Consider the following 274,169-nt stretch of genomic DNA (forward strand, 5'->3'; position numbering starts at 1 on the left):
AGGCCCCCAAAGCTCTCTTAACTCCAAATAAAGTCAAGAGGAGCCAGAAGTCTTTAACTCCTCTGCAAGTAATCGTGTTCTTAGGAAGAATAAACCTTATTAAGTCCTTTTTCTTCCCTGTGCTTCTGTACCAGTAACACTGAAATAAGGACACTGATTTCTTTTGTTAATCAACTGGTGAAAAATGTTGTTTTCAATGCAATGAAATCCTACTTTTGTGAATAATTTCCATATACCATTTCAGATACAGGATCTTTGGCACTCACATAGAAAAATATTATTACATTGAGTCCACTGATGTTTCCTTACCCCAAGCAATTAAAGTATAAGCTGGAAACTGCCCATATAATCCTTGAAAAAATAAAATTGATACTTTGAAGAAGCTGTTTTCACATTCTTTCCTGTGTGGTCTAACTACAGTAAAAATAATTGAGAATATTGGATTATAACAATATTTCTTTTTTGTGCTGGAAAATGAATGTCAAAATATAGCAAAACAGTAAAAGCATCACAGCACAGCATGCATGTGTCCCATGATTAGCACAGAACTAAAAACAGCTTAAAAACAAAGAAGATGATGATCCTGATGAGGACAAGAGAAAATCTTTGAGGAGGAAGACCTGACAGAAACACCAGCCCTATGGAAAGCATATCACATCTTCCCATGACTTTTGTAGTGGGTATTTCCAAGCACAAGAAGAAGGGCAGGGTCCCTGTGGGCAGGAGGTGGCCCTGGATGCTGGCACAGCTGGGACAGGTGTCCCTTTGATATCCCCATCTGGGTGCTGCCTCCTCTGGCAGGCTCTGCTCACTGAGAGCCCCCCTGCTGGAATCCCTGTGTGCATCCAGGCCTGCAGCACATCAGGAAACACCTCTGGCAGGGAGACTTCACCTCTCACTGCTTGTGCACCACAGGTGTCTGCTCCAGCTGTGGGCACAGTGAGATAAGAGGAGGTGACACAATCATGGAGGGGAGTGTTTGAAAACAACGCTGAGCTGGGATCACAGCTTGCGTCCACGAGGACTCTTCAGCCACATCAATGATCTCCATGAGGTGAAGAGGAGGAAAGAGAGTGTTTCACCTGAAAAACATTCTGTATAAAGAGCAGAGTTGCAGAGCAGAGTTGGCAGAGGAGTAAAGAGTTTGATTAGAAAAAATAAAGTCACAAGAGAAAATTTACTCACTGTTGTCACAAGGAAGGGAGGCTGCATAATGCTTACCTGGAAGAAGCTGAGGAAAAGACATGGAACTGTTTTTTAATTACTCTGTCTGGGAGAAGATTATATAGAGATTAGGGGAAGTGCATGTTTGCAGAGATAATACAGCTTGAGGGACAGCCAAGAGATCAGAGGTTGTTCAGAGGTTTACCACTCACCCTTGCCTTTCAGCAAGTGAAGCCACAAATTGAGGCACTCGCTGGCCAGGAAGCACTGCCAGCACTCACAGGCTCAAACTGTGCCAGGCCAAAGCAAAAGCACAGATTATGATGCATCTGTCTGAGTGTGAAAAATCAAAACTTAATTTGGATTAGGATAATTGTAACCAAAAGATCAGCTTAGACATGCAGCTACACTTAGATAACACAGATGGCTCTTGCCCATGCTCTATGCCCACCAAAAGCTGTGTTCCTGCATCCATGTGGTGCCAAGCTCCAGTACAAAAGCCCCTGGGAGCAGAGTATATTTACTTTGAATCATCACCAGGCTACTGTGATAACACAGCCTTTAGTTGGATTATACCATGGACATTTATGCTGTATAAAAGTGGCTCAAAAGGTGCTTGTAAGATGAAAAAAAAAAATCACGTATTCCTAATCGCCTTATTTGTTCAGTTATATTACTGCAGAATCACAGAATCATTTAGGGTGTAAAAGACCTCTAAGATCAATCATTGAGCCCAACCTTTGGCCAAACACCACCTTGCCAAATAAACCATGGCTCCAAGTGCCACATCCAGTTGTTTATTGAACAGCTCCAGGGATGGTAATTCCACCATTTCTTCAGGCCCATTCCAATGCTTAACAACCCTTTGTGTGAAGAAATTCCTCCTGATGTCCAACTCAAACCTCCCCGGTGCAGCTTTTACCGAGCATCAGTTTTCTCCAATAATTTTAACTATAATCTTCCTCTTCCCTCAGAATCCATGTCTCTGGGAAAGCTGTGCATTGAAAACCAGCTGGTGTAAAAAGCTGGCTGCTACAATCAGTGCAGAGATCTGAGTCCAAACAGCACAAGTCAGGACGTGGCAACCAAGAGCATGCAATGCTGCACCAGTGCAGAGCAGCTCCAGCTGTGTTTTTCTCAACCTCTTGCCCAGCTGTGTCCACCTCTGCTGAACATCTGGAGATAGGTACCAGGTTTACACAGCTATTCCAAATGAGACTCTGCTGTTTTCTAAAGCAGGAGCCTTCTCCAGCCTTTTCATCAACAGTTGACTTTCCTCTTTTAGACCTTACCTCCTGTATTTGCAGTGTTTAGGAGTGAGCAAAGATCTGCAATTAAAATGGTTAAGTTAAAAAAGGAGTAAAACGTCTGAGAAGACAAAGCTGGATTTACTCTTGCTGAGAAAATGGTAAGGCAACGCTTTACATTAACAATTACACATCCTGATTCTGTGTTACTAATTGTTTTATGGTAATGAACTACAAAAATGGCTATTATAAAATTCGACACATGCACTATTTTGCAAAGTTCCATAGCTACACAGAGATGTATCTGAGCAGATACCCAAAACTTGGGAATAAGCCAGCTGTAATGAAGTCAGAACAAAGCATTAGAAGGACAGATAAGGGATTGGTAAAGATTTCAGTGTGAAACAATGGGAATTTAAGCGTTCATTTGCTGAAGGATGCCTTGTCTTTGTTCTCTCTTTTCCACCAGTTTGGTCGTTGCACTTAGGAGCAGATTTCCCATTCTTGTAGTGACTCTGGGGAGAGAGGTTCAAACTGTGGGGTGGAAAAGCCACCTAGTGGTGCAGGGACATGGTGCCAGGCAGGAGCAGGTATCTGAATTCCAAGGAAAGGTTTGTTCTCATGCTGGGACACTGTGCCCTGGCATGTTATAAAAGGTATTTGTTATTATTCATTGAAGTCTGGAATGTGTATTGTGGGTGCATGAAACCCACATGCAAATTAAATAAATTTTCCAAAGGACAGCACCATGAAACTTTGTGTTGGATCATTGGCTGTTTTATATGTGCTGTGTAGACAATAACATCTCATTAAGAGCTATTTCAGAGAATTAGAAGAGGGTTAATGAGTTTGCCTCGTTTTTCTTTCCACCTGTCCAAATAAATGTAGGAGTTGCTATAAGCCCAGCTGCCCAGAGCCCAGAAAGAGAAGAAAGGCTATAAAGACAACACCCATCTGTACTTTTTATTTTAATTTTCATTGTGTCATAGCTTTGAGGCACAACAAGTCAGTGTATTTGCAGAGCTAAGGACTGGTTATCCGTATCTCTGGTCTGGATCCACTGGTGATTCTTCTGAGAATAATTTCTACATGTGCTGAAAGAGTTGGGAAAGCCATCCAATCTGGGGAAACAAAAATTCACCCTCTAGCAAAAGGCTGCTGGGTAGGGCTGATCAGGGCACTGCATCACCAACATGTGAAAGTCTCTCTCCTCAGAAAGGCTGAGAGTGCTGGGGGATGATTACAAGAGCTCCATTCCTCCAGGACCCTTCAGCTCAGCACAAGCAGCACAGAGTTATTGCAAGAATGAAAGCCTATCTCCCTTTGGCACACCAGCGATTAAACCTGAGCCCATGTAAAGAGTAATAGAACAGGCAGCATGTTGTTATCTAAAGTAGGCAAAATGTGAGCTCACAGCTCATATGCTGAGGTTTGGGGCTTATAACACCGAGGTCTTTGCAGCTTTGTGCTCAGAGTGTTCTCTCATTTGCAAACTCATCTGTGAACACACAGACCAGGGAGTTGTGCAGGCACGAGAGATTAGCTCCTGCATGGATGCAGGTACACAAATTGCACAGCCAGCCTTACAGGGCTCTTCAGCCTGTGCTGCTCCTTGAGTGGAGGGAGAGAGAGGGGCATGGCCATGCCAGGCTGGGTTAGAGAACTGCTGGAAATTGTGGGACTGTGCAAGCAAACACACCAGAACACTCCTGACTAAGATGTGCATCCAGCTGTGAGGATCAAACTGCTCTTACCCCTAACATAAGGGAAAGGGGATGTGGCAAAGCTCTATAAGGGACAGATAGGAATGAAGGGGACTGTGAAAATGAAGCCTCTTTAGGTAAACGAATTTCATCTTCAAAATGTGAGGCTTAACAAGTCAAGCTAGGCAATTAGAGTAATTACCCCTAAATGTTTAATTACATAAATGCATCTGCAAATACACGCCAGGCCTGAGGTTTCCTGCCTGTAGTAAATGCATGAATGTGCCAATCTGTGCATCAAAATAAATCACAGCATTTATGAATGTGAACTGACAGAACTGCATCTGCTGAGCTGGAGGAGGAGTGAAGACATGTAGGAAAATACCTGCAAGCACCAGCATTGTCCCAGTGGACACAGAGCTTGGCAGGGAGGTCAGGATGGGGGAGCAGGGAGCAAGGACAGCAAACCAAACAACTGCCATGTGAGATCTGCTCCAAGCTCTGGGGTGTTCTGCTGAAGACTCCAATTTCTTTTTGCAGCACTTTGCCACCATAAGTCTTTTAGGCACCCTTGAGGCAGGCACAGTGTGGGCGAAGAGAAACCTACACTGGGGTTAGAAATCTGGGGCAAAAGGTAAAAGGGATCTGGGAAGGAAATTCTGGAAATGTGCCCATGTGTAGGGTTGTGAGGAGCAGCATTCCCAGACTGTTTGCACAAACATTACACATAGCTTGGAGTAAATTAGTCAGTTTTCCTGATGAAAGTAAAGAGAAATCCACATGTGAGAAGGCACACAGGCCACCCAGCACATTCATATTGGGCTCTCCATGCTCTTTAAAGCTAACAGGAGGCTAATTTGGGTGATTGGGTGTGGGGGTTGTGCCAGAATGCCTGAAAGCACTGGAATTTATAGGTGGACTCGAGGCTGCACTGCTTTTCTCTGGTTTGGTAAAGATTTCCAGAGGTGCAGCAGCTGAAATCTCGATGGTCTCTCTCCATGAGCATTTCTGACAAGTCAGGACATCCTGCACAGCTGCAGAACCTGCATGCTGTACTGCACACAGGTGCAGCAGGTCCTCTGCTCCCCAGAAAGCCTCAGACACTGGGAGCATGTTCAGTCCAACTGCTTGATACCCTTCCCAAAATTGTGGGGTTCATCAGTCTCGCCCACATGTACACCACAGTCACACAGGAAGCCTCACCCAGTGCTGATAGCCTTAACCAGGACTGTTTCCAGGCAGGGCAGTCTCACCTGTCCCTCATTTCCAAGGCTTAATAAAGACCTTTGAAAGACTTTGGGAAGTCTCTCTGGTTTGCACTGCATTCACTTTGGTGACAGTAAAGAGAAATGTGGAAATCTCATGAGCAGATGCTCTCTGATGAATTTTCTGCAGTAGCTTTTCCTGATATGCCCAGATTCCTGAATCTCCCCTAGTGTAGATCATTCCTTTAAATGCATTTTTTTCATCTATCACCAAAAAATGCAATCAGTAGAAATCAAACAACCATTTACATAATTCAGGCTGCGGGAGAAATGACCCAAAACTTCTTACACCAAGCTGTTACAATCCCACTGTCTGGTTTTTCAAGGAAGTTTCTTTGCTGCCCTTCTACAGTCCAAGTGTTCTGTTATTTAATGAATCAGCTAATTTCAAATTTTTTTTAGAGTGTAAGTTCTGCCTATCTGCAAATTTCACCTGGTACTTCTGCATTGCATCCCTCAGCTTTTAAAAGGTCATGTAGGAGCTTGATCAAATCAATGGTATCACTAATTGTAGAGTCACCATCCCTGGAAGTGTTCAAAAAGTGTGTGGATATGGCACTTGGTGTGTGCTGGGCTTATGGTTGGATTTGATAATCCTGAAGGCCTTTTCCAACCTTGGATTCCATGATTCTAAATTAGATTATATGACTCTAATTTTGTTGTAAAGCACTGCTCAACAAGGATAGCAAGAACACAGGCATGACCTGTACTGTTATAGAGGCTGGGACCAGCTGACCCAGTATGGTCCCCTCCAACCTTAACCATTTTGTGATTCTGTGAACCCATAAGCTACAGATCCCTGATAAAATACTCCAAGCCTTGAGAATGGACAGGTTAAAGGGGTGTGGACCTTGGGAGCTGAACATCAGCCCGTCTCTGTAAAGCCCTGACCACACAGCTCAGAAATGAACCCTTCTGCTTCTGTTGCCTTCTGCTTCTTCTGCACTGAATTGTGCTTTATGGGCACACAGTGGGCACAAAAATAAGTAAAAAAAGAGCACTGCTGCCTCATCACCTCGATTGGAGACTGGAGGAGCTTTCTGAGTCTCAGCAGTGGAGCTCAGACATTGATGTGGGTGTTAACAGGAAAGAGTTGTGGAACAGGGAGGCGCTGGATCAGTAACATTCAGGGTTACTGGGAAGCTGTGGCATGAGCTGGCACAGGTAAGGTGGCAGCAGCTTTGCCACCTCCACACTCACGTTAGCCAGAGCACAGTGTTGTTGTCCACAAGCCCTCAGGTTGGTGCTGGTGTGTCTGGGTGTTTCAAAAGAGAAAGTAAATACAAGATCAAGTGTGGTGGGTCTGTAATACTGATACTGTCTGGCCAAAGAGGCACTGCTGGGAATTGATTTCCATCTCCAGATCTGGCACTGGAGCCTGGAAGAGAATCCTGCCAGGCAGCCAAGTGCAGACGTGATTGCCTGTTCAATACACATCGCTGTTTCCATGCAGTCCACTCCACTGAGCAAACACAGCTCGCTGCTGGCAGGGATCACTGTTTGCTCTCTCCAGCTGCAGCTTTGCTTTGTCTGTGAGTAGCTTTGCCGAGTTTCAATTTAGGGTCCCAATAAAGCTTTAACAAAGCTCCAAACTGCAAAGGCAAACAAAAGAGAGAGAAAAATGTAATGAAATGTAATGAGTAAAATGCTGTTGTATGACCACAATAACTTGGGATGCTGGGAACTGCTCGAGAAGTCAGCTCTTCTCTCTTTGCTTTAACAGAAGCTGCCAGGGTGGAAATTACTTCAGAAAAGCACTCCTGCTTTCCAGTGTTTCATCTGTGGTGTGTGGATGAGAGATTCAGCATCCCTCTGCATCCAAGTCCTGCTATTCCAGCCAAGTCAGGCAGGGAGCCTTGCAGGGTCTGTGAGATTTCTGCAGCAGCTGAAAGGGATACTGTGTGACACAAGACCCTTTATCTGGGGAGCAGCACTATTGCCTATTTAATACACTCGCAGGGCAGAAAATATGAGTTGAGTGTTTACCCTGGGATTTAGGCTGAGCACCAAAGTGATCCTGAACAGTAGAGAGGTGTTCCCTATTAGTGGTAGGTTTTAATGAACAAGTCTAAACTGAGGAAGGCTTTAGCTCTCTGTGTAACCAACCTCATGGTTTAAGGTCCTGATTACATTTTTTTCTTTATCAAAAACAGGTCATGTTTTGTGAATTTAGTTTGCAGCCATAAGAATCCCTTCTTTTTAAGAAATTTGTTCGAGTCAATGAAGATTAGATATTCTCTTCTACACATTGGCTGAGAATATGTCCTGTTTGATTACAGGTCTTATAATTCAAAACTGGAGAAACAAAGTTTTCACATGTTTCTCATTCATGCTCAAAACTGTGGTTTGTGCAATACTGCCTTGCTGCCCCTCTCCTGGGGAAGCCCCTGGAAGCTTCTTCTGTCTCCGTGTTTCCTGTGGGAAAGTTAGCTCTTGGAGGAATTTAACCTTTACAGTCCAAAGGATTTGTCCTGACATGCAACTGTGTTTTCCAAACAGAATGTGTATGGGTAGACCTCACCCACTTTGAGTTTAAAAAGCAAAATACACCTTAAAAGCACAGTTCCCCCAGTTGTTCAGCCTCTCCTTGCTGGCTCTTGCAGTAGCAGGATTTTCTGGTAGCCCATCATGGTTTCTCCCACCTTAATCTCACAGCTGTTTCTAAGCCGTGGGAAGCTTATCATTCCCCCGGATATCTTTGTTCTTATCAATCAGGGCTATGAAACTGGCTATTGCCTTTTCAGGTTTCTAGGGAAACATCTCCTCCTTTAACTTCTCTTCTAATCCAGCTTGTTGGCAAATTGCCTTTGGAAGCAGAGGGAAAGGCACAGACTACAGACATAAAAATTCTGATTTCTCTTGTTTTCACAGGTAATTCCAGATATTATTGTGGAGCAGCAATATCCAGCACATGCCCCTGCTCAGTGTTTATGCAAGCAGGTATATTGATTTCTGTACTGCAAAATAGGTTGCAATACAAAACAGAGTTAAGCTCCACAGCAGGATCCCTTCCTTCTGCTGCTTTAACCCTTCGATTTTAAGGCTGGTTTGGGAAGGTTTGACTTAAAACAGACTGAAAAACGACGGGGCTGATCTCAGTGCCGGGTATCAGAAACTGGGGAGGCACATAACTCATTGATACTGACTTTCAAACTGCTCATTGTTGGTGCCTTTCCAGCCACGGTGGCGATCCCTGCTCCCAAAAATCCCTGCCCAGACTCTGCCCGAGCAGCGCGGACTCCCCGCTAGGTGTCAGCGTCCCTCCTGCAAATCACCGGGGTTAATTAAAGCCTTAATGAGGCTCCCTCATTTAGCCAGGCTTCCAGCACTCCGGGGAGATGCCCCTGCCAGCCTGGACCATCGCTTTCCGGGGGAGATTTGCACCAAAACGCTTTTGGCATCACCGGGAGGATGGGGGCAGCGATGGGAGCGCACCCAGCGCCGGGCACTGCCCTGCGAGCAGTTCACTGCAGCTGTTTCATTGTGTTTATCCTGCGGAAATAGGGCTGGTTAGAATTAAATGTGACCGCAGGTGCTCTGCCAGGTCCAAGGGTGCAGGCAGAGTTCTGGTTCTGACAAGAGCCTGGTCAGCTGGGGCACAAAAATTACTTCTATTTCCAGTTTATTTGGTTATCTGGCTAAGGACAGCTCAAGAAACTCACTGAGTACTGAAAAAAAAAGAAAACTTGTTTTCTTCCTCTTGTCTGGAAAAGGAAGATAGCTGAGGATAAGACCTAGAACTTCTTGAAATTCAGAAAAAAATCCTCCAAATCTAATTACAGGAAAAGCTCCTTTATTTAATGAATCAGTTAGCTTAATTTTTTTAAATAAGTGCAAGTTATGTTTCATTTCCTCTATGCATTTTTTTTGGTAGAGTAAAATCAAATTTTAAAGCAATCGTTTACTCATTTTTAATTGCAACCCAACCTGACCTAAGAGAAAAATAATCATGTTAAAAAAGAAGCATTATTCACCATTTCTAATCGTTTTATTAAAATATAATTAGGAATCTGAATAAATGCATATAAGATACAGACTCACTTGAATAAGTAAAAGCCACAGGTGCCCTCCTGGTTAGTCACAGCTAATTAATTCCAACAGCCTCTAAACTTAATCTTCCTTTAAAAATTGAAATTACTGCAGAGAACCATGGCAAAAAGGAATTTAAAATAGCGGATAGATATTTTAAATTAAGATTTCCTGATTGTTGAACTTTGTCAAATTCATCACTTCAGTCCATCTCTGAAATGTACAGTTAATCACCTCCTCTAAACACAAAGCACAGGAGGTGATTGCCCTTCTGCAGCTACATCTCTGGATTCAGCTTTTTCATTACATTGTAATTACAATGGATCTTTAAAGTTGTCATGAAAATAAAGGATTAGTAGAAACAAAAGTGAAAATTTAATGGCACAAACTAAACATCAGCTATGAGCAACTACAGCTCTGGACACTTACCCCGATCCCATTTTGGTTTTGGACTTGTCTGAAGTGAATAAAGAGCATGGAGCAAAATTATGCAGTGAACTTTGTTATTGAAACAGCATGGAGTAATACTTTGAACTTGAGAGAGATTTACATTTTGGTTTAGTCCATGGTGGTAGTGGAATAGCAGCATTTTTGTGTCCCATAGGGATTTCTTGGGGGCCCATCAGGCACTTGGAGATGAATTGTTTCATTGCCCCACCAAGCACATGCTCTTCCACACCCAGCTTACCTCTCCTTGCACTAGCAAGAGCCGAGTTTTGTCCAGAAACTCGTGTTCTTTTATAGAAATGCAGTCTGCTCGTGCACATCTGCCTGCAGCTTGGTTTGTATCACCTGGAGAGACCTTGAGCTTGCTTTTTGTTGGGGCTGGTGAAACATCTGAAGGCCTGTGCTGGATCTTGCTGTGTAAGGCTGTGCTGGGACAGCTCACTGCACATCTGCAGTTCTGCCTCCTTGCAACTCCTGCTGCAAGGTCACACTGTGGGGGTGGCTTTGGGGAACAGCTCTGTGCCACAAACACCAGCACATCCAGTTCTCTGATCCCTCACTTCCATGCTCCTGGCACAGGCACTCAACCAGCCCAGACTGTGTGGGAACCCAGGACATCCCTCTGGCTTCCCTGGATGGTTCCAGACCCTGACAGGGGCTCAGGAACCTTGGCACAGAGCCCAGAACCCCTGTGCCTTTGATTTCTCTTCCGGGGAAAAACTACCACCCTTACATGAAGAATTACAAGTCACAAAAAATAAGTAGAGTATAAGTTAGATTATTCTAAGGTGAAAAAGTAGGTTTTTAAGATTGTTTATAATAAGGGTCTGGGGTCAAGATGGAGGAATCTGGGCATGTTCTGTCCTTCTTTCTCCTTCTTCCTAGCATCCATCTTTTGGGTGATGTTGGCATTTTTGGATTGGTTTAGAGCAGAACCAGACTGTACAATATAAGTGATAGCTATTGGAAAATAATTGTAAATAATGTTTACGTAGTTTGTAGTATGAAAAGATAATCCCACCCCAGGGGCAGGCAGTGTGCCTGGGGCTGACTAACTGAAAGGACCTGGGTTGGGCAGGGAAAGAACTTTTAGATTAGATAAATAAACACCTCTGGAAACAACAGAAGACATCTCCTGACTCTTTCTCTGGTGTTTGGGCTGGGACACAGAGACTCTCAACATACACAGGTGGCCGGCTCAGGCTCCAGAGACACCACCAACCACAAGACCAAAGCTAATTTTATGTCTTGAAATGAGCTGTTGGTTAGTTCAGGTCCATGAAGGGCAAGGTGGCTGCATGGTCAGTGGGTAGCAGTGCCAGCACCACAGTCCTGCCCAGCCAGAGTGTGATGGGGAGGAGACCAGGCACAGAGCACTCACCTCAGGGGCTGGGGACAGGTGGATGGGCTCAGCTACATCACAAAATCACACTTAAGATTACTCCCTTTGCATTGTATCTAATAGTGACATGTCCACGGGGTGAATTTGTTCAGTAAGCTGATCTAATTGATCTGAAGCATCCCAGAAAGTGCCTCCATGGAAGAGGAGAATGGAATAGAATGTCTCAGTTGGGAGGGACCTACAATGAACATCTCATCCTACTGCCTGACCAAAATTTACAGCATGTTATTAAGGGCATTGTCCAGAGGCCTCTTAGACATTGACAGGCTGAGGGCATCGACAGCCTCTCTAGGAAGCTGTTCCAGTGTTTGACCACACTCACTGTAAAGAAAGGCTTCTTAGCAGCTTTCTGTTGGATGTGCTGGCTGAGCTGACTCACTCTGCTGACCTCTCATCACTAAACCTGGAAGGAGAGGGCACAGCTGAGTCAGCTCAGGATGGGATCACCCTACTGTGACTGCCCCACTTAGATCAGTTCAAACAAAATGCTGGTTCACACTCACCCATGTGGGCAGAGCTGCCAGAGGCTGCAGCCTGTGCCCTGCCTGTTCTCTCCTTCCCTGATCCATCAACTGTGGCTCCTTGTGCTTGTCCAGCCAGCCCACTGAAATCCAACTACTAATTTCACGATTATAAGCCACACTATTTTGACTAAAATTTTGGTCCGAACCCAAAGTGCGGCTTATAATCAGGTGTGGCTTATATATGGACAAAGAATGAAAAGTTGCTGTTTTAGTTTGGAGGACAGGTGTCTGCTGAGAAAGGCAGGAGCTTCTCTTTGAAATGGAGAATGTAAACCCCCTCGCTCCAAATTATTGTAATTTTGAAATCAAGGGGCTTTCAGCAAAGATATGGGATATTTAATTTTCTAGGGAAATTAAAATAGAAATACAGTACTACAAAGAAACAAACTCCAAACCCTGACACAGTCAGAGTACAACCTGACACCCGTCAGGCAGGGTGTTGGCAGCAGTCCCATCCCATGGTGGCTGCATCCTCCTGCAGTGACAGATGTGGCTCAGCTGGAGCAGTGCTCCTGTACAAGGTGCAGTTTCCCTCCGGAGCTCCAGTGGTGATGTGGAGAAATCCGGTTTTCCTCTGGAGTCCAGTGGAGAAAGGGGCTCCCTTAGTGTCCCAAACCTCTGTTTTTATCTTGGTAAGAAATGTTGGGCTCTTCCCCCTGGCTGGAGCAACTCCCAATGGGATGCAGTAATTTTATCAGTCCCACAGTGGGACTCAATGGCCATGAGCAGAAAATGACTGGCTGGAGGAAGGATGGGTTGTGAAAAGATAAAGAACAATGCCCTGCCTGGTTTCAATGGATGGCCCATTAGCAGAATATCTGCCGTTGAGATAAGAATCACTGCCCCCACCCTCAACAGATGGTGATAGAACAGATACCTTTTATCACACTCTGTACTGTAACGTGTGGCTTATAATCAGGTGCGGTTTATAATCGTGAAATTACTGTACACACCTTTTTCCAGACTGCTCTGCAGCTCCATCAGCTCATTTAAGCTGGGATTTATGCTTCCCACAAGTGCCAGTCTGATGCAGAGGAGGTGTGAAGGCCACCTGGCTAGTGGTGGTGGGGAAAAGACAGAAATGCATCTTGAAGCAGCAGCATGGCCCTGCATCAGCCACACTTCCACCTGAGCCCTGGCCCTGACAGGACTTCATTGCTCTTCACACCCACACTTTCCCCCTCTTTGCCCTTGCGCTCATCAGCTCTGCTGGGACTCTTCAGCTCCAGTCTCCCTCCAGATGCTCATCCAGACTATTTTGCTCCCTGCCCACCAAACCCCAAGGGAGCTCAAGGATCAGTTTGACCAACTTAGATCTGAACAGCTCCAACCCCTGCCTGCCTCTGCCTGGAATGAGATCCTGCACAAAGACTCCATTACCTCTCACACCTCCTTCTCACCCTTTTTTCTCCCTTAGCCACAGGAAACTCCTGGATTTTAGGCACTGCAAACCCCAAAAGTAACAACTCCTGGAAGAATTACCATCATCAAAACATTTCTGCTGTGTCTTGGTGATCTCCTTTGACCTTGCTTTTTTAAATGCAAGCAGTACAGTGATACATGATAATGTATTACATTAGGCTATGTATTAGTAGACATTCTCCAGAAATTTAAATTTGGGAAAAGCTTTTAGTTTATTTCTGCAGAATAAAGGCCAGGGATTCACTGCATGGCAGCGGGGAGATGTCCAGGAGCTTCCTCTGGTGCCCAAAGCTGGCAGGGGCAGCTCAGCCTCCTGCTGCACCCAAAGACCCTGTCTCTAGTGCACATCTCAGTGAGATCTGGGACTTGCACAGAACAAGCCCATATCAGGAGCAATTTAGGAGTGATAATGAAAGGAGAAGCCCTGATTGGCAGAGGGAACAAGGGGCTATTTCTGCTCTCTGAGGCTGAGCCCAAAAGCAGCTGTAGAAGGTGTGACCAAGCCAGGCTCGTCTCCAGCCCTAATGCTGGGTGAGTTCACCCTAACACGGGGTGCAGCATCCCCAGGATGGGGATGGAGGATTGCAAGATTGTGGGGAGGTGTGGGGAGACCAGGAGGTTGTGGGGTCCCACCTGTAGGGCCCTGCAGAGTCTGGGGGGTGAAATGACAGCAATGCTGCACCAATCCTGGTGATTTAACCCCAGCTCTGTGCTGGCAGGGACTCTTCCTGTGGTCACTTCCTTCCCTTTCTTTGAGATGGGAGGGTGACTGCTGATATTTGGGCTACACACAAAATGACATGAGGGTTTCTTTTTCTCTCCTGCAAATTTAAGCAAGGTGTTGCTCTGTGGCCAGAGGATGAACAAGCAAACCCGTGACTCGCACTTGGCTGGTGCCTGCCTGCACCATTGGAATGGGATTGTTGGAACACGTGCTCCTGTGAAGCAGAAGATCCCCCAGCGCCTGACACCAGGGCCTTGGTGGCCAAAAATAGCTGGGTCTGTCACAGGGAGGATGATACCCCTGGGAGGGTGAGGCCACACTGCAAGGGACAGTATTCACACAGGCAGAAACTCAAGTGGCTCATTTAGCATGCATTTCCCTGGGTTTCAGGAAAACTGCTTGTAAATAAATATCAAATTGTTTGCTTAGGAGAAGAGGACTTGGCTAAAAACCTGCAGTGTCCTCACGGTGGGATAAGGGAGAGGATGTGCCCACTAACACTCTTTTAAAATAGACCAGTGTGTCAATGACAGAGCAATTTACAGACTCCAGGCAATGCAGGACTGCAAACGTCTCTCAAAATATGGGATCTGTCCCCGCACAAATTATAACAGACGACAGTTTACTAAATATATCTGCAGTGCCAAAACAAACAGCACCACATTCCAAAGCACGAGGTCACTGCAGGCTGACTTCACAGCCACTTTTCCTTCTGATCTGCAAGAGACTCTGACCAGGAGGACCGGAAGATGAAGAAAAGTTTGAGTGTGTGTGTGTGAGGGTTTGCCAGGGAGATGGATTTCCATTTTGGCAAATGCCATCACTTGTGCCTTCAAGGGTCAGTGTAGTATCTCATTATAGTCCCTTCCTATCCCCTGTGACCAAAATAGTCACAGTCACCCACAAATCCTTACACAACAGCAACTTGACACAGACAAGGACTGAATGCATGAGACTCTCCAGCTAGAGATAAATTGGATAAATGTTGAAGGTAATGAAAAATTAATTGTATCTCCTGCCCTGAAGAACATTTTAAATATCATCTGCTTTTCAGGCTTGTGCATAAACAGCATAATTCTGCATCTTTAATTGAAATATGTATTCAGCTTGGCTGTTTTCCTCCTAACAGCTCAGTGGAGTTATTCTGTTAGTGATCATTACAATTATTTAGTGGTACTGAGATCTTGCTAAGAGGTCTGAGCCATCCTCTGAGACTATAGAAACCTGAAACCAAAATATATGCCCAGCCCAAGAACTGAAATTCAATAATACATTTTGTAGTAAAGAAAACCCTTTTGAATGAAAATATCAGCCTAAGGGAGTGAGGATCCCACAACAAACCGAAATTTTTTAGAAACCATAAATATTCCCCGATTCCCTCAGTCCTCCTTGCAAATCTCAGCCAACTGAGTGAAGAAATAATAATTTTGTGGGATTCCTACATGTCCCCTGCATAAGTCTCATCCCAAGTGGGAGCAGTACATGGAGTAGGGAAAAGTTCAGGCGGGCTGGTGTTCGCCTGAGCTTTAATCCCCTTGCAAACAAAATCCTGAACTTGAATGCATGGAAAATTGCTGTTGATAATCTTATTTTGATGAAAAAAATTATGTACTTCAAAATTATGTACTTCATCTGGCAAGGTACAGGCCTTTAGCTCCTGACTTAGAAAAACTCTTATCTGCATTTGCACTTTGCTGGCTGGTAAAGTTTCTGGAATTACATTTTTTCCTTTAAAATTCTGAAGACACAATAGCAGCCTGAATTCCCCTTTCCTGTGTTATGTATCACTGCACAGTGGCAGCAGGGCTGGAGACATTTCATAGGCCATAAAACCAGAATGGGCTTAATCCTCTTCTCACAGTAGATTTACATTTGTGTGACTGTTAGTAAAGTTGGCAGTAAAGATGTTGACAGAGCTGAGGGCTGGCTGGGGCCCAAGGGCACTGATTTTTAAAGGTGGTAACTGGGATTACTAAATCCTGCTTCCAAAGAAGCCTTAGCCCCACTTCCTACCCTTGAGAGCTTTTTTGTTCTCCACTGAATCATGGTCAGAAATGGGCTGTAGCCACCCAAGATATGTCAGGCTTGCAGGGGAAGCAGAGGCAAAGCAAATTGCTGCTGCCTGAGCTTTGCCCTGACTATGGAGGGGGGAGAAGGGTGCCTCATCCAATATTTCCACGTCCTGATGTGGTTTGTGCAGTCCTCAGGTGTGTCCTAGAACTGTCAATACCTGTCAAACCACAGAGAAAGTTTTTTTCTCTTCGTTTCCTTTCCATTCCTGGAGGTGGTGAGAAAAGGAAAGGCTGTCAAGGGATTAAAGCACTGCTCAAAGTGAAACTACTGCAGGTCTTGTCTGAGCCCCAGTGAAAGTGCTTTGGGGTGAGAGGAGGCCAGCAAGAGGAAAATACCCAAGCCCTTGCTTGCCTTCTGCTGCTCAGTTTTGTTTGCAAGCACCTGAGCTTGCAGCTGCTGTTGGAGCTATTTTACAAAGAAGGGCTTGTCCAGCTGCTGTTATTTCCTCATCCATCCTCCAGGCTCTGAATCCAGACCTGGCATTTGACCACTACGCTGTGTTTCTCAAGCTTCTGCTATGGTCAGCTGAGTAGTGTTTCTTGGCTGGTTTCTCTCACACAGTTTCTGAGAAATACAGCCAAACAGAGATGCCAGGCTGCTGGGAAGATACAGAGTGTGTGGGAGGCACCAGCCAGCCTTGGAGCACGAGGGCAAAGCTGACAAGATTGGCATGGTCTTGATTGCAGGCTCATTACAGTGCTCTTGTAAACACAAGGGCTGCAGCTGTGAGACTCCAAGGATAGAAGGGGTATTATTCTTTGTTACATCGACAAATGTAAATTTAAAAAGTGGATAAACGTTTGGGTTTAAGATAAGGGGATTCTGAATCCAAAACCTCTCCTGAATTTACTGATAAGGTTGGGTCAAGGTCTTATGGGCTCCTAAAGATCTGTAAAACCTTGACCTGATCTTATCAGGAGTCCAACAGACTCCTAAAACACAGCCTGCTAAGCTCACTAAGCCAATTGGGAATGCGAGGTTTCAAGTGGGATCCACTAAGGCACTTCAGCACCTGAAGCAGGACTTAGGTCAGAGATAAATACCCTCAGTAAATATCTGTCACCCAAAAAAAACCCCACTAAGATGGAACTGAGAGTTAGGGATGACCACCCCTGAATGTTAATTTTCAGGGTGAAACCTGAAGTTACATTTCTCCGTGTAACAAATCCTCCTCACCTGTAACTGAGAAGCTGGTGCAGTTTGGGAAAAGAGAGTGGAAACCTTTACTCTCACACAATGCCTATGTTATAAATGAGCAAAATGAGCCCTGCACAGTTCAGATGGCAGGTGCCTGTCCTCAGGAGACCAGCCTGGGATGTGTCATTGTATGAGCAGAATCCTCTGAAAAGTTTTGGAGTTGACACCAGCAGTGTTTACTTTAAGACAGTAAACATCTCCCAAATGCAATCCTGTATAGAAAGATGTAAGTGCATGGTCCTGGCTCCTGGATGCTGCTACAAGGTTCAGGTACTAATCCCTAAGTGTAGGAATTTTCAGTTCATCCTGTTTTAGCCACAGGAACCATAATCCACAGGCAAAATCAAGGGGAAAAGGGAACTGAAGAAAAGGTGAGGATTTCTTCCTTGAGAAGTGTAGATTTGCTAATTATGGACCTATTCCAGATTTCCTACAGATTTGTTGCGACTTCAGTGTTATTAACCTATTTGTCTCTTTTGGAACCGTGCTCCTCTGTCCTAAAATTAGCTGGTGACCTAACAGAGCATTTAGACATGGTCACCTTTAACCACCCAAGTGTTTCCACTGACTTCAGCAGAAACACCCGGGTGTTGGAGGCGATCTGCTGGAGCCGTCTTACGTGCCAGGGACAGTGTCATACACAGAGCTTAGATTAAAGGGGAGGGGAACAGGGAGCATTTCTAACATGATTACTGTCAGATTTCCTTTTATGCTTTCCAGAGGAAAATAGTATGCAAATGTTGCACGTGCCTGCATGGATTCAACCTTCCTCTCCTCTTTTTGATCTCTCTGACAAACAAGCTGGCTGGGATTGCTGAAGGGAAACTCTCCCCAAGGTGTTGGGCCATGGGCATTTTTTGAGGAGCACAGTGGGTTTAGGCAGACCCCTGATCACCTGCTTCTGGCTACACTTTCCCCCTCCAGCACTCTTCCTCCAGTTGCACCTCAGTGGAGACGAGGTGAATTGTGTCTGGGAACTGAGCCAGGGTAAAAATAACTGAGGAGGGGAGGGTGCTGCTGTTTTAAAGCAGTTTCCTGGTCTGTTTGACAACACAACAGCACAAAGAGCTGCACCAGCACAACAGAGGAAGCATAACCTGACTGGTCCATCAAATCATTGCCGCCAAAAATGATGCCTCAAAACTGCATCCGTATTTCCTTGGTGTTGCTACACCAGCAGGGTGGAAGGTCCTTTGGGAAGTCTAAAGGTGAGTTTCTACTCTCACCCCTTCTTCCCCTTTCCCAATTCCCTCTCCTGAAGGGATGAGGTGAGCAGAGAGCAGCTGGGCACAGAGGCTGATGTTTCTGGCACAGTGCTGATCCCTTGTTTTCTTGCTTAGTGTCCTGTTCCCAACCCCAGCTTCTGCTGAGCATTCCTGTCCCTGTGCTGGATCCTGCTGCCCCCTCCGTTGTGCTGACATAACTCTCTGTGTGTCCACAGCACAATCAAACCCTGGGAGCAATCCAGATCAAAACAAAGTATTCTTCTTCAGGGCTAACTTTCATCTGGTTCCCAGCCCCAGCACACACACTGTGCCAGCACAGCACAGGAGCTGCACCCAGGGGAAAGAGGAGGGTCACTAAGCCAAAGGTTGGTCCTGGCAGACTGCAGAGCAAACATAACTCGGAGTATCCAAACAAAATTAGTTTACACAGCCATGACAATCATTTAGAGTTAACACTTTATCCAGATTGGGGCTGGGACTTGGGGACATTTGATATCCCTCCAGTGCTGGAATCTAGACATGCAAATTCTGTGTTATGGAAGGAATGTCCTACCATGAAGCTCATGCTGTTGATCCCTGTGGGACCTGTGGACCAATCTTCCAATTATGATTGGATAAGACTTCTGAGATCATCGAGTCTGACTGTTAACACAGCACCAGAACATTCACCACTAAACCATGTCCCCAGGTGCCACATCCACATGCCTTTTGAACATCTCCAGGGATGGAGATTCCACCACTTCACTGGGCATCCTGTTCCAATGTCTCACAACCCTTCAGCACAGAAATTTTCCCTAATACACGATATAAACTTCCCCTGGTGCAACTCAAAGTGGTTTCCTCTTGTCCTGTCACTCATTCCCTGGGAGCAGAGCCTGATCCCCACCTGCCTCCACCCTCCAGTCAGGGAGTTGTAGAGACTGACAAGGTGTCCTGAGTCTCCTTTTCTCCAGGCTAAATATTCCCTTAGCTGCTCCTCATCAGACTTGTGCTCCAGACCCTTCCCCAGCTCTGTTGCCCTCCTCTGGACACGCTCCAGCCCCTCACTGTCTTTCATGTAGTGAGGGGCCAAAACTGAACCCAGGATCTGAGGTGTGCCCAGCACAGGGGGACAATCACTACCTGGATGCCTTGTACAAGAAACATTCAGCTCCGTGACTTTGCCATTCTGGTTGATGTGGGAAGGTGGTGAGGTGGCAAGAATCACTGCTGAACTGATCAGACCCTCTTTCAGGAGGGAATTTCATGGGAATAGTGAGGGTTCCTCATCCCCACTGCAGTTAAATTCATCTCTGCCTGATAGTGCTTCTCTGTAGGGCTTTTCCCCAGTGCTCTGTGCATCCATCCAGGCAGCTCATTTTGGACAGCCACAGACAGCAGGCAAGAGCTCTGCTCACACAGCTTCCAGATCTCTGCTCACACAGCTTCCAGATCTTCACCTTCCACAAAGCCTGATCTGGGTCAGCCACTTGCCATCCTTGCTGGCAGCACCCATATACCTGTCAAAGCACTTACAGTCTGAGCACAGGGCCTCAGCAGCTCCTAGCTGGAAGGTTGTGTGGAAAAAGAGATGAAAGCTTATTTTCAGAGTGTCAGTCTAAGTAATCGACAGCCTGAAAATCTGGATACAAAGTAGGCATATATGACTTAATTCTACCTTTGTGTCTGGCACCTTTTTTATGGAATTACAATTTAATTGCTCATGCTAAGCCTGTCCAACAATACCATTTAGTGTTAGCAACACTTAGTGTCACATCTTCAAAGTGCTTTACAAGTGAGTTGTGAAATGTGTAATTTGAGTGAAAACAAGCACCTTGGGCTGGGAGCTGTGCTGTGTTTGACACAGCCTGGCATGCCTGCAGAGCTGTGTATGCTGGGATAAGGAGCCCTGTGATTCATGGCAGGGCAAGGTCAGTGAGAGGAACATGGAGAGATAATGTGGGATGGTGTTCTCCAAGGCACAAAAGATCAGGGCTCCATGAGATTACTTCTGGTGATTTTCACAGCACGTGCAAGAGCCTCAAGTGATCAACAAGGGACTTGAAATAAGTAACAGAGCTAGGTTTTGATATTGCATCTTTTTCTCTCCTTCCTCTAGTACAAGACTGAAAACTGGCAGTCAAAAGTCATAAATCAGTCAGAAATGTTTGTTTCACTCCGAGGATATGCATTACAGTAGCCATAACACAGGAATTAGGAAATCACAGCATAGTCCGAAGGCCTTTGCCTTCAGCTGTGTCCATGGAGCACCAGACAGCTGTGTCACTATACAAACACTAATTAATCCTCAATAAAACAAGTAAAAAAATACACAAAGAACCATCACAGGTTGGTTTGTTGCCAGGATGGCAACAAAGCATGAATTGAACCAGGTGTTTGCCAAGGCAGGGCAGTCAAGTTGTAGCCAGCTTTGATTGTTGCTTCTGCAAGTCACTGTGTTCTCAGGCTCCAGCTGAAATGACACTGAAAAAGGTGCAGGATTCACTTTTGCCTGGAAAAGAAAAATGTCCTTGCAGAAGATCAGAGCTCCAAATATTGCAGAATTTCTGTGGGTATAAAGAGAAGCTTGAGTAAGCAGGTATATTTGGTTTTGTAGCCTTCAAATATAGGTCCTCACTCGCTTCCTTCTTCTAGGTGGTTGATGTTTTACCAGCACAGATTGAGGAGAAGCCCAGTGTATTGACACTGGCAAGAAATGGCTTTTGGAAGGTTACATTTCCTTCGAACAGCTGGCTGACCTCTGGGTGTGTAAAGCAAAGCTCAATCCCAATATTTGTGTCTTCTCACTTTGTGAAGTCTACAGCCAAAAGATATCCAGTATGAAATTGGACAAATCTAAGGAATTCCTTACTTTTCCTCCTCCAAAAACCCTCCTGTGAGTTCTAAAAAAAGACCTCCAACTTATGTTTACACGACTGACCCGCATCTGCATTCCAGAGTTCTGGCTGGGCATGGCCAGATGATGCTGTCCCTAAACTTGAGCAAAGTCTGAATCTGGAAGAGAGGGGAAGATGGGAGGGGTGAGGGGAGCTCAGCCTGGGGAGGCTGTGCAGAAACCGGAGAGCTCTCCAATGATCTTCTAAATTTGATTTGGGGTTTGTGCGCTGCACATCCGTGACTAAGTATTGTACTTTTGTGTATCACCTGTAACCCCAAGCGCTCCCAGACCAGAAAGCGGTTCCTACAACACTCAGGCTCTTTTACTTCCAGCACAAGTCCTCACTCCAAAGCACATGGACACAGCCCGCCTGTGGCCCTGCCCGGCTGCTGGCGAGGGGCGGGATGAACAGCGCCGGGAGCGAAAACACCGGGAAGCCCGCACGGCAAAGCCCAGGCTGGTGAGGACGGGCGGGAGGGACCGGGAGCCGTCCCCTGCTGTGCCGGGGTGTCCCGCGGGCTGGGGGCGGCCCGGGGGGAGGCGGGGCCGGGCCGGGCTGCGGGGGCCGCGGCCGCACCGCCCTCCGGCCCGGGCGGGGAGCGCGCTCGTTCGCTGGCAGCGGCCGGGGCGGGGAGCGGCCGGTCCGTCCTTCCTCCTCCTCCTCCTCCTCCTCCTCCCTCCCTCCCTCACCACCGCCACCCGCGCCCGCCGCCGATGCCGGGACTGCGCCCGCGGTGAGTCTGCCCCGCCGGGACCCGCCCGCGGGAAGTTGCGGCGCGGCCCGCCCGCGCCTTTGTGCGGGAGCGGCGGCGCTGCCCGCCCGCCCCGGCCCCGGCCCCTGACCCTGCCCCGGCCGCCGGTGCCGCCGCCCCGCTCCGCTGCCCGCGCCCTCCGCCGCGCCGGTACCTGCCGCTCTTTGTTCCCCGCCGCCGCCGCCGCCTTTGTTCCCTCGGTGCCGGCTGCACCTTCGGCACCGCCCGCGCCCCCCGCGGGACATCGCTGCGCGGGGGGCGCGGATGGAGAGACCGCGCTGCCGGCGCGCGTCCCCCCCTCTCGCAGCGCTGCGAAAGCCGGGGAAAGGGGGAAAGCACCGCGGCAGGGCAGAGTTGGCCGGGCTGCGCGGGGGGAGCTCGGCCGGCGGCGGGAGCGGGCTGGGAGCGAGCTTGGAGCGAGCCTGGAGCAGCTCCCGCCCCCGCGCTCCTGCCCTGCCCTCCCGAGCGGGGGCCGCGCTGCCGGCGGAGCTCCGGCCGGAGCCGGCCCATCCCGGTGCGGGGCAGCGCGCAGGGGGTGCGGGCAGGTGACCGGCGCTTCCCCGGGGAGCGTGGGTACCGCTGGGAGCGTCAGTATCTCTTGGTCGGTCTGTCTGGAAACTGACGGTGCAAACTTAGTCAGGCAAAGTTCTCGGGATAAGGGACCGACTGCTTTTCTGGGAGGGCCGCAGGAGGCACCGGCATCCCCCCTACGCTGTTCTGCTGCTGCCCGGGGTGCAGCGCTGCCCGCTCCGGACTCTCGCTCTGTGCTCCCCGCTGCACATGGGCTCCTCTCTCTTTCCCGCCTCGCTGCCATCCTCCCTCCTGCCTTCCCTCCCTCCCATCGTTCCAGGGCTCCTGGCAGCCGCCTGCTTCCTCTCGGAGCAGTTGTTACGGATCTGTGTTATTCCAGCCCGTGGGATGCCTGTCTGTAACTGTGCTGACTTAGCGTCAGGTGTTGTGTGTGTGTTTGTGGATTTACGGGAAGGCTCCTTGTCCTTTCACTTCCAGAACTAAACCTGGACTCAAAAACAGAATCATTCTCTCTCCTGAGAGCTGCTGGAGGCATCAGGAAATAGAGCAGGTGCACCCTCCTCAAGTTACTCAGAATCTACAGAGAAAACTTCGAGCAAGTTTTAGAGTTCCTCGCAGCCTTTGTCATGTCTGTGACTGTGTGCTCCTCATGCCTCTGCTTTCCTCTTTCCCTGTGTCCCACCTGTCCTCTCCCCTCTTTCTGTCGTTCTGAGTTTTGCTCCCTCTCAGCTCGCAGGGTGATCGGTCCTTGCAGGACAGACAGACAGACAAAGACGTAAGTGCCACGTGCGGGTCCTGGCTCGTTATTGTCACTGTTGGCCAAGAGAGCAGAGCCGTAGCTTGGCGGGCACGTCTGTTTACATCTCTGTGTGAAATGCAATTCCTGCAGAAGGATCGTGCGTGGCTGCTGGCGCTTGGCTAGCTGTGTCATGGTCTTCAGCCACTTCTGGGGTGGCTTTGTCGCTCTGAGAAGGAGCACAGTGGCAGCTATTAACTCTGCTCACCATAACAGCATCCACACACACAGCCACCTCACTGAAATCAGGGCAGCCTAAATAATTGATTTCCGAGGCAGAAGGCAGCATGTCTCGTAGCAAGAGAGGATGGGGTGGTGTGGAGCGAGCAGGAGGTGGCAGTGGGGATGAGTGGGAGAGGATGGGTGGTGACATTGGGATTTGGAGGTGAAACACCAGCAGTGACCACAGTAATGTGTCACCCTGTACTGATGTGTGCAGTGGCAATGTTTGGGCTCCCCTCATGTGAAATGCTGTACAAACACCTATTCAGAAGTGCATAAATTAATGTTCATTCTTGCCTTCTTCCTAATGAATGGTAATGAATGATAATTACCTTTTCACCTGAATTTTCTATAGAAACATGGGTTAAAGTTCCTTTATTTAAACAATTCCTTACATGTGCTCTCAGAAAACTCTATTTTAAAGTGCTGCTGATATCATACAGTGCTAAGATTTTGGTGGTTTAAGAGGGGCAAAGGAACTGTACATTGATGTGCCTTGGAGGTTCCTTCCAACTCAGGATGTTATGATTCTGGATATCCTAAGATATCTCCTATTACATCTGACTAAAAGTTCAGTAAAGTAACTGAAAATTTTGTTGATATCAGTAGCACTTGACCAGTCCTGTAGTGTGCCAGCTATTTTTTATTTATTAGTCAGGCAAAGATTTTAAGCAGGGACACAAGGAAGTAATTCAAGGAACGGCATGCGTTGCTGGCTAATGATCTAATAGCTTAAAAATGCTTTATCTCCCTAGCTGCTAATTTTGAGTTTTATGGTGAAAGAGAAACTAAGAAAAAAAACCCAACCAGTTACTGTTTGTTCCTTTGCAGTTTTTATCTGTGTCTTTTATGTTACTCCTTGTGATATGCTTTTGGGAAAGGTTGCTCCATGCTTTGGGAGCAAATTGCATTTTCTCAGGGGAAAAATGGGCCACAGTTTAGCCCATTTATTGAGTTCATTATACATGTTGTAAAAATCCCTTTCCTAGTAATTATTCCATAAACAGTGAGTTCAGCTCTGCTCAGTTTCCTCAACATCTGAAGATAGAAAGAAACTAAAGAAAAAGTCCCAAAGCGGGTATGAAGAAGCCCAGCTTGTGAGATCAGGTATAAAGAGCCTCATTCATTTGGGTTTATCTGTAGTACAGGGATATGCCCTTACTCCATGAATCATCTCCTGACATCTGTTTGCAGCGCTGTTTTCTTAGCAACTGCAGCTCTGTTTTAGATCTGGGCTCTCAATGGCTGGGTTTGTGCCGAAAGATGCGAGGAGACAATCCAAGCTCTTCCTAGTGAAGCTGTGCCTTTCAGCCCATTTAGCCAATTTATTTTCTTCCCTGAGGCACAATAAATACCGGTTTTAAAAGTCTACCAGCTGAGATGCTTTTTCTGTGCCGGTGCAGAGATGCTTATCTGTTGCTTACCACAACTGAAGTGTTTCCCCAGCAGGACCTGGCGGCGTGGGAGAGGATGGCCATGGGCTGTGGCCTGTTGAAGGGATGAGCTGTGTGTGCACCACGCTTGCTCTGCCTTTCCTGCAGGTTTATTTTTGAGCTGTCGTGGTACTTGTAGATGTGGGAGAGGACGTGGTCTTGAAGGAATGCTCCCAGTGATGGCAAGGACCCACTCCCAGCAACGTGCCTGTTTGAACAAGTAGTTGGATTAGGCAGTGGGATTATATGCAATGTGGAGTGGAGCAGTGCATGAGTAACGCTTTGGGATGGATCCATAAGCTGTGATTAAAGGGAAGGTGACATTTCATACACCACTCACCTAATCTTTCCTTGCTTGGATTTCATCCCTGGATGGTTTGGGTGGGGGACTCCTGTAACTGAGGCAGAGGTGGCCATGTAGACACTGGCAGAGCAGATTGATCTGATTTTGCAATTTTTGCTCTCTAGAGGAGAAATCAAGACCTGGCTTGGGTCAGAGGGAGTTTTTTACTTCAGCTGGTGTGGGTGAATTGGTCAGGAATATAAATGTATGGGAGTACAAGTGGTATATCCATCTTAAGGGACAGGCAATGTTCACCCCACTCTTTGTGCCAATGTGCAGTTCCTGCAGGAGGAGCAGGAGTTTGTACCTGCACTAGGACCTATAGCTAATGGACTGTGAGTCATAAAATCATACCCCACATGATGTGAATTTGACTGCCTTACCCTTCCTGGACTGACTTGCATCCTACAGAGCATGAAGGGTGCCAGTAGCAAGTAGTCACTGTGAAGGATGGATGTATTTTTGGCTTGGGAAAATACTGAGAGGGGAGAGACCCCTCATGTTTGGAGTGTTTTCTTTGCAAAAGGATTGTAGAGTGGAGATGGGAAGACTAAATACTGGTGCTGAGTAGTGGCCAGCTTCCTGCCACCTTCATGGGTCAAACACAACTCCTGGTGTTGGTGAGGATACGAAGACACCTCTGTAGATCACTGAAATGACAGTACTCACAGCAGGAGATGGAATAATCTGCTTCTGTGGAGATGCAGAGGGACCAGGACAGGGACAGAAGGGGCTAAAACTTGTGTTCAGCCCAGCTTGTGTGCATGGCAGAAAGCTGTGTGAGGGAAAGAGCTGGTGTAGAGCAGGCTGTTATCTCCCCGCAGGCAGGGAAATGGGACAGAGCTTTGACTCCAGGCATAACTTTGGTCTCGTAGGGAGGCATGTTTGCTTTCTAACCTCCCTGCAGCCTGCTGATAACTCCCTGCACAATGCAGCTGCACAGATTGGCTCGAGAGGTTTTTAAGGAACTGCTGACCCTGGTACAAGCAATACTGTTTGTGGCCAGGGATGAGGAAGAAGAGAAAAGAATGGCATTAGTTATCTGGGCATTAAGACTTAGGCTGCAAGTTCTATCAAAGGAAATGACAAGTAAGATGGAAAACAAAGCACTTGTAATAACTTTCGTGGAAGTGTAGGGAGGAGGCAGAAATGTGGGGTTTGTGGGAAGAAGTTGTGCTTTCTGGATCTTCTGGCCTGTTGGTTGCCAGGAAAAAAAACAGGAGTTGGTGAATGGTGGAGCAAAAGAGTTAAGGAGTGAGGAGAAGGAATACACTGGACACCCTTTGGTCTGTGACACACAGCTTGTGTGCATCCATCCATGAAGTGGTTGTAGAGACACAAGAGAAATGGTTCTGCTCAATTTCCATTAGAGACCTCTGTGTTGTGTTTATGTTGTTAATCACCACCTGAGTGATGCAGGGGAAGGAGTGAAAGCTGACTCACAAGAATCATGTCCAGCTTCTTGGAGGCTCTTGAATTGTGAGCAATGTGCAGCTCCACTTGCAGGAATATTTGGTGAAATATTCAAGTTTAATAACTGAGTGAAATTCTCCTAGCAAAGCCAAGCCCAAGGGTGAAGGTGGTTGTATATCATCTAGTTACAAGATGTTTCTGGGGGAGGGAAGTACAGAGCACTTAGAGGATGTTCTCACTTCAGTAACCCAGGGGGGTGCTTTGTTTCCTTCCTTTCCCCCACCTTAAATATTTGTCAGCTCATCTTGCCAAACTATATAACATAACTATCTGCACCAGAGACAGTTCTCCAGACTCCTTTCATAGTCACTGGAGAGGAGCACACGCTTTTGAGCCGTGATTCATCCACGCTTGAGTTGGGCATCTAAAAATACATTGGACAAACTGCCCTAAAAGTGCCTGTTCCTCTCCATTGTTTCTGCTGAGCTCAAACAATGAGCACTTACAGAGGTACTGCTGCTGTGGCTGTTCAGTGTCAGGAGAGCTGAATCTCGGCCAAAGTGCCTCATGTCCCAGCAGAGCGTCTAGGAGGGCTCTGAGTGTCCTCATTTCCACCAGACCCAGTGCTGGTTGTGCAGTGTAAGGCATTTGGCTGTACCTGAGCCTGGGGAGCAGACAGCAACATCCACTTTAAATCCACCCTTCAGCCCTGGGCACTCCCTGGACTCAGACAAGCTTCAGGCTGGACAATCTGCTGTAAATAAGAGGCCGACGGGGATTTGCAGAGTGACGTTTTCAAGGTCGCACATCAGGTTAGTGGCACAGGTGGAAGCAGTGAGGACACTGTGGGCTCCCAGGGGTGTGCTCCTTGCCCTGCCCCACTCCTGGCAGCTGCCTTGCAATCTGCTGCGCTCCCAGGGTGAGGCTGGCACCGGCTCTCACTGGTGGACAGCACCCGGTAGGTACTCGCTGCATGTGGCTGGAAACCTTGGGCAAAATTGCCCAGCTCACCCTCCTTTCCCTGTCCTTTCTCTTGCAAAAATCCACAGTTCAGGCACAATGCTGAAGTGTTGTTGTGCTGTGGGTGACTGTGTGTGCTCTCAGTCACAAGCATCGAAAGCTTGGGTGGAAATGTGTTCAGTCTTGTTGTGGCCCAGGACAGCAGGTGTGGCTATTCCCTGGTGGTTGGGCGATGTGTGGAAGCTCTTTAAACAGACACATCCACAGCGTGTAATAGATCTATCTAAATGCAAACCTCAGGGAGCCGTGCCCTGGTCACCTCTGAGATGTTGCTGCCACCATTGTTATTTAGCAGTCTGGAAAATAAATCACCAGCTCTTGCAGCAAAAGCTTATCTGTGCTGGAAACCAGGTAGGTTAAGGATAAAATTCCTCCTGTGTGGAGAACTAGTTCACAGTAGAAAGACTTCTTTTGCTAAATGAGCTAAATGTCGAGGGAGAGACTTTGCTGAAGAAATTTGCTTGTGTGGCAGAGATACGAAGCACGGGCAGGTACTGAGTGTTAAATGGACCCTGTGCACGTCTGATTCTAGACAAATACCAGACTATTCAATCTTTCTTGATACATGAGCAAGAATATGATAGCCATGAAATAGAAAGAACGTGTTGTCTGAGCCAGAATTTGATTCCTAAAGTTCTTCTTAGGGGGTCTGTGGGTGAACTCCAGGAGGTGAAACAGATTGCAATTTGACCCCAGAGAGAACAACTGGGAGAGGAGGGAAAGAGCAAATTATTAAATAAGAGCTGGGAGAAAAGCCAGCCTCCAAAAATAAACTTTGAAGATCAATTCCAGGTATTTCCTGGCATTGTCATCCTGCTTCTTCAACTGCTCAGACTGTAACAAGTGGTTTCACAGTTAGCAGGCTGACAGGTTTAGGATTGTTTGGTGGTTTTGTTTTTATTTTAAAGAAAAAGAGTGTATGGTAAACTGTTTGCAGCGTTGTTTCTTACGCAAAACTGGGTGGAATGTTGGTGACGAAATACCCCTGGGATGGAGAAAGCAGAGCTTGTTATTGTAAGAGGGAATCAAGAGCAGGACTGGTTTCTTTTTGAAGAAGTGAAAAGTCTGGATTTTCTTCCTAATTACATGTCCAGGTCTCAGGAGCTCCTAAGGGGGTGGAAGTGGGTGTCTGTGCAATTTAGTGTGAACAAACAGTGTTCCTGCAGAGCAATTGTGCTTTCCTGGTGCTGTAGGTAACCTTGGGATAGCTTTACTTGGATAATGCTGGTGAGGGAAGGCATCACCTTTGCAAAGCTCAGAGGTGACTCTGAACGTGTTTCTTCTTGCAAAAATTCTGCAAGAAGCCAGTCCAGGAGTTCACTGTACTGAAAGCCAGTGTATGGATTGTGAGGAAATTGAAGCATATCCTGTTCCAAGGGCTTCTGTCGGTGATCACACTCCATCTCCCTGCTGCGGTTTCGTTCTGGATGAGGGGTGTGTCCCTAAAAACTGTACAGAGACAGCCTCGGTGGGCTGGAGTTGGCTCAGGCTGGGGCTGGCTCATGTCTTACCTCACCTGCTTGGCCCTGGCCGTGCTGTCTGGCCCGGGACAGGATGGTGCAGCAGCTCTGCTTACACAACACAGCCTCTGGTGCTTGACTGGACTTGTCTGCAAGTAGCTTTTGTGTCAGTAACGCTGGTGCCTTTCAGCGAGGGAGATGCATGGGACTCACGGGCATCTCTCCTGGTGTGTCTGCGTTGTAGGAAATCCTGATTCTCAAAGAAAGCAGCCTGGACACCCCCTGATTCAGACTTGGATGGGAAGGCTGTTGTCACTGAATGTGCAGAAGTGGCATGCATGATATAAGTAAGGCATTCTTTAATCTGGGCTTTTTCTAATTTGGAGTACTTGGCTTTGCAATTGCACCTGTATTTTATTTTTTTATTTTGTATAGCCGGAACAGTTTATTCTAATAATTTACTATGCAACACCAAGTTCTTTCTCTTGGGTTGTCTATGAGCCCTTTGGCTATTTGGTCTTCTCTGGCATCAGCCCTGGCAGGAATAACAGTGTTTGGCCAGTTTGCCATTGCACACAAAAAATTACTCTACAAGCTTGAAACAATGCTATAAATCAGATATTTAGGCTTGTGGGGTTTTTCTTTCACCTAAAGCAACTAATTCTTTGAAAGCAAAGAGAAAGATACTTGATTTGTCTTAAGGGGTAAAGGAAAGTGCTTTTCTTGGTGGAGAAGGTCCTGCACTGGGAGACACCACTGTCGAGGGCCCCTTTTGTACGTGCAGAACCAGCACAGGCATGTGAGAGTGCAGGCTGTGCTTCTAGAAAGGCTGCTCTGCCCACAGACCTTGAAGTACGTGGGACAGAAGGCATAAAACAAACAAACAAGACCCTGAACTAGCACTTTGAAGGGAATTTTCAGTTGGAAGAATTACAGGGACATGAAAAACTCATTCTTTGGAGAGGCAGCTCCTCCAAATCAGAGGAGAGGTGTGCTGGGGAGGCATAGAAACCTTGATTGGACATGCTTGAGAGAGAAGCTGATCAATTCACAGCTGCCAGGCTAGGACCTATCATTTAAATTGTAATTTGCCCTTCAAATTTGGCAAGCTCTGTTTGCCATTTGCTTGACAAATCTCTTTTGTGTTTTCCTTCTGCTCGTGTAAAACAGCGAGCACTGCCGGGAAGAGCTACTTGCTGTAGATTCCTTTTCTCTGCTATATTTAGTGGTCACAACAAGTTTGTGATCCTTGCAGGAATACTGCCAAAGCAGATAGGTTTAGCTTGAGACATGCCCTTTCTGTTTTGGCTCCCAAATCCGCGGTGCAGCTCGCTTTGCTCCCCTTTCCCAGCACTGACTTTCCCAGTCAATGGCTCTGTCTGCCAGGTCTGTTGTGCAAACACTGCTCTGCTGCTTCCAGGGATTCTGCTCAGTCAGAGCAAGTCCCTGCTTCAGTGGAAACTCCTGTGTTCAGATTGCCACTCTCTCTAGTGGCCTTCTCTTTTCCTAATTTCCTGAAACAGCAGATTACTGCTCTTCGTGAAGGTCATTCTGAACAGCATTATGATTTAATTTAGAAACTCCAGGCTTTTTATTGCTTGGGAGAGCTTTGTTCAATAGAATAATGTATTTCCTTTATTTGGGGAAAAAGGGAATTGGGAAGGCAAGGGAAAGGAAACATTTGTATTCATTCAAAGGCAGAATATTACCAAGAGCCTGTTTCTCGTTAATATCATGCCATTAATGCCAAGCAGGTGTAGTTGTTACATATTGCTATTAAATACCTTTACCATGTAAAGTGTGCCTGTGAGTCTGTATTAAAACACTGAGTTGCAACCCAAGGAAGGGAAGGAAACTCTTGTACAAGAACAGCTTGTTGCGATGCTTCTCGCTTGGTTGGCGTGGGCAGCACGGTCCGGTTTGTTCTGATAATGGAACAGGAGCTGAAACTCTCCCTGCTCTCAGGCTGTTCCTGTCCCTTGGCTGCTGCTCAGTGTGACATGGTGACCTGGGGCCAGGCTGGAGCTGTGTGAGCTCTGCACAGCCCGAGGTCAGAGGTCTGTCTGCGCCCTTTCCCCTTCCACAGCGTGGCCACTCCGTGCTGTGCCTGGCTACAGCCTGAGCCCAGCTAGCCGGGGCAGGCAGCCAGGTAGGGCTGTGTGCCCTGGGAAAGGGGAGGAAGGCTCCTAGGAGCGCAGTGACAGTGGTGGTGTTGCTGCCTGCTCTCCCAGTTAACCCAGCACGTGGGAGGAGGTCGTGTCCGTGCGCTGGATGCAATTCCCAGGTACAGCATGGATCTGGAGCCAGTGTTCCTCTTGTTGTTTTTGTGATAACCCTTCCCTGCAGCCCTGTTATCTGTGGGAAGTGGCCTTGGGGCTGCTCTGGCCGCAGGGGAGTGCGAGAACAGCCCCTGCTCTGGAAAAGCTTTTCCATGCTGGCCTCACAGCAGCTGATGACATGGCTTTTTGGGTATAACTGGAGGCTTCTGCCCATTGCACAGTGGTTTTGGGCTGGGGTGTGCTCATGGACTTTGTTCTGGAGATGGAATTGTCACCCAAGTCCTGGATGTTGGTGGAAGCATGAAGTCACCGTGGTGTTTTTCATTTTTGGCACAGCACTGGACCCTGGGGTGATTGAGGTATGTGGCATCAGCCTCCTGAGCCTCCAGGCATTCAACACCCCTCTTTTTTACTCTTAACAACTGTGATTTTAAATCCTGAGCAGTTCTTGTGTTTTTTAGCAATGTGGAAAATCTTGAAAACTGGTTGAAAATGGAATTGTTTCTGTGATTTTAGTCAGTGTGCTTTGGCACTGCCTTCCCACTTGGGAACAGATAAATGTGAGATAGGCTCTTTTTCTGAGGGCAGATAATTGTGTCGTGCACCTCCGTGGGTCAACCTTTGTGACTGTGTGAACAAGGCTTAGCTCTGTTAATAAAAGCATTTCTCTGTGTGTGTTAACATCAGCATGGAGTTAGTGCAATTTTCAAACTGTGTAATTGTACCAGGATGACTGATATATTACCAGCCCCCAAAAAGAGAAAAGGTCAAGAAAGACACTTAGCTAACAGTGTTTTAAAATTGATTAACACAATGAGAAGATCCATTGTGCTTCTGTACCAGGAAGTGTTACTGATGTGTAAATCAAAGACAAACCAGCAACATTTTCTGGCCTTAAAAATGGTGTGGCTTTTGTATACTCATATGCTTCTCCTGGCTGGTTTTCAAAAACTATAAATAGATCATTGGGAAGTCCCTGGATAACAAAAATGTACTGCTGCTGCTTTTAATAAATAAACTTATGAGAGCTGCCCTGGTCTTGTAGGTCTTTTTTGGAGGAGTCCTTACTTGTTGTTCCAGAGCATCAGGTGACATGAGACAGGATCATTTCTGTGGCAGTGGGGTGCAGCTTCGTCCAGCTCTGAATCTCCTGAAGATCTTCTGTTCTCTGGGCTTGGTGTCTTGCAGATCTATCTAATGCTCTCTTGGTTTGGTTCTACCTGAGCAGAATTGTTCAGTCTTTTCTCTTTTCTATTCCTTCATCTCCAGCTACTGATGGAATAGGAGTAGCCAAATCCAGGCTTATTTCAACTTCATCCCAGGCAGTGCAGAGTCTCTCAGGTGCCACATGCACTAATACCACTTATTAAAGGACTGGCTCATACCCATCTGACTGCTGTTGGGTATTATGTAGGATCAGGAGGCTATAGCCTCTTTTCTGTATCACCTTCAAAGGGATGGAAACCTAAATGGAAGCACTTTTCCTACAGGGAAGCAAAGAGAATATGCCATTATTGCATACGGATGATAAATAAATTTTTTTTTTCTGCCATAGAGAAGTTGCCAGTTCCTCAAGAGGGGAAGTCGAGGTAGATCTGGCAATGATGCTGGCCTGATTTTTACCTCTTGAGGATCTGGCTTTGAAGGGAAGGGGATCAACATATTTTGTGTGATCACATTCCAGCTGGGAGCGCGATGCAATCTGAGATGGCCCAGAAGAGCGATGTTGGCAAGTGCTTTAAAGGTGGAAGGGATGAACTTCAGTTTGGAGTAGAATAAAAAAAAAACAAAATGTGTTTAAATGCTGAGATGATAGAAAATGCATCCTTTAAACAGACTTTTCTCCCCACCACTGAGTGAAATCATGTGAAACCATTGTAAATGAAGTCTTGTGGAGAAAGCAGGGCCATCGGACTGAAGTGCTGTATGAACTTCTCAGGCTTAACAGAGCTGTGAGTACGGAACTGATTGGAAAAGAAAATATTACAAAAGAGTGGAAACCAAACCAACTTGGTGTGGGGTTTCCTGTGATAATTATTTAGGTCACGGGGTCATGATTTGGATGCCAACAATTTGCCTTTAGGGAGGCTCTGTCCAACTTACAGAAAGATGGCTTACCAAAAAAAGGTGGCTCAGTAGCACTTTGCAAGGCTCAGGACTCGTTGCTTCTTTCTGAAACTAAAATAAACAGAGATCTTTGTTAACAGCCAAAAAGGAAAGGATCTTCAGTTGGTCAGCATTGTGGAGCTCTACTTCCTTTGGATTGGTTCACCAAAGATAAAAATCTGCCGTTTCTGTTCATGATGTTGGCTTGGCTCGGTGCATGAGTAATAATAATCTGTTGCTAGGAACAGACTTCAGTTTACATGGAGAGGCCTCTATGGAGGGCAGGTCTTTGAGTCCCTGAGTGGGTCATAAATAATCAGTGGCACTTCAAAGGAGGAAAAGTAAAAACAAGCGGTTGGAGATGCCATGAAAAGATGTCTGCAGTTCCTATTGCAACACCAGTGGAAAGCATGTAGCCAACATAATTGGGAAAGTATGGGGCATGGATCTCCAAAGGCAAAACCAATGAAGCAGGGATTTAGTAATGTGGGTTATAATATTCAGCTACCTCTAGCTGGGCCTGTTTACAAGATATCTGCTGCTTTCAGCTTTAAGGAGTGCAGAACTGAGCTAATTTCATGGTATATGATTTTCCAAGATTGGCTCCTGGGGAGGGCCCTGGGGGTACATCTGTGCAGGGATGTGCACAAGGTAACTGTGAACTCTGGGGCTAAAAAAGTTCTTACCTGGGACAGTGTGGAAATCACAGCAAGTAACTTCATTTGCTTCCCAAATTCTGTGCAGAGCTGCTTTGTACAGGTAGCTTTAAATGGATTGATGGAATCCTGTTTTAGCTGTAGTTTTTTGAAGGTACTGTTTTTTGAAGATGGCAGTGGTTTAACCGTAAGGAGCATGCTGTGTAACTGCTGGGTTTTCCATGCCATGGAATCTTGCCATCTGCATTACTTGGAACAGCTGAAAGCCAAGGTTTGCAAACCACCCTGATCTGAACTAATTTTAAGGCTGTAAAATCCTTTCTAATGAATCCTCTAAATCCATCTGAAACTTTTTTCCACTCTTTCTTCTGAGACAAGAATGTCCTTATAAAGACCCTGCTTAAGAAGAGCATCTCTTAGGTCTCATTAGGACTTAAGCCTCACTGGAGACAAGGTATTTAAACCAGTGTTGTGTATTCTTATGATAATGGAATGCAAAGCCTGGATATGATTATTTTCAGGTTAGTTCCTTGAGATTTGCAATCTGCTACTGCTGTTAGGTTTCTTTCTTTTCAATGTGGCTATGTGTGTATGTTAATGCCCAGGATTTTCTGCAATCTGCTGGCTAATATCAGCTGAATTTGGTAGAAGAAGGGAAATTACGGTAGAATTGATGGGATACAGCTGTGCTGATATAATTTCCACCAGTGTTTTTAGGTGCCCGTTGTGGAAATAGCTGGAGAGGTGTGGGAAGAAGGGTTTGGGTCTTAGGAGTGCCCTCATCACAGGGAAAGCTTTTGGTGGTGATTTAACCATTTGAGGTGCAGATTGAGCCCAGGTGGCCAAGAATTTGCCCCTTTGGAGAACACCATGGAAAGCTTTCTTATCCAGGGGGACACTGCTAATGGCAGCTTTTTTGTATTACTTACCCTGTGTTGTAGAATAGATGAACTTGCACAACAGCTCTGGTGTGATTCACATAAATTAATCCACAGGAAATGAATCCATTGGAAGTAAGATCCCAGTGTGCCTGGAACTGCCTTTGACTCTGTGATACTTCACAGGCTATCCCAAGTTGTAAGCAGTTAATGCTTTCCTACATTAATGCTGGACTCTCCAGAGAGAGGGAAACACAAGGTCATTCCCCTCACCTTTGTTTTTATCTCCACTGACAAGGTGTGGTTTGAAAGCATTTGATTTATTTTTCAGCACTGTGGGTATATATTTCCTAGCTGTCCAGCATTTCTTGGAGGGGAAGGAATTGATTTAGCTCTGCAATTCATTGAATTGTTATGAAATAAAATATCTGACTTAAATATGAAGTAGAAAAGACGATTCTTCCTACTGCCAATGAAAACCATTGCTGGTTGGTGGTTTTAGACTCTTCAGAACTTGACTGTTTTAGCCTCTTCAGATGCTGTAATGATATAGTTACAGTTGATAATGCTGTATTTGAATGAAATTTGGGGCAGGGAGGAGGACAAAGCAGGCATATTGTCCCTGTATAATCCCTTCTTAGACAATCTATACCTTATACCTTTTAAAGAAGACTAATCCTTGCAGGTGTGTCCTCCAAGACTGTGTTTGTGTCTCCCCTTCAAAGCAGCAGTGGAGTCTTCTGTTGGGGCAGGGCAAAATGCATCTGCTGTGTTGGGTGGTGAATGGAGGGTTTGAGGGACATGAAAGCTATTGCATATATTTACCTGGTATTAGCTATGTGTCTTCATAACCTGCACTGTGGATTTGTTGAGTGGATGTCTGTGTTTAAAGAAAAAAGTTTAAAATTTCCCATCCACAAAGGAGGCCATAATTCAACTTTAAAAGAATGTAAGAGCATATGCTTTTCTTTACATATACGTGTCTGTGATCATGTGCTGTAATTTAAGTTAGTTAATTAATAAATTAAGTAACAATTAAAGTTTATTCCTGCTGTAGACCTTAATATACTTTCTGCTTTGAAATCCTTGAAGTTTTATTAGCTTTCACTACTTCAGTGGTTAGAGATCTGAACTGAGATTTGGGTTCCATCACATGAAGTGCAGTGCAAGCACATAAAAGGAGACACTATGCTGTGTTGTTGCTGTAGCTGGCATGGGTTGGGGACAGAAGAGCAACAGTCACAGAAAGGTTAAAAATAAATTTTGTGTTGTTTATGAAATGTCCATCACAGTAGTTGATGGCTCTTGCATACTTTCCTGTTATTACAATGGAATTTTAATGCCAAATCCTGCTCCCTTTCTCTGGACTGTGGTCCCAGTGACTCTAGCATCATGCAAGTTAGTTGAACACACACTGGCTGTGCCCATGTCATCGTCTCAGATGTGGATGCTTTGAACTTGAACAGATCTGGAAGTTTCCACTGTCTGGGAGTTTACTTACATACTTCCCATTGAGCCATCTGTCATCATCTTCAAGGTAGTGATCAAAAAACCAAATTCAAGTCTTAGTCATACCCGAAAAAAAAATATTAAGGCCACCTGACATTTTGTGTTTTCAGACTTTGGGTTTGTATTGCTTAATCTTGAGAGAAAAAAGAAGGGAGTGTCCCAGGAAAGACTGCCTTGCCTTGGGCACAGGCAGCATAGCTGTGAGCACTGCATTCTCACTCAGCCATTGCCCATCCTCAGGATTCCAGGTTAGAAGGGACTTCAAGGACCATCTTGTCCAATATTTTGTGCCAAAAGCATGGTCTAGACAAGATAGCACAGCATCCTGTCAGATCATAACAGTGCCAATGTTGTGGAATCCACCAGTTCCTTGAGGAGACTAATCCAATGTGTGATTGTTCTATGAAAAATTTTCCTGTTGTGTTCAATCAAAATCTCCCTAGCAGTAACTTGTACCCAATACCCCTTGTTTTTTCCACGTGACTCCTTGTAAAAAGGGAGTTTCCATCCTCTCTGTGGGCACCCTTCAAATACTGGAACATGGTAATAAAGTGTCCCCTTAGCCTTCTTTTCTCAAGGCTCAGCAAACCCAGTTTTCTCAGCAATTTCCCCACACAGCCCCCCCCAGTCACCTTTGTGCTCTTCTCTCTCCAGTCCACTTTATATTTTGTACAGCATGGTCCTAAACTGCACCCAGTGTTCCAGGTGTCCTGAAGAGTGCTGAGCAGAGTGGGGTAGTGACTTCTCCACCTCTGCTGGTGATGCCCTTGTTTGTGCTGCCCAGCATTTTGTTGGCTTTCTTGGCTAATTTAGATACCTTACGATTTCCATCCTAACCTCAAGGCTTGGCTTGTTTCTATCATTATGTACCTGAGCCAGCCAAAGATCAAATCAGTCCTTTTCCTCCTATTTTTGCTCGTTAAGCAAGCCAAACTCTTGTAAAAAATGAGGTTTTTTGGTTATTCAGGTAGGTCTGACCTTTACCTGCCCCAGGTAATAAGACTGGAACTCCCCTTGCTCAGATCTGGTTCCTTGAGCTGCAGCTCTAAGCTGTTGGTGACTTGCAGAAGTGCTGCATGGTCACTGCAATAGTTACAATCAGTGCTTCAGCCTTATGAGCTGATAACTATTTCTCTGGAAATCCAGAATCTTTTTTTGTTGCCTTGTTTCTGTCTGTCTGGCCTTTGCTTGCCATCAAGTGATGTCCCATGGCAGGGGTGTGGGACTGATGGTCTCTTCCAGCCCAGAGCATGCTGTGATTCTCAATGTGGACAATAAGCCCTGGTCTCACACAGGTGCTGTAAATGTGAATTGATTGATGTCTGTGAAGTGTTCACATGCCAGGCTGGTGAGTGCCACAGAAGATCTTGTGAGGGACTCAATAATCCTGTCATCAGAGCAGCTCTTGGATAAAGCATAGGGACACACATTGTTCAGGGTGACGAAAATAAAATACTGAAGAACTCCTTTTGGAATGCATGTTCTCCTTTCTGCTCAGTGAAGGAGACAGAGAGTGAGGAAAAATAGTATAGAGTGGAGTAAACAAAGGCTGCCTCATGATTCATGTGCACAAGGGAATGGATGTAAGAATTTCTCTGGCATTCCTGAATGTTGTATTTCCTGACTCATCCATTCACGCCCTTTATTTTGACGTATACTTGGTGGATGAGTTATTAATATATGGTGTGGAAATCCTTGTGCTTCTGGTGAAAAGGTTACAGTTGTAAACAGTGAATTACAACAGTTGTGCAGGTAACAAAGCTTGTTTAAGAGTGAGCCCTTATTTTATTTTCAGCTTAATTTATTTTTGAGCTTGTTTAACTTCTGGGTTCTTGATAAAAATAAGTCTCTCTTAAGCATCCAGTTCTTCCTACATTGGCAAATTGAACAACACTGCAGAACAAGGAACACTTACAGTTTTTTAAGGAAGATAGAGCATATAGTTTTCTAAAGTTGCATTAGAGATAGAGGAGGTATCCAGGGAGAGGAAAATGGGGGAGTTGGAAAAAGAAATTCCTTCATGGGGGTTGGGGAGTAACAAAGGTGCCAGAGACAATAGTTGTGTTGATTCTCATATGATAACTGTTGCTTTTTCAGTTCATCTTAATCTTTGCAGATTCTGCCTGAATTGTTTCCATTCTGTAACAATTATCCAGGCAGGAAGGGAGAACTGAAAGGCACAAGGATTAAAAAAACGAGGTTTGGCAGCTACCAGTCTGCAGAAGCACTGTGAGCTTTTGTCACCTTGGCTTTCTCAAAGAAAGCAACAGTGTTTGAATTTTCCTGATCCGGGTGATTTTGTTTTCATGGCAAGACCCACTGGGATCCTGGTTTGTGTTGTGGAGTGCTGCTGGCCACTGCTAGAAGAGAGTCAAAGGACCAAAGCTTGGGCTCCTGCAGTAGGGACAGTCACTTTATTCTGTATAAACTGAGGGAACAGCTGACCAAGGGGAAACAAACAAAACAAAATGTGTATCTAGGTGCCACATCATCATTGAGCATCATCAATTTTTATGTAAAACTATACTGATCTTCTTTTTTTTTTTTTTTTAATAGAATTTCAGTTTGGAAATCGATTAAAGAATCTCCATAGAATTCAATATGGCATCACAGCAGTCATCTGCATCAACAGAGGAGCAGGCTTCCTCTGAAATAGATGATCTCCATCTAACGCTGCAAGGTAAGTCACTGAAATTTTCTGTGCCTTTTTAATTTAGATTTTTGTCAAAAATCTGTGGCTGTGTGTATGAGCTGAAGGGAATTCTTAGAAACCTGTTTAAACCAGGGTTATGGTGAGTGTAGTTCATGTCTGTGCTTTGCAGATGTTTGTGTTTCATGAGAGGCTTCAGCAGGGAAAGGACAGATAAGCTCTTGTAGTGCTTTCTCGTGGTATTTTCAGATCAGTTGCCTTTTTTGGTACTGATGTGCTCACTGGTCCTTATGCTTTGTTACTGAGAATACATGTTGCTGTAAACTGCTTGGAAAGGAACCACCAGCATGAAAACAAGCCAGTTCATTAGTTTCCTTGTCTTCAGCTCGCTGACAATTGGGTGGTTGCATTGAGCTGTCTTAAGCCATTGACTACACTACTATTTTTATTTTATTTTATTTGTTTTTCTGTTTTTAACTACTATATCCCCTGCAAGTGGGGATAATTTTTGTGGCTTCTAAACAAATTTTTTATGGGTCAAATCTTTGGTTCTTACTTGTTTTATGTTATAACCTCTTAAGGAAGCACTCAGTGGTGATTTTTAATTATTTCAGTTTAATGGCATCTATCCGGGCAGTTAAATGATGATGGGTGCATCTGACCTGACCTCTCAGAATTTCTGGGTTTTCCTTACTCACATGTTGAATTTCCTTCTGTAAGAATTTTCTGTGAAGGCTGACTTTGCTGTGAACACATTCATGGAGGCTAATCCAGGCAGCAGGACTAGCCCTGCTGAGAAGCTTGGTTTTGATGTGTTTAGAGCCTGGTTATCCTAGAACGGATGGGCTAACTCCTGTTTCCACTGAGCTATTTCCTTTTAACTCCCTTGCAATGAAATTTCTATGGTGCTTGGTTGAGAGCAAATATGTTAAAAACAGATGGTTCAAAAGAATATTTTGCCAAGTCACTTCTGTGATCCATATTTGCACTAATACTCTTGTTGAAGCCATGTGTTTGGATGAGTGAGTGTTAATAGCAGTCTAAAGCCAAGTGTCTTTAATGGTGAATTTTTTTTCTGTTTTGCTTCAGTATTGCATTTTCAGGAGAATAAGCAAAAACTTGTAGCAGACAGGAGCTAGTCTGACTTTTGCACCAAGCACAGCTTGTCAGACACACATTTGTTGTGCCAGTCAAACTCAGCCTTGGGTAGAAAGGCTGAGATGGCTGTTGTTGTGAAACAGATTTGGAAAACACTCTCTATCTTGAAGGCAGATTTGTTACATGCCATTTTTAGGACAGGGTTATACTTTCAAATTCTTTCTTGCTTTCTGAAAAATCAGGTTGAATAACAATTGAGTTTTTTGGTCAATATCTCATTGAAGGAGCCCTGCTTAGTAAAATTGAAATAGCTGTATTTCTGTGCTGTAATAAATGGAGCTCTTACATTATGCTGAAGTGAACACACTACAAATCTTGTGCTCAAGCTATCTGTGCCTGGCTGTTGTAAAACATCCAGAGACATCCCTTAGAAATGACAAGAGCCATTTTTTGTAATGATTGAAGACACAACAAATGGTACTGACACATTTTGTGTATGGAGATGTGACGCTGCAGCCTCTACTCAGGGTCAGACGAGCAAATGGCAATACAGCTGTGAGGAAGCACCAAAGACACGCTCCCTGACATGACATATAGGGACCATTAGCAGCTCTGCTCACAGACCTGTGGTAGCAAAGGTCAAATAAGAAGAATAGGGTCATTCAATGAAACAGGTTTTTCCATTAATAGGAATCTTGAGGTTTGTGAAACAGCCAACAACATTGACTGCTTTAAATCTTCAGGTCCACCTGGGGAAGTGCTAGAGAAATTTCTGATTCAAGGAGCAGCTGCTTATATCGGAAAAGCAGCTCACATTTTGTGTAACTGCAGATGGATGTAAAACTTGTTATGATCTCCTTTTTCAAATTGCTGGGATAGGGCTTCAAAGAATATGTCCAGCATTGTAGAATACACAGCATAACAGGAGATGTGCATGAAGGAAAAAAGCAGGAGTGAGATCTAGTCTGGATGTAGTCTAGATATATTTTAATCTACTTCTTACTGCTTTGTGATCCAACCTTCCATTATTCCTGAAAGGCGTCCCATGGGGATAGAGCACTTGTCTAGTCTGGTTAATTAGGGCAAGATCAACTTAATATGTCAGTTGGTTTGTTCATGTCTAAAGTTTATGCCTAAAAAATGGAACAAAATCATTAACTTCATTTTTTTTCCTTCCCTACTATATGTAGGTATGTTATTTTAGCAGTGTTTGGCTTTTATTTAATTTAGTCTTCTGCGAGGACATCACTTTTGGGAAGAAAATAAGAAAAAGAGAGTGAAAGAACAATCTCCTTTAATTAGTCCTAATTATTATAGAATTGCTTTTAATTTATGGCTAGTTGGTTAATAGTGTAAAAACTTGTTAGTGGATTTTTAGGTAGAAAAGTGTTCAAAGGTGACCATTCACTTTCCTTAATAGTGTTTGGCCTAGAAGGTGCCATAAAGAAATTCACAGGAAAATTGGTAATAATGTAACTTTGTTCTCAGTGCATCTTTCTTGTTAACTAATTACTTTGAGGAGACTGAAGCTTGAAAAACATGAAGAAAATAGGTGAAGAAATGAAAGCAGTATGTTTTCTAATGCCCCCATCTCCAGGCATTTTCAAATGGTAAAGCTAGTCACAGAATCATGAGGCTGAAGAAAAAAGCTGCAAGAATATAAACTCGTATATGGATCTTTTGAGATTTATGTATCGCTCTTTGACCTTTACCAGTTTCCAAGCTAATATCCAGATGAGAGTAATAGTTACCCCTTCCCTCCCTGCCAAGAAAATGGAAATTGCTATGAAAATGCATTATGTCAGGAGCTGGCAGGCTGCTTTTATTTTCTCTTTTCCCTTCCCTCTGTCCCAGATGTTATAATAAAATTTAATCAGATTAAGGTCAACATTATCTGGGCCTTTCCCTCAGTGCCTCTTTGCTTCTTTGCAGTTTTCTGATGCAGCACAGCTTAGAGCAGCTGCAGGATTGCTTTGTTGCAATGTAGAAGTGCAGGTGCAAAGCCTGGAGCTGGACCTGTTCTGGCCATATCCAGTGGGAGATACTGAAGGGAAGAGTTTTGTGAACAGAGGATGCTTGACAGCGAGATACTTCATTGCACCATGGGCTGTGTTTGAAACCTGAAGTCACTTTTGGTGTAGGATGGGGCAGGCAGGAGCTCAGGGCTTGGCTGGCAGTGAGTATGGGAGGAATGAAGCAGGATCTCTGTCCTGTGTCCCCTCCTGCTGTGTGTCCCTCCCATCACTGCATCATGGGCTGGCCCCAGAGAGGGTCCAGCCTGCTGCTGGAATTCTGCGGATTGAAGAGGCACACTCAACATCCAAACCTGCCTTTGGCTGCTGGGGTGAGGAGGCATGTCACCTGCTTGGTAAGGGAAGGGCTTGCTGGCAGTGCTTTGGGAGCTGCTGGAGATGGAGGCAGGCTTTGCTGTGAGCAGGAGTGCGGATGGCAGCGAGGGCGATGCGCGGCTGCAGGACCAGCTCCGCAGGGCTGGCGGCACTCTGGGAAGGATTTTGTTTGGGGAATGCACATCTCTACCTTTGATCCCAGGAGGATTCAACCTCTATTTTCTGTCCCATGCCTTCCCTAGGACAGCAAACAGACCCTGTGTGTGGTGCTTCCTGTACAGAACTCTGTTTTCCCTTTTCATGCTTGCTGAGCTAATTCAAACACAAGAGAGTGTGTTTTAGCTCTTGGAGTTTGGGGCATGTACTTACTCTTTCACTGTTTAATTAACTGCAGGGATCCTGATTTTTGGCTCCACTCATTAATCTGTGTGTGTGTTACTGTTCATTACTGTAACCCAAAGCATGATAATATAGGAATGTGGTTGCTAAAGCTGAACAGAGTATTTGAAGAGAACTGTTTTTGAAGAGAGTTTAGTGATAAAAAATGCATGACACTCTTTTCATGAAGTTATGTCTAATCCTTTATGAATGATTTCTCTTCAAGTGAAATTGAAAATATGGAGATGTGTATGGATAGGTTTTGTTGTGTGGCTTTGTCCTGGTTTAGGGCACATTTTGGAGGAAACAAACATCGTTTGGGGATATGAGCATCATAAAGTCACCCCAAGACAGGCTTGTCGTAGATTGTACTCATCTCTGAGTAAAGGGGTTTTTCTTTTTGGGACCCTCTTAATTCACCCAGAGATCAGGTAAATTAATAATTCTTATCCAGTCTTTTTTGTTTGTTTGTTTCAGCTGTGTATCCCATCTGATGGGACCACTTGTTTATTGCAGCTACACTTTTTTTCCTTTACCAGAACAATTTTAAAAAGTCCATTAATTGTTTGTTCCAATTTTACCAGGGTGACTTTTACAAAATACTCCCATAGGAGCTGCACAGAAGTTTATTCCTGGTTTATGCTGCCTGGGTGGGGAGCTGCTCTGCAGCTCCCATAACTACATGGCTTTGTGGCATGGGACAGGGCTGGTGGCACTGGAGAGGCAACTGACACATGGCACTGCCTTGAAAAAAATTCAGTCGTGGATATTTTTGTCTGCTTCACACTCCTAACTTAAAAAATAGATTGCGTAGTTGCATGAAAGTGTTCCCTGCTAGGTAAATTTAAATTTGATGAAGGCATTATCTGGTGTGTAACAGGTTAAAAACTGGTATTAAAATGCCAAAGGAGTGGATGGCTCCTGCAGCACCTTTAAAGGGCACTGGAAGCCACTGCAGTTCACTGTTCATTTCCTTTAAAATGTTAGAAAAGCTGCTTGAACATTTATCTTTGAAAATGTTGATATCTAAATGATGTGATTTGGTACCTTTTAAGAATTTAACTTCAACCTGCCTGTGTCCCTGAGTACCTAACACCACTTTGTGGTGGCAGCAAAGGCAGTGATGATTCAGAGCAGGGCTGCTCCAGCATCCTGAAATGAGAGCAGCAAAAGGGTTTAAGAAAGCCAGGAGGGCAAAGCTTGGTGTGAACACACTTCCTGAGTGAGCAGCACTTTTGGTGAACTCGACAATTGGGTTTTGAAAGGAGCAGAGCAGAAAGTTTCCCCTTGCTTCACTGATGCAGTTGTAGCAATTTAGTTAATATTTATATAATATTTAGATTTGAAAAGACCCATCGCTGCCTGTAGAAGTATTTTCCTTATCTTCACTGGGTTTTGGGTAAACTTCTGAATCTTGACAAAAAATTCTATGTTTGTTTTTAATTGCTTAACACCATGTTGCTGAACATAAATGCTGGAAATAACTCTTTTCCTTGCTTTCCTGTCTGCAGAGCATGAAACTGTTGCTGGGTGGAAGGGAAGGGACTGTACAAAGGGCTTGGGGGTTAATTGCTCACTCTCTCCCTGGATTAGCAAGTACTTAATTGTTCTTCTGCTGGTCCCAATCATTTAAAGAGTGTACTAGCTTGGTGTATTAGTTCATACCAGCAGTGCTGCCTTGAAGGAGCTGTCCTGGTTATCCCTGCTTCCCATCCTTTGGTTCATCTTGCTGTGCTGTCAGGGAGTGTGGAAATGGTTATTTTGAATGAAACTGAAATAAGGAAGGTGCTGTGGCTGTCTGTGGGCATTGGGGCTGGGGCTAGCCCAGCACAACCTTTGTCCCTACACACATGGTGGATGCACTGTGCTGTGAGCAGCAGCTCTCTTGATCTGCTCCTGATGAGCTCCTGCACGCTGCTGCAGACATAGCCTCAGCTGACCTCAGATATAAAAATATCATGCACAAGAGGTAATTCCTCCTGGTGAAACAGATGAGAAGATGACAGGCTGACAGACAGGCTAGTTCTCATTAAAGTGATTGCTTAAATTTTAATTTTTTTTTAAAGAAACCGTATAGTTGTAAATTGTTCACTGGCAGTGATACACAAGTCGTTGTGATAGAAGAAATCCTCTTTGCTGTTTGGTGACAGTGTTTGATGAGTGTGGAAGGACAGGCTACATCTGTTCTGCCATGATTTGCTTCCCCCAGCTCCCTGCTGGAGGAGATGGTGCTTTCCTTGGAGCTGTCATTCCCCCACCTCAGGATGGGAGGCAGGAAAGGCAGAAGGGGAGAGCAGACTCATTTTAAATCTTGTTTTTTTTCTGCATCAGGGTTTAAGGAAGGCAGAGAGTAAAACTGGCTGGCAGTGCTGCTGCTCTGCTCTCCCTCCTGGGAGAGTGTTCCCTGCCGTGTCCCTGTGCTCCTAATGATCTGCCTGGTTTGTAGCACTTGTTGCTAGCTCATTACTGAATAAAACACTCATTGTCCAGCAGTGTGTATTGATTTTTTGGCTATCCTACGTGACACATTGCTTGTATGTGTTATTCCTCCCTAAAGAGCTGTTAACACAGGGTGAAATGGGGTAGATTTTGGGTATTTTCAGATTACCAGCTTCTTATTCTGTTCTCTCAGATACACTTTTTAGCTTAGTGAGTTTTGACCCAAAGTAAAGGGAATGATTAGGGTTTGGGGTTTTTTTTTTATAGCTTTTTTAATTCTAGGTCAGTGACATTTTGAAATCTAGGGCAAGAGAAAACCAAGGTCAGTTAGAGTCCTACAAAAAGGCCTAACAAAGAATCCATTCACTCTCATAAAAATAAAAATCTGTATTAATTAACCGCGTGGTAGACATAAGAATTGGAGAGCTTGATTAAATCATTAGCTCCTCTGAGCAGCAGCATTGGAGGGGGAGCTGGGAGGGAAAACACACTCAGCCTGAAAATTGCAATACAGCTGCTGTGGTGCCAGGAGCACATCTGTACTGAGTGTGTGGTGTGGAAACCCTGCACTACAAGCTGGGGGAATACTGGCAAGCATGGAGTTCTGTTATTAATTCCAGAGGAGATTCTATTATTAATTGTTTGAGTAGGAAAAAAAGGCACATTGCAGCAGAGGCAGCAGCTGCTTGGAAGGCAGCCCAGTGGGTTGTTAGGTAGCTTGTGGAGGGTTTAAGGTGCTCTTATGTGTTTGCAGTGGAATAAATAACCACCCTGTACTTTCACCAGGTGAGACATTTGCTGAGCTGCCCACGTGAATCAACACTTAAAGTATCTGGCTGCTATTGCATAATGAATAATTTTAATATGGATGTCAACCAAAACAAGGCCAAGTGTCTCATCCTCACCGTCTGTACCCAGCCCCAAGTGCAAATTCTTCAAATCAGCAGCAGCAGTGTGTGTTTGGCAGGAGCTGCAGCTGCAGAGTCCCTGGCGTCAGGCAGAGCAGTCAATATTTGCTCTCTATCCCTTTTCAAACGCTAGCAATGCCAGCCTTGCCTGCCTGATAAAATTGAGCGCAGCGACTCAATAATTGCTCGTTGGGTAATTGGAATGGCTCCCACGTGGTGTTCAGCTCAAGGGTGTGGTTGGCTCCTGTGCTAACATGAAGCCAGTATCTCCATGCTATTTTTGTCCTCCTGTTTGGTCTGTGTGTTGTGTGTGCACTTAATTTTCTGTTTCCCAAACAAATCCCCATTTTGTCGTGTCGTTTTTGTCCATTAATATTGCCCTTGCCTTACCTTTTGAGGGCAACCTTTGTAATGCTTAGAAAGAATCCTACAACAATCCTGCAAGCAGGGGAACCCTCCTGCCTGATGCTCAGACAGGATGGTGTTGTTGCAGGTTTAGTGGAGGGCTGTTGAAAGATGCCTTCACTGCAGGGTGCAGAGCAGTCCTCCATGCAGGTGTCATGAATGTTTTTGTTCCTGCTCACCCACCCAGTGAGGCAGAAGGCAACCTGTAGGCTGAGGAGCAGGAGCCTGGCTTATCCTCAACTGAATTTCTGTGTTTCATGAGCTGATGAAGCTCTGCAGAAACTCCTTTGGTCTGTCTTGCATTATGAAAAGACCCCACGACTGGGGTTTGTGGTTGCAAATTCCCAGAGTGTAGTAAAGTGTGGGACATTTGCCTGTGAGTGGCATTTTTCGCTTTCATGGGCAGAACAGTCAACATTTTTTTTCTTTCCCTGAGGGCTTGGTATTTTTGGTATCCTTCATCCTGCTCAGCCAATCTACCATAACATGCATATCTATTGCTGAGCAGTCTTGCACTTGCCTTACAGTGTCAAGCTTGCCTTTAATTAATCTTTTGAGCAAGAACACACTTTCAGAGGTGGAAGAGATGGTCTGTTCCCATCCTGTCTCCCAGGTTTTGTTTCTCCATGCAAGCCTTTTCTGTGAAGCCAGCCCCAATGCTTGCAGTCAAGGCTGCTATGGAAAAGGAGATAAAAAGGAGTTTGTGTTCAGGCTGGCTCTCAGCAGCCTTTGGGATGGCTGCTGGTGGCAGATGTCAGTCCATCATCTCAGCACCTGTTTGTCACTGTCTTCAGACTTCCAGCCCCCAGGGATGTGTGGGGTTTGTGGTGTGGTCAGGTACCACACTGCCCCTGACAGGGCTGGTCTGGGCAGCTGGGCTGGTCTGACTGCTGCTCACCCTCTGCTTCAGCCTCTGGGGGAACTGGACTTTTCTCCATCTCTGTGCCCACAAGCAGGTGTGAGAAATCCTCCAAATGCTCTGGTTTTTAAAACATGGCTTACCCAGCTACCTGATCCCTGCACAGCTGCTCACTGTGTGAGTGAGTGCCCTGGTGCAGAGCAGCATCTCTGTGTCACTGGCCATTCTTTGAGTCCCATGTCTCTGCTTGCTGCTGCTGCACAAGTTCAAGCACTTCCCTCTTGCTCTTGCCTGTGTTAACACTCTGTGTGCTCCTTTTTGGCTGGATTAATAATCTGTACACCCCAGGGAGGGCCCAGCAGTGGAAGGATGCTGTTAGAGGCTGTGTTTCCCCATGACATCCTCATAACTCTCTCCAGGCCTTGAGTTAGCAAAGATTTCTCATTGAGTGGCTTGACCTACAGAAGTGCATCTATCACCTAATTCCAGCCTGCATCCAGCTCAGTGCATGGCTTTTCCCACATTCCAGGATGCATCTTGTCCTGATGGTGGCCCTGAGTCCTTGAAGGAACATTTAGGGATGGACAGAACTATTGCAGACGTATTTCTCTGGAGAATTATGTGTTCGTACTGCTCTTTGTTTTTGCTGACCTTCTGAGAAAACCTTCATTAGTTCTTCTCTGCATCCTGTAGGATATGCTTGATGGTTGTAGAGGTCTTTGCAGTACCAACTCAGCAAGAAAGAAAATATTAGCTATAAAACAAGCATTGGGAAAAACTGATATTAAATACTAACTTAATATCTGGAAGAACAGACCTTAGGTTTGAGGTGGATGCCATGTGTCTTTTTGAGAAAGAGGAATAAAACCTGATCATTTTTTCCATTAACTTTGTTTTCTTTTTTGTTTTTATTTCCCAGTCCAGCGAGAGTTTACACAGAAGAAAACCTTCACTAGTTGGATAAATTCAATATTGGCAAAGGTAAATGGGGGCTCTTTACATCCTTTTTGCCTTTTTGATTCAGATATGCTGGTTAGAGATTAAATCTTTCTAGGAAGAGACAAAATTAGTGCAAGTTTTTTTAGGCACTGGATGGAGAAAGTAGCCCTGAGAAGCATTTGTTTAGTTAGTGCAGCAGCACTGTATTGGGGCACGTCCAAGGACATTTGTGTGAGGTGGTTTGTGTGTGGATGTCACTCTTCCTTACTCATGTGGTAAAACTTGTGGTGGATTGAGGCACATGTCTCAGGGTTTTACGAGTTTCTGAGTTTACAACTGGTTTTACTGGGATTAGGTAAGTGTTATTCTATTATGCAATCCAAGAACATGAGTTTAATGAGATGACCTGAGTGGCTGGTAAGTATTAAGACAAACCACATAGTAGTGGAGGTGCTCTTTAGGCTCACAGAAAACATCTCTTGCAGCATGTGCTGCTGGGGCTCTGATTTGTTCAAGTAAAAAAAAGTTATAATCCTGTTTTCCTCCTTCCTTGAGCAGAAGCTGCTGAGCTCATGATAAGTTTGTGTTGTGTAGGTGAAAAGAGGTTTAGCTGTGTAGCTCTATACTCAAATTTGTACTTGGGGTATATTGATGAAGATCTCAAAATTTCAATTAACTGCCTTGTTTTGCTTCCCCTTTCTTAATTAGTTTTTTTCCTTTGCCAGAGACCTCCTTGAAAAATGTGGGTGCTTGAAAGTGAGGCCTAAAATTTAGCCTTATAAGACACAGGGGCAGGACAAGAGGGAGGGCACAATACACACATAATAATGGGTTAGGAGAAGCAGGATGTGACTGTTTTAGATGCAGGATTTTTTATTGCAGCTTAATGAAAAAAATAAAGGATGCTAAACATTATTTAACAGCGTAGTAATCTGTGATGTTTTGTAGTGTGTTGAATTCAAAATGACAAAAGATTGAAATTTATCTTGCAGCATGCTCCTCCTTATGTTGTCTCAGACCTGTATACAGACATACAGCAAGGACATTTGCTTCTGGATCTGTTGGAAGTGCTTTCAGGTCAACATCTGGTAAGACAGAGTAATAAAAATATTACCTCAATCCTTTGTCAAGTCCAGCAAAGATTTCTGGATATGCTTAAGTGCAACCACATGAATCATCCCTCTGGAGTCACAGAGTTAGTTTCAAGTACAGTAATTTCACGAATACAAGCCGCACCAATTTGACCAAAATTTTGGTGGAAACCCGGAAGTGCGGCTAATATTCCGGGGCGGCTAATCTATTAACAAAATTCTAAAAGCTGCCAACACGGAAGTGAGAGCCCGCGGCAGCCCCAAGCCAAGCTGGAGCCCGGCCGGCCCCGGCAGAGGTGGGAAAGCCTGGCAGAGGCGGGGCCAGCAGTGTCGGGGGCGGGCGGCAGAGCCTGAGCCAGCAGGGCGGGGGAGCCCGGGAGAACTGGGGCTAGCAGTGCAGGGGAGCATGGCAGAAGCAGGAAGGCCGGCGGGTGGGGCTGCCTGGCAGCGGGGGAAGCCCAGCATAATCGGGGCCAGCAGCGTGGGGGAGCCCGGCGGTGCGGGGGCCTGCAGTGCCGGCCAGGGCGAGGAAACGCGGCGGCGGTGCAGACGGGAGGGGGCGGCCGGCGAGCGTGGTGGTGGCGGCGGCGGCAGCCCTGCCGGCGGGGCGAGCGAAAGCGGCGCTCGCGAAAGCGCCGCTTGGCGAGCGAAAGCGCCGCCGCGAGCCGCGAACCGCGAGCCGCGAGCCGCGAGCCGCGAGCCGCGAGCCGCGAGCCGCGAAAGCGCCGCCGCGAGCCGCGAACCGCGAGCCGCGAGCCGCGAGCCGCGAACCGCGAGCCGCGAACCGCGAGCCGCGAGCCGCGAGCCGCGAGCCGCGAAAGCGCCGCCGCGAGCCGCGAGCCGCGAACCGCGAGCCGCGAACCGCGAGCCGCGAGCCGCGAGCCGCGAACCGCGAGCCGCGAAAGCGCCGCCGCGAACCGCGAGCCGCGAACCGCGAGCCGCGAGCCGCGAACCGCGAGCCGCGAGCCGCGAAAGCGCCGCCGCGAGCCGCGAGCCGCGAACCGCGAAAGCGCCGCGGGGCGGGCGCGGCGCTCGCGAGGCGCGGCGCGGGGCGAGCGAAAGCGGCAGCGGGGCGGACGGCGAGCCCGGCGGCGGCAGCCCTGCCAGCCGGGCGAGCGAACGCGGCAGCGGGGCGGTGCTGACGGGAGAGGGGGGCCAGCGAGCCCGGCGGCGGCGGCAGCAGCACCACCCGGCCAGCCCCGCCGAGCCGTGGCGCTGAGCTGGGCCACCCGGCCCCGTCGGCAACCATGAGCGGGCCGAGCCTGCCTGGCCCCGCCCCGAGCCAGTAAAGCCCGCTATGCCGCGATCCTCTTACTAATTGGCCAATTTGTGAAAGCTGCGCACGGATTCTCGCGACGAACGAAAGTGCGGCTAATATTCGGGGTGCGGCTTATCTATTGACAAAGACAGCAACATTGTCGAGGCACCGGGGGTGCGGCTTATAATCCGTGCGGCTTGTATTCGTGAAACTACTGTAACTTATTTTTATACCATTGACTCTGAAACACGCTGAAGTAAATTGATCCAAAGTAATTTATGAACCTTTGCAGGACTTCTCTTATCAAAATATAGAATAAAATTAGTTTTTACAGTTGAAGATATAACCTGGGTTTTTTTGACTGCTTGTTTTCTTTTTCTTTGCAGCCACGGGAAAAAGGATTTAATACCTTCCAATGCAGAAGTAATATAGAAAATGCTTTGACATTTTTAAAGAGCAGATCAGTGAGTATTAACTTCAAAATGCACGACTAAAGCCAGTTTAGCTGGTGGAACATTTTCTTTGTTAACAATGATCCCTTTTTTTCCCTCCTTAGCTGAAGCTCATAAATATTCATGTAGCTGACATTATTGAAGGAAAACCTTCCATTGTGCTTGGCCTAATCTGGACCATTATATTTCATTTTCATGTAAGTATTTCAGCGATGTAGGAGAGTTTTAGTGAGGGGAAAAGCACAAAAATGTGTTGACTTAGGTGATTGCTGAATAAGATGGATTAGTGCTAAACAAAAGATTTTCTGACTTGTGCAAGTGACAGCTCAAGGAGGAGATGCACCAGTGCAGGGGTAGCAGTGATGAACAGCATCTAACTGCACATGGTAGGAGGGGAAGATACTGAGATTTTTTTTGGAAGTAACCAGTTAAAAAATAGGCTAAACTTTGCTTGTCTAAGGTCTGTAATGATTAAGCTCCAAAGAGAGCAGGTAGTGTGAAGTGGCTCATCCATGTTTCTCAGAGGCATCCTCAGTGCTGACTGTGCTTACAATGTACAAGTCTTGCATTATGTTTTTTCAGCACCAACACCTGAAATCACATGAAGGCTGTCCTAGTCACGTTTCTTATCAATAAGAGCGTGCATCTTGCATGACATGAGGTTATGGGGAGGTGTGAGAGCACAGGACCTTGATTTAATCATCCTGTAGGGCTGCAGAGGATGCTGGAGCTGAGCTGGCTCACTGAAATACTGTGGGTGCACTAACTGGTGTCTGGGGCTCAGCACAGCACTGAGAAGCACTGTTTTCTATTTAGCCCATTTTCTAACAGTATTTAGCCCATACTTTTCATGGTAGAGGTACTTTGATGCCAGGGACTCTTGTGCTGGTCATGTGCAATTAGCCAAATAGAGGTCTCTGAGGTCAGTCAAGTAGGTTTTCCTGCACTCTGAGTGAGCAGGAAAACTCTGACTATGTCTAGTACATGTCACTCCTGACAGCAGAAAACACAATGTCATGGGCTGCTGTCACTGGAGTAGAAATTGAGTGAGAAGATCCCTTGATGTCATTGCTGGTACCCCCAGCATAACACAGAAGTCTTTGGGTGAATAAATCCTGCCAAAAAATTGCCTGAAGATGGGAATTCAGCGTGAAATAGTTCAGATTATGCAGATTAAAAAGTGTGGTTTGATTTTTGGGGGGCAGGGAAGCTGCTGTTACAGCTGTGATTGAGTCCTGTCTAATTCTCTGTGGTGTTCTGGCTAATCTCTCACTGCAGCCTCACTAAGTCTCCCCTCTTGTCTGACAGATTGAAGAACTGGCCAGGACACTTGCCTGTACCTACAATCAGCCTTCACCTGATTGTTCAAGTGCTGCTGGCTCCTCTCCAAAGGCAAGCAGATCAGTTAAAAAAAGTGCTAAAATTAAGGAACGGTGGAAGATGTCTGCTACAAAGGCTCTTTTGTTGTGGGCTAAAGAGCAGTGTTCGCTGTAAGTTCCATCCAAAACTTATAAGTAGCATGATACACTTTGTATTGCTGCTTTCCTCTAAATGTGGTGATATTTCCCCCTGTTTTTTAAGATTACTTAGTGACAGCTTAGCAGAAAATCCTTTCACTTTCAGTTGTGGTTACCAGTACTTTTAGCATCAATCAGGCCCCAAATGTTTTGACATAAGCCCTTTAAATATAATAAAGCAAAGCTCATTTTACTAATTAAACATAACAGTGTAATCTGAGTTGTTTGGCTTTTCTTTTTTAGGGACTTCTGTGTAATAAGTCTAGTGGAATGTTTACATGGTTTACTTGTTTTAATCCTCATGGTTGGCACTGATTCACAAAGTTTCAAGGATTTAAAAATGTTTTTAAATGGAAAATATAGGATTTCTGTGATTCCCACAACTGGTGTTTTCTGTCAAAACACCACATGATCCCAAAGAAGGATACTAATCCTGGCGGTCCCTAATTCTAGCAGAATGTTTCCTTGTGCTTGATGTGCAGATAGCACTGCTGCTTTCAGGGGGGTGTCCACAGCACACAATCTAGAGCAGATACAGATATTTACATTTTCTTCAAGGGCTGCTGCTTCACTCCAGGATCTTTCAAACATGCTTTACAGTAATGTCCGCTCTTTCTCCACAGCTCTTTGGGTTGTTTTATGTTCTAATAAAATCCTACTAATATTCCATGTTATTAGTGGGAGATAAAGGCCTTCATCAGCACATCAGACACTTTCTCTGCCAGTAGAATGGCACAGGGGTTTGCCTCCTAGCTGTGTTTTATCAGAAGATTAATTGGCACATCAAAAGCAGCTCTTTGTCCATGTAATCTTCCTCTTTCTTTTGCCTATTTTTCAGCAATATTGCTGTCTGCTTTGCAGTATCATTTCTGAACTGTCATTATGTTGAAATATTTTGTTACCAGCGAATCCTGTAGTTTCTGGTAAAGAAACAAATCTTCTAAGACTTGGCCCATTGTTTTGAGACTTAATTTGATTGCCTGAAACCCCACATCTTTTCCATGCTGTAACATACAGGCTGTTTTTGGAAAGTTGTCCCAGAATTCACTGTGGCAGGCGTGGCTGGGCACCTCACAGCACTGTTTAGGCTGTGAACATTAACAAAAGATGATTTAAAGACATTGAGCTAATTAAGAGAAAAATAAATACTTTTTCCTGCACTAATACGTCGCTTTTAAGATTTGGATTTTTAAAATGCCAGGTCTTGGTGTCCCTACAGACAAATACATGTTCTGCAGTGCTTTTCTTGCTGCTTTTGCACCCCATAGAATGCATAGATGTTGAGCACAAAGGTGATTTTTGGAAAGGATTTAGATTGGCAAGGCTTTATCTTCAGAATGCAATAGAAGACAAAAAGAAATAGTCATCTTGTAAAAATAAGTAATTGTTGTCATGGGTGTGCCTGTGTTGTCTGACTTGTGCAGAAGTTCAGTGGCAAGGTGCTTTTGGATTTGGTTCATATTCCATTTCACTGAATTTATATTCTATTTCTAAATTTGTACATAAATCCTGTTTCTTCAGATGTCCTCACATTTTGTTTCCACTCGTTTTTTTTGGGATAGGCATGGCTCTGTCAGTGTCACTGATTTCAAGTCCAGCTGGAGAAGTGGACTGGCTTTTTTAGCCATCATCCAAACCTTGAGGCCAGGTCTGGTTGATCTGGAGAAGGCAAAAGCCAGAAGCAATAAAGAAAACCTCAAAGAGGCTTTCAGAATTGCAGAACTGGAGCTGAATATCCCACGGCTTCTGGAGCCTGAAGGTAAATGATCATCTTCTTAAAAATCTGTGTTGTTAGGAGTGAGATTAATGAGATCTATAAGACTGTGCTTAAGTTTGAAATGGAACATTGATGTTTGCTGTAATGCACAAACCTGAGGTTCTTTATTTTATAACATCAGCTGTACTTAGGGACTGTAGGATTTTTGAATTGGCAACAATTGCAGGAGCAATGAGCAGAAGAAAGGATATGAAACTTCCCTGTTCATGGGAGAAACTTTTTCATTACTTAATCATGTCCTATTAAAATATTCCCAAGGAAAAAAATGTTCATTACATATTAATTTCTGTCAATGGCATGTTAAGTGAGCTGTTGCAAAATAAACATATTTATGGTAATGTGTTTTAATAACTGCAGCATAGTGTGTAATTATGTGATCAGGCCTAGAAGGATGCATAATTATGTAAATGGTGTATTGGCTCTTGTAGATGTTGACATTGTGAATCCAGATGAAAAATCAATCATGACTTACGTGGCTCAGTTTTTGCAATACTCCAAGAATTTGCCTGAGTCTGAAGAAGACATGCAGGTATGTTGTGTGGGCTGTAACTGAGGTATTTACAAATGAATGTGCTTTCTTTGCTTAGTTTATATCTGAATCAGTAACACATTTAGATCCTCTGATTCTGCTGCTGACAGGACTGAATTGGCTTGAACCTTCTGATGCTCCTTGTGTGGAGAAAAATCTCCATGTTACAGATTTTTGGTTGATCATACAGGTGGAATTGCTGTGCAGGTTGTTCTGTTTTCATTTAACTGTTACAGAGGACATTTCAAACTTGGTTGGTGTGAACATGGGAGGAGAGGCAGACAGATTTGCAGATGCACAGAACAACCAGCTTTAAATTCAGTAGCTGACATGTGAAGGGGACAGAAGCTGCCTTTGCAGACAACACTGACCAGAAACCCACATTTTCTATTCTTTATTTTCTCTTTTGAGAGTTTAATTGGTTATTCACATATCCCCATACTGATAATCTCCTTCCAGTAGAACTGCAGCCAGGTCTTTTTTTGATGTCTTCATATATCCAGGTGCCAGGCTTAAAACTTTGTCTCCACAGTGTGATAGTGCCTGACTCAAAATTCATCAGGGTCCCCAGGAATTGTTATTTGTTTTTCAATAGCTTTGAATGGACTTTATCAATGCTCAATGAGTGTTGTTTTATGGCACAATGTAAATTAAAAACAATGCTTGCAAAATGGAAAAAGGGAATTTTCTGCTCTAATTACCAGGAGAAAGTAAGAGAGGCCATGGGCTGGTTGGCTGCACAGGAGAAGAAGTTAGCAAAGCTGCTGGTGGAAACAGAGAATGAAACACATTACCAGAAGTACAAAGTAAGTTGCATTTCATGTTTAGAAGCTTCTGTGAAAAGAATCTGTTTCTGTGAATGTTTTTAATATTTTTCATCTTCATTGCCCAAACGGAAGTGTTAAATAAGGTTTTAAAGAAAACCTGGAAATCTGATGATAAAATTGTTAAATGCCCTCATATGGTTGTAGAAAAGGTAGGCTAAAATTCTCTCTTATGAAAAAGAGATATGCTATTTCATTTCTGAGCACAGTTTTTTGGAAGGAGTAGTGTCTTAATTAACGTAGGTGGAGACTTGGACAAGATTCAGGCACGTAGGCCCTTGACAGAGTTACTTTTGCTATTTGTGTGCTAATTACAACAGTAGGTTTTACCCAGCTAATGTTGTAGAGGACTAGTTGAATTTCTGGCTATAGGTTGTGCTGAAGTAAAATTTCCTTTGGCTTATATTGTAGCCAGAGTTTGTAATAAAGTGGCCCATGGGGAACTGTGAGAAGAGGAATTTTCCCTTTCTCTTGCTGGGAGGGGAGAACTATGTTCTGACTGCACTGACACTATGTTAAATATAGACTTAGGGAATGACACCTATAATTTCAGACCCAAATACTGCCTGGAGACAAGAATGCCTCTTGCTATCTTGCCTTTGCATGCACCACACCCTTTGAAGTTAATGGAGCTCATACCAGTGTGTTCAAAGGCAGGACTTGGCTCCCTGAGCTTCCATCTGACATCTCCTGTGAATTACTCTTCTATTTTATCCCTAGGAAATGATGTCATTTATGGAAACATTTAACCAAGAGAAAATCCCCTTTCTGCCTGTGTTGTCATCAAAAAGAGGTGAAGCTGAGCTGAGTGGAGACCAGCAGCAGATGAGGGAAGAGTGGGATAAAGTGATCTCCCAGGTCAGAGCCATTTCTCACTCTCCTCATTACCAGCATGAGCATGTGGGATGGATGAAGAAGGCTGAGGCTTCCCCAGGAACTCACCCTGGGAAAAGTGGGGAGATGATGCTTTGTTTGGAATGGTCAGAGAGGTTTGACTCAGTCCAGACAGTCTGAGTGGCATTCAGTGCCCAAGAGGAGGCAGAAGGTGACTGTGTTACCCTTCTGCCTCCTGAGCCTCAGGACTGAAACACCCCTGGAAAATGCCCTGCATCTGGTTATCTTGGAGCACTCTTCTGATCCAAGTTTTTGGCCTATTTATGCTTAAAAGGTTATTTTGGGACATAGTTATGGCTCACAGCACAGGTACTGACCCAGTGGGGGCTGGTTGGTCAGTGCTTTGCAGTGAGGGTAGCTGTGTTGGCTCAAACTGGGATGTGCAGGACAATGCTGGGAATTGCTGGGAATGGTTTTGGAAGGGGTGTTCCCCTGTCATCCCCATGGCAGAAAGCTGTTCATCTGTTTCCCTCTCTGTTTTTGCAACGAGCTCACTAAATTTTCCTGTTGGGGGGCCTTGGGATGGTCACCAGCAAAGGACAGGAATGGCAAATTCTCTGTGGTGTGGCAGAGTTTATGGGCTGGAGCAAACCTGGGTTGAGGTGAGCTAGGCTGATTTTAACTGACTTCACCTGAAGCTCTTTGTTTTTTAGCAGTGACAGGTATGAGGGAGTGGGTTCCTGGGATGTCTCAAGCACCAGCTTATGCAGTTTATATCAGCATCTTGGAGATGGGGAAGAAAATAATAGTGAGAGATTTAATCCACTTGTTTTCCTTTAAAGATTAACGAGTGGAAAGCGAAGCTGGACCAGATGTTGCCCTCCCCTCTGGATAGAATTGAGGCTTGGCTCCAGGAGCTGGAACGGCTGCAGGCAGAAGATTTGCCTGATTTGCAGGACCCATTCAGAGCAATGTCTGTCTTCAGAGAAATAATTGTAATATTTAAGGTATGCTGATCACAAAGGAAATTGTGCTTCAGTTTGACCCAGCAAAGCACTTGTTATGGAATTACTGTTTGACATTCTGGGAAGTGGTGTGTATATGTTTGTCTTCTGGAGATGAAAAGCTCTTCTGAACATACCTTTGAAGAATTATGAGCTTAATTAAATAACTGCATGGGTCTATAAGGCAGGTTTTAGACCACTGGGGTGAGATTAAATTTGAATACTGCCTGAATGAGTAAATCATGCTGTTCTTTTTTATGTGGTTCCTGCAACTTGTTTGTTTGTTAAGTAATAACACAGGATAATTGCATCTTTATCTTTAAATCTATGCTTAATGCATACCTGTTCAGAAAAGCACTTGAGCTTAAGGTTACATTCCAGGGAGTTCAAGAAGTTTGTGTATTTAAAGTTAAATAGTTCAAGAAACTTGTGTGTTTAAAGTTAAATATTTGCTGAATCACTTTGTAGTTCCATTCAAGGCAAGGATATTTTGATACCTTCGTACCATGCAAGTTATTTATTCTGATCTTCAAATATTTGCACAGATAATAGTTTAAACATCCTTTTGAGTTAGGAATTTCTGAAAGAGTATGTGTTGATGCCTGGCTGGTGATCCTAATGCTATATTTGGTTTTTTTTATAAACAAGTTTGTTGGTTTTGTGACATTGTCCTTAAGGAGAATTAGAAAGAATGGGCAGTGGAGGTTCTTGCAGGAACTTAATAACACCACTCTTTTTGTTGTGTTTCTAGTCAGTTCCTGATGTGAGAGATGACTTTTTAACTGGTAACAGCTTTGTCAGTCTTTAGCCATTTGATCTAAGATTTTTGTAGTGCAACCTAAGTACTTAAAACATTTTTAAGAATAAGATAAAGAGACTGATGTAATTTCTTAAGGCATTTCTTTCTTCCCATTAAACATATAGATAAAATCATTGCATTCTTTCAGAAGAAACACATTAATGCTTAATTTCTGACCAATTCACTTTTCTTGATGGGAAGACATCCTGCTGAGAATTTTTTCCCCTTTTAGTATGTAGTATGTAGGAATCATATTGGCAAGGTGCAAATTTTACTTAAGATCTAAGAAATTATCCACCATTACTCATAACTGTCTAATAGAGTGTTAAGATTACAAAATTCAGTGTTAAAATCTGTGCACTGTTTTTGTGGTTGAGGTCTGTCCCAGAATTTAGCCATTTCCATTAACGTGCTTTGTGGCAGAGTTTGTAACATAGAAATGAACTTGTAGCGTTTTTGGTTTTTTGGGGTTTTTTTGTGGTTTTTTATTTTTTTTTTTAATATATATGCCACTGAGAATGTTTACTTTCTGTGCAATGCACTTTATGTTTTATTTTCAGGGAGTTTGGTGCTGACAAATTTTACGTGCCTGTAAAATATTCCCCAATAATGGGACACTGGCCACTGAATGATTAATTTGATACCTTGTCAGCCTGGTATTAGACACAAATTTATTGAGCAGTCAAATGAACTATGGAGTAGGTGACATAAACAGATTTATTCAACAGGTTTTGCTGTCAGGGAAAGCAAAGAAGGGATAAGCTAAGGGATAGCAAAGAACAACTTAATACCCTGAAGCTGTTACAATGATGCTTTTTTCTCCTAAAGATGATGGTGAAGGTGCAGAAAAACTGATAGCAGGAGTTGTGTAAGGGCTGTGGTCCTATATTAAAGTAGATGCACAGTGATAAGAGAAATCAGGTAGTATTGCACCAAATATGCACTTTAGAAGGTGATCAGGTAAATACTTCTATTGCACTTTATTGAGTGAAGACACTGGGAGGTTGTCTTGTGCTGACTGGTTCTTAACAGCTCTTTCCCTAATGGCAGGTGAGTTGGAGATTCCCAGATGAAATAATCTAAATCAAAATGAATGACTTACTATGTCTTGTTCTCCCCAGGGCTTGATGGATTGTTTTGATTCTCACTTGGACACCCTTCAGTCATTTAAGAATGAAGATGAGAAGAATATGCCACTAGTCTTGCCTGAAAAATTAGAGGAAATGAAAAGAAGGTTGTGATGCTCAAATTCCCTCTACTTCATGTTGTATTTTAGCTCTGCTATTGACTTGCTCTGCTGTTCTGAGCAAAGTATACAATTTATCCATGCCTTGCAAAAAAAGAACATTTTCGACCCAAACGCAGGCTAACTGTCAAGTGAAACAGGCAGGGATCTCTCATTGGTCCAGTGGATGTTTGATTATGTGTACAGAGTGGAGCTCATTAACAGGACCTTTTCAGATGCCCTTTGCTAGTGGGGATAGGAAAAGTGAATATTTTCAATGTAAAAATTTCCATAGTGGTGGGGATTCTCTAAACTTGTATTTTCACCATTAAAAATCACTGTGATCTATAGCTTAGTATGACCCCAAATATCTGTTAGAATATATTTTAAAAAATGACCAGTGAATCTGTATCTGTGTCTTGAGATGCTTTGACATACAGGTGGCAGATGCCCCTTTTTTGGGCATTTAAGGTTTCTCATACATTGAGCAGACAGCATTGACTGCTCAATTGTTGTTGCTTAAAAAAAATGAACTGTTGCTATATTAGAACTTAATTCCTGTCATAAAAAAAAGTTTACATATATGTAATTTTGATTTTTTAGGATAAAATCCTGGTACATTAATGTCTTGTATACCCAATGATTTTGAATAAACTTTTGGAATTCTTTTCTGTTGGCAGATTTGGCAATATTCGTTCCACAAACCCCAGCACTTTCCTTGAATACCACTATGGACTCTGCTCAGCCATTGCCAATGAGGTGAAGTTAAAGCTAAATATCTGGGACATGAAATATGGGGCAAAAGAGTCTGTGGAATCACTGCTGGAAAATTGGAATGTAAGTTTCAGATATGTGTATCACACTGTGAATCTCTTTGATTCAGTCTTACGTCTTTGTCATCTGAAGATTTTGTAGTTGGTGGGAGCATGGTGGACTGGTGAAATCTCAGATTTATTCAAAGAAGGGCAGGTAGATTTCTCTAGAAGCTTTCCTTGTCACCAACAACTTCCATTTTTGCTATGAATAAGAGTTCTTCCTTCATTTTGGAGCAGTAATGTGTTTTTCTCTCTGCCTGTTTTTATTCTTTATTGTGAAGATTTTGTTCTTTCTAGACTATTTATAGAGTGAACTGTAGCAGCCCTTACTAGCTCCAGTCCACAGAGCCCTCTCTGGGGTAGTTCAGTAGTTGCTTTCTTCAAAACCAACCATTATTCACACTGCTTCTCAGCTTCTTTGCCTCCTTATGCTTCGTGGTCCATAGGAATTGTCTTGTTCTATTACATCTTAGGCTTAGCTCAATTTCTGGACTCAGGTTATGAAACTGATGCCACATGAGGCTTTTAGGAGGGGATGGATTGCCCAACCCCAAATACTGACAGAGAATACTGCATCAGGAGTAGAGGTGAAAATGCTGATGCCTCCAGTTTTTCCCATCTCCAGTTAATGGGATTCCTTATCAATTCCATCTTAGTGGACTTTCTCAGAGGATTCTCAGACTGGCAAATCCATAGTTGAATTAGTGGGAATTTAACCAGCCTCAGTTCTGTGGAAGGAGGCAACAATAGGTTGTATAAAATAGGAGTGTCAGCCTCACCCTGTAGTGAGATGGTCGTGCAGGGTTAATTGTGCTGAGTTTGTTGGCTCAGTTGGTTTCATAAAATACTTACTATGTTGTTTCTAGAGTTGTGGTTCATGGCCTTGCTCAAGCTGATAGAATGCAGAGCTTTCCCAGGGAGTTTAGGGCTTGTTGCTGGCTCACTTTCTGGTCCCACGATGTGAAGTCCTGGCTGAGTGGTCATGTGGTGGCCCAGGTTTGTCAGAGTCACAGGGAAGGTTTTGTAGCCTGCAGGGTTGGACATTTGTAGGAGTGAGATCAGCTCAGGCAGAGAGGGGCTGAGGATTGACCCTCATTCCCTGTGCACACACAAGTCTCCTCCTCTTTCACCCTCTCCATCCCCAGTTTCTCTTGATCTGTGTCAGAAACAAGGCACATCAATATTTCTGTGCATGCAGGGAAACCCACCTTTTGCTTTCATCACTTTTTTGACTCATGGCTAAATTCTGCCTGACTTATTCTAGATGCCATTTCTCAGAATTGCCCTGGGGATGTAACTTTTGAAACAAGCAGCCCTGACTCATGCAGGGCTGTGGCATTCAGGTACTCATATTTCTATTTACTTTACTCTCTGCACAAGCAGAGTGAAAGAACAGGTTTGTTTCAGACTAAAGGCTGCAGCTGAGTTGCTGGGTGGGCTTTGCTCAGTTTACATTTAATCTGTAGGCTTGTATTTTAAAAAAAAAAAAAGCATCCCAAGCTGTATTTCTTACCCAGTTTTATGTCGTTCGGTGTTACTCATATTAATTACTTTTCACTTTGGGCAGAATTTCATAGAAGAAAAGAAACTTGAAACACAACTAGACACTGCTACTCACATCTGTGAAGACTTGAAAAACATAAGTGGTCCTGACTTGGGTAAGCTCATGCACATAAGTTGACATGAGGATCTCTGTTTTGAACTCCCTCCCAGTTTTAATTCCCTCTACTGTTCCTTTTAAACTGTGCTTATTTTCATTAATCTATTTCCAAATGTATAACAATAATCCCTATTCCATGTCCTAGCTGGAGATCCCCAAGAAATCAGCAAACTTTTGAAGTCAGTGGAGTCAAAGATCTCTTCTTGCAGAGAGTATATTTCCAATGTAAAAAACACCCTACAGAAAGTCCTGTCCTCCTGGAGTAATTACACAGAAAACATCCACTTACTAAAGACGTGGCTGGAAGAAAACAGAAATGAGGATCCAAAAGAGGTACCTGGCTGAATTTCTCTTTGTTTGACAGAAATTCTTGAAGCCTCCTGAAAGAAAAACATTCAATCTCAGAGTGGCTGCTGTTGCTTTTCTGTGTTTCATTTTGGAAGGAAATGTTTGATAGGGTCATGTTGAATCATGTTTAAATGATTTCAATGCCTCTATCTAGATCCCTGCTGAGATCCTGGCAAAGAGGAATTCAATTCATGGCTCCTTAAATGAAGCTGGAAACCATCTCATCGAAGTCAGCAAAGAGCAAGTTGGATCAAACATTGCCAAAGAGCTGAAGAAACTGAACAGGAGATGGGCAAAGTTCATCAAGAGGACACACTTTGTGAGTTGCAAGTTACTATTACTCTTTGCCATGCAGCCTTCAAAGTCATCTTTTGTGGACATACCAGCTTGCTAATCAGAGATTGATCAATATTCAAACTTTCAACTCAAGGTTGCCCATTTTAAAGCTTTGAGGAACAGAGAGTACACAGCAGCATCCCATTCTTTAGTTTTTGTGACTCAGTTAAATTCTCATTATAACAGGATGGAAAATGTTCAATTTTAAATTGAAATCTCAAAACCACTTATAAAAGGCAAATTTATTGCAGAATAAAGCTCTTAATTCAGTGCTAGGGGTGGAAGTAATCAATTTAACTTGTGCTGAATTTTACAGTCTCTGTCTTAGCTGGTAGAAAGTAATTATTGCTGCACAGGTATTTCTAAGGTTATGCAACTTTTCACCAGCTCACTTGACAGGTTTTTGGGCTTCTGTAAATCCCTATACAACCTGCCTAATGTTATACATCTTACATTTCCTAGAACGCTTTCACAAGAATGACATTTTCACTCTGCCTGGGAATATTAGAACTCTTAATCTTCTAAGTTGAGCCTTTCACTAACATTTATTAAAGGTACTGCTGTGACAGTAAACTGTGGCAAAAGATTACTACAGCATTTTTGTAGGAGATGAGTTTAGTGAGAATACAATAAAATCAAAAGAAGCAATCAAAGGGTGAGGGAAATTCAGAGTTTGCTAGAAAAACCCTTAAGAGATGCTTCAAGTAAATATATTGAGGAATCAGAAGATGCAAGAAGCCTGTCTAAGGTCTTAAGGATTTCCTGAGTTAGTTTTGTGGCATTGCTTTGGACATTATGACTGTCGTAGATAGGATATTTATTTTTATATATATTTTTTCTTTGCAATTTTTAATGTGAGACCAAATGCTTGAGCTCTGGCCTGTGACTGCCAGTACCATTAAACTGTCAGCACACTTCCTGATCTTGATTTGACCAGCACCAGCTGCTGTTGCCTTGGACAATTCCCTGGTGTGGGCTGGGCAGTGCTGCAGCCCAGGAGTTTTTCTCTATAGAAGTGTGGCTGCTTATAGGGGAGGGGACAAGGGGACAGGCCACATGGGCACAGGTTGTGCTGTCCCACCTGCCCTCAGGGCTGAGGAACTGAGCCTCACATGGTTTATTTACCAGCATTTATTTCTCCTTTGATCCCTGTTGGGTGCTAAAGCTGGGGAGTGACCCAGGTGGTGACTGTGTTGGAGGAGGGCAGTGGGAGATGATGGGAATGAACATCTTACCCTGCTCTTTGTTGGTAGCTTGGAGAAGAGAGCACAAATGCTGCTGAAAACCCCACAGAGCTTCCAGGGAGCCTGGAGAAAATTGAAGAGCTGCTTGGAGGGGTGGACAGCTGGGCAGCAGAGGTGGGACACCTGCTTAGCAAGATCAGTCACAAGGAGCCTGTGGAACCTGAGATGGAGGAACACTTGCAGGTGAAAATGCTGCTTCAAATACTTGTTCCTCAGATTCTCATTGTGCAGCATGCATTTGTAGCTGGGGTAAAATGAGGCATCATCAGTGAAGCAGAACTTAATGTGGATTTTGTGCTGTAACACTTGTAAAAAGTGCTTGTGCCTTGTTATTTCTCAGGATCTCTCCCAGATGAGCTGTGAGTAAATCTTCCATCAGTGTGTCCAGATGACAAGCAGGTGCCAATGAAATGCTGTTGGTGCCACTGATCAGCAGCTTGTTCTTGAGTGATATTAATGACTCCTGTCCAGCACAGCACTTGGAGCAGACTAGAACTCTGCAAGTTGCCAATTTGAGTAGTTTTCCTGGTCATGTAGGACTTTTTTGGGACACCTTGGCTGTATTCAAGGCTTACCCATCAAAAACTGGGACACTCAAAAGTATATTCAGCAGTCCGTGGGGTAATTTGGGAATCTCATCTTATAGGCAGTTGTTCTAAATATCCACAAAGAGCACAAATTAATTTCTAACAAGAAATTCCACTAGTCACTAATGTTTCCCATGTCTCTCTGCCTGGGATTACCCCCAGCTCCCAGCAGATGGCAGGTGAAAATCTGTATATGTAACTCAGCAGCTTCAATACAAAGTCTGATTTGTTTTCTTCACCTGCCAGTGAAGGTGAGACAGAACAAAGATGCCAAGCTTTGCACTGCAAAAGTTGAAACACTTATCTTGCCTTTACTACTTCTGCAACAGGGCCTGTGTAACCTAATGGTGTGAAGGTGACCCACCAGAAGGAGGTTTCACTGAATCTTCTTTGTGTAACTGCTGTGAATAAATAGAAATACTCTTTATTTCATTTAATCTATGTACAATAACTGTGCACCAGAATCACTGTTTGTTGCTTTGTGCCTCCTTGCACAGTGTTAAGCTGACAGATTTGGGAGTGATCTGTGCATCTTTTTGTAATCACAGGCATATGTTTATAAAACAAACCTCATTTTGCAGTGTGACTCCAGTTTGTTAAAAAAACGTGAATTAACAAAGGGCACCTGACACAGAACCTGCAAACATGTGCTGGCATTGTATCTCCATGTCTGGGGCCAGGAGAGATCAGGTCACTCCTTACCTGCAGTACAATAGGTCAAGATCCAGAATAAAGCTCTGATTATCATTAGGAGAATGCTAATTGACAACTTCAAACAGGAGAAATGTGTTGAATATTCATAGATTGAAACAGCTCTGATAATGACTTTTCATGATAAATATTCAAACATGGCACAGTGCTCCTGCATGCAAAACACCCAGCTGCTTCCTGCCTTGCAGTACTGAATGCCACAAGAAAATCAGAGCCTTGCTATGTGCTGGCTTTTGGATGACTTCAGGATCAGGTGATGCACATCCAAATGTGTGGTTTCGTTTGGGAAGCTGCTTGGATGGCAGAGCACATTTTAAAAACACATCTAATTGGCTCTGTGGCAAAGACACTGGAGGTATTGCACTGACAGAAAGTAATTGCTTCAGCAAACAGAATCCCCTGTGGATGGCAGCAAATTTCTTTTTCTCCACACACAGGTTTTACAGTGCAGTAAACTGGCCATAAGGCTTTCCTTTATCAAGTATTGACCATCCACGATCAAGGCTGGCTTTTTCACTCAGTTTGTTTAAACAAAAAGACAAATAAACACTTCTAAAAGCTTCTCATGCTTTTTTATTCAACCAGAGTTTGGCTGCAAGAGGATCCTTGTGCCAAGACCAAGTTGTGGCAGCAGAAGAGATATTGCAATCCCTGATGCAGAATGTTCCAAGTCAGGGGTTTCAGCAGCATTCTCACACCACTGGGCTGGAGGCACGAGTTAAAGAAGCCAGAGACAAAGTAGAGGTACTCACTTAAAAACACACAGATATCTCTGATTTTAGCATTATGGAATAAAGAAGGCTCTTTGTCAGTCATGTGGAATAGAAAAGGTTCTATACTATTGGAATCAATCTCCCAGATTCATGTTAGGGTGAAATCTAGAACATGTCCAAGATCTGTATCTCAACTTGAAAAACTTGAGTGATGTTATGAAGCAATGACTTTATCTAATTACTGATACTTGGGTGTGTTCTGAAAAGTCTCTTTCTCCCAAGGCTATCATGAGTGATCTGAACAACATCTTGTCCAAATCTGAGAAAAGACCCTCAGAGAAGGAGGCTTTGCTCAATTTTGAAGAATCCCAGAAAGAACTTGAGGCCTCCATTTCGAAGGCTGTGCAACTTGTCAGTCAAAAATTAAGTCCTGAGGAATGTATTTCAAGATATGAGGTGGGTTTGTGTTTTGAACCAGCTGAATTTGAGTACTTCTGAGGGCTGTGTTGTCTCTAAAAATCTGAAGTAAGAAAAATGCTGACTTTTTTTATTTTTGTAGCTATTAATGCTTTGCTCTGTTTTCTGTTTTAGCAGTTTATTAACTTGGCAGAAAACTTGCATGAAGAAGCATAAATCTATATAGCAGTTTATTCAGTGCCCTGTCCTAAATTACTCCATCAGAACTCATCATTTTCAGAGATACAGCTTTTATGGCTTTTTGGTTTTTTTTGGCCTGTTCAATAATTAAGCTTCCCATCAAGAATGACATGCCTGAGTTCTTGGGCAGGTTATTATAAATACTGAATATTCTCTTTTCCCAGAGGGTAGTTGGTAAATCAAATGTCCTGTCTCAAAATGTGGATCTCTTGAAGGGATGTTGGAAATGTAAGTGCCCAAAATCTGTGCCTGGCAGAAAGAAAGAGAGCTGGGTGACCAAGAGGGACACAGAGCCTCATTCCAGGGCATCCTGGATGATCCCATGGTGCTGATGGAGACCTTTCACCCTCCTGCTGACAGCCTGGGACGTGGCCTTGGGAAGAGGCAGAGTTCAGGGACCTTAAACTTTTGTCTTTGATACCAAGTTTTCCCCTAAAGTTGTTACAAGAGCAGCACCTGTTTTTCTCCATAAAGCATCCACTGATACTGCAACCTTTTGCAGATAAACAGGGATGGGGAATGCCCTTGCACCCATCCACACCAGAACCACACACCCCATGTGTGCAATGTGTGCACTGATTTATTCACATGTTTTACATGCTGCTGATGTGATTTTGTTAGTTAAATAACTTACATTCAGTTCTGGGTTTGTTTGTTTTTTTTTTTAGGAGGCTTTTAATGCTTTGGACAATAAAGTTCTTGACAAATTTTTGCAAGCAGCTGAGCAGCTGAAGAATATTTCATCTGACCATGAGAAGCTGGTGGTGGAAGATGATGTTCGTAGGAGATGGGAGGTGAGACTGCAGCAGTGAGAATCCCCTGTCTGGTCTCATCAGGCCTGGCATCTTTAAAACCAAATTTTTCTTGTATGTTCTGATGTCTTTACTTGCTGTGTAACAGTGTCTCACCATCTCATGGGAAAGACGTGTTTTGTATTTTACAGGCAGTTCGTCAGGAAATTGTATCCTATGTCCAGCTCATAGCGGAAAGAGAGAAAAAGAAATTTAATGCAACTTTAAAAAAAATTAACAAGCAGTTAGGCAAGGAGAAGAAACTCCTAAGTATGGATAAAACCAAAGGGCTCATCAAGGAGCATGAGGTATGTGGCACTCTCCTTTTCTGCCTCTCTCTGAATGCTTTGCTGTCCTCCTTCCTCCTGTGTTATGTAAGCACAGAGCAAAGAGGCCACCAAAATTGTTTCTTTACCTTTTTTGACTGCAGGTAGTATTCTTGCAGACTTTTTAACCCCTTGTTAAGTAGTTGGTATCCTTTTTCCATTTTTGCCCCAGATTTTTAGTATATCTTGAATTCACCTTAGTAAAAATTGACAAGGAATGTCTTAAAAATATTCTGCTTTTTCAGTAGTTGGTAGGACACGTCTGCCTGATGTTAGGGTGAAGAAGACTTGGGATCAAAATTTCAAATTATAGAACATAATGAATTTGACAGTTGAGCAAGAGTCAGCGTAGCCTTGTGAATATAGGTGGGACCATGTTTCCAGAAATCCTAATATATTTTCTGGCCCTGTTTTAGAAAGAACCAAGAGAAAAATCAGTGATTTGACAGCTTAGACTTTTAAGAGGACTCAATCAAGAAGATAATGGAAGTATAAAAAAATATATGAGAAGAATTGCTTATTATTAGCTTATTATGTTGTTTTGTCTTTGTTTAGTCCTTTTTTTCACATGAAGGCAGCATGAAGGAGCTTAACAAGACTTTGGAAGACCTTAAAACATTGGCAAGACTCTCAGAAGAAGCTGTCCCAGGGATACAGGCACTCACTGCAGACTGTGAAAAAAGACTAGAAAAGGTTCAACAAATGGTGGCAGACACTTACACAGCACTGCTGGCTCGTGTTGGAAAAGGACAGTCCCCTCAGAATGGGTGGGTGACTGAGTATGGTGTGTTGTAGCTTTATAGAAATAATTTTTACACATTAATTTGAGCATAAGCCAGTGTATTTTGCTAGTACATAACTATCTGCATCACTGTGGCCAGCTGTGCATTTAAACACTTAGTATTAAGTTTCACAAACTGGCAAGTGCAATGTTTGGCTACCCTTCATCACAGCTGCACTGTTTTAAATCTTGAACTAGGATTTCTTTTTTCCCTTTGTATTTCATATTTTGTTCTTGTAGGAACTCCATTATGGCTTCTGAGAATGGGGAAGAGTCTGGTTCTTCTCAACAACTTGACAACCTCGTGCTACAGGAGGTAAGAAGTCCAGACCTACTGCTGGAAAACAGTGCTCTGTCAAAGGGAGGTCACTGCCAAGGAAAAAGTGTTTATTTCTCTTACTGTTTTTATTGTGGTAGGACCTTGGGCCTCTGGTCAGAAATCAAAACCCCATTGTGCTTGTGAATGTAAATTAAGTAAACATTAAAAACTAACATGCAAGCAGCAGCACTGGACATCCTGAGAAATGTGAGCTTCCAACCTGGAATTCTATTTTGCAAAAAAATCACTTTGGGATGGAAGAGTCATGTGGGAAGCTGTGTTCCAGTGAAAATCCCCCATAGTGTCCCAGTAACATGAACAATTTTCAGAGGGCAGAGCAAGACTAGTGAAGAGTTGTCTGTGTCTGTGAAAAGAATGAATGAGCTGGCTACAAGTATTCCAGAATTTGCTCTGGGCTCATGGTTGGGTTTAAACACATCTTGTGTTCATGAGTGACATCTCTCATCTCCTTGATGCTCACATCAAGCAATTCCTTCCTTCAGGAGCTCACAGATCACTGCTAGGCTTTGCTGTGTATTACACAGAAGGATGTGGAGGTCACTGTCACCATTTTATTTTTACTCAGACCTCAAGACCTGCTGCAGATGCAGTTTTGGAACCAGATGTGAAACATCACAATGGAGAAAGCTGTGCAGACAAGTTTGAGGAAGACAGTGATTCATCCATACCAACTTTGTTAGAGAGGTAATTTTTAAAGGAAAAAATGCATGGTTGTTAAGATATAATGCTGTGCTAGACAAAATAACTCACAAATTAATTGAATGTACCAAATATAACGTGCACTTTTGCTATGCAGAACCCTGTTCTTTTTTCTACTACAGTTTACTGAATATTGGTTTGTAATTGATAACAAAGCACTACAGTAACTAAATGCTTCAAACATTAGGATTTTGTAGCAAGAACATTTTTAGCTATGAATGTTTTACTTCTTTTCTTGGGCTGGGAAGTTCTGCATCTGCCTAATAACTTCAAATATTGCAAAATAAAGAAATGTGTCATGGTTTTTTAGAGAACTGATATTTTTACATTCATAAAACTGAATTTAGAGAATGCAGGCTGGCATTTAGACTTGAAAATTAGCCATATGAGCAATCTCTTTAATATGTTCTCATTTATGCATTTTTCATTCATTCTGGACTTAAATAAAATGCATTTTTTTGCAATAGATTGTGCTTACTTTTTTATAGTACTCTGTTGGTCAGTGAATCCCATACTCAGAGATGTTCCATTTAATTAAAAGTAATATTCTCTCTGAAAGAGTTCCCATCTTTCCTTAGCTTTAACACACAAAGAAGTAACCTGGAGGAACTTCTACGACTCAGCAGAGACAAGGTAGCATCTGGCTTTACTGATGAAATAAAAGGCACTTCATGCCTTCTGACTAAGCTGCTTGAGCTAGAGGCAAGTATTCATCTTTTGAAAATAAACCTGGTTCCTAAATTATTTTCTCATGTAGAGCACTCACTTCTGTTACATATATTGCTAAGGGAAAGCAGCATCCTTGCAACCAGATGTGTTAGAAGAAGGGAAATCAAGGATTTAGGATTCAGCAGAACTGCATTGCTGCCTAGCAGTGTTGCTGAAAGAAATTGGTGGCTCTGGGTTTGTTGTCTGCAGGCTGAAATAGGTGTAATGGGAAAAAAAACTGCAGAAAGGAGCTTTTTTTGTCAGCAGAGATGGCCAAGGCTGCAGGAGTCCTCAGAGCTGGACCAAGTGGTGTTTGTGCACAGTGGAACTGTTCCAGGATGTGTAACTTGGTTAGGCTTGTGAGATCCTTAAGGCATCAACTAAAGGCACAGAGTTGATGTTGAGAAGTTTATTACTGCAATTTTTCATGGCCTTTCTTGAAAGGACTACAAAGCCTTATCAAGAATCTCAGAACTTTGTTCAGTTCTGCATTTGTTTTTCTTCTGAACATAGCTAGGTGGAGGTATTTTCATTCTTGTAAGAATGCCTGGCCTGTTATTTATTGACCCTTTTATAAAATGTAGCCAAGGCATGTATCTGACATGGAAATTGTCACCATAAAAAGATGCTGGAGGTTTGCATGCAGCTAAAAATTGGGTCTTGAAGGGGGGAAAAAAAGAAACAGATACTCTTAGTTTCAGATGATGTTTTCACTGTTCTGTAGAGACTCTTGTGACTGTAGTTTTCTGAACTATCCACTGAGAAATACAGGACCAAATTAATGCATTAGAACTGCTTGTCTTCTAGGGAATAATCAACAATGAGATCAGTTCTAGTTGGAGACAACTGGAAAACATCTCATCTGCCTTAGAAAATCTTGTGGCTGAAGTGCAGCAGACTGCTCTCTCTGAGGCAAGAAACAAGCTACAAGGGGAGTGGAAAGAACTTCAGGATATTATGAGTACCAGGTATAAAATAACACTGTATGATATTAGCTAAGGAATTGTAACTAATTGTGTGTGTTGTGAAAGGGATGGTGTGTGTTGCAGAAAAGAGCTGCAAAATTTAACCTTTTCTTCATTGCAAAAAATTAAGCTGTTCTTTATTTTTCTATATTCATATATGTGGGGAAGGTAGTGTGAACCTTCCCAAGAAGGACAGAGGCAGATCTTTGTTAGATAACTGTGTAATATTTCAATGTGTTGCTGTTATTTCCTTTCATCTTTTAGTTAAATTTAGTGATTCACATTGCTTTTCTCCCTAATCAGAGAAAAACTCATCTGACCTCAGGAGGGGGAGGATTAGATCTGTTAGACAGTTACATTATTTTTGTGGCTTTTTGTGCTTTAAAATATCGAGTGTCTTTTCTTGCTTGCTTTCCCAGTTCATGTTTTGTTACCTTTCTTGCAGAGTGAACTCTTTAAGGACTGTTGTGGAAATTGTTCAGCCAATAGAAAATCAATGCATCTTTCTTTGTGAATTATTAAATGAGTGGCTGAAGAAAAAGTACATCCATCAGTTCAGTCTGATGGACAGTGACCTTGCTGCTAGTGAACTGGAGGTAAGGGAAGATGCAGAGACCACACCCTAGCAAGGATAGGTTTGAATATCTAGGAAGTGGAGAACTTCATGGGATTTTCACTCAGGAGGTTGGGGATGCTGATAAGACTTCCCAAACCTTCTAAAAACTGTAACAACATTTTAGACCCTATGTTTTAAACATTATTGGTCCTGTAGAGCCAGCCAGGGACCCTCAGTAGGTTCTGCTGTAAAAGCCATTGTTGTGAACATTTCATTTTAGGTTGGGATCTCCTTTTGATGCAGATTTGTGGTGTTCCCAGCTGGCCTTGTATCACTTTGTGGAGTCATGCATGTTAATTTATGAGCTCAGCCAAGCTCCCTTGCTTACATCTGTGCAGTGTCTGAGCACAGCTCAGGGTGGGTTTGGAGGCTCAGTGTGGGTGCAGTAATTGTTCACCTGCTCTCAGTATCTGATGCCCAGGCCCTGGTCCATTGGGCAGGGTTAATTCTGTTCTATTCTTGGCTTGCCCTCTGGGCTGAGCTCACTGACAGCTACACAGAACTGAAAGTTTGCATTTGCTTCCCTTGGCTCTCCAGTGAAGTGGGGTTTAGGTCTCTCAAGCTCTAGAGCAGAGAGCATGTGGACTCTGCCAGTTTTGGTTGTAAGGATGCAGAATTTTTCCCAACTCTCTGCACAGCTGGGCTTTCACAGCCTGACATGCTGCTCTTTGAGGGCTGTAACCAGAGAGCCTGCAGGCTGCACCAGGAGATTTTTAAATGCATGGAAGTCTGTTCCAAAAGTATAGCATAAAGAACTGGAAAGATGGCAGAGTAATAAATATCTCTGTGCCTGCCTGTGCTCTGACTGATGTCCTGCTGTGAGAACCTGCTGCTTTCAGTCCCAGAGCTATCATCATCTCTCTCTCCTTCTTGTTTGATTGTTGGAAGGAGTCTTGAGCTTTCTGTAGTGCTGATCAAATTCCCTGTGTGTGGAATACCATTTGATTTGATTATTTTGTTTTTTCCTTCCCTCCACTGCCATCCAGAATAGGTTTTCTATCTTAACCACCCTTTTTAGGATACTTTTTTACTGCTGTTATAAATTGGTTTTCAGTCATAGGTTTAACTTGAATGCAGGATATTTTTTCTTTCACTTGCTAACACTTTTGGTCATTCTCTAAATTTCAGGCACTGCAGAAATCTGTATTAGAACAGATTGAAGCATGCAAGCAATTAGAGGAAGATCTAGACAGTTCACCAAGGGATGGATGTAATCCAATAGACCTGCAAGCTGCAAGCAAAATTATGGTTTACTATCAAAACCTGCTTGAAGAAATGGGCCATAAATTGCAGATCCGTGGGACAGTCCTTAAAGATGTGGAAGCTTTTATGGCCTCCCTGAGGAAGATCCAGTCTTCCATCAAATGTCTCCCAGATCCCCCAGATCAACCTGAAATACAGGGAAAAGCTTTGAGAGAGGCTGCACAAGAAGTTTCTCGTCTGGCAGAAGAGGCTAAATGTTTGGATGAACGCCTGAAGACTGTTAATATCTGTTTGGAAGATGCTGAATGTGGGAGAAAGTCTTGCTGTAAAAACCTTGTTCTGACTTTATCTAAAGAGCTAAATGCAATTTATGATCCCTCAAGTGAGCAGGTGCTTACAGAAGAAAAAGACTTATACAAGACATTTTCCAGAAAAAGCAGTGAACTCCTTAAAAACATTCAGGATCTCCGTGACAGAATTAACAAAATAGGCCTGAAGGATCCAACAATTCCAGCTATTCAAAAAAGGTGAATTATTTTTTTAAAGCTTTTTTGATTTCATAATTTCAGTGGAGTCAGCCTGGGTCCCTTCTGCAGGAGAGCACTGATAATCTGTGGAACACTGACAGAGGCTGAGTTTGTTTTATTTGTTCCATCACAACCTAGAAAAGGAAGCCTTCTCCATTATTTTTTTTTCTTTCAAACTCCTGTATATATGTGTGTTTGAAGCAGCACTGAGGAAGAAAAAATAGGAGTTTGGTTATTGTCATCTTAATTTTCAGTAACAAAACAGTCAAATAGGGAGATGGGTCCCCTTGCTGGGCACTGATGCACCTGATCTGAAATTCTGCAGTGTAAGATGGACAGACTGCACTTACCTTTTAATAGAGATTAATTTCACTGTGTTCAGACAGACCCAACTGCCCTTCAGAATTTGGATTTTCCCACAGTGCTGAGGTCAGCACAACTCATTTGTGTCAGATTACACAAATTGAAGATCAAATTAGACTTTTTATGATATCATTTAATATCATTTGTGGAGCTCAGGATGAATTTCTAGGGAACTTAATAATTACATTGTGAACCAAATCAAAGGCTTACTTTAATATAAGGCTGTATTTCATTTTTTTCTAACAAAGGATAAAATCATTAACAGAATTGGAAAAGGAATTGGATCGTGCTGCTGCTGAAATGAAACCTATGCAAGAAATTGCTAATAAGCTCCCACAGATCGATGAGGAGAAAGCAGAGGAAGCAAATGAGCAGTGCAGAGTTACAGAGAGGTTATGGGAGGATACAAAGCTCTTGCTTGCTGAATGGTAAGGAGGAAAATTGCATTCTAAAGTAGTGTTGTTCAAATAGGAAGTTTGCTTGTGAAATCAAACAGAAAAAAAGCCCCAGACCATAGCTTAAAGGTACAATAGAGACATAAACTATCATTAAACCAAGAATTGCACATGCAAATTTGCATCCAAAGCTCATGAATTTTGCATATTTTTAAAACATCACAGTCCCATCATTTAGCAGGTATGCAGTGATGTGTTGGACTTAATTGGCATCCAGAAGAAAAGCCTGGCTGCTGCTGGGAATGCTGCATCTTCTATATTTGCTGTGAATTTCCTGCCAGCACACTGAAGAATAAAAAACAAACTGAAACAAATGGAAAAGGACAGCTGGGAAAACAGTCTCTTATGCAGCAAAATAAAGGGAGCTTGGTTTGATAATTCTGTGAGAGTGGGGACTGGGCAAGGTAATGGTTGATTGCTCAGGGCATCTGTGCTTCAAATATGGTTTTTGGAGATGCCCAGAGGCTTTGCCTGGACTGGCACAGCTCTGGTTAAATCTCATGGCTGGCACAGGTGGGAGTAACCTGTTTTCATACCCCACTGAACGAGGCGCTGTCCACCACGTGCTGTATTTCAGTTTACTGGTGACTGAACTCACCTTTCTGGTGGAGGGGATCATAGGAACACAACTGCTCATCACAGTTCAGTGTGGATCAGAGACATATGATGGTGAAGGGCATTTCTGATTCCAAAAACTGTCAGGATGTCACACAGGTATCACACATTATGGCAGGATTTAAGACTGGTACAGTTCATCACTCCTTTTCTCTCGTCCAAACTTTGTTGTCAAATTCCCCCTGTGTGTGAATATAGGAGAAGGAAGCACACAGGAGATTGAGGCTGCAGGTTTATGCTTAGGCTATAAATAATACATCTCTTTTTAATAGCCAGGAGCAGTGTGCAAGGGTTCTGGAGCTCCTGAAGCAGTATCAAAGCTGCAAAACAAGTCTGACCAGCATCATCCAGAAACAGGAGATTGTGCTTTCCCAGCAAACTTCTTACATGGGGAAGGATAATCTGAGCAGACTAATAGCAAAGGTGAGTAACAAGAACTTAGTGGAAAGGAAAGAAAAGCCTTTCCTGGGAGCATTCAGATGCAGCTCAGCCTTTAGGGCAGATGTTAAGGCCTTGCTTTCACTTTGGCTTCCAAAATACATTTAGGGACTCTGTATTTTTGTTTTAAGTAGATTTCAGTCTGTTTTTTCATAGTGAAACAAAATCTTGTTATGGAGAGGGATTAAAAAAACAAAACAAAACTCCATGGAAGAGCTAAGATCTAGTATGAAGATGAGATTAGGTCCTGTCCTTTTGTTCCAAGCTGTCTCTGACAGCAGTTAAACATCTGCAGTAGCTGTTACATTATTTGATGAGCTACTCATACTGAATGAGCAGGCACTGCTGGACACCCCTTCATTTACTTTAAAGTTTTCCACCTATTCTGTCAGAAATGTGACAGCTTCTTGACTAAATGAATACAGCTACTGGGTATTGTTGTCCATGGTTAACAGTTTAGTGAACAGCAGCATGTCCATCATGACCATTTTACTGCACGTTTCCCATATCCTGGGTTATGTAACTGGTTGTTCAGATCCTATTTTTAGGCTTTCTGATGAGGCATCACCCATAGCACTCAGGAGTGTTTGCTCTCAGGCAGTGCCTGTGCTGGTTAAATTTAAGAAGGAATGTTAGTGGTGTCTTCCTCAGGCAGTGGGATGGTGTCTGCTTGTGCCAACCCTTTCAGCTGGGGTGAGATCTCTTCTTGGTCCCACCAGTGAGACTTGGGGCACCTTGTGTCACCTGGGCTCCTGCTGCAAGGGGGACATTGCATATCCCAGCCTCTGCTTGTATGGAGACCTCTCTTTGTGACCAGCCCTCCCTCCTCACCCTGAGCTGTGCAATTCCCACCTCCAGAGCTGTGGTCTGACATTGCAGTGGCACAGTACAGGCATGTCCTAGAGTGCTGATGATTTGTTATACAGAATTCTACAGAATAACAGCAGGGAGTTCTGGTTTGTGAGAGCAGCTCTGCCATCCCTCCCCTGAGCTCACATCCAGCAGGGTCGCTGTGGGAAGATGAAATTTCTCAGGATGTCTGTGGGAAATAAGGAGAGAGCTGTTAACATCAAAGTGCCTGGCACTAGAGGTCAGTGTTTCTTTTCCAGGAAGCTTCCATGTTGTTTGTAAACACCGACATTCCAATTAAACACAAAGAAGCAGCTCGGTGTTTAAATAGAAAGTAGGAGAAAGAGACGTTTCAGTTTCTGGCAGTGGAAAATTTGACAGTGTCTGTGTTTGAGTAGGGTTTCAGCTTTTTTTTGTAAATAGTTCAAAACCTGAGGATCAGAATGCAGGTTGTATTTTAGAGCTCTAATAGTATCTCAGATGATTATCCCACTGTGCATTGTTTATCTCTGTGATCTGTGTGTGGATGTACAGTCCCCTTGGATCTGGCACTTAGGACTTTAAAAGCAAACTGTGGTTTTGACTGTCTTAGAAATAAATTATCCATATTCCCACTCAGCTGTTCTGCAGCCAATAGCAGAATGATATGATTTCTAACAGGGAAATATTCCTGTCAGCATGGCTGGGATGTAACAACACAGGGTGCTTTCCTGGGTCAGACTGTATAAAATGTAATGCTGTTGTTTCTCTAAGCAAAACAACCCAGCAAAACAGTTAAAAATATTTTGCTGAATAAACAATTGTAAGCAAATATGCTCACAAATACCTATGTGGTCTTTTTCACAGATTGAAGAGGCAAAAGAGGAATTTAATGATCACGCTGAAGATGTAGACAAAATAAATCAGATCTGCAAAAACCTGCAGTTCCAGCTGAATAAAATGAGAAGCTTTGAGGAGCCTCCGTTTGAGAATGAGGCTAACATTATTGTGGACAGATGGCTGGATGTATGTAAAAAGTAAATTATCAGGGTGGTCTTATCTGTTATGCATTATAGTAATTGATTCTGACGCGGGTGTAATATTTTGAATAAATTAAGTGCAATATGGCAGAGATTCTTAAGAGATAAATCCAAATGTTTACCAGAGCAAAGCTTGCAGGGTGTCTATGGATGTAACATTTCTGATCTCTCAGGTAGTTTATATTGTCAGTACTCCTTGGCAGTAAATAATTCTGGAAAATGCAGAGAGGCAATATTTGTGCTCCCATAACAACTTGTACGGATTTTAGACTTTGGAGACAATCTGGAAAATTGCAGGGCTGGTGCTTTTGGTGAGAAATGTTCGCCGCTGTCGATGTAAGCAGTGCATCAATACCGAGATTAAATGGTATTTACTGGGAGTAGATAAACATTAATGAGCAAGGCTCCTTCCTAAACCTGCCTTAAAACTGGCAAGCTGCTGTTGTGATTGGTATGTTTGGTGACATGTGTGGCAGGGATTTAAGTATCTTCTCCATGACCAGTTTACTGTGAAGACACGAGATTTTTTTTTTCCCCTTTGCCGCTCTTGTTTTTGTGGGTGGTTTCGTCTTGCTCCTATTTTATCGTGCTGCTTTTGCTTTTATATAACTCAGTATATTTTTTTTTAAATCAGTGTGTGTTTTCTGTCTGTCAATCTAATGGCAGATCAATGAAAAGACTGAAAACTACTGTGATAATTTGGGAAGAGCTCTGGCTTTGTGGGACAAGCTCCTGAGTTTATCTGGCACAATCGACGCTTGGGCAAATGCAGAGCTCAAGAACGCAGAAGGCCGTGGCCTGACTGAGGAGGACCTCACTCAGTTGAAGGTAATTTAAATGGAAATATTTTACCTTTCCTTTATACTATAGTGATATGGCTATAAAAAATGCACATTGCACAGAAATACCAGCAGAGGAGGTTGTAAATTCGCAATTGTATCTGCCTGGGTGGTTTCTCTAAGGATGTTGCCTTTATTTGGGGATACAGGTCTTGGAAGCTAATGCACAGATAGTGTGTATGTGTAAATGGTTTTCAGTCTATGCAGCACTGTAAAAGCTGTGTGGTGCTGTACAAACATGGAGCAAAGAGAAGGCCTGTGGGGCTGTAGCCTGGAGTACAGCAGTGCACAGAGAAGAAAGAAAAGTGTGTGTATAAGCTAATGATTATTTTTCCAGCTAGGAGTGACCTGTCAGTGAAGATGGTGGAGCCTCTGGGAGAGCTGGGCAAGGCACAGCTTGGGGAGAGGTTTCAGAGGTGGTTTATTTTCCCCTGGCCCCAGTGTGTTTCTCAGTGTAACTTTTTGCAGCCTCAACAGAGAGTGGCTGCTGAGCATCTCCAGGGGCTGCCCATGGGCAGGAGCAGCAGAGCCTGGGCTGCCTGTGCCCCTTTGGCACAGGTTATAACATTAATTCTCAGTGTCAGGCTGCAGCTGGGTGTAAAAACACGTGCACAAGGTCTGTGCCATTGAAACCTTCATACATAGGGGTGAATATTTTAATTTCTAACTTTAGGGCCACAATGGACCAGCTGTGCTGTTTTGTTGTGATCATAACCAATGTCTACTGAGCAAAAATAATTTTCTGCTTGGGAGTGATTGAGACATAAATACACCGCATATCCTCTTGTTTGAAAATTTGCAGGTAGCTTTTCCTCAGTGTTTACAAGCTGCAAATGGCCTGGTTTTTATTATGGTTGTTTGCAGCTTCCTCCTACTGTTAGCACTGCTCATTTGTTTTAATTTGCAGAGCAGTAAAAAGCCAAGGTGCTCTTTGTGTATGGATCTTCACTAGGAAACAGTGGCATATCCACTGTGCAGCAGTGGGTATTTTGTCACATCATTGCTGTCTCTACCATCGTACTGTCAGAATTTTCCTGGAGTAGTTTAGGTCCCTGGAGGCTCCAGTAAAAATGTACCAGGTGGAAAATGCACCTTTAGGGCCAGGTCTGCTCAAGTCTGACATGATGTGACAGTGCCCCTGGCGTGACTCTGCTCCTCCTTAGGAAGGGCTGTGCTGGAGGTGGCTACACCAAGGTGATTCTGCTGCTTCCTCCTGAGAGAGAGCCCTCAAAGGAGGAGGGAGAAGAGGGAAAGGGACACAGAAACCATGTTCCTATGAGCAACTATTAAAAGTGGAATAGAAAGAGGGAAAACTGAGCCCAGCGCATTTGAATTTTTGTAAAACGATTCCAAGTGCAGAGGGCATCAGGTTCATTTATCACTTGATTATTTCTCTTTTTGTTGATTCTGAAATGCCTCTGCATTTATGTTAATTCCAAAAAAGACCTCCAACTGTTGCAATGTGTATCATGTTACACAGGGTTGAAACCCAGGTCCTTTGTGAGCAGAGCACTGGTGCATGTGTTTTCAGGGAGCTTGTCAGAAAAAAACAGAGCAGTGAATTATTGGACTGTGTATTTAAGGATAATTTCAGTATAAATAATGTGAGAGAAGTTCTGCTTTCCCCTGTAGCTTGTATGCAAATGCAAACTCTTTTAAGGGCTGCAGCACATGAATGAGTTTTGATGATTGCTTGTAGAAGGACTACAAAAGGAAGATTTTGTCCTCGGGGAGCCTGGAATATTGATTTGGGAATATGAGACAATGTCATTATCCTGTTCATAAGTTGAAGCTGGCATTTTACCTTCACACTACTGACTTGCTCCAAAAAGCATTCAAATGAGTGGAGATCTTTTCATATGTAAATGATTTACATTTAAAAGGTGCTTACAGCAGTGTGTTGTATTTTATCACTTCCATACCAAAGCACTTGCCACCCAGATGCCAATTCTTGACTTAGTGACACCTGAGAATATCCCTTAAGCAGCAAGACATAAATGTGAAATTAAAATTATTTTCCTGCAAATTTACTTTAAACTAAATAATTAAGATTCTTAAATATATGCTAGATTTGCATTATCAGCTGGTTTGCCTGAGAAACAGGGTGTTTCTGACTCAAATACAAAAAATGCTTAATTGCTAAACTGAAAATCAGGAAATGAACCAATTGTGACACCTCTATATGCCAAAATGCATAATCAAAATATTTTAATATAATTTTCTAACATAAACATAGAGATTTAATTTGGAGGGAAGCATAGTTACCAATGTGTTTTTCCCACCTTTAGGCATGCTTACGAGTCCAAGAGCAGAAACTCCAAAAATTCGACAACACGGTGGCTGAGATAGAAGAACTTCTGAATAGTAATGAACCTCCATTGGAGCTACAGGTACAGAGAAGCTTTTACAGCTGGTACACTAATACTCCTTACTATAGCCCTGCTTCTAGTATTGCCTTTGCCACAACCAGTTACTGGTTTTATTTATATCTGCTCAAGGAGAGTTGGAGGTATTTGTTGCCAGTGGGCAGCAGTATTTCATTTGTTGTATCTCTCTCAGGCTGTTAGAGGCTGTTAGACCCAAACCTGTCATTTTAAACACAAAGGTCTTTCTCACTTCTGTGCCTTTTTGGGCCTGCCCAAAGAGGCTGATATCAGTGATATCTGGTGTTCGGCTGTTGGTCAGCAATAATAGACCTCATCACCTCTTTGAGGATCCCAGGAGCTCAGCTTTACTGACTGTCAATTTTAAACTCTACCTTTGCCTGGACATGGCTTAGTGTAGCTTGGTAATGTGGGGTTTCTTGCACAGTGATGTTTACTGTGGTGTTTTCCTTGGGGAAACAAGGAAATTTTCTTTCTGTGTCAGCTTCACACAACCAAGAATAAATCCCTTTTCCAGACCCTGTTGTCTTTGCTTGCTCCTGTAGCAGCTCTGTAATCACCCTCTCACAGTGTCTGTCAGGTGCACCTTGAGCTTGACCCTGTGTAGCTATTTCTGTGTTTATCCTCAGCAGGCAGTGAACTAGGAGGAGTTTCACTGGGTAAAGTGATCTAAGGAGCTTAGGGAAGGACTCAGCAACCTTGTGCTGTGCATGCTGTGCTCCTGCAGACACCTTGAGTCCCTGGGCTGGTGTTCACCCTGTGATCCCACCCAGCTGCTGCCTATGCAAGTCAAGGATGGGGTTCAGGACCTGTTGCTCCTTAGTGAAGAGTCTTGAGCCAGAGCTCCCAGCCTCTCTGCTGGCCTTTTTTTGGGCCATTGTGGGGTATTTCCCCCAGTGGAATCACTGCAGGGGGGTGTGTGACAGAGAGAGCCTTTATCCAACTCAGAGTAGGCACTGGAGAGATTGACAGATGAAATAAAACAGCACCAGTAAAAATGCTAATAAAGATGAACTCGGATCACTCCTCCTCAGAACAGCAGAACTTAAATGTTTTTCAATTTCTGGAGTGGGAGGGAAACAAATCAAAACAAACTGTATTTGAAATGTCTGGGCTTCAGATCACTTGATTTCTTTTTATGTCTATCACAGATTTTTGTAATGTTCTGGGAGATCACTCCAGTATAATTGATGTATGTTCATTTCCAATTTTAAGGTCATCAGATCATCTGTTGTGCAAAAAATGGAGCTAATAAAAGAGCTCTTGTCAGCCAAGCGAGGGACCAGTGAACTCACCGTGAACACAGCAGAGCTGAAAGGAGACCTTGATCTGGCCAAGACACAGATTGGAATGACTGAATCCCTTCTCAAAGCTTTATCTCCTTCAGACACCTTAGAAATCTTTACCAAACTAGAGGTAGCATGCCACAGATTGTGTGTATTTTATGCATTTGTTCATAATTTCTTTCTTGGTCAAGTGTTCATAAGTGTTCATCCTGTGTAAATTGTAGACTGCTGGAAAAATTCAAGTGAAGAACCTGTCTTGAATATATTCCAGAAACATGGAAGAAAAGCCTCTTTTTACTGGAATTATCAGATATATTTAACCCTTGCAACTGTTGGAAGTGTTTAATCCTAGACACAACAGCAATACTGCCCAGGATATGTTCAAGCAGTAGTGTGTGTTTGAATTGTCTGTTTTCCAAGGCTGGGTAATATACAGAGGATGTCTTTGTGCCACCAGAGCCTGACTGCAAGGGGAGCTCCCAGTAGACAATTTCAGCCAAATATTTGCTGAAATTCGAGCTTGGAGGCTTAGGCTGGCAAGATTTAAACCTCCTGTGGAACAGTGAGTGAATTATGTGCATTGTGGGTGTCAGACCTCTAGTGTTTGGGGCACTGACATCACAGACACTAGGAGGAAAGGTAGTTTTTAATTAATTCTCTAGCTCCCTCTAAATTACCTTTTGGCCCACAGGGGTCTTGACACACAGAATAAGGAATTTAGGGGATGGAATAATGCCTATGGCAGCTGAGGAATTATAGTTTGTAAGTATTCTATGCTATAGAACATATAATGGCTCTGTTCACATACCTGTTCTGTGGGGTTATGTATGCACACAGGTGTATACACACTGCTCAAGGAGAGTTTAGTGCTTATACCTGCTTACTGCTGGCCTTGTTAATGCCAACATAATTTAACAAATTATTTTGACAGGCTAAACCCTTTTGCAAAACTCTAGTAAAGCAACTCTGTACAGTGAATTTCTGCTTGGCCTTCAAAACTTACTTTTAAAAACTTCTGCTTTGTTATATTTTTTTTTTTAACCTTAGGAGATACACCAGAAAATTCTGCAACAAGAACACCTTGTGGCATTACTCCAGGAGGAGACAGATTGTCCTGATGTGGCTGACTTAAATAAGCAGCTTAAATGTGTGACTGATTTATTTAATAGCAAGAAACATGTGCTTCAAGATCACTTTATGGGTGTTTTGGATCGTAAGTGAACACATTTCAGTTATTTACCTTTACAGGTTTGCATTGACCACCACAGTGACTTAAAGGTTATGCAATTAATTGGTTGGGTGTCTGAAACTGCTTTGATATGCCAAACTGCCTCAGGATAAAAGAATTTCAGAAAAATGGGGTTTGATCCCAGCCAACCCCTCAGTCTGAATCAAAGTATTTGGTTTCTTGTTTTTGCATTTAAAAAATTAGATCAAAGAAGTGTGAGGCATAATTCAGGAAAAAATGTCAGAGTATTTAATTTAAAAACACAGGAATCCAATGTTTTAATTTTTCCAGTTATTTTTTATTTAATATTAGTTACAAGAATAGGTAGTGGTATTATTCTTTGCTTTAAGCAGGCACAGGATTAAGCAGGTGGGAAATTTGGCCCAAAGATAGTCTCATGTCTTCAAATGTTTTTTAAGTAGTATTAATCTGTGTGGAAATGAGAAGTTTCCACTAAGCTATTCCAGGTCTTGTTTACCCAAACTGCTGTGTACAACAGACTTGTCTGTTTTGGGAGCAGTTGTGTTGATTGTCAGCTAATGTTAGCTGAGTAAAATAAGAGCTGCAGCGTTTTCAGTCACATGTTCTGTAGTAAAAGCAACCTTTGACAGTAGCACTGATAAATGTAATTGTAAATTGTCTGAAATCTTCATGTTAAACAGGATTTTCTTTTACAGAATGCAATTAATGAAAAAATTTGAATGTACCCTTTTTTTCAGGTCACTGCAAGAATTTTAATGACTGGTTCAGCAGCACTCAGCTGTCTCTGAAGGACTGCTTTGAGCCCTCAGAAACAAAAACCACACTGGAAGAAAGACTAGAGAGGCTAAAGGTAAAGTATTAAAATATTGTAATTCCTAAAGCTGATGGTTCTTTTTTACACAGAAGTGTTGCTCTTTTTACCCATGAGACTATTCTTGGGACTAAATTTAACTGCAGTGGTTTTAGAACTGGAGGCTGAAAGAACATGTCATATAACTTAAAGCATTAGGAAAATAAGTGCAATAAAAATAAAACTTAATTAAAATGAAGTGTCACTGTTCAGGTTCAGGCAGCTTGGGCAAGTGAGAGTCAGGACAGTGGCTAATAAAAGTCAGTGGACCTTGGCTAAGTACTTCAGTGTGCAAAGTCAAATGTGGAGAGAGTAGCATGAAATTGTGACCCCAATGGTCTCAAATGTGAAAAAATATGTATTTAATTTGTTGTAGCAAGATTTTCCCTCCAAATCAGACAGAGTGAACAGAAAACAGATGGAAAAACCAAAACATCTGCAAGAAGCAATGACAGCTAAGCAGCAGAAGGAGATAGAGTGATGTCAGTGCTAGATTTGGATGCTGCTTGCCTGTTTCTCTGTGTACCAGTACTGTAGAGAAGAGAAAACAAATCATCAATTCCACTTTCTCCATATTTTACAAACAGCAACTCTTCCATTTACATGTGCAATAGTCAGCAAACTGTGAATTAACATAAATTCTTTTTCAGGAACTGAAATTGCTGGAAGAAAATACTGGTGGAGATAAAAGGAGCTGAAAAGCACTTGTAACATAAATATCTCTCACACTACAGCAAATTTGACAAATGGATCTTGTGCTTGTGTTCTTTTTCAGCACTTCCTAACATCTGAAGGCAGAGATAGAGACATCCAAGAGGTGAAAGCTTTGTTGAATAAAGTGAAGCCTTACTTGCCCAAAGCAAGCATTAACCACCTCAACAGTCGTGTGAGAGATCAAGAGGCAGAACTGCAAAGGTTGATCTCCAAATGTCAGAAAAGGGAAAAGGAGCTTGGTGCCTCTCTCCAGCAGCTCAGTAGGTAGGGAACTCATCTGGTGTCTGACATTTTAATTACAAGTGCTATCAAATGATTCATTACTAAACAACCACAGGGAATGGCAAGCAATCCTTCTTTTTACAAAATATGGTGTTGTAATCAAATGTTTTGTTGTTTGTTCAATGTGGGTTGTTTTTTCAATTTCATAGCAGACCTGTATGGAAACTTCAGAGCCATGAACAGAGAGAGTTAAAATTAGGCTTATGTTTAAAATTTTGCTTGATCAGACACTGTGGTTTTTTATTTTTTTCAGCAAAACACTGCTGCCAGTAGGTTTTAGCCATGTGGTGCCTCTTATTTTGACCTTAGTCTCTATTTATACCTCCTTTAGCCTTGAAGAAAGCATCATGGCCTTGGAAGAATGGCTCTCTGCTCAGGAGAAGAAAGTAAAAGAGATCAGTAAAGATGCTACAGAACTTGAAGATGTCTATAAAACACTATTAATGCAGAGGTATTGGGTTTTTTGGTCTCTTTCTAAGAACTGTCTTTTAAACAAGATTGTTCCATGTTGTTACAACAAATAGATGTTGGTTAATTTTTTTTTTTTTTCAGGAAACCATTTGACTCCCTGGCTCAGCTATCAAATTCCTTGAGGGAGGCTGGGCTGACAGAATATGAAACCCTTTCAGAAGCCAGTAATCTTCTTAGTAGGTACCATGCACTGATAACACGTGCCAGTGAAATGGCAGGGAGCACTGACAGACTTCCAGGGGAAGGACAGAATTTTGAAGACCTTGCCCAGGATGTTTCTTGCTGGATCAAAAAGCTTGAGGAGGCTCTTAGTAAAATGAGTTCACAAGGAAGTGAGTTGCCATCAGACAAAAGGATTAATCAGATAAAGGTATTGTGTTCAATATATTCCTTTTTCACCTTCCACCACAAGCTAATGCTTGATGAGTCAGAACCTCCTGATGGATACTGTCACTGCTCATGGTAGTTTTGTCATTTGAGCATTTTTTTGGTATTTATCAGCATAATATGGGTCTTCTTCATAAAAAATAATTAATGAATCAGCTTAACTGTTGCAGACTTGGAAAATGAGATCATCTATCTGTTTATGTGTCAGCTATGTGATATGTCAGAAGACTTCTGTTGTCTTGAAGAGCAGTGTGAAAAGTATGAAGAAAATAATGGTAATACCTTTTATTTTGTAACCAAAAATAACTGTATATGCACTGCTTCTGTTCATTGTTTAATACAGGAAATCACAAGTCTCAGAGATGAAGGCGAGGTCAAGATGCAGAGCATGGTGGCTCTAGGAGAAACTCTATTGAGAAATGAGAAAAATAAGAAGCCAGAGGTTCAACAGACTATCTCTGAGCTCCAGAAAAAGTGGGAAAATCTCTGTCAGCTGGCTATTGAATATAGCAGGTAATGTGTAATCTGCCAAGAGGCAGTGGAGATCACTTACTGCTATATTGACTTTTTTCTCTTCCTGCATCTTCCATTAATTTTCTGTTCTTTGGGAGCAGAATGATATCCACAACAAATAGTTGTAATTCTGCATAGTTGTGGAAGGGCAGGTCCCAGTTTGGCCTGAATGGTCAGGTGGGGAATAGCCAGAGATGCTTTCTGGTGTGGCCATGAATAGCCAGAGAACCTTCTGCTTCCTCCTGTTGTTATTGAGCTCTCAGTAAAAACAGCACAAGAGGTGCTCGGGAAGAGCCTTGGCTGTGCTGGATCCAGCACAGCAGAATGCAAAGCATCCTCTTCACATTGTTAAAGACAAAGTGGAGTGCTCTGCATGTCTGAAGAGATGCTCAGGACCTTGCAGCATCAGGCTGGTGAACAGCAGATGCACCACAGGAACAACAGCAGTGGGAAGCTGGAACAGGGAACTTGATGCAAGAGCACTTCATGTATGTGAGGTTGTGCTTTTTTTATTTGCCAAAAAATATTAATCTTGAGGGGCAGAGCCCAAAACAATGAAGCTTTGCTTCTGTCCTTGATTATCCTGCTGTACTTTACAGAATTATGTCCAGACTATTTATCTGGATTTGTTTGTGTGGGATCATATTTTCAAATGTTGGCATTTAAGTCCCATCTGGAAGGTATCTGAGCACCATCACTAAATGTGAACATACAAATGTTACTTCTGTCTCATTGCATACTGCCTGTGGACAAATGCAACCTGTTCACCTGCTGCAGATCAGCATGCATGCTTATAAAGCACACAAAGAGAAATCCAATGTAAAGGTCAGAAAGTAATCACTGGATTTTGCTAACATACCCCATATTGTAAATGCTGGTTTTGTTGTCTGTATCTCTAAAACACTCCCCCACCCAAATAAATGATGTGTGTCTTCTACAGAACATTTCCTTTCAGGAGGCTGTCATGGGAAGTCAAGAGAAGCAGATTCATAACCATATTGTAGTTTTTTGAAGAGAATTTCTGCTGCAGTGAAAAGCAGAAGAATACAGACCATGAGCATCACATCTCAGATGCTAGAAACTGTGGGTTTGTAGGTTAAGGTTTAAGAGGGTTAGTAATTTGTCCTGCATTTAAGTCCTGTTCATCTACAATGACTTCAGTGTTTTTAATCATCTAGAAAATTCCACTCTGATCAGTAATTTAAAATCTAGAGAAAAAAGTATTCAGTACACTCAGGTTTATTTTAATGGTTGACTTGTTCATGCTCTGACATTTTCTAGGTAATCAATACATTTGGGATTTTTTTTTTTACACTATTAAGCACAGTATTTTTTTTCTTAGCTCTCAAGAACAACTTCAGTGCAACAGGGAGCAATATGAGCAAAGCAAAGAAGATCTGAAACAGGCTCTAATGGAACTGGAGAAACAGCAACAAGAGATTTTTGCCCTTCAGCCTGGTTTGGAGGAGAGGCAAGCTCAGCTGGCAAACTATGCTGACCTCCTGCAGAAAACAGAAGCCTTGACTTCCCAGTTTAGCAAATTGAAAAGCCAGAAAGAGCATCTACAGGGACACACTGCTGATCCCTGCTTCACAGAGGCAGAATGGTCAGAATTGAAGCACCAGCATGAAAATCTGCTCAGCCAGCTCCAGGTTAGGATCTCTCTCCTTTCCTGTTGGGTGCAGTTTCCACTGTTGTGGTGTCATTCGGGTGGGAAGGTTATGGGTAAAGCTGGGAGTGGAGGAAGTTCCTCTGAAAAAGGGCAGGGAAATATCTACCTCTCTGAAAGATAAATTCTGAAACAAATGAGACCAAAGTAAATGTGAAGAGCATTTTGTACCTGCATAAACAGATTTGGATAGCTATAAAATGAGGCATTTGCTGTTACATTCTTCAAGCCATGGTAGGTTTTCTTCCTTTTGGAAGGATGAATTTGGGAAACATCTGAAAGATTCTTTTCCAGGATCTTGCTTCTCAGTTTCACCCAATGTAGTGCAGAATGCTTTGTACCCTGTGTGGCATTCTGTCTCTAATGTTTCATCCATTTTAAGAGAAAAACATACTTTTTACAAGTACATTTCCATGAAATGCCAACCCTTCTGCTTCCTGCTATTCATTAAAATTTTGTTCATAATGGAGTCCATGATGTACTGGAAAGAGAGCAAGATGGTTTTGTGTTTAACTGTGGTTAGCCAGGTATTTTATGGGAAACAAGCAAGTTTGTTGTGCTGGTGAGGTCCTGGGAAATCTGTAACAGTCTGTGGATGATTTTTTGAGATAATGGTGGACTAATCCTAGAAACCCCTTGATTTCTAGGCCATCATGCAGACATTGGACAGCCCTGTTCAAGAGCACCAGCAGGTTCAGGATGTGGTTACAGACCTGAGCTCTGAGCTGCAAACTGTCTCTGAGCAGCTTGCTGAGTGTGATGGCCCAACAATGGAACAACCATCAGCTGAGCTAAATCAGTTGAAATCACAGGTACGTTGCAGTTTCTGCATCCTGGACACCATCACATTTGTAAGAGAGAACTGACAGTGTCAGACTGAAAATATAAAACCTTTCTAAAATAAAAAATACATAATGTTCCTTTATCAAGATAACTGTAGGACTCAAACCACTCTTAATGAACTGGGGGGACCTTTACTACTGGCTGAACTGAAGGTTCAGGAGGAATTGTCCTGGCTCAAGCATGCAGGATTATTCAGTTTGGTTAGGATTTTTGTTTTTTTTCCTCTCGGGGCATAATGAGGAAAGATTATTAAATTTGGTATTAGTGTCTTTAATTTAGCCAGTGTGAAGAATTTTTTTAAAAAGTCAGTGAGCCAAGTTCATTTTTTAAGAAGTGTCCTTTATGCATAAGTAGACATTCTTTTGCTCTTTGGCAGAATGGAAATCAGTCTTGTAGCTGTGAATGTAGAGAACTGATGTAAGCTGAAATCATAGCTCAGATATGGATCACTGCAATTAATTCCCTGTCCTTCAGAACTTGCTATACCTCTAAGAAGGAAAAAGGAATAGGAGAGGAGGTGGAGGGGGGAATTACCTGTTCAGAACTTGGAAAGATCACCATGTACCACCCATAGTGTGCAATGGAATTATTTTATCACAGTAATGATTTTAGCTTCAGGTGTTATCTGTGAATAAAAATGGCTGATGAAGTTATTGGTTTGGTAATTGACTTTCTGCAGCAAATAGGTCTGCATGTACCTTTCAACACAGTTTGTTGTTCAAAACAAGTATTTATTTTAAAGGTTGACTTTAGATCTTAACGTTGTATATTGAGTCAGGATACTTCTCAAATAAAATGTTTTCTTCATGTTTAAAGGAACAACAGGGACCTCTTAGCCAATGTGAAGACACTGTAAATAAAAGTTTGGTTTTAGCAGAAACTGCTAAACAAAACACCTCTTCACCAGAACAGTTTATTAAGGATGAGATTGAAACACTTCAGAGTGAACATGAAAGTCTGGAAGAAAGACTTGAAAATGTCAAGCAAAAGAAGGAAAACATTTTCAGTGAAGCCTTTGAGTTAAAAGATGAGTTTGGTAATGGAGTACAGAAGGAAGATAAGGCAGAGACAATGCTGAAGAGAGAGACACAGATCACTTGTGATACTCAAATCTCTGCAGAGGAGACCCCCACAGCAGTGGAGCTGAAGGAGCCTTTGGACATGAGTGGGGTGAGTTTATTTGTTGACAGTAACAACAATGGAAAGCTGGCTAAAGAGACATCTCAAATGTCTTCTGTGTATTGCATCCTTAATTTCACTGAAATTAAGCCTCCTGTAAATACAAGTGTATAAATCAAAGAAGTGGAAAGAATTCTCATAACTTGTTATAGCAAGTCTGTAACAAGGAAATAACATATTTAAAACAGCAGTTTTCCATTGAAATACAATTCCATTTAAATGCATGTAACTTTCTCTTGCCACTTACTAGAGCAAGTATCCCTGGTCAGGACACAGGGGAAATTTGTAGAGATTGGAAAATTGCAGAAGCCTCTGCCTGAGAGCTTCTCTTAAGCCAGTGAGACCTGTTTAGAACTGCATCACAGTGTTTGTCCTGTTTTTTTCAGAGAGAATAATTTTCATCATTTAGAGATTCAATGTTAAAATAGAATGTTTATGGTAACACAAGCAGATTTTTTGTCATTTCTCTTAGGGTCAAGATGTAAATGGAAATGTGTCTGAGAAAGAGAGGCAGAATGCTCCAGTTTTGGAGGAAAGCAGTGTGCTGTCAGACAGCCCATTACAGGATATCCATCACAGCAAGGACAGATTGGGGCAGGCTGTTCAGGTACCTGACAAATGGGTTTTAATATAAGTCAGTGTATGTGTGCATGTGTCTGTGTTCGTTAAAATCCATGTGTAATTCCTTAAAATGTGTTGTCTTATGGAAGCATGTTTTCTTTATCTGATGAAAGGAATGATAAATTACATTTTCTCCAAATCATCCCCCAACCTTGCTCATGTGAAGAATGCAAGAGATCAAAGTGATGTTTTCTGCAACCCCCAGGGCTTGTACCCACTTTGTCCACGGTGCAAAATCCACCACCTGCTGTGATTTTATAAAATCCATCACAAGATGGTTTGGGTTGGAAAGGATGTTAAAGTTCATCCAGTTCCAACCCTCTGCCATGGGCAGGGACACTTTCCACTAGACCAGGTTGCTCAAAGCCCCATCCAGCCTGGCTTTGAACACTCCCAGGATGGGGAATTTGAGAGGTTTCATCACTGCAGGTAATGAGAGGTCACTAACCTGGAACTGCTGATTTTTATGGGACCTCAGGACAGTGATGCTGTAAATGATCTTGTAAAAATTTAAATGTGTGCAAGGCTGAGGGAATGATCTGGAGTACTCATTGACCTGACTATGGAGTAATAAGAGTTCCTGGGAGAGATGACCATCAAAATATCACAGTGGAAACTTCCATACTGGGATTTCTGGAGAAGGTGCAAGATCAATAGTTACTAAATGTGTCTAATCAGAAACTTCTATAACTGTATTAAAAATCATGTGAGCACTTAATTCTGTTTACCCTGTCCTGAAACTGTTTCAGAGTGGGTAAGATCCCAGTATGGCAAACTGGGTTTGGGTTACCCTTTTCCTTCATTCATTTAGCTAAACTGAAGATAGAGTAGACAGATTGTGGAGTGGGAAGTTTCTTAGCAAGTTTTGTACTGTGACTTTTGCTGATTGTAAACATTTTGCATTTTTTAAATCAGGAGGAGGCTGATAAGGAGAGCCCAGATATGGACAGACCTGACAGGTTCCAAGAGGATGTTCTGGACAGTGCAGTTCTGCGTGGTGAAGCAGAACTGGAAAAACTTCAGGATGGTGTTGGTATTGAAGGTGATAAATCTGGGGAAAAAGCCCATCCAGCACAGGTAACTGGACATGAGATTGCTCCAGAGTGGTTGAATTTGGGAGTGTTTGTATCCAGTGCAGTTGCAGTGGGGATGATACTACTAAGAAATGAGAAAGAAAAGCCTCAAGTTTACACTGAGCTGCTTTTGTCTGATATTATACTTAGTTTGTGGTAACTTGCTTAATTCTTTCTGGACACTTAATATAGAGGGAGGTTTTGGTCTTTAGTGGTTAGCTGAAGATCATTCCAAGGGATTTTGCATTCCAAGTCATCTGGATGTGTTGTGAAATCTCCTGACCATTTTGCCTGAATACTGTTGTTGTGCTTGACTGGCTTTCATTTATATAGATTTCTTATTTACATATTTACTTTGCATGAGTGAGGCTGCATTTGAGATGCTGTGCCCTGTGTGGTGCACCCTGGTACAAGGGGAATATTGATACCCAGAGCAGTGTTTAGGAGCTGGAGGCATAATGACTGGGAAGAGACCAAGTTCCTGTTGGAGATGAAAAGGCTGACAGAGGTCTTGTGGCTGCCCTCCCCTCCCTGAAGAGGAGAGGTGTTATAGAGCCAGCCTCTTACAGAATTTCAGTTTTAGCAAACTCTGTGAGATAATGAGATCTACATCCAGCAAATCTCCAGCTTACCCATGGGACTATCCTGCCTGGGTGTCTAACCAGACACTCTCTGTCTGCAGTACAAGTCCAGATCATTAGGAAAAAGCTAAACCTTTAAATGCATTCAAGACTGTGTCCAGGAGCACACAATTCATAGTTCCTGCTTAGAATAATGAAATATGAACAACGTGCGTCAGAACACTTGCAATTTATTCTAAAAATTTATAACAAAATTATAGCACTGCTTCTTGTAAGTGGTTTCCTTTGCTGTAACCTTGCTCACAGTAAATTGTGAGGTGTAATTATGGTTTTCCTCATCTACCTATAATTATGGGCTTCATAACTTTCTCATCTCAAGCACTGTAATTATTACCCAGCAGGTTTGATTAAAGCTTTTTGATTACTGGTTTCTTTTGTTTTTCTTACACCAGAAGGAGGAACCTAGTGATGTTGAGAATCAATCCTATAGAGAAGATGGGGAGCAGGTTCAACAGAAGCTGTGCCAAAAAGGTCAAGTCCTGGAATCTGTAGCAGCTGAGAAAGATGCTCTGGGATTGAATCCCCCAGTTCCTGCATGTGAGGTAACCCACAGTCTGTTGTTTTATGTGAAATATGCCAGCTGTTCAATTTTTGTTTCCACAGGGGCCTCAGCTGAAGCTGTTTTAAAAGAAGAGACAATTACTCACATCAAAATCAAGACTATTGTGTGTAGTTCTTATTTATGTCTATAATAGTTTTGAACTTCATCCAAAGTTCTTACCACATCATAATTTTCAGTGGATCTGTTCAAAAGAGAGTTCACCCTAGTTTTTAGAGCCATCATAATCAGTCTTTATGACATTCAGGCTTCCTCTTTAAACTGCTAATCAATACAAACTTATTTCCATGTTATTACAGTTAGTTATGATAGTTTTGCCATCATAAGGAAGGCAGATCAGAAAACTGAAATCCAAAGGTAATCCAGCATAAGAAAAGAAATGAAATAGAGAAAGGAGAAGGGATTCAAGCTGAACTAGTTCAAACTGACAAGTTACAGTACTAAATGACTTTACTAAGTCTGCTCTTCTTTGAGAGTAAAGGAGTTACATCACAAGTGCCCTGTGACTGCTGATCTTGGGCACCACATTCTTAAATTGAAGGTGGGGCTGTATCTGATCTTCATGGTGGATCTATAGGCAGGTCCCCAGCTGGCCTGTCCATGGCAGGTCTTATCTGGGACTTCACATCTGCTCTCAGTGGAAACCCAGCAAAATCTTCCAAGGGCCTTGGGACTTTGAAGAGGTCTCTGCTGACTGGAAGCAGAGATTTACAAGGGTGTGAGGGAAGATCCAGTAAACTCCAGATTTGTTAGATTAACCTCAGTTGCTGGAAATATTATGGAGGTTGTGCTGGGTACTACTGAAAAGCATTTAAGGAACAATGCAATCATCACAGAATCATTTAGGTAGAAAAAGATTTCTAAGACCATCAAATCCAACCATTAACACAGCACTACCAGGCTAAACCATGTCACCAAGGTGTCTTTTGAATCCCTCTGGGGGTGGTGACCCATCACTGCCCTGGGCATCCTGTTCCAGAGCCTGAGCACCTTTCAGTGAGGAATTTTCCTAAAATCCAGTCTAAATCTCCACTGGCAGAGCTTGAGGCCATTTCATCCTCACTTGTTACTTGGAAAGAGAGACCACACCCTCCTGTCAGGGAGTTGTACAGAGTAATAAGGTCTCCTCAGAGCTTCCTTTTCTCCAGGCTAAACAACCCCAGACTCCAGACCCTTCCCCAGCTCCACTGCCCTTCTCTGGACACACTCTAGAGAAGTCTTTTATGTAGTGAGGGGCCTGAAACTGGACACAGAATTCGAGGTGCAGCCTCCCCTGTCTGTATCCATGGAGGCAGTGCCACAATGTGCAATGAGAACATCACACAAACAAGCAAAACAAGTACACAGCAAGGTTTTCTCAAAGTCAGGACACTTCTCTGTGTCTTTTGATGTGTTGATATTTCAATCTGCTAAAGTGGATTTCCTCCTTTCTGTGTGATAGCTTAGCTGAGTTTTAATGCTTACCTCAGTTCTATGGCACTCCAATGTCTCTTGAGATTAAATCTTATGTCTGAATTGGTACAACTGTTATGGACATGTACACAGAGCAATTGAAAAGTTCTCCAACTGACTACTTCATGAGTGGCCTCTTCAGTTTTGACTGAAAATAACCTGGAGATCAAATAAAGAGAACTATTCTTCTCTGATGTGTGCTATGGGCTGTATGTCTCCCACACTTGAAAGCAGGTAGATTTTGTGTAGCTCATGACCCACTAAGGGACACAGGACAGTGACAGCTTACAGTGATAGTTGGCTGCTTCTAGTGAAACAGTGTCTAAAGTAGCCATACATGACATTTATCACACAAGAATTTTTTTACTGTTGCTGATTTTTGATGTTAGTACCATGAAGCTCACACTGCAGTAATACCTGTGCATTTGTATGCATTCACTCACAGAAAATTTATATGTGGGATAGATCATCAGATATAGACAGGCAGAGGGAAATGCAGAAAGATTTTTAATTGTTCATGTGATCCAACTAGCCTGTGACATTTCATTTATGATGCTGCCTGAAGGTGATGTTAAACCTGGCCCCAGCCCAAGTCACTTGTCCTCCTGTCGTGGGAATCAGAGGCAGTGCCAGGGACTGGCTTTGGAGCCTCTTAATCCCTCCCCACCCTGATTGAGACATGACTCCCCACTGCTCTCATCTTCCCCCAGATTTTGGCTGGCACTTGTGACAGTGGCAGCCATGGCTTTGTGTCACAGCTGCTTCATGCATGAGCTGCAGAGGTGTCCTGGTGAAGGGCACAGCAGCATTGTCAGGGCAGTTCTGAGCAGAAGGAGTGTGGCTGTAAGGAGAGGATAAAGGTCCATGAATATGTAAGGAAAAGAGTGAGAAGACACAACAGACCTGTGAATTTATCAGAAGAAGAGCTGGGTGCAGGGAGGATGTTATTTGAAGGTGATGTCAGAGTTTCATTTGAAATGCTGGTCACAGATTTCAAAGCTATCTGAGCAGTGCTGACAGGAGGGGTTGACTGCAGGGGTTGGGGACAGCGATGGAGATTCCAGTTTCTGAGTCCTGGTTGACTCACAGAGGCAATGGGGGAAACCACAGCAGGATTTAACAACCCCAGCATGGTTTAAACACGTGAAGCAAAGTGCTGCAGTCAGAAAACTTACTGCTTTAGACCCTTCAGAAATAAGAATCTTGTTTTGTGTTGTAGGACACAGGCACAGAAGTGGTTGTCCAGAAGGAACTATTTCCCAGAGTGGAAGTAAACAGTGAATATTTTGAAGAGGAACAAAAGTTCAATGAACTGAAAAATCAAGTGGCTGAACTGGATATGGTACTTATAAATGAACAACTAAAAGAGCTGGAGGTATGGAAACTGCAAAACCACTCCTCATTTTTAATGTAGTGAATTTCAGAATTGTGATTCACTTGGGCAAACCAAAATTGTTCCCCACAGCCTTATCTGAGTTTTAAGTGCACAATTATTCAGTTTGTCTGCAAACACCATGCCTTGATGCATGTCCATGTAAATCCCATAGTTTGTACTGCTCTTCCCGAGTGCAGTGGTAGTTACACCTAGGATTGCTTCCATGATTGCTCCTTTGCTTGTGGATGAGCAGGAGAACATTTGTAGGTGAATCAGTATTCAGCCATATTTTGTATTGAAAGCTGAGAGTCTTCCAAGATCATCCTTTAATCCCTCTCTCTTTCTCTGTGGTGGGCTTGATTGTAGAATTTAAAAACTGAGCTGGAAACGTGGAAAGCAAAGTCTCTGTGCCAAAGTGAAGAAGCAATTCCCAATGGAACAGGATCAAACAGAGCAGAGCTGCAAACCACAGATCCTGTGGTGCCCTGCTGGGACAGGCTGCTCCAGGAACTGGAAGCTGTTAAGGCAGTGAAGCAACAACAGTGCTGTTTAATTAATGAATACCAGAAAAGTCTTTCTGCTGCACAGTCCTCCATGGAAAATTTGTCAACAGAAAAAGATAACATAAAAATGTAAGTATAGAGTAGGGGTTTGGTTAAGAAGTTGCAGAGCAAATATGGTTCTACACTGAATTACTGACATGCTTCAGTAATGCTCAGACAAGAAAATGGAGTTCTATCCACTTCAAGAGAAGTCTTAGAGGTTTGTAAGTCTGTGAACAGAGTTAAGCAGAAGAATTTCTGGTGACTCTCTGCTATCCTTAAAAAACATCTACTCTATTCTTTAGGCAAAACAAGGAAGTAGTTGCTGGGCTAATACCTATAAAAAATCCATCTTAATATAATTTTATTAAAATGTGGCAGATGTGAAAAGCTCATTTTTCTTTAAGGACTTGTTAATTCTGATTTTTTTCTGAATTAAATCTCTCTTTATTCTCAAAACTAACCTTACTTGATAGGAAAAATTCTATGGCAGTAACTAAGTCTGCATTACCAATTCAGAGGTAACCAATGCACAAAAACCATTTACTGTGTTTTGTGTATTAGTCTTTAAAAAAATCAGAGCTAGTAATAATAATTTGAAAATATTTAAAATCTATTAAATTTTTAATTTGCAACAAAGAGATTAAAAAATGTGATAAAAATCTATCTGCTAGATATATTTTAGATGAACATTTTAAAAATCTCCTGGAAATAAAAGATGAGTATATTAATTTGGAAGAGTTTACCTTGCATGAATGGAAATTTCACAATTTTCTTATAACCAAGTTTTATCTTCATTGTCAACCAGAAATTGCTATAAAATGTTGTTAATTCACTTAGAGATGACAAAACACTATTGCAGATTTTTTAAATGAGGACTACATTCTGTATTAGAGAATATACAGTAGAACATATCTTTTTTGCACAGATATCTGTGAATAGTGAGTGCTTTACAGATGAGCAAGAAATAACAATACTGCAAGGGTGGTTAGGGAATTCCTAAGAGAACACTGAGAGATGCATGTGATTAAGGGAATAAAGTTAGTGAATTGTGCTCTAAACAGTGAAATTGGTTTTTAAAAAGTCTATGTATAAGGAGAATGAATTATTTTTAAACGCCACTCATGTTTTTGGCAGGGGTCCTATGAACAACACAGTTCTCCTGGAGAAAATTAAGGCATGCATAGAGTCCTTACGAAAAGAAAGAGATGTCTTAAACCAGTTGCAAAGTCAGCAAGAAGTTTTATCTCAGCATTTGACATGCATGGATAAGGTGTTGACAGAGAGCCAGATGAGGCAGATGGAGCACTGGTGGCAGCACATGGAACAAGCAGTGCAGAAGAAACATGATCAGGTTGTGGCAGAAATTGATGAATTTAACCTGCTGATGAATAAAGCACAGGATATTCAGAGGCTGATACAAGAACAGTATTTGCAAGCAGAGTTACATTCCTCAGCTGCAGGAAAAGCCAAAGACCCTCTGATTTGGACCACAGAGCTACAGGACATTAAACATGGTCTTTCTCTATTAAAACGAAAGATTGAGCTGCAGATGAAAAGAATTTGGAGTGATCAAGAGAAGGTCACTTTGGAGAACTCCATTCATGATTTGCAGAGCAAATTGGAAGCATTATCAGCACAACAAACTCCTCAAGAGGATATTCAGACCACTGGTCCTGCTCTCATGAAGCATGAAATGATGAAGAGGCTGAAAGAAAATATTTCCTGGGTGAAAGATTCACTGTCCCACCTTGATGAGAAAGCAGCACTTTTCCCCAGTGATGTCAAATCTCAGATCAGAAATTGTCAGCTTATGAACACAGACATCCTAAACAGAGAGCCTGTGATTGTATCCCTGGATTATGGGCTCCAGCACATCCTTCCCAGCTTGGAGCCAGAGGAGGGCTCTGATATCACCTTCCTTTTACAAACATTGAAGAATTCATACAAGGCTCTTGTTTTAAAATCTGCTCAAAGACTGCAGCACTTGGAGCTCCAGCTGGAGGAGAGGCAAAGGCTCACTGCAGAAATAGATAAAGTTCACTCTCAGCTTTGCAAAGCCGAGCTGATGGCCAGGCCTGACCCAAACCAAGCCAGCACATGCTCAGAGCTGGTCAGCCAACAAACCATTCTGAAGGAGATGCTAAAGGACATACAGGAAATAGAAGGGCTTATCTCATCCCACTGTAGAGAGAGTCAGGTCACAGCTGGGCAGCTGAGCCTGTCTGAACAGCTGTTCTTGATTGATCAGTTAAGAAGTCTGAAGAATAGAGCAAGGAAGACACAGAGGCAAATTCAGAGTAAACTTCATGAAGTAGAACAAAAGGCAGCTGTCTCCAGTGAGTTTGCTGAAGGAATAGCTTCATTGCAGCAGGATCTTGATGACCTGCAGGATGGTGAAGTGAACCTGAAAGATGATGAATTAGCATGTGCCAAGCAGGGACTGAAGGATGAATGCAAAGCACTGAAAGAGAAAGTGTTGGCTTTTCAGTCAAGTTTGTCACGAGTAATGCAGTACAAGGAAATATTTGAATGTGTAGGTCTGAAATGGGACTCACTGCAGCTGGATGAATTGCAAACTAAATTTTCTAAAATTAAAAATAAAATCAAAGGAAAAATAATGCACTTGGAAAATATTGTTAGGGAATGGGATAAGATTCAAGGATTGCTAAATGAAATCCAGACTGTGACATCCACTGTGAGAAAAGAAGCTAATATCCTAAATGATAGCTCCAGCTCTTCTCCTGCTGAGAATGTCATATCTGCACAGATTCTATTGCAGGCAATTCAACAAATCTTGTATTTAACCCAGAAGGCAGCAAATCAAATAAACAAAAATGAGGTCTTTGATACATCATTCAAAGAATCTAAGATGAATGAAATAAAGAGCCTGGAGAAAAATGTTGAGGAATTGAAGCAGTTTCTTCAAAACTTGATCTCTGGGCTACAGAGTGTAAACAAGGAAGGTAGCCAGAATGAAGTAGAAAATATATTCCAAATCATAAAGCATATTCAATCAGAGCTCCAGCAGCCACTTGTGATAGACATAAATACAATGCAGGATGAAAAGCTGCGATGGGAGGCAATTCAGAATATGATGGAAGGAAAGTTTTCTGCTCTTAAATGTATTATGGAAAAAGGGAGGGAAGAACAAGAAGAAAAATCTCCTACTGCTGCTATAGAAGTAGAGACCCTGCAAGGCCATGAAGCACAACTGAAGGCAGACATTGCTGCCCGTGTTGTAAGTATATTTAATGAAAGTGAAGTATTGACATATGTCTTTCTCCAGTAATTAGATGTCTGTGACTGTGGCATTTTTATTTTTATTACTCACTCATTTATTCTAACAGCTGAATTGGCCTGTGATCACCTCTGCATTGTTGGATAGGGTGGGAATCATGACAGAAACTAAGGAGGCAAAGAAAGTTGTGTTCAGTTTGATTATAATAAATCAGTGGGGATTAGCACAAGAAAAAAAAATGGTAAAGATGAGGAAGGAAAAGGGTGTGTTGAAATGCTCATCTGAAAAGAGACTGGGTGCAGTCATCTTGTGATCCAAAAAATCCAAGCACCTTGTTTCTACTATAAAGAGCTTTACCAGTTGGGAATGATCAAGATTAAAGCCCAGGTCAAAGCAATGTGATCAGGAATGGTGAACATAATTCCTGTCCTGAGGACAGCAAATACATGGGTTACAGCACTGCCCTGTGACTACATAAACAGCAAATGTGTTTGCCACATGTCCTCCCTCACCTCCCCAGGCCAGTTCCTAGAGCATTGGTCTCCAAGACAGCCAAGTGTGGAATTCTCAGGCCATGTGGTGATCTAGAGGAGCACAGCAGCCTTATTTTATTGTTCCTTTCTCTCTTTAATGCTCTCAGAATGCCCTGGAAGAGGCATGTAGGGCTGGTGAGCTTTACACCAGGGCCCTTCAGAGGACTGCCAGGCTCCTGGAGGACTGTGGAGCTCCAGCCCAGGCTGCAGCAGAGCTCTGTGGCTCAGTGGAGATCTGTCAGACTCCACACTGGAAAGAGGAGGAGTTCAACTCTGCAAAGGCTGACTTAGAAAACCTGCACTCCAAGCTAAAAACCTTAGTGAAGCCAGAAGACCAAGAATATTTGGAAAATGCTTTAAGAGAACTGATGGAAAAGAGTTTGGCATTAAGGAAGAAGGCTCAAAGAAAGGAAGCTGATGAACAGAGGTGGGTTTAAGAGATCTTCATAGATCTTGTTCCTTGTTGTGAGAAACTTGACTGAAAAGAAATCCAGTGTAGTTTCTGCTCTGATAAAATCTCAGGTTTTCAGAAATTCCAGCAGAAAGAAAGATATAAGCATCCCTGTTGTCCTCAGGTGTGATTATTAAGGATGGAAAATTGCCATATATTGGCAGTTGACATAAATTGTCAGTAACCATATTGTTACTAATTTACAGTGCAGTCATTTCTTGTATATTCCAAATGTGGGGCTTGAATGAGGGTCATAGGGTGCCAGAATCTGGTGGAGGTGAGAAGAGTTTTCAGAGGGTCCCCAGCTCATGTCTTCCATTGGCTGTTCTGATGGCTTGGGAAAGTAAAGCCCAAACAAGGCACAGGCTGTAGTTTCCTTCCTTCAGGTACAGAAGAAATCTGGAGGGCCTTTAGAAACATATATAAAAAATATTTGGGAGAGAAAGTGTAGGATTTTTAAACTACTTGATCGTGATCCAGTGATCAGTACCTCAGGTATGAAACCTGAGGTTTTTACCAAATGCTAATTGGCAATAACTTGCAAAGCAGTCAGGACTTAGCAGTTCAAGAGATTTTTTTGAAACTTTTATTCTGTTGGGCATTATGGTTGGAGAGAGGAACAACCACCACAAATTTTAATTGATCTGTTCATTGTTTTGTGCAGGTATTTTGAAAAACACAAAAGCTACACAGAAACCAAAGATAAAGTGTGTGATAATCTTAAGAAACTGGAAAAGATGCTTAGACAGTCTTTGTCTAAGATTCCAGTGTCTTATAAAGAAGCTTTGGAGCATTTGGAAGAAAGCAAGGTAAGAAAGACTCTGAAGAACTTGAAAATGCAAAACTAATGCAGCTGTGCATACCATGTGAAACATAGTAGAAAGAAGTGAAATTCTTTATCCTATATTTATCTATATATAAAATCACAGAATATATTTATGTACTTGTTAAATACCAGGTATAATAGACCATGTGAAATGAGTATATCTTAGTGTTGTAGAAATAAGACACTTTATTTACCCCATCTTTACAATCTTAACCAACAGAACTCCCTCATTATGACCATATTTTACCACCTCAGTGGGGTGATTGCCATTTTCCTAGAGGATCCTATTCATGTTACTGAATATTTCATTAATACTCCTGACTGTAGCATTTTATTTATTGATGTGTTTGTTTTTCCTGTAAGATTTTAGTCTCCAGCATCACCTCTGCTGAAGAGGATCTGGTGAAGCTGAGGCAGATCTCTGGAGAGATGATGAGGTTATGCAGGGGAAGTGACAGGACCCTGGGCAGGATTGTAACAGTGCTGTGGGAAAACTGGCTGGGTTTGCTTGAGGCAGCCAAAGGGCTGGAAATTACCTGTGAAGAACTAAAGCAGGAATGGAAATTCATCAATGAAGAGGTGAGTTGCTCAAAATCAGTAGGTTTGGGGGGTGGAGATGGGACTGTGAGTAAAATGACCTGCAGAGGGCTGAGATCAGGGCAGAGCATCATTTCCCACCTGCTGCTCAGTTACCCCCACCCATTCTTGAACCCAGAGTCAGAAATAATGAGGATATTTATTCAGTCCTATGAACCCAGAGCGCCTCTACACAGGGTTATGTGCTTTGTTAAAGCAAACTCAGAGGTTTTGTCACATTTCCAAGGTTCAGGTTCTGACTGTGTAATTCCCAGTACTTAGTCACCCATGTGAGTAAATGAATAATGTAACTTCAGATGGTGGAATAAAAAAGCACTTTTATCTCATGCTTTGCCTTGGTGTTTACTTAGCTGGAACGAGAAACAATAATTCTTGATAAGCTCCAGGAAGAGCAGCCAGAAAGCCTCAAAGAAAAGGAAAAGGCCACCAGAGAGGAACTAGTGGAATTACTTGATTTTGTGAACTCATTTGAAGAAAACATCAACCAGCAACAGCTCCTCTTACTCTTGCTTCTTCACCGGCTAAGAAACATCCTGAATACACCTGAAAATGCCGAGGGAGAAGCTTCCCTTCCTGCCTTGTGTGAGATAAAGGCAATGCAAGAGCGCTGTAAAAAGTAAGTGGTGTGAAATTTCTGTTCAAGACATGAGCTAGGGCTATTCACAAACACAGGGTTTCACTGGATGTCAAATAATATATAAAAGCTGGAATGCAGTAGAAAAGACAATAAATGCTCTCCTGGGTCAGACCAATGCCCCATCTGCTGCCTCCAGTATGGGAATTGGGGAATATTATTTAGGGAGAAGAGCTGAGCCTGGCCATTTCATTTCTGGGCTGCAATTTGTGTTCAAATGCAGTAAGAATCAAGGAACAATAGTCAGTTTAGAGGCTCCAAGTGCTTGTGAATTCTAAGATTTTTCAGACCTTGTGCTTTTTGCAACAATGCAACTTTCATCTTACTGAGTGCCACTGTCTAAAATTCTCCCCAAATATTTTTTTACAAATCTGATGATTGTATTCACCCTTCTCTGGGTTTCTTTTGGATGTGGTAATCTTTGTGAACAACATTTGCTCTACCAGCATCTTCAGGCCTAGACTCTGGCTTCTGGTTTGGTTTACCAAATAGCACTGAGATAATAAGTGACATTAAAACTCACAGATTTAATAACAGAAAGAAACCCTAAATTACAGACAACCATGGTTCTAGATATATACCTACATAATATCTGTATTAAGCATGCTTTTTGCTCTTACTCAGTGTACAGTCTAAATGTATTCTTTCTGGTAATCTTGCATAGGTTGTACAAAAAAGCTCAAGACCATAAAGATTCTGTGAAAGCTGAGATTCAAGAGAGGAACAAGGTCACTGAAGAAATAAGTGCTGTGACAAATGCATTACAGAATGCTGCATCTGTGTTACTGCAGGATGCTGATGGAAAGGCAGAACAGCTGGAGGTTGGTAACAGCTCTGTTATTGTTCATATATTCACAATATCTCCTGGTTTATGCTGGTGCTGCACTGGCTCCAGATAAAATTAATGGCAAGGTCTGTTGAGACTATGAATCTGGCTCAGAGTATGACTGGCCCTGCCATGGCCTTGGTTTGTGTTCCTTTCCCTCTGTGGGCTCCTATAAGCACAGGAGGATTTTCAGATTGCAGAGAAGTTCACAGCCAGCTGCATTCCTTCTAGGAAGAGCTGCTTAGTCACACCCTGCGTGCCTTCCCCTCTGCATACCTACCCAGGGCAGCTCCAGATGCTCTGGATTTGATGTCCCAAATTGGGAGTTAACCTGATAAATGATTTTGAAAAATCAAAACCTCAGTGTCCACCAGCAGTCATCAGCAGTCTGTAAATTTCTGCATTTCTTGATTTTATGATATATTATTCCTAACACTTTCTGAATGTGTTTATTCACTTATATTTGAATTATTTGTTTCGAGTTACTCTTACTGTGTTTATATTGCTATCATAACTTTAAAATCCTGATCAAATATTGTTTTTAATAATATTTAATCCAAATATCTTTTAACTATAGAACTTTATAATTTATTTATTTTAGTCCACTGAAGTGTAGTATGAATTTGGGCTCTCTTTACTGAGTCTTGTATAAACACTGGTTGGTTATCTCAAACCTTAGCAAAGGGCTAGGAAAAATAGAGAAGCCAAAGAACATGGTGGCAGATAGGAGGGTTAGCATGAGAGAGAAATGTTTATTACATGTTTAGGAAATTCTGAAAACCCACGAGCCAGCATTGCTGTAGTGGGACCTTGGATTTGTCTAAAAGGGCTGGTTTTCTATTTAAAATTATTTAGAATTAGAATTTAGAGTTGTGTCTGTTTTCTTACTGAGTTCTTTGTATCCAGAAGGAAATTTTACTGCTGCAGGTGCTTTATGTCTGCTCTTTTCCCTCACATCCAAACTTTGCTAGTCCAAGCATCTAAAACTCACCCAAAAGTGAGTTTAGACCTTATTCCTGTTTCTGACAGCAATGGCACAAGTAAATGCCAGCAGCAATCCCATCAAATGATCTCTTTAGCAGTATGTCACAGCAGGCCTGTTCCTTTTGAGAAGATTGAGCTGAAAGGGTTGAAGAATTCTTTGGTTTTACGTGGTCCAAACACCAGTGAGCTAAAACCTGCAGAGCAATTTCATCTCTTACTTCCAAAGAAAATCTAATTCCTGTGAAATCTATAGCATTAGTCAGGACTCCACTGCACTTATTGAGTAGAAATATCTATTTCATTTTGAGATGACAAACCTGATTTAGCTGGGTGGCAAAAGTTTTAAATTCACCCACACACATGAAAAGGGAAAGTGTTATTATCTTATCCCTTAGAGAAAAAATTGGGACAGTTTTGATAGGTACCTGCTTTCCAGCTAAATAATCTGTGAAATGTGAAATGCAGTAATCCACAGAAGCCAGTTTGCAGAGACATGCTTTGTTTTGGAGACCAGAGTTGTAACTGATTCTTTCCAGTTCAGGTCAGGGGATCTGGGAACTGCCATAAATACTGGGACAGTCTGAACTGGGCCATTTGACATCAGCAGCCTTGAGCTCTGAGAGAATGGGGCACACAGCTGTTTCGTGGTTTTGAGGGTTTGGGTTTTTTTAGTATCAGACCCAGTTGTTGTGGGATGGCAGGAAATAAATCAATCTTAGTGTCTTACATGCATCTTTTGTGTGTTGCATTTGTGTGAAGGACAAGATTCCCAAGTGGAAGGCTGTGAATTAGTGGATTACCATTGCTCCTGATGGAAAAAGCAAAGCTAGTTAATTTTAGTGTCTTTCATTGCCTGGTAGGAGGTTTGGATAATCTTTCCCAATAACTTGAGTCAACATTTGAGTTTCTCAAACAGCTGAGCACTGGGGAAAGGAACCATAAAGCCAGCAAACAGAACCTTCCAACTTGAAACTCTAGAAAACCTTCCAAACAAATGAATTTCTTCATCCTTTCTGCAGGAGGACTTGACTCGGATTTTATTTCTAGGCCACAGGCTGTAGACAGTTGTTCAAGTTTCTTTTATCTCATAAAACCTACATTCTTCCTGCAGAACTGGAAACTACTGTTGTGAGAGGAGCCTGCTGTGCCGCTCTGCGTAATTGCCTGAAAGCAGACACTTCAAACTGAAACCTGTCGCTTTTTGTGGCCTTTGTGTTGTTTATAATAATGAAGGGATGGACGTTGGCTATTTAACTCTGTGAAAGGGAAAAATGCACTTTTGGCAAAAGGGAGAGCACAAAGGTTAACATTTAATCACAGGAGCTCTTCACACGGTCCCTTTGCTGTGGCTGCCAGTGAACATCAGTGCGTCACTTCCCCAACATGGAGCAGTATCAGGTTTAATTAATTCTTACAGATTGAAAAGCATCATTTGATTAAATGAGTCAGTATTGCTTAGAGTTTATCTGCTTGCAGAGGTAATCAAATCAGGTTTGATATCCCAAACCCAATTTTTCCAAACCCATAATCATGGTAGGAAATACAAAACACATTGCACATATGTATGTACATATACACACGTGCACTCAGTAAAAACTGGGTAAAGCTGAAGTTATTCTTAATTTTGTAGGAGCTTCAGAGTGTGATTGCCAGAGAGAGTCAAGCTCTGGAGGATATCATGGAGAAACTTCGGATCAAGTATTCTGAAATGTACTCAATAGTCCCTGCAGAGATTGAAACGCAGCTGGAGGACTGCAAGAAAGTGTTGCAAGACCTAGAAGAGAAGGTAACTGCTGGTGTGGTTTTCATATTTATCTGTTTGCAATATAGAAAGCATTCCTCATGCCTAGGTCTCTTTTTAGAATAATGTTATGGTAAGCAGTGTGAATATAACGTTTTTATTTTTTATTAGAAATGGACATGGCAGAATCTTTAGCAATAATTTTTCTTATGGATGCTGTCTTCTGTCCAATCTGATTCTTAAACTGGGAGCTAGTAGTCAAAGTTGATTGCAAAATTCACATAGCTTAAATGAGAAAATATTTTCAGAACTAGGTTAAAAAAGAACAAGAAACAAGATTTTTTTTTTTAATGTAATTTGGACACATGGTAGGGTATCATGATATGGTTCTTCTTACCACCTATGAGAACTTGGTCTCCTTCCTTTAAATTTAGGGAATTTAAATAACTGAATCTCATTGCATCAGTTTTTTTGCAATATGTTGTATCTACAAGGGATATAAGCAATTAGCTGAAAGCAAAATTAAGGGAAAATGGAGCAATACTCTCAGTTTGGGGTCAAATTTTTAGCCTGATGCAATTATCATCATTGCTTACTCATTTGTGTTATTTTAAAAAGAAAAAAAAAACCTTTCAGTTTTTATATTTCAGAAATAATAATATTCAATGCTCATTTTTAAGGTTAAATCTCAGTTAATTTGATCAAATTTGGAAGTTTAATAAAACAGCTTTGAAATCCAGTTGCTTTTTAGTGTCTATCAAATTACTAATATTATCTTACATAAGATATTTAGCAGCATATTAACTAAAGTTTATGAGTTTTAATTTGGTTAACTTTATAGTTTCTGTTTCAAAATGGAACTAGTCTTTTCAGAACCAGCAACTGGGAGGAGAGAAGAGAGGACAAGGGAAGCAAAACACTATTTATGCTTTGTGGTTTTTTTGTTGTTTACTGTTTCATTTACCAAGATATAAAAGGTTATCCCAAAGCACACATTACCTGCTGGAGTGAAAAACTGGTCCTAGAAGCTAAATAATGTTTGCTTTTCACATATAGGTATTGGAAAACAGTACAAACTACCTTGGAATTTTTTGAAATGCAATTAGGAAACAAAAAAATCACGGTGGAACTGGAAAGTCAGTTCAGTTACTTGTTAGGAGATACCAGCCTGTGTTACATTGAGTTGTAGTATTTTAATATCATTCTGCTTTCTTCTAAATCTGGAAACCAAAAAATGAGAATAAATTGTACATTTGATGCCATAAATAATAATTTTAATAAATTTTATCCCAGTAAGAAGTACTGAAATTAAAATCCTGCTTTGCTGATGGCCAGGACATTGACAGATGCAGTGTTTTTATCCTGAAGAAACAGATGAAGTCAGATTTCCAGCTGTCACATCACTCATACATGATCCTCTTTTATTTTGGAAGCTGTCACTACAATTATCAGCAATTTTCCATGTTTGGTATATTCCAGGATAATGGTAATGTTTGAGTGTTCAGTGATTACAGCTTGAATTCCTTTTTCCAAGAAGTCTTAGGCACTAAGTACAGACTGACTTCACAGGTTTTGTGGTATAAGCAGGAGTATTTCAGAGGAACCCTCTGGTTCTTTCTGTATATATTTATTTTGATTAATGACATTTTAGCAATACAATGTTGTACTGTGGGTACATTTTAGAGAGGTTGTGTTGGAATCTATAAATCATCTTAATAAAATTAAGAAATTAGTAGATAATTTATTAGCTAAAAATAGTTTTAATTCCTTGCAGCAATTTCTCATCCTACAACAAGGATGGAGAATTTCAGTATTAGGAGCTTCACACTAAAATAACTATTAAATTAAAAATTTTTGGCATCAAGGCAGCATGAAACTATTCAGTGTCCATTTGCCCCCTAAATCCTAGGGCTGCAGCACCCAAAGGATTTACCACAATTTAATGATTTCCAGGTGCTTGGCTGAGCTTGGCAGCCAGCAGGGCTTAGTAAGAAAAGATGTCACTTTTGGGCAAGATGAAGGACTTTCCTCACTCCCTGCACTTCATCTAGCCCATAGTAACCTGGTACCTTATGCTGTGTTGCTCAGTCCTGTGCTCAGGCAATTACTCAACTTCAGCTTTGAGAGTTTTTCTCTTTACACAGAAAATCAGGCCCTCCAGTGCACCAATTTTTCATTTCTGTGGAGTCCTGCAGAGTGAAATTAAGTTCCTCAGTAGTTTTTATTTTAGTGCTAAATCTCCAAGTTTGTATTGAGAAATTGGCTGTGCATTGATGCACTTTGATATTCCCTTATTTGTTATGTGGAAAGCAAGGCTGCCAGCTGAGACATAAAGGTGTCACTCTGGGTCTCTTACAGAATAAATCCAAATGTGTCCCTTCCCACCATGCAGCATGAAAACTGAAGCACAGCACCCAGGGAGCTGCAGTGCCTCAGTGCTCGTTTCCTCAGGGATTGCTTTTCTGAGCCTGGCATTTTTTAATGAGAACAAATTAGTGAACAACACGCACATGTTGAATCTGCTCACGTTAATGCTTCTCCCTGCAAAAGCAGCTGCATTCCGGTGTTTTTAACTGACTTGTCAAGAGAAACAAAGAATTTTAATATTTTTGGTAAAGTGGTTCACAGAAACAAGCAGATCTTTGTATTCTCCCCTGTTGTTTTCTCTTTGCTCCGGCAGGTTAGCTCTGAAATCTTGCAGAACTCTCCTCAGTATGTGCTGAGAAGAAAAGCAGAAACTATTAACAATGGCCTCCAAGCTATTGAAAAGATGCTACAACAGAAGAGTGAAAACATTGCAAAAGCCAAAGAAGTTCAGAAGGTAATCTTGCCGAAAAATAATCAGTGTCTGTTAAAAGATTTTTGGTTGTTTTTACAGAGCCTGCTTTAGCACAAAGTGGTCATCCATTCATTTTATGTTTGTAAAAGGAGAAGTGTTAGCAAGCATTTAGCTGGTGTGTATTTATCAATTCTCTCTCACAGGAAAATCCATGCTTTTTTCAACTGTGAATCACACCAGTAGATGCAAGGTGTTCTGTTCTCATCATATCAGTTCTGAAACCTTTGCAGTTCATGTCCCACACAAAGAACAAATAACACTGCTCTTATCTTTGAGCCTGACCTATTTCATTTCCCTTCTCTCCACATGCAGCAAATTTGGGACATGCTGGACCTTTGGCATTACAAACTCAACGAGTTGGATGCAGAGGTGCAGGATATAGTGGAGCAGAATTCCTGCCAGGCCCAGGAGCTGATGGATATGCTGGAGGCTCCCCTGAGGCAGTACCAGCAGGTCTCACAGCGTGCTGAGCGCAGAACTGCCATTCTCAACAAGGTAGCTGCAAATGGAGCAGATTTTTAAAAATCCAATCCTATTAAAAAAATCCTTATTAAAAAAAAAAACAGAGTGAAGGCTTTGCATGAAGCATCATCAGAGGCTGTCAGATGAGTAGAGTCAGCAGCCTGCTGTGGCAAGGCTTGCTGTAGCTGGGGTTTCTGGAGTTGCTGCCCCAAAGGACTGGCTCAAGCCATGGCTGAGGGGTTGGTGTGCAGAGTTCTTGCCCTGGGTGGGTGTTGATGTGGTTCTCTCAGGCTCTGCCAGGGGGCTGTCTGTTCATGTGGCATTGCCATGTAAATTGGGACAATGCCCCTGTGAAATGTAAACATGCAAGCACCAAAAGTACTTTGGTGAGAAGGGATAGCCTGAAATCTTGAAACTCTTTCAGAAAAATGGTTTGTATTTCACCGTGCTAATTTAACTGACCACGATGCAAATGCATCCTATTTTCTCTTAACCTTGTTCATAGATGCATTTATCTTATACAATGAAGCAATTCACTTGGAACTTTCTGTAAAACTCTCATTTCCTAGGCCACCAGCAAGATGGAAGAATATGAGGAGCACCTGAAGAATGTGAAAGATTGGATAGAAAGCACCAACAGTTTGCTAAGAGCTGATGCTCAGCACGACTCTGCAAAAAGCTTACACAAGCATACTGATGAGCTCCAGGTAAGAGCTAATGCAAATAAATGCTGTGTTTTAGCACTTGTTGCTCTGTACAGATGCAGTTGTCCATTCTTAATTGTTACTGACATAAGTAAGTTACCATTTTCAGTAAATCCTTTAAGTGAAAAATAGTTAACACTGATGAGATTCAGATTTTTTTTGTGCAAGTGCTGAACTGTTGTACAGCTTGCAGAAATGGGTGATGTAACCCTGCTGAGTGGCTGTGGTCAGTTTTTACTGCCTACATATAGAGGAGTCTTTAGGTATTGTATGTGAGCCAAAAAGGCAGAGTGATGGTTTTTTGATGTCTGTGTTAGATGGAAGCTTTGAAACTTTGAAGTGAGTTGTGGTTTGGAAGGCTGTGCTCAGTGTTTCTTGAAAGTAATTCTGATTGGTAATTTCAAAAATCTAATGTTTGTAATATTACAGAGAAGATCAGGGCTGGTGCCAAAAAAAAATTCTGGCAATTTTGTACTTTAAATTCAAGTTTTCTGTGTATTTACTCCTTGGCTTAGACCAAGTGAGAAAGTTGGTGTTCTAAACATAGATTTTTTTTTTTTGTGGTAAGACTAGTAAGAGTTCTTAACAGGAAGTAGCTGCCCATTCTGGGCTGATATGTTGCAACAGCATGTAGCCACAGTGGGGAGAATGTGATTTCCAAAACCCATGAATGTGTTTTGTGGCAAAAGCTTATTGTCTCCTGTGGCTGTGCAATGGAATGTTTTGTTTGTCCTGGGCTGTGAAACTAGTGAATTTGGAAATGCACTCTGGGCTTGCATTAGAGTGGAAACATGCACTCAGTCCTTTCCTTCATCCACCACCAGACAATGGATCATGTGCATTTCTTGCAGCCCTCACTGCTCTTCATGACAGTGTTCACTGCACTTGATCCAAAAGCTCACCCAGTTCCTTGCAGGGGAAGAGACTTCACCTCACACACAACTGGCCTGATACATTTTGGAGCATTTTGCTCCTTCTAATCCTTAACCTCTATAACTTTAATGTTCAGCAGTGATGTATCAAACTAAGCTCCCATTTTGTCTCCAGATGGCTTTGGAAGACTCAGAGCAAAAGCAAAGTCTTCTGCACGGGATCTTCATGGAGCTGGAGGAGCTGTCACCCATCTTTGAAACCACCAGTGTAATGCAGCAGCTGAATGAAATAGATGTCCAAGTAACAACTTTACAGCATGAGATAGCAGAGATTCTGCCACAAATCCTGCATGTGGCTGATGTAAGTCTGGCTGGCCCATAACACAGCTTCATCATATGTTAGGAAATGCAGGTTATATCACCTGCATGGAAAACAGGGTGTAGTGCTGGTTTTTGTAAGTGTGCCAGGTGAGGAAATTAATTGTTTGGAAACAAACCATCAGAAGGTATTTGGTAACTTATTAAGCTGTAAATTTCAGGATTAGCACAGGATGTAGGAGGAAAGGCTGGGTCGGTTCAGCCCAGAGAAGCTTGGGGGTGAGAAGTTGAGATTGCAGACAGGATTGGGCCAGGCTCTTCCTGGGGTGCTCAGCAAAAAGATGAGCAGTAGCAGACCTCAGGTGTAGGAAGGATTTTCTTTTTTTTTTGTTTGTTTTTTTCTTTTGCAGTGAAATTGGTCAAACACTAGATCAGGGGCTCCAAGCAGGGGTGATATTTTCACCTCAAGAGATACTCAAATCTGTGACTCTCTGTGAGAGTTCAGAATCAGCTGAACTCTCAGAATCAGTCTGTGGATTCCTCTTCCATCTGACATAAGTCTCTTCCTACTGGAAGCTGAAGCAGTGTAGTTAGAGCATTTTCCTATTCTGATAGCTATCACTACTGGAAAGCTGTCTTCTCACTACTGGTAATTTATAATGTGAATTTTTAAGGATATTTCAGTTCTATATTCAGGGTTTAAAACAGACCAGATGATCTTGAATACTTAATTCCTTTAGAAGTTATGACTGAAAGTAATTTATAAAAACTAGCCTTTTGACCAATAGCATCCATTAACATATCCTGCATATGCTGCACTCATTTTTCAGTATTTCTTTATAAATTTAAGTGAAAGTCAGAAATGCAAGTTGGCTTTGGTGTTTGGGCTATCTACAAATACTCTTTTCCCAAAATCTAGGAGTTGGATGCCATTGAATCTCATGTGAAAGTGTTTGAGAAGGATGTTGCAGAAATGAAGACAATCCTGTCATCAGAAGATCTGTTGGAATTTTCTCCTAAAGACCAACTTAAACATGGACAGGTCTGTGAAAACTCCTATACAGGCTTTTTTTCCTGATCAGTGTAAACCCTGTTGAGAGACCTTTTCAAGAAGCACGGTCATGGTTTGAACACAAAACACTTGAAATTAAAACACTGTTGAGAATATGCCCACAGAGAACTCGAGTGTTTTCTAACTCAGTATCACGTGCATCATCTCTGTTCTATCCTGGCAGGTCATACTTGAGCATGTTGGTCCCATGCAGAAAACTATTGTTCATATTCAGTCCTATGAAGATGCTCTTCAGCTGCCAGGGCTGAAAATGCAACCTTTCTCAGTCTTCCAAAGAGCAAGACAACTCTTGAGAGAATTGAAGAAATTAGAAAAAATTACTAAGGAGCAAAATGAGCTACTGGAGGTAATTGATTTTTTTTTTCCCAGTCACCTTAACCACCTTTTTTTTAAGTAATTTTGATCTTTCAACAGTATTGCTTTTGCAGCCATGTAGTTACACCTACTGTGTCTTCTGTGTAATGGTTTGGGGATTTTTTTGTTCTGGTTTCTTTGGTTTTTTTTCCTATTAAAGTTGATCTGCAACAAAGCACACTGAATAGTCTTGATGTACATTTCAGTTTTCCAATTCAGTCACAGCTGACAGGATGCTGTAGAAGGAATCAAGGCTCAGTGTTTCATGCCCCAGGTTTGCACTGGTGATTAAGTCCATTGTTAGATGCAGGTGCTCACATCTGCAACGTTCAACTCCTGAAACTCACCTTGACCATGGAAATTCTTGTTGACAGCCATTAGACAGCAATTGCTAACAGCAGATCTTTTACTAATCCAAATCAGTGAGCCAGGAAAGTGGCCATTCCCTACAGCTGTGTCATGGTTAATTCACTGTTTGAGACAGCCCAGTGTGTGACAGGGGTCTTGGAGGTGCTGTGGAAGCAGAAGGGAAGCAATGACAGGAGGAGGCAAGGCCGGTGGGTCAGTGAGTGTTGAATTGGGCAGGGAGAGTTATGGAACAGCTCCAAACCTGAAGGAGTCTCTGCAGCACTTCACTGAGCAGTGTGGTTGTACCAGCTCAGGGAAGGTTTAATTCAGGACCTGGTCATGCTCCATTGTCCAGGCTGGAGGAAATCTGGAGTTTGGTAACGCAGGTTCCCACGGCAGCAGAGGAATTAAATTTCTCGTGTGACCCATCCGTTTCTTGGCAGGATGCTGACAGCACCTAGGAAAATGTTACATTGCCTTTGCTGATTTGGTTTTCCTGTGGTATTAGGGTGAAGCAGAATGCTTTGAAACATCTAACTGGGCATTTCAGAGGCCAGGCAGACAGCTAAAACAGCAATGTCCATTTTTGATTTTTACTTCATGAAATTAGGAGTGGAACACAAAGAGAAACTCAAACATGGTACATGACTAGTGAATGCTTGGAGTCAGAAAAAAGCAGGGACTGTACTAGATCTGTATAATCCCTACAGTCTCTTTATTTTTTTCAGTCTGTACAATTTCTAATGTCCAAAAAATGGATGTGGTAAAATGTACCTTTTTCAAAGTTAGCAGTTCAAATAATGGAGAATTTGCAAAACACTTTAAAAGCATCAGAAACAGGGTGCTTTCCAGTTATCAGTTGTTGTAATGACACTTGTAACTGGTTTTTTTGCAGTATTAGGTCAAATTTTAGGCTTTTCTCCTTTTTGTTAAGCTGTGACCTTTTTTTGCTCAGCATTTGCCTTTATCTTGTAGACACCCAACAATCTGCAGCTGAATGAAATTTCTTTGTGAGAGAACAGATTGGAAAAATTGCAATTCTTGGCAGCTAGTGTGTCAAACTGTGCAGAAGTTTTTCCAGTGCAGTTGAATGGGTTGAAAGCAGCAGTACCACAATACAAGTGTAGCACCAGCTAAGGTGTAACAAAGGATAAAGCCATTAAACCGTGGCATTTTGAGTGCTGCATTAAAAAGGTGGTAAGAATCCTGCTGGAGAGGAAAGCAAATGGGAAACAGGCTTCCTGTACAAATATGTAATTTTTTTTCTGCTGGGGATTAGTGTTTGGATGAGTTAGTCCATATTTTGCTGTGGATGAGGCAATGGAATATTGCACCAGTAACTTTTGAAAAATTAAGTTGCATTATAACACCTGAAACAGTAAGACAGGGACAAAACCTGTAATGAGTAATGAAAATGCTCTGGGCAGTTCAAGTGACTTAGTTCTCTGTTGAATGTTGCCCTCTGGTTTTTTGTTATGGACTGTTAAGTTCCACACCTAAATAACGTCATCAGGAAGAAGATTTGCTTCTACTGGTTTTCAGGGCAAGAGAGTGGTATTATTTGCATATCTGATTATTTACTGACCACATTTCCACTAAGCTTTTCCAAAACAAATGCACTGTGGGTAGGTAGGCTTTTCCATGGGTAGAGTTACCACACAGTGAAAAGTAAAGAGCAACTGTTAACCAGGAAATAACTCAGAAGAAGGGCAGCACTTGTAGGAAGAAATTGAGTCCCACTTATATGGCATAACTTGTTACATTGGATAAAGTTTAGAATCAGGGTTTTTTTTCCTTGAGTAGAAGGCAGAAACAAATTAATTCTCCTCAGGTAAGTGATTATATTCACATATTGGTCCATGACAGAGGACATTGGAGTCTGTATATGAAATACTCAGACTCTTTAGTTAGTCAAGGAAATTTGAGGTAGGACTCAATTTATTACTAAACAGTCTTATTCATCTGGAATTGAAGATATGAGTAAGAGAATTTTCCTTTTAGATCTTCTTTTACTTTCTCATTAAAGCTGAGCCGAATACTGATTCCTGTTTCTTTCCTCTCTGATTCTTTGCCTGGGCACTAAGATTATAGCCCACAAATCTCTTCCCCTTCAAATTGGCTTTCTTTTTTTAACTGAGAAAAATAATTTCTCACTTTTAAGACCTGTAAAACAATCATGGTTATTTAGAACCTTATTAGCCTGCCTTTTCTTGAGTGGGAGTGCTGCTGCTATGAAGTGACTGAAGCAGTGCTGTGTTGCTGCTCATAGCAGGAGAGACTCTTTGCTCTGAAAAGCAGAGTCTGTGAACACTCTGCAGTGAGATCTTTGACCTGTTGGGTCATTCAGGTGCTGCTGTCAGCACAGTAGGATCAAGCCTGTTGACTTCATTGTTTCTTCATTACCTTTTGCAGGCTCCTGAGGAGCAGTCCTTTGATATTCTTTGGCTGTCTGCCCCTGGGTCCCGAAGCACAGAGCCACCAAGGGCTGTGCATAGTCAGTGTTTTGACAACATATTCTGACTTGTAGATGTGACAATTTCCTAATGACCTGAGACATCATGACAGGCTGTGACTGACAAATATGTGTGGGGAGTTTGCCCATTTCTGCATGAACAGCAAAGCCTGGGAGGGCAATGGGACTTTGCTGTCACTGTCAAATGAGTAAAAGGGAATTTGGCTGTTTATGACATCTGTCTTCCTATAAGCCACGTAAAAAGAGGTTGTTCACATGGTGGGAATGCTTATCATTTTTATTGGAAGTATTCAAATAGGCAGTGTGGTTGGGTTATCCTCTGAGCTGCAGTGTTTCCGTGGTGTACAGCACAGTTCATTTTTGGTCAGTGCAGAACTAGCTGGCAGTAAAGACTTGAGCACCAGTAAAAAACAGGCTTTCTACTTTATATGAAACCCTTTAATTTCTCTCTTTTTTACAACCTTTTCTAAATTAAAATGCATGTGGTGAAATCTCCTCTGTTTCCATTTAATAGCCAAATTCATAGTTTTGCTGTGGAGCTCCTGGACAGAATACTCCACCAAACTTCAACTTGTTTGTCTTCAGTAAGTGAGCAATAAACTTAGTGAAGGATGTGCTTGTGCAAAGTTAGCAGAGCAAACACAGATTCTGTTACACATAACTGCAGGTACAAAGGAGGCTTCAGTGCTCTTCAGTTCAAGTACTCTTTGTTTCTTTACTGACTTGTTTGTTTATGTAGTCCTTATTTCAAAATCATTTATGGAGATTGCTATTTCACAGGAAACTGTGAAGAAAACAGAAGAATGTGAGCAAGAAATTGAAAAGTTGAAACAACTGCTGAAGGACAATTTGGTTGAAACATCACATGAGGATCAGGCTCAGAAGACTCCTTGTCCAGAGGTGGGTTTCATTCTTTTCTCTCTCATGTGTCTTCCTTATCCTGACTAACACTGATCGTGATAATGCAGAGCACTGAGAAATAGTGCTGTGCTTCCTTTCACCACGCTCAAGCAAGCAATTGAATTCCATAGTGTGACCATTCAATTAATTACAATTAATATTAATTTGTAAATTTGGTATATGTTTCATAGTATACCCCTTACTGATTTTCATGTGACATTTGTGCCTGTATCAACTTGGAAGAAAAATTGGGTGCTGTTTTCATGACAGCTGTTTTGGTGAAACAACATGCAGCACTGAGAGCTTACCTGTGCTAATTTTCCTGATGTGGCAGCTTGGGATAGTGCCTGAGGAGAGAACTGAGTCCATTTCTGATGATTGGTCATACAGTGTTACCTTTGGGGATTCTGGTTGGGGTTAGATTCATTAGACTCCTTTCTTTGTCCTCACTGCCACACTGTTTTCATCACTGGTGAACATGTGTTGCTTTTTTCTCTACAGTCAGCTGCTTTCTGTAATGGATGAATTGATTTTTTTAATGCAAAAATAAGATGTGTGTTAAGGATAGCACTGCAGAAGTCAGGAAATTACTAATTAAATGTAATAACTATTTATAAAGTGCCTCTGAAATGCTCAGTTTTTTTCCAGTCAGTCACAGTAAAGTTAATACACTTAGATTGTACTTCCCTAATAACTATAATCACTCAGTAGGCTCCTAAGTACATAGCTGCTTTGCTGTCAGCTGGTTGGATGTTGGAGGCTTGATGTAGTGCTCAGCATGACTCATTTCCTGATTCTTCCTTGTTTTTGTCCCTGAATGCAGGATTTTATGTTTAATAGTTCTTGTTTTAGCAGAAAACTTGGCAGATACAGCATTGCATGAATAGAAGTGGGCAGTGGAATCCCCCATCTTGCTGGAGGGGTTCAGATAAAGAAGTAATTTTAAGAAAGATTTGGTTTCTGAGGAGGTTATGCCTAATTAAGTTTGCAAAAGAGTAGTTGGCAAATCTGTGCTGGCAAGTCTCCTGCAGGGAAATAAATAGATATACTGTTCCTAGTGGACATTTATAAAAACATTCATGTCAAATTGTCATGGATGTCTGTGTCTTCATTTCAATGACATTTTCTTTCCTTTACCTTTGGATGATTTTATCTTGTGGCTTTGAGTGTGCCAAAGGAAGAAAGCATTGTCAGAGCAGAGTTCCCACATCCTTTCAAAATTTGCTGGAGTTCCTCCCTCCTCCTTTCCTGTCACACTGCCACCCTAGAGCTATTAACAGAAGCTGCAATGGAGACAGGACCAGCAGCGTCACTGCTTTCATCTGCCACAGATTATTACTTGCACAACATCTCTAATGACAGAGCGTGGTGTGGAGCCAGTGCTGTTCTCAATTCAAGCCTGGCATCAAAGCTTGCTGTGATCAGCTGAGCCCAATGTGCAAAGGGATATTTAGCCAGGTTTCAGTCTTGTGAGCAAATAACAAAGCTTCAAAGAGCTTTAGCACTTTCAGTAATGAAGGGAGTAGGGCAATTCATTCTATGCTCTGTTTTACTCTGTTACTTGCTGGGATTTCTTGGTTTACCCGAAGGCTGGGTGGTGAGGAAAGCCCTAGGAAAAAACTCTTAAGGGCAGAACACTGGTTGGAGCAATAGTCATGGCCAGGAAGGAGACCAAGACAGATTTATTTCCACCTTTGTTAGTGCAGTTACTTGGGTTATTGCTTAGTCTCTGCAGAACTAACGTCCCTCTTGGTTTAGCAGCATTAAATATTTTCTTTAAACTTTGTTGGGGTCCATTTATTTCTCCCAGTATCACATTCAAAGACATAGGATAATTTTGGCCCTAGCCATATTCCCAACACCCACCAAATGGTTTGTTTCCCTTTGGGGCAGCTTCACCAAAGAGTGAGCCCTGAGCTACCCTCATTTTGCAGTCTTTGCCCTGCTCAGGGCTTTCCCAAGTGCCAGGCTGCCAGGGGAGTCCCTTGGAAGTAGCATCACCTGCTCTGACACACAGAGTAATGTAACCCATCTGCATTCCCTTTGTCCTGGAGGAAGCTGGTGTTCTCATGGATATTCAGCACTAGTTAGAATTAGCTCCAGCCTGCCACATTTCCTTCCACACCACCAACTTCTGCATCACAAGTGGCAAGTGCTGTCCTGAGCTGGATCTGTTGCTGTTGGTTTGCATGTACCTGGACATCTCCTGCAGGGACAATGGGGAACTGTCCCAAAGGCCAGAAAAAGGAAAAGGGGGAAATAGCCCCAGTCCCAGTAAGATGCATCACTGGTGTCATCTGTTACGTTGCTGTTTGGTTAAAAAGGAGAAATGGATGCTCACAGATGTTGTTGCTCCTTAGGGAGAAATGGAAGCTGTAAAAGAAGAGATCATAAAGCTGTGCCAAAGAAAGGAAGATTTCCTTACCGGGATGAAGAATTCCATGTCTGAGCTTCACCAGCTCCTGCAGCAAGAAGTGCCTGAAGCAGCAGATGAACCTCCAGCCTCTGTATTAGCACAGAGTGACCTGATTGGAACTGATCTTTCTGGTCAGCAGGTAAGTGATCACTCACCTGAGGGCCCAAGAGGGGTGGTAAGTAACCCTTCCTGCTCCTGGAGGAGTGGCATGTGAGAGAGGAGCACCCCTGTCCCTGTGAATCAATGCTGTCCCTCCTCCCCTTGGTGTTGAGAAGGACTGAGTGTGAGCATGTCTAGCAGAAGGTAGGAGAGGTGTGCCTCTGCTTATTTCTTAGCATTTTTCACTTGCAACTCAACAGCAAAATGCTCCATGTGTAGTTTTGTTGATGTTCAGTTGTTCTGAGATTTTCAATAAATTATTTTCATGGGGCAGAACAAAATTTGTCCCTTTTGTAGCTGTGCTGTTGAAACCTAACAGCGTCAAATCCCAGTTTTCAGAGGTGCTGCAGCTTTCAGTTACTTTAGTGCAGGTTGCCAGATGTTAAATGCTTCTCCAAAAGTGGATCTCAAGTGGTAAATTTGTTTTGGTTTACAGGCAGAGGTGAAGAGGCTTTTGCTGTTCTTGTCATGATTAATTGGATTATCTCTCTGTGTATTTTTGTAGTTGAAAAAAAGAGGAGTGGTATCTCTTCTGCCTTCCTTAGATGAAGAATCAGAAGACTGTTCTTTACACAGCAAGGTGAGTCCAGTTTATTTTTTTTTTTTTATACATACAGCTGTGTATGTAAGATAGAAGATCTTGGAGAAGAAGAAATTATGAAAAATGTGAAAATCTTTTAGAACAACTTAAAATATCTGTTATCACTCCGGGATACAAAGGAATTGCACTCAAGCCAGTGTACCAATATTCCACTGCCAGTATTACACAACACCTTGTTCTGTGAGGTGTGATCCTGCTTTTTGGAGGGATTGCCTATTTAGTAATGCCCCCTTTATGGAAGTGTTAATGGCAAAATATGGCCTTAAATACCAATGTTTCCACGAAAGCATTACAGTCTGAAATGCCAAAACATAAAAGAAACAACTGAATTTATTTGTAAAATAAAAAAAGATGTGATTAGACTATTGGGAGTGAAGTTAAAATAGAAGAGATTTTTGGGAGAAACTGGGGAACACTGCCCTACAGGTTACTCTGAATCTGAGGGGTCTGAAGGCCCAGGTGAACTGCACAGGAGCAAAGCTAATTGCTTTTGGAAAAAAAACGCCATGGCAAGACAGTGCAAAGAAGTCCAAACAGCTTGGAGAGCTGTTGATCCAAGCACTTCAGTTTCAGGGTTTCTCACTCTGCACCTTCACTGACACAATTTTCTTTGCATGTAGGACTTTCTAGGGGACGGAACTGGAGATAAATAGTATCTTTTTGTTGGTTTGGTGATAGTTGGTTTGTTTGGGGTTTTTTCAAGTTGTTTTTTTTTTAATATTGTAAAAAATGAGAGTATTCTGCAGTCTCTAGAGAACATTATCAGTGTCATCCAGCTGCCATTCATCTTGCAGCAGAGCTATAGAGCCAGAAGAGAGGTGGGATTTGGGAAACACAGATAGAGATGGATAAACAAGGCAGAAATAGAGCAGAGTGTTATTAGGAGTTTGCAGTGTTTTACATTGCCTGGAGGAATATCTGAGCTTTCTGCTCACAAGCTAAAGCTGAGCTGTTCCTGCTTTCAAAGGGAAGTACAGCCACAGAGAAAGATGCAAGCTTTTGGCCCTCAGAAAGAGATGATGAAAGGCTCAAGGAAGACAGTGCAGCCTCCTGGTCTTCTGGTACCTTGTCAGATGGCATTGTTCAGGTAATGCACTCAGGTTTATCTCTGTGGGGATGGGAATTCCTCTTTGTGGAAAAGATCTGTACAAGTACTAAGTTTTGCTGAAGCCTGCAATGCAGAGCTGTAGGAATGCAGGACAAGGTGGCCTTATTCATACCTTCCATCTCACACTAAATCTTGCCATTTAGAATCTCTTTTTCTGGTGTATGTATTGGTTGGAATCAGTGACCTTAAGGGTATTTTCCAATCTAAATGATTCAATGATTCTAATTCCTTTCAGCTTCATGAAACCCCCAAAGGTAGAAATGCAGCTTGTTTCACTGAATTTAGTAGCAGCAGCTTGTTTCACTGAATCCTGGAAAAGCTTTAAAAATGAAGGGGATGATTTGTGAAAGAAATTCTCTTTGTACATGAGAAAATGAGTGTCTAGGACACTCAATCAGCTACAGTTTTGGTGCCATTCTGTTCTTCATGGTGCCTCAGTAATGTTGTGACAGCTGTAATTGTTTGTTTCTGTACATCCGTGCCACAGGCGTAACAAAACTGCTCTCTGTGAATATTCTTGGGCCAGGACCACCAGAGGTTGAGTGGTTACTGCTTTTTCAGGCTTCTCTAGCACAACAAGGCAATGGAACATAGAATCAGAAAGTCATTTAGGTTGGAAAAGACCTTTAAGACCCAGTCCAGCCATAAACCAAACACTGCCAGGTCCACCCCTAAACCATGTCCCAAAGTGCCACATCCCCACTACTGCACATCTGTATGGAAGATAAGAAATATCTCCACTGTTGCCTGTCTCTCTCCAGGATGAGGATGTTATAACTGAACCACACAGTAAACATGATAAAGAAACATCTCTGCAAACTTTGGGGGGCACTGAAGGCCCTGGCACAGGTGATGGCAGTCTGGCTATGGTGAGTTTGAAGGCCTGGACAAGGTGACCTCCTGAGTGAGTTGTGTGACCTACCAAGTGGGCAGAGGCTCTGATCCATTGTGGTTTTGCTGCTGGAATTTGCTGCAGTATGATGTGGTAGGATACCTGCAAGCCTTTGTTGTCCTCTTCATATTGGTTCTCTGGATGATAAATTTTCAATTACTCCCTAAAAATGCAGTTTTCTAGGGAACAAAATGGAGTATTTTCAGCAAGAAAGCTGCTATCATTCATACAGGCATGAATGGAGCCATGGAATTTTAAGTGGCAGTCACAGGAGGAATTAAGGAGCTTGACAGGTATTGCTGCTTTGTGGAGAACGTGCAAAGGCCAAGAGAAGAGTGGGCAGCAGCCTCTAGGTTAAATACAAAAGAGTGTATGGAGACATGAGTGCTCCAGGAAGATCAGGAGCAGCAGTCTGGTGACAGAGCAGCTTCAGCTTTTAGGATCACAGAATCCTGGGTTTGTTAAGGTTGGAAGAGACCTCCAGGATCAGAGTCCAACCATTAACCCAGCACACCATGTTCAGCACTAAACCGTATCTCTCAGTTTGACATCTACACATTTTTTGAACACTTCCAGGGATGCTGATTCCATCACTTCCCTGGGCAGCCTGTCCTAATGCCTGACAACCCTTTCAGTGAAGAATTTTTTTCCCAATATCCTGTGGCAGGTGGATTGGAACTAGATGACCATTAAAGGCTCCTTCCTAGCCAAACTCTTCTGTCATTATGTGATGAGACTGATAGCTGGAACAATGCATTTTGGCTCTCTTTTTTTTTCTGCTAAATTTAATTTTAATATGAGGCTTGTGCACTAGCACTGGCCATCTCAGTTTGAATATTTGCTCTGGAGCCATGGAAGCATTCACAGGAGCTGTGGTTGTGGAGTTCTGCTTCATTTATTTACTAAGTACCAGTGTGTTTGCATGTCTGAAGGCTTATACAGACCTGTGCAGCCTTCCAAATCACTGCTCTTTATCTCCCAGGTACTTTGGACTTCTTGTAATGGACATGAGCAATGCAATATTGCTTCTTCAAGGAGTGTATTTAAGAAGAATTGCACAAGATGTCCTTAAAAATACACCATTTTTTAATTGTGTGAACTAGAGCTCGAGTAAAGCATATTTAACTGTTGGAACTGAACACAAGTAGCTTGTAAGTGTTGTCCAACAGGTTGTTTTGCAGCTTCCAACTGCATTGCTTTTGTGTGTAACTCGGAGAGAAAAACATCTCTCCTCAGGGGAGAGCAGGTTAATGGTGAGTCATCACTTCCTGTGTGCTCAGGTATAGCTGCTGTGCTCAGGTAGATCCCTGCAGATGCAAATCACTGCCTGGAACCTGTTACACCAGATCTGGGATCGCCTGCCTGCTGAGTTTCCCTTTCTTTCCTTTTTTCCTTCTTGGTTTGTGGGTTTTCCTCCCCCCACAAGTCTGGGAACGCAGAGACAGGGCTGTTGTGGGGCTCTGTGAGTGTGGAAGTTAATCATCTCTCACTGGAAAGGGAGGGGAGGCAGTGACACAGCCAGGTGGCTCACCAGGCTGCTTTGATGTGCTTTGCTGCAGAGCCACCCGCCTGCCGTGCCCAGCGCCGCCCTGGATGGAGGGAGACCCGAGCCAGAATCCATCCTCCTGCTGTGCCAGGCCCAGGTGGCTGAGCTGGAGCAATGGCTAGACAGAACTAAAATGTCCCTGAGGTCAGACCCTCAGACCCCACAAAGGCAGCAGATGGTGGAGCCACAGCTTGCTGATTGCCAGGTAAGGTGGTGGCATTGGTGCTGCCATCCCCCAGTCCCCTTCCTGGGGTGTGTCTGCAGAACAGCTCTGCCTGTGCCCCTCAGCAGCTCCCTCCCTGCACACAGCAGTGACTGCTTGGCTTCAGCTTGGCCAGGGTTTGGTTAAAATACCTGGTTTTAGAGCTGGGATCTGTGTGCATCCAGGGGATTTAGGTAAAGCTTTGGCTTGATTTTGATTATTTTCAAAACCATAGCATAGCTTGTATCCTCTATTAAAATTTTTCATTGGTTTTGATCATGATAAATCAGCTAGAAACAAAGGAGTATTTTTATTTTGACATTTTTCACTTTCTGCTTGTCAGAGCCCTGGCATGCAGCATGTGCAGATTAAAACAGGGCTGAGGCCCCCTGTGGTGCCAGTCTGGTGTACCAGTTTGCTTCAAGCACTGAGCATACCTAGAGCAACAAATTTCACTCACAATAAAGGAGCCAATACCAAAATGTCCCCATTTTAAATTGCTGAGAGACATTACCTGCTGTTTTGTTGTTGTTTTGGGTGGTTGTTTTTAATTGGAGTGCCTCTGGGTTTAGGCTGTGATTCAGCCAAGTGCTCAGGTGCTGGGAATTTGTGGGAATTAGGATCCTGAATGCACCCTGGCTGTGTCTGGATCCTCTTCAGGGTTCCTGTCAGCATAGGCTTCACCAAGGCAGCTCCAGCTGGTGGAAACAAACAGGCTGAATTCCTGTCTGCTTCAAACAATCTGGCTCAATGTTAAAACGTTAATTTGGGCAGGGGAAGAGGGTTCTGTAACCTAGTCAAGATCTACACAGAAAAATACACACAGAACGGAAGAGGAACAGTCTCTAGATATGGGCGTATGACATAAAGCAATCAATTTATTGCAGCTGAGTCATGGTATGTTTCTCCATGCTCACCTTAAAAACATGGGTTTAAAGTATGCAGGGATGCACTTTGGTTCACAGCAGCTTGGGTCAAAAATCAGTTCCCAGCAGTTTACCATGGCCTGGCTGACACAAGGAAGCATTCCTTATGTGCTGGTAGTCCAGCATCATTCCCCCCAAAGAGTGATGTGAGCTGTGTGTGCTTTGTCTCTTTCTCCCCCACTGAGGTGTGTTGTCTTCTTGGTTGCATTCACATGGAGTCTGTCATTTCTGCTCTCCTCTTTTATTACTTGATATCTGAGTTAAGATAACCTCCTGCAGATGCTCTTGTTTGAAACTATTTTAAAGACTAACTCTATAAAATTCATTTAATTGTCCAGAATAAAGAGACTACATTGGAGAAAACCTAAGAGGATTGCAGCTATTTCTCTTTTTTCCTGCATGTTTCTCTTCTTTTCAGACAGGGGAGGTGTGAGCATTGACTTCAGAGTGTTGTCAGAGAAGGAGTGTTGCACTTCTGACAATGTGTAATTATCTGCTGTCCCTTCTAGGTGAGGTTATCAGAGATTGAACAAAAGGTCCTTTCTTTACTGGAGGATTGTGGAGATAGTGCAGACTACCAACAAAAGACAGAGGCTCTTTCCCTGAAGCTGAAGGAGGTGAAGCACAATTTGGAAAATGTCCAGATGATGCTTCAGGACAAGTACAATGAAGAGCAGGTAAAGCATATGAATGTTGTGCAGGGCAAGAATTGAGAGTCCTGGTGCTTTAATGGTCTGTAGTTGCAGAAGAGCAATTAGAGCTCAGCATGTGAAGCAAGGAAGGGAGAAATGTCAGAGTTGCCATTATTCTGCTTTACAGTTCTGTATAATTACTTGTAGTTTGCAACAAGTGGGGGATTTTTAATGGGTCTCTGAACAGCATCTTATCTGCTGTAAGTGCTCAGTGACAGAGGTCAGCATTTTGCTAAGAGCACAGGAAAAGGACTTAGGGTTTGATTTGTTTTTAAATGCCTCAAAAAGGCCATGATGTTTGTCTGCCACAGTATCACAGCACAGAGGCCTTTTAGTAATTTTCTCTTTGAAGAATACTTAAATTCAATGAATTCTGTCAGCTCTCCTGTGCCACAGTCTTTGCTGTGTTTAAGAGCAGCCACAGTCCCTCTGGTGTGAATTAGCACTGGTAAAGGCTTGTGTTGAAAAACTTCTGTGAGCACAGACAGATTAAAAGTCCAGGTGTGTGACCAAATTTATAAGCATAGATTGCACGTCCCTGTATTTTGGCCAAACAAAAAGAAGGGAGGGTTTGTATCACCTAATCTGCCAGCAGGAAAAGCAAAGAAAGGGAAGTAACTACTGGGGGAGACAATGTGAGGACTTTGGCAGAAGTTTAGGTTGTTAAGGATGGTAAAACTTTCAGTAAATTCAACTGGACAAAAATCTTTGTGAAAGTAGCAGTTGTATTTTGTGCTGCTGATTCTGTGTGTGGTAAGTCCAAGGCTGCTCTGCTTTTGCCCTTTCCCCAAGCTGCACCTGAGGGGTTCTGCTCTCTTGTCAAGCCCGGGAGCCTTCCCACAATGGGTCTCTCTTTACAGGTTCCCACCAGGGAGAGGATTGAGCCAGAGCCCCTGGAGATCCTGCACTCTGATGGTTTCAGCACATCCCAGCTGCCCCTTGCCCAACAGCCTTGGCACAACGGGCTCCAGCAGCCACAGGTAATTAATTAATAATTAATTCTCCTCCCATCCAGGGCCAGGCTGCTCCACATCCCCTGAGGGCTGGGGGAGAGCTGCAGTGGCATAAACTCTGTCAGGGTAGGTTTCAGCTGCCCATCTCCTCCAGGATCTGGGGAGTTTGTCAGGATGGAGAAAGGCCTCACCCCTAAAATCCCTTGTCCAAAAGTTTTATTAATATCATAAAGCTAGGAGATTGGACAGGTGAGTGATGCCATCTGAATAATTATGAAACAAGGCAAGAGTCCTAGCTCTAAAATACTGATGTATTATGAAATCTGAATCTGTACGCTGATACTGTTTTTGAAAGTAAATTTGAAACTAAAGTTTTGTGAACATATTCTTGTGGCTAACTCACTATGACTTTTAAGGTTGTTGTTAACACAGTATAAAAATCCTGTAATGTTCTGTGCTCTGCAAATTACTTCTATTTTGCTAACTGTAAATTAACTTTTGCCTTTTTCACACTAGTGGAAAAGAGCTGGAGAAAATGGTCCAGCTTGAGCTGCTGAAATTGCTCATTTTTCACTCGACACTCTCCCTTTAAGTAATGGAACCCAGACTCACATTTGAGCAAATCTCCATTTTCCCTTGCCTGTTTCTTTATCTAAGAATTGCAGTTGTTGGTGTTTAAATTTCTATATGTAATTTGTTCCTGGTTAGGCTTTGCTTTTAAAACTTCAGCTCAGGTAGAAATATATTCCATAAAAATGCATGTTTGCAGAAAATGGTTTGTTCTGTAAATTCATGTTCATGCATTTTATCCTTACAGATGTGGTCTCATTTTCTTAGCTAAATGATTTTTTCAGTGCTAAATGATTTCACATAAAATATGATTGGAAAAGCATAATCATAATTTCAGATTATTACACTTCACATAACTGTTCATGCTATTCTCTATGCACAGGACTTGAAATTAAAAGCAGCTGAGCAGAAAAGCCTCATTGACTTTATTGAATCGTGTGTGGAAAAAATGCAGCCACAGCTTGAGGACAGTGTGACTCCGAAATCAGAATCCAGGTACAGAAAAACATTTTTAGTTACCAGATTCAGGGATGTAAAACTACCTAAACCTGCTGAAGCCTTGCAGTGGCACCCCTGGTTGTGTTCTTTGGTTCTATGTGCCTTTAGAAGAAAAAAGGCAGAACACTGGGGATTTCTGCCATCAGCAGAAATGGAGGCTCATTTATGTCACAGCCTCTTTGATACTGGGCTGACCCCAGAGTTTAGGATCCTGCTACCAGGCAGGACTGACACCTGCCATGAGCTAAATCAGGCCTATTGTAGGCAAGTTGGGTACTTGTGTTCACAGCCATGGCTGTACAAATGCACAGACACACCCAGCCAGGGTAAAGGCAGCAGCTTTGAAAAAGGGGACATTGGGATCAGGCACCTTCCAGCACCAGCACTTCCTACAGGACTGTGCTCCCCATGTTGTCATTTCAGAGGTGGAGGCTGCCAGCAGGCCCCTGGCATATTCCATGGGAAGGGGAAAGTCCAAACAAGTTTATCAAAGTTGGTTTTACTTTGCTTTTGAGGCAGGAGCAAGAGAAACTAATCTTATACAAGAAACCTAGTTTTACTTACTCTGCTTCAGTAATTGTCATTCTAACAATGTTTTCTCAATACAGCAATGGAGAATCTGACTCAAAGAGCAAGCAGGCTGATGCCACCTTAGCTCCAAAGGATCAAATGGGTAATAAATGGCAATATTTACAACAGGAGCTGTCATCAAAGATGAAATCTCCTCTCTGCCAGCTTGTGGAACCTCAGGTTTGTTTAAGTTCCATAAAACACTCTGATAAGTGTAGATAGCAATTAGTGTATCTTTCTGTGCAATAGTAGCATGGCTGTCTATCAGATAACAGAAATCTGTGCAAGGGCTCTCCAGAGGAAATTGTTACTGCACAGTGTTTTCATAATTGTCTTTTAATTTTACTTGGAGGTAAGTCATGTCTCTGAAGTAGTGACTGCTAAGCAGAGTGTGGGAGCACTTAGTGAATGCCTGTGGTTAATATTCAGAGTAGATGTTATCTGCTTACTTCTTTCAAGAGAGCTAAGGGAGTTATCCAGCAAGCTCACAGCTGATTCCTGTGGATGTGGGTGAAATCTCAGTTCCCACAAGTGAGAACATTTTGGTCAAAGCAAATCTCTGGCTTAAATTTTATTCTGCCAGTCACCATTGTGTTCTCTCATTCTCACACATCAAAATCAGAGTTTGAGCTGTCTGTATGTTCTGAACAGACTGCAGACTTTTACTACTTAGATAAAACCATAATTCCTGTTATTAACAGTTTGTTCATACTAAATTAGAATTATTAGATTTTTCTGTCCTCTGAAATTACTGCAGTACATGGAAAAATATCTGACATGTAAAAGATGAATGTCAGCTCTTCTTCAGGCAAGACTTACCCTGCAGTGAGCAGTGAGGTTGCCTTAACCCAAACTACAGCTGTAGCCCATAAATCTGGGAATCAGAGGCTCCTTTTTCAGTCAAGCTCCCATCAGGGCATAGCCTGCCCAACTTCTGCCAGTGAAAATGGAGCCCTGCTATCCAGGTGCTTTATATCTGTGCCTTGAATCTTTTAATGCTTTTTGACAGGGGTGTTATTTTGTTGCCCATAGCCTGTCTTCATTTGAGCTGTCCTTCTAATTGCAATGTTCTTTTTCCCAATGTTAGATCACAACAAAGATGAACATGCTGCCTCGGGGCACATTCTCAGGTGCAGGAACCCCAACTGTGGAAGAGCTGAAAACTTACACTGTCCAGCTGGGAGACCTAAGCCAGGAAGCAAATGTGGTGCATGCACAGGTAAAAATGGCACGTCCTAAGCACTGCAAATAACCCCAGGGATTCTGGACACAAGATACTTCCCAGTGTTTGGACACTGGGAAACAGCCAGTAGTGACTTTATTGCAAGTGGCATTCACTGTAGTGAGCTTTTGTGTTGAGTATGGACTGTAGAAATAGGCTGAGGACTTTGAGAGGAAACATTCCAAGTTTCCACTATGATACTTCTACCTGAGTCCAAAAGTTTGCTAGTGTGGGTAAAAATCCTCAAACTGTGTAAAGCAAGGGGTCTGTGAATGATTTCAGTAAATCTGCAGGACTGGAGCTGAAAAGACAAATGTCTTAGGCTCATGCTTGAAATTAGAGATGTATAAGAGCACAGCCATTGTCCAGTACATAAAGGGTCATTGTCTCAGCTTTGGCCTCAACAGCTCTGAGTGTTACATGCATATATCCAAATCTGTCCCTCAGTATTTCATTAATTCCATTTCAGTATTAGCTGAGCAAACATCTAACCTTACATGAGTGAATGTATCTTAGCCATGCCTTGGGTAAAAGTACTGACAACTGGCTTGCATCTACCCAGGATAATGTGGCAGAGGAAGTCTCTTCCAATTTGGACAGAAAATTGTTTGAGTTGCTTCTGGCAATCAGCCGGTGTTTGAATAACATGGAGGAGATGCTGAACACCTCCGTGCTCTCCACTGAAGAGGCAGCTGTGCAGCAGGCTCTCTATGAGGTAACTGCCCCAAACCCTTCAGGGAAGGAGAAACCCCGGTGGATTTCTGTTACAGAATATATATGGCCTGGTATTTCCTCTCTGAGATAATGCCACCAAACTATTTTGTATTGCACAGATTTGAGCCTGTTGCTTTTAACAATTACCAGCTCAAGTCCTGCTGCTTCTTGTAGGCAAGAGTGCTTGCACAGACCATGTTCACTCATGTTGTTTTTCTTTCAACCCTTTAGACTCTGTCTGTGGAGCTGCAAAAACTTCATGCTGATCTGAGTGATAAAAAGGATGATCTTCTGAAGTCCATCAGCTGCGCTGGTGGGAGCACAGATGTGTTCTGCGAGTGCTTTAACAACTTGCAGGCGCGGCTGGAGCAAACTCAAGCTGCCACTGCTTCAAGGAGCAGCTCCATGAAAGCTGGGCTGGATCATAATAGCAATTACCTGGTACTCCACTGCCAAATGCACATCTTGTTTCACAGCATCTGTTAGGCTTGTCAGTGTTAATGCATTTGAATTACAGATGAGCTCTAATGGGCTTTCTTTTTTCGCTGCTTCAAAAACTTCTATTGGCCTCTCAAGAAGCAGATTAATTTTGCTGGTTACAGTGCTGTTTGCAATGCTGACTGCCACAGAGAACTGGCTCACAGTAGAAAATTTGCATGCAGAAAGTATGGAAGTAACCTGGGATGCCATGCAGGCTGAGCTGCAGGCTAAAGCAAGTTTCTATGTGCAGGGACTAGACCAAGGAGGGTTTCGTATATTCTTTCAGCTGCTGTGTCCTCAGGAGAGGCAGACTTCCTCCCTTATTTTTAGCAATGTATTGGAGGTTGATTTGACTCCATTGCATGTACTCTTCCTTTAGATTTTGTGCTGCAGAAGCCATAGTTTCACAAATTTTCCTTCTTTTGTTCATTGTTGGAAAAGCAGATCGTGAGGAGCTTTTCTTTAGATTCTTGTGATGGGCTAAATCTAGTATTGCTGGAAAATATTCAGATTAGATCTTTAGTCTGAACTAAGGAATGAAGAGTCTGGTCTTTGAAATAAGTTTTCAATATCCAGCAAAACTCATCATCTCAGTTTGCTCATCATCTGCAAGTCATCCTGGCCTTTTACTGCTGAATAATAATGCAACTCCTTTGAAGAACGCTGGGATGCTGTCTCCAAACAGCCACAGAACAAGTCTTGCAATATTTATTTATGCAGAATCCATAGAGCTCCATCAGTCCCCAGTAATGGGCTCATTTTCCCATTTTCAGAAGAGAATAATTTGATTCTCTTACCAGTTTCCCAGATTTATAGGGTCACAGAGGATCACTGAGTAATCTGCTTCTTCTATACTACACTGACTCAGAATTTCCCTTGTCCATTTACTGCTTTAAGCCCATAATGCATATGCTTTATTTTGGTGTTGATTTTTTTTCTTTTCCTTTCTTTTTTTGTTTAAGAGGAAAAAAAATGCATTTACTTAAAGAGGTAATAATTTTGTTTGCTGTGTAATTTTGTCTGGTCATTACTATACTCCTGTTACATTATGTATTTCTGATGTTTGTTTCTTTTGCAGAATCAAACCAGACTACTCTATGATCAGTTAACTGAGAAAAAAGCTGCTCTGCAACAATGCTTGAATGAACTACATGGACATAATGTTTCTGAACAGCTTCAGGTAATTTTATTTGAAGGAAATGAGAGTTTTTACAAAATTAGCTATTTCCAGTTTTCTGCAATTTGTGAAGTTTCGTATTTTCTGAAGTTTGAGTCTGACTTAGGTTTTTATAATGGGAAAAGGAGAGAGTTCAGTATTTGCTGTATTCACCATCACCCCTTTTCCTTTTTTTTTTAAAACTACACCCCAATCCATAGTCAGACCTAATTCCAGACATTTTAGTGGTTGGGGTGGAGGAACCAGTCTCTCCACAACCTCCCAGAGCAAATTCACCCCATACTATGGCAGGGAAGAAAAAGAGCTACACGTTTTGCCTTTTCTTATGCCAAACTACCTTTTCTTTGTGGGTATAGGACTCATGTTTCTAGCTTCTCATGCAGCTTTTATGAGCACTTTATCATATGGAATTTGACCAGTTAAGCTATTTTCTTTGACCTTTATTTGGATTATCAGAAAATTAAAAATTAACAGACTGCGTATCCTCCCCAAAATGGTCATTGGCCATTTACCTACTTATTACCAAAGCAGGGAGGGTATTCTGAAGCTTTTTTGCTACAGGCTCATAACCTTGCTTAGAGGCATAATTTTCTGCCAGACTGAGAGCTGTGTTCCCTGCTGAATTCCCTAGCAAGGACTGGCTATATTGTTAGGTAACCAGTCTTGGAAAAGGAATGCCACAAGTACATAGCTTTCCTTCCCTCAGAGAGATCCTGCCTCAATCCCTGGGTACTTCTGATTCATAAGAAAAAACTGTTTTCTGAGTCCATGATTCCTCTTAATGTCTGCTCCTGAACTAGTAAATGGAAAGGCATGTTGAATGTTGTCCTGAGACACAAGACCTGAATTCCCTTCTTGGTTGTGCTGTGTGAACACAGTAAGTTATGTTATGTTTTGTCCATTTAGTTTATAAACTCACTGGATTTTCTAAAGTGCTAGCACAGGAGAGATCCAGCCACTGAATTCACTACATTCCCAGTGTGGAATAGAACTTTTCCTAACAGTTAATTTTGTCCTACATCCAGAAAATTGGTGCCTGTACTGTGGAGCTGCAAAACTTTGAAAACCAAGTAGCAAAATTGAGAGGCCATGGAGAAAGATTGCAGTTACCTATCACCTTAATCCAGGAAGCTTATAAATTAGAGGTAAGAGCACAGTACAGTTTCCACCCAGCAAGGTTTGATTCTTCTAAGCAATGCATCAAAAGGCTGATGGCTACACTGTATTGTAGGATGTTCTGGATGACATGTGGGGGATTCTGAAAGCAAAGTATGTGGAGCTGAACTCCCCTTCCATCAGTGAAAGCCAGTATGAGGACTTGCTTCGTGGGTTTGCAGAGCTGGTAGCTATTGGAAGAGAGAAGATGGCACAAGATCCAAAGCACCTGACAAAAAGCAGAGCAGCTCTGCAGTCTCACCTGAAAAATCACAAGGTATGAGCTGCTGATCACAGCAGTGCTCAGGTCAGCATAGCAAGGAACACTGTTTTCTGTGACTGGTTTCTCTCCAGTGTAGGGAGGAGAGTGACTGGATCATAGCAAAGGGGGGGACTGGTGTATGGGCAGAGAACAAAGACAGGTTTTTCAGTAGACCAAAATAGTACTGGTTTTGGTGATAAATTGCTATTTCTGCTTACCTCAAAACACATTGCTGTGTAAGGAAAACACATCTTTCTTATACTTATCCCAAGGGATTATTGGGTCCTGCCTACTACTTAAGCTTTAGAACTCCTGCTGTGGGAGTGTGATCTCAAAGAGCAAGCTGGAAGTTGGTTTGTTTTCCAGGATTTTTTCCACAACCTCATGACGCGCATGGCTTACATGGAAGGGTTTTCCAAGAGAGTGAGTCCTGCTGTCCTGCAGAAGAGAGAGGAGTTCTGGAGAGAGCTGGTGAATGAAGTCAAATTGCTGGAGCAGAAGGCCTGCCAGTATGGTATACACTTAGAGAGCCTGTTAAAGGTAATGAGTCAGAAAACACCCAAGAGTAAAACCTGGAGGGAAGGAGAAAAGCAGCATCTGGGGCAGCTCTTGTCCTGCCAGTGGCTCCTTGGCTAGTACTTGTCCTTTCCTGTTTCCACTGGACAGCAGCAGTCTATTTATTACTTATTCTTCCTTCTTGAAAATCTCTGGAAGCTGACATTTCAACACATCACACTTGATGACTTCTTGCTGTAACTTCTGAGTGTCTGAACTGACAGAAGAGCCCTTTAAGGCAGAAGAATACCAGGACCACTTTAAAATAAAACTTTAAAAATTTAACAAATAATCTCAGAACATCCCTAGAGAGAAAAAAAATGCATCCACCACTTTAAAATAAGAATCCTCAAAGATTTTGGGGAATGTATAATTAATTCATCTGTGGTGAAATCATGTCTCACTTTGATATTTACATATTATTCACTTATTTTTGTGTTATGTTCCATTAAAGTAAGAGTTGCTGATGTTAGAGAATGCCTGAGTCTTGTGTATTAAAATGCAAATGGATGTGAGCTATGTTAAGATTTCCATGTATTTTTTTAGGATTGGATGGTATTTGATGAGGAATGCCTGGTTTTCAATAAGGAGTTAGAAGCACTTGCCTCTACATTGCCTTCTGTCAGTTTGGTTGAAGAAACTGAAGAAAGATTAATGGAAAGGATTGCACTTCTAGAGGTATTTATTTGTCACTGCTTTTCTTTATGGATCAGTAGAACTGGCAAAAAATAGTAGATGAGGAGATGATTTGTGGGGCACTGCTTCCTTTGTCTCCTCATCTGTGTGTGGATGCAAGCTCAGAATTGATTTTTAAAAGTAGCAGAAGATTGGGCTGGTAATTTCAGCCATGGGCTACAAGTCCATGTTAGTGGGACTAATGACTATAACTACTTTATAACTCAATCTTTAATGGAAAGTATTTGGGATAAGATAGATGTTGTGCAGGCTCCGTCGATCCCAAGGACAACAAGGGCCTTGGAGTGAGCATAGTGCCACTTTATAATTCAGAAAATATTTCATGCCACAGTGTAAAACCTATGGAAAAGGAGAATCAGCCTAGTGCTTTCAAATATCTGAAAATACCAAATATTTGAACTCTTATTGCAACACTGGTTGCAACTGCATCTCTGATGACAGAGCTGCATCTTTTTTTACAGCCTCAGCCCCAGCTGGAAATATTTTATCCACATTTTAAACATATTTAAATATAAGGATATGAAAACAGCATTTGTGGTTGCTTTATAAAATTAAGAAGAAAGGTTTTTAGTAATCTTAGGGATGTATTTTCAGAGAGTGCTCTGCATTCCTCACAGGTTTGACCTTTCTCAGTCTTCAGAGGACACGCTCTGTTAGAATTTTTTAAATTAATAAGTATTCAATAAATGATTAATGAATATTTAATAAAGGAAATATACTATAATGATTTCATCTGGCTGACTGCAGGAAAAGCATCACTGGACATTCTCAAGAAAATCTGAACTACAGTAAAACCTTTGTGAGATGTTTACAGTCATTGTGGCCCTCTGGTGCTTTTGATACCTCTTGCACTGAGACAAGAGATGTGCAAAATTTGCACAGCCATTGCTGTGAAATTGCCTGGTTTTCCTTGGGTTTTTAAGTTCTTCTCTAGCTCTTCACTCTTAAGTCTTTATTTTTCTAAAGACTTCAGAAACAAAGTCATAAAGCTTTAAAAGATGTTTGGTGAAGGGTGGTACTGTGGAACTTCACAGTCTCAAAAACAGAGCAGAATAAAATTTTCTAAGGTTTAATTCCTGCAAGAGAAATACCCCCAGACCTCTGTTTTTTACTTAATGGCTTCACTGCCCACTCTTCATTCTCCCTACCACCATTATTCAATAATTATCCCAGCAGTTTCCTTCAAAACAGTGGTAACTGTTTTTCAAGCTAGGATAGAGCCTGAAGGAGGAACAATAACTTTCAGGAGCATGGAAAGACAATGATTTTATGATGAGAGCAGTCATATGTTTGACAGTACAGCCAGATCTGGCTGGAGATGTGTCTCTCTGATGGAGAGTGTTTGTCCATTGCCTGAGGTCTTCAGGTGTCAGAAAAGCCCATCAAATCATAACACAGTCATTCTGATAATGTATAAAAGTATGTTGAGACTTGTCTTGACCTACCCAGAGGAAACAAACAAACAAAAAAAGCCCAAACAAACCCACAAAAACCTGTATCCCTTTTGCATGTAAGGAATTGCAGATTCCTTTCATTTGGAAAATAAAATACATTACAGAGGAAAAGTGAGATCAAGGATTTAGAAGAAGTGATATGTGTTTTTTTACTTGTGTTTTCTGTCTTTAAAATGCTACTGTTTTGCAAACTTCCCATATTCTGACAGAAAATCAAAAGCAGTGTTGATGAAAAGCATGCCAGGCTGTACCAGATGGTGAAAGAAGGGAAGAAATTGCTGAATGCTGTGAGCTGCCCAGAAATAAGAAGCCAGATTGGGAAGCTGGAAGAACAGTGGTTGTCTTTGACCAAAAGAGTTGGCCATGAGCTACACCGACTTCAGACATTACTGAAACTCCTAGTCAGGTGGGTCTAACAAAGAGAAACAATTTCAAGTATCAGCTAGACATTAATTGGTGATTATTTTATAGATGACAGCTGAAGGGTTGTGCAGCAGCAGAGGTGCCAGAATAGCATGTGTCTTCTCACAGGGAAGACAACTTGGAGAGTGAGAAATGTATCCCAGCCTCAGCTAGATACGTGTTTGTGTTTTGTTTCCTCCTGTAGCTACAACAGAGACTCAGAAGAATTGATTAAATGGTTGGATTCTGCTCAGCAGAGAATGAATTTTTGGAAGGAACAGTCTCTCAATGTGTCTCAAGATCTTGCCACCATCAGGGACAACATCAGCAGCTTGTTTGTGAGTCATTGCTGCCAGGCTTAGATAAGACATTGTAAATTCTGGTGAAAATGGCCCTTTTGAGAGGTTTTTTGTGTTTGCCATGACCTTGAGTCACCCACATAATACAGCAATGAATGGCTGTGTGCCCAAAGCCACAGAACAGCTGAACCTGGAGTGTGGGTACAGGGGTGAAGGTGGTCTGCCAAAGCCAGGAAAGAGAAACATGCTGAATTGCATTTCATGTCTTTGCCTCCTCCCCTTGGAGGTTCAACCCTGGTGTGAGGCCAGGCAGAAGGAGCAGTGCCCAGGGGGAAAGCAAAGCATCATCATGAAGGTTTGGCTGATAGATGTGGGCTGGGGTTGCTCCTGTGTGAAGTGGGGATCAGGATATTCCCATCTCTGTGGGAGCAAAAGGTGGCATTCAGAACTGTATATTAAAGTGGGCAAAAAAAATGCTTTATCTGCCAGAATATCCTGAGGTCAAGTTTTCTGAACTTTGCCATCTTGGTAAAACCTGTTTGTTGAGGCATTTTGTCCTGTGAAAATATGGCTTGTTTTCATTTCAATAGACATATAAATATTTACCCTCTCTTAAATCCCATGCACCTCAGACATTTTCTAAGGAAGTTGATGAAAAATCTTCCCTGAAGTCATCAGTGGTGAGCACTGCCAGCCAGCTCCTCCACGTGAAGCAAGCTGATACTGCAGCACTTAGGTCATCTTTGGCAAAGTTTGAGCAAAAATGGGGAGAACTGATTACACAGCTCCCAACCATCCAAGAAAAGCTTCACCAGGTGAGTGAGAAGCTCTGCTGCCATCTCTGTTCAAGCTAAATAATGATATTAAAATGCTGCTGCTGGGATTCAGTTGCCTTTTTCTGAATCAGCTGTTCCATGCTTTCAGAATAACCCAAATATTGTATTGCAGTTTAAATATTGCTGTGTTCTTCCTGGGCTGTTTTATATATGTTTATTATCTTTACAGTTTTGCATGAAAGTCTGTTACTTAAAATTAGAAGGAATTTCTCAAAATTAGAGAGAATTTTATTTCTGATTCATGAATTCTAAAACTGAAATCATTTGCCTCTCTGGAGCACAGGACTCACTTTCAAGTTCATGCCCCAATAATGCGATTATAGTGCCTGAGCCCTTCTAAAAATAGAAATGTCATTTTCCTTGGTATTTCTAACAAGTGGAGTGTAGAGGATTCATTATATGCTTAACCTCAGCTTCAGATGGAAAAGCTTTCATCACGGGAAGCTATTGCTGAACTAATGGCCTGGCTGGACCATGTGGAACAACAGCAGGAATGTGAGGAGCCAATAAATTCGCAACGTGGTGCTGCCCAAGTCAAGACCCTCCTTCAGAAGTACAAGGTAAATGGGAAACTCTGAGTCCAGGCTGCTGTAAAAAGGATGGAAGCAGCCTACAGGCACTGTCATATCCTTCTCCTTGCTCTCAAGAGGATTCTTCAGTCTGAAACATGTTGTAACATCCTCCTTTGTAAAACTGCATGCTTCCATGACACACAAACCACTGCCTGTTCTGCACTACAGCTACTGCCTGCTGGGCTGTAATCTCCTTTTCTCGTGCTGTCCCATCTGTCTCATCTGTTTTCTCTCTTGCATTTAGATTATAAAATGTGGCAAGCTTTCCTTCCTTGAGAAGACAGACTCTGTGTTTGTGCTGTGTTCTAGTCTGTCTTTTTAACAAGGAATACATCCTAATGGAGCTCTATAGCCTGAATCTATTTAACTAGAGAACATGGGGGTTGAATATTGTGTCATCAAAAGAAACCTGCTAGGAGAGAGGGACAAGATTAACATCCCTGCAGAGAGAGAGAGGCTGCAGCAGACTCTTGGCGCTGTTCAGATGTCAGAGCACGAGTGGCAGAGGCTGTTTGCTCCAGCCACAGGAAGGATTCAAGCTGTGTATTCCAGAGATGCCAGGGAGCCCAGCCCCAGGGCATGAATCCTCACAGAGCCATGTTTTGCTCTGCCCCTGCTCAGGGCTCAGGCAGGCTGACAGTTCTCAGTCTGCAGCTCACAGGCACTTTGGTGCTGCACATGAGGCGAGTGCCCATGCAAACATTTCTACCAAGTGCCTTGGTGCAGCACATATATAACATTTTGGTCTGTGTCAGCTGGATTTGTCAGTTGGGACTTGTAGGTGAGGTGCTGTTTTTAACACTTTGGATATTTAGAGGTGGGTTTGTAGGTGTATATTTTGCATTTGTCAGGAAGGTGGGGTTGTGTGTGCTGTGAAGAAAGCAGGGATGAGGGTCACAAATTCCTGGAGGGAAGCAGCTCTGGATTCAGTACCTCTGCTGTGGTATTCCCCAGTGACTTTTCTGGACATACTAGATAAAAATGGAGCCCTTTCCTACTCTTTCTAATACCCTCTGAAATAGAAAGACATTCCCTTATGTTTTCACTTTGCATGTAGTTTCTCATCTCTCTGTGTAAGAGATGCTGGTGCTAGAAGACACTTTTTCCTCCCGGTATTCTGATACTCTATTCTGACACCAGATATTTTGTTAAAAGGAGTAGAAGCTCTTGCTGCATTTGCCTGTGAGTTGCAGGAGTGTGGGAAAGCCTTGGCTTTAGCCTAATCTGGGTTTATTGCAGTGTGATGGTTTTGTCCCATGGATTAAGTACAGGGTCTGGTATCCCTGGTTTTTATTCCCTCATCCATCACTAGCCTGTTCTTACCTTGAACTACCCATGTGATGATATTTTTCTGCAGAAATTTCAGTGGATGGAAACATCTACACAAATACAGAATGGTAAAATTAGAGAATTGTTCCTACAGAGAGGTCTCTTTCAGGGAAAATATTTTAGGTCATGATTCAAACAAAGCTATCAACATCCCATTGCCACACCTTGGAGCATCATTGGGACCGATCAGATTAAAACTACGTTTTTGTTCTTTTTTTCCCCCTGCAGGAATACATGATGGAAATGAACTTTAAGCAGTGGATGGTAGATTTTGTGAACCAGTCCCTGCTGCAGATGAGCACCTGTGATGTGGAGAGCAAGCGCTACGAGAGGACAGAGTTTGCTGAGTGCCTGGGCGAGATGAACCTGCGGTGGCACCGGCTGCAGGCATCCCTCAACAGAAAGGTGGGAGGGAGCTCCCATGGCCTCCTCTCCTACAGCTCTGATTTTGCCTGTGCCACTGCTCTGTGTTAGGGATATATTAAGCTACCAGCAGTTTTCCTGCTGTAGCAGTTGGGTTTGTGAAAACAGCGATTGTTAAGTTGTGTTGACAGCCACGTTCAGATGGGGACATCTGAGCCTTCTGGACAAGCACAGCAGGGATCAGTTCCCAGCCCTCCTGGGTCACTGGAAATGGTTCTCTCTGTCTCAGTGTCCTCCTCCTGCAGTAGTTAAATATGCTTTTTAATGGAGTGCTTTGAAGGTCAGCAGCTGATAAAGTCAGTCTACATGCAGAATTTTCCTATCAGCACATAATCTTGTTTCTATAAAGAAAATCTGTTTCAGGCAATGCCTCAGAATTATTCTATTCTAGTGAGGCTGGAAATAATCCATGCATCCAGAATTAGATACTGCTGCTTATGTGCCCCAATGAACAGAAAAGATGGTGTAACTCATGATATGGAGAGGACATGGGGTAGCTGAGAATCCCAAAATGCAGCTACGAGGCTACTAGAATGAATCCCTCTACCAACACATTTCTCTTTCATCTCTGTCTCTTAATTTATACAACTCTAGGAGAAGCTGCCCTTTCTGAATTCAGATACAAAGACTTCTGGTCAGATGGAAAAATGCCAATATTTTTTAGTTCAGAAAATCTTCTGGAAAATTTTTAAGAAGTTTCATTTCCCATACAATTGAAAATTTCCGTGATGAAATTTTGATTTTGTTGGGGAAAAGGTTATCTTCTCTAACTATTTTCATGAAATTCCATTCTAGGATTTAATGGATCCTCAAGGCCAACACTGAAGATAGGAAACTTGAGAACCCTTTCTTTTTAGTAACCTTGTTGGTGGATTTTAGTGATAATGAGTTTTTCAGACTCTGTATGAAGGTGTCCACATAGCCCAGGGTCCCCCAACTTGTCAGCTCTCCCAGCTCCAGAACACACACTGCCTTGTTTCTTCCAAAGGAAAAGGTTGGATCCTGAAGAACCTGCAAAACTATTTAGGTTTTGCTTTCAAAATATTTTTTTCTAAAGAGTATTTTCATTATAGGTTTTGTAATCTCAAATTTTGTCATGAAAGGCAAAGCCTTGTGTCTGCCCACCTGTAGGTTCAAGTAAGTTAAAACAGTTATGTAACTTTCAGATCCAAGACCTGGAACACATTTTGGAGGATATTACTGAGAATGAGAACAAAGCCCAGACTCTGCACAACTGGCTGGAAGCTCAGAGTGATCGACTGAGATCCTTACGGACCCCAGCAAGTCTGATCTCTGCACAGAACACCTTAGATGATTGCAAGGTAAGGCATGACATGAGTGATGTTACTGTAAAAGTCTTATTTAGCACACTGCTGAATCCACACTAAGGAATTTTACAGATTTTAACAGAAAGAAATGTAAAGGAAGTTGCCATTTCCCAGAAGAATTCTCCAATATCGTTTTCATTAAAGCATGTTGCATTCAGTTGATAAAGAGCCAGAGCCACTTTTAATGTGAGTGACTATTCTGTGGTTTTTTTCCACCAATTGAAGATGCATCTGCTATCTGCTGTTGCTTCATGATATTTGGAGTATTGTGCAGCAATATTGTGTTCTGAGATATTTCCAATAGAAGTAGTTCTCAGTTCAGCACAGCCATGGCAGAAGTTATCAATTCCATTAGTTTGAAGAGCTCTGTGATGGAAGTGTCATGGAAACTACTCAGTTCCATTTGGAGAAATAGCAACCCTCTCTACTTCTGCCCTAGATTGTAGTGTAGTCTCTGCAGCAGCCTCAAGGATCTGGGTGTCATTTGATATGTTTTTCTAGGCACCAGATCCCTCAAAATTAATCCAGGTGGCAGCCAGCTAATAATTGGTTCCTGTTACTCTGATAGTCTGCTGTTTTCATTCAGTGCAGTGTTCCCTCTTTGTTTTTTAACATGGAATATTTGTTCTTTCATTGCCATGGTTACATCTCTCTCCTGTAGTAGGCTGCTTGTATTGTTTGGAGTGCTCTGTTACACACTGAGTTACTTGCATCTCTGAAATGTGTGGAGGGGTCAGAATGGAAGAAAGGCTCAAGGGTAGCTTGGATTAAACACTCACCAGCTCAGAGCAACACACAGTGCTAGGATACAGGTGGCTAAAATGTTTTATTAAAATTCAATTGGTCAATAAAAATGAAACCCAAATTTAAAAATGTTTTGGGGCTGGTCAGTGAAAGGTGAAAAAAGTCATGGCTTTAAGTGTAGCATTGTAGGAAAATGTTGTGGCCCATTGTGTGTATGGTTAGTTTTCCTCACATTGTAAAGAACTCCCTGCTGAGCCTTCCCCAGAATGTCAAGACTCTCAATCTTCCTGGTTGTGCTGGGGAGGGAGTTATTCTCCCAGGTATCTCCATGCATTGGAGATTCTTCTCACTTGATTTCACTGGAGTTGATTTCACTGGAATTTCTGCCATGGGAGTCCCTCTGAGTAAAGGGACAAACTGAAAATCACTTTCTAGAAGTTAGGATGTCAGGGACTCTGCCTTACTTTAGCATGACTGAAGAATTGCACAAAATTAGTTTTAAAGAAGGAATGTTTATCTAAGCTCCTCACACAGAAGTTTTTTTCTCTGGTCTCATTAAAAGATCTTTATTTATCTTTTTTCCCCCTATTATTTAGGAGCTAGAAAATCAACTCACAGCTAAATCCAAAATTCTTGATGAGCTCAAACAGAGTTTGGCTTCTAATGGTACTGCAGAACAAACCCCAGAAGCTCAGTCTCTCAGGATAGCTGAGCTGTGTGAAATGAAGGACAGCATTGTAAACCAGGTAAAAGCTTTGCTTGTGTTCAGGCTTTTTCCACTGCATGTTCTGACCACCAGTGTTATTAATCCTCTTCATGGGATGGCAGGAGCTGGTACAAAAAAGGTGCAAAGTATTCCTTACTCTTTACCTTCCTAAGAATTTAATTTTAAGTCTTTACTGTAAAGTAAATTAATGTATTTGTGAGATGAGAGAGAAAAATCTGATCTTGAAGCAGTTTGAGTACAAAGGGAGGAGGAGCAGATCCCCATCTGCAGTTTAAGAAAATATAAAGAGAGCACTGCTCTTTTTCTGTCAAGCTGGAAATAGAAACCTTAAAATCTCTTACTTGATCTCCTTCTCTTTCAAACCCTGCTCTTTCTCCCCTGTAGTGCAGTTCTGGCCCTGTTCTCACTGCAGCTTTTCCACCTCCCAGTTACTCTTCCATCCACATACCAGGGTGGCTTTTGCCATCCTCATATCCTGTGTAGTTTCCAGTTGCTTCAAGGAGCGTCTGGCAGATTGGTTTCCCATGCAAACTGACTCCCCAGCAGTTTGTATTTATAGTCATAATATCTTTATAATTGGAGCTGATATTTTTTTAATGTGGGTGTAATTGATAGGTACAGGAGAGATAATAATGAATACATTTATAGATTTAAATTTGTGATAATAAATAACCACGTACTACAGAGTATTATACATGATGGAGTGGTTGTGTTTCTAGTTAAGATTGCTTTATACTTTTTATTACAGATTTCTTGCTTTTTTTCCTCAGAACTTTGTGAACCATTTTGCTTGAACTTTTCAACAGGAGATGTCGATCCAGTATTGATCTGCTACTTCTTGCTTTAGGTTTCAGCAGAAAGGATGTGATTGTTTCTTAGCAAGAAAGCAGGAAAATTTATGTCTGTGTACATGATGAAAGTTCTTCCTTCTGATGTATAGCTGGGGATAGAAATCAGCAGGGTTGACAGCCTGGTGCTTTTTTTCTTATTACAGTCACCATGGGTCATGTTAATTTTAGGAATTTTATGACTAAACTACCGAACTTGCAAACTGCAGGCTGTTCTTGGAGCTGAGCTGTGTGTGCACTGAAACAGCAAGTGCAGGTTCCTTCCCACGGGTGACTGCTCACATCAGAGCCAGGCAGAGATTTCTAATACAGGGCTAAGGAGATGTAATACCTTGATTAAATTGTTTGTAGGTTGAGCTCAAGCCTGTGAGTCTGTGGCCCAGAGACATTTCCTGAGAACGACATCTTTCCATTTTCCTTGTGTGGGCAGTAATTAGCTACAGGCTACAAAAAGCAATTAGAGATTCCTCCCACCTGTACCATGATTCAAAAGAGAATAGGGATGATTAATCTACCAGCCTGTGTGTTCCTGAAACTAGGATACTAGGATAAAATCTGTGCAGTCTATTTAGGGTGAGCTGTGGTATGGACATTTTTTCATCTTCCATTGAGTGGCTGCATAGTCAGAACTGAAATCTGACTTCTGGCTTTTGTCAGGTCTTGTGGAGACATGTTTTTTTGTCTGCATGGTTTTCATGCTTTTCTCCAAGCATGACTGAGCATGGGTATTGAACTAGATGAATGTTTTGTCTAACCCAGGACATGCCTTACCTCCTTCCCTGAAACAGAAGGATAAAAATGGCTGAAGGAGAACTGTGATTTTGTATTTGCAGTGTCTAGGAGCCTGTCCCAAATGGAAACCATGCTTGCCCCTTATAGATTAGACAACTGTAATAATGAAAGGGACAGAAAATAAAGGGGATAATAATTTAATTTTGTATGAAGATCCTGAGATTGCTAGCCTGGGATCCAGGTGGGCCTGAATTATTAGAGCACAATGGCATAAGAGGGATGGCAGCTCTCAGGGTATTGCAGTAGTGGCTTCTTCCATGCAAACCAATTTCTGTTCAAATTGTCCTTGAAAGGAAGCTTGATCTCTGGATCAAACTATCTGCTTCTTAAGAAGATTAAGGCTTTCAACATCCTCCTACTTCAGGTTGATTTTGTCAGGAAGGAAGAAGCAGTTCATTATTTCAGAACTTCCTGGGGTGTTCTGGCAGAATAGTGTTACCTTGAACCCCAGTGATATTTTAATTCCCAAGAAAGTCTTATACTTCACTCTAGATATGGTTTACTGCTTTTTTTGAAGCTTGCACAATTTCTTACCAAGTAGTAAAACACTCCAACTTGGCAAGTTCTTGTGGATTGTCATGAGTTGAACATTTAAGGGTGATTTATATGTCAGGACTACTCAAGAAATATTAACAGAAATAGTTTGTCTGCAGGTTGCACAGCTAAAGGCCTCAATGGAATCAATACTGGAGCAGTGGAGAGCATATGATGATATTTATGCAGAAGTCAGCTTGATGACAACAAGATATTTATACTGCATAGATCAGTGCAAACCTTCTGGGGAAGAAGCTTCATTGGAAGCTTTGAAAAAACAGGTCAAAACTCTCCAGGTAAAGTCTTATTTCTGTACTTCCTTCTGTGCCTTTAGGCAAACAAACTCCACTGGAAAAAAATTATTCTGAGCAACTTTTTCTTTATTATAATGACACTGAAGTTAGTGTAATATTATTTTTTTTTAATCTCCAGAGGCACTTAGACTTCTTATTTTATGTACTGCATAAGTTCAACTTGAGTGCAATTTGGGTACCAAGGTTCAAGAAGAAAGCCCACGGAGTCCTCATGCTCCCTTGTACCTTATATTGATGCTGAGCCTGGAATTTCTGCTTGCTCCAGCACCAGTCCAACTATTCTGTCACCCTCCAGAGAGATGGAGTCTCCTGCACAGTCTTTGAATGTTTTAGAATGCCAGACATAAATGCTCTGGATGCTCCTGCTGCTCTGCTTGGCTGTTAGAGACTCCAAGTGGAACATCTGGAGTAGGCAGTTAGGCTGGCCCTGGGTCTGGGCATTTCACAGCTCTGGCTGAAATCCCCTTTCCTGGCTATATATGAGTGTTGAAAGACTGTGCAAGCACTGCCTGTTTTCCTGTAAATAAGGCCTGGTTTGGGTTTTTTTAAGCTGAATCAGAAGTGGTGCAGGACAGACTGAGGCTGTGAATGCTGGTTATGGGATTCCTGGCAGTAAACCCTGCACAAGTGCTTTCCACCCTCACCTGGGCTCAAGTTATAAATAAAAGGGACTGGGCACCTTTCTCACCTCCTTCCTTCAATCTCCAGGTTTATTTTAACTTGGAGCAGTTCATAGATGTGCTGTAATTGCCTCTATCAGGAGGGGGAACTTGTAGCTGAGGACAGGAGGTGTCAAGCCAACTTTACTGCCAGTAGAAACAGTGGCTTAAAAGCATTTTTGATTTCTAGCAAATTCATTTTTCAATTCAGAGGCGTGGGTTTGCTAAATGAGCTTTTTCTTTAACAGCCAATAAATTATCTCAGTTTAAAATAGGTCTCTTGGATGATTTTATATTTTTTTTAACTTGGACCATTTTACTTCTCTTAACTTCCTAATTTTTAGGAACAGGTGTTACATTTTCTGCAAACATTTTAATCTGTGATGCAAATGTCTGGCATTACTGCTGCCCATCCTACCAGTCTATGGGGGAAGTTACCCTTAGGTCGTTTAACCCCCACAATTAATTGCAATAATCCATTCTGCAGGCTCTTCAAGATGAATCAGAGAACAGTGAAGAAAGCTGGGCCAAGCTCCAGGCTGCTGCCAGTACCCTGAAGAAGAACTGCTCCCCCTCCTTTGCAGAGATTATTGACCAGAAGTGCACAGAGGCGCACACCAGGTAAACCTGCAAAATCAGACCCCAGTTATTAGTATTTAAAAAACCCAAGTTACTGAGGCAGGACTTGAACATCTGTCAGATTTTCAAATCTATACTAATGCATCTCATCTATCTAAGGGCATCTGTGTGAGGAGCAGAATCACAGAATCATGGAATGGTTTGGGTTGGAAGGGACTTTAAAGATCATCCAGTTTCAATCCCCCTGCCATGAAAAGTGACACCTTCAACCAGACCAGGTTTCTTCAAGCCCCATCCATCCTTGAACACTTTCAGGGATGGGGAACTTGTACATTTTACCTACGTACTTTTTGTCTGATGGCTCCCACAGCACAAACTATGGCTTTCAGGAACATGGGCAGGATACAAAGCAACTCATAAAGGAATCCAAAACATATTCTGTAGGAGAACCTAGCAGGAAATGCTCTTAATCTTTTGATATTTTGGCAGGTGGAACTCAGTAAATGAAGACATCACAGATCAGCTGCAGGCAGCACAGGCAGCTCTGCAGCTCTGGGAGCCCTTTGATGCTTTGTGCACTGAGACAGCAGCCAAGTTACAGCAGTACAGCCAGCAATGTGCTCAGCTCTTGGATGCTCACGTGCCTGAGGAGAACACAATACAAACCCTGGAGCAGAGGATACAGGAGATGAAGGTGTGTGAATAAGTTTTGCTGCCTGGTACAAACCAAGATTTATTTTTGAGAAACAAGGAAAAAAATATCAACAGTCCAGTCAGTGGAAAAGATAAAATATGTGGGTTTCTTCCCTGAATAGACACCTTTGTATTTCCCTTGAGCACTTTGACCAAAGACCAAACCAGAGCTAGTGTATGGTGAGAAGAGAGCAGAAGGAGTCATGTTCCATCTCTGCCCCTTTCTGCTCTATGCAAAACTCAGGCCTGTGTTGGAAGGAATCACTGAAAGAAAAATTATTTTTCTTAAGGGGCATTGCTTGGGAGGAGGGATAATATCTACTAGAACAATAGTGGAGGGAAAAAAGGGCAGGGTTCCCAAACACTGGATAATCCTGAGCTCTTCCACAGCCTTCAAATTGTTTTCAATTGGATTTGGTACTGTGTTTTGGTGTGGTGTGATGAGTTCACAGGTTCCTGAGCTCATTAGATTGTTCTAAATGCTTTTGACTTTAGGCAAATGAGATCTCATGCTGGAACCACGTGGTACATTGGACTCTCAGGCAGCAAAACTGTCATTAGGTTCTGACATTTATGATTTCTTCAGACTGCAATAAAGCAATATAATAATCCTTATGTCAGGACAGAGCAGTGATTCATTATGCTTTGTGAATCTCTAGTCACGAATTGGAAGAAGTCCAGAGTATTCCATTTTGCATGTAGCCTTAAATAAGAAACTTTACACGGAAGAGAACTCATGTATGTCTTTGTCAGAAAAAAAACTAACAGCAGCAAAGCCTAGACCAAAGTATTTTTACTCTTTTCTGATCAGACCAAATTATTTTTATTCTTTTCTGATCTACTAATGGCTGTGACAGAAATGTACCAATATGTCAGCAGAAAAGGAATTGCCTTTTCTGGAAATTTTTGGGAAGAGTGTTGCACCTACTAAGCAAGGCATGGCCACCTGAAGGCCATTAGAGCTGTACATCCTGTCCTGGTGTGTGTGGGTAGAAGAAATGGAATTTATTGTGGGTTTTTTAAGTGGTAAGCTAAAATAATAGGAATCAGTGAAATGGCATATGAGTTGAGTATTTGAATATACATGTGCATAAAAGATTTGTATTTTAATCCTTCTAATCTTTTCCTTTGTATAGATTAGGAAAGATTATGGTTTTATGGATTTTTGTCACCACAAAAAACAAAAATAAATTCCTATATAGAGAATATGATCCTATCAAACAAAGGAGTCAGGAAGCAAGGAGCACTTTGCCTTTTAGGGAAATGTGTGTGTTCTTTGCTATTGATCGAAGATTTTGCTCATTATTCTCAGAAAACACAGTACATAGTGGCAGATTTCAGGGGATTTCATGGCTAAAAGTAAATTTCACTTGTCAAAAAAAGGAAAAAAATCAAGTACATTGAATGAGTCTAAAATCACTCTCTTTGTTCTTGTACTGCCTTTAGAGTATAATTTTAAAGCATCTTTCTTAGTAAAGGGGAACAAATAAAACCAAACCCATAGTCCTCTGAGGGATCCAAAGTCCTGCTGTGGTTGTAACTAAAGAGGATTCTTCACTTGCAGCATGGGCCAGTTCCTCCATCTTCTAGTGCACACCCATCTTGGAGAAAGGGATATTCCAATTTCCCTCCCTGATTTCCTGTGGAGCAGCAGTATCCTGCTGCCTGAAGTCACTGGTGTTCCATTGAACTTTGACCTGTGCCTTTCCCAGCTCTGCACTCGATGGATGCAATTCCCATTATCCCCCAAGTAAAAGACTGAAGCTTTCACCATAGCTGAGCTTGGCTCCCAGATGGGATCAACAAAAAGAGTTTAGTTACAGCAACAAAAGATACCAAATGAAAGTGGCACATGAATGATGATCTTATTCATGTACTGACTTTTTTTTCCCTTTCCTTTTCTCATCAGAATTTACAGCACGGCCTTCAGAACATCGCAGGATGCCGAACAGAGATTTATTTGCAGGCTGACAGGATAAAACAGCAGGCTGGGACAGCTGCTGAAGCCATTCTGATGGAGAAGCTGCAGCCATTCCAGAGAGCAACCTATTTGGAAAAGATGTTGCAGAGGAAGTTGGATGAGCTACAGGTTTGGGGGTTTTTTTAGTATTAAATTAGCTGTCAGTGTGGGGTAACTTCTTTACTAGAGTCCTGTTTTAGCCACATTCCTCATTAGAGCACTATAGTTCTTGAATTGAAATTTCAGTTAAATAAAACTCAGCAGGATGATGAACTATATAAAGAAATATATATGAAGCCAGAGGGACAGGTGAAGGATTTCACCCTTTCCTGCTTGTGTTGCTCTAACAACCTTTGTCAGTATTATCCCCAGAACCCTCAGATAATTAAAGATTAGGAAATGCATTTTTATTTTTTTGAATATTGAAGTAAGTTGTTAACTTTCTCAGCTCTGCCTTGAAAAAAATCTATGGGCTTCAGTTTTCCTTGGGAAGAGTTCAGGTAGTGAACCTAAAACAAAACAGAAAACTGTGGCCATTTAATGTAATTCTGAGGACCAGATTCACATTCCTGTTCAGGCCAGATGGGGAGACCTGGATCCAGAAGCTCTGCTCAGAGTAGTGGAGGATTGACTTCTCTGCACAGGTATTCCTGAGAAAGCTTCCAAGCAAATGTCCTGCTGGACATTTACTGATGTAGAATTAGTCTGCTCCTGTTGAAAAAGTCTGGTTTCAGTTAATTGTTCTGTTCTAAAGTAAACCCAAATTCATCAAAACGTTTGAAGCCAGCTCTATTTATGGTCCATCTACCAGCACAGTTAATGGCTGGAAGCCAGAAACCTTTGTGAAGATAACAGGTTTCTCATATTCCCTGTGAACTTCTTGCTGCATGAAAAAATGCATTTCTGGATAGTCTCTAGTGTGACCCTGTAGTATTACTACAGCAATTTCTCTCTCCACACATCAGTTTTTGCCATTTATCCTTTATAAAACTGTTGTTGTGTAAGTGCTCTCAGGGTTGTGGACTTCAATTCTGGAAAGAAAGTAAAAGCTTTCCCAGTGATGTTCTGCTAAAGGAAAGCTGAATTCCAGCCCTACTGATTTCTCCACAGAGCTCATGTAAGCTGCACAGCTTTGGTTGTGCAGGGACATGGCAGCAGGCTTTGTGTGTACCTCAAAGGAAGCTCATTTTCACAAGTCTCCCCCCTCTGATAAGCTGAGTTTTCACTTTCCAATTTCACAATGAGTTAAATAGCACAGAGCTACAAAAGGTATCACAGAAATCCCTGTTCCTTTCACATAGTTACAGCTGTCTCAGTATTTAGAGATTCTGTTTCTTGCTCTCTGCATTGGGTTAAATTTTCCCCTTGTCCAGTTGAAGAATGGAAAAAATCAATAGAGAGTTATAACTACATTAGAATTTAGGTTTATTAACTGTCTATTTTCCTGATAATATTGCTTATTGTTCCTTTGTGTATACTTAGTAAGTATAATAAATAGTCACTAATGTAAATTTTCAATATTCACCCCAGTTCAATCTTTTACAACTGGAGGATTTCAACAACTGCCTGGAAACACTGGAGGGTCGTGTCAAGAATTGCACAGACACCTTTGATAGCCTCTGTCTAGAGGAAGGAGACAACTCAGAATTGCTCATGGTATGTTTGCATTTCCAAATACAAAGAGATACTACTCAGTTTTTGCCCTCTTCAAGATGCTGTGTCCTAAATGTCACAGTTGCAGCACTTCCATCAGAGTAGCTATAATTCAGCCAAAGCACATAAAAGCAATGATTAAAGTTTAGAAACTCTAGATCTGCATTTCAGGCCAAATGCCTGCATGGAAGGGAGGAAAATCACCAGATTTGGGGTTGATGAGGGATAATTTTCCCCATTTCCATTGCTCTGGAAGTATCCTGTTTTCCTCAATGTAGGGTGTAAAGTAAATGTGCCGGTACCAAGTTTTGAGTTCAGTACTGCTGGAAAAATGAACCCTATGTAAAAGTTTTTTTTTTCTCTGTATTTTCTGAAGTTAACACAGAAATGTTGGATGTTTTCAAGTTTTACTTCTTTGACATGAAAGGCAGTACTTTTTTTTCAATAATTTTTTTTTCTTTACTTCCAGAATCAGACACTGGAGCTTGCTGCACTTTCTCCAAGCATAGAGAGTTTGAATGAAGCAAGCATAAAACTGCCACTCAGTGACTTCACCCTGAAGAAAATGCAGAGCCTGACTCGGCAGTGGAGTCAGAAAACAGCAGCTGCTCTGGAATGTTGCAGGTCTGAAATGCAAACAAAAAAAATCACGTAACAATTCCCTTTTCTGTGATTAAAATGAAATCCAAGTTAAAGCATGGGACATATTGCAGTCTGTTCTCAGCTTTCTCAGGGGCTTGCCAGGTGGAATTTTGCCCTTTCAGTTTGCTTGATTTTTCAATGGCTATTTGTATCCTAAGTCTCTTGAAGAAACACCTGGATGCTTGTTGGGGGAGAAGGAAGCTAAGTGCCAAGTGAAATCCCCACTATGTTAATTTTATTAACCACCACATTAGAGCACCTGTAAACAAAGCCAGAAAAGCATCCACCAACAGAAGTTTCTGGTTATTTGTTTTGTTTTACAGTATGCTGGAGGGGACCCAAAATGATGAGAAGAAATTCTTTCAGAAATGTGAAAAGTGGATGAAATTCTTAGAAAAAATGAAAGAAGCCTTAAAAACAGATATTCCAGGACAATTTGAAGAACTACAAGAGCAACAGAGAGTATATGAGGTAAAGCTAATTCTAAAAATGGAAGCAGCATCTTGAATGATGAAGGCAGGGGGAAATCACTAGAAAATGCTGTGCCTTTTGAAATTGGATCTGGGCAGGATTCTACAGAGCATTTCACTCTTGAAGTGCCTATTAAGGTAAAAACTCTGAAACATGAAAATCCTTTTCCAAAGGGACAGATCCCTTTTTGCAAGGATCAGAATTTCTCCAGCCCTGAGGTGTACTTGTCTGCCTGTCCCAGGACACTGGAGCCTGTGGCAACTAACTGGATAGTTTGCTGGAGACCTGGCAGCAATCTTAATAGTTTCTGGAAGAAATGAATTTAAAATTGTATTTTCACAGCATATTTCTGGTTTGACCAGTTGTTAAATTTTAGTGGAAATCTGTTTTCACTGGCTTTTTCCCAAACAGTTGCTATTTGTTACAGAGAAACAGTAAAAAAATTTTAGGTTTCAGATTTGTATCATCCAGCTCTTGGTGGGTCTGCTATCACATACCTGCCAATTCCTCCTGGTATGCAAAAACTGTGGACTCTTAGGGTGCATTTGACACTAGCAATTGAAAATAATAAGAGTTTTCAGCATTTGCAATTAAATAAATGCTGTCACTCTAGAGGAGCAGAAGCAGCTTTCACAGCAAAGGTTGTTCACTGAATAGTTAAAACTTGTTCTCTTGGTATTTTCAGATGCTGCAGACTGAGATTTCCATAAACCAGCAGACATTTAATTCTATCGTAGAAAAAGTTCTATTCTCCTTGGAATCCGGAGAAGCAGAGAAAAGGTACTTTATTTGGTTTTCTCCTTAAGATCTTGGTCATTTAGTGGATATGCTGTCTTCCTTGGAATGGGTGTTGAATCTTTGCTCTTTTGAGGACATAAACCCAACTTCTTAGCTGGGTTCACTCCTGTCACATTTCAGAAAAGCATGAGGAGGTGCAGTGAGAAACAAATACAGGTGCCCTGGCCAGACTGCATTTGGGATAGTAACAGGCTAGGCTGAAAACAAAAATAATTGCTTCTGAACAGGAGTTTTGTTGTGTACCTGTGGTTGAGAAGCTGCCTGCCCACGGAGCATAATGAGGATGCTGCATATGAAGGATCCTCTCCCTCTTCCTGGACCTCTCTGCTTCTCAGAGTGCAGAGGTGGGGACTATCCACATTGCTCCTGGCACACGTGGCAGGACATTGAGTCACTGGCCATGAAACCTCAAACATATGGTACCTAAACCTGTTTTTTATCAGTATGATCTTACTCCTTTCTCTTAATCCATGTAGCGTGAGAAACAGCCAGTAATGTTTGTGAGCAGAGGTTCAGCTGCCTCAGGTGTTTGAGGTGAACACATTTCCCTCCCTGATGGATCTTGCTGCTTCCAGACACTTGGCAGGACAGTGTGTGTGCTCCCCTCTGTCACACCAGTATGAAATCAATAGGTGGGCTTAAAACTGCCAGGGAAAGTAGAGCTAAACAAGGCTGAGTTGCTGGATTTTCTGGTTGGAACTACCTGTACAAAGGCAGGGTTTGTATCTGAGCAAATCAGGGATGATGGCCTCCTGCAGAGAAGCAGAATTGATAGATGGGGCTACCTTAACCAACTAACCAGATCTGCTGGATCATCTGACCATGTTGAGGAAGAGGACAAAATAAGTGCTTGCATGGGTTCAATAACTACACAATTTTCCATTGTGCAGATCAATTCTGCAGCGTAATCAGCGACCTTATCTCACTTGGATTGACCTTTTTGTTCTTCAGAGAAGTGTTTAGTGCATATTGTGTCTGATTGCTGAACTATGTATGTTGCTATACCACATTTGCAAGATTGACTTGCCTTATCCTTTTTTGTATCATGTAAAAGGTTGTTTGGATTGCTGGAATACAGACAACAGGACTGAACTTAGGGCTGCAAAGAGCTTTCTTGCATAGTTGGAAAACAACCTTGCAAATGGAGATCCATCACAATTACTGTAATATGCAGCCTTGAGATCAAAATAAGTTAACACTCAGCCCTTGTAATTTTCAGGACAGAGTTCATTTCCAAGCTCACATTGCTGAAAGAGCAGTGGCAGAATGTTATCCGGATGGTTCAGCAGAGGAAGAAAGATATCGATGGACTCGTGAGCCAGTGGCAGCTCTTCAGGAGTTCCCTGCAGAGCCTCAACAGATTCCTTGATGACACAAACAGCTTCCTTGCAGCTGTGAAGAGCCAGGACTGTTACAGCCTTTACCAGCTTAGGAATGTAATTCACGATTTCAAGGTACTGTGTTTATTTTTCATAAATCTAAAATATGTGGGCTTCTTCCCTCAGACTGAAACAACTTCAGTCCAGTAGGGTAAAATGCTTTAAAATCACACAATTGTGGAAGAAATTATTTTTCTTTAAAGCTCAGCACAGATAAGAAAGCAGTGACATTGCAAAAGCTCATTGTACTCAGAAACTTCTTCATCAGCATGGCCATTTAGTAGCCTTGCATGCTTTAAAAATCTTGTAGATGAAAATAGAAATTCATGCTAGTGCCAGACATGCTAGTCAGCAGGTAACCTCTAGGTGTGTGTGCATCTTACTGACATGACTGCTGAATTCAGGTCTTTTATTTTGCCTGGAGGAAGGTACTTAATTGGCAAGACATGCCTTATAGGTCCTGTGTGTTCAGGGATGGGCAGGAGATGCCAGAAACAAAGGGAAAAAACACTTGCAAGGGAGTGTGTTCACTCCAAGATACACAAACCTGGTGAGCAGTTTTTCAGAACAGTGAATTCTGCATTTTACATGCAGTGGAAAAAATATTTTCCTTTGTTAGTTCTGGATATTTTGGGTTTCCATTTAACTATGCACCTCTTTGTTTTAGAGGAAGGTAGAAAACAAGCAGTGAACTTTGATGGTTGCATAAGGCAATCTGAAACCTTTTTAAATCATACTATTGAATGCTGTTTGCACAGTCCAAGATTTTTATTGTGTGCCCACAAACCTAGTGTTGATGGATTAACACATTACCAGTATTCCATTTGGTGTTTGCCCTATTTATTTCATCTTTATTTCTACCTGCTGTGTAAAGGTGATTTTCAGTAGATTTTACAGCTTAGTGCTCATGCTTTTTTTCTTAGTGAGAAAAGCCAGAAAGTCTTCTCCCTCCTACTCCAAATTGCCCTTTTACTGCTGCTGCTCTTTTACAGAAAGAAATTCTAACTCTATCTCCTTGTGTTAGAGATCAATTTGTTGTGGGCAAATTACTATTGATGGCTTACTTCACTTGGAGTACATCATGATTAACAGAGCTGTTATCTCTGAAGAAATTAGCCTAAGCTGTTGATGTTAGAGGTGGTTGCAGAACTTAGATTGTATTTTTTGTTCTGAGTAACTCATACAACTGAATTTCCATCTTTTTTTGACTGCTGCCCTATCATCCTATAGATTCAGTTTGGGGAAAGCTATTGTAGTGTTTTATAAATCAAAATATCAGAGAAAACATGGTATTTCTGAAATTAAAGAACCAGATAGGAGATCTATTGATTACTCTTTCATGACTATGAATAAAGTTGTACCTTGTGAGTCATCTTCCCGAGTGAAATACCGGGAAAGCACTTCTGTAACTTTATAAGAACAGTTTAAAAAGTTGGTTTTTTTTTCCTTTTTAAGAGTAAGGCAGTGATCCTTCAGAGGTGGCAAGCCATGTACACCTTGGTCATCGATGTCGGGGAGAAGCTGCGCACTGTCTGTGATCCCGAGACCAGCTCTGCTCTCCAGGAGGAGCTCAGCCAGTTACAGCAGCGTTGGGGGCAAACCCAGGCCCTGCTGGAGAAGAAGAAGATGCAGTTCAGTGGCACCCTACAGGTAGATGATTCCCTCCACACCTTCTGCTCATTGAGTCTCAAGAGGTTCCCTGTCCCACCATCTCCAGGGCTGAGCTGCTGCTCGCTGCAGGGGCACTCTGAGGGAAGTGCCTGTCATGTGTCATCAGGGCTTGAGGGAAGTTAAAACTGTGGTATCCTGATTCTCCAAAGGAAATGGAGTTGGAATTCATTTGTTGGGACAATGGATGTTCCTGCTCTGATTGTTGTCATGCTCCCCATGGCCCAGAACTCATTCCTGCTTTGACCTGTGAAACTAAAATTTAGCTTAAAATTAACCTGACTTGTTCCTCCTCATGTTGTTGAATGTCTAAATAGAAGGGCTGGTCATGTTTATTTCCTTAGAGCAATGAATTTGCTTTCATGGGTAAGTAGCACATTAGGTGTGTCTTAAAATTGAATGCTGTCACTGATACAGTCCAAAAACCATGCTTAAATTTGCATCTTGGGTTGAACAAAGCAAAATGAGCAGAAATTATATCTAAGGCAAGCCTTAAATAGGGGAGGCTTGGAATTCTGTAAATCCACCACCAAATCCTTATGGGTTGCACTATGTATCAAAAAAGAAAATTCAAGAAGCCAGAGCACATGATAGGTTATTTCAATGGGTTGAATATGCTATTTTGTAACATATCCATGTAGTTTGTATGTCATGATAAAGTATATTCACCTGTTATACATCCTTGGGTCTCCCTGAGCAGACTTGTGACCGCTTTGAAAAGCAAACCAAAGAACTGGAAAGCAGACTGCAGGAGCTAAAGGAGAAAGTAAAAGATCCACTCCCTGTTGAACATGAAGAGCTCCACAAAGCCAAGGAACCTATTAAGGTATGAACAGCAGTATTATATTTAAATCTATGTAGTCTTTGCACAACACCTCATCCCTGTAAAGTCAGTTTTCCCTCGTACCTGCTCTTCTGTGGCCCTGAATTTCTCTCCTTTACACCCATCTCCAAAGTGCACCTGACCAAGAAGATTGAGTAGTAATAGTGTGATTTTTTTTTTCCTGCTTCTGCTCCCTTTACAATCTGCATTTATAAAATAAGTAGTTTCTCAAACAGAAGGGACAAAGTTCCCTTCTCTCAGCTCATTTGGCTGCTATCCCCATGACTGAGTCTCCCTTTCTGTTTCCCAATCCATTTTGCACATGGAGCTCCTCAGGCAAGAGACCTTGTAATTCTGCAAAGCACCATATATACCTGCAGGATCTGGGAATAATTAAAGAGAAGGAAAATTAAGAGTAAGGGAGTGGCAAAATTCCTTGCAGCCCATAGTGCACCATGAAAATTAAATGGCAAGAAAAGCATTTCCAAGGGATAGGAGACATTTTGTCTGGAGTGGTCAGTCTTTCATCATCCTTTTATGAAGTGAATTGTTGATCTATGTAGTGGGAACAAATAAGCTTATTAATGAGCCAAGGCTTTGAACTCATTATCAGCTGTCTGAAATCTTCTTTGTGAGTGCTGGCTGCCTTTCCCACGGCAGCAGCCTTGCTGTAGCCCTGAATTATCTTTGAGAGGGAAGCACACAGCTTCTGCCTCTTATCCCAGCAAGAGAAATTCAGCTGCAGAGGCATCAGGGTCAGACAGTGCAGTGCAAGTGCTGCTAGTAGGTGTACAAGGACTAAAATGGCATGGCATGCTCTTCCTGCTTTTCACTTCTACATGGAATAAAACTATTGTTCTTTCAGCCCTGACCTTACATGAGGCTAGCAAAATGCCATGAAATTCCATAGTTAGCTCTTTAATTGCTCTGGATTTGCCCCTTGTTAGGAGATGTAAATGCATGTGTGCACATCTATGGGAGTACTGTGATCTCAGGTAAATTTTAGAGTCAGGTTTGTTTTGGTGTTTTCCTGTAGTGTGAAGCTAGATTGAAGCAACATGTGAAAATCCTCACAGGGTTTATTTAGACCCAGGGCATTTCTGACACAAACACTCACAGGGTTTTTTTTTCCCTTTAAAATGAGACAAACTGGATTTTCTCTAAGGGCTTTTTTTGTTAGATGATCAAGTGACCCTTTCCAGCAGCTTTTTTGCAAAATGAGTCCTAGTACCTAGTGTGTAGAGTGTCGTATTCCTTCCCCAGCTGCACACTGTGGTACCTCTGCCCTTTAGGTGACAATTTTAACAGTGTTAAAGAAAATGTGTAACTTCTAATAAAGAGGGGAGTTGGGAAAGCAAAGCAGAAAAGAGCCTGTTTTCTGTGAACAAGCAGTTTAAAAGCTCCACATTCCTCACAAATCTGAGGAAGTGCCTATGAAATCATTCATTAGAGAAGGTAACTGATTTAATTCTTTTGTGGGTTTAGAATAATAACCTGAAACTGGAGCAAATGCAGGTGGAAAGCAACTTGTCCAAAACAATTACAGCAGGAATAAAGGAAACCCCAAAGAAGCGGGCATGTGCCAGCCTGGGTGTGAGAGCCCAAATGCTGCCCTGGAGCATGGGGAGCTGCTGGGCCAGGCTGCGCTCCAACACTTGGGGATGCAGCAATGGTTCCAGTGGGTCAGCTGGGGCTCTGCCATGGGTTCCAGTGGGGTTCCAGTGATCTCCTGGGATCCTGGATCTCTCTCCCCACTGGAGAGCGTGGCTCAGGCGGCTGCACGTTCCCTGCTCTCCTCCCCCACAGGCCAGGCAGGGGATTAGCGAGCAGGTTTTGGAAAGCTGAGGAGCTTAGTGCCAAGGCTTGTGCGGGTGCTTTTCCATGCAGGAGCTGGAGCAGTCGCTGGCAGACTGGGCCCACGACATGAAGGAGCTGCAGGCCATGAAGGCGGAGCTGGCACACCTCATCCTCACCGAGGACATGATGGTGCTCAAGGAGCAAGTGGAGCATTTGCACAGGCAGTGGGAAGAGCTCTGCTTGCGGGTGAGTCTGAACTTCCTTGGGGGTATTTGTAGTGGGGTGATGTCCGTGGGGCCTGGCAAGGATGGGGGAGTGGGCCAGCACATGGCTGTGGTCCCTCAGGGCTGTATGTGTGTCAGTCACAGACAGGGCTCTGTGTGTGTGTGTCAGCCACAGACAGGGCTCTGTGGGCTCTGTGTGTGTGTGTGTCAGCCACAGACAGGGCTGTGTGTGTGTGTTGTCAGTGAGCCACAGACAGGGCTGTGTGTGTCAGTCAGCCACAGACAGGACTGTGTGTATGTATCCTCCCTCAGGGCTGTGTTTGTATCCCCCCATGGTGCTGTGTGTGTCTCCCCGCTCAGGGCTGTGTGTGTGTGTGTGTCCCTTCTCAGAGCTGTGCGTGTGTGTCTCCCCCCTCATGGCTGTGTGTGTCCCCACAGGACTCTCTGTTCCCCCTCAGGGCTCTGTGTGTGTGTGTCCTCCCTCAGGGCTGTGTTTGTGTCCCCTCAGGGCTGTGTGTGTCCCTCCACAGTGCTCTGTGTGTGTCCCCTCTCATGGCCGTGTGTGTCCCCCCACAGTGCTGTGTGTGTCCCCCCTCATGGCTGTGTGTGTCCCCACAGAGCTCTGTGTCTCCCCTCAGGGCTGTGTGTGTGTGTGTGTGTCCCCACAGTGCTCTGTGTGTGTGTCCCCACAGTGCTCTGTGTGTGTGTCCCCACAGGGCTCTGTGTCCCCCAGGGGTGGCTCCTGGGCTTTGCTCCTTGGGCAGCTCCGGGTGTGAATGCGGCTGCTCCTGGCCCGGAGTTTTTTTGTGTCCTGGACAGGCTGCCGAGGGATTTGTTGCGAACTCTTTGTAAGAAGTTGGTGTGGAACTGCACAGAGCCCCGATGCAGCTGTTCACTGGAATCGGTGCCTTTGTTCAGGGCTGCCAGAGGGAGGGAGGGATGAGCACAGGAATTGCCTGAGGGCATGGAGCAGGGAAAGGAAGAGGGAAGTTGAAACAAAATTCCAGTAGAAAGGAAACTTTAATGTGTTTAAACACTGACTCCTTGGGATTGAACAAGCTGAGAACAGACTTGTCTTTTTTGTAGCAGGAAAATGCTGTGAAATATTTGCATTCTTTGTGGCTTGTTTCTATATTACACTGAATTTAGTGTTGCATGTAAAATCGCTGGGGAACACTTACAGCAAAGTCACATGGACTTGATTCATTAGGTTATTATGCAGTTTGAATGTGTGTTTACTTTGCCCTGTTAACAGGATTGGAAGAGGCAAAATACTTCAGGGTCTTAAGTTACTTAAGAGCCCCCCAGCTCTACACACCAGCAAGCCAAACTCTTGCATCTCTTTACTGACAAGTAAATCGCTTTTATTTTGCAGTTTGTTTAGAAGTACTAAAGCCAGTTACTATTTGTTTCTAACACTTACAAAGGCAAAGGTAAAGCAATCTTGGTGGGGATGTTGCCAGAGTAATGTACAGCTGTGCTTATTTCACAAACTGTGTTGTGATGAAATAGTTATTTGGTTTGATTGAAAGTTAATTTTTTTTTTTGCATTGCAATGAGAAAGGAGAATTTAATTTCTTTTCCTTAAACTGGACAGCTGTGCTACAACCAGTGTTTTCTGTTATTTTTTCTGAACTCTGAAAATAATTCCAGAGACATCCTCTCTCCTCCGGAGAAATACAAGCCATTATCTTTTAAATCAAAATGCCTGAACCATTTTCCTAATGGAAATTTGTAGTTAAGCCTATAAATGAGAGAACTTTGTTGTTGTTCTTTTTTTTTCGTGAGCTACTGAAGCCTGCTGTCCCCACTGTGTTGAATAGCCCTGAAAATTAAAGTTTTTGACATGTGCTCCACTACAGTCTATCCAAGTAGTAATTTCCTGTAGTAATTTAAGTTCAGATTTTACTCAAAATTTCCATTTTAATTTCCTGAGGGAACACTGTTGAGTTCAGTCTGTCTTGCAGGGAGGGAAGAGGTGACAGTAATGTAACTGTGTTAGGCACACAAAATCTGTAGTGGGAGGAACCTCTTGAGTGCTGTAATGAAGGGAGGTTCTGAATGTTTGCACAGCCCTAATGAGCCTCAGGAGAGCCCACAGTGATGCTCTGTGCTGGACACCAGGGTAGGAGTGCAGACTCCATTAGCTGTGCTGTTGGCAGGACTGCTTTGTTTTGGATAACAAATTAGAGTCAAGATGTATTGTGCGGAGGAAGGTCTGCAGAATAAATGCAGGGAGGTGAAAGAGCTGCAGCTGTCACAGCCCTGGGGCAGCCAGATGCCTGTGCTCAACTGGGCAGGGGCAGGCAGGCTGAGGGAGCAGATGCACTCAAGGGATTAGCATTTACAGAGCTGCCCTTGCAAGGTGCATGTAGGTCACAGATTTAACCGTTCATCCCAGCCAGCATCCTGTGGGGATGTTATTCCAGCCTCCCTCTGGAATGCACACGATGCTCACACAGTGGGTGCAAAATGGGGGTGGCACCAGGGCAACTGGGCAGAGGAGAAAGTGCTCGAAGCAGTGGCTTGAAGGGCTCATGTTCCTAGAAGCTTGTCCAGGATTTTTTGGGTTATTCCTGTTTTTTGCTCTCAGCCTGTTGTGCTTAGCCAGCTAAAAGGTGCTGCTTGCTATTAAAATCCTGCCTTGCCCTGTTCTGAGCAGGCAAACATGGAGTCAGAATCACATCAGCATTTAGAGCTTGTTTTGCTGACAAGCATAGTCTGTTCTTCCACTGACCAAATAAACTCCTCTCCATACATGGGAAATGCTGCAAGTGGTAAGGAGGGATGAAGGGTTCACCCTCCAAACCATGGGAGCATCCCAGAGCAGAGACACTCTTAGAAACTTTCTGAGGTCCCTGGCATCTCCAGGCTTATTCCTATGGAGAACTTGGGAGACTCTTTCCTTGTCTCCCAAGGCAGTGCTTTCATCCTCATCTCTTTGCTTAGATTGTCATGAAGGATTCAGAAATCTCTTTCACCTCTCCATCCTCTCCTTGAAAACAAGTCAGAATTTAAGGGACAAAAGCAGTGGGGTGTGAGATGGCTTCTGTTCTGACCTTGGTTTTACATGGAGTTGGCCTTGCTTCCACACTGCACATTTCAACTTCACTCTGGGTTACAAAATAGTGTTTGAGATTATTCTAGAAAAATCAATAATAGCAATTTGAGGAGTCCTATGCTGTATAAAGTGCATGTGAGATGTGAAGAGGGAGTATTTCCTGCCATGGGGAGATATTTAGAGTGGCCATTTGCAGCCAAGACAAGCAAAATGTTATGCACAGTCTTTAGACAAAACTTATTGGTGAGACTGAGGGGTTACTTGTTTCTCTTGCTTCAATAGACCTTGAACCATTTTGCACTTCCTTTGTCCCATATATCTTAGTACAGGAATCCATCAAGGTAAATATATAAATACATATTTAAGAGCCCTAGGCTAGAGACAGGTGCTATTAGCTAGTTAGACTGTGACCCTGCTTGTTTCTGAGATATTGGAGTAATGATAACTCTGCTTTCTCAGGCAATATCAGACCTTAATTTCTCTGTCTAGACAATTTGTTTATTCGTCCTGGAAAATGTATTTTTGATGGGGGGGAAAAATCCATAGTTTTCAATGAAAATGGTAGATTCTTACTGGTGGGCAAATGGACAGAAAAGAGGGAAGCTTTTTAGAGATAGAATAATTGCAGTCAGTAACTGCAAAGTTTCTCTTAGAGTGGCAGATAAAGAAGAACTTACCTAGGTATTATTTCTCTTGTTTATATATAGGGCCATACTAAACAGTATGTAGTAATTATGTATTTTATATTCCTTCTGTGTTTGACAGTCTCAGGTTTTCACTGAGTAACATTTAAATTATTATATAAGCACATTATTTATAAAATTGTCACTCAGTTTCATTTTTCTGAGGGAGAGAATCTGGTATTTACTAGTCAACTTTTTGCCCTGCTATCCAAAATAAGATGTAATAACAATCTGCTTGCTGGCTTTGGAAAAGAAAGTAGAATACTTGATAACTATTTCTGCAAAATGGAATAAGATCAAATGCAGACTAGAAATTAGAAGGCTCATAATTGCTGGTTTCCTTCTGAAAAAGCTGTTGCTAGAATTTATTGTGTGTGCTCTTCCACAGGTGTCCCTGCGGAAGCAGGAGATCGAGGATAGGCTCAATGCCTGGATCGTGTTCAACGAGAAGAATAAGGAGCTGTGCTCCTGGCTGGTACAGATGGAAAGCAAAGTGTTGCAGACTGCAGATGTTAGCATTGAAGACATGATAGACAAATTGCAGAAGGTAAGTAGTAATGCCACTTTTCTTCATTTGCAGTCAGATAACTCATTGTAGAGGCACCGTTCCTCGTGTATTCCTTGCTTCTTGGAAGTGATACATGATGTAAAACCAACACACAGAGGCTTTTGTGAGATGAGCTTTTCTATCATTAGCTCTTCTGGATCTTCAGGCTTGGAGCTTAAAGCAGACCAGAAATGCCACTGGACTGCATTTAGTCATGGAGTGTGATCTGTGTGAGCTGTGGTGGTGGGGTCTGGGTTGTGGGGGTTTTGGGGCACACATGCATACCCAGCACTGCTCAGAGCAGAGTCCTGGGAGTAGCAGCTCACTGCTCTCACCACCTCCATCATCCACACAACTGGTAGGCAGAGGGGAAAGAAAAGATTGAAGGATGGGGTAGGTCTTATGCTAGGCAAACAAGAAGTTACCACAGCCAAAAATAAAACCTAATTCTGCCCCTTTTCCCATGGTAGCTGGTGCTTTCTAATACTTTTGTATTAGCTTGATTTTTAAGAAGACCATTATTGTTCTGCTGTTCTTGCCCATGGCTAAAAAGTTTCATTATCTAATCCCAGATCTCCTCTGGATAAGAATGCCAGCAAAATAAAGCCATCCTAGACTTGAATTTGGGTTCTTTTGAGGTAGCGTCATTGAAAAATGATGCTAAATCAGATAAACAACAGATAAAATTAGAACATTCAATTGCTATTTTTAGGAATACTTACTCCTGGCACTTGCAAGTGTTTAAGCTGCCTTTTTTTTTCATAGATTGTGAGAGGGTTCTTCATTGAGGTTGTCTTGTTGTTTTCACTGAGAATTCTACATGCAAATGTAGAAACCTCAGCCAAACCTGACTTTGCATCACGCATGCGGGAAAAGAAACCCATATTTTTGTTTTGGTATTATTGTTTTGTTTTGCCCTGTAATTAAAGCAATGTTTGTGTGTGTTTATCAGGACTGCATGGAAGAAATAAACCTGTTCAGTGAAAATAAGCTTCACTTGAAACAAATGGGTGATCAGCTAATCAAGGCTAGCAACAAGAGCCGAGTTGCAGAAATAGATGATAAACTCAACAAAATCAATGATCGCTGGCAGCACCTCTTTGATGTCATTGGAGCACGGTAAGAAAATGATTTTCAATGTTTTGTGTGAGAAGCAGAGGCTTGTGTCCTTGGCCATCAGAAACAGAGTGACATGACTTTCCAGTTAAGTTGGAATTTGTTACTGAGTCAAGCTGAAGGGAATGCTTTTTTTTTGTAACTTAATGCTGTATTATGGCACCAAATGTCTTAATTTATCCAGTGGTGGAAGGCAGGGCGTAAGAATTCATTTAAAATAAAATTTTAATGATGGGAGCTTTGTAAAAGGAAGAGTCAAAGTGATCATTCCATGTGTTGAATTGCAACCTAATTTTAAGGCAGCATGGTAGGAGTTGATTTGGGCTTTTTAGGAGAACCTATTTTAACACAAGCCTCTCTTTCACTTTATGTCTGAATACACACAATTTAGAAATAGATTTTATTCTGTCTGTGTAGACAGATTTATATGATAATGTTTCTTTTCTACATTCAAAAATGTTTGACATTTCATTTAGTACTAGTGCCATTTGGTTACTCAGTCTCCCTCCTAAAAACAACTGAAAGACCATATGAGTTTCTTTTAAATTTAGGATTTTCTGTATGATGGTGATGTGGAAAATACCATCAGTTGAAATTAAAACAAAAACTTGCACAGTCTAGGCAACAACCTCTTCTTAACAGATTAAACATCGTTATTGTACTTGACAGAGTTAAGAACATCATGATCATTTCAGTATTAGCCTTACTGAGAAGATCCCATTTCATTATTATCTGAGTTTCTCCCACAGCTTGGGAGGAGGATGCTGGGCTGGTCTCACCTCCTGCTGAGTTTATTGGTAATCCAGAAGGTAGCAAGGCTAACACCAAATTAGTATTGGTCTCAACTTGTCTCCCAAGGTTTTCTTCTGTCTGTGACCCCTCACTCCAGGCTCTCAGCAGCTCTGTTGCTCACTTAAATTTGGGACAAATAATGGAGGTGGTTGTGCTGTGACAATGTAGTGCTAAGTGTGCTGGGCCTTAATCAGGAATGAGATCTGAATTAATGGTGACACACGAGCTGTGAATGATTAAGCAGAAGCTGCCTTGTTAAGATCTGACATTGCAGATAGACTTGCAATGGTTGTCTCAAGGTGTCTTTGTTTTTGACCTGGTGTAGGAAAGCAAGCTTCACTTTAGTAATAGCACTTTTTCTGTTCTCATCCCATAGTAATGTGTCACTTTTAAACCTCTTTTATAATCATCTTTTGTTCTGCTGTGTGATGGTTTTGAATTGTAACAATTTTAAAATGCAGATTAAAATGCACTGTTTAAAAAGTGAGGTAAGCATGGCACATTTCTGGTAATCTTTAGGAAAACATGCTAAAGAACTGATAGGGCTTTTAGAGAGACATCTGGCAACCATATTCCAGTACTCTGTAACAAGCACTTACCTATCTGGTATGTCTTAAATATTTACCTTCAGGGAAGTGTGCAGTGCTGCTTTGAGGTACATTATTGTGGATTTGTCTAGAGCATCGACAAGGCTCCTACTATTTGGTGTCTAAGTGGATATTGCAGCTACTGGGGAGTTGGTGTGATGCTTTATGATTGTTCTTGTGTTAATTCCAAAATGTCTGTAATGTGCCAGCTTCTGCTTGTGATTTCCACCAACTTGGTGCTTATGACCAGGGTAATGAACCTGGCTAAATGTGATTTAAGCTGCTCCCTTGGTGGCCCAAGATTATCAGGCAGCCCTGTGGGCTCTGCTGGTCCCCTTTGACTTAATACTAGCAGAGGTTCAGCATATGGCAGTGTTTTGCAGCCTCTCCTCCCTCACCTAATCCACCTTGCTGGGGCTTGGCTCTCAGCTGCTCAGTCATAAGTAACCACCAGGGCAGACAGTCACAACAGATTCTGAGCACACTCCTAAGAGTTAATTTTGCCCTGCAATAACCTTCCAACTTTCTGCTTTGAGTTTGCTGCTATGGTGCTGCCACTGAGATTTGACGTCTGAAGGAATTGAATTGGACATCAGTTGACTGAAATATCCACTTCATCAGAGGTGCTTTGGGGCACTCGGGGTTCCTCCTGGGCTTTTGTTGTGTAGCTTCTCTCAAGCTCAGGTGATGGTGGGGAGGCAGCAGCTCAACCCATCACGCATGTGACACAAATTGGGCATCTTGGAGGGAGAGCAGAGAGCAGCAAAGAGCCTTGGGCTGGAGGCGAGGTGACCTGTGAGTGTGGGTTGTGATGCCCTGTGCTGATAGATTGTGTCCTTCCTTCTCAGTCTGCTTTTGCAGAAACTGAGATCCTCTCACAGTGTGTGGAGGCTGGAGGGAATGGTAAAGGGGCTGTGCATCCACTGCAGCCCTGCAGAAGAGACTGGAGCACTGCACAAGTGCTGCCACGTCTGCAGACCTGTGCAAAGTCCTTTTTATTGGGCAATGCTTCAATGCTTGGGGAAAATAAGAGGAATGGAGGAGATACTTCTGGGAAAGAGTGCCAGAGCGCTTGGAGGGTTTGAGGATACGGGAATGCTCCTGGACGTGAGTGACAAATTTTGACTGTGATGCAGAGAAAACCTTTTTCTCCTGAACAAAAGTTACTTGTAGGAACTTATTTTCACAGCACATCCATGAAATGAAGAGGTTGTTTTGCTCCTGTCTTTTCAGATGAGTAGCTTGGCAAGTAAAATTGAAGTGAAAATTTTCTGAGGTTTTGGATGCCAAGTCTGTGACCACTTGAAGATTTTTTTTTTTTTTTTGCAAATATTACAACTCCAGAAATTTCTGTTTTACACAGAATGAGCTGCTGCCTTTATTTGTACTTGCACCTGGCTTCCAGTGGCCTGCCCACTAACACAGGGCAAGTACCAAATTTCAGTGTATCTTCATGGCAGGTCAAGATTTGGGAAAGAGGTGAACTACAGAAATAGGCACTGAGTAGGAGGAGAAAATGTGTGTGAGAGAATGTGTTCAAAGCAAATTCTTCATTTTTGGGCAGTGAAATCTTTCTTGTAGATGGGCACTTTTAGATCCTGTGGTTCAAGAGTGAAAAATAAGCTGTATGTACAGAGGAATCTAATTGAGATACATTGCCAGCTTCAGTTCTGTGGTTGCTGATGTCCCCATGGCTGTCCCTGCAACCTGTGTAAGATTTTATCTTCTCTGCAGTGCAGTGTGTGGCTGTGTGATACCAACATGAAACCAAACCAGCCTGGAAGCCAATGTATCAATGCAGAAAATTCCTCCTGATAGCTTATTTCACCTTTTTAAACCAATAAACATCCTGGGACAGATGGGCAAATTAGGTGAGCTCCCCATTTAGTCCTTGAAGTGATTCTCTTAGTTCATGGTGACAAGCTCAGATTTGCCATATGGCTGCACTTGCAGGACTTAACACTTTCATTATCTGCCTGTGCTCAGCCTGTGTGGTGACAAAAGCTTTGCCTCATGTGTTGCACCAAGCCACCGTCTGGCTGCAAACTTGGAAGAGTCTCAAATGTTAATTTTCATGGGATAAAGTAACCATCAAGGCATTAGCATGCCAGGAAAGGAGAACAAATGAATTCTGTTCAGCTCAGAAGATACTCTTACCTCGGGAGCTTTGTGTCTTTGTTGAGGGATGGGCAATACAAACACACTAACAGGCAGGAGGGAGCATTGTGCTGACTCTAAAGATGGACACAGAAAATCTCTTGCTTTTGTTGAAGCAGTATGAGGAGGAGTGCACAGGCTGCCATGAGAGTGGTAGACAACCAAAAACCCATGGAGTGGGATTTACATTCTCAGTATGCTCTGGAGCAGCACTCCTGGGCCATGCATTAACAGGCAAGGTTTAGCAAGGAACTGTGTTCTCTTTCCTGGGCCATCCACCACTGATTCCAACTCCACACTGGGCTTCCCAGACCGGTGAAAAGGAATGCTTTCCTTCTGCATTGCTGTTTGCTTAGTGCCTGCAGTCAGGTTGGAGGAGCACCCCTGTGTCACTGGAGGGTGTCTGCACTGGCTGGGGCTCTGCAAAGCCTTTGGATGCTACTTGAACCTTCATAAAAGCCACCAGCGTCATCAGGGGCTGCCTCCTGCAGTTCTGGGTCTGCAGACCAGTCTCTGCAGTAACTGATGTTGCGTTTCTGTACCTCTGGGCATCCTGCAGCTCTTGCCACTTGCCAAGATGTGGAAAGGGGATGCCATCTCTCAGCTCCCCTGGCTACAGGCACGCTGATGTGTTTCCTTACTTGGTGGGTTTAGTCCATGTTTTCAGCCTTGTTGAGAAAGGCAAAGTTTTTCTGTATGTAGCAGGAATGAGTTCAAATGACTTCAACCTTTAAAGCAAGCATGAAAATTCAGGGAATCTAGCAAGGTCAAATGTGCGTCTTTTCATTGTTTGAAATGCAGATATCCTTGGCAATTGGGTTTTTTCCCTATGTTTGTAAGCTGCCAGTTAATTTGCGTTGTCCAGAATCTTAAACTGCCACACTCCAGTCAGCCTTTTCCTTCCTTCGTTGAGCTTGGGAGATTCAAGGTGTTTTCAGCTCATTTCCTGCATACCCTGGGGGAGGGGGGCTGAAATTCCCAAACAGACTGAAACTTCTCAGATTACAAAAAAAAATGGGAAGGAGTTGAAGCTCTCCAGTGACACCACATTGTGCTGTGCCGGGGATCCAAGGAGGCTTTATGGGGAGTGCCATGAGCTGCCAATTCCCTCTCCTCACCTGCACCCTCACTGTGGCTGGGTTGCCCCAAAAGTCACAGCAGGCCTGGATTATGGGTTTGGGGAATGAGTGAGTTCACAGCCCAGCTTTCAGCTGGTCTCTATTTATTTTCCACCACATTGTTACCCTTTGGCAGGGCAGACAGTCAGGCACCACCTGTTGGTGTGCTGTCCTACCCTGTGGCAGCCCACAATCAGTGTGGCTGCACTCTGGGCTCAAAGGTCTTTTTAAATTGCTGCAGATCAATCTGACATGGCAAGGGAAGCAAAATACGCTGCAGGGAGGCCTCCCCAGGTAAACAACACAGCAATGTCCAGCAGAATTGTGCTGGTTTGTGGCAGTACCACTGTAAAATCTCATTCTTGGGTCTGGGTTTTTTTGGTATACGTAATATGTGGATGGCTGAAATCTCACTCACAAAGTGCCTGCTTTCTTTCCATGTTCTCTCTGTCCTTTGAGGATTACGCTTCTCTTCAGTGTAAAAGCTGTGACAGAATTCATTATTGTCTCAGGCATGATGGTTGGGCTTATTTTGGTTATGCAATGTGTGCAGGGAGAAGGGGGAGCTGGCAGGGCAAGGGGAGTCCTTGTCTTCTGTACACCATCGTCCTTCCCAGTGTCTGCCTGAAAAGCTGGGGGTTATTTCCCCATTTACTCAGGTCAACCATTTTGGTTTTGAACCACTCTGGACAAAATAAACTGTGGAGGTGACTGAGCATGATTTACCTGTGAGATATCCAAAGCCCTCTCACAGTGTGCCATGTCCTCGCAGGCACTGTGTTCTGCCATGGGAGCCATCAGCAAGTCAGTACAGGTCTGTGGAAAATTACTGGAAAACCTTTGATTTCAAAATCATTCTTTGCATTTTTGGTGGGATTATCACAACTTTTTTTTTTCCTGATTTTAGCTGGGTGGGGATTGACTTGTAACCCAAGGTTCTCAGACTTCCGCCTTTTTTTTTCTCACCCCGTGATCTCTGGCAGTCATAACACACAGAAATCATGACAGTGTGTTTTTCCACCAACGAATGATATCATAAATGAAGATTAGGGGTTATTTTGTCCTCTGGCATAACAGGCTATTTGCAGTGGAGGCCTTCTGCCTGCTCTGGAAGGTTAAAGAGAGGACAGGTTAGTGTGTGGGAGATGTAATTCGTACTTAAATACCTGGGATATAATGGCAAAGGCGAGAAAGCAGAATGCAGGGGAAGTGAGGCTACATCTTTGTGCGTGTGCCTGTGCGTGGATGTACGTGTGCTCGTTTTTTTGGGCTCGCTTCAGACTGACTCTGCTGCAAATCATCCGGGTCTGAGGCTCCAATCCCTCTTTCTCCCAAGAAATGAGCACCGCATCCACCTTTCTCGGTGCCGGAGGCTCCAGCCCGCAGCCTTTTTGTCGCCAGCCGCGGGCAGCCGCCCGGCGTGCGCTTCCTCACGTGCTAATAATTCTCTTGTGTCAGAATAAAGCTCCCGTGGTTTTGTTCTGAGGAGGGATGCGGCCGTTCGCCAGGTAAAAATCCCAACGCAAAACGTAAGGGTTAAAATAGGGGGGAAAGAGCGAGCTCCGGTGTCTCCCCAGCTCGGGGAGGGGGAGGACGGGCGAGCCTCCCCCCCGCCCCACACCCGGGATGCTAAAGCGGCGAATAAATAGGGCATCTGTGGAGGAGGGGTTTCCTCTGCCATGCCTGCCTGCTCGCACAGACGGTTCCCCCGTGCGGCTTGGGATTTGCAGGCTGAGGGATGGTTTTCTCGTGCGGACCGTAAGTGCCGTGTGGGTGCGCGGCCGGGGCGCGGTGCCGGTGGGTCCTGGCGGAGCCGCGGGGGGAGCGGAGCGAGGGATGCGCTGCGCCAGCGCCCCGCCGCAGCTCGCCCTGCACGGGCGGAGGAGTGGGAAGTGCGGCACGTTAGCAGCAGGGACAGCGCCCAGGGGCCTCTGGCTTGCGATCAGCTGTGTTTGGGGCTCCGCCGAGGCGGTGCGGAGCCTTGACAACAGCCTTGGGGCTCGCCTCCCCCACAGCCGCCCCCGGCGCGCCGAGCGCACGGCCCAGGGACACGGGCACAGCTCCGGCACGGACCGAGACACGGCCTCGCCTTCCGTGAGAAAGGCCTGAGATTGCCTTCGGCATCACCTCTCCAAACCGCCTCCTTTGTCCCTCGCACGGTTAAGCTCCCCGTGCCACTCGCTGAACAAAGGTTTCCTGGGCTGTGCATCCCATTTGCTTCGCTGCTGGTAAACAATCCTGTCAGCTGGCAGGGCCGTTCAGCCCCTCCTCCTCCTCCAAAAGACATGGACAGAACCCCTTTTTCTGATTACATTTGCTCTTGTGAAGGAGAGTTTGGAATATATCAGCCTGCTTTTTGTTTTTCAGACACTAAAATTTCAGTGCGGCTGTCTGTCTTATTTGAGCTTTCCCCGTACTTTTCCTGCAGCATTTTGCCAGCTAAAGCAATGCAATAGGGTATGCATTCTGTAATTCTTTTTTGTTTGTGTGAATACATTTCAGTCAACCTGGAAGCTCCTCCTACTGCTAGGTAATTCCTGAGTAGTTACTACAAATACACTGTGTATTTCTGGGGCCATGCAATGATTCAGCCTGAGACAGCTTAATGCTTTTCTCTTGTAACCCAATGCTGGTAACTTCATTGAAGGTATTAAGACCCAAATCCAATCTCGAGTCAGGTCAGTCCTTCTGCTCACTTTTGCAGCCAGCTTTTAGTTATAATCTCCTACTTCTTGTTCTTTTTCTGCCACTTCTATTGTGGTACAAAGATCAAATTATTTAAAAACTGGCTTTGTTTGGTTTATTCTAGGCAACTTTTGCATGTGTCTAAGTGCTGATCAGGGTGGAATTTTTAGCTTGACCCAGTGCAAAGGAGAAGACAAGTCTGAATTTGTTGGGTTTTTTTTAGATTAGTGGTGATATTTTAATTGAATTTTTTAAATATTATTACCTTTTCTTTTTCTTTGTGGAAGCATGCTGAATTGTGACACCTGAGTTCTCAGTGGGAAGTGAACAATGGATAAGTAGGCCTTTTTTCTGTAAACAGTAGGTTTTTCCTGTTTGACCAATCTCCACTTAAGAATCACACTTCATAGGAGAAGAATTCAATCAACAGTGGTGGCACCTTCCACCCTCTGGAAGAAGCTGGTTTTCTTTGCCACACTTGAACTGTTGGTGCTGTTAATTCACTGTGTTTTGGGTGTTTGATCACCTGGATCTGGCAGGAAGCTTTTGCCCCCAGGCTTGGAGGCTTGCACCCCCACCCAGCTTCCAGAAGGACTGTCTTTCCCCAGAAATGCTCGGGATGCATCTCAAAAGAGTTAATGAGGTTTCTTTCATGCAAAGATCAGGTGAATTGTAAGAATATTTTCAGGGTGAAGATACACATCTTCATGGTGGTTGCAAACTAGGACTTTGTGGATGCAATTCATCTGTTTAATTTTTTTCTTTGACCTATAGCCAAGCAAATGGCAGTTGCCTGTGACCTCTGTGCAAGCTGAGGATGCTTGTGTTTTTCATCAGTTTTCTCTTGTTTCAGTGTAGAACCCTGCCCTTTTCCTTGGGCGCTGTGTCTGCTGACAGAGCAGATCAGCCAATGTGAATGTCTGGGCAAGGCTGCCTTCCCATTTATGCACTGCTCTAGTGTGAACTTCTCTTAGGTTTTTGTTCTTCTTTGGCTGCTTAGCTCAAGTTTGAGATAAATGGCTTAGTGCAATTAAGGGTGTTTAAATGACTGGCAAATGCCAAATTGTATCCAGAATAAATAACAGATTAACTTAATTACAATGGTGTTTCTAATGGCAGTAGCTAGAAAGTAAATACAAGGTCTCAGTTCCACAATGGTGCTGTCTTTGAGACTGTTGCTTCTGGTAACACTAGAAGATAAAGATCCTTACAGTGAGATTCATAACTTGAAAATCAGAATGATTTCTAAGCCTAAATAATATTTGAGTGGTGGTGCAAAAAGCTACGCTTGGATTTAAAACTGTTACTTTTTAAAATTTTCTTAATGTGCTTTCAGTCATAAATACATTTATAGTCTAATATCCTTTGGTTTTGCTTTGGACTTCCTTGGCTGTGTTCATCTATCCACTATGCTGACTGAAGAAAGATGTTTAGCAACCTGTGACTTTTTCTGTAATGCAGCTTAGGGTTGGGAAGCAGGTGGATAGAGGCAGAGAAGGGAGCACAGGGAGGCAGAGATGATCTGAGCAGCACAGTAAGCTGTGGTCTCAGCAGGTCAGCTGTGCCATCAGGTGGTCCCAACATGTGCCTGTATCCAGAGCAGTTGTGGGAAGCATCATGGAATATGCAGGAAATAAATTGCCACAGAATAGAGTCAGGGACAGGGCAGAGATCAAGCCTTGCTTTCCTCCTGACTGGCCTGAAGTCATGCAGAGTTAATAATGCAGCAGTGTAGATGTTTAGCTCAGACTCTTCTATTCCGTGCTCAACATGGAGCCTGTACTGTCCTTCTTCCCAGGGAAGAGGGTTCCTGAGTCACATGCCTTGGGAGTCACTTGCCCTGCTGAGCATCATAAGCAGCCAGTTCCAAACTAGCTGATGGGAATAGGGCAGAGGAAGAATTGGTTCTCCTGGGTAAATAACTGGCAGCACAAGGAGATAATGCAGGCACATGTTCATTGAGTACCACTTAACACAAGCAAAACCAAGAGCAGCAAGATTTATACAGCAGCTGTTTGTTTGGGAGCCAGATGCTGTCTGCATACAGGGTTGAACTTGGGACTAGAGTTCTGAAAAAAAGCTTGTTAAGAAAAGCAGGAGCAGCTAAATGCTTTTGTCATCCACTGGTTTCCTCTCAATCAACTGCAACAGTGGAAGACACAGGCTGTGTAAAGGGGCAGAGGCAGGTGCTTTGCACCAGTGTCAGCAGCTTTGTGGGTGCAAGGCAGGAACAAGGTGGACCATGGACTTGGGCCAAATCCTTCAGACTGGCTTGCAGGCTTACATCGGTCAGAAAGTACTAATTTTACTTTTGATGAGTGCAGAGTTGCTAATACCTGCCAGGAGCTTCAGTGTAAGACTGTTCTTCTCACCCTCCTTGTAAAACAACTGAAAGTACTGCCTGGTGCTTTTGGGACAAGAGGTCGGGGAAGCTTTCCATGCTGCTGATCCATATGAGACCCTAAGTATTCTGGCCTTACTCTGTACACAGTAGGACTGAGAAAATCCAGCAGGATCATTCTCATATCTCCTCCATAAGTTCTTTACCTTAAATCAAGTGTCTAGCTGACGTGCGTATCCTCTTTGGTTACCTTAAGATTGTTAATAAGATCAGTTGCTGCTTACAGGGTGGCATATTCATTATGGGTTGGGTGTCCTGCATATCTCCTGTCATTGTATCATCAGGCAGTTACAAAAGCTATTCATTACAGTTTGGACCACTGTCCTCTAAGACTTGCCAGGATAGTTTGGCAGCAGGCAGGGCAGTGGGCCAGGAAGATGTCCAGGTACCCTGTGTGGGCACTTTTGCCTTGGAGCAATCTGTCCCTGCCTGCATGACATGAGATTACAGCTCTCATCCTTCCCCAGTCCCAGCTTGCACAAGACCTGTGTTGCAAGTACATTAGGCCTTTTCACAATAGAGACTTCAACTTTTTGTGCTGTACTTGACTTAAATAATTGAGGCTCATCTTGATAGTTGTTGGTCCAGGTGGCAGCTAAAGGTTTTATTTGTTAAGTTTGCATTTTAGAAATCACGTGCAAGGTTCAAAAATTCGTCCTAAAGCACAAGAAGAAAACTAGAGATCAGGAGACCAGTACGGGGAAGCAATGCTGGCTAGGACATGGGTGGAATGACTTCATTTGACTTTAGAGTCTGCAGTGTTGATATTTATAGCACTGTAGGGTAGATTATTGCAGTTCATGGGGAGAAATGCATGCTTTTTGGTACAGTTCATCTCATCTTGTGATCTGGATGTTTAAGACAGGTCTGATACAAATCATGATTTTTTTTTTTTCCCATTAATTACCATGGTCTAGATGACAAGCTCTGAAATAAGTCTGAAGAGATAAGTTTCACCCTGGTGTTGCCTTTTTAGTAATTTTTGTTGGGAATTGCAATAAATGAGAATTTCAAGAAAAAATTGAGACCAGTAAGGTTGTTCACCAGATATTCCTCCAACATATGAAGACAAATTTGCCATAATATAAAAGCATGCTACTTGGGTAATTAGAGGGGCTGATATGGGGTTTGATATGACAATATACTGCGAAGGCTGGAAGTAAAAAAAAGTTTGTGTGCTGTTTGAGAGCTGTGCTGCAAACAGCTGTAAGAAAAGGAAATGGTCTCAGTGGTTCATTTGCTTGTTCACTGCACAAGTCTCCTATGCCATTTGATATTCTCCCCCATCAGGATTGGTTTGTTGTTGTTTTTTTTTTAATTTTTCACCTGTCAGGAAAGTCTGGCATATCTCTGCATGTTTGTGTGGTGTTTAGATGAGCTTTAATGCTGTGGTGCTACAAGTTCTATAGTAGCTGTTGTTCAGGCCTTCTCCTCTCCTGCCAGCATCCAGAGGTTGGTGAGGCCCTGGCACAGGTTGCCCAGAGAAGCTGTGGATGCCTCATCCCTGGAAATGTTCAAGGCTGGGTTGGATGGGGCTTGGAGCAACCTGGAGTAGTGGAAGGTGTCCCTGCCCATGGCAGGTTGGAGCAAGGTGATCTTTCAGGCCTTCCAACCCAAACCATTCTGTCTGTGATTGTGATTTTCCCAGGGTGCTGGACTGGTGGTTTGTGCAGATTCTGCCTCTCTTGCCAGTGGTACCTTGTTGATTAGTGTGAATCAGCTGTTGGTTGGTAAAGAAAACATTGAGCAAAATTCACAGAAGGAAAATCCGACCATAGGTACCTATTGTAGTTTAACTGGCAAATTATGGTACAAATTTCCACTTAGGTGAATGTTCAGTGCTCCCTAGCAGATGAAAATTTACCTTATACAGTTTCCTTAAAGCCTTCACCCAAGACCTGCTTGCAGCTGTAGGGCAGGGACCTGCAGTTTTGACTAAAACACAACTCTGATTTACAGGCAGTAGCTTGATGCAGCATGGCTTCATAAAGCCATGCCTGTCATCACCTCCTGCTAACATCCTTTCCACTGATTGACCATCTTTGTAACAAAATGTTCTTCCTGGTTTGCTTAGGGTGAAGAAACTGAAGGAAACATTTGCTTTTATACAACTATTGGACAAAAACATGAGTAACCTTCGCACGTGGTTGGCCCGGATTGAGTCTGAGCTTTCCAAGCCTGTTGTTTATGACATCTGTGATGACCAAGAAATCCAGAAGAGACTGGCAGAACAGCAGGTGGGAAATAGCAGCAGCCAGAATAAATGAGCTAAAATGCTGCTGATTGGTCCTGGTATAAAATCACCTGTTTCTTTTCTTTAGCAAGCCCTTCTGACTGTTTGCTTTGCATGGCATGTTCCTGCCAAGATGCGTTACATGGAAAATCTTCATTTGCTTGCAGTAATTTCAGTATTGTGTTGAATTACCCCCCACATCTCCCTGCTCCCCTTCACCCAAGGAAAACATGCAAAACACAAACAAAAGCAAATTTGCTCAGTTCAGTACAGCAGACTTCCTGAGGACTAGGCAGGGCACAGACAGTGGGCAAAGTACATGAGGATGACTTAGACTGACAAGGCGTGAATGCTGCTCTCTGCAAAGAGGCTGTGACAGATCCAAGTGCTGGGATTTCATGCATTGCCCTGATTGGCTCCAGTTCTTGTCCCTTCCTTGCAGACATCAGAGCAAGCTTGGCAGAGCAGGATGCTTGAGCTGTGGAAGGTGCATTTGTGCAGTCACACCTTTGGATGAGGTTCAGGGCTGGGGGAGCTGGTGTGTGAATCTTGCTGAAACAACAAGTGTGAGCCAGCCTCACACTGCTGGGTGTTGGAGGGCATTTATCCAAGGCAGTGGCTTACCAGAGGGATCTTAGGAGAGGAGTTGGATAGTCCTGGTGTAAATTTCTCTAGCCAGCACCAGGCAAGGCAAAGGGACTTCTCCAAAGCACAGACTTGCTGGTGGAACAGTCTTTTGTTCAGGGCTGTGCTGTAAGTCTGACCAGGTTCTAAGTGCTTGGCTGTCATCTGGCCTTTGTATTAAACAACAATACTTGCCCAAAAACTAAAGATCAAGAGTGTGTCAAGTTTGGAAGTGTGGAAGCTTTATGGCATCTGCCTTTGGGAACACTTATGGTATCCTTCCCCATCCTTTCCGTCTTTTCTCCCTGACTTCTGCTTTTGTGTCTAAGGATCTCTGAGAGACCCAGACCTGGGTTCTCTGTTCTCTGCTGGTTGGTGTGACTGTCCATGTACTCATGTCCCAAATGTCACACGAAGGGCCAGCTCCTCTGTGACAGGATTGGAGGTGGCTCCCACTGACTGCGCTGCAGGAGCTGGTCAAACACCAGAGACCTTGGCCCAGCACCTCTCATGGTTTCATCTGCATTGTGAATGATCATGTAAACAAAAAAGAAGTATTTTCTTCTCATTCAAACCTTTTGCGCTATCAAAGACCGTGATAAATTGCCAGACAGAGCAGAGCATGGAGCACAAACTAATTGTATCCAAACTAATTTATTTTTATTATGAGTGTCAAGCTTCAGCTGGCTGTAAGAGCCATCATTTCCTGCTCAGAGCTACTTACTGCTTCATTTTTTGGATGCTCTAGGCACCTCTAGACTCCTGCAGTAGCTTTTTAGCAGGCTGAGTATGAGGAGATTGTGCTGACTAAAAAGACCACAGTAAAAAGAAAAGCTACTTTTGCTCTGCATTAGTGACACATGTATCTGAATGTGACAAGTAAAAAGATCTTTCCTGGTTTTATCTTAACCATTATTTCAGCAAGAGCAGAGCAATGGTGAGAAACATGCCCTGCAGGCTTTTATTATTTGACATCCATGACTGGAAAAGCTTTACCTGTGCAGTCTTGAATAATGAAATTTAAAAGCCTTGTGTATCCACAGAGGTGTTTTATGGCATGTTTGTTCAATTAAAGGATGATGATTACAACATGAATAATATTTATTTTAAGATTGCAAAGGTGTTTCACTAATGCAAAAATCTAGCAGTCTGTAGTCTGTTAAATCTCTCTGGGCAATGCTATGCAAAGTTGAAGGAATGGTGCCTTTTGGGGCTCCATGTATATTCCTCACCCTGTCCCTTGGTTTGTTGTGTTTGTCTCACTTATTGCAATCAGGTCGTTTGGAAAACAGCAAGGATTCTGTCTAGGCTATTCCATGAACCCAGACATGGCCTGAAGTAATGAGATCATGTCAGCCACGTTACCATAGTGCAAATTAGAATTAATTTGTAGTCTGTGGTCAAAATTCTCATTTTCACTAATATACCTGAAAATCCAGTGGAATTTAATGAATTCTGAAGACACTCTCCAGGTACCAGTAGTGAGGCAAGGCCTGCTCCCAGCTGTAGAGCCTGTGTTGAAGAGACACTGATGCATCTTACTCAGTAAATAGCTGTGAATGCTTAGTAACCTTTAAAAATTTTTGTTGGGTCTTCCTCTGTCAATCTCATCCATGTAAAGAATTTCACTTCTACATTCCTTAAGACTGTTCATTACTACAAATCCCACAAGCCATATTTTTGACCATTTATGGCTCAGCCCTTAATTCAGGTACCCATGTAACCACTGAGCTCTGCCTCTGAGTGATTCTCAACTCCTTACAGTTTGTTGACTTCTGCTAAAAATCTTCCTTCAACTCATTTTGTGTTTACTACAAGCTATGTCTGTTTCAGAGATGTTTATTTGTTTTAGTTTGTTTGGGGTTTTTTTAAGTCTAGAGCAAAACCAATTCTGCTTCCTCTGTTGACTGAAATCAGTAAATACCATTTAATGGGAACTCTAGTTCACTTTTTTCAGGAAAATACTCGTTTGTGTTTGTTGCTCTAGTGTTATTCAAGCAAAAGGCTCTGTATCCTTCATTAGAAAAGCCAGAAATGGGTTGAAAAAAATTGAATTGTAGTGGCTATTGGAATTTTATTAATATTTAAAGTCGGTAGTATAGTACAGATCTACCTTTTCAATAAGAATTATTTAGATAAGGCTTTTTTTCTGTCTTTCAATTACACTGACTTTAAGAGTAGTGATGGGTACAGGATGAAACACCAGACTATCGTGGAGGTGCAGGCTCTGGAAAAGAAACCTGTAGTGTAGATTAGACAAAAGGTCTTTGCCAAACCCTTTAAAACAGTCTGTCAGAACAGGAGCCTTTCAAAAGGGAGTAAGAAAAGTAGTGTAGCACCAGGTACTTGTGTACTGTGCTTGTGTTTCATGCTGCAGCCTGTGATCAGTCACTGAAATGCATGGACTGCACTAGTTCTTTGATGAGCCTTTCAGTGTAGTAACCCGATAGGAGACAGTCATCTTGTGCTGTCAAAATTAATAAGAATTATATATGGTATAGGTAAGGTTTGGATTTTGAATGCACATTAAAATTGTCCAGACTGTTAATGAGAAGGTTGAGTTTAGACTGAGACTCCTTTTTTTTTTGCATGGCGTTTCTCTCCTGACCTGTGTCATCTGCTCAGCTCATCCTGCAGCTATTTTCTAAAGCTGAATAAGCTTTTCCTGACACGGGAGTTGTTCTTTCCCCACCCTCTGCTGCATTTTGAAGGGCATGGCTGAGATGTAACCAGGCACGTTTCCTTCCACTGACGCTGTTCTTTTGCTGATGGCAGGACCTGCAGAGAGACATAGAACAGCACACGGCGGGCGTGGAGTCCGTGTTTAACATCTGTGAAGTCCTGCTACACGACTCAGATGCGTGTGCTAATGAGACAGAGTGTGACTCCATCCAGCAAACCACCAGGAGCTTGGACAGACGGTGGAGAAACATCTGTGCCATGTCCATGGAAAGGCGAATGAAGTACGTCTCCTATTCTTACCCTACAGAAACCTGTGGCAGCATTTTGAGGAAATGCTGTAGCTTTTGCCACAAGCTGAATTTTGAATCCAGAGTTGATAGCTTGTGATAAAACCTCTCTGGTTTTGCTCTCTCAGAATCGAGGAAACTTGGCGTCTGTGGCAGAGGTTTTTGGATGACTATTCTCGCTTTGAAGATTGGCTAAAAGCGTCTGAAAATATAGCAGCTAGGCCTAATTCTTCAGAGGTCTTGTACACACATGCAAAAGAGGAGCTGAAGAAATTTGAGGTGAATTTTTAAACTGCCTTTTCTATGCTCAGTATCAGGCTGCTGAATACTTGTTGTCTGTGCAAAATGCCCGAGTCTCTGGAAAACACTGGTTTGGCATTGGTAGTATAGAGATCATAAATAATTTGGTGAGTGTGCAGCTGCTAGATGTCTGTTTGTCTCCACAATTTTTTTTAATGTGGAGAGTACAATGCTCTGAACAAACACAAGTTTAAAGCCTTGCCTTTTATAGGCGAGAGACTTTTGTAGCATGGTATTTATTCTTTGCTTTCTTTTCCTAGTGAGCTAAATTTGAGCAGATGGTATAAAATATGGGTCTCAAAATCTGGATTTAGTTTTGTTGTTGGGGAGGGCATCATCTCTCTTGATGGGAATACCCACATCCTGGCTGTTAGCAGGGAACGAGCTCTGCCTTGCCTTGCAGGCGTTCCAGCGGCAGATCCACGAGCGCCTGACGCAGCTGGAGCTGATCAATAAGCAGTACCGGCGCCTGGCCCGCGAGAACCGCACCGACTCGGCCAGCAAGCTCAAACAGATGGTGCACGAGGGCAACCAGCGCTGGGATAACCTCCAGAAACGAGTCGCTTCCATTCTCAGGAGGCTCAAGGTAGTGCCACAGTGGGGTGAGGGAGTGAGGAGCACTCGCAGGGTTCTGCAGGAATTACCCACTAAAGCTTACATCCGAGCAACTCTCTGTCCTGAGCTACCAGCATAGCAGAGGAGCTCTGGAAGGGTCACTGAGTACATGGCATAAACCTGACCTTGGTAGATTGGTTCTTGGTAGGTGAAGAAAAGCTTAAAGGAAGAAGGAGTGCAGATTTTGAGAGGTCAGTTGCAGTACTCACTGCTCCCATCACAATTTCCTCTTACTCACTAGTGCTGGGTGGATGTGTTGATGCCCTTGCACCTTTCCACAGATAAGAGGCAGAGAGACAAAAGGCCCCCAAGTGCAGATATGGCTTGGAGTTTCCAACTCAGCTCTACTTGGTGCCAAGTCGTGATTCACCAGCAAGGCATTAAAGATGGTGATGTGATAGAAAGCAGCTTCTGCTGTGCTGCCTGCCTGATGAGGAATGTTGTTGAAAAATGTGTTTGTGACACTTCAAAGAAGTATGCTGCTCATCAATTAAACTGATCTCTGGGCAGATACTCTGTGCTGTGCCCTGGAGGAAAGTTGTCACTGCCAGATTTTTAAATATAACAGTGCTGCAAGCAACTGACAGGGAAAACTGTTAGCTCCCAAAAGTCAGTGGATGAGGCAGTGAGAGCAGTGATGGGATTTGATCTGTGCAGCTATGAATTGTTATATTTGGGATGTTACATGATTCCCTTCCTGAAAAGCAAATCCACCCACAGAACAGGCAAGCTGCATGTCTGTTAGCAGCTTCTGTGGGGCATGCCATGCCAAACAGTGCATTAATTACACTGCTGTGGTCATCCATGATCCAGCCTCTCCACTGTAAAATCAGAAAAAATGGATTTTAATCTCATAGTTTTGATTAATTAGAGATGGAGGTTGCTTCCTTGGTTTATCTCTGTTTTAAGCTTAGAACAAATTAGATGTTCAAATTGGATGTTAAGCCACAGTCCAAATAACTGTTGCTGGTATAATGATGTGGGAGAAGGAATGTGTGGAATCAAGAATGTAATTTTATAGAAACATCTTGAACTGCTAAAATTTTACTCCCTCTTTTGTACAAATAGTGTACAGGGCTAGCACAGGGCACTGTTCTAGCATGCCTACAGGAGGAGGACAGGTTTTATATATGGCATGCTGCTGTTTGTGTCTGATGACCTTTAAGGTGAAGAGAAGTTTTGAATTAGAACACTGACTTCAGAGAGCTCCTGTGACCTGTCTCATTTAGTAGTTGAAGTCATGTAACACTGGCTCCTTTTTTCCATCCAGCACTTCACCAATCGGAGAGATGAGTTTGAGGGGACGAGGGAAAGCATCCTTGTCTGGCTCACAGAAATGGACCTACAGCTGACAAATGTGGAGCACTTCTCAAAAAGTAACTTTGATGACAAAATGCGCCAGTTAAATGTACGTATCCTTATGAAACAGTTGTTTACTATAACCCAGTGATCCTGTTGGGCTGCCCTTGCCTGACAGAATCATCCATTTTCTATAACTTCACAACAGCCACCAGGCCTCTGTAGAACTATATTTGTTTGAAAACAGCAATAAATTGTTAAGACACATGGTCTGAATCAAGATTAAGCTGTGCATTATTTAATTCAGATTCAGTGTTCAGGCTCAGTTCTGTCCTGCCATTTCCTCCTGACAATATGTGTCAGTGACTATGGTATCTGGCCTAGAAAGCAGCAGATGCTGCTTAACAGTAGGAGCTACATTCCTGAATTCAGGCATTATTTTCTGGTGCAAATCTTTTTTTAATTGGCATTATAGTACAGTCTCTCCTTGGAGCTCGTGTTTGTAGCTGGGAATTTTAACAGAAATTAGACGTCAGTGATTCTAAGGAATATACTAGTTCTTTTCTACATTATATGCTCATTTCTCCTTTCTCCCTGCACTGTTATTGTTTTGGGATGTGGACTTACTGTTGTGTAGGCTGTAGGCCCAAGCACTCAAACAAACATCTTGGCTACTGAGAAAAAGATTGTGTGTACCCAATAGAAAAATAAACTGATTAGCTGAACTCTTGTACCATGGTCCCCTGTAGGCTCAGGACACTGCAGCCATACTGATGTACACATGGGTGGAAAATGCCACTTCATTTGGAACTGCTGATAAAACAAACCTATGGACCTCTTGAATAAAAAGATATTTGCCAAATTAAATTAGACAACAGTGTCAATTGCTGCTTGTCTTTCACTGCAGTGAGCTAGAAAACGGGGACAAACTTCAGGCTAGAAAGGGCCAATGGAGAAGTAATTTATTTTTCTTGTTCCAAATAGGGTTTCCAACAGGAAATAACCTTAAACACCAATAAGATTGATCAGCTAATCGTTTTTGGAGAGCAGTTGATTCAGAAGAGCGAACCTCTGGATGCCATCCTGATTGAAGATGAATTGGAAGAACTTCATCGATACTGTCAGGAGGTGTTTGGGCGGGTTGCCCGGTTCCATCAAAGACTGACTTCAAGGGATCCTGTAAGAAGCAACAGTTGTTTCAATGCTTTGACAAGATTTTGGTGTTTGAATTGCAATGCTTATTTTGGTTTTTGAATTGCAATTGCTCATTCCTAGCAGCTTGACTGAGTTGTTTGAGCTCCAAGGGCTCAAGAGCTCTGCAGTAGATGTGCCAACCTTGCTAAATCTTTGTTGCCAATTCTTTCATGCCTCTCCATCTGCAGAATCTGGATAATAGCATTGAGGTTGTTCATAGGATTCAGAATTTTATCGTTTGTGGCTTGGAGGCTTCAAAACATTTTTGGTGTCTTTAATATCACTTTGTTTTCCTTACCATCAATAATGTGCTTAGAATATCTGTTTATGTATTTGTTTGTTGGTTGTCCATCTGTCCACTTTGTTGTGAGAACCTTGAATGGGGAACAGATTCACTTTGCCTTTCCCTGGGAATTTTCAGATGATTTTCAGTTTGCTTGACCTCAAAAAGAAAGAAATCTGTTACAAAGCCAGGTAAAGGAAGTAATATGAGCAAGCAGCTGTTCACTCCTGCCTGAGCATCATTTCCTTACTGGAACTGGGTGGTACTCCTGCAAACTGGAGAGATGTTGTGGTGGTGATTGAGTGCCTTGAAAGAGGAGAGGTAGTTGCTGATGTGAGGACTGGTTTTGGCAAAAGAGGAAGAAGGCAGAAATTATGTCTCCCTTTAATTTTAGGCACATGGTTGCTGCAGCTAATGACAAAACTGTCTTCAGCAGTACTGAAGTAGTACTTCAGAAGTGCCACTTCAGTGTGGTTCAATCATAAGTTCATTAAGATCTCCTGTAAATCGTATTAATATGCACTAATTACTTATTTGTAGGGATTGGACGATGAAAAAGAGAACTCTGAAAATGAGACAGATCAAGAAGACTCCAGAGAAATCCAGAATGATCCCTGGCATAAGAAAACCATCACTGAGGGGCCCTCATCACCACAGTCCCTTTGCCACCTTATGCCCCCAACTCAGGGCCATGAGAGATCAGGCTGTGAGACCCCTGTCAGCGTTGACTCCATCCCACTTGAGTGGGATCACACAGGTGATGTGGGAGGTTCTTCCTCTCATGAAGATGATGAAGAAGCACAATACTACAGTGCTCTGTCAGGTGAGAACCAATGTCCAGCAGTTTGGTTTGAAATGGACAGCTGGAGCATGGGAAGGGAGGGGGTTTGAAGTCTTGCTCCCACATTGCTGGTTTTCAAGTTTTTCACATTAATAGATGTGAGCAGCCTCATCTCTTAGATGAAGGAAATGGTACTGTCTAAACCAAGCTTCTATTTTTAGAAACATAAGGTGGTTTCAGAAACCTTAATGTTTAAGAATGTTTGAAAATGGTACCAACCACTTACTTTGTTCTTTGTCTTTGCTGTCCCTCATTGTTTCAGTTGTTTTTAATAGTTGGAAGATATTGAATAGTGAGGAAAATGACATTATTCTTTTTTCAGATGTAGAAATCACTGAAAACCCTGAGGCATATCTTAAAATGACCACAAAAACTTTGAAAGCATCTTCTGGTAGGCACCTGCTAATGCATGTGTCTGAACATGGCAATCTCCCTGTGCTGCACGCTATATTCCTCAACCTCTCTCATACGTAATGTCTGACTTCCTGCCCTGTGTGGACACCATGTCTCATCCTGTCATGGTGTTCTTACGCTGCAGTATCCACATGGACATTAAAAGCAGTCAAGAACACACCATTTAGATTTTGCCTGGTAAATGCCAAGGTGGTTAACATGCATTTCATTGTACTGATCCAAAGTCTTTTGGTTCTTTCTCGGTGGTTTGCTCTGGGTAGTATCAATTTTTGGTTGTTTCTAATTTTGGTTGCATAACTACTGAAGGCAGTAGCTTCAACTCTACGAGTATTTTTTTGTGGTTTGTGCATGACAGAACTATGTGTGTCCTGTCTGTTAAATCCAGAACAAACATTCTCCAAACCAGGACATGTCTAACTTGTTCCCTCTGACATGTTGCAGATGTGTGATAGTTATTGTTGGGATGCAAACTTTAGAAAACCATGGTGCAGCCTTGTCTTTTGGGTTTTTTTTTGAATACTCTAACCTGTATTCAAACATTTTCCAGAAGAAAACAGAATGTCCCATAACTGCATGGCTCTCATCTCATTACCTTTGAAACACTGTTGATGTTTTGCAAACGTGCATGCTTTGCAAGGAAAGCTGCAAAACTGTCATTTTTATGCCATAACTTGATGCCATTTTATTCAAAGCGCTTTCTAACAATACAAAGCAACAGCTTTCTTGTGGAGGTGGGATCTTGCATTCATGGTGTGTGGTTTTGGTTTTGTTTGTTTCAGGAAAGTCTGTTTCAGAAGCTCATCCTTGGCATTCTCCAGGTAGCCCAGTCTGCAGGAAACACAGATACAACCAGGCAGAGATGGTTGGAAATGTGTTATCTGGACCAGAGACAAGTACTCCCTATAAACCAGACTATGTGAGTTGGGCACTGAACCTGTACTACACAGTCTGTTTGTTGTTCTGTGTAACTCCACCCTCTTTCCTTCTCCAAATAAAAGAATAGTTGAGGTGGGGAATTTTCACTTCATGCAAACTTAGACATTATTTCTGGTTGGACTCCTAGTCAGTCAGGTCTCAAGGAACTTCCTTTTTCTGTTGTCATAGGACAAGTCTAGGAGAATTGAACCTCCACAAAGGAACATGGTGTGAATCTCTTGATACTTACTGACATGTTTCCCTTTTCTAAGGAAATTTGAAGGGTCTTAATATGCACACCATTTAATCTGGTTCTAGACATGAAAAATGGGCCAAAATGGCTTATTGTCCATTGGTCCCTCAGCCTTGGTGGGCATTTGCCAGACATGGCTTCACCATTGTCAGTACCCTTCCAAACTGGTGGTACTGGTATCTGGCTGCTTTTGTCATCATTTATCCAGTCTCAGAGCCTTAGAGTCAATATTGCCAAGACCCACAATCCAACAAAGAACATCAACAGTTGTACATTGTCTGGTACATGCAGTGCAAAAGCAATTAATTTGCCATGTCCACTCTTGGAGCAATTGGCATCACCATGGTGTGTGTTTGTTTACTGGAAAGGCACAGAGAGCCAATGTAAAGTGTTAGCAAAGCTGCAGAAGCTCAGTGCTGAATCTGATAGGCAAGAGCTCAGCAGCAGCCCAACCACCCCAGATTAGGTTGGACCTTTGACATCCTGTTAACCTGCAGGGCTCACCCACCAAAATGTCATTCCAGGTGAAACAGCTCAGCTCTGCAAGCAGCACCAGCAGCAAGGAGAAAATTCCATCTGCCAACATGAGTGACGAAGAGCCCCAGGATGACCAAGAACTTGTGAATATAGCAGCAGCAGAGAAGCAGTCAGGTACAGAGCATTAGAGTGGCTTTGGGGCTGTGGTGTTTGTCCTGTGACTCTGGGGACAAAGCAGAGATGGCATGAAGACAGCATATTTGGGAACAAAAGAAAAAATTAACATATTTTACCAAATTTCCGAGTTTCACTGAGCTCCTTCTCATCTGGTTCTGTCCATCCCATGTGTGCTGTTCAAAGCTTTCACATTTTCTGCCAGAATGGAGATTTTTCTTTCATAAAATACTTGTCTCTTTGCTGCTTGTAGTACATGGAAACAATTTCACTTTTGTCTGATACTGAACACTTCAGAGACTTCTAATCAGATTTCAAACCAAAGATTCTGTCTAAAATAAGATTGCTATGTAGACTTACTGGTATTCCATATAACAAGATGCTACAGCTCCCATTTGCAGAAATGTTTTTTTCAAAACTGGTAATGAATTCTGTTCTTCAGTATCTTTACAGTGGTCCTTTCATGCAAACTGGTTCTCTTGACCTTTTAGGACCTCATTCCTGGTTTCATGTGCTTGAGATTGTACTGCAGTCACAAAAGCAAATCATGTGATAAAAAGAAGGCTGCAGCTACATGCAGCAGCTTGCTTAGTCTGTTTCTCTGGCTTCACAAATGATCCAGGGTTGTGTCCCATATGTGGGATGAATTGGAATAGCCTGAGAATGAATGGTTTGGATGTGCTTTCAGAAAGTGTCAGTGATCACAGAGGTGGTATCTCCATGTTTTTGACACTGAATTGATAAAACGAAGAATCGTTAGAATGGTTTGGGTTGGAAGAGACCTTAAAGTTGTCTAGATCCAACCCCCCTGCCATGGGCAGGGTCACTTTCCACCAGCCCAGGCTGCTCAGAGCCCCATCCAGCCCGGCCTTGAACACTTCCAGGGATGGGACAGCCACAGCTTATCTGGGCAACCTGGGCTGGTGCCTCATCACCCTCACAGTAAGGAATTTCTTCATAATATCTAATCTAAACCTGCTCTCCATCAGTTTAAAGCTATTCTCCCTTGTCCTACCCCTCCATGCCCTTGTCAAAAGTCCCTCTCCAGCTCTCTTGGAGCCCCTATAGGTACTGGACGGGGCTCTAAGGTCTCCCTGGAGCCTTCCCTTCTCCAGGCTGAGCAACCCCAGCTCTCTCAGCCTGTCTTCACAGGAGAGGTGCTCTAGCCCTTTTACCATCTTTGTGGCTTCCTCTGGGCTCTCTCCAGCAGCTCCACATGGACATAAAACACAAACCCAAGTCCTAACTGCTGGATCATATTTGGTCTGTTCTTCCAAATGAATTAAAACATTTCCAATTAATGTCATTAAAATTCAGTGTAGCATTGGTATGTGGATAACTTTACCAACAATATGAAATTTAGACACTGCAGAATCTCAAGAAAAGATGTGGCTGAATGACAGTAATACATTACAGCAGTTACTTAGTCTCAAGTAGAATGGAGAATAATTTTCTTACAAAACTTCTTGCACACTCCTTCCTTTAGTGAAGATTTAAATATTTTTTCCCTATGATTTGCAGGCATTATTGATAGGTGGGAGCTCATCCAAGCTCAAGACCTCAGAAATAAACTTAGGATGAAACAGAAATTGCAGCAGTGGCAGCAGCTAGACTCAGACCTCAGTGACATCTCTGCTTGGCTTGACAAAACTGAGCAAGAGCTGGAAGAGCTGCAAAAGGTGAAGCTTCCAACCAGCATGCAGGCATTGGAACAAAAGGTCAAGAAATTGAAAGTAAGTTATGGCCTACTGACAAGAGGCATTTCAAGATGCTGATGTTTTTTAATCACTCTGTTCTCCTGGGATCAGTTGGCAGCATGGATGCCAATAGCAGTGTTCCTGTGACACACAAACTGCTCTCAGCTAAGAGGACTAGAGAGGGTCTTAGGCAAGGTGCTTCTGTCTTCATATGCAGAGATTGACAGGCAGAAGTAAAAACCTTTCCACTTCTCCCTTTCTGTTTTCTTGCACAGTGATATCGACATCTTTTCCTTGTGCCATTCCCTTCTGTGCAAACCAGAAACAGATTGCAAATTAGCCAGATCAACAGGCTGCAAAGTCTGGGCTGGTTTTTTTTTTTAATTGAATTGAGGGCAGGGTGTAATTCCAGCAGGAGACTGTCAAAGATCTGCTCTAAAGCTGTGGTTTCTGCAAGCTGATCCAGCAGGCTACCAGGGCTCATGTAAATGCTGGGGCCCTGGGACTCAGGCAGTGAAATACCTCAGGTTGAAGTCTGAGAGAGCAAGTGTTCCTAAAATCTGTGAAAGTGAAAAATCCCTGTGTGCTCACCCCTCACCAGCTGCCCCATGTGGAGTCACCCTGAGGCTACTGGTCAGTCTGCTGTCACCCTCAGGGTGATGCTCACAAACAGGACTCTGCAGGACAGAGGAGGGATTTCTTAGGCATATTGAGAGTAGGTTTAAGCCTACATGTCCTGGAGTAGTTATTAGGCCAGGGACAATGACTCTGCACTCCAGTAAGATCAACTCTGACTCCTTCAGCCAATCTGCATTAGGTACCAAGCCCTAGGAAAGGTTTGGTGTTGCCTCCTGAGTGGAGGGAGGTGTTTCCCTTCAGCCTGGAGTTGGGTGTCTGACCTCCTCAAGGAGCAGAGCTTCAGTTCTCTCTTCTGCATCTGCTTAAGAGGAGTCCAGCTGGCTGTAAATCCCATTTTCAGACAGTTTGGCTTTAGAGGGATGTTAAAAGAACCAGTGTGCTTTAAGAAGTGAATTTCATGAGGTGTCAGGACATCCCAATTGCCTGGGATAAGGCTAAAGTCAGTCTGCCTACAGACTGGCTTACTGGTGTTCAGAAGTCTGTTTGCTTTGTCTGATACTAAAAGAAACTTTATTGTCTGAAGGAGAGAGGGACAGGATCTTTTGATGGGTGAAAAGTAATTTACACCAGCAGTTTTCTACAAGTGGAACTCAGATCTTGAGAATATAAAGATTGGCACTCTTGGATAGAAAGGCTGCTGAGAAAACCAATCTGAGCTTTGTGCCTTGTGGGATTCATCCTGCAGCTCTTACTTCCCTACTGTAAGAGCAGCTTGAAAAAGATTGAGTACCCTTGATTCAAACTGTCAACTGGAGGGTACAGGGAAGGTATTGTTTGGCATTCTTTTTTTTAAAAAATAACCTTTGTAAATACAGGCTCAGCCTTAACATAAGGGTGGTTAGATGATATGACCATGACTGCAAATTCCATATTATTCTTCCTGCAATTCTAAGGGAGAGGAGGAAAGCAGGCAGGATTGCCTTCTGGGGGACCCTTGAGAAGTCAGAGAAATGGGCTGACAGAAACTCAGACCAGAGAGAAGAAAAATAATTTCTCACAATGGGGTGGTCTGGTGTGGAACCAGGGACCCAGAGGGGGTGGGGAATCTCCATTCTGCAGGATACTGAAAATTCAAATGGATGAGGCCCTGAACATCTTCCTTGGAGTTTGAAGTTGGTCCTTTGTAAAACAAGAGAATAGAGTACAGACCTCCAGATGTCTCTGTCAGCATTATTCTAGGATTCTGGGGTGGCAAAGCCTTAACTGATTAGGAGAAAATACCATGTGATGATCAATGGCAGTATTTGTCCAAATGTCAGGGAAAGAGGCAGCTCAGAGGAACTGAAAGGCAGATGTGGATTAAGCCATACTGCCTGTGACTTAGGGAGAAGCAGAAGCTGAATCACACTTATTTTCTTCAAAGTGAAGGTTTTGGCTTAAAATAAAAAAAAAATAACATAAACCTACCTCGATATGTTTCTTAGCAGTATTGAAAAACCACCAGATTCAAAAATCCTTCCCCATTACCTGTGATACTTTTGAGTGTGAGGTTTTATTGTAAATAAACATGTTTTTCATCATTCATAAAAGCTCCTAATCCTCTTTTTCTACCAGGACATGCTCAAAGCATTTGACAGCTACAAAGCAGTGTTACTTTCTGCTAACCTGAGCAGCAAAGAATTCCAGAAAGCAGACAGCACAGAGTTCAAGGAGCTGCAGAACAGGCTTCGGAAGGTCAACTTGCACTGGGAGAAGGCAACTCGTGCCCTGGACAGCTGGAGGAAAGGTTTACAACAAGCCTTGCTGCACTGCCAGGTGCATACCATATGCCAGCTTGTGAGGGAAAACCTTTGGGATTCTGTTGAGGAGAGGGCAGAGGGGTGATTCCTGCACATCAAGGGAATGGTCACTCACAATCCAAGACACTTTTTTTCCTGATAAAGTTGCCTCTGATGGATTGTAATGGTTTGGTAAAAATACCTTTTAAGTGGATAATACCCTTTTACTGCATAGGTGAAATGCTTTAACAAGGTTTCTGTACCCTCACTAATTGTGAATTTGTGGTGGCTCTGTCTAATCTGGGCTGGGCGTTTTGTTTGTAGGTGAAGGCACTGCCAAGGTGTTTTTCCTCTTATGTGCCAATCTTCTTATTTCTCTAGGATTTCCATGACCAGAGCCAAAAGCTAATCCTGTGGTTAGCAAGTGCTGAAAGTCGGAGGAATGAGGCACAAATCACAGATCCCAATGCTGATCTCAATACAATACTGGAATGCCAGAAGGAGCTCATGGTAAGTGTAGTCTTAACTGCAGCACCTCAGCTCTCACCACACAGTGAAGAGCAGGATGTTTGTCTCACAGTGTCTGCAGCCTGTACTCATGTCAAAAATTCAGGGTGATTTTTGAAATGGACCAAGATATTGCCTCTATGAGGCACTTTTCCATAATTACACATCATAATAAAGTTGCTTATGAGAAGTCTTTATGCTGGAGTAAGACTTCCAATTTCCAAAATGTAATGTCTTCTCTGTATGAATTACCTGCTGGTAGAACTATTTTTAAATGTTAGCTCAAGCCAGTACAACCAGTCTCTTCAAGAGAACTTCATCTCCTATGTAGCTGTAATAACCATTCCTGTGCCTTGTGGATTCCCAGGCAGGTTGTGTTGTTCTTCAAAGCCTTCCAGAGTTTGTCCTGTTGGGAGAACATCCATGAAGTTGAGGGTAACAGTTTGTTGTACTGTTTTTTGTTTGTTTATTCTCAGCAACTGGAGAAAGAGCTGCTGGAGCAACAGCTTAATGTGAACTCCCTCCAAGAACTCACTGCTTACCTGCTGCTGAAACCAGATGGTGATTACATCGAAGAGGAAGAGAAGGTTCATGTAATTGGAACGAAACTGAAGCAGCTGATTGAACAAGTCTCTCATGACTTAAAAACAATACAAGGGAATCTGGTGAGTTGGAATTTCAATACTTGTTCTTGGGTCTTCCTTACTGAAAAGAAATAGCATATTAAGAGTGAAGGTATTTATTAAAAAACTGACTTAAAGCTTAAGTAATTCCACCTTGATAAGCTGAAAAAAGAACAGTTCTGACTGTAGGAACGACTTCAGCACCCCAAGGCTAGTACAATATTGTAACAGAGGGGTTGTGCTGCCTCTGTCCTTGAGGGGTTTGAAGAGCAGAGGATAAAGCTTTGAGTAAGGCTTTTGGTCAGGTCTTTGGGCAGGAGGTTAGACTAGATGAACTTCCTGAAGTCCCTTCCAACCTGAATTTGTGTGATCCAAATCAGGTATCATGCTAGGAGTGTGTAATGAATGCATAGAAGTTGAAGTTATCTTGAGGCTGCTTGGGTTGCTTCTCTTGAGGCCTGTCAGAGATATTTTCAAGTTAATATGTGTATGCACCCATTCCATTGTAATTCCTTCAGGCTGGGCAGTGTAAAGCATTTCTTTATTCTGGACACCTGGGTATGCCCATGTGAAGAGGCAGTGGGCTGTGCACCTACAGAGGCAGTGAAAGGTAGTTCTGTGCACTTAATTGATTGTCAGTTTTGAATGTGCATTTTAAAGAGGAAGGTGTTATTATCTTTTAGGATACCAAAACATTCCTACTAGATCCAGATGACTTGGACTCGGGAGTCTATAATACAGAAGAAGAGAAACCCAGCCCTGCTGTGAAGAAGGCAAGTATTTTTTTTTCTAATGTTTTGCTATCAGCATATAGTGTATTTTGACATACTTAGTGTAGAAGTTCCTCAAATGTAATCATTTTACCTTTTAGGTCCATGTACCTTATTACAGCATTTACAATCAGACCTTAAAGTCTACACCTGTCTTTTCAGATAAATTCCTTGTAGTTTCTGAAACCTGGATACTAAAAGCTATTTCTCTCAACAGATGGCCCTCAGAAGACCTGCAGATGGCAGAAATGGCAGCAGCACTAGGTAATATTTTATATATACCTGATCTCTTGAAAAATAGTGAATATGGCAGAGATGAGCTGTGTGCCAGCAGAAACCTGAGCAGCTGTTCCTTGTAGGTTGACACATGGGTGGAGGTAATTTCTGCCTGCCTGTAGAGTCCCCTCTCCCTACCAGCTCTGGGCTGCTCCTTTAGGGAATGGTTTCCTTTAGCACTCCTGCTCCAGGACCTCCACAGTGATGTGCAGCCCTGGCTTGAGAAAATATTTTTTGTGCAAATGGGGGATATTTTAGGTTTAAATCCTCTTTTAATTCCACCAGCATGCTTGTAAAAAGAGATTTGCCTCTGAGAGCCACTTGGTACAAACAGACCATGAAGGACAAAGGGAGAACTTAACCTCCAGTCCTTTGGAGTCTGTTTAAAGGGTAGATCTCAGTAATGCCAGAGCAGAGAATAACCTTGTCAGTGTGAATGATGCCTTTCCTTTGTGCTTCAGCACCTATTTGGAGAATGGTCTGTTTGCCTCCTGGGAAAAATGAAGTTTTCATCTGAGAATAGGGTAAAACCAATTTGTTTAACTCAAACCCTGAAGTGCCTGTTGTTGTTTGTTTCTCTTTTCCAGGAGTGAAAGCCATCCACAACCTGTACAGGCAAACTCTCAGTCTCCCTCCTTCTTCTACCGAGTGTTACGAGCAGCTTTACCTCTCCAGTTGTTCTTCCTGCTGCTTTTGCTCCTGGCTTGCATGATCCCCTCCTCTGAGGAAGACTACAGCTGCACCCAGGCCAACAACTTCGCCCGCTCCTTCTACCCCATGCTGCGCTACACCAACGGGCCCCCCCCGACCTAGGACAGCCTGCAGTCACACCAGAACACTCTTGGGTGGTGCTTTTTTCTCCCATGCTGCTCTAGAATCAATCAGGCGGCGAGTTTCACATCTCAAAATGTATATCTTGACAAAATTTCAGCGTTTTTGTACGGAAAACAGAACTTTTTCTATAGATTTTTTTTTTTTTAACTGTAAGCAACACACTTTATACTTTGATGCAATAGATACACTATTTTATAGGGGCAGTGCTCTTAAGCTTGCAAGGTGTTTGGATACTGAGTTCTTAGATGCAGAAATGACATCACAGTAATCTTAAACATAGCAGTCTGTCTTGGGTTAGCACAACACAAGCAGGTGAAGAGGGACTTCATTTAACATGATTTTTTGCACACACTTCACATTACTTGTATCTTTTGGTACTGTAGTTATTTGGTGGAAACAAAAGAAAGGCATATTTTTGAATCTTTGTTACTGTACTTTATTCATCTAACACGTTCAATATCATGATGCACATTTGTTTTGTTTGACATAAAGTGTTCTAGTGGTTAGGACTGCTGTGTTGTCTTTTTATACCACCTTTGAAATAAGGAATTGCTGCATTGCATGGAAATGGTTTATAATGCACATATTTTCTAGATGAACATGATTATGTAGACTATCCCTGATGTATACAAATAGTGCAATGACTTTTTTAATGAAAGGTTTTTTTTTTTCAGTTTTTAACCTGCTGAATAGTGTACAGTACCTTGGGAGAGAATTGTGCATTTTTATAAGCTTTGTTTTTAAAATGAAACTGGCGTGTGGACAGTGGCTGGAGAAACACTGTGTACAGTCAGCATTGCCACTGCCCCTCAGTTGTACAGTTTGAGTACTGTCATTAAAATTTTGCCAATGTTTGCAGGACTGTGGATGTGTCTGGTGGGGGGAGCCAGCTTCATGTTCCTGCAGTGTTGCCCCTTCTACTCCTGGAAGAGTCAAATTCTTTGCCTGCTAACAAGAGTGGTGCTGGAAGAGGCACAGCCACTTCCTTGCTTGTCAGAGCAAAAGGTCACAGATCCAGCAGTGGCACACTGGAACAGATCTTTACTGTGCAGCTGATTTCCTGGAGGGAGAATACAGAACCAATTAATGCTTATTACTAGTTTGAAATGCTGAACTATTTGCCACTCTGGAACTGAATTTCTGTGGTGGAAATACTGGAGTGAGGAAATGCATGTGGAGGAAAGCTCAATGCAGTAGTAAGGGCTTTGGTCAAAAGCTTTTTCTGTGTTACAGTGGCAATGACCCAGGAATTAGCCACTTTGTGCAGTGCTTACCCATGGAACATAAGGTCTCTGATCAGCCTGTGAGAGTTCTCACACTCTTTCTACACTTGTCACCACTGGTGGTTGCTGATTCCCCATCTTCCCCCAGGAGGAGTTTATGAAGCAAACTGCTTTGTCCTGATGTTCACAGACTGACCAAACCAACAGCTTTTTCCCAGCCATGGTGGCAAACCCACTGTGGTTTGTTTCCAGGATATTAAACCAAACTCATAAGCTGTGTTGAGGTGCCAGACTTGTGCTCCAGCACCAACAGCTCTCACACTGGGGCTGTATTCAGAGATGGATCCCCCTCACCCCTTGCTGCACACAGCCACACACACTGTCCTCTCTCCCTCTGCAATCATTATTTGATACTTTCAAAGCAATTACTTTAAGATGGAGCTCATTTAAGTTTCTTCCTCTGTAGAAGTGAGCCAACTTTAACCATTATTTCATTGCCAGGTTGTCACAAATGCCCATGCAGACCTTTCTGCCAAGAAGTAATAGGCAGTTACTGATGTGATATTCAGTTCTTCTTCCATTAAAGAACCTGTGCAGGGGGAAAAATTGAGCAATGTTAAAAGGTCTGAGGAAAATTTCTTAGCCTACAATTTCCTTTCATTATGAACAGTTATATCAAATTGTTGAGCTGATGTAATATATAAAAAGCAGAGCTTTCCAGAAATTACCTCAAAATGTCACAAAAAAAAAAAAGTCTGGGAAGTAGCTTATATCTTTTTTCTTCCACACCTATTTTAAATAGTTTTATTTCCAATTGATTATAATCACTGCACTGTAGGCTGACACTGAAGTCTGCTTTAAACAAGTCATTTTATATCCCCAACAATTTCTTTGTGTCATCATCTCTTTCAGGACTGGGGTGTTAGTGGCCCGGAAAGGAAAAAAAAAATTTAAAGAGAGGGCAGATGCAGTAGTGAGAGCAAGCTCAACCCCATTGTGGTTGTTACATGCATTGAGAAATCAAACCAAGCTAAAATTAGTTTTGAATTGAAGTCTTTATTTTTTGGCAGTGAGATGAGTCTGTGAGTCTGTGTTCAGCTGTACCTACCCCTCTCCAGCATAGGCAACAGCAAAGAGAAGGCTCCAGGGAGAGTTCAGAGCAACTTCTGGTACCCAAAGGGGACCTGCTAGAGAGCTGGAGATGGGCTTTCTACAAGGGGATGGAGTGGTAGGACAAAGGGTGAGGGCTCTAAACTGACACAGGGCAGCTTTAGATAAGGGGTAGGGAGGGAATTCATTGCTGTGAGGGTAGTTGGGTCCTGGAATAAGTTGTGCAGAGAAGCTGTGGCTGCCCCATCCCTGGAAGTGTTCAAGGGCAGGTTGGATGGGGCTTGGAGTGACTTGGTGTGGTGGAAGGTGGCCCTCAGTCGTTGAGCACACACATGATGTGCTCGTGAAACCAGGCTGAGCTCAGCTGGGGGAGGGAAATGAACACAAAGCCATGTATTTACATTTCATGGTGCCTGTTTAGTCAGCTGCAGCAATCCATAACTGAATGAAACACAGCAGCAGACAAACACCATCAGAACTAAAGCCAGCTGGGGGAAAGGGAGGGGCTGGGGTGTTGTGGAGTTGTTTTCATATTACCATAACATACATAAAGTGCTTTAAAAGGCACCACTTTGAGTTGGGAACCCCTTTCCATTACAAACTCACAGAGAGTGGAATGTTGAAACTAAAATGACAGGATTCAGAACAAAACATTTTGTGCAAAACAAATGGAGATGTGCAGTAAGCACAGGTAATGGCTATGCCAGCTCCTGTGTGACACTCTGATGAGTTAAGAAGGTTTTGTCTGTTGAGGCAGTAGCAGCAGATGTTGGCATTTTTATAGCAAAGCAGCCTCATTTTCTTTGTGCACTTAAATCGAAATTGCTAACACAGCAATGCACAAGGAGCGTAGGTGACTCTTAAATGTAAAGATGGAGTTAAATAATACACAGACCATAAATAAAACGAAGTCTTAGCTATGAAAGTGCCATTTAACACCCCACACTTCACTTTGGTAGTGGAATACTGTGAAAAATTAATGTAAATAATACTTACATCCCATATTGTAGCAATCCACTTGCTTTTCATGTTCCCGTTTGTGGCATCTCTTTAGAATTGGTTTGGGCACTGGGTCAGCACAGCAGATGACCACATCTTAACTGCTTTGCTGACCCATTACCTCACAGGACCTAAGTAATGCCAAACCATTTTTTCTGAGATGGATGGTGGTGATAGCAAAGGTGTTTCTATGCCTGAAATGGAAGTGTGAAAAGATGGCCTGGGGTAAACTTTGAGAAGTTATGTTCACATCCCAACAGTGCAGAAATTAGAGGGTAAAATGCAGCGGCTACTCCCTGGCTGGAGCATGGTTGGCATGTTCAAAACTATTGCACAGTGAGTCCCACACCCACAATCTGAAGCCAGAACCCCCTAACGGGGATGGAATGGAGGCTGGGGTGGGTTGGAGACACCTTGCAGGGAGGGGAGCTCTGCAGGGAGACTTGGAGCAGCTTCCAGGGCCTACAACAGAGCTGGATTGGGACTTCTAACAAGCGCATGGTGTGACCGGACACTGAAGTTGTGGGTGTTCCTTTCCTGGAATTGTTCCAGGCCAGGTTGGATGGAGCTCTGAGCACCTGGGTCTGCTGGAAGGTGTCCCTGCCCATGGCTGGGGAGATGGTCCCTTCCAATCCAAACCCTTCCATGATTCTATGGTAAAAGTCCAAGCAAGACAAAGTTTCTTACCTCAGAATAAGATGATTTCTCAAACAGGATCAACAGGCAACTTTCTGGGCCTCACTGCATTTTTAGGCTCTGCTAAACCACTGTAATGATGCGAATACAACAAATATCTTTCATACTCCTTAGCTTATCAAGAGTAAAATTTAAAATTCCAGCACTTAAAAGGATGCTCTCCTTTCACCATAATGATCCCTGTGTAGATCTATCATTCAGTTAGCAAGGAATTAACATAATATGACTATGGAAATACACATATTTATTTTTAAAAAAATCATCAAGTGCTTAGTTTGCTAACTGTCTTAGTTTGCTATTTTATAGGAGCATTTACCCTGTTGGGCACTATCTCAAGGGAGAGTGTTTCAACATATTTACATATCTTTCCCCCGCCCTCTTTTCTGTGACTGGAAACATGAGAGCGCTAAAAATGGATAATTTGAAGGAAGACAGAGGTGTGGAAAAGGTCTCACATTCCTGAAGACAAAGCATTTCACCTGTCTGAAACCACATTTCTTTATAAAAAAGAGAAAAAAAAGAAAACCACCCAAGGTTGTTTTACCATCTTGATCCAGTTCCAGACTTGAGAGGGGAAGCTCAGCATATTTTCCTTATGTGTGCTGTTAAAAAGTTTGGCCTTCCCTTCTTTCCTTTTTCCTTCCTTTTTTTTTTTTTTTTTTTTTTTTTTAAACTCATGACAATTGACCCTCCTGCCTGAGCCAGGTTTGCTCACCTCTGTGAACATGCCAGAACTGCAGCACAATTTCCCCAAGCAGCAGCAGCTGTGTTCCAGCCAAGCAGGGAAGGAGAGCAATAAAACTTCCCCTCCTCAGAGCCCCTGCAGGTCCTGAGGACTCCTCTCATCCACACTGAGACTGGAACAGCCCCCAAATCCAAATGGAAGCACAGAGGGACAGCTCTGCTCAAGGCTGGCAGGGACAGGGATGTCCACACCAGGAATGCAGCATATGGGGGATCCAGACCCAGAACAAACTCAACATCTCTCTCAGGAGACCCAGGCACCCCCTGCCACACATCTCCCTGTGCTCTTGGAGATGAGCATCTCCTCATCCCAGTGTGAACACAGCTACATTAATGCAGACTCCACAGCTGTTCACTTTCACCCATTTTAAAACACTGTTAGCAACTTTTAATAAAATTATGTTCAACAAGACAAAAAGTAGGTTAAAATCACATCATTTTCCTATTTGCACTGTACTAATAGCAACATATATGAACAGCACATAGCACAAAACTGCAGCATATCCCTTTTACAGAGTCAATCCACAGCAAAATTCCATTTAGAAGGTAATTTCATTATTTATACCCAGTCTTTCTCATTTTCTCTTCAAAAGGTTTGTTCCAAGATTTATATAAATTCAACATTTTTGAAGCAAAACAAACAAACAAATCACTTAAACATTTCTTGGAAAAACTGTATTAAACCAAAAGATTACACAGGATAAGGAAAATCAGAGGAAGAGCAACACAACAGGCAATGAGGCCAGAACTCAATCAAGCCTAAGAAATACTGAGACAGGTTTGTTTCACAGCAAAACATCTCTCAAAATGAAAGTACCAATAAATTCCAGACTGTACTCACATTTTTTTTCCTTTTTTCATTTTAAATATTACACATCTTTAGAAGGACACTGCTATATTACATTTTCTTAAAAACAATAAAAAGGCAAAGAGTAAAAATTTAGATCAGCAGCAGCATCTGGTATAGTACAAGATCAAAACAGACAATAGATATGTAACTCACTGAAAACCTCCTATAAAAAATACTGTCCTTGGCTTTAAAAAACCACCAAGATTAATGGTTTGGCTAATATTCAAAATATGCAAATGGCATACTAATCAAAGTCCCTAATGCAAAAGACTTATTGGCTCAAAATAGACTTTTGGTGTGATCCCAATTTATTTCACCATAATGCCCAGAACATGCATGTGCTATATTTAAATGTTTCCATGTAGAGACAGATACCAGAATGAGTGATGCCACCCTGCTGATCTCTGAGCTCATCAGCCAGGCTATTTAATCAATATTTTTTTTTACTCAGTGCAGCTTAAACACATGCAGAAATCAGCACAAAAAGGAATAATCCACTACATCTTCAGCGTAATTCAAACAAGTCATCACACTTGCAAAGCACAGCAGTGCTTTACATTATCCCCATCTTTACATTATCTTCACATTTACCATTATCCCCATCCTCGCTCTTTGAGGGCTCCTATAAAGATATGAAGACCACAGCACAAGGTGCCATGCATGCTGAGAACAAGCAAGCAGCAAACCTCAGGGCAGCAGACAAAAACAGATCCCCATCCATGTTCCCATCCAGTGCCCCACCCCCTGCAAGAGGTTTTGGGTGGGCAGGACGTAATTCCACACGCCAGTCAAAGGGGTGGGAAGATTTTTTTCTAGCTGGTATCACAAGGCCTGATCAACAGATCATATACAAATACAAACAGTTAATATTCACAGAGCAACTTCTTGTACCTAATTATTAGAATAGATTTAACATCATTAATAAATATATAAAACAACATGATAATCTCACAGACGAAACACGTTTCAAAGGTCAGTATTGACTGAAATATTCAGACAATTTGGTTGTTGCTTAAAGCACTGAAGAATTATAAGCAGATAATAATGTGAGTGTTAAGAATAGGCTCACAAAATACAAACTTAAGATCAATTTAAACTTTCTGCAGAGGCTCTGAACTGACCCTAGAAGCTATTCCAAATGACCTTCAAATGAAGGCCATTGCATATTTGAGAATAAGCTCCTTCACACTGTCTGTATCTCGGCACTTTATCCAGATCAGCTGCAGAGCAGGCATTCCCCAGGGACCAGCATACACAGTAAACATCTGTCCAAAATGATGCTGTTCTACATTTCACACCATCTTGTGATGAAAGAGGACTTTGTTCAGTCAGTGCTTTAAAGTCTTGCTCTGGGAGACAGAGACCAAGGTGCTCTCTCCAAGCTCCTTCTGCCATCTCAAAGCTGTCCCTTTACCTCTCCCTCTCAGTTCTGCCTCTGAGAAGGAGAGGCAGCAATCCCCAGTCCCACAGTGCTGTTCTGAGGCTTGATTTCATAAGGTGCTTTTGCAGAGTCTCAGAAAAGGCACTACAGCAGTGCAGCTGTTGCAATGTCAGAATTACAGAGTGAGCTCCCCATGGCCTCTCCTGAGACACCAGTGTGCAAATCCAGGAGGGATGAGAACTCTCCCCAGGTCACACTTCTGCAGCCCCATCACAGCAGCTCTGTTTGCTCCCATAGCTCAGAAAAAGCCTCACATTTCCAGGTCTTGACACAATTACTGGGGTGCTCCCTTCCTCAGGCTGTCTCCAGGCTCCATTTGCTCCAGTGTGCCAAACTCAGGGTGTGTGGCCAGGGGCTTCCTTTGCCCTCGGAGGGTGTGAGCATTCAACATCTCCAGCAGCAAGTCATACACTGGCACCACATTTTTACACTTCATGCTCAGGAGATGCTCCATTCCCTTGTTACTGTGCAGGAGAACAGAAAATAACTCAGCACTCTGGTTCCAACAGTGCAGAGAAGAAAAACACAATCATGGTTTCAAGAGAGCCCCTGTTTTTTAAATTTGGATTTATGCTGTGGTCCCTGAGATCACTTAGCATTGTGAACAGTACAACATCCCAATACATTAAGGCTAAATGTTCTACTATTTTCTACTATTTAGAGAAGCAAGTTTTGTTTTGCACCATACAAACTCTTTCAGGAAATAATTTGGATGTACCAGCCCTATTGAAATGAAAGGAAAAACCTCTTGGATGCTGTAAATGTGGAAGGCCCCATACTGAAGCTTTATGCAAAAAGGGGATTTACTACATGCAGTTTACTAATGACTACCTACCTCTCCTACCTGGCTGAGTAGGAAGACCTAATTACCCAGCTAATTTCAAACACTTTGTTTACTTTCTGCATGTCCAGTGAGAGGATCTTGCAGGTGGTTACAGAATTTAAAATATTATTTCTGCTATGCAGTAAGATACAATGACACCTTGTGAGCTTCAACACTCAGTGCTGTGTAATGGTTTGGACTAATTGCCATTGCAGTCACACTTATTTATACTCCAGATGCACTCAGGGGTTTGGGGTTGAGATCCAAGGCTTGCTCAACACCAGCTCCATCCCAGTGGAACCAGCAGCAGACAGCACACAGCTGAGCTGGTGGGTTGGGCTGGGAGGGGTCAGTGCTTCCAGAGAAACCAGGTTCTGCTACAGTTCAAGAGTTAGGAATATGTTAATGGGCAAGAAAAAATTGCAGCCCTTCTCCCACACCCAGCTCTCAATTATTTCCAGAGCAAAGTTTAATTGACTGACCAGCACCAAGCAAGATAAAGGAGACAGGACACAACAAGCACATAGCAAGCAGCCTCCAGACTTTGGCTGAGGAAGACACAGCACAGAAAATCTTGGCTTAGTGAGAAAATATAAAAAATTCACAAAGATTAATGATGTTTGTTCACAGAATGCCAGATCAGCTTCTGCAAAGCTGTGATGTGGAGTCACATCACAGAGCACAATCCAGGTGACGGCAGAGATCAGAGCCATGAGACAGGTGCAGCTCTGGCTGGTGCTGGAGCTTTTGCAAGGCCAGCTCTCAAACTCTTCCCCAAACTGGCCGTTAAAAGCTGTCTTTCAGCACCATCAGGTCCCTGATGCTGCCCTTTGCTCTCCCAGGAAGCTCATTGCAAAAGTGGCCATCCCCTTTTCAGTGTCCCTACAGATGTGCCCGGCTCTCTTTGTGTGCTCCAGCCCATGTGCCCATCCCAGCTTTGTGTGTCCATCCCAGGACATCTTCCCTGGACACACAGTCCACAGTCAAGCCATGAGACAGCTTAGTCAATAGCTGGCCTCTGGGTAATAATTTAATAATGACAGACTGAAAATTAAAACCTCTCTTTGTAGGATCTGCATTTCATCCTGCTGGACCACAAGCATAGATAGACCTCTCTAGGAAGTGCAGGAACTGGAGCCACTTCCCATGGAACCAACAGGAGCCTGACATTGCTGTAGCATGAGTCATTTAGTAAAAACTCTGTGCCTCCACATAAAAGACAGCAAATTTATCTGGGAAAAACATGCCCCCCAAAATCCAATTTTCTCTACCAAAGGCCACACTGCAGATCAGTTTTGGAACAGATTTCCATTTTGATGGCTGGGTGGGATGTTTTTCTGAAAGGCTCAATTTGTGTTATTGTAAAACATTTCAGACAGAGACATAATGACCAATTTAATGCAATAAGGTTAAGATAGCCTTTTAATATCATCACACCATTGAGTGCCAGCAGGCACTTGAGTGTGCTGCCTGTTTTGCTGTGCTAGGAAGGAAAGCCTCAGAGTGACAGAGGTGACAGGGTTCCCTCAGGGGTGCTCTGGAGTTCCAGCCACCTCTCTTTTGCTGTAATAAACACAACACAAGTGTTGCACACACTCTGTAAACCGTACCTGGCGTGCCTGACGTGAGAGAGGAGCATCAGCAAATTGGCCAGGCGAGTTGTCTGCTGCTGTGAGGGGATCCCACTCTTGGCAATCACCCACACCAAAGCCTCTGTGACCACGTTGAGCAGGTGGTGCAGTTTCCTGTTGCTTTCAGGTTCCTCTGCTGACAAGGGGAACATGCCTAACCAGAGAAGGGGAAGAAATATTTGCTGCTAATGAGGAAGAACAAAATGCTACAACTGTAGATTTTTTAAATTCATAATACTTCAACACAATTGGAGAAGATCCATTCCCTGACACTCCCCTCAAGACTGTACAAACAATGCTGCATATGCCACATCAAGCTTGAATTTGATGGCCCCATCATTTGCAAAGTGAGCAGTTCTCCCAAATCCTCCCAGGACATGTTGCACACAGACCCTTCAGTCAGGATGTGATGTGCTCTCCATTCTCCAGGGTTTTTTCCTCCATACCTTGTTTTTTGAACTATTATGCACTATAATATTATGCTTGTTCAATCCCTTCTTGTTGAAAAAAACCTTTTCCCTGAGTATATAGTAGGGAGGGAGGAGAACATGTCAGTGACACTGCTCAGAGTGACCCAGCTGGGTTTCCTTACAGATCACTAAGGGTGTCATAATACAGCACATGTCTGCAGTGAGAAACCTTGAAAGTAAAAAAACCCCTCAAAACCAACCAAAGAAAAACAAACAAATAAACAAACAAACAAAACCCAAAACAAAAAACCCAACAAACAAATTAAAACCCCCAAAACTAAAACAAAAAACCCACAAAATTCTTTTTAACAAAAGGAAAAAAAGAAGAGGTTTGAGGGTAGGGACAAGGAAAAAAAAATCATCCCTAGGATTGTCTGGAAACTCACAATAACATTATTGATAAAGCAGAAGTGAGCTGGGACCAGGGAAAGAAAAATATCTCAACACTCCCTCCAGAGATACCTGTGGAAGGACAGAGCTCCAAACACCTTGAAAATTAGGGAAAAATTATTACAGTAATTTCACGACTATAAGGCGCACCCTTTTGACTAAAATTTTCCCTCGAACCCGGAAGTGCGCCTTATAGTCCGGTGCGCCTTATCTGATGTACAAAGCAGCGAAATTTGCCAAACCGGAAGTGTGAGCTGAGAGCCATGGGGGGAGCCGGAAGTGCCACTGCAGCCGGCTGGGGGCGGGCCCGGAGGCCCGCGACAATGCCCCTGCCGGGTGGAGGCGGGCCAGGGGGACCAAGGCACCACCCCTCTCCGGTCCAGGCAGTCCTGGGGCCTCATGGCTGCCGGGTGAATGTGGGCTAGGGAGGCCGCGGCACCCGCCTTCCCGGGTCCAGGCAGTCTCGGGAGCCCATGGCTGCCAGGTGAATGTGGGCAAGGGGGGCCGCGGCACCCCCATTCCCGGGTGGAAGCAGTCCCAGGAGCCCACGGCTGCCGGGTGAATGAGGGCAAGGGGGGCCGCGGCACCCGCCTTCCCGGGTCCAGGCAGTCCCGGGAGCCCACGGCTGCCGGGTGAATGTGGGCAAGGGGGGCCGTGGCACCCGCCTTCCCGGGTCCAGGCAGTCTCGGGAGCCCATGGCTGCCAGGTGAATGTGGGCAAGGGGGGCCGCGGCACCCCCATTCCCGGGTGGAAGCAGTCCCAGGAGCCCACGGCTGCCGGGTGAATGTGGGCAAGGGGGGCCGCGGCACCCCCCTTCCCAGGTGGAAGTAGTCCCGGGAGCCCACGGCTGCCAGATGAAGGTGGGCTAGGGGCCCCGTGGCACCCCTGCTCCTGGGTCCAGGCAGTCCTGGGGAGCCATGGCTGCCGCGTGAATGTGGGCTAGGAGGGCCACGGCAACCCCGCTCCTGGCTCCAGGCAGCCGCGGGAGCCCATGGCTGCCGGACGAAGGCAGGCTAGGGGGCCGGCAGCAGCCCCGTTCCTGGGTCCAGGCAGTCCTGGGGAGCCATGGCTGCCGCGTGAATGTGGGCTAGGAGGGCCACGGCAACCCCGCTCCTGGCTCCAGGCAGCCGCGGGAGCCCATGGCTGCCGGATGAAGGCAGGCTAGGGGGCCGGCAGCAGCCCCGTTCCTGGGTCCAGGCAGTCCTGGGGAGCCATGGCTGCCGCGTGAATGTGGGCTAGGAGGGCCACGGCAACCCCGCTCCTGGCTCCAGGCAGCCGCGGGAGCCCATGGCTGCCGGATGAAGGCAGGCTAGGGGGCCGGCAGCAACCCCGCTCCTGGGTCCAGGCAGTCCTGGGGAGCCATGGCTGCCGCGTGAATGTGGGCTAGGAGGGCCACGGCAACCCCCTTCTCAGGTGGAAGCAGTCCCGGGGGCCCATGGCTGCCGGGTCCAGGGTGGCTCGGTGGCTCGCGGCACCGCCCCTACCGGGTGGAGGCGGGCCCGGGGGCCAATGGCTGCCGGGTGGAGGCGGGGCCTCGGCCAGCAACCCCACGGGGTGAGCTGGGGGCGGGGCCTCACTGCAAAAAAAAAGTGCGCCTTATAGACCGGTGCGCCTTATCTGATCTACAAAGTTGCAAATTTTGCCGAATCCGGGGGGGTGCGCCTTATAGTCCGGTGCGCCTTATAGTTGTGAAATTACTGTAATTTTGTCAAGAAAGGAGAGTAGAAGAAGAGAAAGGACAGATCTTTTGAGACTTGAACTCTGAAGAAAATATGGTTGATGAATGTGGATTTTGGTTGGGGTGTTTTGGCTGGGTTTTTTTTTTTTTTTGTGAGTATTTTAGGAAAAGAAATAACAGCTTTTGTTTTCTGTCAAAATAGTGATATCCACAGAATTATAGAATCATCTAGATTGGAAAATCCTTTAAGGTCATCAAGTCCAACCTTTGAGCCAGCACTACCAAGGCCATCACTAAACCACATCCCCAGGTGCCACATCTCCACACCTTTTAAATCCCTCCACGAATGGTGACTCCACCACTTGCCTGGGCAACCTCTTCCAATGTCTGACCACCCTTTTGGTGAAGAAATTGTTCCTAATATCCAACCTAAACCACTCCTGGTGCAGCTTGAGGCCATTTCCTCTCATCATCATCATGAAATCGCATTTTCTCTCATCATCATCCTCATGGCTTTCCAGCCCCTGATCCCCCAGCCTGTGTCACTGCAGGTTTTTGTGGCCAAAGTGCAGGACCCAGCACTTGGTCCTGTTGAACCTCATGCTGTTGGTTTTGACCCATCAATCCAGCCTATCCAGATCCTTCTGCAGATCCTTCCTACCCTCCAGCAGATCAACACTCCAACCCAAACAAGTGGGCAGCCAGGTGGGATTGCAGCTGGACTGCTCCCCTTCAGTACAGAACTAAGAATTATGCAGCAGCTTCTTGCTGAAAGCAGTAGATGTAAATAGTTCAGCTGCTATTTTGTTGTGGGATTTTTTTTTTGTCAATATTGACTACAAAATGTTCTGGGGAAAGATATACTTTTTACTGCAGGCTACCCTAAACTAGCAAACACTCACCTTGTGTGAGAGGCTGCAAAGCAAAGCTCCTGTCCTGAAACTCATCTTGTAGAACTGTTGATTGCTTCCAGTCATTTCTAACCAGCTCATTACCATTAAATAGGAACATTTAGGCCCCATTAATCATCACTCAGTTGAGTAACTAGTATTACTAGAATTAGGAATTAAGGACAGGTTTGTAGGGCTGTACAGCAACTTTGCATGTGACTGGGATCCAGAGATAGGAGCAAAATTTCCCATTCAAAAGGACAAATCCACAGCCTGAGCCATGAGCCCCACCCTGTGAGAAGTTATCAGAACTTGGGGTCTTTCATGCAGTTCTTAGAACAGGACACAGCCCCAAAATACAGCCCCAAATGATACAGCTTAGAAGTTTCCTGAGCAAAAATCTTTACAATCTACCAGACAACTCCAACATTATTCTCTTCCAACAGTTTTTTATTATTTAATATTTTGGGTTTTTGAGGCTGATTTCCCAGCCACCCTCAAAAGAAAAGGTGCAGTATTAGAGCCAAGCACATACTCACTGGAATTGAGGAGGATCATTGCCTTGACACACAGATACTCCTTGTGCTGCAGTTTCAGCTCTCGGAACCTCGAGGTCATGGCCAGGAGCATATCAAAGATCTCCAAAATCCCCTCTACACATTTCCCCTCATCCCTATGGAAACACAATCAACATGTTACCAAAAAAGTAGAATTAGGGAACTGACTCAGATGAAAGTCAAAGCATGAAAGAGGCTGCAAAAGGCCTGTCTTATCTCATCTTTGGGAGAATTTAAAAGGCTCTATCATGGAATCTAAATTGAAAACTACACTGGTATGAAAGGTCAGCATTTATAAGAAACTGTTTTTCTCTGTTTAACAGAAGCTGTTAAAGTGCAAACAGGATTGCCATAAGTGTGATCACATTTCTGTATCCTCTCAGCCTGTATAATTCTGGATAATCAGTTTGAAATCCTGTAGTGCAGGGCACAGAACCACCTTGAATAATTCCCCAGATTTGTTCCACAAGGAGTTACCCAAAACCAATAACAAAATATTTGTACCTAATGGAGGCCTCAGGACTTGGTAAAAAAGAAAGACTTCCTGAAATAAGTTGCTCGGAATAACAAGACATTTTTAAAGAATAAAACAACTCTTGTTCCTATCTCCTGGCATTTCTTCTGTGTAGGTATTGAAAGGTATTTGGGGTTTTGGTGGTTTTGTGGTTTGGTTATTTTTATATTTGCAAGTGTTTGCAGAATTCAACTTTCTCCATCTTGGATATGAGAAGTGTTCCTATTCTGAGATCTGAAAAACACCCCAAACAAGTCATACCTATTTGTTTAAAATTCAGCTGTGGCAAATTTCAAATTACTGAAGTTCTGTTCCACTTTTTTTTTTTTTTTGTTAGTTTTGTTTATACAAACTGGACTAAAAGGGTGATTAAGCTCTACAACAACATCATTCAAAGGGAGGTTTCTAATATTCTTTGTAACAGGAGATTTTTTTTCTCTGTAATGTTTTTAAGGTGAGACAGATTTAAGCACAGCAGTGCAGGAGAATAAAAGAAACATACTGGATCCCAAGAGAAAGGTGCAGAGCCTTCAGGCTGGAGGCAGGAACATGCAGGTGCCACCACCTAGGGGCAGCAGGTTCTGCCTGCCTGCAAAAAGTATTTTTTATTGCCCAGTTTCCTGTGCTCCTCATAGCAAAGAAGAATATTAAGCTTTAGAGAAGGACAGGCAGCTGCCAGATTCGAAACATGGACAGGGTCCAGAGAAATATTGTCTGCAAAGATTATGAATGAAATGAAGGCTCCAAGGAGACCTCAGAGTCCCTTCCAGTGCCTGAGATGGGTCCAGGAGAGCTGGAGAGGGGATTTGGGAGAGAGTCTGGAGGGACAGGACAAGAGGGAATGGCTTCAAATGGAAAGGGAGTAGGTTTAGATTAAAGATCAGGAAGAAATTCTTTGCTGTGAGGCCCTGGCATAGGTTGCCCAGAGCAGCTGTGGCTGCCCCATCCCTGGGAGTGCTCAAGGCCAGGCTGGATGGGGCTGGGAGCTCCCTGGGCTGGTGGGAGGTGTCCCTGGCTATGGCTGGGGGGTGGAATGAGATGATCTTTAAGGTCTCTTCTAACCCAAACCATTCTAGGATTCTAAGTTCAACTAAGACAAAAACAATCATGTTATAGACCAGGTTCATATAATGATGTCCTGAATAAAATTACAGCATGCCCAGACACTTGTAAGCTCCCACTCTTGAGGAAATGAAGAAATGCTCTATCCAGCACATATTAACTCTTGAGCAATTAAATGTATTGTACATTTTCATCAATTTCTGATCATTGCACTCTACAGTGCAGCATGTCCTTGTATTGAATTTTATATCAGCAAATAATATTTATTTCCTCTGTTTTAAAAATTAAATTTTTTTTTGTTATTAGCCAATTTTGCCTGTCTGTATCTACAATGATAATTATTGATTGCAAATCGCAGAACTGGTTTAAATCTGAATTTTTCCAGGCTGAAAAAGCTAAAAGACATTTTAAGACTACCCTGACTTTTTACCAATGTGAAGCTCAGGTCAAATCCTTCTAAGGTTCTGTAGAAAAACATCCTTACTAATCCATATTCTGCTATGGAAAAATAATCTTTAAACTTGCAAACACCCTGCTGTACTATTGAAAAAATATTCTTAGTATCCAACAGCAGGCTAGGGGTCTTTAAATCCCTCTCAGCTGGTGCTCCAATGTCCACTATTATAGCTAACTATGAAGTCTGCTGTAGTGGCAGGAACAAAAACAGGCAGGTAGGCTATTTAAAATAATTAAAATAATGCCTGACACTCTATCTTCTGTTTAATGAGGGATGTAGGCACAAATGGACAATGTGGTGCCTTGTGTTGCTGTATCGACAGTTTCAGCATCTAGAGATCTGGAAAAAAGGGAACAAAACCACCAAAAGATGTGGGAAAAAAGGCAGAGAAACTTCACACTCTACAGGAGTTCAGGAATTTGCAAGTTCAACAATGATTTTAAAGCTTGGCATTCCTTAAGCCCCTGTAAGGATGTGGAACCTTGGGACATTATTGTTACAAGCACAAGTAAATTAAAAAGTTAGATGAAATATTAATAACATCTGCCATGCTTAATCCTCTTCCTCTTACAATTCAGCTCACCTTCAGACAGCAAATATCAAGTGTTGTCAAGAAATTTATTCCTCTTACCTGTCTAATACAAGGTCTGGTGCAAAAATCAGTTTCCCAGGATGGTCGATGGATCTCCACATCAAACCAATCATTAGAACTTCCATCCAGCAGCTCTCCAAGAGCCTGACTTGGTCATAGAGGCTGAGATCAATGAAGCCTAAAGTGATACAAACAGCATAAAAGAAATCAGTTTGTCAAATGCTCAGTTTTGATAAAGAAAAATGAGTATATGAGAATAAAAAAAAAAACAAGAGAGAACTAAAGGTTGTGAAGATAAGGGAGCACCAACATCCAAAGTGCCAGGCTGCCAGTTCAAATTGGAACAAAAACATTTGCTATTATCTCCTTCCACAAGATATTTGGAATAAAGCAAAGTGGTGTTTTAGTGCAATTAGTCCCATACAGCTGGTGAAACTCAAATGACTGCAGAGTCACCTGCTTTATGTTCTTGTTCTAAAAGAGGAGAGATGTTAGAAAAAATATTGAGAGGGTGAGGCACTGGCACAGGGTGCACAGAGCAGCTGTGGATGCTCCATCCCTGGGAGTGTTCAAGGCCAGGTTGGATGGGGCTCTGAGCAACCTGGGATAAAGAGAAGTGTCCCTGCCCATGGCAGGGGGTTGGAACAAAGGGATCTTTAAGGTCCCTTCCACCCCAACTCATTCTATGATTCTATGGTTCTGATTCTATGATTTATTTCTCTCCAGAATTTATACCAAGATAACACTTAGATAACACTGCAGCACAGCCAGAAGTCAGAGACAGTCACAGCCTACCTTTTTCCTTCCCCTGAAGAAAAAAAAAGATGACTGTGGAAAAAATAATGTCTAGAAGTCAAAAAAAAAAAAAAAAAAACCAAAAATATTACACACTCCAAACCAAAAGATCAGAAATGTAAATTATCAAAACATGAGTGGGAAAACAGACTGCTCAGTCAATGAGGAAAACACAGATATGATGAAGAGCTGCTCAGTGATCAAAACCAAGATCAGGTCACAGTTTTCAAAGCTGAGCTTCTTCAGATCTCTGACACTGCATGGTGACAAATCCACACAGCCTGGCCAGGGTAGACAGGTTTCCTGAAGTTCTTCCCAGTTGTCTGAGGTCTTAAAACACACACAGGACATTTGGGCTGCCAAATAATCTCTCTGGCAGGAATTTATACAAATGCTTCATGTATTTTTGATCTTATTACACTACTCAGCTGGAAGACAGTCAGTGACACATGAACTGGGCAATGCTCACTGTTATCACTGCTGAACGTGCTGCTTTCCAAAGCTGTGCAACCTTTCCTTTGATTTTGTAAGAGGGGTAAACAGGAGCCTGGGAGTGCTACCTTCCCTCCTGGATTCCACTGTCACAGAATTTACTACAGAATGCACAGCCAGCAACAGATTATCTGCCACACACACTCATCATTTAAAACTGCTTTTAGGAAAATAATCAGAGAAGTGTAAATAGTACCAAAACTGATAGTGTCAGTTTCCTGGGAAACAACAGCCCAAAGACATTTCAGAGTATATTTAAATAAACATTTACACTGGCATGCACTGGTTTCTCTAGCATAAACAAGGAATAATCAGGTTTAGAAACTCTCTCGGTTGAGTGAGATGTCAGACCAAGTCCCAGGGTTCAATCTAGAGGTTCTCAAAATGCAGATTTATCACGGATGTCATCTGCTAAACTCACATTATCAGCAGCACTAAGCACAGCTGTCTTCTCTTCTCTTTTTCGTAACAATCTCATGCTCCAAAGGTCCAGGACAGCAAACCACCAGCACAGCTTTCACTGCAGGGTCAGGAGCCCCATTTAATTTCCTCCAGATGACATTAAACTAATAATTTTTCTCTGACTGTATCACATGTCCTTTGGACTGTGGGCTCTATTCCTTATAATTTAATTATAAATTGCTAAGACAGGCAAGGAAAAAAACTTGTACTGGATGTGTGAAAACTAGAAAAAAAGACACTGCTCTGGTCAGCAACACCCTAGGCTGCATAATGACTCCAAATTTCGATATTGTGACAACACCTCATCGATTTGCAATACAGCTTCAGCAGTGAACCATGTCAAACTATTTTAGACTAGGTCACCAAAGCAAGAGGCAATTATAGAAGCTGTGTTCTGCTGCCTGACAACCGAGAATTAAAATACTTTGAATTCAGAAGGAAAAAAATCCAGATGTCAGCTTCTATTTTACTGAGCAACAAAAAAATATACTCCATTAGGCTGAAACTCCAGAACAAAAATACAGCCACTGAATAAAGTTCATAATAAAAGACTGTTATTAAATATTAAATATGAAAACCCCACAAAATAAAAACAGGCATTTTTCCTATTTATGCAAAAACTTACCGTGAATACAATAAGGAAAAATAATTTTTTTTTTCACCTCGAGTGGTGAAAAATCCAATACTAACTTAGAGAAGAAAATGGGCTTCTAACCCAGGTAAACAAAAGCCAATATTCAGCTTTTCAGAAAGTAAAATTACTATTCACTGGGTCATTAGTCAAAAACTCTCTATTTTTTCCTACGACATTTCCTCCAGGAACCAGTCAGGGATGGACATGATTACCTTCAGGCAAGAGTTTTTGAAAAGTAAAATTCCATGTCTGAGCTTTAGTCATCGCAGCTTTTTAATGAAAAAGTAAAAAAGTCAATGCACATTGAAGTTAATGGTCTAACTGCCATATAATATGGCAGTGTCACCTATAATTGGGTGCATATGAAACATCACACCTATTTTTGGCATTGCTCTAAAATGCTGTTTATTTCTGTTCTCTGCAACAGGATGATCACAAAAAAACCCCAAAGACAATAAAGTGTCAGCATTCCCAGGAACTGTTTTGAAGGGGTTTGATTGTTTCAATGGGTTTTCTTCATAGTTATCTTACTACCAAACAAAGGTTTTATATCTGACACATGTTGGAAATAAACTAAAAGTGACTGATCCCAAAATTGAGGTTGGTTTAGAAACTGATCTTGTAAAAAATAAAAATAATTAATCTTAACTGGCTGAGGGTTTGGATTTGTGGGTTTGTTTTTCCAAAAAAAAAAAAAAAAGTCTCAGAGTTAAAAACCAGAAATTAATAAATTAATAATAATCAGAAAATGGAAATGGTTGGGTTGGGGGTTTTTTCTGCTGAAATATTGGTTCAAATGAGGTCATTTTCTAAGACTGATTTTCCTTTATAATTCACTTCCTACCAGATAAACACAACTAAGTGGAGTCCTCTGAAATGGCACCCTCTGATCACATTTTTATGATTAGACAAGAAATTTTAACTATAGATATCATTTAACCCCTTATGGTTAGTTCACAGTTATTTTCAGTTTCTTAAGTCACAAAAATAAGTCTAAAGGATTTTAAAACATCCCAGATTAAGAGCACCACTATCACCACTTTGCAGATGTGCAGCATGGTTTGAGATGCTCTGGGGTGCAAACATCTCCTCCCCAGCAGCTCAGCAGCTGGCCTGGAATCTGCACACCCCAAAACCATCTCACCTGGACCCTCCCACACAGAGTCTTAGGCTGCTCTGTCCCTGGGAGATGTGTTCAGCAGTGGGAGCTGCAAGCACATCAACCACTCCACCTAGACACGAAATAGGATGTGCTTTCCTGGCCGCTAAATTCCTAATTTGAGGATTGAATGAAAGGTTCTCCTCCAAGTTTGCTTCCTGCACTGTGCATACACTGTGTTTCTGGAGGGAAGGGCTCCTGTCACGTTTTCCATGTGTGTTCTCCAGCAGCAGGGCAGGGCACACACCAGCATGCTCTGAATCCTTCAGCAGGAGAGAATCCATGGAGTGCTGGCTCCCACCAGTGCACTCTATCTGAAACTCAGGATTTAGCCCCATGCTGCTGTGAGTTCACCAATTATTCCATGATTTTAGCTCACTTCTAGTTTTTATTCTGCCTGTTTCAGTCATGGGTATTTCATGTAGAAGGAGCTGCAATGCTCACTGTTTCTGGTTTGTGAGACGTGAAATGGTTCATTGCCATGATGCCATGGGTATGTTTGAGATATTTCAGGCAGTTGTACTGCAGTGCATGCTCTGGATGCTGCCAACAACCAAAAGAAGCTTTACTGATTTTTGTTTTGAAGGAGTGCACATGATCAATCTGAAATCAATCCTGAGCTCCACTGATGTTTTTCTGTAGCAGCTCTGTTAAATGAAATGATTGCAGACACCCAGGACTTGGACACCCTTCAATTATCACCACCTGGAAGAAATGGATTTGTAAAGGATTCTCAAAGCCTGACTAAAAGCTCACAGTCTTGGACACCTGTATGCAAAGATAAGGTGTGTTGACTTAGAAAGGCCATGGAGTAGAGAAGACATTGTTGAGAGAGAGATGGAACTAGAAACAAGTTTCAAGCTATGGCCCTGCAGAAAGACCAGATATTTTAGAGAATTTGAACTGTGAAAGATGCATTGTAGCCAGACCATGTGGGATAAAATAATAGGTGATTGGTGTTCAAACTATTAGCACCATTGTGTGGCAAAAGCTGATAGGCTGAAAAATATTTATAAGGTATTGAACCAAGAAATAAGTTGGCTTCTGATAGAATGGTATAGAGTTTTCCATTTCTTATGTTTCACCATTCAATGAGACTGATAATGGAACAAATTCTTTTAAAGTGCCTCTCAGTTGTCCCATCTCTATAGAGCTGGGATTTTCCAACAACCAACTACTAGAAACCTCTATCAGTACTCAAAGTAAGAATCTGATGTTAAATGAACCTTCTAAATCAGCTTAATCAGGTACTTACAGCTGAGGTAGAAATTACATACAACAATTACATACAACTGCTTTGTAACAAAATGAACAGTTTTTGAGTAAGGACAGACAGTAGACTATGGGTTATATTGTGTCTAAATCAAAAACCGTCGAGGTTAATTACTGAGAGCAATAAACTCCCCATTACACAGGACAGAAGGCTTGACTTTCACACCATGCACGTACAGAGGGGGACACATTGACGGTAAAACCATTGACCGAAACAAACAAAAACCAAGGCTGAATTTCTCACCAGGAATCTTCTTGGCCCAGCCGATCATGTGCACCAGCTCCTTGTCCGCCAGCTTGGTCAGGGACATCATCATGGAGGCCTCGGTGAAGGGTTTGCTGGGCCGGCTGACCAGCACGTGGGGCGGCTCGGCCTCCAGCAGCGTCAGCACGAACTGCTCGGGGCTGACGGTGCTCAGCAGGATCTCCTTCACCCGCGTGGCCGCCTCGCTGTACTTCCTGGCTCTGCCCAGGCAGTGCACCCGCTCCTCCGCACCGCGGTGGCTCCGCAGGATCCGGTACCCGCAGCGTTCTCTCCTTGAGCCTGGTGACAGGTGTGGGGTCGAATTGGAGGGGTTTGCTGACAGGATTTTCCTCCCTGTCTTAGGTTGCACTACAGGATGTGACCAAAGGTATCTATTCTATCACCATCTGTTTAAACCAGGTGGGGCAGTGATCCTTATCTCCACAGGAGATATTCTGCTAATGGGCCATCCATTGAAACCAGGCAGGGCATTGTTCTTTATCTTTTCACAACCCATGCTTCCTCCAGCGAGTCATTTTCTGCCCATTGAGTCCCACTGTGTTACTGATAAAATTACTGCATCCCATTGGGAGATGCTCCACCCAGGGGGAAGAGGCAAGCCTTTCCTACCTAGATAAAAACTGATATTAAGAATACCAGGGCACCCTTTTTCCACTGGATCTCAGAGGAAAACTGGACCTTTCCACATCATCATTGGACCTTTGGAGGAAAACTGCACCCTTCTACAGGACCACTGTTTTAACTTCACTGCAGTAGGATGCAGTCGCCATTTAATGGGACTGCTACCAACACCCTGGCTGACAGGGTGTCAGGTTGTACTCTGGCTCTGTCAGCATTTTGGGTTTGTTTTTTGTAATACTGTATTTCTACTTTAATTTTCCTAGTAAAGAACTCTTATTCCTAATTCCCATATCTTTGCCTGAGAGCCCCTTAATTTCAAAATTATAATATTTTGGAAGGAGGGGGTTTACATTCTCCATTTCAAAGAGAGGGTCCCACCTTTCTTAGCAGACACCTGTCCTCCAAACCAGGACACTCCCTTAAACCCAAATATCTGGGGAGAACACCCTTTAATATTGGATGTTCTAACATTAAGTTTCTAGGACATTCAACACTTTGTCCCCACTGACTTTAGCTGAAGGGTTTTGTTTATTCTACTAAACAAAAGTAAAAGTTTAAAAATGTTTGGTTTTGAACCTTGGTTTAAAAGTCCAGTCCAATGGAAAACTCCCATTGACATCAAAAAGACATAAACCAGATCTTTAAAGGCAAATAAGACAGCTGATTGTAAATTTTGTTTTATAGGTAAACTGGGGAACAGAAGACTTGAAAGTCTGGGCCATGTTACAGACTAAATGCCTCAGGAACAAGCACAGCTGGGCCTCAGACTTGGATGAGTCTTGGATGAAACCCTCAGCCAGGGTTTCACAAGATTCAAACCATTGTCTCCCCATGCCCCAAAAAGCCAGCAGGAGTTTCTCCAAAGGGAATTCAGATATCTACAACTAAGAGCAAACACCCAGAGTTCTGTCTGCAGAAGGCTATTTCTGTTGCAAAGAACAGATCTTTACATTCACAGGTTTAATTAATTGTTCATTCTGACAAATGTAAACATTGTCCAATTCTTGGTCAGTGTCATTGGTAGCATCACTGTTACCTGTTTTTGCATAGCTTCCAAGGAAAGAGTCCTAAAGCTTCTCCAAAACCATAATATTCATAAAATACTCAGCTATAGTTCTACTTCACCTAGCAAAGAGGTCCAATCATAAACCAAATTAAAAATAAGGGCAGTGAGGGCACAAGAAGTTGATTTCAGATACTGTTGACAAGGCTTTGTCTTGCTGAATAAAATGCTGGGTGAATGCATACTGGGGATCATGTGCAGAGGAACCTCAGGTGGAGGTGGCTGCTCAGGTCACAGTCCTGTCACACCTTCAGCAGCTGCCAAACAGCATTTGGGTCATTCTGTGGGAGGGCTGAATGCCAAGGCCAGTCAGGAGCAACCTGACTGAATAAGGACCAGCACAGACTTCTAGGATTTTTAGGATGTGGACATTTCAGTTTCATATGGCTCTCACTCCCTCACTTGCTGCCTGTTCAATAAATCATGTTGGATGCAGGAGAAAGTTAAAGAAGTTCTCAATATTGAAGAAGATGCTTTCCCTGGAAATCCAAGAGGTTGGAGGAGAGCAATAGGCAAAGCTGGTTTGATGAACAGACCCCAGGCACAGAGCTATCCAAGTGGGACAAGCCATTTGGAGCTGGAAGTATTTTTCAGCTGCAAGTCCAGCTGAAGACCTGCAGCATTTGGAGAAAGGAACTTTTTTTTTTTTTTGCAACTTTGAAAGGGATGTGGGTATGATGAAATGGGCTGAGTGCAGACAAGAAATTTGCACAAATAATGAAGGAAATAAATAATTTGTAGAACCAAATGTTTAGTCAAATGACAACTAGGTAGAAGTTGCCATAACAGATGAACAGCAACTAAGGGAAGATAACATACCAGCAGAGACAGTCAGAGTTTGAGACATTATCTTCTGTAGATTCATGGAATGTGACTCGATGAAAATTCCCAAAGAAAGGTTCCCTGCAGAACCACAGAAGTAACAAAGCAATTTCTTCCCTCATCAGTCTCAGCAAATCCTTTCTGAAGAGAGTCAAAGGCCACCAAGGTATAGACTATTTTCTACAAAGGCACCTGGATTATGTAGTGAACTCTGTGCTAAGCCTCATTTCTTGACTAATGCACAAAGGTCAAGAGGAAAATCTTGAAGTGTTTTGTGAGCTTCCCAAAAACTAAAATGGCACAGTGGGCTGCAGACTGCTCTGAAATCATGTAATGCACAGAAAGTAAAGACAAAAAGTAAAGACTGAGAGTGAAGTAGGCAATTGAAATGAGAGTGCAGCTGGAGACATATGAGGAGATGCCAGGGTATCAGGGTGCTCTGCCTACAGAGATGCATGGCCCTGATCTCCACAGCACGGGAGAGACCATAATCACAAAGCAAGCACATTGCTTTCACTATTTAGAAAGCTGAAGCACATTTCCCAAGGGCACCTTGAAATACAGAACAAGAAAAATAGCAGAAGGAATAAAAGTGAAGTCTGTGACATGCATTATCTGAGTTATCCTTTCAAAGTCACTGTCGTAAAGATCTTTAAATAACATTTTGTAGCCTATAAATTTGAGCTTATATAAATGTGCAGAAAATACACACAGGTAATTGCACAGATATGTTAATGAATATCAAAGAAATCAAATTCTAAAGCAATTTTAAAAGTACTTCAGCATTCTGTTCTAATTGACAAAATCTTGAACAATTTCCTTCTGCACAGCTGCACTCAGTGCTCCATCTAAAGATAATTCAATCAGGTTATGATTTTGAGAGGTCTCAAGACTTGTGGAGGATTCTTACTGGGAACTAGCAAACCACTTTAAATTAGTTTAGGTTATTTAACTGAATCAGGTTTCTTATATAACCAGTTCTTATTATATAAAATATGCCCTATTTAAAACATAAACCAAATTTCTATAATCACAATTACCAGTGGAGAAAACCGGACTAGGAGTATTACATTTCTGCATAAAAAAACTTGCCCTAAAGAAAATACAACTGATGACAAAAACAAGGTGGGAAAAAACCCAATCAAAGCAGATTCTGAGTTATTTGTGGTATTTTTTATTCACCACATATTGCCAAAGCAGAAGTAGGCTGAATCACCAAGCAGTGTGCATAAAAGATACTTAAAAGAGATATCATTTATTAACACTTGATATGTTTTTCTGCTTGCATTTAAAGAAAAAGAAAGCTACATTTAAACTTTCTAGTCAACTGACACAGCAGAAAACACCAGTATTTCCAATTAAAACAACTTTCAACAATATAAAGGAGCTTCTTTTCTTTCTATTCAAACCCAAAGTTTAGGCAGGACCAAGAAATTTTATCTATACATATTTTAGCATACAACAGATATGTATAACTGTTTGTAAAACTGTATATTACAAATAATTATAATATTTAAAACCTAACGTTTTGATAAGTAGATACAGAGATGTGGATCAATGTGAGTAAAGGCAGAGCAATAAAATACAGCTTCCCAAATTTGGGGCTATCTTCGACTTCCAAGCTCCCTAACTGTACTTCATATCTAATATTCATTTCTATAAAGGTAATTCAGGCAATTGCAGAAGTGCAAAATGATCAAATCCCTCATTCTTCCTACCACGCTCTCCTTATTTAGAGCTATTTTGTGCAAGAAAATTGCTGTATTCAGCTGAGAATGCTGGACCAAGGGCAAGACCTTGAGCTACATCACCATAGACCGTGGGTAAATGACCCCAAGATATAAGAAATAAGACACGTTGAGAAAATGGTCATTAAAATGAGCCTGTTGTTCACTCAGCCATGGACAAACCACAGCAGGTATTACTGGCAGGGAAACACACTATTTTTCAAGCTTTGCAGATTCTCTGAGAATCAAAAAGCAGTCTGATATGATGGGCAGTTACATGGCATGCTTCCCTTCATACTGATTTTGGTCCCTGGCAATGGCTCATCTAACTAACCAGTTCTGTAGCAACGGCAGATTCTACCATTTAATATTTTATAATCAGTTTTTGAAAGTGTGTGAGCTTAAAACTGGTTCCAGCACGCATTGATACATCATTATCACGCCAGTCACCTTTGAAAGCAAATGTAAGTGTTCTGGTGAGTACATATTCCAGAGCAGAATCTCAAATTGAATTCTCAAGAACAGAGCCACTGACAAAGGAGCTGCCATCTGCCTGTGTGCACATGAGAACATGAGCTGAAATTATAGTGGCTGCTATGAAAGCTGAAATACAATTAATACATCTGATGTCCAGAGAATGTCTTGAAACATTTTGTCCCCACTTCTTTTCCGTGTGAAAAGTACTTCACAGTATTTCAACTGCACACAGCAGCAACAGACAGGAGAAAGAGCCAAATCCTGAAGCAGCCCACAGAGAAATCTGTTTTCCTTCCTGCAGACTTGTCAAATGGTGCCAGGATTCAAGAGCAGCATCTCTCCATCACTTTTGAGTGTGGCCTCTCAGCCTCCTCACTCAGGGCTGAAAGGAGCTTTATCTTTGGAACAATTTCAACATGTTGAGAAGTGACACATGGGGAAAAAGATACAGGAGCAGAGCAGAGGAGGGAAATAGGAGTCAGGGAAAATGAAAAGTCCTTGTGAAAGAAGGTCTATTTGAGCCTCAGGAAGGAAACCAAAAGGAAAGCAGGGCATAGCTGCTCCAAGAGTGCAACTCCCCTCTTCTTCACTGCCTTTGACAATCAGTCCAAGTCCATTTCAGCACCACTGGTAAACACCAGAAAGTTCCAAGGGAAGATCAGTTTTATCCTGATCTGTTTTATTCAAATTTTCTGGGCAGAGTTTACTGCAGTCTTTCTGTTTTGTTTGTTCCTGATGACAGTGTAATTTTTTTTGTAATTATTTTTCTACCACTGTTTAGGAGTCCTACTGCCAAACTTTAGCAGTAGCTTCCTTGTTTGGAACAGCAGGGAACATGGATTTCCTGCAGAGGAATTGGCAGATGCAATGTGTATGATCCTTGAGCTTTGGCAATGATGGTATATTTCATAAGAAAATCCAATATCACCTTAATACAAGGCACCACAAGCTGGCCTCCACCAAAACACCTGTGGCATGTTGGGCTGACTTCTTAACATTTCTGAAGGTGACTACACCCAAGAGAATTTCAGACCAAGGAGCTGCAGAGCAATACTTCTCTGCCATCTCCTACTTTTGGAAGATGTCCTGTACTGCTTAATCACATTTAGGCACAGAAATGTATTTAAACACTCGAGTACCTATGGGTGGGTTTTTTTCTCAAGTTGTCTATTGATAATATGCAAAGTGAGGATTTAAAGATATGGGAATGGTGCTGAAATTGTATGAAGAGCTCTCATAAACTACAAAGTGGCAATTGAACTTCTTTTATCACTTCTGCTTGACACAAGTCTCCACTGAGCAAAAATGCACTCACAAATCATTCTGTCCCATCCAGGGCTTTGGCAGATGTGAACCAATCCTTTCTTTAAGTGACCTCAGAAATGAGCAGAGATGCAGAAAAGCCTTCATTAAAAACAAAGTGTTCTCTTTTATGGCTTTCTACAATAAAAAGTTTTTATTAAATCACAGTTCTTGGGAGAAAATGTCTGAGAGATAACCACTCTGGTCTGCAGGAAATGGCATTTACATTTCATGCAAGAAATCCAGTCTTAAAATCTCCCTGGTTTAAATGTTAAATGTCTGTCACCATGTGTCCATACATCAGCATTACTCACAGGTGCCACTTAAATCATCAGGTGACTCAGACAGTTCTGGGTAATTTTTATGTTTTTTTCTGAAAATAAATTGTTCAGACTCTCAAATTCTCGAGAGTTTCAAGCTAGTGCTACTATTTTAAAAAGCTAATTATTTCATTAATTCAATCTGGGGTTTTTGTTGTTGCTGTTGTTGTTTTGGTTTTGTTTTTGTTTTTTGGTCTGGCATAGTCATCAATGTCCTGCAGACATTCATTATTGTAATAAAACATTTATTAATATGTGACAAGATTGAAGGGAAGACAGGCTAGGACATAAGTCTAGGACATAAGTGCATACTGTAATTTATTACTTGTAATATCACAGTGCCTATGAAGTCTAATCACACACCAAGACTTTCAGGACAGGTAGAATAAAAGGATTAATTTAAGGCAAGCATCGTGGAAGTCTACCTTATAATATCATTCTGGAATCAATATTTATCAAACCTTTCCAATTCCAGAACTGGGGCTTTATAGAAACCTCCCTTGGAAAAACTTTGACCAAAATTCTGAGTCATAAAAATGACCAAAAGACAGTGGCACCAGTCAGAAGTAAGATTTTGAAAGGAGTATTTGCAGGCATAAGGCTTTCCTTCCTGGAGGTAAGACCCAACACCTAAGAAGTTGAGGTGTATCATCACTGCAGGAAAAGACAAGAGCTTCACATAGAAAGAAACATCTGACTTGAGCAGAAGAAACTAAATGTACTTCAGGAGAAAAAAACAGTACAAGGAACAGTTGAAATTTCAGTTCTACCCTGGGAATTATCAGCTAGAAATGAACAGGGAGGCTGCAGTCATAACAGATCACAGTGTGATTATGAACTGCCAGCATGATGTTACCTTCAAAAAGGCAAATAGGGTCCTGAGCTGTGAGCAGAGGAAAGCTCCTGCAGCAACAGAAGAGTATCAGTGCCACTGCAGTGAGGAGAGTCACCAGAGTGCTGTCCATGATTCTGGGCATGCAGGTGCAAATTGGGTTCTCTCTGCCTGGTGCAGGTGGAGGGACAAGCTACCCTAATGATTTCCAGATTCATCTACTTTCCTATTTTGCCAGATGAGAATTTTTCTTGGTTTATTTAGCCAACTAAAACAAATGTTGTGAGGGGATATGATGCAGTCCTTAAAAAAAACCAGGCCATTAACAACAAAGAGAAGAGGAGCCTCTAAGCTAAAAGAAAACATCACAAGAAAAAATGGACATTAATTGTTCAGCAATAAACGCAGGCTGAAATTCTAAAGAATGTTCCTAATGAAAGAAGTAATCTTTTGCAAACAGTCTTCAGATCAAATTTGTGGGAGGATGAAAACAGTGTCTAGTTTTGAAACAGAAATAGGTATCTACATTAAATTGGATGAAACAAGATGCATGCCTGCAAAACGTGGAGAGCCAAGAAGAGGGAGCTTCTGTCCACTCCAGTGTTCTTATGGATTATTTTCCCAGCCTTTTCTATTTACATACATTGGGGAATCTATTAGAAACAGCAACCTTGACTGTAAAGATACATTAGATTGAAACATTTCTCAAATAATTTTTTTATTAAAAGTAACCTGTAAAATATCGTCTATAAATGATCAAGTGCACTGAAGTCACATTGCTGTAAGTACAAAACAGGGATAAAAGGAAAGGCTGGATAATTCTGAATGACAAAGAGTGGTTGTTCACTGTTTCTTTTGGTGGAAGAGCTGTGGGGCATCATCTGAAGACAGATTGTTCAAAAAAAGGAGCTGTCCTCCCACTGCCTTCCCCTCGCTGCCACACCAAAGCCCCCCACAAAATCCTGGCAAGGAAGGAGCTGGTTCTTCCCAGGATGGGTGGCCAAGCTGCTGAGGAATGTTGCAGAAGCTAAGTCTTTATAGGATTAAAATGGAAAACTTGCCATTCTACTAATGTCCCCAAACCACTGATTTTTGGAAGCTGAGAGCTTTCAGCAGTAGTTCCATGTAGGTGCTGGTCTCATTCCTACACTCCTCCTGAGGCACCACTCTTGCCACTGTCAGAATGGAGTGCTGGGGTAATTAGTGACTGCTTTGATGTGGCACTGCTGCTCCTGCAGTGCATCCAGCCAGGCTCCTTTACCTCACAGGAGCAGAGACTGGCTCTGGAAGGCTCTGGAAGAAGCAGCAGCTCTTGATTTCCCATTCTGCATGGCATGGAAGTAACTTGCCTGCTCAAAGCTCTGCAGAGGTTATATGGTTTTCACAGGCTTAACCTGCACCTTGCATCTTCTCACGGGTTTTCTTCTGAAAATGACAGATCTTCTTCAGCTTCAAGAATCAGTTAATTCCTTCCTATAAAACCTGATAAACCTTGCTTTAGTTGTTGTGCCTTCTTGGGATCTCAAGGGAAAAAAAGACACAGAATTGGCTGCAGGGAAGAAAAAGACAAAACCAGCAAAACCTCAGCTAAGAACGCAGACATTTCATAATTTGCCAGCCCGAACTCACCACATTTCATCATCCCCACTTCGTAGCATTTCCGCAGCCGGCACGCCTGGCAGCTCTTGCGCCGGTTTTTGTCGATTGTGCATTGATTGGTGGCTGGGCAGATGTAATCATTGTGTCCTGCAGAGGGGCAAGAAGGGAAAATTTAACATTTCCAACCATCTTGATCTTCTCCCGAATCAGGAATGTTCTTGACTTTGAATGACTCAATTTTTTGTATGGATATATCTAAACTCCATTAATTTATCTGATGCAAAAATGCATATTTATCCTATATTTTAACCATCAGCCTGTGGCCTCAAAATTATCCAGATAGCATTGCTCAACTTTATAGTGGTGACTGTCAAAAAACCAAGCTCCTTCTAAAACCAAGTAATTTTCTGAAAACAGAACATACACTCTTCTGGAAATTTGCTCCCACCAATTTCTTACTGTATATTGGGAGTGTATAGCTGGCAGACACCAGATTTTAAGGGGGTTTTTTTGCCTCAGTAGAATTAAAAAGAGCAGCTTCAGTCCTGCAAAGATTTAGGTAAACTACAGCTCTATTTACTGAGCTATGACGTGGTGAGTTCCAGGAATGAAGAAGCCTTTGGAAGATTGACCCTGGACCAAAGTTAACACAAAAAAAAAAAAAGCCAAGATGAAAGCAGACTGGTATGAAATAATGCACCCTGTACAAAGAAAAGCACAAGTAGAGGGTAAGTTTTAGATATTCTGAACATGTGTTTATCTTATTTTCATAGTTTTCACTGCAGCCTCTTTTGCTCTCTTCTCACTCTTTCCCATATCACCTCATTCCCAGCCAAACCCTTTTACGTTACTGTATTTCATTAATCAATGATCTGGTCCAAAGGTTTATTACTGTAAATTGGACTTAGGTACAATCCTGGTGTAAATACAGTTGAATCATTCCTGCCAAATAGTGGAACTGTCTTTTGCAGCAATTACCAAAGGGTGCAAAAACATTCACTCATTTACTTTTCTTAATATCTTTTCTCCCAGGCTGCTTTTTAAGTTGGTTTGGGGTTTCTTTTCCCCAGCCAAGAATATGATCAGGCAAAAATACAGCTACTAGGGTGATTTTTTTCTTTCACTTGGTGCAAATCCAAGAGTTCATGTCCCCAAGAGTAATTATTTAACTGAACCATTGTAACTATTTCCATGCAAAATTAGAATTATTTTAACCTTGAATTTTTGAACTGACAATTTTTAAAAGAAGAGATCACGTTACAATTTGTCCCATTTCCTACTGGCAGATAAGACTGAAAAACAAATTACTGTTTATCACTCTTCACACAGCATGGAGGGAGAGGAGGAGGAAGCTCTCTGTTGCACACAGGAGTATAAAGTGATTTAAAACTCTCGTGGCCTTGGGATAATTTAACTTGCAGGCAGATGTTCAGGGATGTGGGACAAACAGATTACACTACAAACTCAGACAAGCCAAGGAGACCACACACAGTTGCTCAGTCATACATCTAATTTTAATTTAATTAATGAGCCTGGTATTTTTGTATGTGGCAGGCCCAGAAGACTTTTATTTTAATACACAATATCCTGCATAACAACAATTGCAGCTGAGTGCTTGATAGTGTTTTATGCCAAGAGCTGGCTTTCTTTTATTTGTCATTTTTATTCTTTCATGTGAATTACAAGCACCATTACCTGACAGGGTACACTGAGGTGTACAAAAGACCACAGTGGGTAACTTGCTGGTGGCCCAAGTGCATGTGAGCAACACAGAGCAGACAAAGCATTTACTTGACAGAAAACACCTTGAGATCAAATTCTGTCTCCATTTGTGACAAACTGGACACAAAGGTCTCTTCAATTATTTTAGAAATCAAAAGTACTTGCACCAGCTTGTTGAAATTGCTATTCACCTGTGCAGAATTTGCACAATGAATTGAAAAGGCAAAACAAGTTCTGAATTAAATTTCATTCTCCTAGTCGCACCATCTCTGCCATATTGAGTGAAAAGAAAATATCTGAAGATTGCTAAAGGCGCTGCAGGCAGAAGAGGAAGAGGAACATTAAAGATCAAACAGTAACAGGATTTTCTGCACTGGTATCCATGTGTAGCAGCCAATGTCAATAGAAATGATTTTCTACCAAAAGATCCCAGGGGAGGCCAAAGATCAGGATAACTAGGCCAAGGTTAAAGAAATAAAGTGCCCCAAAGCTGCACAGTGGTGTTTAAGTGACTTCCACTGGTTGTGACAGCAAATGTGACATTAACTTCACACTGCAGCCACACAGCAAGCTCCAACTAAATAGTAAATATTTAGGAATTTAAACATGGAAGTGGAAGTCTTGGATAGAATCTGGCAGAGTAAGAGATACTGCAGTGCAGGCTCTGAGGGGTGGAGGGCTGAGCATTAACAATAATCAGTTCAGTACCTGATTTATGTTACACATTTTTCCATCCTCCATAGTGTGTAGATATTATACACTATGACTCAACAGTTCCAGGCAATACACTCTGGTCAAGAAGAGCTCCAAGCAAGCAAAGCCTCCAGATAATTGCTTACTCTTATTGAGTCTATGACGTCTAATTCTCAATTGCTACAACTAAGCTGGGCACAAACTCCCATCAGGTTCACAGGTCTGCAGTGCCATCCCTCCCAGGCCTGAGCTGCAGGGCCTCCCTGTGCTGTGCATTCCACCTCTTCTCTAAAGAAATCATTTGCTCACTCTGTAGTGTTTCCAGATCTTGATAACATCAGAGCCAAGAGATAAAACAGTCAAATGATGTGTTGCTCTATTTTCAGCATGGAGCACCAGACACCAGGATTTCAGAGCAGCTCATTAACAGGTCAACTGCTGCAGCCCCTGGTCACATGAAACTATTTATTTAAGCAAAATAATCAAAACCTGTTTGTCCTACCTTGAATGCTTCTTTTAAAAAACGCTTTGCAGCCTTCACAGGACCAGACCCCATAGTGGTATCCTGAAGCATAGTCACTGCAGACTGCACAGAAGTGGGCATCCTTTTTTGAGCCAGGATTATTTGCAATTGGGCTTGTACAGTCGTTGCCATTAGTTTTTCTTTTTAATGTTTCTCTGATAGAAAAGAAAACATCTATTATAAAAGTGGAAAAATTTAAACTGAATTGCAAAGGGTTTCATAATTTTCCTTTGTCTTCTCTTCTCTCTAGAGTCTTTGTGTTCCTGAAGACAGGATAGTGTGAAACACTGCTAAGCCTCTTCTGACAAGACAATTTAAAGCATGTAGTCAGATCCCAGAGATGACATGCTAGAAAGATGTAGGCATAAAACTGGACTACTGCTGTAGCAATCACATGAACCCTGGGAAAATTATATGGAATGCTGATGGGTCTTGAAGAACTACAGGAAATCCAGGAATTTGTAAACCTAGTGGATTTTGCCTCTTGGAAGCTTCATATGGAAAAGGAGAACTCAGAGAGCTCAGACTGACATTATAAATGCTACAATAAACAGAGTGTAGTTGCTTTGTCCAGTTAGTAAGGCAAAATTACAACACACATTCATTCTCAATGGTTTTTCTCATTCAATGACATTCTGGAGACAAAAAACTGAGGTGGGAATCAGCCTACAAGATCAGCTCATGATGTCAGACAAAGTTTTCTATTCAAAGTGAAAGCCCATCTTGATCACCCTAATGCTAAACAAAAAAAAGCAGCACAATTAATGAAATACTTCCATATGTTAGAAAAATTGTTGCTTTATATAAATTGGTAAGATACAGACATCCCTGAAGTGTTGCAAATAACCCCAAACATACAGGAACTTTTCTTCGTGACTGGATTAAAATTTAAACAGGAAAAACCATGAAAAAGCAGCCAATTCCTGACACCAAGATCCTGTAAACAAGCACAAGAGGAAAGGAACTTAAATTATCAGTAATGTTGGGTTTAGGTATAGGAAGTACATCCATTGTATCCTTTTTATCTGGACCTCATTTTCTTGGTGGGTTTTGTACATTGTGCTTTCAGGGCCAATACAATTTCTAGACAGAGAGAAAATAGTGTCATATACAAACTCTGAGCAGCTCAGAGTTTGAGAAAAGGAATGGTGTATAGTCAACTTATAGGATAAACTTAAGCAGAGAGGCAGAATTTAGGAACTCTCCTCATCTCACCTTCCAGAAGGATTAGGGAGAAGAAAAATCAGTTGGGATAAGACAGAAGGTAGCATGGTTTATGACTGCTACCGAACAAGGGCAAGTTTAAATAGAACGTGGAAACGTGCTTTAAAGTGCTGTCAAAGAGGCTTTAACTGATTTATTAAAAGTAGATTTTGTGCTGGTTTCATGACAGGAGGTAAGGACAAACACACCCACATGGCAACTGAAAATCATCAAGTCCATAAGTTTTTGAGGAGAACGTGCTCCAACTTCCTGGTAAAAAATTTGGAAAGGAGGAAAAGGTGCTTCTCGGAGCAAATTTCAAAACAGAAAAATTCAGATACTTGCTGTACAATTAAGTTACTGAGAGTCTTTTTTAAAATGTTAATTCATTCAGATACAGCACGGCAGAGGAGTGTTTAGGTATTTAACAAGCTCAGTCTTTGATTACACACACACCTTGTTAATGGGTTGGTGAATCACTGAGTTATTTCCCTCTCTGCCATGCTGGGAAGATCAGTGAGGGAGAACTCTCCCCAAGAGCAAAGGGGCTGTATCAGACATGCCTAAAATGCTGCTAATGCAAGGAGGGAAAAGCATTCCTATTCCTTCCTGTTCCCCCGTACTTGGAAGCAAAAGTAATTTGGTGTAATTTCACAATAGTAAAAATATATTTTTAAGCTTTACTTGGGAATCATTATCCAATTGTGAGGGTCAGAAGAGGCTCAAAATCAACTGGAGAGCCTCTCTGTGACTGATTGATATGCTGTGGAGAGCAGTGTTTATTGCCCTTGACAAAGCAGCGTGGGTATGGATGAAAATAAAGAAAAAAGCACCCACTGTAACATCTCGGTGAGGTCTGTTGGTTTTTACCTCTCAGCCATGACAAATGTTTTTAAAAAGCACTTTTTTCTTTCCTTGCTTACAAGTGTAACTACAGCCACCCTGCACACACACAAGCTGCAATGCATCCTCAGACTTGTGGCAAACAGCTTGGAACCATCTGGAACAGATCCCTTCTGCGGCCAGGCAGCTTGTCTGTGACAGCTGCAGCCTCACTCCAGGAGGCTCAAACCCCACCAGTTTGTCACTGCTGTCTGTGAGGACAGCAGACCCTGCAAGCAGTTTCAGGTAAACATCCCAAACCCTGGGACTCGGCTGCTCCGAGCGTCCCACACACGGGGCAGTGCAGAGAGGGCAGCCCCATGTTGGGTAGAGACAGCATCCCAGCTGGATGGACTGGGGTACCACAGGAGGCTCAGCAGAGGAATGAGCTGCCAGGTCCTGCAGGTGAGCTGGAAGTGGTTGGATGGATGCCCATAATGATCCTGCACCAAATGATGCAGGAAAATAGGGGATGTACCCTGGCAGCTACTGAGGAACCACATGGTGGAAGATTTATTGCTTTACACCTCCTGGTGCTCCTCTCTGTTTTATGATTGTGGTTTTTATATAGAGATACTACCTTTCTAAAAAAAAAATTAAGACTTCTCTTAAAGGAATAAGTCACTGATTTTCTCCTGGTCATCCTTCTACTCTGAGCAACCTGGTCTAGGGGAAGGTTTCCCTATTCATGGCAGAGGGGTTGGAACTAGATGGTCTTTATGGTCTTTAAGACATCTTTCAATTCAAACTATTCTGTGAAAAAGACATTATACGCCAGATTGTCTTGATTTCTGTTTAAGTTAGGTCATCATCAGCTGCATGAGCAGTAGTACTTACATATCTACATGAATAGCTGACAACATTTTTATTTAAACTCCAGTGAGACAGATTCAGCTTCCCTTCTCTTTGCTGTAGAGAGGGCACTGCAGAGCATCACACAGGGTGCTCTTGCTCCTGGGTTATTCCAGCTGCTGTCCCAACATATGGACAGCTTCAAACACTAACCTTCCCAGAGCTGGCAAAGTTTTGGAACATTAACCAAAGTGGAAGGAGTTTGGGTGTTATCCCTGTGCTCATCAAAGCTGCTTGGGGAATTCTCTACGTAAGTGCTACCCAAATGGTCTTTCCCAATCCACACACCTACACTGAAAGCGTATTTGCACTCCAGAACTGTATAAAGCCCACCCATTGCAGAAGGAGTGTGGGTAGTCTCAAAAATAGCACAAATCCTTTATTAACCATTGAATTAAAACTGTTGCCAGGACACACTATTTTTCATATTCCAAATGACTGCTGAAGTTAAATAAGGAGCCTATGAATAAACATACAGCTGCTGGAGCAGGAACAGCACCTGCACACCCTCAGCTTTTATCCATCCAACAAGTTGTGCCCATCAATGGAGCAATTTCATCAGCTGATGATCCAGATGCTGATTAGAGTTTGCAAATGAGTAAATGTGCAGAGCAAGAACCTGTTTTCGCAAACAGTTTCATGTCAGCTGAAAATTTAGCCTGTGGCTCTGCTCTTCACAACAACTTTTCAAAGTCAGTTGGGAACAGCAGCAAGAAACAGAGGCTTTTTCAGCAGCAGCCCCCTTTTAATGTGATGCATGCTGCTGTGTGACTGCCTATGCTAAAACAAAAAAGCAAAGAAAACATTTCCCTTGAATTTCAAGTTAACAAAAAGCCTTCATATCTATTAGAAGCAGTGAAGAAAATAAATAATCTGGGTAAAAATGAATTCAAACAGTATTGTATGAAAAGGCAAAAACAATGAAACTTTACCTCTTTCACTCAAAGGACTTAATCTGTCAGAGCATAATTAATTTTACTACACAAAATAGTACCTAGTAGTCTTGAACTTTTATTTTTACAATGTAAATTGTTCACAGACTGAAGGTATTTGTAATGCTCTGTGTTGGTGTATAGTACTATAAGGAGGTATTGAAAAAAAATAATTTCAGAAGTTACAGTAAAAACAAACAAACAAATAAATAAACAACACACACACACACCCAGATTGATTTGGTGTCAGTGAAGGTTTTTTTAGCATAGTGTTGTTTTTCAGAGGGAACAACACATAGAATTCAAATGTAAAAAGAAGAGGGAGCTGTAAGCAGCATTCAGCCAAGTTTGAAAGCAGCAGCAGCACTGACCTGCTCCCGGGCAGCACGGGCTCCATCGGTCGTGCCTCGCACCACAGGCTCTTGGGCTGCTCTGCATACAGCAGGGAGGACTGGCAGTGCAGGGTCAGGGGGGACAGGTGGCCAGGAGCAGACCACAGAGCACTGGGGCTGGAGGTTTGCCTCGCAGCCACGGCCTCTGGGTCCCCAAAATTGCTGGCAAGGTTGTAATTCACCATAGCAGGGCTGCAGAATGCCATCGCAGAGTATTCGTGTCTGTTCTCCATGTAAGATGAGGGGATGTAGACTGGACTGTGTTCTGCTGGCAGCGTGGACTGATTGCAGCTGTAAGGAGCTGGAGAGATGACACCAGCAGGTGAATTTTTAATTTCTGTTTTATTGCATCCAATATCCTGAAGTGGCAGCAACTGAGAGAAGTCCTTGTGAGAAGATGTGCACAGGGACATTTTGAAGCAAGATTGAAGAGTGTTGTTTAAATATTCATCCTAAGATGATAAAGAATAAAAAAAAAACAATCAAAAAGTAAGAAAGCTCTGCATTAAGTCTTCTCTATAAAAGAAAAAAGGAACCAGTAAAACAGAAAACATAAAAATGTCTCGTTAAAACAGATTATATACCAAATGCACTTAAATAGTCAATGTACAAATGTGCAATGTACAAATTTACTACCTTTAAGAAAGCTTTCTAGAACATCCTTAAAAATAAAGGTTAAAACATGCATTGAGTCCAGATTCCCTTAAAAAATAATAATAATAATTTTAAGAAAAAAACTATTTGAGGCCTGCCTGAAACAAAGATGAAGGTGACAACTTGGGTCTAAACAGGAGTTACAACCAGGGTAAATCTGCTCTCTATCAGAGATAAAATTACCCCAAGGCCCACAGCTATGGAGGAGAAATCAATTCCCTTTATAACAACTCACCACCTCCTGCAGTTAACTGCACTACAGTCTTCAGCCTGGTGCTTCAGGGTGCTTCCCTTTTCCATCACAAACATGTAACAGCAGGCATTTTGAGAACAAACACACACACATGCAAATCCCCTATACCTTCCAAAAGCAGAACTCCACTGCACATCCCTCTACAGAGGGGAGGAAGACAGGTAGTGGATGTCAGCAAGCAGAGCAACTTCATCACTGAGAGGTCCCTGGACACGGCACCTCTGAACAGAGCCATTAGAAAAGCACAAGTCATAAAACCCAGATATTTCCAAAGCTGACAATAAAACTCGAGTGATTTCGTAAGGTACAGAGATTTTATAATTCCCTGCAACTCTCCATCCCCATCCCAGCTACCCACTGTCCTTTCTTCCATCTGACTCAGCTGTCAAAACAAAGACATTAAATTTCCCACAGTGAATACTCTTTGCCAGATTTAGGCACATACAAATTATTTAAGAGAGAAAATAATTTTGAAAATGAAAAAAAGCCCACCAAAATTATCCTCCTGAGACAGATGTCTGTCCTAGAAGCATTATTTTACTGTAGCATTTAAAGCCATTTTTTCCTTTATTATTCACTAAGAGTTTCATTTACAATTCATTCCAGCTCTGAAGACAGACCTAGTTTGCAATTCAAAACAATTCTGTATCCAAAAAAGCAAGTTTCAGCCCCCTGAACTGAAATTGCAATGTACAGTAAATTCACGAATACAAGCCGCACTGACTATAAGCCGCATCTCTGGGTGTTGGCAAATATTTTGGTTTTTGTCCATAGATAAGCCGCACACGAATATAAGCCGCTCTGTCGTTCGCAGCAAGGACCCGCGTGCAATTATTAACAGAACCGTGGGAGGGCGGGGTTTACTGGCTGAGCTAAGGCTGTGCAGGCTCGGCCCGCTAGGGGCCGCTGACGGGGCCAGGTGGGCCAGCACGGTGCTGCAGCTCGGGGCCGGCCGGCGCTGCCACTGGACTCGGTCACCCCGGGTCGGCGCTGCCCTGCGGTGGCAGGCAGGGACGGAGCTTCCCCTGCTCCTATGGCAGCGGCGGCGGGCGGGGACGGAGCTTTCCCGCGCCCGTGGCGCCGGCGGCGGGCAGGGACGGAGTTTCCCCGCTCCTGCCGGGGCGGCGGCAGGCGGGGACAAAGCACCCCGTCGGCTCCCCGAGCCGCGGCAATGGCTGCGCGGGGCTCCTGTCGGCTCCCCGGGCCGCAGCAATGGCGGCGCCGGCTTCCCCCCCCCTCCCTGGGCCGCAGCAATGGCGGCGCCGGCTTCCCCCCCCCCCCCTCCCCGGGCCTCAGCAATGGCGGCGCCGGCTTCCCCCCCCTCCCCGGGCCCCGGTAGGGGCGGCCCGGGTCCCCCCTCTCCTCCCCGAGCTGCAGCAATGGCGGCGCCGGGCCCCCCCCCGTCTCTCCCCTGGGCTGTGGCAGAGGAGGAAAGAGAGCTCTCCCGCCTCTCTCCCCGCCCCCCGTGCTGCCTGCAGGGAGCCAGGCTCCACCCGCGGTGCAACAAAGTAGCGATTTGTAACAATCGCAAAATGCCGACTTTGCAGCTGCTCGGCTCAGCACTCTGGCAGGCACTTCTGAGGTTGTATTAGCCGCTCCTGATTATTAGCCGCATTTCCGGTTTAGGAGCAAAATCTTAGTCAAATTGGTGCGGCTTGTATTCGTGAAATTACTGTACTTTTACATATGGTAATAAGATCCTAACGTGAGAAACCACAGGACAACTAAACATTCACCCACAGCTTTGCTATTCCACAAGTGGCCAAGGTACAGACGCTAAATGTTCTTACCTTTTTTTTTGCCTCACATGACCATAAAGCAAGATGAGGAAGATTCAAGAATGGGTTTGTAGAAGTACCAGCAACCTCCCTGTCCCCAAAGTTCTCAGCCCAATGGCATTTCTAATGTGCCACCTTGGGGCATTGATATGTTTTTCTCCTCTAGGGTGAGGACTGAGAGTAGAAGCATTAACAGAAAATGTAAGAAAAAGTCTTTTTGACTAAAATGGACAGTTGTGAATCCTTCCTTCTCCTCCTCTGGCAATGAAACTGAAGATACATGCAGAAATAACCAGAAACTCATTTAAATTAGCTCAGGCTCTTTAGACCCAGCTGCTGGATTTTTTCCTTTGTGGGAAACAGGAAAATGAGATATCTCAGCAGCTGTTTGTGTCCAGCAGTTCTTGGATTGGAACTCCAGAGCAAAGCAGGGGATTCTGACCTCACTCCTGCCCCCAGCAGATGCTTCAGAGCCTCCTCCAGGAAAAAAAAAGCAGGCATTGTGCAAACTTCACTGCAAAAAAACCACTGGTAAACCCAAAGGTGCTTTCACTCCCGGATTGTGGGGTGGGTAATTTTTAGAAGCAAATGATGGAACAAAAAATTTAGGATTTTCAAGGGTTACTACAAGTGGGCCCATTGAGTACACTGCATTCAACACATTTAAAGATTCAGTATCAGCAAAGCTGTATTCCCCTTGCTGTCTCAGAGGCTGCAGGTATCCAGGATGAGCATGGGCACTCTGCCAGAGGATCTGGAATGCCCAGCAAAAGCTCTCAGTGCTTACTTTGTGCCTCTGCCTCCTTTGGAAGGGCACCCAGCACAGGAGAACCCCAAACCCTTGGAGAGAAGGACCTGAGCAGCATCACAGCAACATCTCTGCCACAGCCAGCAGAGACATTCTGCTGTCACAGCTCTTGCAGCAGGTTGTGTAGTTTCCCTCAGCATTTAGCAAATAAATGCCTGCACACTGTGGAAGCAGAGAGAACACAGAGCTGCCAGTACGATATTTTATGAACAGAAAGCAGCTGAGATTTGAGGTTTTCTGCAGAGGAAATCCACTAATGTGTGTGTGCAGGGTACCTGCCTGCTCAGCAGAAGGAGATATTGCTTCCAAAGGGCAACACACAATATTTAGAAACATCCACAGAAGCTACCAGAAGCAAGAGTGAAGCTTGTTTTAGGGGTAGGAGTTCATACAAGCATAAGAAGTCAGTACAGCCTTCCTGAAATCACACTGCTCATAACTTATTTACAAGAGAAGGAGACTCTGGGGTCCTGCAGGTTAAAGAAAACTGCACTCATGGTCTTCAGCAGCCTGTAATGTAGTGAAAAAATAACAGTATTGACCTGAGATTATTAACTTGGGTAGCAGAAATAGTCTAGCCACAGAAGATCTACATGAGATCACACTGATCACATTTCTTTACACCCAGAGAATTGAAAATGGAAAGCCCAGAGCTTCACAAATAAAGTGAAACTGCTGAAATTATGTATTGTTGCTCAGAAGGTCCTAAAAATTGGCTGCTGGACTGTGAATTTGTGTGTCTTAAGGAAGAACTGAAGACTGAGGGAAACAGATCACAAGATCTGAAACTCGAGAAAAACTCCACAAACACCTCAGAAGGAATCACAACCACACTTAATACAAGGATTGCAATAAGTAGTGCAATAGGCTAATAAATTTGTTCCATCCTGGTATAATGTCCTCATATCTCAAACACCACTCATTAAATAAAAACTAACTGCTTCCTAAAGTGACCTCCTGTCCCAACTCTTCCTCTGAAAAAAGATTTTAAAAGCAAGATTCAATGATAAAATACATTGTTTAGGTGCAGTCTATCAGCCCTGCACTAGATCTGTACAGATACAGATAAAACAGGTGTCTATTATTTTTATACTCCAGTCTCCTGGGAGCCTGCAAATGTTTCAATCCACTGAAGTCAGTTTAGCTTAGCAAGATACTCAACAACTGAAATGCATTATTAAGTAAACAACAGCCATTCTGGCCAGTTGCTCAAGTAACACTTACCATTCACAGATCTAAGACACTACAGGCAGGATTCACTTCTGACATAAAGCAGCTTCATTAGCTCCAGTACCCAGAGGATGGCATCACTATCCATGAGAATGTGGGGAAAAAACTGAATGTTATTAATGTTCTCCACAAAAAAAAAAGGAAAAAAATTAAGTTTCTTGTCTTTGAATAACTCCACAACAGCTGAATGTATCTTGAGAGTTACCATGCAAGACACACCACATGAGGCACAAGAAGGTTTAGATGTCATAGTCAAACAGACACATGGGTGAATAATTAAGCCATCTGACGTATTTCAACAAAATCAAAAGCCACTTATTGCACATTACCTATACCAAGTACCTCTTTAAAAGCCTTGTGGGAAAAAAAACTGATTAATTTTTTTTTTTCAGTTTTATGTTGGTTTGGTTGTTTGGGGCTTTTTTTCACTTTGGAAAGGGGAAAAATAGGTAGAGAGGGCAGAGTGCCTGCTTGGGAACATAATAAATTGCTTTTCCTAGAAAAGTACAACACTCCAAAAAGCAAGAGAGTGATGGATGTTCTCAGGCACCTTTCCATCAACACACACTGCAACATGCTTAGGATTTTATATATATTTTCAGTAAAGATTTTTTGCACTAGAGAAGCAAGACGACCTTTTTCTCTGCTAGGCTTAAACTGAAGTGCAATCATTCTGCCTTTGGGTTTAACAGAGGTGATTCAGGAAGCGTGCATTCCACCACAGTCATCTCACAGAGCATTCTATTAATATTCTGTTAAGTTATATTTTACACAACTCACTGCAACAAACACTGAATCATCTTCTGGAGAAGTGATTATCAAAGGAAAGTCATTCCTGACGTGTAAGATGATACTTGTGCTTCAGGGTTTGTGACAAATTTATTACTCATTAAACACAGCAGTGCCAGATATTGCCAACAGAAGGCAGGCAAGTAAACAAGTTTGTTATTACCTGAGAAGGACTGGATGCAAAAAGTAGGGGAGAGATAGGGGAGCAAAATGCAAACACAGCTATCTGTCCAAATGTCAGATACTGTATTCATTCCTCCAAAATTAATAACCTGTGCTTAATGACATCAAGACCTATTCTAAATAAAATACTGCAGCTCAAAATCACAAAGGAAAGAATACTTTGAAACAAGTAAAATAAGCACTCTTTAGCCTGTGTTAGCCTTTGAGACAATCAAGACACTGACAACTCTGAGATTATTCTAAACATTCACGAATGAATTTCAGAGCTCAATGGACATGACATGAGGGCACCAGAGGAACTGAATTTGTTCCACTAGAGGAATACACAACTTCAGTCTTCTGCCCCCTGAAGTGGAGTTACAAAGGCAAGCAATCCAGATTCTTTTCACAGAAAGTGCACAAGTCAGGAGATCACAGTCACATGCCAGGGAAATTCCAGCAGAACACGGGAAAAATTCTCCCCGGTGAGAAGTGCAGGAACAGGATACCCAGAAAAGCTGTGAAATCCTCATCTTTGGAGAGATTAAAAAACACCTCCTTTGAGCAGGGTGCTGGATTAGCTACTCTCTTGATTTCCCTTCCCACCTTCCCATTACTGGAAAATATATTCAGATCTCAATTCAAACTAGAGTTAAGATTGACTTTACTAGTTTTTAACCTTTAAATTTGTAGACCATTAAAATGTTACCAGATCTGAGAGTGGATTTAATCTTCCTATGATTTGCACCTCTTAAGTATGTTTCATAAGCTTAGGGTTTCAGACACCAGAAATGAAGAGTCACTGTCCTGCTTGAGAATACCAATGCAAACTGAGACACTTCATTCAAAGTAGTGTGGACTTTTTGATCACAAAGCATATTTGCATTTCAGCATGAAAATTTTAGTGTGTTCCATTAGAAAAAAAAATCTATTAAAACCATTACACTAGTTATAATTACAAGGATCTATCTGAGGATTTTGTAATCATGCTTCAATCAGCAACAGTACCATGGCAGAAGCCAGTACAAAGATTAGGAGCCTTGTTGAGTAAGAACTTAATTATTCAAAAAAAAAAGGGTATCTCCTCTGATACAAGAAAGGGCAGGGAAGAGCAGCAGAGGGATTTAGATTTCTATGGAGCTGGGATGTCCATCCGTATCCAGCATCTCTGAAGCACACTTGGGTCTCTCAGCACATACGAATTAAGGAAGCTAATTTAAAAAAAAAAAAAAATCTTGTTTAGATTGCCACACTATAGCTCTCTTCCAACAGCATGGAATACACCTGTTCCTTGGATCCAGGAGGAATTAATTTCTCCAATCAACACTTCTCTCTTAATGACAGTGTCCTAGAACAAATACACATGTGCCTTTCTCCACTCCATTTCTTTCTAGTCATTTGCAAAATGCGTACTCATAGAATTATAACTGAATCTATGAATGGTTTGGGGTGGAAGGAACCTTAAATACCACTTAGTTCCAACCTCCCCTAGCCATGGGCATGGACACATTCCATGAGATCAGCCTGCTCAGGGCTCAATCCAACCTGGCTTTGAACACTCCTGGGGATGGGACATTCACAACTTCTCTGGGCACTCTGTGCCAGTGGCTCACCACTCTCACAGTAAAGATTTTCTTCCTAATATCCAATTTAAACCTGCTCTCTTTCAGTTTGAAGCCATTCTGTCTTGTTCTATCACTACACATCTTTGTAAAAGGTCCCTCTCCATGCTGAACAACCCCAGCTCTCTCAGCCTGTGCTCATATGAGATGTGCTCCAGCCCTCTGATGAGTTCCATGGCTTCCTCTGGTCTCACTGAATCTTATGTTCTCTGTCCTTCTGATGCTGAGGGTCCCAGAGATGGGTGCAGCACTGCAGGAGGGCTTTCACAAGGGCAGGGCAGAGACTGCACCACAGAGCTTGGGGTCAGCAAAATTGCTGAGGGGGCCCCAGACCCCTCTGCCCATGTTGTCACCAAAGATGTCATGTAATTCTAGTCTGTTGAGAAGCAGAGTGCCATGCTCAATCCTCTGCCCTCAACAAGAGAAAAAGCATATGGATAAAATGCTTCACTTTGCCCACAAGGACTTTCACACAGCTTGGAAGGTTTCTGAATAACTGGCTCTGTTATTGGCAGGGCACAGACATGAGCTGGCACAGATGGAGATTTTTCAATTCAGATCAAGTTCCTTCTCTTTACTCTTACAACAGATCAACAGCTTTTGTATTGTAAATAAATTGGGGACTGAAAAATCCCCCTAGTTTATTCTCTTTTCCCAGAGCAGTTTCCCCACTCGGGTCTGTAAGGATATACAGCAGCACAAAGAGAGCAGAGCCTGCAGCAATGCACTCATGCCAGGCAGAAATGTGAGAGGAAAGAGATGGTGGCTAAAAAAGTCAATATGTGAAGAAAAACAAGTAAATCAGGCAATGGGGAGATACTATCCAGAATTCAGGGTGGGAATTTGTGTTTGGCATGTGTCAGGAAATGCAGAATTCATTGCTCCTGGCTAAGCAGACATTGGCTTTCCCTTGAGCATGCCATGCCTCAGGCTCCTCAAATAACCTCTTGTTTTGCGAGGCTGAGAAGCAATGGTGATGACCAGAGCAGGTTTTGGCAAAAAAAAACCTTCCTTGCAGAAATGTTGTCAGGAAATAATTTTTTTGCAGATCTCGGTGACCTAAAGAGTGAAGAAAAAGCAGTGGGCTTTTTCCTGCCAGACCAATTTGCAATATGCCTTATTCTACTTTCTCCTCCTCCAAATAAAATGGTGTTATTACAGTGTTGTTTTCTTTTTTTCTTTTTTCCAGACAGTCTTTTTGCCATGCAAATGACTCATGCTATAGGATTAATTTAGGTAGCCAAAGAGTAAATAGAAGGTGTAAAACTTTTCTCTTTTCAGTCATAAAACTTGAATAAGCAATCTTTTCTACAATGGTATAGAAATGAAATCTATGTATGAATATGTATAAAATGCAGGACTCCTTTGGCTGCTTATCTGGTTTTATCTACAGTAAATTGATTTCCTTACAGGAATTTCTGTAAAAGACTAGTCCAATTGTATTAGTATTTTGTGCATCTTTGCATTAACAGCGAATTCAAGACTACATCTCTTTATCTCTGCAATTGCATTCTAACTTCTTTAAAAAGATTTTTCAATGCAGTTTTCTAATACCTGATTTTTGATGACTTAAAAGACTTACAAGCACCTAATAAATGAGTTGTTATGCCTTTATTTTTTCTCCATCAACACTAATTCACTGAAAGAGCACAGAAACCAAGGCATTGCTTATTCCTGCCTTTCAAGCTGTGAAACACTCTTACAATACTGCAAGAAATCCCAGGTCTGATATGCTTAACACTATCCACAGGCAACACAAGTTTGTGTACGTGTTTTAGTCCCTGAAAGACAGCTGTTCTGGATTTGTCTCACCATTAACCCAGACCTTTTATTGTGAGTAAAATCCTGTGAAAATCTGCCTCTTATTGTGAGTAAAATCCTGTCTCATCTGAGTCAGAATTTTGTTGATGAATCTCACAGATGGACATTTGTCTAATACACTAATTAAGGCAAAATTGTAATGCCGTCCTACTCTTATTAACATGAAATCTGAGAAATTATTCTGAGATTTCTGCTTGCTGAGCTTCTTATGTTCTGTCTGTCAAGGAATGGACCAGCAAACTCTTATGTGAATACTTCTTGTTGATAGCAAAAGCATGCTGCAAATAGCTGAAGAAGAGGAGAGTAAAATAGTGGATATAAAATCTGAATCATGCTCTTTGCTACTTTTACCTTTAAGCCAATATTCAAGAACCAGAACTAAAAGTATTTAAAGAGATCATATACTAAGTGGATTTATAGTTGTTTTAATTAATATATTTTAATCCATTCTTGATCAGAACATCATTATAGACACTCACACTGGCTGACTTCTTGAAGACAATTCTGCAGTTGCAACATTTTAAGAACACCTCTAAAACTATGAGCATTTTCTTCCTGTGATATTTTAAGTTTTTCAGGTTATCAGCCAAAAATTTCTCAAGCATATAAAATAATTTGTGTATTTCCACTTTCTACAGCAATACTTGAAGCTCCATTTACTGGTTCTCACTTGCAGCACTGAAGAGCTGAAGTGCAAAGAAGCATCAGATTTGCTCCATCCCTTCAGGTCGAAAATTTTTATTGTTATTTTTCCTTTGAAAACCTGAATAAGCTGAGCTGTTCACTCTCACACAGAGGTACCAGCCTGACAAAGACACTTCAGCTGTCTTCCACTAACCCTGTCTTACAGTCACTGTGTCTGCAAAATGCAAGTTACATCTTATTTTAAAAGGTTCAGGAAAGTTCAGAAAGGAAAGCAAAAAGGAGGACAGCCACAGAGGAGTGCTTGAACTTTGTTCACAAGCAGAAGAATTTTAATAAAGTTCTCAAATACCAAATAAAATTTCTAAAGCTTTTAATCAGAAATACAGCATGCATTTGTTGCTTCAGTAAAAGCACCAGTCTTAGAATTCTCCCCCTCTCGTGGGCACAACAGATGAGCAAGGAATTTCAAGGATATGGATGAGGAAACACATTGCTGTAACACCAAGCACATCAGAAACAAATGGTAAATGACTTCATGTTCAAAAGCAGTTTCTCATGGCTCCCATAATCATATCAAAACTTTCTCAATACACAAAGGTAATTGTGCATCATTCTCTGTATGACAAGGCTGAACCCTTTCCCAGAAAGAAATAGCACATTTACCAACCATTCCAAGGTATAAACTGCACAATTTGCTCTTTATCCCATCCTCTCTCCAGGCTGAAATTTATTTCTCTAATAAAACTTTGATGATAAAGCATCCAAGATTAAAGACCAGATCATTCTTGCCACTGCTAGCCAAAAGTCTTTTACGAGCATTCAGGCAAAGATTCTGATGGGTTTGATGAAGATTTACACATGTGCTGTCCAATCTTTACTTATTGTTAAATAAACCTTTTAGCAGTGCCAAAAGAAAACTTTAAAAAGAGGCTTGGATCTCATTGTCTAATTAGGAAGATCCTTCTTAAAGCTGAAGATCTTATTAAAGGAGTGTAAATCTGTATCACCAACTTCAATGGGAAAACTACTTCAGAACTGTAAAAACAAAACCTGAGACATTTATCAGTGAGAGATTTGGAATTTCAAAAGTCAAGAGACCTCCAGTAATCCAAATTTGGTTTGGATCAGGTTATACCAATTGCTTAGAAGAGGCATTTACCTTTTATTAGTATATTTATCTGTGTAATTTCCCAAAAACCTTTAAACACCAATTTCCTAATGTCTGTTTCAAAATACTCCTTCTGCTCTCAGTGCAGCAATCCTATTCTAATGAGATTCTTAAGCCAAAGACCTAAAATATAGCAAACTTCCATCATTTTCTCTGTATCCACAAATATTCTAAAACCCCAAGCCTACTGGAAGATCACTTAATCTGCATAAACTGAGAGACTTTAGGAACAAATTTACACTGGAACCAAAATTAATACTCTCGATAATTTAATTATCTCATTTCTCTCACAGAAGCTATTGTTCATAAATCAAAGACTATCAATTGCAGACCTTTGGCAACATTTACAATAATAAATATTTCATTCAATATAGCACGTACCTGATTGACACTGAATAGGGTTTCTGCTCTTTATAAATGCTCTGACAGCATTACATGTCAGCAAGATTTTCTCATAGCAATTCTGGATTTGTTTTCCTTCTTTCCTTTATCTCTGATTCTAAAGCAGCTGTGCCCACCACCACTTAGTCATCAGATCTCAAATATTAATCTTTCCAAAGCAATGTGGTGCCTGCTCATCAGTGCAAGGTTACAGGGATACTATCAGTGTTTCCTTTCCCTCTGAAGGCAAGACCTAAACAGAAGTTCCTCCTCCTCCTTTCTGACATAACAAGCCTCTGAATTTGTTGTTCACTGCAGTTAAGGCTCTTACATGATGGATTCATTTTACCAGCCAAGCATTCTCATATGTAGCACAGAAATCTGAAGTTTAATTAACCAGCAATTTCTGGCACCAAACACTGAGGTTTTTAAAAGGCTAAATCAAACTTTTTATATCTTTGTCACAGGAAAACATGAAACATAATTAACATTTGCTCTGAAGCAGAAATGTACTCATCTTAGACATTTTGGGCAGCACAATAAATAAATTCCTTTGGCATTGTTTTTTAAATACCAGATGCACAAACACAGACAAGGGGAGTTATTTTTCTTTAATGTAACTATGTTCATTTCCAAGAAAAGCAAATAAATTAGAACCCATTTGGGATAATATCTTTGTTTTACTGTATGTTATGGTTTAACCCCAGCCTGCAACTAAACACCACACAGCCACTCACACACTTCCCCTCGGTGAGACGGGGGAGAGAATTGGAAGAGTAAAGTGAGAAAACTTGTGGGTTGAAATAAAAACAGTTGAATAGGTAAGGCAAAAGTCTCCCACACGAGCAAAGCAAAACAAGGAATTCATTCATCACTTCCCATGGGCAGGCAGGAAAGGAGGGCTACATCACATCTAACAGTGACTGGAGAAGGCAAATGCCATCACTCCAAATGTCCCTGTGCTTCCTTCTTCTTCCCCCAATTTTACATGCTGAGCATGACACCCTGTGGTCTGGAATATAACTCTGGCCAGCTGAGATCAGCTGTCCTGGCTGTGTCCCTTCCTGGCTTCCTGTGCAGCCCCACTTTCCTCACTGGTGAGGTGTTGAGTGCATGGACTCTGTGTAAGCACTGTGCAGTGGTAATAAAATAATCCCTCTGTTTTCAACACTCTTTCCAGCACAAATCCAAAACACAGCCCCATACTAGCTACTATGGAGAAAATTAACTCCACCCCAGCCCAAACCAGCACAATCTCCACGTCTTATTGCGTATCATTTACATCTTGCTCAGGTCCTACACATCATCATTACCCACCATCCTCTCTTGCACTCTGTATATTTCATAGATAACATTCCCTTTATGGACCATCCCTGTGAAATGTCTGTAAACTGTCCATGAAAGACTACAAGCATCCACAAAATGCCCAATAAATTCATTCAGCCCATGATTTTGTGCTCCATCTGGTATGGTGCTCACTCAAGACACGAGAGGTGCTGTGTTGTGGGTGTTACCAGACACCAAAGGCAGCTCAGGTTTGGTGTCTGCTGCACTTGTAAGGATTGCCCTCAGCTGCTTCTGGTGGCTCCTGCTGTAGCAACTCCCTTAACATCCAACTCAAGTCATGGATTACAACAATTTAAAGGTGTTTCCACCATCATCTGCAGTCCTGATCCCTCTGGGTGAGGTTTTATGGTTTAACACTGTGACAGACTCCTCCCTCTGTTCCTGCTCCAGCTTGCACTTACCCACAAACTGCAACCACTTAGGCTGGACCTGTTCCAAGTGGAAGTGCTCCAGCATGGTCTCATGCACTGATGCTTCAAGATGTACCTTCTCCAGCACAAATTCAAAGCATAGCCCATGCTAGCTGCTATGAAAAAAAAAATAGCTCTACCCTACCAAAACCAGCATACAGAGTTAGCATTTACCAAAAAAATCACACAAACCCAAGCCAAACAAACATAAAACCAAAACAACAGAAAAACTCATAAGATTTGAACACAGTCAGCAAGGTCAATTTCTCAGTTATACATTGCAGTGTCTTTCAAAATCCTTGATTAATTGCTAAGCATTAATTTAATTTACTCAAGAGAAATTAATATGCTTATAAATTTGCTTGGATAAAGCCTCATGTTATTATTTATCCTTGCATTTTGGACACCAAAACAGCTTCAAGTCTACCCAACTTTACAGAACTTCTTGTCAGAATTAGGAGCTGAAACAGCTCTGTCCCCTTTGCTATCAATATCTTCTCTGCAAGCACAGCCAGAACCAGACCAAGGTAATATCATTGTCACTCAGTCAGCCCTTCCTATAATTACTTTTTGCTAATGCAATTTTTCTGAGTATCAAATTTGTCTCTACCTTGTTTCTCTGTGCTTTCCTTGAGCCTCCTTGTCTCCTCACATTACTATTTTGCAGGTCCAAGCACTGCTGCTTTGAATGTGAATTTCCTTTTGTTTTAACAGATAAAGCCTTTTGCAAGCTAGAGGGGATTTAAATTTCTATGCTTTTGGATGATTAGTTCTTATATGGAGTGTGACCTGTGTCCATGTAATCCTATTTATGTCTGTTTAAGGACAAGGTCATGTTCCCTGCCACCTCAGGGCTAATGGGACACATAGCAAAGGTTTTCTGCTAAACACTACAGAAGTGCACCTTAGATTTTGCATATAAAAGGGCTGATGTAGCCTCTCAGCAATCTGCCCCAAAACCTGGTCCAGTAAATCTTTTACTCTAAATACCTGGGAACCAAATAAGCTTTGGGAGCAGCATGAAGGGGTTACCTGTGGATTGTCTCTCTCCATTCAGATCTTCACCCACTTAGGGGCCAGAGCTATTTTGGGTAATATAAAAAAAACCCCTCAATCAAGAAGAATTAAATTGTTTTAAAGATTTGATGTGTTAGATAACCAAATGGAATGAAGAGTATCTAGGCAAATGATCAGGAACAGGTTGGCAGCAGACAAAGAAAAATAAGTCATGTTTTCTTCACTCTCTTTTATATATATAATGTAAATTAGTATTTCCTAAAACAATCTAAAATGAAGGTCTTTAATTAATGTATTTTCCACCTGTAATTTATTGTATTTTTGAGGGGGGGAGTGTCAAGATAGGAGTTTCCACGCACAGAAAGGGATGATTAGACTCCAAACTGCAGCAGTTTGGAGTGAAGCAGCACCTAGAAGATATGGGGAGCAGCTACAAGAAGCCTGGAAGCAATACACCAGAAAAACATCTTCCAAATGAGATGTAGCTCAGGATGTTACACTCCCCTGTGTGTCCAAGTACATGAAGGAATATACATTAATGCTAATAGATTCAAAAGCAAATCCTTTAGACAAAGGTGGGGTAGAGAATAAAATGGGTAAATTGACAATCCCTGATGGCTGTGTTGTCCCAGACAGAAAAATTTACTTAGATCATTATCACCTAAAATTACCAAAGACTGAGCAGCTCCTGGGACCACACGGTGCCCATTGCATGGTGTGCACTGCCCATATAATCCCCAGAAAAGCACCAAGTTTTCTCCCCAGCACTCCCACTATATTTAGCACCAGGTCTCACAGTCACGACTTGGCTGTCCAGCAAATTCACGCTATATAAGCAATTTGAAGAGTGGCTTAACTTGAGGATTTACTTAACAAAGAACATTTTTACCACCTCTCACAAGTTTTAGAGGTGTTATAATAAAAGGATCACTCTGAAGGAGGAGTAAAGAAGCAGGGCCAGAGCAGAACTGCAAGAAGAATCTTCCTGGATGCTGTTCATCAGTGGTTACAGGCTCTTACTTATCTCATTAAATTGCTGTGGCATGCTCCTTAAGGACACTTGCTGATAGGTGTAAAGTGGCTCCACATTTTCTCACAAATCCATAAAATGATGCTGATTTTAAGGAGAAGAAGGGTGCAATGTTACATTTGCAGAAATAAATAACACAATTATGCCTAAAAGAATTTGAAGGAAACTACCCATCCCTGCATTGTTTTCTCCTCATTCCCAGTGGGTGAATACCACAGTTTCTACCCCAGTACCACACAGAACAACTGAAGTTTCAATTTCTTTAATGTTAAGTCACTACAACTTTCATTAGGATTGAAGATTGCTGCAGTATTTTATTCTCTTCTCAAATTAGCTGCAGTCTTGGCAAGAGACTGCCAAGTTAAGAGCTGAAAGTCACTGGCTGAGAATGTGGAACTTTTGTTTCTCAATTCTGTGCAACTTTCTCCAGTTTACTTCAAATACATACTTTACATAGGTCATTTTGAATTCAAGCTGGTTTCTAAATGTAGAAAACCTGCGTTTCCAGAGACTCAACATGGATCTAAAACATCTATATAAATCATACATGAAAAACCCAGCAGTCTCCACATCACACATACAATATAGGATATTACTAAATAGAAGGCTGATCTCCTGGGTCTAAAGGATTTCCCCCCCACCACTGCTCAATCTCCCTTCTGCCCTGTTTTAAATCTTTCCAGATACAGCTCCCAGCCATGGCTCATGGATTTACAGCAGGTTCCTACATCCTTCCTTGGTCTCCTTGGCCTTGAATATCCAGCTGGAGCAGAACCTGTATGTAGCACATTAGTCCTGAAGTAGCAATTAAATGAACACATTATAATAAACTATTACAAACAACTACTGCTTTCCTTCTGAGATCTTAGTTTACCAGCAGTGTTATGCAGGAGACAACTCTCCTTTCCCAGAAATAAAAGCAAACCTTGTTTCTCCAGCCTTTCTGCTCCCAGAGAAATTGGGGCATAAAGATGACAGAAACTAAACCCTTTTATACAAACATTTCAAACATAAGCTGTTTATTGCCAATGAGCAACCATAGTCAGGTCATGGGGAAGGATTTTTTTCTTCCTGTCCAGGAAATTAATCTCCATTTCCTTCTCCCAGTTTTAACCTACTCCTATACCCTCCAGGGTCTCAAGTTGCTACCTTATCCTTAAAAGAATTCCTCCCCATACACTGCAGGACTAATGACAATGGATTGATTTCCCATCTATCCTACAGTTACACTAGTCAAAAGTATTTTTTGAGGAGGCTTTTAGCCATTCCTCTTCATTTAATTCTGTTACATTTAGTCTATTAGACAAGTTTAGGAAACAAACCCCAAAAACATACATTATAGCATAGGAGTCCTTGGAGAAGGCTGTTCTTTCCATAAAGCCACAAAAAAATCAGCAGAGAGAATTAACAACCTTACAGGCAGCTGACAGGTGATACAGAATGTGAACCATGCAATTCCACAAGATAACAGCTAATGTCATACACCAGTTTATGAGATCTGCTCCACCTAAACTTGCAAACGATTGCTGCCTCCTCTGTTTGCAATGAGTTTACCAGAAATTAGGTAATGGGAGGAAAGGGAATAGGTGGGAAATACAGATAAGACCTGCTGGCTTAAAGCAACCACTAAGTGTCTTTGGTGTGGGGGTGAAATGTAATTGGTCACACCCACTGTTCTTCAATAGTTCTTCAAGAGACATCCAGAACAGCTGTTCTGGATCCAATCTCTCTTACAAGACAGCAAATATACTCAAGTAAACTGAAATACATTTTCTGTCCACAGCAGATAACCCAAATCTAACTAGCAAAGCAAAGTTCAAACACAGAAGATGATGCCACAGAACAAGAGAAGAGCATTACAAAGGTAGTAATGAGGATGAAAGCCACCTGAAGTGGCTGAGAGGTTCCCAAAGTTTTTACAGCAATTGAAGAATATGAATTTCATTTTTGATCTTTGCAGGTACTTAAGAACAGCTTGCCACCTCAAAGATCACAGTGGTGAACTGCTGTTTCTCTTTTCAATGTCACCACAAAGAGGTAGATAAAGAACCTGGTAGCTCTAACCACATATCATTTTAATGTACAGTTTTCTAAATCAGATCTCATTTTGCATCAAGTTTAGCTCAATTTTCCCTCAAAATCAATGTCCTCAATGGCAGAGAGGTTGGCTTGCACACCTCCTCCTGTCTGACAGTTTGCTGCCATCAGCAGCAGCAGGGTCTCTCTCCTTCCTTCTCAGGACCACACCATCCTTCCCTGTCCTTCATGCTGGCTCTGGAGCCCCCCTGACCCAGGAGAAGCCATTTCAGCTTGAGAACTTCACTGGAAGCTATCCCAGCAAAAGCAGAGGGAGGGAGAGAGGGGTGGGTTTTCTCCAGAATCACTAGGAATTTAGGCAAAGCCTTCAATGCAAATAGGCTTTAAATGTAATAGAACATTAGAGCAAATATGCTGCCAATGTATTAGCAGAGAACATGTCACCTATTACATTGCTAAAGGAAACAGAAGATACACAGCACATAAATGAACCTGTCCTGGATGAGCTCAGTTCCAATCTACCATGGTTTTAATTCTAAGAGTTCATTAAATAATTTTTTGGTGAGTGTTTATGGTCTAGCTCTGTTCTAAGCCCATGTTTCTATACTATTTGGGATTTGCAGTTGTCTCTCTCTGGCTGTTTATTTACAGAATGCATTTCTCTGATCAGGGGAATAATCATTTGGAAGTTCATTTTATTCTTCCAGAAATATTTTTCACAAAAAACTCCAAGCAATTTTTGTTCTTCTCTCAAGTTCATGTTAGAAGCACTCCTCTTTATAGTTGACTCTTTCCTTGCTTATTTTGATCACACACCCACCCACAAGGAGATCAACAGCTCCAGGTTTTATTGGCATTCAGAGTGGTCTCTGAAGTAGCTTCCCATGTTCCAATTATTGTTAAACAAAGGGGCTCACCATTGTTCCCACTTTCTGCTAGAATGGAAAACAACCAGCACACCCATCAGCTTAAAGAGATTTTTAACAAGGAGAATGTGGAAAGCAAGAAGCAACAATGGCTAGTTTTCAAAGGGCAGCTTCTATCTGAGAGTCCAATAATGCAGAGTGCACTTGAAAGGATTGGGGTCTGGACACATAAAATCAACACCTAAAAATTAGAGAAACCTGACATTTTAACCTTAATCTCTTTCTGACACTTTCCTCATGTACAAGATGAAGAGCCAAAGCTCTAAAGGAATCCTCACATGAAGCAAGGAGGCAGGAAGAAAGTGAGGAAAGGATATTCACAGAATCCACAGGATTGTGAATACTGAACACAGCAGAAGCTGCAGTCACTTTCTTCTGCTGCACCAGTCACAAATGTAATAAAAAAGGTGTCAAAAACTAGAAATGGTAGGTGCAGCTGAATGCAAACAGCATTCCTTCCTATCTCTCAAAGCTATTTTATCTTGAATAGCCAAAAAAATAATGAACATAAGAGACATCTCACTAATTAGTTTTCTATTTTGTCAATCTCTGCCTGGGCAGTGTTGTGAAGAGATGTAATAATACTGATGGTAGGAATTAGGAAAGAATAGAATAGGCCTCTCAAGAGAGGTCCATGCCTGAACAAATTTTACACATAAAATAATGACTCTATTTGATTATTGTATACAGATGAAACCTTTGTGATATGCAAACTAAAACCATCTGGCTAATACACCTCTTTTGAGAGATTTAGAGGGGAAAAAATCCCAGAGTTGTGCACATACAAAAGCACAGTCAAAAGAAACAAGATAAAATACATGCAGTCTAGGGCTAGTGGGGAAATTGCCAAGAAGACAACTCCAGAGCCTGATGCCTGATGACATCAGAAATAGATTAGGGGAGAAATATGAGGATGAAAGGCACAAATTTTCTTTTTGGTGATTCTGTTCATGAATTAGAAAACAAAACTCTCTGTTTTCCCACCTCAGTGTTACATGTGATGGGGCCCTGCTCTCCTGGGGATGGCTGAACACCTGCCAGACTATGGGAAGCAGTGAATTAATTCCTTGTTTTGCTTTGCTTGGGTGGGTGTCTCTTGCTTTCCCTATCAAACTGTCTTTATCTGAACCCACGGGTTTTCTCACTATTACTTTTGTGATTCTCTCCCCATCCCACCAGCTAGGGGGAAGAAAGAGTGAGTGGGGATGTTCTGGTTCAAGTTTAACCTCAGTTCTGCTGAAATTTCAGCAGGTGCAGGAGCTGGGAGATCTCTTTGTCACAGCTGACTTGCTGTTGTTGCTGTGCACAGTCACAAATCCAAGGACCCACACCAGGGCTCAGATGCCTCAGGGACACTCTTGCAAGCCAAGGTGGCAGATCTTTCCTACAAACACTTCCCAAGGTACCAGCCTGTCTTTGGCAAACACCCCTCAAGACTGATGTCTATTGTATGAGTACCAGAGAGAATTGATGAATATTCCTGGTTAATCCACCCTCCTTCAAATCCTAAACTCTATTTTTTAAAGTGCGCTCAGCACTGAAAGAAGAGCCTGTAATTCTGGAGTGGACAGATTTCTATACAATTTATTTGCTCAAATTACTCCTGCCTGTGTCTTCTGCACTCTTGGAAGAAGGAGAAAGCGCCAGCACAATGCAGGATCCTTTTGTGTAATTTACATAGTTAGTTTCTAGTTGATATTTAAACTATTTCTTGCACATGCATTGTATATTCTGCATTGCTGGCCAGCAAATTGCCTTCAGCATCTAATTTGTTAAATGGTTTCCACTGTCAGGAGAATGTTCCAACTGTAATAGTGATATTTTAACCTGTGAAAAAAAAAAGATTAGTCTAAAACATCTTAGTAAATAACATGAACTACCCAATAACATCATAAATTGAAGATGTACAAAGGCTACCCAATTACTTGGGAAACTTCTAAATTTTCAGGTAACAGAACTCATTTTCTGCTTGAATGAGTAATCAAGGAAATATAATTTTCTTTTATATTGATCATGGTATAAGGCATAGCCTAAGGACTGGAGCATAAAATGATCTATTACATTTTCTTTATTAGTGTTGGAAAAATAATTTTCAAAACTATTTCAGTGATTCTTTTCCAGGAATATGACCTCCTTTCTATATATTTTTATGACCTGCCTCTAAATTCTTAGCTGCATGAAGCTGTTACTGGTGGAAGGGCATGGTCTCTCTGAGAAAGTCATCTCCTTGCTGCAGTCTGTGGAATTCTTGCCATTTAAATTCACCAGGGCTGGGATCACTACTTCCATATGGGATTAAAATGGAGGAAAACCAGCATTCAAAATCCAGAAGCGTCCCAAGACTCCATTGACTAAGCTTTTCTTGCATTCTGTGCCAAAATTAACCAAAGAAGAGCAAAGACATACTCAGGTCCCCGGAATCTAAACGTCCTGAAGCCAGTTATTTGAGCTCACCAAAACACCTGAGATTTTGATTTTGCAGAATCTTGTAGACAGACTCTGTGCTTCAGAGAAACTAAACCCACCTCAGGGGTGCCAGAGGGCTGCCAAGAGCAGCCCCAGCAGTGCCAACCATCTTTTCCCTGGATTGCACCCATTTGTCAAGGTCCACTTGTGTCACGGGGTGGGGACCTCCAGAGCACTCTCATTAGTGAAACAGCCTTGGTTAAACACATTTTCCTGGGATGCACTACTAACATAAATAACCTAAAGTTTATCAACTTATAGGTGGTCCAAAGGCAGCAAAAGTAATTTTCCCTACAAGTCACTGGACATGGCTCTGTGGAAATAGACTGTTTTACCATGATGCAGCGTGCATAGGGCTGGACTTGCCTACCACTTCTTCAGTTACACTTTTGGGAAGAAAAAATACATGTGTTAGACCTACATGTAATAGACCTTATTATCTCCTGACTATACCTTGCACTCATTTTGATTTTTATTTCTGTTTAGTTCCTTCCAATTTCCCATACCGTGAAAAGTAGATTAGATAATTTATTAATGGGAAAAGTAGACTGTAAATATTTTCCATGTAATGGAAATGAGATGTTAATCTATATACAAGTTTGTTTAAGTGACTTTCTAAATTGAGCCTTTCCTTGCTGCTTTATAGGTGATCCTAATATATTCCACATAGTTAATAATCCCCAGGTTTCTCTCTTGGGAAGCAACTTTGCATCTCTTACAATCATCATTATCCACCTCAACCTGAAGATCATCATCTTAACACCAGCCACCATCTTAAAAAAAGGCTGCTTGAAACATGCAATTAAACATATATATGTACATACACATCTACATGCATTTTTACTTACTTCTAGATATATTTAAACATATAGTTCTGCAGAACAAAACAAAAGAAATCCACCTGGGAGCTTTTACATATGAGAGCTACTCTGTGTACTGAAAATAAGAGCAGAGCCATACATAGAATATGGTCTCCTATTTGGATCTCCTGAAACTAGAGTCCTTATCATCACAACTCTGGTTTTACTGAATGTATTTCCTAGTTGTTCTGACGCCAAAGAGCCCAACAGTTACAAACTGTAATTAATTCTTCAAGTAACTGCAATTCTCTATTACTCCATGCATGTAATGTTTGCATCTGATACCAGCAATGCATTGCTATTAAAGCATTTTTTCTTCATAATATATTCTGTGAAGCCAGCATGCTGTAGTGAACCACTGATTTCTTCCCCAGCAATAATAATAGCAGTGGTATGAAAGCAGTGAGACTGTTACTGAAATCACTTTTAATAAAAGATAAAAGTTGTTTTTAATTAAACTTGTAAAATTGTTCTTTGTTCATTTTTTAAACTCTCGCTAAACCAACTCCTGATTGCTTTTTAAAAGAACAAGACAGTTCTTGTGACTCCTGTCTTACAAACAGTTCTTTTGTTCAGTTCCTGCAATGTATTCTATCTCTTTTTGTGACAAAACTCATTTTTTTCAGGTTGCAGAAGCAGTCTCTTAAAAACTCCTTAAGCTACCATCATTCGAACAGAGAGCCAACTTGCATTAACTAGAGCACCCAAAACCTGTTTAATAAGTTTTAAAGAGGGTCTTAAGAGACCTTAATGATTCACTGTAATAGCAATACAGAGGAAAAAAGTACCTGGCTCTTTTTTCTTCTCATCTTGCTGTTTCTTCAAGTGCTCTTTTGGCCAAGTGCAGCTCATCAGTGACTGCTTCCAACATATGCTGTCTTCATCTTTTTCTATTTCATAGCCTGTGGAGCCTTGATCTGTTTTCAAACTGACCACCTTTCCAGATACTTCTTTTTCTCCAGCCCTCTAAAATCCTTCCAAAACACTTAGGGTTCTGCTGTGATTGTTTTTCTGCCAAATAGATTTGCTATAAATAAAGGAAATAAATCAGAAATTGCATTCAAACATTCAAATTGAGAACAAGGAGCTAAGTTCCCCAAGCTAATGGTTTTGTCAGACAGATCTGTGGTGTAAACAATCCAATAAGCTGTTTATTGTGGAAAGAATGGGATGGGGCAAATCTGCAAATGATTATCTAAATTTTGTGAAATATGTAGGTGCTGGAAGAAATAGCTGTACCTACTGATTTGCTTGAAGCACCTGTGGTCAAATGGAAACATCTTGTTCCAGCGAATACAGATTTGGGTTAAAATGTTAAAACTGCATCAGCAGCTAACTTTTGTGCACTGCTCTAACTGGGCTAACATTGTGCTCAGTCATCTGACTTGAAAAGAACTGTAAAAAATTGCCTTGGTGCCACTGTGCTAGCAATCTGCAGCAATATCCTCTACCTGATCAGTGAAATAGCATTGCTGTACTTAATGTTCAGATGGTAAATTGAAACTGTAGCTTTGGATTTGACACCATCCTTTCACTGAAGTTTCTCAGCACCATGGAGAGCTTTGAGATTCTGAGAAACTTTCAGCTTTGAAACAAACTTGTTTCCCTTTGCCTCTCTCAGGCTGATTAAACTTCCTCTAGTACTTGTTTCAACTCTACTCACCAGATTTTTCATCTGAAGTTTGCTTCAAGGAAAATTGCAGTAATACATGGAACATATTGTTGCTTTTGCTAATACTTTGTGGCCCAATATTGTATCTGAAGTACTTGCAGATTAAATTCACAGATTCCTCTATCCTGTAGGAAAAGTTTGTAGTAGAAAGGGGGATACATATTTGTATTTTTCATGTTAATTAATGAGTATTTATCTCAATGTTATGTTTCTGCTCATTCAGTTATTGCATGGCATTCCATGGAATCACAGCGATGGAGACAAGATTGCAACCTCCTGATAACAGTAATTCACCATCTAAGGTAAGAGGAATCAATCAAACTGAATTGTTCATGTGAACTTGAAAATGTACAGACTTTCCCTGTAGGTTAGATATCAATTAATAGTGGCAGGCAGAGTATTGTCTTGTTCATTAAGGTGTTCCACCTTTTCCAAGAACACCAGAAGAACCTAGAGCACAGATAAACTCAACTTCCTTATCTTCAGCATCCTTCACATTTCTTCTACTTTGTGTTGTGCAGAAACCATAACAGTAAACAGCATAATCTTTCCATTATTGTAGCCAAGGTTACTAAGAAATCAGCAATCTTTTGAAATCTGTTTAGAATCTACCTTTTTTTAGAACCTACCTTTTAGAAATCTGTTTAGAATCCCCTTGCCTTTAAGACATATCATCACAGATTCCATGTACAAAGACACAGATGGTGTCTTCTGTATTTACAAGAAATGTCATCACAGCTCTAATCCCAAAACATCACACAAGGAACAGAAATACCTCAATTCTATTTGATTATTTAGTTAAATTAGGAGCTGTACCTAGGCATAAAGAATACAATCAGATGTTTCTTTGTACTCTGTACAGCAGCAGAGCTAACAGAGAGTCTGGATACTGCCAGAAGAATCCTGAAATCAACACAAGCACCACATGTATTTATTTCTTGTCTTCTCACAGACCATGTGTAACATACTAGAAGAAAAGGAACTATGTGATTGGAGGAAGCATTGGAAAAATTAATAGGCAGGAGAAATCAGAAGAATCATGAATAATAATTAAAAGAAGCACTAAGGGAAAGAACATAATGAAAGGCAAGAGTACCTTCCCAAGTTATTTGCTCACTGGGCTCTTCTGCCTTGTTAAAATCTGTCACTTCTCCCTGGAAGTGTTGAGTGTTTTTAAAGCCTAGGAAATCAGAGAGCTGCCAGAGCCTTAAGAGCTGGTCCCTTCCTGATTTATTCCCAGTGTCATTGCCTCATCAAGGCTAAATAAAGTTTAAATGATCAGCAGGGTGTCAGGGCTGCTATTGCCAGAATTAGACAGTGCCTTTAACATGGCCCACTATTCTTTCTGTTCAATCTTGTTCTCTCATTTTAGTCTTGTTCTTGTATGCAAATTTTCTTCTTCAAGGTTCCTTTTCCCAGTGTTTCAAATTTTTGAAGTACATCTGTGGCTTTACAAATTGTTCTCAGAGCTCTGTGGTAGGGTTGTCACTGCTATCATAGGTATCAGGTTAGTGACAGAATTTTTTTTTAGAAAAACTGAATAATGTAGGTCATCTTCTCCAACTTTACTGCTTAAAGCAGTTACATTAGGTTCCTCAGCACAGTCAAATTCTGAGTATCTCCAAAGAGGTTCAAGAACCCCTCTGGGATACTTGTAACAGTGTTGGTTGGGTCTCATGATGAAATTTTCTCTTTATATCTGATTGGAGTTTGTCTTGTTGCAATTTTTTCTGTTGTTTCTTATCCTTTCCATGTTCACATGAATGGAGAGTTTGGCTGTGTTTTCTACTGGGTATTCATAGATGCATTTGAATGGAAAAGATCATTCTTTTCTCCAGGCTGAACAAATTCCTGCTCAGCTGGCTTTTCCTCATGCACCAAAACCTGGATGGGGCTCTGAGCAGCCTGGTCTACTGGAAGGTTCCCTGCCCTTCATTGGAATTAGATGATCTTTAAGGTCCTTTCCAACCCAACCCATTCCAGGGTTCTGGGGTCATTTGCTCCATTCTTTTAATCACCTTGGTGACCATTTGCTGGGCTCTGCCTTTATTAATCTGCATTTACAAGGTGGGCTAGAGAATATCCAAACTACTCTTGCATTGCCCCAGAAGGCAAGGAGTTCAGGAATAGTGGACTGCTGTAGTGAGGAAAATCAATTACCCATTATTTCATTTATTCTGACTCAAAACAGCCATCACTTCACCAAATTGTTTGCCTCTACTGTATATCCAAAATAGCTTCAGCAAGTGCAGGTTCCAGGGTCATGTAACTGTGACAATCTGGTACTTCACACAGCCCTCACCACCAAGGAGCTCCAGCCTCTCTGATGCCATGGCCAGTTGGTTTCCAGCAGTTCTGTATGAACCCCTCATGTACAGTACAGACAAACCCCAAGGAAAAGAAAACCATTCACAATGTTTCAGACTGGCTGTCCAATATTTAACACTATAGGCAGTATCTTTCTGGTTACCAGAAACTTATATTGTGCATTCTAAAGATAATTATTTTTAATTAAGGGACAGCAGACATTATGTTAATTTGTGTAGGAGTGTGTTTTATTCACCAATTTCACAGAAAAGTGGACATGAGTTGTTTTTAATATGAAACTTCTGAGAACAGCAAATGCAATAGATTAAATGGCAACAATATTTCTAAATGTCTTATCTCTAGCATGGTTTCATCAAAACTATATTACACAATTACTCATCTGTTTGTTTTATAATACAGTGTGGAAGAGGAGACAAAGAACACAAATCATTGAGAAAAATGTTATTTAAGCACTTTCAGGAAAAATATAATTAGTTAAGGGATCTTTCTGCACTCTGATAGAACTAAAATAAAATCAGTGACATTTCACCAAATGGGAACATTATTATTCTAGACTCACAAAAAAATTTTTAAAGAGACATTCTTAATTTAAGGCAAAGTGATTCCATTACATGCTTATGTCTATCCCTTCCCTAATGTAAGGAATATGTAATTTGAGAGCAAAAAGTATCTGAACTGACCTAATGATTGTACTCTATAAAATGTTTTTAATCCAAAAACTACAAGGAAAGGGAATAAAGTATTTTTTTGGGGACACTATAGGAAAGCAACACAATGGGGTAAAAACTGATGGTGGGAAGGAAAAGAAAGGAAATTTCTGAACTTCTAGGGAAAAAACAAGAAAATTGAATGGTTTTCTATGAAAGGAACTAATTAATTGTAATATTTTTATCAAGGGTTTTCAGGAAAAATTAATCCATCATACCTTTTCTTCATAATCCATGAAATTTCACTATAGATTAATTTAGCCTGTTACTGTTTAGTTTGTTACTCAGGGTTATTCCAAAAACTAGTAGGGCAGACACTTGGAGACTAAGCATTTTTCAGCAGAACCATGTATCATGCAGGATATATTGCTTTCAGATTTATCAGAAAGGCTGAAGAGCAGCAGGGATATCTGCCACATTTGTGTAAAGTCATTATGTTCAATCTGAATATCCTATGTGGAGAAAATGCAAATACCAGAACTGCTGTACCAGCTATAAAGGAAGCCTGAAAAACAAGAAAGATTCACTGAAGTAAATGCCTCATATTCTACTCAGAACCTCAAAACCCACCCTTTCCCTGTCAAATCTAATTTAAAGGTCTGCTTCTAAGTCTAGCAGGAAGGTTGTAGCCAGGTGGGGGGTTGGTCTCTTCTCCTAGGTAACAAGTGATAGGACAAGGAAACAGCCTAAATTTGCACCAGGAGATGTTTAAACTGGATACAAGGAAAAATTTCTCCCCCAGAAGAGTTATCAAGCACTGAAGAACAGGCTGTCCAGGGAAGTGATGGAGTCACTATTCCTAGAGGAATTTAAGAGATATGGCTCTTGGGGACATAGTATAGTGGTGGCTCTTTTACACTTGCACCAGGGACACAACTGGCATTTTGTTTCATTCACAGCTTTGGGGGGTCTGTCCACTTTGTGCAGAGAGCCCCTGGCACTCATTGCTCAGGAGGGTTTGCACTTGGGGTGGTGATGCCCTGCACCTGCTGTGCTGGGCAGGACAAAGCCTGGGGCTTCCAGCAGGGTGGTGTCACTCTGATGGCTGTGACATCACTGGGGACTGCTCACAATGGGAGCTCTCAGCAGGGACATCATCACCTTGTCAGCCAGGAAATGAGGCTCTGGTGGTTGTGACATCATTCAGGACAGGGCACAATGGGACCTGTCACCAGGGGTACCCACAGGCAGCCTCAGCCCCACTGCAGCTGGACTTGGGCAACTGGCAAGTTGTCATACAGGGGAAGGGCTGGGCTGGGTGGGGGACCAGGGTGATGCCCAGGGGTGTTTCTAACCCAGAGGGAGAGCTGAGTGCCCAGACAGACTTTGAGGATGTGCTGGGTGCCCTCCCCTACTCCCTCCCACCCTGATGAGCTCCCTTTCCTCTCACCTCCTTCAGGCCATGTCCTTGCTATCGACACTGTTCCTGCTTCTGCTGGCTGTCCAGCCTGTCCTGAAGCATCACCCAAACGACCTGGCCATAGCCAGAAAGATGCTGGAGCGTGAGGTGTATCTGCATGAGGAGATGATTCGCCTGCTCCAGGAGATGGAGGAGGGCACAGAGGAAGATGTGATCCTTTCCACATTGCACTGGCAGTGTCTGTTTTGGACAGCTCTAGCAGCCCTGGTCCTGGTCACTGTGGTTCTCTGGCCAGCCAGGCCAAGGACACTTCATGAGCCTCTTCAAGTAATCACAGCCCACTGTTCTGGTCTCCCACAAGATGTCTCTGAGTTTCAAATCAAGCTGGTATTTAGTGAACAAAACAATTCCAGGAGCTGGAAGCAAGAAACTGTCGTCAAAGACCTCTAGTCCATGCTTCTTTGAATCATTTGTGCACCTTCACAAGGTTAAATAGATCTGTGAAGAGCCAGAAGGCACAAGTTTCTATGTGGTGGCAATGGCAATCTGCCAACAGACTCCTCTCTTTGGAATAATATAACTTTATGGATTCCTCTTTTTACAAGTGTCATCACAGTGTCATCTCTTTCCAGCCAGTCCAGTCTCCCCATCTCTGCTGTCATAATGTATGTGTGAACCTCGAGATTTGCACTTTTCCAGGAATATCATTATATGAGAAACAACAGTTGTGAAACCCAGGGGTGGGTACTTGGACATACAGAAGTATCAGCATTGCAGACTATGAGCAGTGCAGATCTGGGACTCCAGCGTAGCCTTTATGCTGGCTTTTGGCATTGCCATTTCCAACAAAGCCAGAATGATTCCACAGGGATCAATGTGAAGACCTGTGTGGCTGCAGCTCCTGGTTACAGTGATGCTTTTGGGCAGCAGGAGATGAACTGCAGGAGGTGTCAGCAAGGATGGAGCCACTCTGCACATCGGGCTGCTCTCATGCTGGCTCAGGTCAGGATGTGCCCAGTGAGGTTTCCACTCATCACCTCAGAATGGTGCCTCGAGGGAGCTGCTCCCAGCTCCACTTGCAGCCCTGAAAAGGTGCTGTCAGAATCAAGATGTGGGGGTTTGCTCTTCTCTTATCTCCGCTTTTTCCTTAGACCCTCAGAAGCAGGATGATGCTTCAAGACAATGAAAGGAAAGGGTTTGGACTGCTGTGTAAATAAAGAGCAACCCACTGGGAACCTGAAGTAAGGGCTTTCATGAAGAAATCTTCATGAAGAAATTTCTCTAAGGGAGAGTGCAACTATAATGAGAAGGTATCTTAAAGGACAACCTGACTAGTGCAGGGTATAACAAATGTCTGCAATAGCACCTAGCAAGAAACAGAGGCAAAAATCCCAGGCTGTGTTACTCCATCCCTTTAACACCTTGAACCTTGCTGCTGGAAAAGGATCATATTACTTTTTCACCTCAGAATATGTATTTCAATTGAGATTTCTTGGTTTTGAGACAGACTGTGCGCTGTGGGTACAGGGCTGTTTGTGACAGCAGCAAACTCAAATGCTGGTAACAGCCTTTCCAAAGGGAGCAGACCCATTCGCCTGCTCAGATTAAATCTGAAGTCTTGTCCTGCATCTCCAGCTCCATAGCCCTTGCACAGATGTGGGAGCAACCCATGAAGGGGTGCTGTGACCCAGGAGGGGATGCTGCAGCCCATGAAGGGATGCTGTGATCCAGGAGGGGATGCTGCAGCCCATGAAGGGGTGCTGTGACCCAGGAGGGGATGCTGCAGCCCATGAAGGGATGCTGTGGACCACAAAGGGATGCTGCAGCCCATGAAGGAGTGCTGTGATCCAGGAGGGGATGCTGCAGCCCATGAAGGGGTGCTGTGACCCAGGAGGGGATGCTGCAGCCCATGAAGGGATGCTGTGGACCACAAAGGGATGCTGCAGCCCATGAAGGAGTGCTGTGATCCAGGAGGGGATGCTGCAGCCCATGAAGGAGTGCTGTGATCCAGGAGGGGATGCTGCAGCCCATGAAGGGATGCTGTGGACCACAAAGGGATGCTGCAGCCCATGAAGGGATGCTGTGAGCCAGGAGGGGATGCTGCAGCCCATGAAGGGATGCTGTGAGCCAGGAGGGGATGCTGCAGCCCATGAAGGGATGCTGTGAGCCAGGAGGGGATGCTGCAGCCCATGAAGGGGTGCTGTGACCCAGGAGGGGATGCTGCAGCCCATGAAGGGATGCTGTGACCCAGGAGGGGATGCTGCAGCCCATGAAGGGATGCTGTGACCCAGGAGGGGATGCTGCAGCCCATGAAGGGATGCTGTGACCCAGGAGGGGATGCTGCAGCCCATGAAGGGATGCTGTGACCCAGGAGGGGATGCTGCAGCCCATGAAGGGATGCTGTGGACCACAAAGGGATGCTGCAGCCCATGAAGTGATGCTGCCTGTTCCTGGCAGCAAGTTGCCATGGCTACAAGGTGAGGTGCTTTGGGGGGAAAAAGGAAAAGATGAACTCTGGCAGGCCTGTCAGATTGCAGCCTGCCCTGGGAGCCACAGTGATGCTTTGTGTGGACAGGACAACCCTTAAAAAGCCAGGGCCCATGCCAGGGCTCCCAGCTTTGCTGTCAGATGCAAATTTAGAAGAAGAAAAAAATTATTAATTCAAACCTGATTAGTTCATTTTCTCATTCCTCACATACACTTCTCAGCCCTTCAAGCTGAATTAAAAAGATGCAGAAAGATTATGCTGGCAAGGGGAGCCCACAGCATTCTCCTCACAGCAAACACCAGATTTTGTGCTACAAACAGGGGGAAACAGCCTGTGTGTCATGAGACAGCAAAGTGTCTGCTCCTTCCTTATGCTGGGTGTCCAAACCTTGTGCTGCTGATTTTCAGTGATACATATTCAAGACTGTCATGCTTTGGGTCTGTTTGTTTGTTTGTTTGTTTGTTTGTTTGTTTGTTGTTGTTTGTTTAGTTTAGTTTTTTGAATATTGCATTTTAGAATACTTTGAGTACTTTGAAAACTGCTCCAAGGGAGTGGAGTACTACAAAAAATGTCTTCACTTGAAAGAGTGGTTACACACTGAAACAGTCTCTCCAGGGAAATGGCTGAGTCACCATCCTTGGAAGTATTCAAAGAAAGAGTAGACATGGGACTGCACAAAAAGGTTTAATGGGCATAATGGTATTGCCTTAAGGCTGGCCTTGATGATCTTGGAGGTCTTTTCCAACCTTAGGAATTCTATGATTTTATGACTGGCTTGTGCTTACATCAGTTGACAGCTCAATTGGCCAATTTGCTTTTGAAAATTCTTTAGCCATGCCTTCACTGCAGGACTGGCTATTCCTGCTCCCCAGAAGTCCTTCCTGGGGCAGGTTCTGGAAATGGCCACCTTTTGACAAAACTGTGATAAAGGATGACAGAGAAAATCTGATTTTTTAGAAAAAGGTATATGGCTCTGTATGCCCCGTTTTTCAAACTCATGTAACTCCAGCACTTAAAATCCTATCGGAAATGATTTATACAGTACAATTGCAGAAGAGTTATGTATCCACAGTTCAAATGGAGTATTAAAAAATCTATGTTTGAGAACATATTATGAATCCTAAGGGAAATGGCAATTTAAATTGGACAGATCCATCTTGCAAATTTCTGGAATATTTATTGCCACAGAACTATTGTATCTTTTTTTTCTTGGCATTTTTTGTCTTAATTTGTCAATAATCTGTGGCTCACAAATGTAGCCAGCCAAGGTAAGATCAGAATTTTAAGTAAGTTAGGCTTTTCTTTTCTTTTCCTCTTTATATGAAATTTAGTGGAATTAAACCTCGGGACATATTTTACCTGCATGTGTAAAAATATTACTGTTCCTTTCAGCATTTTGCATGGTCAGTACAGCCTCATGTCTGTCAGCAGGACCAAACTATATCAAGGCATTTCTTCTCAGGCTGTGAAGGTGGTCATGATCAACTAACACCAACCACCAGCTTCACTCAGAAAAACAGCAATTATTTTCTCCTGCCTATTAACTACTGCGTGTTACTTGTGTTTTCTAAGGGAAAGATTGTGACTTTGTGCAGTTTTGCTCAATCTTTTTATGACTCCTAAATACACCAGTACTCCCACAATGCAATTTTCATAAAGGAACTGTTTTCCTGCAAGTCATACATCTCCAAAGAGGATAAAAACCCTTTCACATTTCACAATATTTTGATTTTTTTGTTTGTTTCATTTTGTTTTGTGTATTTGAGAAAACCAGAACAGTTTGCTCCTGTCTGTGGCAAGGCTGATACCTGTTCTTTGTTCTCCTTACTGAACAATTGGTTTCAGGTCCTGCATCATCCAGTACCCCAATAACTTTTAAACCAGGAAGTATTTGAGCACTAAAACCCAACAGCAGTGGAAAGTGACCTACTTTTAAACTTGAGAAGAGCAAGTACTTTGCCCTTGATAAGCACTTCCTTGAACCTCAACTGCTAGGAGTCCAAGGTGTCATAAATTAATGTTATTTTTCTCACAAGGAAAAAAGGGCATCATGCTTTCCTTTTATTGCTAAATAACACAGTTCTTCACAATAAGGTAGCCAACTGATAACAATCAGGAGAGATCAATAAGAAGAATTTGCTACCTTTTCATTGTATCATTTGCTCAATGAAGCCAGCTGTTGATGCTTGTTCACTTTATTTCTCTTCTAAAGCAGCACTTTAGCTTCTCTACTAACCTAAAGTTTAATTTCCTGAATAGTCAATGCCTTTTAAAGAGTGCAGTGCTGCTCTTCCCCAGCCAATGTTCTTTCAAGGTATTGTGAATCACAGAGGTAGAAAAGGCAGATGTGCAGGGAAAGTGACACATTTTGCTGTCCTACTTATGGCTCAAGTCAGGGAATAAAAGTAATGAACAGGATATAATGCAATATGGGAACACCACTGTCACTCAACGGTAAACTCCTTTCATTATTTACAAAAAGCTTTAATGTACCTGTGAGTATAAAAAGTGAGTGGCAAGCCAACAAAGGAGTTATTTTGTACCTCTGAGATGCCATTGATTACTCTGACCTGGAGGAGCTGGTGAGAATATATTTTCAAGGAACATTTCACCAGCTGGAAATTACTGTACAGGAACATGTCAGCTGCAGTGAGGAATCCATGCACATAATGCTTCAAAAGGCTTTCCTAGAACCTTTTATTTCAGCACAAAAAAATGTGTACCATGGATGCCCTACCAGCATTGTCATTTTTTTAAGCTAGAGTTCACCTCAGGCATTGCTTCAAATTCATAGAGGAGATACTACAGGTTTCTTGGAGGAGCTGTTGACTCCCATCACACCTACTGAGGTCTTGGTCCCAGACACGGCATGACTGCAGATGCACTGCAGGTACAGGAAGATCTGGAATGCTAACCCACAGCTAAATCCACTTGTGCACTCTCAGGAAGCACTGGCCTCAGGTGGGAGTTGGCACTAATAGCTGAGAGATGAGGAGGAGCATGTTTGCACATTTCCATTCAGCTGTTACTGCCTACGGGTGTGTTCGCTGTCACTGCAAATCTGGAGCACAAGGCTTTAAATTCACCTGTGACTTGTAGGTCACTCACAGTTGGCTATCACAACTCACCCCCTCAATAGCCAAAGCCTCCAGACTCAGCCTAGAGTCTCAGTCCTTGTCACCCTGAAGGATCATTATTTCAGCTGAAAGTCAATTGCCTCCAATGACAGAAATGAGCTCCACATCTGCTGGAGTTTCTGAGCTGGGCACAAAAGTTCCCTGATTATCCATAAAATGAGTGGAGGATCTGACCAGAGTCAACAACAAAAGCACGTCCCCTCTGGATAGAGTTGTTTAATGGACAAAAGTTTCTTTCCTTTGGCAATACAGAAAAGCACAGCCATGAAAACTACCACAGCAAGTCACTGTAATGCTTCCCCTCGTCATCTCTGCAAATAAAAAGGGACTTGAATACCCTCACCTTTATTAGCAGAAATCCCAGCAGATCCTCTTGTCATTAACGTCATGTAAGAGGATAACCTGCCTCTGGCTTCTCAGATGCTTCTAAGGCTGTTGCTGCTCTTCTTTTCCTCCCTCTACAGGGATATCAAGAATAAAATATGAATGAGCACTCTTCAGAACAAAATTGGCTGAAAATGACATCTAGGGATAAGCAAATATCAAGAAAAAAAAGCCCATCTTTTGGATATTTATTGTCTTTTCAGGGTTAAGAAATCTGATTTAAGTTAGGAAAACTTTTCAAGGAATAATTACTTTTGTTCATAATGAGCAGCATAGCCTGGATGTGAGGGCTAGAATATCTTTGTAGTCTAGATCTTCCCAAAGATAAGGAATATTCTTATATATTGGACATAAGACTATACGTAACAGTCCACAATAGTTATATTTTAATTAAAATATTTGAAAATGCATGTTAAGATATTGCTTTGGTTAGTGTTGCAAGTTTAGCATTGTTCAAATTTCATCTCCTTAGAGGAAACAGTAAATTAAACTGTTCACATACTGTTCTCACAGTCACTTCTATTAGTCAGAGGCAATCCCTTGATATTTTGGTATCATAACAGTTCTTAAATGCACGTGGTACCACTCAATATCAAATTATGAGCCATCCACACTCTGAAAATGTTTGAAAGAGTATTCTTATTTACCTCCTGTGCTACTTTTCATGGTGTAGCCTGGATCTAACAAGTACCTTCCTACCATACTATCTCTTCATGTCCTGTTCTTAGAGGCTGCCAGCATTATTTGTGTTGATGTACCACTCCAGGCGAAGGGAAGGGGGCAAGAGAGGCTGTGATCAGGTAAAGAATCAAGAAGGGTTCCAGTGCCACCAGTCCAACCTCATGGTGCAGCTTCCAATGCAGCATGAAGTCCCCAGGAAGGGCCCCAGACTTGTACTGAGAGTCTCTAACCCACTATCATCTGCTCTGAAACACCACTGAAAACTGCCTAGCGGCACTGTGACACTGTCTGAAAGAATAAAAATGTCACTGGTTATTAGTGGCACCACATATTAGTGGCTGGCTTATTTTTTTCTCTGCCTTTAGTTAGAGTTAGGATTGAAATATGAGAGACGGGATTTTTGTGTTTGGACTTAAGTTGTTTATTAATTTTTATTTATAGCATAATGAGTTTTACAGTACTTTTAGCTAACAAGGTAAAAATGACAAAATGGAGCTGTATTGTGTTTGTTGCAAGGTCTATTAAAGCCTAACTATCTAATTAAAAACTAACATCTGTATTATTTATACTTTTGACCCAATGACCAAACACCTGTGACCCACATTGTGGGATTTTCTATCTAACCAAAAACTATTACCTGAAATCAAGAAGAAGGAACAAGAAAGAAGAGCCAATGCCCAAGAATCTCCATCTTGTCCCATACCTATTATTATATTCTAAAACTCCAAATTTCAAACCCTTCACCATGTGATATTACACACATCTATTCAAACTACACACCAGTGATTCCAACTCCATCACTCAATTTTGGAAGCCTTCTCCAAGGCCTCAAGTCAAAAGCAGTGCTCCTTTGGGAGTCAGGTCAGAAAGCACAGAAAGTTCAAAACTTCCAGGCTTCAGGGTTCCAACAACTGATTATGATTATTATTCATGGCATTTAAGGCACTAATCACAGGAAAAGCTCAGATGATCCAGCTCTTGTCACTCCAGGGGTAACCATACTCCAAATCCCATCACTGTGCCCATTCCTCAGCCACTTCCTGCAGCCCCATAACATCTGCACTGGGGCTGAGGGAGGTCTGAGCTCTGTCCTGTCTCCTAGCACACACATCATGGATGGGCTGGATCCACATAGGTTCTGATGGTTCCCCTTCATTGGGAGAACCACCTGGCACCACTTGGTGCAACTGAGTTGTTAATAACTGTAATAGCAATAAAAATTATCAATGCAAGGTCTGGAATGTTTTGTTACTGCAGGGAATTGCATCAATTACAAGCTGTCAAATCTCTCCCTGCAAAAGCAGCATGAACATGAGTTACTTGCAACCTCAAGACTTTGTTCCTTTTTTTCTTAAGGGTTTTTCCCTTTGGGAAAAAAAAGCTGTCATTTAACTCAGTCCTGTTAAATGTGGCATGCAGCAACTTATTGAAGAATGAGCTTAGGAAAAAAGATTGCACAACTAAGTACCTGTAACCAGATACAGGAAAAAATTAGTTTCTACTTCACTAAACTTAGTTTACCCATTGCCAGAAGTAGTCATAACAAGGAAGGATCAGTCCATGCAGGAACCCTTCCTCACACTTTTTCTACTACATCAATTATTGATTAACATTAAAAACTAAATATTCTTCTAAGTAGAACTTTATTCTGAACTATGCATTAAGTCAGTGTTATGATCATAAATTATGTTTTTAAATACACTTTCTGGATGAAGGAATGGTCTATATTTCTTAGGGGAGAGAGAGAATTTGTGGAAGAAGCTGGAAGCTGTCATGCTTAGTTCAGGACTATTCAGATCTAATACTTTGCAAACATTCAGAAATTTTGCACAAATGTCTCACAGCTCCATTTTTCATGGAAGACATCTGAACAACAACTTCCACAGAAGCAGAACATTCCATCATCCTTCTAGATTTTACAGTATTGCCCAACTAAGTAAAATTCATGCCTAAGTTTTCCATTGCAAAACACTTCTGGTCCAAGAAAATATTTAGGCAAATCCCATAGAAAAATAAGACTGTTTATTGTAATAAAATATATGATTCAGCAACACACAAAAAGATGTTTTGGCAGCACATATTGAAATTAGATGTAATGCAATATCATTAAGGAAAGGATGTGATAGAATGCAAATAAGTGTCTATCAGTTTTAGAGGCACAGAACAATACAGTAATGTTGTTACATTAAGTGTTTCTTTTTCAAGCCTCATGTTATTACCTGTTTGAGAGGTGCAGTTTTTCCAGGCAAAATGTACTTATCACTGATAATTTTAGCTTTAAATTGAAAATTACCTTTAATTTTTTCAAAAAAATATGATATTAGCTGTAGGGAGTTCCTATGAATGTATTAAGGGATTTTAACACACCATGAAACCTTCCTCTTCTCCTGACAAAACTCTGCTGAATGGTCCCAGTGCCTGTATACATCTCCAGTTTCCTGTGCCACTGCAACCAACAAGAATTCCAAGGATGCCACTTCTATCTGCTGCTCCCGTTGTCATGGAAACAGAAGTAGGTACTTTTAAACTATTCACAGTTTCATGTAAAAAAAATGAGAACCTGTGATTGTGTATGAGTGTCCCCTCTGTTCTATTTTTCTCTTTAATACAATATTTGATAGATGTTTTCCCTCCACTGATTATTTGCTATACTTTGGGTGCACTCATTGGAGTGAGAGTGGAGTTTCAATCCATGCATGTGTGCTTGGTACAGTCTCCAGGTAACAAATTACCAGTCCTTATCATATCTTTGTATAATTGATGTAGTATGAATCTGCTAGAGCTACTGCAATTGTTTTGAAATTCTAATCTATTTTAGCCCATTACTGAACCTAAAATCTAACCAGTCACATCTAGTTATTTCCTGGCTGCTTTTTTGATGAAGTAAGACCAGTAAGACCAGTAAGACCAATAGATAGGCTTTCCTCACATGCTGAGTATCCAAAAGTCACTTGTTTTGCATCAGGTCTGGCTGGGTCCCTCCAGCCTCGGCCAGTCTGGTAATATCCACTGGAAAGAAGAGCAGCTGCAGATGATCCATGATTTTTTTGGTCCAACAGGCAATACTGGTCCCAGTTTCAAATACAAAGGTGCTTCTCTGTGGAATCTTCTTCAATAAATTGAACTAGCAGAAGAGAAAACCAGCTAGCCAGAAAAAAAAAGTGAAATTCTGACTTCTGTGATGATATACAAGTTTAATCTGGGAGATTGTGGGTGTGAAATTGTCCATCTAATCCTAATGTAGCTACATACCAATGAAAAGCGTGATTAAATTGCAGAGAACCCAAAATCAGAAGGTGAAATGAAGCAGCTGAATTACTAAGTGGGCAGGTGCAATCCATATAACAGGAGCAAGTCATCATGGCTTAGTATCAGAAATAAGAGGTGTGTTACTGTAAATGTAGGATATCTAAAACAGGAAGGACACAAGCAACCTAATTCATAGGTAAAATTCTTATTTGCCAGAAGAACTAACCAGGTTTTCATGCAGACATCATTATTTCCCTATCTGGTACCTGCCCAATCACACAGTTCCACCTGACAAAATGGGAGGATTGTGAGACCCACAGGAAAATGTCAGAGACCTCCTAGATGTGATGAAGACACTACCAGCTAAACAAGAAACCATCACATCTTGTTGATTACAGGTCTAGAAATGTCTTCCACAGATAAAAGCTTTTGCTGAGACCCTCACTCAGAGCAGTATCTCCCCTAAATAACCTGGACAGTCAGAGGAGACAAGTATTACCGAGCTAACTGAGGTACAATAATATAGAAGATAACAGGAACTGTGTAAATTCACAACAAATGATCTGCCATAGCAAGAGGTAAACTGCTCAATATCTTGCTCAAACCTCTCCAGATGCTGCAGGAAGTGTGCAATTACAATAAACTGCCTCCTGTAAAAGAACTAAGTCCTATTCCTTCAAAAAGCATAAGAGTTTGTTCCTCATTAATTGTGCTCTTTGGGTGAAAAGCAAATGAGAAGTATAAGAAAGTTTTCATTTGGGTGTAAATGAGGAAACAATTTCTGGCATTCAGCCTGCTGCTAGGGAAGGGCTGCAATGCAAATTGCAGTGTTTTAAAAGCCCAGTGACAAAAATCCAGAAGAGCCATGATTAATAATAATTTTTCACTATCATGACTACAACTAATCTTACAGAAAACCCAAATGATGATTTTTTCCCCCTCCACCCAGTCTCTGAAGAATCTGTAATCCCTAATGCAGCATATCAATATTTATTTTATAGCTCTCCCTCTGAAGGCAGTGTGCTTTCAGCAGCCAGCCAGACTATTCATTACAGGCTGTGCTGGTGGCTGTCCCACAGCGTGGGCAGGAGCCTCCCCTGTGGCAGCTCTGAGGGAAGGGGAGGCTGCTGGCCCTGCACCACACCTGAACAATCCTGACCAGCCTCATCAGGGGCTGCAGTTATACTCAAACATGTCCCCAAGCCGAGTTATAGTCAAACATGTCCCAGTCCACTCCCAGGCCATGTCCTGTTCTGGACAGGCCATGGAGCTGTGCATAGGTGGATGGACCCCAAATGCACATTTTAGCTTGTCCCCAGCCTGTGTCCCTGGATCCTGGAGGGATTTTGGACTCATGTACCAGCCCTGTCTATAACTCTGTCTCCATTTGCTCCGGATCTGAGTTTGGACCCTGGATTTGGTTCATTACTTGCCTGGTGTGGGACTGTTGATGAACTCTGTTAGCAGCATCCATCTCTGTCCACCGCATTCAGACAGGACATGAAGAGATGAAGACATTCTTCTTATGAAGACAGGCTGAGAGAGCTGGGATTGTCCAGCCTGGAGAAGGCTCCAGGGTGAATTTAAGAGCACATAGCAGTACCTAAAGGGGGTAATAAAAATAAGGAAAAGTGACCTTTTACACAGGCAGATAGTGATAGGATAAGGGGCAATGGTTTTAAACTAAAAGAGGAGAGATTTAGATTAGATGTTAAGAAGGAATTCTTTACTCAGAGGGTGGTGAAGCACTGGAACAGGTGGCCCAGAGAAGCTGCCCTATTCCTGGATTCAAAGGTTTGATGGGGCTTTGAGCAACCTGGGCTAGAGAAAGGTGTCCCTGCCCATGGCAGGAGGTTTGGAACAAGATTGTCTTTAAGGTCTCTTCCAACCCAAATCATTCTGTGATTCTAAGTTCAGCCATCAGTGAGGACACTGACCAGGCTGGAATCACCCTCTGCTCCTGGCTCACCTTCCCTTACAGAGCAACCAGCCCTTGCTGCTTCCTGACTATTATTTTGCAGTGCCCAAAAATTCACGTAATTTTAAACTTTTCTTCTGCCTTTATTCTGCAAAATAAAGATAATTTTATAACAGGACCTTGATAAAGTGTGTACCCTGTTTTTCAGACTTAGCACAAACCAAAGAGTCATAGAAACTGAACTAATCTGTGGTCAGTAGAACTGAGACTGAAACCTAAAAGACGAGAAAAACAAAAAGAAATCTTTTGTCTTCAGCCAGACAGGCAGGAGCTCTGTAGCACACAGACACAGGCGATTATCTCACCAGCTGTAGAGGCTTTAGCTGCCGGCACAAAAGAGCTCTTTATTAGCAAATGAGATAAATACACTTAGATTTTGCAAATAAAGCTGTAGGACCAGACTAATGCTGGGAGCAGCCTTACACCATCCTTTCCCGTTCGGTGTCCGCAGATGATGCAGGGCAAGTTTCTCTTTTCTGTTCCCAGAGCTCCCCTTTGTGTTGAACATCTGAATAACAGCTTTATTCACAATTTACTGTCTCTCATGTTCTGGCATGCAAGGGCCATGTGGTCACTAAACTCAGTGTACGGTGGAGTATATTTATTACATATTCGAGTGTAAACACAGTACTGAAAAACTCTGACAGAAAAGTGTGTAACCTATTTTATTCTTATAGCTATAGGAGGGGTTCTGAGGAGAAAACCAAAGGCAGGTCACCTGGCAAGAAAAAACACTCTACTGTTGACTCTCAGTCTAAAGATCTCACACCAGGCATTGGGAAAATGCTTTGTCTTTTAACATTTTCAATTCTACCAGATTAATTCCATGAATGGTTTTGGTACTAGGGCAAATGGCAGAAAAAATAGATCCACAAACTTCTTTAACTCCCAGGCTGTTGAATTCAGTCTAACATTTCCCTTTTTTTTTTTTTTTTTTTGAATGGCATAGAGGACTCTCCAAATAAGCTGTAGGATATCTGGACTCTTCCAAGAGACACTCCTGACAATATTACCACTTGCAGGACATGACACTGCCAAAATATTTCTTGAAGAACAATGGTTTGCAAGGAAGAGACTGATACTGGAGAACTCACGTTCCTTTCTATAAATAACTGGCTCCCTCCAAGTAGAATTGGGAGCATGGAAAGGCCTTGGGCAAAATGCTGTCTGGCCCAGCCAGTTCTGCTCCTGAAGCTCATGGGAACATGTGCTTCACTGGGAATACTGCCACTGTCTGAATGTGTTCAGCATGTGCTGTCACTGCCCCTTGTCATGAGAGGGTGGGGAAAGGTTCTGCTCATACCCATCACTCCCTCGGAACTGGAAGCGACAGCACTGCCTGTAAGAGAGTCCTTCAGGATTGTTTAAACACAGCTGTTGGGGTTTTGTGTAAAAGCACAGAGACAGTGAGCTTGTGACATTTATTACACAGCTTAAAATGTCCTTTCTGCTCTGTGTAGATTTTCAGCTTGTGCTGACCTTAACCACTACCAAATGTAGTATCTGCCATACCTGCACAGTCAGGGACATATCCAGGGAGCCTAAAACCACATTTGAAGTGACTGCTTTCAGCTGGCCTTTCAGAGGGCTCAGCCCACAGGGAATAGCCTATGGACAGAGCTGACAGGTAACCCCATCTAGACCTCACAGAGTAAAATTGAAGAAGTTCTTTGTGAAATTTATATTTCTCCAGGAAAGAAGCACTGATTCCTGTCCTTGCTGACTGAGAAGCATTTACTTTGAACTTGTGGTATAACCAAAATGTTTTTCACTATTTAAGAAAAGATGACTAATTCTTCATCAGAGCCATTTAACAAGAATAGAAATTCTGGAAAGAATTCTGATTCCTGCTCTTGCTGAGTGAGGGCCATTTACTTTGAACTTGTGGTATAACCAAAATGTTTCTCACTATTTAAGAAAAGATGACTAATTCTTCTTCAGAGCCATTTAACAAGAATAGAAATTCTGTGTGCAAGCAGAACACTATGTAAAAGTTTAAAAAGAAATCCTGAGTAACTTACCTTCCCCCAAGTTTTATTTGCCTTGGCTGGCAGCTACTCTTACTGCCTGTTTGCTTTATTTTTTCCATTGGGTCAAGCACCTACATTGTGACGTTTATATCATTGTACCACAGACGTTGCATCACCTGTGATAACAGAAGTCACTGACTGTCACAGAACAAATTGCAAGATTCCCACCCACTTCAGTGGGCTGGGATGTCACAGCGTGTTCCACCACACCACCACAGCAGGAACAGCACTATCCTAGGATCCTGCCATAGCAGAGTGACACCCAAAACAAAACAAGGGACTTTTTAGCCTGTTACCTTGGTCAAAGCTTGAATGGTTTGCCCTAGGATGTGGTTTGATGTGGTACTCTTTGCCTCACTCAGCTCTTTATTTATTCATTTCTTAACCTGCCACAAGGAAGTATTTGAGATCTGCAAATTCTGGGGCATGGGACATAATTTTTTTACTTCAGCGTTGTCATGAGCAGTGTTTGCTGGCACCCAGACAGGGCCACCCACTACACCTGTGTCACTCACTCTAAGCCAAACTGTTCAGCTTTAAGCCCAAATTCATCTTGCAGTCAAGCTGCCTGGTTTCCAGTCCAAACTCAGAAGCACATGTTTATGTCATGGTGATATTTGGGAAAATTAGAAAGAAGGCCTGAGCTCATCCAGATGCTCAGCACAGGCTCTGCCACAAGTACCCTGCAGTGCAGTTTGGCAGGACACCACAGACTCCTCCATTCCCTACCTCCCAGGGCTTTCAGGAGATGTCATCTGGCCAATGGCAAGCAGAAAAATTGGCCAATTCTCCTTCACAGAATTATAGATATATCTGTCATAACATGATACAAATCTTCCAGGTCTAAGCCTGCATCATCTGTAAGATGGGTACTGGTGGGAAACAGCCAGGATAAAAGCCAAGCACCATATCCCAACTGTTTTCCAGGTGATTGAACAACACTGGAGCAATTGAAAATGGTAAATCACAGAGGCTAAAAGGAAGTGTGAGTGTGTGTTGGTGATTGTAAGCAATTTTAGCTCTAATGTGTATGTTCTTCCCCTCATAATAATGACATTTAAATGAGAGATAATAAACCTCACACTGAGAGCTACCAGCATCAGTTCTTACATTTAAAAGGTAATTGAGGAATGCTTCCCACTGGGTGCAGTGAGGTGGGGAAGGAGCTTTAGCTGCTGAGACACAAGCTGAGGGCAGCGAAGATGCACACACAGCTCCTCATGCCCAGACTCTTGGCTGCAACCACACAGACCCCTGACCTCTCAGGATACACACCCCTACTCCACCCTAAAGCTTCCCCATAAGCAACAAGAGAAAGCACCCCAAACGAATCCTTTCCTGTGTCATAAGCACCTTAGGTTATTGACAGATTGGTCACTACAATTCCATCATAGAGTTACTTTTAGCTTGAATTTATGGCTCTTCAGCTGCAGCTGTCAATGCCACAGGAGTGGAAAGGCTTCCCCCAACTCCCAGTAATCCAGCCTTGATGTACAGCAGTAGCATGGCTGAATATGCTGAGTTCAAAGAGCTTAATTCTGTTACTGGTGCAAATGACAAGTTATCTATATAAAATCAATTTAAATATGTGTGTTAATAATGCTACTGACACACTCCTTTTCAACAAAATCTAGGCTTCAGGCTGGATGAGGATGGTGGTTTCTCTTTATATGATAACCAATATTATGTTTTGTACTTTTCACTCTTAAAATGCGATTCATGTTGCTGACATCAATGATGATGGACAATAACGTGACATCTCAAGTGAAATCCACTGATAAGGGGGTGGAGACATGACGACAGACACATTTCCTGAACCAGCAGGCACAGAATCACCCCCACTGATTTCAACAGCACTTGGATCCAGCTAAGCCAGAATTGCTCGAGAGGGACTTTGGACAAAAACACATTACAAAGCGCTTTCCCAAACCACAAAAACAGAAAGACCCATGTTCCATCCAACAAATTCTGGGATGCTCCCCTTCTCACTGAGCTGTGGATCTCCATGGAAAGCAGGAGATGGAACAGCACTGCAGCCTCCTGGGAAGGTGACATGGGGGCACAAACCACCCCACAGAGGGTGATGGGAAACAGATGGCTGTAGAAGCAAAAGTCTTTCTTCCACTCCATCCTCAAGGCCTGATGCTTTGAAGTCAAAGCTATTTTTGGGCACTCATCTTGACTGTGGATGCAGGCTGTGGACAGCTCTCTGCTTAATTTTTTTTCCAAAGCTGAGGAAAAGAAATTAGAAATTTTCTTTGCAGTCCTAAGTCTCATCATGTTTTGTGCTCCCTGCCATCCAGAAACAACAGCTAGAAAGCACATTTCAAATGTAACTGCTCTAAACCGTGGCGGCAACTCAGACCATAGTGTTTATGTATTCTTATTCTGACAGCCCACCATGAATGTCCACAGGATCAACTCTTGCACTGGTGTTGATGTTACACTGCAGGAGAGGTCTCAGGGCACAACCTGACTGCCTTATTGACTCATGGTTGCAATATTGTCTTTGCTGATCCTGTATGATCCTCCAGAATCTGCCTGCCAGTCCTACACTGCTCTCTCTGGCAGGCAC

The 274,169-nt window shown here is 42.4% G+C and overlaps 2 protein-coding genes across 2 annotated transcripts; one reads left to right on the plus strand and one right to left on the minus strand.

The window, feature by feature from the left end:
- The first annotated feature begins 21,984 nt into the window (after positions 1–21,984).
- On the plus strand, positions 21,985–193,866 carry SYNE2 (spectrin repeat containing nuclear envelope protein 2). The gene is made up of 118 exons (XM_033062212.1): positions 21,985–22,035; positions 39,256–39,379; positions 48,704–48,765; positions 49,716–49,811; positions 51,459–51,536; positions 51,629–51,721; positions 52,833–53,014; positions 54,604–54,800; positions 55,247–55,347; positions 56,052–56,153; positions 56,892–57,029; positions 57,848–58,012; positions 59,930–60,042; positions 60,714–60,870; positions 62,416–62,506; positions 62,654–62,841; positions 63,011–63,175; positions 64,446–64,619; positions 66,320–66,478; positions 66,730–66,903; positions 67,773–67,898; positions 68,048–68,203; positions 68,777–68,988; positions 69,243–69,318; positions 69,908–70,026; positions 70,620–70,743; positions 71,557–71,717; positions 72,160–72,310; positions 73,459–74,060; positions 74,672–74,851; positions 75,766–75,916; positions 77,627–77,785; positions 78,466–78,627; positions 80,927–81,028; positions 82,238–82,438; positions 83,356–83,521; positions 84,256–84,368; positions 85,144–85,346; positions 85,696–85,815; positions 85,917–86,205; positions 86,566–86,735; positions 88,078–88,387; positions 89,052–89,216; positions 90,064–90,417; positions 90,899–91,033; positions 91,963–92,124; positions 93,154–93,303; positions 95,992–96,147; positions 96,514–96,779; positions 97,827–99,930; positions 100,571–100,890; positions 101,579–101,723; positions 102,104–102,319; positions 102,688–102,953; positions 103,636–103,792; positions 106,412–106,567; positions 109,203–109,343; positions 109,674–109,856; positions 110,393–110,530; positions 111,575–111,760; positions 112,637–112,759; positions 112,953–113,135; positions 116,745–116,864; positions 119,225–119,419; positions 119,945–120,019; positions 121,008–121,127; positions 121,910–122,017; positions 123,600–123,791; positions 125,224–125,391; positions 126,267–126,386; positions 127,312–127,424; positions 128,036–128,177; positions 129,085–129,216; positions 129,782–129,934; positions 130,165–130,374; positions 131,492–131,593; positions 132,616–132,735; positions 132,822–133,022; positions 133,374–133,547; positions 134,109–134,240; positions 135,922–136,118; positions 136,320–136,452; positions 137,046–137,228; positions 137,663–137,809; positions 139,379–139,555; positions 140,740–140,895; positions 142,242–142,391; positions 144,666–144,842; positions 146,007–146,140; positions 146,588–146,792; positions 148,701–148,880; positions 150,282–150,407; positions 150,874–151,028; positions 151,370–151,517; positions 152,203–152,297; positions 153,535–153,769; positions 155,150–155,344; positions 156,063–156,188; positions 158,073–158,228; positions 162,339–162,497; positions 163,450–163,616; positions 175,428–175,590; positions 178,986–179,173; positions 179,308–179,458; positions 179,883–180,065; positions 181,365–181,502; positions 182,378–182,572; positions 183,411–183,693; positions 184,034–184,102; positions 184,905–185,041; positions 185,818–185,944; positions 187,466–187,677; positions 189,835–190,035; positions 190,380–190,508; positions 190,982–191,170; positions 191,812–191,901; positions 192,116–192,162; positions 192,762–193,866. Exons 2-118 carry the CDS (start codon positions 39,301–39,303, stop codon positions 192,985–192,987), a joined length of 20,979 nt encoding a protein of 6,992 aa, XP_032918103.1. The 5' UTR covers positions 21,985–22,035; positions 39,256–39,300; the 3' UTR covers positions 192,988–193,866.
- A 4,567-nt stretch (positions 193,867–198,433) lies between these two features.
- ESR2 (estrogen receptor 2) lies at positions 198,434–241,748 on the minus strand. The gene is made up of 11 exons (XM_033063516.1): positions 241,488–241,748; positions 234,894–234,979; positions 231,192–231,304; positions 230,156–230,628; positions 225,895–226,070; positions 223,008–223,124; positions 214,194–214,493; positions 209,175–209,313; positions 206,493–206,626; positions 202,505–202,679; positions 198,434–200,535 (listed from the first exon to the last, which is right to left on the minus strand). Exons 4-11 carry the CDS (start codon positions 230,587–230,589, stop codon positions 200,346–200,348), a joined length of 1,665 nt encoding a protein of 554 aa, XP_032919407.1. The 5' UTR covers positions 230,590–230,628; positions 231,192–231,304; positions 234,894–234,979; positions 241,488–241,748; the 3' UTR covers positions 198,434–200,345.
- Between the last annotated feature and the right edge of the window lie 32,421 nt (positions 241,749–274,169).

Source organism: Catharus ustulatus, chromosome 6 (genome assembly GCF_009819885.2).
Source record: "Catharus ustulatus isolate bCatUst1 chromosome 6, bCatUst1.pri.v2, whole genome shotgun sequence".
Taxonomy (NCBI): Eukaryota; Metazoa; Chordata; class Aves; order Passeriformes; family Turdidae; genus Catharus; species Catharus ustulatus.

Bases quoted from the DNA above. Each gene is read 5' to 3' on its own strand.
- SYNE2 (XM_033062212.1), top strand. From the start codon at position 39,301: ATGGCATCACAGCAGTCATCTGCATCAACAGAGGAGCAGGCTTCCTCT. The intron at 48,766-49,715 runs GTAAATGGGGGC...TTTATCTTGCAG, and splicing joins TAAATTCAATATTGGCAAAG to CATGCTCCTCCTTATGTTGT. The intron at 77,786-78,465 runs GTATGTAAAAAG...ATCTAATGGCAG, and splicing joins TTGTGGACAGATGGCTGGAT to ATCAATGAAAAGACTGAAAA.
- ESR2 (XM_033063516.1), bottom strand. From the start codon at position 230,589: ATGTCCCTGTGCACATCTTCTCACAAGGACTTCTCTCAGTTGCTGCCA. The intron at 223,125-225,894 runs GTAGGACAAACA...GCCCCTCTGCAG, and splicing joins TTTTAAAAGAAGCATTCAAG to GACACAATGATTACATCTGC. The intron at 200,536-202,504 runs GTACGGTTTACA...TCTCCTGCACAG, and splicing joins TCTCACGTCAGGCACGCCAG to TAACAAGGGAATGGAGCATC.